The sequence below is a fragment of the Bombus bifarius genome, unplaced genomic scaffold, assembly GCF_011952205.1.
Source record: "Bombus bifarius isolate JDL3187 unplaced genomic scaffold, Bbif_JDL3187 scf7180000007977, whole genome shotgun sequence".
In the NCBI taxonomy this organism is placed as follows: domain Eukaryota; kingdom Metazoa; phylum Arthropoda; class Insecta; order Hymenoptera; family Apidae; genus Bombus; species Bombus bifarius.
In genome coordinates this window covers 2,337,319-2,581,111 of record NW_022884362.1, presented here as the reverse complement: position 1 = coordinate 2,581,111, position 243,793 = coordinate 2,337,319, and the positions used below count along the sequence as shown (strand labels likewise).

At 37.8% G+C, this 243,793-nt stretch overlaps 2 protein-coding genes across 6 annotated transcripts; one reads left to right on the top strand and one right to left on the bottom strand.

Annotated features, from left to right (window-relative positions):
• Nucleotides 1-405: 405 nt before the first annotated feature.
• On the bottom strand, nucleotides 406-104,243 carry LOC117204248 (zinc finger protein 628-like). 3 transcript variants are annotated; one of them, XM_033441458.1, is made up of 4 exons: nucleotides 104,159-104,243; nucleotides 67,254-68,250; nucleotides 65,290-65,382; nucleotides 406-7,969 (listed from the first exon to the last, which is right to left on the bottom strand). In XM_033441458.1, the coding sequence occupies exons 2-4, from the start codon at nucleotides 68,223-68,225 to the stop codon at nucleotides 6,923-6,925; spliced, it is 2,112 nt and encodes a 703-aa protein (XP_033297349.1). In that variant the 5' UTR covers nucleotides 68,226-68,250; nucleotides 104,159-104,243; the 3' UTR covers nucleotides 406-6,922. The 3 variants fall into 3 exon arrangements, with proteins under 3 accessions (XP_033297349.1, XP_033297350.1, XP_033297351.1); XM_033441459.1 differs by having other exon boundaries at nucleotides 67,254-68,247; nucleotides 104,159-104,237; XM_033441460.1 differs by lacking the exon at nucleotides 406-7,969 and adding an exon at nucleotides 60,701-61,763.
• LOC117204249 lies at nucleotides 103,193-216,660 on the top strand. Of its 3 annotated transcripts, none has more exons than XM_033441461.1 (4): nucleotides 103,193-103,733; nucleotides 105,249-105,419; nucleotides 171,552-171,620; nucleotides 216,068-216,660. In XM_033441461.1, exons 1-4 carry the CDS (start codon nucleotides 103,686-103,688, stop codon nucleotides 216,101-216,103), a joined length of 324 nt encoding a protein of 107 aa, XP_033297352.1. In that variant the 5' UTR covers nucleotides 103,193-103,685; the 3' UTR covers nucleotides 216,104-216,660. The 3 variants fall into 3 exon arrangements, 2 of the variants coding, with proteins under 2 accessions (XP_033297352.1, XP_033297353.1); XR_004487038.1 differs by lacking the exon at nucleotides 103,193-103,733 and adding an exon at nucleotides 104,486-104,654; XM_033441462.1 differs by lacking the exons at nucleotides 103,193-103,733; nucleotides 171,552-171,620 and adding an exon at nucleotides 104,480-104,887.
• Nucleotides 216,661-243,793: the final 27,133 nt, after the last annotated feature.

Sequence of the window (243,793 nt, the reverse complement as noted above, 5' to 3'; positions counted from 1 at the left end):
CTGCAAACTCGCAAATTCATAAACCCTTCGAATCTATTAAAAATATGTTAAAAAAAGGAAGGTAATCGGATGACGTAAGGATCGCGATCGCGAATTGCAAGGGGTAGTTTCTCCCGTACAGAGAACGATCCTCGAAGCACGGTCGGTCGTACCACGGCGGAGCAGGAAACGTCAAGCACAGTCGGTCTTTCAGTGACAGAACGATTTGCAGCTTCCCTCGGCCGTCCATAACGCAGTAAATCTGGCGTGCAGTGGAAATGGAGCGGCAGCGGGCGGACGTGGCTGCCTGTATAAAAGCTAACAGAGGCATCAGGCGTCATGGAACTATTTTCCTTAATCCTTGGATCGTTAATCACGCGCGAGAGACGGACACGATACGCGGTCCTGTCGACCGTCGCGTTTTTTTTTCTTTTTTGTTCTTTTCGAGAGACCGCACGAGATGGACAAACCAGCGTAAATTAAAAGTCTCGCCGTGTTTGTATCTTCCATATTCGCGCCTCTTCATTCTCCTTCTTCTTCGTTCGTTTTATTTTTCTTTTTTTCTTAGTTTATCATTTTCCTCCGCTATTTTTTCTTTTAGCTTCATTTTAATTTCCTCTATTTTTCCCTTTCCTCCCTACGCGCGCAAATGTTCTTATTTTTCTTCGTTTCCTTTAATTCTGTTTATTTGTTTGCTTGTTTGAAACTCGTTGACATTCGTTGGACATGTTCTCTATTCGCTTATATCCGCTTCTTTCGTTTAGTTTCTCTTCCTTAATAGTTTCTCCCTTTCGGTTCACTTTTTCAAGTCAACCTAATATGTTCGCCTTCCTTCGTTCATTCGTCCATCGTGGGACGATGATTATTCGCTTCGCGTTGTAAAACTTACACCTTTAATCGACTCGACTATATATATATATAACATAATATACGTAATTTATCGACTAAACCGAGTCATCGCGGCGCCGGACCAGCCCGCTCGCAGGGAAATGCGAGGCTCGAAATTTCTTTCTTTTTTTCTCCATTATTTCTATTATAGGTCGACTCTATTCCTCGTCTAACACACGAGCCTCTTTCGTGTAATAGGTAAGTATTCGTTATTATAGTCTTTTTCTTTGGCACCTTCTTCCCGCGAGCGGTCATTTTCTCTTCGTCGTTCCTGGCTGCCGGGCCACGATCATTCTATTCTCTTAGATAGCACCTTCGTTATTCGACTTCGTTTCACGAATGCGCGATACACACAGCAGCAAGTACGTCGTAAATTACTAGCTAAATGACTAAACGTTAATTCTGACGGAATTTGGGCAAACTGACCTCGCAAGAATCGAGCCTGGTTTACTTCTCCTCCATTTCTCTTTCTTAATGTCGTTCTTCGTACATCGTGGTCGGACTCGCGAGACTTTCTTCGGTTAACCGATGCCGCATTCTTTTCCCATTTTCGCGGGTGCAAAGACGAGCGACGTAATCGCGTGTCCCCGGAAATTACAGAAGCGAAGTGCGCCGCGACGTGGGATCCATACGGGTGAAAGATCGACTTGAACTTGGTACGAAACCGCGGTCGATCTGGGGATTTTGCTCTTTGCGTTCGACTTGGCGAAATTCGAATAATCGACAGAGAAACTATCGGTTAACGTTTCTTGGTTTCTTCGTTCAAATAATTCGTTAATTCGGGTAACACGTAGCGATGAAGAAATTCGATATCGAAAATGAATATTCATACTACTACGATTTCATTACTTCTGAATTACAAAGTTATTCTTTACGACGTTATACTTTCTTTATCTATCTGCGTGTAGAATTACATTTTTATATGCTGTAAAGTCAGAAGCATTTTCGTAAGATGATCTTTGTAAAGAGTCAAAGATATTAATATTTTCTTAATTATTTACAGAGAAAAAAGCGTCTAAGCGTTAAGAGTTGGTAAATATTCGAAAATACGCGGTGTAAACTATACGTACGTTGTAAGTCAGAAATAATTGTTGCATCAATATGTAATACCTGCGACTAACGAAAAATTACAAAGTAAAAATTCTATTAAATTCGCTAGGATGGAACGCAAAGAGCTATCGGTCTCCCAGCATTTCCGCTCTCGGTTTCAGGTTTGAGCAACGATCACGAAATCACAGCGTTCGCTAAAACGAGGCAAGTTGTGTACAAGAATAAAATATAGAAGAACCTTCTGTTTACGCATCTTTCACAGCTATATCATATCCCACGTTCTCCCGGGGACAAGTAACAGTCGCAGTATCCCGTGTCGTTAAAAACAGCTCAAATCGCCCACGACCGAACCAAGAATTTCTCTCGTCGTTCCTATATCACGCAGCTACTTCAAAGCAGATCTCGATCACCAGGACGGCGAAAGATCGACGCAAGCTATGCGATAACTTTCACGAAAAGTAAACGAGACATTGGCACTGGGACGGCACGTTTGCAACAACGATCGCTGTAGATCTCATTACTTATCCTTAATTTAATGTCTATTTTAGAAGACGGAATAACGCGCCGAATAATTTACCATCCGTCCAAGTGATCGATCTTCGTTCCCACCGGTGGACGCGTCCATCGTCGACGTTTCTATCCACGGATCCATCTCTCTCTCTCTCTCTCTCTCTTTCTCTCCCTCTCTCGTTGTCTCAATCCCTCTCCATCTCACTCTCTCTCTCTCTCTCTGCAGCCTGTTCACCAGGCGAGTAGTTATCGTAGCCTTGTGAATAGTTAAGACGCGACGAGAGGTTCAAATTCGATCGCAAAATCCCGGTCAGGGAACCGGACGGAAGTTGTTGGTCGATCTCGCGATCGACAGCGATCCAGCGTCCGATGGGAGATGAGCGAACGCTATACGAACGACTAACAAGTGTAAATGTATTTTCGGCGAACCTCGAGGATTCGAGTAACGTTGTTTGTATATGTATGTATGTAAATACATATATATATATATGTATATATGTAAACACGCACATACATATATATACATACGTTGTATGCTCGGAATCCTCGGAATTACGGAAACGAGTGGAACGACGATGTGAACTCGCTTGCGAGACCAGGTCCCAAGAGAATGAGCCGGCACTCTCGTTTCTGCGCTCGCGCATATGTGCATTCTGGACGATCTATCGTTTCATCGATGTGTATTTGTATGTATATGCATGTGTATGTATATATATGCGTACACGTATCAGGGACATACATATATATATACACGTAAACAGCAAAATGGACACAATTGGCTAAGAAGAGGTTTTTGAAAGAACCGTGGAGACCGTGTGATAATACACGGTGTCCTGGTCGGTTTTCTTTTTCTACTTGCGTGACGGCTAGAACGGAAAACACACGCTTTATTGCTAGATCGCTAGGTTTAAAAAGGATACACGGCTGGCTTTCCAAGGCACCGGCAACGCTTCCGAGAAGGGCCTGGCATGATTCGCGCCTATCCTTCGCATCCATGCTAACGTTGAACGCGTCGCTGCGTCCTTTGGACCTGAAGTCTATCGTTTCTTTCAATTGTATGCAACGTCTTTTGACCACCGGCGACAAGAGTTACGATCGATTGATCGTAGAAGTTACATAGATACCGTAGCGCAGAGCTAGAAAAATGACTAGCGGGATAGCACTGGTGCAAAGGAAGCAAGTATTGCTCTCTGTCGCTCATCGTTACGCGTTCTTACGCTGTCTTATTTGCATATGTGACACGTTCGGTCCATCACATCCCTATTCTTTTTGCTATCTTTTCACCTCTGTATTATAGGTACATGCAATAGTTCAATAGATCGATTGATTATAGAGAATGGTATTCTTTGGAATATTTCGAATCATCGCGTTGATCGTTTCAATGTAATTTATCGTTTAAACAATTGTCGTTTTAATTTATTCTTCTCTTCGTATTCTGTAAAATGTTTTAAATCTTTGAGCATCGAACGTTCGATGTTGTTAGATCGAAAGGTGGCAGTTTCAATGTAATTACTTTTTACATGGTCATTTGTTAAATTTAGTATTTCGTTGAGTTGGACTCATTGATTATATTCTTTGAAATGTCTGACTGTCAAGTTGAGGAGCGAAAGTTCTTATGCGATTACTTTTTAAACGATTACTTTTTTAATTTGGTATCTCGTAATGATACTTAAGTTAAGCTAATCTCGCGCAATAGAATACGTCGTTTGGTTAATGAAACAAGTTCGAGGACAAATTAAGAAAATAATTATAGCGTAAATTGAATTATTTTTCTCGTAATTAATCGACTGCCAAATATCACGGTATTTGTTTAACCACTCTCGTTACTCCTTCCACGTGTGACGTGTCTTTATTATTTGTTTTAAGGATAGAAAACATAAAGACGCAAGCAGACGCTATTTCAGGTGAAATTGTGAAGGAGGAAACTACTCGTGATATTCGCAGTCTAGGCTGTAGACCAGAGTGGCTAATTAATTTCAGAGGAAGAATAGCAAACATGATTGTTTCTCGTGAGATGCTGCTGCGAGAATCCTCCACTTGTAACGAATAATCTCGAGCTACACGTATAACACGGATTATGTTTCTAGCGCAGCTTTTGTTAATTAATTCTTGAAATTCAATATTTCGCGATACTTGCAGTCAAACAATTAAGTAGTTTGTCTAATCCCTATTAAACTACCACCTAAAATTCTATAAACCGTGTCTTTTGTATCCATCATTGCATATTTCTAAATAAGAAATTTACGTTTGTTTCATTTATCTGATTATTTTCTCGCCACGATTGATCATTTTTTATTCAAATAATAGAATCTCAGATCGAAACAAAAGGATCAAATCGAGAGGAGTTCAATTAATCCTCGTATATGTTCCTTCACAGGTTTTCTTGGAATTCAGGGAATTTTCGAACAATAGAGAAACACGATCGAGTCGGAAATAATGCAAAAGACACGGTAAGATCGATCGAAGACTAGCTAAAATGTTGCTTGGATGAAGATAAATATCAATCCGGTCCAAAGATACCACTCTTCTGCATCATTATACCAGCAATTCCGCTGTTTCTTTAGATTAATGGAATAAAAAGAACGAAACTGTAAGGATGCGAGTAAAGCAAGTTACCCTTAACTAGTTACAGTGAAATAGAAGCATGTTAACTCTTTACCGAAGTTCTAGGCTGGATAAAAAATGTAAACCTTCGCTTGTAAGTTATAATTGAGTCGCTCGGAAGCCACAACGATCAACCTCATAAATTAGAAGGTGAGAAATACGATGATGTTACAAATATTATTTCTTCAAATTTATGTTTGTTTTACTCTCTTGATAGATAATACTTACAGACGCGTGTCTTGTTTCTTTAAGAAATTGGATATTTATCGTACATTCGGGTAATACGATTGAGAAATTTAGAAAAAGAGCATCCGTCTTCCGGGATACGCAACTATAAAATTCGAACTGATCAACGATTTTCAACATATTTAAGTCACATATTACTTGAGAGTGAAATCATGACAATATTTATAACATACAAAGTATTATCAGGATCTGACAGTACTAGTTAAGGGTTAAATCAACTTAAAAAATCCAATTGCACCTAATGATTCAAACGTTAACTCGTAAATATAAGGAAAATCTTGCATCGTATTCGTTTTTTTTTAACTATTCTACGATAAAGTTCCATAAAAAAAATTTGATCAAAAGGGTCGCATTTTTCATATTAAATTGTCACGGAATCGGGGCCAATATATCAATCATAAACGTTATACTAGACGTTACATATTTTTCCACTAGATTTCCATTCAGGAGATACTTCCCGTCCAACCAGGAGTCGCGACGTGTCCTCGACTGCGTGGCATACGGAAGAATGATCGTTATCGCGTGCACTGTATAAAAATCGCATCGATTACGCTGACAGCTATTACGTAAACGAGTAGATCGCTCGTCGGTGGTGCACGAAGACGAAGAAGACAACAAAAACGAGCCGTCGTCGTCGACGTCCGTCGCGTTCTTTGGTTTCGAATCCTTTATCACAAATTAGTCTCACTAACGTTAAGTAGAAATCTTCGACCTTCTTCCACTTTCGTTTTTCTTCGTTCACTTCGTTCTTCTATTCTCTTACACGTTCGTGATAAGATTACAATCACGCGTGTACAGCCATCGTCGTCGACGATTTCTTCATTTCCACTCTTCTTCTCTAATTGACTCGTCTCGATGGGCAAAAATGGCTGGATGGATACGTGGTTCTCCTCTTCTTATCGCGCTCTAGACGTTTCTCGAATCTTCCTTTTCTTCGATTACGCACCAGAGAGAGGAAAGAACTCGTGAAAAAAAAATCGCAAGTTGAACGAGCCTCGAAAAATGGATCCGAAGACGCGAAGTTTGCGAAGCGTAGTTTAACGTTATCTTAAAAATATGCCGATCTCCCGCATCCTCCGAAGTTTCACGCCAGAATTTCTCTCGTTCGACTCTGAGAAGAGCGGACATCTCGCGTGGACGAACCTTCGAAAACTACCTTTGCGTACGTTGACGTTCTCTCACCTGTCTGCTCGCCCCTTGTTACGATCTTTTACTCGATGATCGGGCGAATTCTACATGAATGAAGCTTCGTTATTTTTCTTACGTCGTTGTCTCGTTTCTTCGAGCATCTCTGACACGGAAAGGGTGTTCCGCGGGATGTAACAAACGCGTTCAACGATACACAATACGCAAGCATCGCGGTTAAAATAATTCGTTTTTCTACGATCGTTGTATACAAGTGATTCGCTGTCGGTCCCTGAAGCGGTGCGCGTAAAGCAAGAATCGCCACGATTAGCTACTACCTAAAGAAAAACTTGCAACATCGAAATATCTTTGTGGCGATTGCGTACTTCGAGGAGTCGATTCGCTCACAATCGAAATTCATCCACTTAGAACAACCCTTCTCGCTATCGCAGAATCCCTAAACACCCGAGCTAGAAGACGCCGCAGCGAGTGACAAGAACGTCCGTACAATCCACGCAGTTTAGCGTTGGTGTATATGGGTGGTGAGATGCTTGGACAAATAATCCGCCCTGGCGAAACATTTGCCGCACATTTCGCAGTGATACGGCCTCTCTCCGGTATGGATACGAAGATGCCTAGTAAGGTCGCTTTTTCCGCCGAACGCGCGTCCGCAGAAGAGACAGACGAACGGTCGTTCGCCGGTGTGCTTACGTACGTGGAGTTTCAGGTTCTCCTTCGAACGGACGCACTTACCGCAAAAGGGGCAGGCGAAGCGACGTTCGCGCCTGTCAACCTCGTGACTGCTGCGAGCCAGGCTGATCACAGGATCCGTGTGTTCGGAACGATCGTCGTCCACGGCGTTGTCATCCGTGTCGCCAACCTCGCTGGTACCACCGGCTGATCTGCTGTTTCCTGTAGGAGCCTCGGTCATTTGAACCTCGACAGCCTCGCCGGGATTCTCCTGCACGCTGGCTGTCTCAGAGATGCTCTCTTCGCGAGCATTTTCATTGAAGGTTCCCCGCGTCTCTTCCTCACCTGGATTGGTAGTGGTGTCGCTCCCTGTCTCCACCTGCGATGGTTCCCCGGTGCTGGACACCTGGTCGCTTCTCTCTGCAGCCGCGGACACCGTCATCGCGCTGCTCTGAGGCTCCGGAGCTCGTTGCAATCGTTCCAACGCGTGGTTCAGTCGGTGCTTCTTGAAGGACTTTAGGTACCTAAACTGCATGCCGCAGACGTCGCAGGTGAAAAGCTTATCGGCCGGTAGGCGGGCCCGATGGTTTTGCTCCCGGTGTTTCACGTAAGCGGATCGGTAACGGTAGCGTTGGCCGCATTGCTCGCAGGTGAATGGTTTGTCGTCGCTAGCCTGGCCGGCGTGCTGAAGCAACGCGTGCCGTTCCAGCAACCAGGCGGAAGGAAACGTAGCCAGACAGACGCCGCAGCGACGCGCCAACCCCGCCAGACCGGCGAAACCGCCGTGACCTAGCAGGGAACCGCTTCCGCCGCCGCCACTCGTGCGTTCCACCAGGGCACCCCAACCTCCTGCATCCAAACCGAGGGCCAGCGACACCTGAAATGATCGTGGTCTGTTAGATGGAATTCGGCTAGGGTTGATTCGTGTATATAGCGACGTGGATGTGAGATGTTTTTCTTAGGATTGCTGGATCAAAGGACGAAGGTAGATTTTAGGAGTTGAATGACGAAGCGTTTTTATGGACTGTGGATAGCAGAAGTTCGTTAAGACGACAGTTTGTAGAAACGATGAGTCGATTTTCAATTGATATCGTTCCTGTTCTATGAACGATCTATGAGATCTTGGATTTAAGCTATTCGATTTTATTTAATTTTATGCTACTTTGTATATATTCTATATTTTACGCGACAAAGAACACCGGTAGTCTTTATGATCTAAGATATAGGATAGAAATAAAAATTAAGTAACCTAATTCGAATCTAATTTAAATTATCGTGGTCATCTATGAATCTATACATTACCAGGTCAGGGTTACAATTCCGATTCAAGCATATGATTCGTATAAACCCATATCGTATAAAACCATATTGATCGTGCTTGTTCTATCTTTTATTTTAATTATATATTCTGAATAACAATCGGTGATAAGCGTGTAACTGTAATGAATACGTATATATGTATAAAAATCGAGATGCAAACTGAAATTTAGATAGAAATGTAGAAAGGCATGCAGTATTAATATGTATTATAAGAATAGATAAAAGATTATCTTCAAAATAGGGCAAACTTACCAATATCATTTCTGTATATTTAGTACGTGAGTTATTCCTTCGTTTCATCGCCTCTGACACAGACACCCAAGTAATAGTATAATATGTACATCTTAATGTTTGTTAAATACGTTGAAATGAAATATAGAAATAATAGGAAATGAAGGATAATCAGTGTGTACTTCTAGTTAACTCCTCGCCAAACGATTACCTTACTATTTATTCATTTGATAATTTTGATTCTTAAACTGCATTATAAATTTCATAGAAAATATTACGCGAGGCAAGGAGTTAAACAACGACGAATGTTAGAAAACGAAAATCGAAAGCAAACGACCGCAAGGAGGAAAACATCAAAAAGGAGCAAGCGATAAGAAGCTATTCTACGACCAAAGAAACGGGCAGGTGTGAATTATCCCCAGAAAAAAAGACATCAAGGTTCAATGACCTATTGTTAACACAAACAGTTTGCAGCTTTTATTTCACAAATCGTTAATTTACAACTATGATATGCATTCGTTCGCCTAAGAACCGAAACAAAACGTCATTTTACACGAAACAAGGCGTAGTACCCATAATGATCAAGAACGCGTGTCAACGTGGTGAAGTTAGTTACGGACAAGTCTTTCTCTCCGATTTCATTTCCTCAAACGTCGAGAGATCCTGGTAATTATAATCGTGTTATACACGTGTACAACCTGTCGCCTCGAACATCGCTTTTTCTCTTTTCTTATTTTTTCCTTTTTTCTTCTTTCGCCACGCTGTCATAAACATCTTAAACCATTACACGCATATTTCCTTCGTGTTGAAACACGCACAAGCTGCGACCGACAAGTTCCATCGGAAGCGAATCTCGGTTAAAATTAACCAAGTTCCATCCGACGGGTACTAAATGCCTTAACCGTCGATTCACGCAAAAACGAAACGTTCCCCGTCTGTTTTCTATTCGCACGAAAATTTTCGCTATTAACAGCTCAAAATTATAAACGTTTCATTCGCGCGTCTTATATTCCAAAAAAAAAACTCGTCGTTTTCTATTTTATCATCGGAATCGCAGCTCGAACGCGTCTTCGAGCAACCGATGGACATTGTGTGTTCTCGTGAGCGGCGTATGATCCCTATGTGCACGAGAGCTTTCTTTCTTTAGCGATTTTCTGTGTGTACACATGTGTGTTGTACGTTTCTTTTCGTTCTCTTTCTCGTTTCTACTCATTTATATCGATCCTCCTCGCTCGCTCGAGGAGCCATCTAAAAACTTCCGAACAACGCGTAGAGATTACGTTTCTCACCTTCGCTATGCTTCCTTCTCTTCCTTTTGCCTTTTAACATCCGGAGACGATAGAACGGCGGGAATCGCGAGTACAACGAACGCCAGAAAGACGCATAAGCTTTCGGAGCACCATTTCTATTTTTCTTTTCCATTTCTTCTTCTTTCGTGTTCCCTTTATTTATCTCTATCCTCTGGCTGCTTCCCATCGTCGAGATATCCCGAAGATTTTCTACGAGATATTACGGTCGATCGAGACAACGAACGATGTACATGGGGCGGTCGTGTCGCGTCCGTTTGATCGTTGCGTCGATCGAACCGTTGCCTCGAGACGACCGCCAGCAGAGGAGCGAAATGCGAAAACGAGACGCGTCGATTCGTTCGCGCTACCTGTTCCTTGTCTACGAACGTAGCGATGATCGTGCCCCGATAATTCATGTACGTGTCCTATCGCGGCGCATAATATCTAAGATCAGCAAGGTCGCGCTAGAGTGTTTCTAGGCACATCACGCGATACTTTGTCTGCGTACTGGCTGGTACTCAACTTATGGAACGAGTATGACGGATACTGTATTGAAAAATACGAAATTGATTGTAAAATCGCTCGCGATAGTTGCTTGCAATGGTCGATTGCAATTACAGCATGAATATCGCATTCTAACTCCTTGTCTTACGATTTTTCTACTTTTTTCTTTACGTCCTATTTATATTTCGAATGAAAAATTCGAAACTGATGGATAAGAAAGAACAGAATTACGACCAAGTCTTTATACAAGTAATTTTGGAATTAGCTTTTCTTTCTTTCGTAGCTAATCTCTCCTAGTGACGACTATTATTTATCGTTACTTATTTTACTCTAAAACGCATTACTTAATTAAATTCTCAAAAAAAGAAAAAGAAAAAAACACAATAAGATAGATGTAATAGACACAATGAATCTTACTGGTCACGCAAGAAGGAATTTAATAAAAATTTCGATGCAACATCAGCTCCTCGTTCTGCATAAACGCGATTTAGCGGTATCAAACAATAACATTAAAATTAACACGTCGACTGTCGTAAATCGAATAAAACGAACAATCGTATCTGTAAAATTTTCGATACGCTTAACGTGCCTGTAACAACGTAAAGCACTAAATGCGGCATAAAGCGCTCGAACAATTTCATTTTTTAAAAGGTTACGTATTATATATGCGTATTACAATGAATCTCTGTGAAACAAGCGAAAGCACTTCACTCGCTATGGGTGAACGCATAAACTTTGCCCGGAGCTGCAGTCAACGTGTTACTTATCGTAGAAACTTCCGTACATATATCGAACGTTATACGATAGCACCGAAGTTAAGCATTAAGAAGCAATTTCATCCGATTCACGTGAGAATTGTGTTCGTATCGCGACGACTACGTATTATTTCATAATGGAGATTCCGTTGTTGGGGAATCCGACTTTTACGTCACAGAGGCACGCGGATAAAATTTTAATCGCGCAGGATGGGGCGAAGATTACTCGTTCGAACATTGACGTACACCGTACGTGACACAGCTCGTGTGCTTTTCACGTCTCGAGAAACGTTCACGCGGAAAAAGAACTTGTCAACCGGCTTGCGAACGAATCGGAACACGTACGTCCAGATAAATCCTTTAAACATCTTGTTTCCGTCTTCGTGACCTCTTTCGATGTTTCTTTCCAGAGATGTACGTGCTCCAATAATAGCTCCTTGCATGATCTTAGATCGTTATGCGTTTTGTTAGGCAATTTTGTAGGCCGGAGGTGAATTTGCAGGAGAAGATGTTGCAGCGATGCGAAAAATTACAGATATTTGTAGTCGGCTTTGTTCGAATTGAGTTAAGGTTTTTGCGGAGTGAAATCTGTGATTTCTTTGAATGTAACGCGAGTGAAGAAATTATGGCAATATTAAAATTGGAGGTTTCTTTTATCTACGTACAGAATACTATTCGTAATTGTTTTGTTGATCGTGAATTTCAATCTTTATAATTATTTTTTTTCTAATTAAGCATTTTATTTAGCAGTGATCAACATATTTTTACGTATTCAGCTATTATAATTATCGAACTATAACAGATTGTTGAAAACATCTGCCATATATGCATAATTATAATAGTTCATAATTAATGTTTTATCATTCTGAGAGAAAAATTCGGATTCAGTGAACGTAATATAGCTTAATGTACACCGATATTGTGCTTCTCCACAGCTGGAGATCAGAATTCAATAAAGTATAGAAAGCAGCATACGAGTATTGTAGGTCACTAACTGTTGGATAATAATACGTGCATCGTATCGCCTCGGTTAACTACGAATAGTATTATGCACGTTTAATCTCCATACATTCAATTAGACAAGGAAACATCTGAAAACTATCGTTTCGTAACAGAGTACGAGACTGATCAATTGGAACAGCCTTAACCAACGATCAAACGACTATATCGATAATTAAGAGTATCTTATTACTTTGATTTTTCATTTCCATATTGCAAAAAGCATCGCTGTACTCACTTTCAATATTCCCGTAAATCCCCAACGCTTGTAAAAATCATACTTAATCGTTCAACGAGCCAATTCTGCCATCTTTTTAAAAATTTCATTTTGGTTTCGCGAACGACGCAGCGTCTCGCGCGAAGCCAAACTTCTGGCGCGGGTTCGTTCGTTCGAGTGGTTCCTAAAAAACGGAGGCGACCGAGGCAAACTAGCTACGCGCATTACTTCTCTCATAACAATGTCACATTATCTCGTCTCTAATCACTAGCGTTTACTCGATTAAATCAAGCGATCTGGACGTCAGTGCTGGGTGTCGAGGTGTAAGTGCTGGAATGTAGGGTATCTTCGTATTATTATTTTTTTTCCATTTTTCCATTCTATATGTTCTATGTTGCTCGCTCTCTCTCTCTCTTTCTTTCTCTCTCTCTCTCTCTCTCTCACTCTCTGTTCTCATTTTTGTTCATTTTTTCGAAACGGCAATGGGCGTCGATCGATCTGTAAGTTCGCGACCGAGAGATTCGGGGACGCGGGTCGCGCGCGCGTGTCACACATCATCTGCAAAGCAAAAAATCTAAAATCTCTTGGTTGGCACACAAAACGAAACGATGTGGCATCACGCGGGCCTCCGGCATTGTGGCGCACGGATCGCCCGCCTGACTTCGTTACAAGTATGAAAAATATCCTGGCTTGGTTTTCCTCTTTCTGCTTCTTCTTTTTTTTTTTTTTTTACTTCATTTAAATACCGTTTAAAAAAGTTATTGCATCTGGGTAACCTATATTGTATAGGTACGTAACTTCATTTTTTCCATTATCGTATATTGTACAAATATTGTTGTAAGTCGGTACAAACGTTACTGTAGAAAACATAACAATTCGTAGGTTCCTCTCGTCTCAATCTTCCACTCTTTGCGTGTGTGTTATTTTACTTTCTCTCTCTCTCTCTCTCTTTCTCTCTCTCTCTTTCGTTCTATTCTTCCCTTATTTACCACTATTTTCGTTCATTCGTCTACATTTTCTCCCTTCTATCTCACTCTTTCTCATTCTTTCTTTTTCGCTAATTCTCGCGCGCTCGCTCTTTCTCTCGTTCCCTTTCGCTCGTTTTATGTATTTATCGTTACGGAAAGCTTAGTTAAGTGTTATACAATCTGTTTAGTACTATGCGAGATTCCGATCTACAGGGTGGCTTTCATGGTATTTGAACACTGCATTGCTCGTGTTGTCTCGTACGTTCCTGCGTGTATCTGTGTACGTGTCTTTCAGCGTATGTATTTATAAGTATGTGTGTGTGTGTGTGTGTGTGTGTGTGTGTTCTGCGGCTATCCGGAGCAAACGAGAAAGAACGAACCGAGGAGTGAATGTGGTGATCGAGGCTCGTCCACAGGACCAGAAGAAGCGATTGTCCTCTTCCTTACGAAATAATACGAGAATGAGAGAAATAGCGTGAAACAGATGGATCGTTTTCCGTCGATTCAATCATTCGTATACATTACAAGAAACAAACAAATTCGCAGTAATCTCTTGTGAACGATAATAACAATTATACGATTGTTTCGTATTAAATTGCCTGTATCGTTTGTTTCATTATTAAATTAGAATATAAGCGCATCCCTATGTTTTTAATTTAGAGAAAGAAATTTGGTTTCTGTGTATTTTTTCAACAGATCGTAAAACTTTAGATAATAACGTATTTTATAATCTTCTGATAAATAATGAATTTTGCAAATGTAAATTCTGTCGATCTTCTAAGAAAGAAATCGAACTAATTGTCACTTGGTTTCGTTAAATTATTCATTATACTTAACACCTCGTTATATATAACTATGAAATAACCGTGAAATTTCTTAATATAACGAAATTAAATCAACTATTATCCCTGTCCCTGATAACATATTCGCGTATTATCAAATCACAGCAGACTTTCCTAAACTATTCAGTTCCTCGTTCTAGAGAAGAAAAAACTTAATCTCTATTCATTACCAACGTATTATTCTTTATTCGCTATCAATAAACACCAACGATTTATCAATATATTCTATATTTCTACAATTTTCCAACCTAAAAAAGGCACGCTAATTATCAGTTCCAAATGCAACAAATTTCCCTAATGTATCAAACGAATTCCCTAATAAATCAAATCTCTTGCCTTAGAATATTTTATCTATCATTAGAGAATAACTAGAATTTTCTATTGTCATCGTACGTCTTCACGCGTTTCATCTACGATATTTCATCGCGACGAATTTCCTAAAAATTTTGAAGCGAACTCGACACGAAGTGATTTGCATCGAGCATTCGTGGACCTTGAATGAGGTGCTTACTAAGTACCGTAAAAGTGCGAGTCTGCATAACTCCCTTCGACAATTGCAGAAACGGACGTGTAATGGCCAAAATATGCGACGAGTGCACAAAAGCGATCAACGAACGTCCGGCGTCGTCGATCATTCTCGGTATCCTTAGCTTTCGCAACGTTCGCTTTTGCCGAAGTCAGGTGACGAACGAGTTTATCAACTTCCCTTGAACATTTAGCCTTTCGTGTCACATACACGGGACTTTTACGTATTAATTGAGCGAAGAATTATAAATTTAGTTTTCGGTCGATACATTTTGAAAAGGCAATACGATTCAAGAAATTAAGAAACTGTTAATTTTCCGTGACCGTGGAATATTTAAAAAATTATCTAATTCTCTCAGTAATATTTTGGATTTCGCGTATAATTCTTTGCAAGTAAAAGAATGCAGGATATCAGTGGCAATTTCTCTTCGTGCTTCGAATATTGAAATATTAGAAAAATCGCAAGAAAAAATGAGAACCTTTCTATTTTCCGCAGAAATATTTTATACTCCCGCTAAATCTCAATAGTTAAACGGATTTTTGAAATCAATAAATAGGAAAACTAATCAAACTAGGGATTGCACGTGTGTTCTGTGAGTTAAGTGAAAATAGGAGTAGAATTAAAATTTTGTAGAATATTTTGCGCAGTAGAACATGATCTAGGAAATTAAGAAACATTCATTATCAATTGATATTATTTATGTATTATTCGTATCGCAATCATTCTGCAATTTAGATTGCAATATCGATAATGAAATAAACTGTTTCTCACGGAATAAAGTATCGGTTCGTTAAACAGTTCGTAGAAATTAATAAACGGAAAAAAAAAGTAATTAAGGTATAGAACGTACGCGTATCCCGCGAATTAAATAGAAACGTCTTCGCTGATTTAATTTCCATTCGTTCTCGTTTTAATTTCTGTTAATTTGTTTATCGAGAATCGATGCGTTTATAGGGGGAGTTGTATCCCTCTAAACGAGTTTATTTCAACAGGAACGAATCGCACGCTTTGCTTTCTCGGCTTCCTGGTATCTCCCGTTAAACATTTAATATTTATTCTTGTAATTAATGAATGTTAAATTGATTCCACGATGTTAAACCCCGATAGATTAAAGTTTGATTAAAAACCATTCCATTTATGATGAATTTAATTTATGTTCATCAGTCGAATTAAGCTTTTAATAGAGTTAAAAATTAAAAGGCCGAGTTTCACTTTCTTCGCTTTGTAAAATATTATATGGATACTTCCATGAATATTTAATGAAATAATCTTTCGTTATATATGCCGCGGTTGATAATATTAATATTGGATTCTAACGCTTAATTAACTGCCGTGTAATTTATTTGCAACGATAGAAATTCAAAAATGATTCAAACATCTCGTAAGTATGAAGCGTTATGAACGTGTTAATAATCTTCCAGCATAACGTTCGTAATTATCGTTCAACTTGTACTTCATATTGTTTTTAGTAAGCAAAGTTTCCTTCAAGTATTTGTTATTTGTGCGTACGTATTTTCAAATTCCATTATTAAGATGCTGTTTTAATCATAATTGGAAGATAAGATAAAGCATAAGAGTATTAGTCCTGTAGATTTCCATATACGCACGTATGTCTTATATTTACTGTACAAAATATTTATAATTAATATGCGTGTTCTTTAAGAAGTTTCGTGGTATTTAGATAAAAAGTATAGTCATGACAAGTAAAAATGGTATAATTCAGAACAGAAATGCAAAGTACTCCGACATTTATTCATCTTTCCCACGATATAACTTTGTTAGAAAATTGTAGATGAAAGAAACTGTAACGGTATTATTCATTGTTTTATTATTACGATTATTATCACGAGAGAGAAATAACGATTTAAAAGCCAGCTTGCATTAATAAAAATTGCATTCGTAGGTGTTACGTACTTATCGAAGCTCTGTTATTTAAAATGTACTTCATTATCACGATTAATTCAAATAACGATATATTTCAAATCGATGGGTGTATCAACGAAGCTCGTTGTTAATTTTAATTGCATTCTTGATAAATAATTTTAATTGATAATCTATTTACGTTGTTTGCGTAAAGAGATAGCAAGTATTGTTCTCAATCTTTAATTTATCATGGCTTTGTATATTTTGACAATGTTATCGATAACATTCTGCAAGTTGCAAGTTATTAGCGTTAATAAACTCTCTTGTTTAACAGAAGGAATCTTGATAATAAAGCAAAAGAACTTTCGTAAGTAAACCTTATGAATTACGAGATATCTGAGAAGCATCTTGCACAATTGAACTGATATCGATAGCGAAATTTTACGAGTCACGAATTACGAGTATTAATAAAAATCGTCGAATAGTATTAAAAAATTCGTAACTTCTTAGATAATAAAACAAATAAAATTTTACAAGTAAATTTTACAAATTACAAGTTTCTCGTCTGTAGTATTTGACGAAGAATCATAAAAAAACATCTAGAATCTAAAGCTTGCAACCTGTCAATTCGCTAGTATTAGTACAATAAATTATCGCGGAATGAAACAATCTGCAACTGCCCAATCGATTGAAATTCCATTACATAACAAAGAAACCGATCTAAATTAATTAAATTCGTAAAATATTTCCCAGCTCCACGAACTCGCCCGTTCGCTAATATTTCTATGTACTTGTTAAATTATTATATAACAATTGAAAGATGACCAACCGATCAGAATTCCATCGTATAACCAACAAACGATTCGAGATTAATTAAATCCACAAAAATGTCCGTGATCTCTTCTTTTAAACGAGCGAGTCTGGCAAATGAGGAAAAACCAATTCCAAGATTCGCGGCGGGGAAAAAAGAGAAGAGCGACGGTTTAATAGAAAATTTCACGAACCGTTTGTGGCAGCGTTCCGTGCCGAGTACCGGAAGAGAAGGTCGCCCGTTTGAAAACGCTACCATGCCGCAACTTTTCGCGTCCAATGAGCCGTCGCGCGACATTTTTCAACCGGTCCGCCTGTTTCCCTGTGGAAAAAGTTGCCTCGCCGGTGCCGGGATAGGCGTAGACGAATGAGAAAAGGTGAAAGGGGCAGAAGGTAGGATCGAGATCGTGATACACGCCCCTATTAGCGAAATTCGCTGTCGAGAAACGGGGTGACGAGAGAAACGACCACGTGCTCCGACGAGATGACGCGATATGCGACTCTGTTCCGAGAAAAAAGAACGTTTACGACGCGAGCGGAAAATCCCTGCCCCGAAGTGATATCTCAACGCGTTGTTCGCAAGTTTACTCCAGCTTGCGAAATACTCTCAATTATGTACACATTTCTTTGTCCTTGTTGTCGTTGTTCGACTTCGGAGTATTTTAGAAGATGGCGAGTTCGAGGAAGTTAGCACAACGGGTTAAATAATGTAACAGATTGTGTAATAAGTTCATTTACGTAAGACTTATTTGTCCAACGACGCGCAAATATCCGAATACGTATTCTTTCGTACGATCGATCGTACTTTGCAATTTTAGAAGAAGGATTTTTGCGTTCATCGAGTTATTTGATCGTTACTGGTGAAAAGAATTTTTCTAAATATTAAAACAATTAATAGTTCGATATTAATAAGCACAGTGTATATGTATCAATGATTTCAAGTAAATTACTTCGAACGATCTAGAGTTACTTTTATCATATTACGACAGACGTTTGTAACATAATACGTTTCTTTGCTAATGATTGCTTATGTTTATTTTTCCTCTGTTAATCAATCAATTACGCAACTGTAAGCAGCATTACTCGTTCTTCTTATTGCAACTAACATAAGTAACTTTTTACGCTATTCCTTCAAACGTAATATTTATGTTAGCATAATAGTTATGTTGCATAAACGCATAGAAATCTGTAGCCTAGCCATTTTACACAGAATCCGTTTTTGACACGATCATTAATACGTATTCCCCTGTTTTAAAAATTCGAAAGTATATGCTTTTTGCATCTGGCACCAAAAATACACGAAATCTAGATCGTTCCTTCTAAATTCTTCGTCATCTTATTACACGACCAAAGGGTTAGTAACCAAGGCTGAGAAAAAGAAACATTTAAATCCTTTCCAGTATAAAACATTCAATAATTTAAAAGAAAACGTCTTTATTCCGATTCAAGCAAATATCCTCTCCAGAAAAGGTTAGCAATCACGTCACCTCGTCTTTCAACACGTTGACTACCACGCGAATTTTACATATTTTACTGCCCCCTGTGAGCTGCGACAAACGAACGAAGTATGCTACGTCGCAACCTGACTGCGGATATTTATGCAAACTTGTATTTTTCTAAATACAAATAATTTAGAGGAGTGAAATTTAGTTAGAAAATTGTTTTATTCGTCAAATGCGATGCAAGCTACTGTATTTTGCATATTATGCACACGTTCTATGCATTTTTGTATCTCCAAATTAATTCTCGCGAGATATCGAATTGTATCTACGTGCTTGTTCTCTGACAATGTTGCCGAAATCGTTCGCATCGTTAAGAATTTTCCAACCCGTGAGATTTACCTTATTTTAATTCTAAGGGATCTAGCGAAACGCGGATCTGTTCGATGACTGCCGTGGCAGTCGACGGTGTCAACCAAATAGAAACTCAGTCTAAAAGTTCCTTCGAGACAGAAGCAGAAGAACGCATGTGGCCCTGTGGTAGTCGCGCAACCCTCCACTAACTTCGCCAAGGTTACAGCCTAACTTCTCTCTAGGTAGAAGTCCGAGCATGTACACACGTATGCATAAACCAGGTCGTTGTATGGGATAGACGTAGGAACGTGTCACCGGGTGACCCGCTCCGCAAACTCGCGAAACGCGCGTCGCCTCGAACTGGGGTAGTAGGAGCAGTCTCGGCGTGATCGGTCGCACGGGGGTGGTAGGCGTAGGCCTGCCACCTTCCACCTACCACGCTCTTACACATACACGATCATATACACGTTCACGTACACGAGCAACCTTCGAACGGGTTGTACGTGTCCCTCGGGTCGCGGCAACGAGCGCTAAGCGTTCACCTGTCGGTACAATCAAGGACAAAATTGAAAGAGGGTCGGTTGGCGGTACTTGCTGGCTCGCTGAATCGTTCGTTATGCAACGGTCGGGTTAAACGCGGCTGCAAAGCCCACGATATTGATTCGGGATTAATTTTTTTAGCCTGTTTTGGGGTAGTTACAGGAGGTCGAGGATTTTGTTATCGAGAAACGGATTGAGGGGGTTGAAGAATGATTTGGCGAAATGTGTGAGCGAGTTGGAATTCGTGGTTTATTGGTGGCTTTGATCTTAAGCTGGTATCAGCAGATAGATAGGGGAACGAGGGCGTTGGTTGAGTTATTTCGTTTTAGCAACGGTGTTTTTGATGTTGGATTGCCAAGCAATGTAACTGATTGTACCGAGATTTAGCAGCGTGAGTTTTATAATTTCGAATCTTTTAATTATTCAGGAAAGCGACGAAAGAACATTACCATTATAACTATCGATGCGACGATTAAGATACGATATGAAACTTGCAGCAAAGAGATCGAAACGAGAGATACACGAAGAAATACGTAATGTGATCGTTTGGGAAACAACAAATTTGACTGAAGTTCAATTATTTTTACAACTCTGGTACTTACTCTTAACATTCTTTCACGTGTTCGTACTATACAAAAAGAAAAAAAAAGAAAATCAAAATTGCAAATGAAATATTATTTTAACGTAACGTTAACCCTTAATGGTTTCCTTCGTACCAATGGAACACGAGTTAACGCGTGACATTATCAAGCAAACTGGCTGGGTAAAAAGTGGAAAAAGTCCAAAGTTCGCGTAACACGAGTCGTTATGCGAATCACGAAGCCCGATTCGATAAATCCCCACTCGAATTAGTGGTGGAAACGGTTACGACCGATTCGTTTCAGAGAACGTCCAGAGGCGAACCAACGTCCAGCGAATTTTGGTCGAGACTGTATGTAGGTCGCGTAGGTGGGAGCGTGGCGGTGTATCAGTGCACGCGTAGGCGTGCCTGCCTACGTTTGGAATTGCGCAGGTAGGCGTGACTTGGGGCGGCGCCAGGTGAATACACCCCTGACCTCGGTTCCGCAACTCCACGCGTGTCTTCGAACCTATATCGGCTTTCGATTCCCATGTCCAAGCCATGCAGTAAGAATCATCGATGTTGTTTCCTACTTTCCTTTCTCCTTCGTGCAATTAACGCGTATTCCATTCTTTTTTTATATCTTTGTTTTATTCTTGAAGTTCTTTTAAATTGGTTGATTTTTCATATATGCATATTCTTAAAAAATTTTTTTAATTAATCTGAAATAGGAGCAGATTCTAAATTTTGTAATTTAGCTGGGGTTTATCTTTTTCTAAGTCAATTATTTCTTTTTTGAATTCCCAAAGAACTATTAATATCCTTATCGAGTAAATTTCTAGAGATTGCTACTTCAAGAGAAAGAATATTTGTTTTGTAAGAAATCAAAACGTAATTCGTAGATAGTGGACAATAATCGATGGATTTAATGGTTTGAATTTGGAATATTTTTAAGAAATCTATGGTAGAAACAGAAAACACGCGTTAACTGATTTTAGTTATTTGCAAATTTGCGAAAGAAAACGAACGATATGAAAATTTCGTTCAAACGTGTACGAATCCCTTTGAATAATTCTACGTTGATTAAAGTTCACTTAGATAGGATATTCTTGCAGTTATTAGTCGGGAACAACTTTTCTTCGAGATATTTTTCTAACAATGCACCAGTGTGAAGATACAGTAAGATACATTTCCTGATATATTGGTTATCGAATGAGTCTGACAACAGACAATCCGTTTCTCCTTACGCTTCACACGTAGATAGATAGTAAGTATATTATATTCTCATAGTTTATCTTTCTCGTATCATATTTTCGTAAAACGAGTACTCGTGTAATTTTTCACATATGTGTTATTATTAGAATTTTAAAAATTGCATCTAAAATATCCAAATTACATTATCCTTACTGCGTTAACCTACCGTGGATAATATAATTATTTTTATTGTAAAATTATATTTGTAGATTACACGGGAAAGACACGATAGGTTTACTTTTGTTGGTTTTCTAACTTTGATATCACTATGACTCATAAGGAGAATACACAAGGTATAAAACTTCAACGAATATGTATGTAAATATTTAAAAAATACGTAATAACCCCAGGAAGTTTTCTATGAGAATACCAACCGTATAATTAATTTTACTACAATCAATATTTTTGAAATAAAAGTTGTTAAAAGTTTGTTAAAAATAGATATTTAATCCCAAAAGAAAATAAAAAGCACAGCTTTGGTAATGTTTGGTTAGTTGGTAGAATATTGAATTTTAAAATAAATAATGTGATCTATCGCGTTTCCCCTCTTTAGTTTTTATTTTTTAACCAAATTATATATGTTCTTCATTTTATTAATAACATGGAACGAATATTAACATCTTAATGACGTTATTAAATTAAACCATTGTTGGCGATTAGTTCAATGAAATAAGATAAAATGTACAAACCAATGATTCTTACTGCGTGTGATTTCATTCTTGGTAGATTTTCCGAAAACTATTCTGAGCTGTTTTCAACTCGTTGGTATACTTTTACAGTGCTACCTACTTCGAAATTACTTTGCGAAGTTCTTCGGCTACTTAGCCGACGGAATCTCGGGTTTTCGTGAAACTATTCTATTTCTCTGTGCAACTGCAAAATTACCTCAGATAATTTCACTAGTTGAATCGAACTGTTTCACGAACAGATAACATCCAGCTATATTCACGCTATTTAGCTTTCTTAATTCCCTGTAATTCTATTCGTGTCGTTTCCCTCTTAATTGAAACGAAAATCACTTTCCTTTTCCTTCGGATATTATATTAGGTTGCCCCCAAAGTTTCTTTCGTTTTATAAGGAAATAATAGATGCACGATATCTCTTGTCTTATGTTTTTGTTTTATTGAATTTTGTTCTATTGGGAAAAAAAACGAACCATACATAATCCAATAAAATAATATAAAACAAAAAATGTTGCGCATCTGGCATTCTCCTATAAAACGAAAGAAACTTTTGGAACAATCTAATGTTATACAAGAATTAAGAAAAATTACTCGAAAGAAAAAGAAGCAAGATCTAAACTTCCATCGCTGTTAAAAGTAACAAAACCGTGATCAACGACAATCAAATTTTGCCTGAATATGATGCCATTGTTAATCTTTTCGTTTCAGAAGCTGACGATCGAATTACAAATAAATTACAAGTAATTGTAAGCGATTTACGAACAATTTCTACGTATTTCTAAATATTAAAATCGTTTGCATTTGTCAAACAATAGCGAAAAACATGGCAGATGTGTGTTTATCTATTCAGTACCTGATCTGAGAAGGAAATAGTTTATGATACAACGAACACGTAATTAATTTGTAACATGTGCTTCTCTAAAAAGCAACAAATTACAAAACTTGATATGTTACTGTCCTATGACAAAAAATTTTACGAAACTCTGTATAAATATTTAAAATATTATCGAAGAGAGTTGCGCGCACTTTAACAGTTTACTCTTGAACGATAAAACCTATGAATTATTAAGATATGTTTCGTCCCTGTAATTTTGTTAACTAACATTTTAACTACCTAAATGGAGATGGCGTAGATCCACGAATGTTCACGCACCTACGATTTATTTATCACAACATAAAATACGATTATTGCTCTCGTTAGTAGAAGCTTACTCCTCCTACGAATATGCAACGCTTTTCTAAATGTAACACGTGGAAATTACTGTATTTCTACGTACAGTTACATTAGAAATTTCTCCTCGTATCTAATTTCATTCGTCAATATTTTTCCAGACTACTATCTATCACGTTTTCTTTTTTATCAATTCTTGGATATTTTATACGATCACATCTTTTTGCTCGTATCAAAGGTTTAAAAATTTATTTCAGAAACCTTTTTAATTGTTCTAATATTCCTAGAACCAAGTGACAATTAAGTATCTTTCTTCTACGTCCTTTAAAAAAAAAAAAAAAATTGCATTCGTTGCAATGATAGATCAAACATTTCCATATACTTTTACATTTAATTCCTCTTTCCTACGAATAAAATGATTTTAGAAAGGACATTTACGAAGCTGTTATGCCTTTCGACGTACAAACGCTTCTAAGTTTCCTTGTTTTTTCGAGAATTTCCAAAAAAATATTCAAGAAGGAAAATCATATTTTTTGCATTAAGTATTCCTATAAAACCTACCCATACTTCAAATTCAATTCCTTCTTTCCGTCGATAAAAAATTTGTATTATCTCTCGATATGTGAATTGTCCTCAAAGTATCTAATTACTTCGAACCAAACTAATTAAATTTTTCATTCTCAATTGCTCGCTTTTCTCCAAGATTTGCACTTTACGTACAACCTAAATTCGTGCATTTCTTCTGAGAATATCCCATTAGTTTATTTATCCTTTATCTTCTTGCAGCATGAAAATTAAATCAAGTAGATATTTCTGACCGATTTTCTGGAACTGGCCCATGGACGAGGATCGATCACCCTTAATTCGCACGGATTCTTACAAATATACTCACGGCGAGGGTAAAATTCCGAACAAACGCATCCGACCGCTTTTTCCCCCCTCTAATACGTTATCTCGCCTCTTTTCTATTTTTGTCATATTTCATTTTGAATTGTTGAGCCAAAGCGTGAAAGCGCAAATACGTAATGGCGATATTGCTAATCGAGTGTCCGAACGTCGTCTCTCAATGTCGCTTCGCGGGATGATTTGCTCCTTTCATCTCTTCGAAAATTCCTTCTTTTCGTCATTTTACTCGATCATTTTATTTTTCTGCTTTCCTTTCCTTCTACCACGCACCGGAGAAGCAGCACCTTCGACTTCGCTGCTCGTTTCCGCGAGAATTATCGTCGCGAGAAGATCGGTTTTTCCGATCCAAAGCACCGCAAATGATTGGTACGACCGCGAGGATTCTCCCGTATTTCTTTTATTTTTCTTTCGGTTAAGGAAAAGTACAATTTGCGATTATTTTTCTTTCCTTTAACTCGGTGGAATTCCTCCGTGTTGCGGAGCAATACGAGCTACGAGTGCACGTACCGTCATGGCGTCGCGACGATAATTCCGTGGAAAACCGCGGTGTGTAAGAATGAACACGATGTAATGGAATTCGCGTAGTATAAAAGCTCTGAATTCCCGTGAAAGTGGGTTATGCAATCTTTTTTTATTTTTTTATATTTTTTTTTTTTTGGTCGAGACGCGTGTTCCCAGGGTCGACGTTAGCTTCCTTTTTTCTCCGGGAATGGCAGATTAGTTTCTTTTCTCTATCGCGACGGCGCTCGAGATCTCTCGAACGTGCCGCCGTGTAGCTTCCGTTCCGCGCGTTTCCGTTGCCATCGATCGATTCGACGAAAGGAACGAACGCTGTTCTCGTTCGAACTTCTTTCTTTCCCGGAGGAGTAAAACGGCGAATCGAGGAACTTGAGCGCGTCGATAGTACGTAAAATTGCAACAACGAGTCTGCGGCGGCTTAATAGTTGATCATATTCGGTGTGATGTAAAAATATCGTGCGAAATGGTTACGAGGTGGCTGTGTGTATGATCCAGCGAGAAACGTTTCACGGTACGTTTCGCGGAAGCGGAAATGTGATCGATTGGCGGAAACACGGGCGAAACGAAGACGCGGCTAACGTCGATCCTGTATGTGCGGTGTGACTTTGAAAATCGTACAAAACACGGATCACAGTAAAATAATAGAGCATTCGTGCCCAATGTACAAACAATTAAATATATATATTATATATATATATCATATATAATATATATAGTATATATAGTTTTCTACCTAAAAATTTCGTCAACATGTTTTCTTTTTCTTTTTTTTTTCCTCCATTTCTTTCTTCGTCGCGCTAGGTTGTTGATTCACAATTTTTCCTTCGCTTCTTTTTTTCTTTCTGTCATTTCTTCCCTTCTCTTTCGCCCTAATGTTTATCATAATGTTAATAATTATGATTAGGTGTCCCCGTAGTTTTAATGCCTATGCATCTTTATCGTGTATATATATTATATATATATGTATGACGCTTCATATATATATATAATATATAATAAACTTCAACTTCTTAACCTAGATATTCATACCTATAGGTAATTTCAGTTTAAATTAGTTCCCCTATTCACATATTGTTTCGTCTATATCAATATGCCGGTGTATACAATAGTTCTATGTAATGTATCACTAGTCATATCCAATGTATGTATATAATATATATATATCTATATATATATATATATATATGTATATCATAGAATAATATTTCTATGTGTGTATGTATGTACAACGCCTCAGTATCTCCTTTATCTATCGTTTATATAGTACAATCGCTCTTTTCCTCTCTTTTTTCATAATATATATATATATTTATATATATATATATATATTGCATTATATACTAAACTATTAAAATACTAGTATAAATATCTCTTGACATACAATATATATATTTTTTCATATATATATATATGTATATATATATGTATTCATTTATTTATTTATTTATATATGTATAGTGTAGCGTGATTTTGGCGGAGCCGAAGAAATGGTTTCGAGTTTATCGATTATTTTTACTCTCTTTTCAGATCTTTTTTGTTTCTTCTCAAAACGATATATGTATGTATATATGTATATGTACATATATAATATATACGCAGCACGATGACATTTCAACGTCTCCGCGACGTTCACTTCTTTTCTTGCTACTCCGCTCTTTTCACCCCTTTCGCTTCCATCTTATCGTCTTCTCCCCTCACACACTCTCATTCGTTTTCTCTTTCTTTCTCTCTCTCTCTCATACTCACTTGCTCTCTGTCTGTTTATACAGTTATTGCTATTGGATTCATTGCATAGTAGGTTCCCCCGTGTGAACTGATATTACTCACTTGTTTATTCCTTTAGTCTATTTTTTTCTCTTTTTTTGTTTCACCCCGTCTGTCGTGTTGCTCCATTAACCATTTAACGTTCCGTGTTCCACTGCGTTCGTACGCGAGCGCAATTCTTCCGCGTTGCAGAAGAGAAGATGTCGAGCGACGCCCTTCGACTTCGGTTCGCCTCGTCCGGACATCAATCGCAAAGGAAAAGTATTTCCTTGTTTCGTCTCGAGTCCTCTTAGCCGTACGGAAGCCATACACGAAGATGTTGCCCGTAAAAAACGGAGAAAACTGAGTCGAAAAGAAGCACCACGGGAACAGATGACAGCTACGATTTTTACAAAATTCTCGCTCTACAGTTTTCACATTTTTCTCCGTCTCTGGGGGGCAGGATATTCCCTTTCGTACGTTTTCACGCTGTACCGTATGCTTTTTCTATTATACTGCGCTAGCTGAAGAACCATAAATGGTTACAGAAATATTTTCTTGTGAAACGAGTCGTTGAATATCGAACGAAAGTAGATACTCTGAAACGAAAGTGACGAGGGTTGCTTCCGATTGAGCAATCAAAGGAATTATTCATTGACCCCGGTTGTATCATTTCCCTCAGGTTTTGGTGATTGTCGAGCACCAAATGTAAGTTAAAATCATTCGACTCTTTCAACCCTTCGTCTTATGCATCTTTTGCAGCTAATCCACTCTTTCGAGAGTAATTCGTCGCGAGATAAGTTTTACATTCATTTAAATTTCAGTATATTTTATCGTTGCTCGCGTTATTAAGAGAAAAATTCGTCTCGGAAGGGTCCAAAGTGAGAGTTAGCTGTTTGCTATCGTGACGTTCTGTCAGATGATACAACGAGGATTATTAATTATACACAAATTATATACAATTTGCGTTTGTAATAATCCTCGATCGGAAAAATCGAAATTAAAAGTGAAAATTTGTTACGGGTAAAATCTTCCTTTATCCAATGGAAACTATTATTTCTGACACGAGTGTGACTTTTTTCCTTAATCCATTCGCTGCTACTAAAATACGGCTATTGCGCGCCTGGAATTTAATGTTTTCTCTTTTTGCTACAATGTGCTTTTATTTTAAGCAATAACAGGTATTCTAATATACAGTGCAATCCGCTGCTTCGTTTAATCGTTTAATAAATTTTGTTGAAGCGCATAAAAAATAAAAGTACAATAGTAGATAATTGCATAGGTGCAACGTGTGCGCCAATAGCAGCGAATGTGTGAGAAGACAAAGAGCTAAAAAGGTTGCCAATAATAATTTCTTGACTTTGCTTTTAAATAAAACGTATCGCTACTTGTTTCGCAGTAAACATAATTTCTTATCCAGGTGCATGGAAAATGTATTTTTCTAGGTCATTTAGAAGAACTACCTTCAGGAAGGATCCTTAGGAAAATCCCGAAAACTGCGTCGCTTTATGTTACCGTATACTCTACGTCGACGGATTAAAAATGCTTCTTTTTCTTTTCTCTTTTCTTCCGCTTTTCTTCTTTCTTTTTTTTCCTCGTTTTGTTTACGGTAACCTCTTTGATCGCGCGGGAAATTATGAGATGCGTTCCCGTGATTTTCGCGGAATTAAACTTTTAAACGTTGCCCGCTCCGTGTTTATTCGTCGCTCGAGTTTCAAAAGCGTAACGCAGTTTGCGGTATTAATTAATGTAATTCGCAGATATTAATGACGCGCTACTCGTGTTCGCGACGATTACCCTCGAATAATTAATCGAGTTCGAAAATAATGTCGCTGAAATTCATCGAACTGGTACACATAAGTTTCCATAGGAGCGGCAATAATTAAGAACAAATCCGCCGCTGAAATAATCCTTTTTAAAAAAGTAGGATGGAGACCCAAGTAACAAAAAATTCCATCGACAGATTCCGCGATAGATTTTCATCTGCAGATTTCTGTGTATTACGAAAGGTTTCCGATATCCATCAAACACAAAATATTAAAAAAAAATAAATAAAGAAAGAAAGAAAGAAAAACATACTTTGACGTGTTTCTAAAGCAAAGATAACCAGAGGTAGAATTTTATTCTATCGCAAATTTCAACAAATGATTATTTCGCTGGAATATCCTTTTTGAAAATTTAGATTCGTTGGAACTTTCTTTCGAAAATATTAATCCTGACGGAATATTCTTTCTAAAATTTTCGTTCCCTCGAAATCTCCCTTCTGAAGATTCCATTCTCTCGGAACTTTCGTCATAAAGTTTTTATTCCATTGAAAGCTCCTTTCTAAAATTTTTATTCTATCGAAACCTTCCTTCTAAAATTGTAATTCTGTCGAATTTTGAAGTTCGGAAAAAATAAAACGGTTTGCTCGTTAAACAAAACGAATTAGTTACGAGAGAACGCATCGGAAAATCACAAGAACACTCCCAATCGATGATTCATCGTGTCTCAAGCAATTTCTCCGAGCACCATAAGTGTTTCAATATCAACGATCAACAGCATAGCGAGGCGAACGCGGGCATCGAGAAAACGGCGATAAATTTCTTCGCGTTCAACTCTGATACACCGTTTCTCCCTTTCTCTTAATCAGTCTCTCGTTAAAGTCTAAAACACATCAAGAGCGTTGCAGTCGAAATTTATCGTCCTTTTCTCGATAAACCAGATTAGTCGTTGGATCTGTCGATCTCCTCTTCGAAAGAGCAAACAACTTGCTGTCGCGACGAATGAACGCTCTCCCTTCTGTCTTACAGCGATTGATCTCAGTTCGAGCAGCGTGTATCGTACGTTTTTTTCATTTTTTTTTCTTTTTCTTTTAAATATTTTCCTTTCCTCGAAACTTAGTTACGTTAAACTTAGCCCCTAGTCTACTATTGTTCTGTCTCGCGCGCTTCTTTCCCCGTTTTAACAGCGATTATTAATCTGCCAGTGTCAGGGGCAGAGATCCAGAGACGTCGGCTGTCTCCACGCTTAACTCTAGGAACACAGTTACTTCACCAATGTGGATGCCAGTTTGCTTCACACCCGAAAATCTGATCGACTCGATCGAAGGAATCGTGTTAGATTGCTGCATAAATTTTGACCGCCAGAACACGTCTTCTAGAAAACCAGTTTCTAATATTTGCCTATGCGGATCCATGTGGACATTGCGTTACGTATCTCTTGCAAAAATCTTCGAATTTATAATTAAAAAGAAAGATTCGTCGTGTTTTTTGCGATCTCAAAATTATCGTTTCGTCGTGCTTGAGAGAACGGAAATCTGTCGATTTTGTAGTTAAGCGAGTGATAGTGAAAACATTTTATTCCTATTTTCTGTATGTTCTAGCAGCGTGGTTTTTAATCGACTTATACATACAGCGATATTACAACATCGCTATGTTTGTTATAACACCAATAGGTTATTTATATAAGCGAAGATATGGACAGAGAATTTATGTAGCGACCTAATAGGATTAAGGAAGTTGCGTGACTGATGTTTCGAGAACTGGCGAAAGAAATATTAGAACTATAGCGACCAGCTAATTTTATCCTGGCTATTTTTCATATAAAGGATCAACGAAATATAGTCTTTGCTATGTTTGCAGAAAAATTCAATTACTCTGAATATTTGGAAAGTAAAAGATCAAGAGTACTGTGTATACTTAAATTAATAAATATATGAGGTATTTAGAGCAAACATGCACTGGACTAACTTCAGTACCCACAAACCGAGTACTTCGTTGTTTAAAATATTCAGCGTTTCAACTGATTTTCTCATATTAGTTGGATTTCGTAATAAATTAATGCACTAAAGAATAGTTATCGTCATGTGTAAAAAGTAACAGTATAGTAAAATTCCATTTGTTTCTAATCGTTGGATGCTAAATAATACACGTAATAGCGATACTTTGATTCTCTGCGTTATCTATAATTTAAACAATTTTATTTAAACAATAGGAATTCATGTAACAAAAATTTCTTTCCAATAAATGGAATTCTCCTGTAATTAGTATTGACAAAGAATAATTTAAGGGGTCTGAAACGAGAATTGATTCAAGAGCAGTTATCGGTGGCTAAATCGTTTGAACCTATTCCACTGAATTGTTACAGTAAAATCAATCTTTGCGAATGTAAAAAAACCGAGAGTATAAAATACTGCATAATTAAAAAAATCAAGAGTATGTGTGTTCAGTATCTTAACGTAGCGAACCGATTAATAGAGGATGATGCAATTTATTTCGCTTGTCACTCTCTGATAGCTACGGGCTGGGGGGTAGTGTGCTAAATTTCAGGCGTAAGCCTGAGATACTCGTGAGAGCTTAGGCTCGTAACGGCAAGTGGTGGCTGAATTAGAAGGATATAAATATGGAGTTGGGAAAATTGGACAGAAGTATTTCGATATAATCGACATTTGAAACGTTCGTTGGAAAAATGTCGAATCAAATATTACGACACGAAAAACGAATTAAAAGTTATAAAATTTCGAAGAATTCAAATTCAAATTGTATAATTTCTTAATATGATATTTGGTATTTGATATTGATATTTGGTGATATGTGGTATTTCGTGTTTAATTTATTAGGAAAATGTCCTCTGCCCTTGGATCTGATATAGGAAAAACTGTTTAGTACGTTAACGTCGAAGAAATAACAGAGAAGAGCATTGAAACGTAAGAAGAATGGAGAAATAGAGTTTCAATGACTTGCATCGATGGTTAAATTGATTTGTAATTCTCGATTAGTTTTCGCGAAACTGAATTCGAGATAAAGGTATGTTTTCACGGTAAATGTTGAATGTTTCTACGGTATGTCATTAAACGAAGGCATATGGAAATTAAATGTAAATCAAATGAGGTTACTTTAATACGAACCTATGACGCGTTGTTTACAAAATTGATCAAAATTAGTATTGGGATGGTGGTTTTCAATTTTGTAATTAATGAATAACGAACCGCTGTGCGGCAGAATTTTGAAACGTTGCCAAGACGTTTCCGGTTCTAGCAACTAGTTCTTGTAGTAGCTTTCCAATTCAATTTAGAAGATAGCATTAATTAACGTGTAATAAAATACGTTGGTAGAAGCGATGATATTTATTATGGAATGTATAATGATATTTCGCTTGATAAATTACACCGCGTCCCATCGTTATTAACATTTCAATTCGTATAATCGATGCGCATGAAAGTGATTAATTATATTCCTCAAAAAGCGTTAGCCATTAATTACGTTTATGAAGTCCTTTGTAAAGAGATAGGTACATGATTCTTTTCATCAAAAATAAACGCAAATTATTTAATCCATACGTTATTTAAGTTGGCAGTAGAAACCACAGCGATTATTTATCGATCGAAAAATCTACTACAACTGGTCCAATCGGAAAACTGCATTCATAGTTATATTTATGAACAGTGAAAGAAAAGATACCAAAGAAGACAGAAGAAAGACTAAAGAATCTCTAAATGAGAAATTTCGAAAGCTTCTTCCCTTTTAAAAGACCATTTTCCATAACAAGATCTAATCTCTCCGCAGTGTATCCAGTCGTTCTCATCGTTGCTAATAACAACGTACGAGCAGTCGATATGTTCCCTAAACTTAAAAAAATTCCTTTAACTGTAATAGAAAAACGCGTAAAAACTGAAAACGACTCGACGAACATAGCAGAGTTAAATCAAAAGAAATAAAAGCGATATAAAAAAAAAAAAAAAAATAAATAATCCAACCACCGATAAGTAGTCCATAGAACCAGTTCTGACCAAGAGACCAAATCTCGAAACAATTCAGAGGAAAAGGATGTTAGCCATCCGATGTCCGAGCCAGCAGTCAAATTCGCAACGAAATTACGAGCCGCGACGCGGAAACAAGAAGTTGCGACGCAGTCGCGACAATCGATGAAACGATTGGAGGCGAGCTGTCCTCTCGGGTGCGAGCATATATCATCCGGCCGTCGAGATTGCTCGATAATTTCAATTTCACGCGTTAAGCGTGCAAGCCCTCAGCCCCTGACCTGGTTTCGTTCGGCACCGTTCTGCGTACACGTACTCGCCTCGAACAATGCGGCGCCACTCGAAACGTACAAAAGGAGACGCGGAATCGGGGCGCCAACACGAGCGTGACCGCCCTTAGCTCGTCGAGAACGGGACGCCAGAAAGGGAATCGCGCTGCTACCAAGGAAAACAAAAGGAGGAGTCGCATCGATCACGAGAAAGTCGCCTCTCGAAACGCGAGCTCTGGCTCGTTCGAGGGCCCGTCCGGTCGTTGAGAAACAGCGACGTTTAGCCCTCGCGTTGCATCTCTGCAGCGTTTTGATAGTTGGAGAATTTTTTAATTGGCCGTTGAAACGAAATATCCGAGGAGATTGCTTCTTCTTTCGTTTCTTTTTTTGGTATTAAACGATCGCGTGGTTGAGAGATTTTGTATTCTATTTTTGCAGGATTTGGATAAAGTTCGAACGATTCTTTGTCTTTTTTTGCTTCTTCGGAGTATGAAAGCGAGACTGTGTGAAAGGATACGTTGTGTATAAGTGTAGTATACCGGATGACGAAGTGACGAGATATATTTAGAAGGTTGTACGAGTGTTTCTAATAAAAAATAGTATCTAAATGAGAACTAACTTTGACTTTTACAGCTACGTAAATCTATATATGTACTTGCTAAAACGAGCACCCTACGCTTCAAAAATATTGCTAATGTCTTCACGAAAAGTAAAAAACATTACACATATATAGCACCCTTTTCAATTACCTTATACCTTCGCAATAAATCTCCTCCGTTTCCTTCAGAACCAGCATCTTCTAAAAAAAAAAGAAACAAAAAATCGAAAAGAGAGTACTCTTTCCTTTATTTTCAATTTCCAACGAAATATTCTCCCTTCATCTGTCATAAAATCCTCGACAACTTTCATTTAGAAAAACCCGCAACGCAAGCACGATGTAAAAATAAAGCAGGGAAAAAGACAAGCCTCTTTGAGATTTCGTTCAACTATCGACCAGGAGGATCTTTTTTCGTTGGCAGGGAAACGACTTTTCATCGTTAGGCGGACGATCGAAGGTCTGAAGAGGTGGATCGTTTTTCGCGGCAAAGTGTCACGGATGGGAACGGGTTTTCGCGAGGAAAATCAGTTCGATCGGTTTATTCTCGAGCGGTCATCGTCGTGGACGCGTTTTTCATACGAACCATAACTGATATGGGAACAATCGGTTTACACGAATTTCAATATCGGCTCCGTGTAAACGCGCGACTCGCCGCCGGCGAGTACGTCGCAGAACGGCAAAGCGAAATCGTCTCGGTTCGCGCGATCGAAATCGTTCCTGAAAACCGCTTCTCGATTCCTGACACGCGCGATTGTGATCGACGATAAACGACCAGGTGAGTCTCGTGCAAAATGAAACGACGTAACGTGCAGCCGATTTAATTACCGGACAAACGCAACAAATGATGGCCGAATAATCCGAAAATGAATTTTTATTATCGAACACCGGTTGTCGATGAAAATCGGCTGTACGAACGAATGACGCGGCGCAACCTTTATCGCGGGACATTAATTTCCTTTCGTTGCGCGCAAAAATACCGAACCTTGGTAACTATGGTGGCTAACACCAGCGAGATTTGACACGATGATAAAATTCGCTGAATTCAATCGAAGTTTCACTGGTTTTCTAGGAAAGAGTGATCGCTCGCTTGGTTTAATTTGGTTTAATCCGGGGATACTATAACGGAGAACTCTATCTATTTTTGGTTCGAGTATTTTCTTTTAAATAATAGCTTTTTATATTTTCTGGCCACTCTTGCGTAATGATTTAATAATTAGCGATATTAGAGAATTTACAAGTTACCATTTTGTTTTTGTAATCGTTTGTCTAATAGGATAATTAGATGACTCGTAACTTCTTTTTATTTCTATCGTTTTATTTGTTTTATCGTGAAACTTTTCTTGCTATGCAAAAGAGTTTATTCGCGTTGGTAGGTTGTAGCTTGTAACTTGTAACAGTCCCCTGAGAATATTTTACTTCGATTGTGCGAGAGAATTCCAGTAATTGAAGAAAACTAATCAAAGGCAATCCAATAATTGAATAAATAAGTGAACTTAATCTCTGGTTATTGGTGAATTATCTGCGACGAAATACCGAAAAGTTATTGTAAGAAAATATCATTTGAAATAGAGAAGTAGCCATAATATTAGCCATAAGAATTCGTATCATAAAAGTTTCAAATATTACATTTAGTTACCAAGATTCAGCTGTTCAGATTAAAATTATTTCCATCGATAATCGAATGATTGAAATGATTATGGTTCTATTTTAACTCAACACAGTGGCCAGCGATATGTTACAGGTAAACATTACACTTCACAGCGAACACGTTTTAAATGAGATTTTCGTTCCCATTCTTCCCTTCACTTTGCCAGATTTTTTGCAAAAGAAGTATAACACGAAATAAAGTACGTCACTCGAAAATCGAGTTATTACTCTCACGAAATATCTATACATTTCAAAAAGATGGTAATTTATCCCTTCTACGATCTTCGGACTTTTATGTTCCAGTTTCCTTCTCGTTTGTTTCAACAGTAACAAAAAAAAAAAAAAAAAGAAAAAAGACTATTAGCGTTTCAAGGAAAAATTACAAGTTAAAAATGTTTCTTTCGTAGTAATTTCGTAGTAACTCGTCAACAGCCACTGCATTAATTATCCAAAATAGAACCACGAAAATCAGTACGATCAAATTGATAAACCATTTTAAAATTCCCATATATCGACAAACATTTACGAATTTATTCGCATAAAAATCGTCAACCCCACTCTTCGTCTTATAAACTCATTTTTATTAACATTTCACAACGCACTGAAATCTCAAAAGACAACAAAACGATGTATTCCAAAGCTCACCATAGCTTACATCGTAAAAATATCGTGCATCGTCATTTCGGTCACACAAAACGATCGCGATCGCGATCCCGCGAAACGCGTGGCCTTGTGCACGCGTGCACGAATTTTCCAATGGCCTCGGTGTATCCTCTAAACACGCCTCTACGTGTGTAATCGTAACTCTATATGCTTCGCTTATGCGTTTGCAATAATGTACTATACGTAAGTATGCTTATGCCACTTATTTCCTGCCTGTCTCCTCGTGTACGTGTTATTCGCGCGCGCGCGCGTGTATGTTTATTGTGTGTGTGTGTGTGTGTGTGTGTGTGTATGCGCGTGTACACGTACACGTACGAACGTGCACACTTGCACTTGCACGCGCGTCTTCTACAGACGCGTGTATACGTATGATCGCATGTGTCTTTTTTTTTTCTTCTTCCACTCGTTTTTCCCGTTAATCATTAAAGCCTACTTTATGTTACAGTCGGTCGAGTGCGCCGGCAATCGTCAAAGTGTTTTCTTTTTTCCTTCCTCTTTCTCCCTCTTTCCTTTTATTCCGTCTCTCTTTCTGCCTCTAGTCACGTTACGCCGCGTTCGACGATTAATCGAGTCCGAGAAAAGCGAGAAAAGAAAAACGTCCGAGTTTCCCGGAGTTCCAAACCGATCGACAAACACTCGTGCATTTCGCAGACGAGCACGAGAAAATCATTCTTCGCGCGCCTTTTTGTTTTTTCAAAAGGATCGTTGCTTCTCGAAATGGAGCTGTGATTTTGAGATTCGATATTTGATGGTCGTTCGAGAAACAGAAGCTAGTGGTGGAATTTTTTTCTACGATATCGTCGACATGGAAGGTTTAAAAGTATATTCTCTGATCGCCTTCTCGAAAATTGATTTTTTGGAAAGGTCAATTATTAATAAGTAGCTTGAGTCACTGGCTTTTACGTTAGTAAACTATATCGAGTTATACGATATTATTGGAATAATTAAGTCGTTGAAGTAATTTTTTATTAGTTAAGAAATTCTATAAGATGAGAAATTAATTTATGAATTGGTATCCTATGGAACATTGACAGTTTATGATGCTTGTTAAAAGTAGAGGTTTCTTCGAGGAAACGTGTATAACGTATACGTAGTAAACGCGTATTTTTCTTTTTCGTATTGTAGTAAAATGAATAAATTTCACATGATTGACGTGTCCTTATGATAGTTACACACTGCAGCGTGAGTTTTCAAACTATTTTTGTGACACTACAGGAAACAGAAAATTTTATGCTATTTTGAATTGATTTAAATTGAGATTATTCCAGACCTTCTGACCAACTGAAGATACTCCTTTGTATTTTCCTTCGATAGTTAAATTGATATTCATTATTCACGATTTCTATATTTACTACACAATAAAATTTTATTTTCCGCTTAAAGAACTGCTAATATCCGTGAAAGAAACGTCAATTTAAAATTACTTCACTTGCAAACGAAATAACAAAATTAGAAATATCTGATGCAGAAATATTAAAATTCAACGATGCCTTGCGGATTTCCTTTCTCAATTAACGATATAATAATATCGTAACCATAAAACAGTTGATCTTAAATCAATGAGAGATAAAAATTTGTTTCATCCTGTACACTACAAGTCTTGTTTTCATCTTTCTTTCACACTTCGTAAAACAATTTTCCTCTCAGATTAAAAAAAAGTTTATGCAGAGAATTAATAATATACAAGTTTAGAATAATTTTCCAAATATGCGTTCCTACGAATAATTAGTAAAAGATCATTTTCCTGACGAACTAGGAAAAATTCGATCCTAAAACGGCTAATAATATCCTATTTGATGCAGAGCTAAGAAATTGAACGAGCGTAGAATCGCGCCGGATAACATTTATCGGGCCCTGGGTTACCGATATGGCGGAGGAAACATGAAAGTCGTGGAAAGCGAGTGTCGCGAAGTTCAACATAAAAATTCGCGGTCGCTAGTGGAAAAAAATAATTCGCCATATCCGCAATATTTCTATATGCGCCATTCGCGAGACGAGTAATCGACAATGCGTGTCAGTGACAGTCAACCACATCTTTGTAATATATTCACAAATTTTCCACGAGCCAACTTAACACTGGATCTATTAAATCGGTGAAAATGGTAGATATCAAATTTTCGGATTTTCCAATTACTAAAACCAAGACATTTTTTATAATATTAACGTTTACTTTCATCGAGACAAAGATCAGTCATGTTGAACGTGTTTAAATATTTGTTAAAGATCGATAGTTCTAGTGTTAAATGCGAATAGTGTTGTTGTCGAGTTGTGTATCTAGAATACGCTGAAAATCTGTAATACGTCGAACGTTACTCGACTTCGTTGCAAATAAAAACCAAATTCTCTCACAGTACTAGGCTGTGCGTCTGTCGGAAAATTAATAATTAATGACGATAGTGGTGTCGTAATACTGAAAGGAAAATGACTGTGCGTGATTTAATATTTTATTTCTTCTCTGTTTCTTGTTTCTTCTTTGCGGAAACTGACGTAACACGCATAAAGAATTCAATTAAGTCAAAAAATTATACACGCAGCTTAATTTGTCGTAGATGAGGCTATTTTTTTTTTTTTATGAATATTTATTTTTGCCGAGAAAAATTAGATAAGTCCACAGTGGAGAGTAAAAGTTGTTGAAATTGAACTTTTCCGAAAGAGAAAGTCGACGACGAGCTTTTTCGATTCCAGAATTGTTACGTACTAATACTTGAAATTACCACGAATTAGTTTGAGATAAATGTAATTTTCTTCAATTGAAATTTAATTTAACTTCGAAGTAACTTAAAATTAATACAGACTATGCTCCTTGCATTAATAAGTTAATAAATAAATAAGTTAAGTTAATTTTTCTTTCCAAATCGTCGCACAAATCACACAAATATATAATCAAAAATTGTAGTTTAACGACTAATGTTGATAAAGAAATATTTTACGTAATAACATAAATCAGTCTTGATATTATTATGCAAGAAATAGAAACTAAAAGTCGGAAAGAAATAGTCAAATATAGTCAAATATAGTCAAATATAGTTAAAATACAGATACAAAATTTGGAATATTGTCGTATCGCTTGCCAATCTCATTTATTTACGCCTTCAAACATTTACCACTGAACAAACGACGAAACGATTTCAAAGAACGTTATTATCGACTCTAAAAAGAGGGGAAGAAAGGAGATCGTAATTGAGCAGATAGTTTCTATTACCAAAAGGAAAATGTACGTGGATTCATTGATGAGGTAAAAAGAAGTCCATCGTTCGTCGTATCTGCAATTTGACCTGTCAAGCTACGCACCAGTTTGCTAATTAAGAATTCATCGAGTAGATGGAACGAGCGATCTAAACGCAAAAAGTACAGTAGTTCAGTACGAATGACATCGTAATGATCCTCCAATTCGAATAAATAGTTTTCGTTTCATCCTTTTCTCTATTTTTGTCTTCTTCGTCGATAAATGAAAATGAAAAAATTTCTTTCGTTTAGAAATCTATGATCTCGAGTGGCCTTTAAACCTTAGTATAATACAGCGCGGTACGTGTGCAGTGGTTCAGGAAAATATTTAAACACTTATAGAAACTTTTTGTGAATATATTACGTGTATTACACGAAACATTTTGAAATTGTAAATTCTGATAAGATGCGAGTATCGGGGAGTGTCTGTACGGTCGATTATTCCGGTTATTCGTTATTAAATTGCAAATTTTTATGCGAATTTATGTGTTTATGAGCATGATTAAATAAGTAGAATTCAGATACAGAAATTCAGATACAAGAAATACTCTTGTTTGGATATTCTATGTATCTTTGCACGTCGTACGAATTCTCTGCTTTTTACATAAGTGCGTAAAAACCCGCGATCTATTCGTTAGAAATTTGTAAGAAACAAGTTGCAACTACCTTTTAAACTATTCTGTTTTTTTCTTGTTGACGTAATTTTTCATTAAATCGTGTAAGTGGAAATAAACTCTTATCGAAATTTCAAACGGTTCAGAAAATATATATTTGTGGGACCATTTTTATCGTTAATTATACGTTTGAGACATTCGTTAATCATACTGTATATCGTTCTTTTTTTTTCTAACTGCGTATTTCCAGACAAATATAGAAAATAATGAAATTTCAAAAAGTTTCATACGACAGATACGATATTGTTCTAAAAATTTTCTATAATAAGTGTTCAAATAGCTTCACGAATATCTTTCAAATGTGAGTTTGTCGTTTGGAAAGTATCCATTCGACTTTTCTAATGTTTGTTTCGTGACGATTTATTGCTTTTTTCAGTTCTGCAGCTTATTCCTTTTTGCTTCTTCTGTTCATCGTATTGATTCCCGCGATATCTCACGCGATGTATCAATCGCCAACTACGCTATTACGTCCGTCAAACGAATTGTAATACTTGTGTTAAACAAGATTTATCGGAACGATACGCAGAACTAATCCGAACGATCAACTATCCGGTTATAGTTGATGTACTATTCACACGAACGATTTATAGACGATGGAGCGTAAAGACAAGTCATATATTGTTTCGATCGCAAATAAAAGATAGTAATAAACTGAAATTGGATAAGTTTAAACGTAATAAGGCGTTTAACTGTGTTCAAGATTTTCTTTTTTAAACGGAAGCAGCCTACCTTACCAATCTGACAGAAATAGATTCTTTCTCATCGTCTCTTTCTAAGTAAGACGCTCGACAAATAAATACCTTGAAACGCATCTCTGATTTCTTCGTTATTGTACTACTTTTAAAAATACGCTAATGTTTTATAATTAAACAGAAAGCAGTTTGAACTAATTTTATTTTTAAACTTAGGGATATTACGCGCAAAATGGAGGGAAGAACCAAACACGAATGAAATTATAATAGAACGATGCAAACGATGCATTTTTTTCAATCTGCTCTTCGATTAATAGCACTGCGTGGCTGAATGCAAAACTAACAGCTTCTATATTTTGCATGACATTTTAAGATTCGAATATAATTAATCATTCCTAGTATTACGTTAACCAGCAGTATAATATCGACGTACGATTTTTATCTAACCAAGATATACCGGTCTAAATTAAGCTTCGAATCATCGACGTTAGCACCACGCGTAGTTTTCTAAGCCAGCCTATTAAAAATATGAGACATTAACTACTGTTTAATTGTGCCCAACGCAGCTTGACTTCGACGATCAGACGAGAATCGCGGCGTTAACAAAAACGAACATTCGAATAAATCTATAGTTATTATTAAATTGATCCGTACTAAATTAATTAACGTGTAGTTAATTCTAGAAACGACAAGGAACGGTAGGAAAGAGGAATGGCAAGGTTCGAAATAAGAGAAAATAAATGACGATTTAAATGTACACAACGAACAAAGATATGTCGTGTTTGAAAATAGGCATTCGTATATTTTAATAACGTATGTATAAGTAAACGTAATAGTATATCGTAAATAATAATAATAATAATAATAATAATAATAATAATAATAATAATAATAATAATAACTAATAATAATAATAATAATAATAATAACTAATAATAATAATAATAATAATAACTAATAATAATAATAATAATAATAACTAATAATAATAATAATTAATAGTAATAATAATATAATAATAATAATATTGTTAAAATAACAAAATAAATTCTAAGTAACATAACTATACCGCTTAAGGATGATGAAAAATCAATAATATAGTTCTAATTAAAAGAGAAACAAAGCACCGTCATCACATCGGGGTGGCTTCGGTTCGAGACACGTACCAAACGCGTTACCCCCAAGGAACTTTAGTCCGGAAAAAAACATTAATTAATCGCGTTAATCGTTTTATAGGTTTCGCATGTATGCCTGTGTATTGTACGTAATATATTCATATATATACACACACACATATATACGTATGTTTATGTGTATATTGATATATAGATATATACGTATACACGTCTAGAATAGGTACCTAAATAATTATTATCGTACATGCAACGCCCTTGTTCTCACTCCTGTCTCTCCCCTAACCCTATAATTAAATCAATCTTTCTCATCAAGTATACACGCAGGATCGTTCCGCGCAAAAATTCTCTCTTTTCTTTTTTTTTTCGACGTTTTCTTCGTTACGTTATTTTCCACGCACACACCTACGCACATACGGACACACACGCACTTCATACACGTCGTATCCACGTATCCTGGCCCACCCACACACTGGAACACGCGCGTCACATCCGGTCGGTACTAATAAAATCCTATTAACGTCTTGTACTTCGTAAAAAGTGCTTGCCAATTACGCGTCCTCGTGTTGTATCTTTCGTAGTTAATCCGTGTACATACGTCTATAAATATATATATATATATATTGTATTATTATAGCTTTCCTTCGTTTAGTATACGCGTACTATTATATCGTGTATAATAAGTATGTGTGTATTTTATATATTTCTTATATGTATATATATATATATGTATATATTATGTGTTTTCCGTTTTCCGTATGTTCAATGTAATTTGTGTTTCTCGTATGTATCTTGTCGGAACAACCACGACACGGATATCTAAAACTCTTTGTAACTCTTTTAATACTGTCAATACCATCCGCTAAATGATAATTAAGGGAAATCAGCACGAGAAATGATAGAATTACGGTGGTCGCCTACACGACCCTCCGATATTCTCATCTTTGCACGTTCGTCGATTGCCTGTTTAATATACGACTAAAAGCGGCACGGCAATTAAACCGATTCTTCTCTCGATTAATTTTTCCATTAAATATCCGATTTTACATCCGATATACGTATTATATACCTGATAAATCTAGTAAAGATAATAACCACCGATTTCTCTCGATAATTCTCTAACGCGTAACATTCTCCGCAATTACATTACTAATATATAGAAATCAGCAAATCGGCAAACTCTCTCGATAATCATATTTCTAACAAACACCAACGAAACAATTTTTTCAACGGTTTTTCAAGAGAATTCGTAACTTCTCCCTTATCAGATCGACTGTTGAAATGGTTAATCCATTGAAAAGGACGATCACCGACCAGTCGAAACGAAACGAACCGGACGAGATTCGATTGGTAAGCGTCCAGCAAAGTCGATTTCCGCTGGCTACGATCGTTTTAACGCGCGTTCGCAAAAAAAAAAAAAAGAAAAAAAGGGAAGAATATAGAGAATAGAGAGTCCACCCCGTTAACAAACGGTAAGCTGCCTTCAACAGGAACTCTAATTAGGAATTAAATCTAATCGGATATGTGTATGTGTGTATTCCAACGTGACACCCCCTGGCAAGAGATACGGGCGAGATATGCTACGGCGTTACCTTCTATTTACAAATCGATCCTAATACAATTTCTACGCTAGAAAACGCTACGAAAGTACAAGTGAAGAATCTTCGCCAAACGTACTGATCAGTGTTACGCGAGGTAAACTTAACTTAATAATGTGTCACAACGTTCGTGGACGGAAAGGGTTCGTGTCCCCCCTCGCACATCTTTTTATTTTACAGAAAAGATCGTGGAACGAGAGTTTGAAAAATTATGAATAAGCCGTCGTCGAAGATCTACTCTTCGCCTTTCCATACATTGAGCCGAGAAATGATCAACTTGGGAGATGTTACATTTTCTTCATGATTTATGTTCTCATCACCGTTCGAAGGGTTGTTTGATATTAAATACATCAAGAGAATAGTACACGATCAATTTTTAAACACGGGTTGTTTGCATATCTATAAAATGTTTTAACATGTTCGATTCGATAGCGATTAATTTGGCAAATAGATCTTCTAACTTTTCGATTGTTTATATTTTCGCCATTTCGAGGATCGTTGGCTGTTAAGAAGTATTTAAAAAAAGTTAAAAGATCGTTCGCCATTATTCTGATAAAATGTTCAAACGTCAGGAATAAATCGTCAGTAGTTCTAGTCATATTCCTTTAACTAAAACGCAATAAAAATACTAGAAAAAAGTGAATCACGCAAAAACCAATTCGATCCTATAAAGACGAACTTTCAATCGTCAATATTAAAATCCAATTAATCGATATTATGACGAAAGTAAGGGAACTTTAATATCAAAAATAAACATCGATAGATTCGAAATTTAATATCGATGATCTTAAGTATATCGACGGACAGGACTCGTTATGCAGGTGTAAAGGTATTGGCTAGGTGTGAGAATATTTGTCAAAAATTATACGTTTATAATATCATCGATGAAGGCCATGTGCGAGGGGAAGAGTTAAAGTAAGATAAAACGAAGAAGAACGAAACGCGCCTAGACAAATGTTAAACAGCAACGTTTCAGGCTCCGCGTCGGATTTTGGATATCTCGAACGTTCACTTACGCGCTATCTACAAACGATAGGACGTTTACATTTAGTTACGCTATTAAGTACGATCTATCGCCTATATATTATATACAATTGAGTTAGAACGAGTCTTTAGGAACTTCAAAACAGAAACTCGAGAGCTACTTCGCCGAACTAAGAGCTAAGGGATTCCAAGATCTTTAGGAGCCGAATCGAAGCTTTCCCCTCTTCTTTAAGTGTCCAGTCTTGCATCTTAAAGAACCACAACGAAAAATTTCTTACTTCCATTCGCAAAAATAATAATCAACCGTTCTTCAAGGTTTCTATGTAAGGATAATCAAACAAAGTAATAATAAAATAAACGTAATAATAATAAAAGCAACGTGCTTCGTCGCCTATCTAGAGAATTCGTTCCCCAAGATGCAACATAACTTATACGCAAGTATAATAGAATACGGATATTTATGCGTTTATAGAAAATTTAAGTAAAATAAGACGTAATACGCAGAAATATATGAAATATTCGAAGTAAGATATTCGTTAGGATATTCGATAAGCGAAACGAAACATTATATAGATCCTACCTTTTTTTTTCGTCGTATTTATAAAAATATCGTTTTGCACAAACATCCATAGTCTATCTATGATATGATATAACCTATAATATACAGCATCGATCAGAGTTGCGTTTCCTTTCTTCTTTCTTTCTTTTTTCTTTTTTTTTTTTTCGTTTCTTTTTTTCACCTTTTCAGTATTTTTGGCGAACGATTATTAAACTAAACATTAACAAGAGGATCTAAGTATCTAGGTGAAATACTTATATCGCTTACGTTCATTTTCTATTATCGTATATACATATAGAGGGACCGGTGTACGATAGAATTCGAGGCACGTGCAGTTTTCACGACGATGACGAAGATGAGATCGAAAATCGAATGGTCTTCGCGAGGTTCGCGGTTAGAATTCGTTCTCGTACCGCATATCGCTTTTATTCCGTTTCGCGAGTCTCGAAGACAAAGAGGTTGAAAGGGGTGGCGTTGCGTCTCGGCGAAAACGTGGACGTTCGTGTCAAAAATGCTCGGATAATAACATAATAAATTATTGTTTAAATAAAAGAGTAATAGGAAATACAAGTAGAAATATTCGATTTTCAGAATAATAAATGCCCCTCGACGAAACAAACGAAAATTAAACGTAGATAACATAGTTATTGAAGGGAAATATAGAGATACGTACGTGGAAAATAAGGAAAACTATAACCGACGACGGGTGAGTCTCGTAAAAATTTCTAGATTTTTAACAACGTTCGATAAATTGCTCGAATAATTTATCAAATTATATTGCACATTTTTTGAAGTATAAATTATAGAGCTTGAAAAGCTTGCTTGTCGATATTTCAACGATTTAACTTCTAAAATATTCGTAATCGAAGAAAAAAATTCTCTGATTAACCTCTAAATACGCTAAACAAATTGGTAGAGGTTATATATACTTGGTTTAAGAAAACGATTATCTCTAGAAAAAATCATCCTAGTTTTACGTAAATCTAAATAATTTTTGTACTATAATAATTCGTTTTAATTTCTCACTTTCAAATAGAAGTAATAGTAGAAACAACAAATTAGGAACGAAGCGAAGAGAAAGATTTCAAATTTGCGTAGTTATCTCTTTCCTATTCACTCGATTAAAACGACTTTTAAGATTCTTTCTGTCGTTGTTTGTTCCTCAGAGCTTCTATACTTGCGCGCTTATTTTCCACTATCCTTAAATCGAATCATTAATTAGTCCAAATGTATAGAACCAATGCCTATAGTTTTAAGTATAATTATTTCCATCGAATCTTCTCGACAATTAACAAGAAAATATTTAGAAACCTACTGTCGAGCCTCCAAACCTTTTCGAATAAATATAACTACCCTTTTTCAGTTTAAATGTCCTATCTACGACGTCGAAACAGAAGAAAACCGAAGTTCTATCATTAAAAAAAAAAAAAAAAAAAAAACACGAAGAACTTCAAATATTTCAATATACGCAAATGTATTTCAAAAGTTGTTACAACTCAAAATAATTCAATTCCGCGTTAGAAGAGCGTAAAAATCGTCCAAGTAGAATATCAAGGGCTAAGAATGAAAGATTACGGAGATAATATTTGTCCACCACTTCGTAGAGTCTGTTCCCCGCGTCAATATTATGCGTTTAGAAAGTAATTGGTTTCTATGTTTCCAAACAATTGTTCGCTTTTCCTGAAAGTTTGAGTCGTGTGTCTCTTACGAAGTGCATGCGCGATATTTTGAAAAATGAAACGATACTAGATACGACGTATTAGCTACTGGCGACAGACAAATACGAGTACCTCCCCGAAAATTCGTACCTATCGAACCAAATACAGGAAATTGCGCTCCCTAAACCAAACACAGAAGATCTTCCGATTGAGGAGACGAGAACGTCAAATGGATCGATTAGCAAGAAAAAGAAAAAAAAAAAAAAAAGAATAAACAAAGCAAATAATAATCCAGAGGAAAATTCTGGACGAATTCTTTGACAGACTTGGTCCGATAAAATTGAGAAAGCTGTTCACGCGATGGGATCTTAATGGTCGCGAGAGTGCGGAAGTCGAGGCCGCGATCAGTCGATTCGGTGCACGCGGCAACCATCGGGATGACCTAAAACCTACGTTAATTGGAACTTTACTAATTGATTGTACTCTACGTCAGCGGTGCGCGGCGTTCATTAATTCTCTTCTCGATTGCACTTTACTGGGCGATCGTTGTTCCGCGTTTCGCGGCGTAATTGCGACCTCGAACGTGTCCGTGCACCCATCAAGGGAAAACTGGCGCCCTGTGCGTGCGTGTAAATAGGACGACGTCGACGACGACAAAGATGGCGTTCGAATTACGCCAGCAGTTAGCGACAGCCAGATCCTTGAAATCGTTCAGCGTCAGCGATCAGGGTTCGAACACGGATTAAAAGATCGTTTTCTCCTCGCGATACAATTAACGGCTCTTCGATACCGAACAGATTAGTCTTCTCTTTCACCTGGCTTCACCTCGTGCTCGTCCCTGCTCCAATGGCCACGATGATTATCCGGAATCGTGGCCCGCGATCGCTCTCCGTAAATTGGTAATTGAGTCGAGGAGACGATACGTCGCGTCGCGTCGTCGAGAATCACCAACGCGTGAAAATGAAACGCGCCGCGATAAACGAACGAGAGAGTGGCCCTCTTAGGGAAAACGTGGAAAACGATCGGTCGTTTCTGTTTTTTTTTTCTTCTTTTTACATGGACGTTTGTGTGTGTTTGTGTGTATGTGTGCGTGCGTAGAAGTACACATGGAAGTTTCCGCTATCTTTCTTTCTTTCATTCGGAGAATCGCAATTAACGAGGTATAATTCTTCGCGCGATAGGATGTTGGAAATGCATAACGCTCGAGAAGCTGAGTACTCTTGGTCGACAAACAGACTGTTTTTTAATATGTAGAATCTTTGCAATTGATTTGGTATCGGGTTAATGCGTATGAAATGTAGATTTTCTAAAGTTCGAATCTGATGGATCGTGATCGATTACACGCGTATAACTATATCGTATTAATTGCAAAAATTGTTGGATAGATAATCGTTATATGTCTGGAACAACGAACTGGTTAATGTTTGGATAAAAGTATTCGAACGTTTAAAAGTTACTTGGACCAAATGTATGATATTTCGAAGAAACTATCTCCGATTAGAGATTTATTTGGAAAATACGTTTCGTACGCGCTAATTTTCCTCGAGACCGTTAATGGAGTTACTCGACAGTTATTAATACCATCAAGCAGTTTTTATCACGTTTATCAGATATTTTAACATGCATGCATATAAACGGCGTTTTGATCGATTACTTACTGAATGATTCAATAAATAATAACAGATATCCAATCTAATTACCGTTTCCAATTTATGACGTAGAAATTATTGAATTAATTTGCAAAACTAAATTCATGCTCGTCAGCATGTTTATCTGTTTGCAATTGCTAAAATTATATCGCTATAATTAATCAGTAATTAATAGCAGGACAAAAATACATAATTCCATTGAACAAGAGTACCGAACGTTCCGCAATGAGGTAACCAAAAGATAATATTCAACGCATCTCTGCTCCCAAATTTACACAAAATTATACGCAGGACATGTACATACACTAACAACGTGCCTATGTTATCAAGAGATCTAAAAAGTAGCTATACAAATCTAAATAATCATACGTTTAAATTAAAGAGATATCGTGTGATGAAATTTTCATGTGGAAAAAGAAGATTTTATGGCTGTTTCACGCAAAAAGAAACGAAAATATACGGTCATGAATTTTACATCGAACAGCAAGTAAATTTGTATTCTAGAACTTGCGCTCTTTAATTTTTGAAACAGCTATCTAAATTTATGGGAAAATGTAATGTCCGTGGTATCGTAAAATACGTCTGATCACAGGCGATCCGTTTCCCCTTGCGCTTACAATGTCCTCCCTTTCTTTGCGTTCCGCATGCACAGGACAATTACCCTTCCCTACTTTGCGTACGTCATTCCAACAATTGTTCCACGTAAAAGTTGCACGGTCAGATGTGCAAACCTACCGGCAATTTCATCTAAATTCTCAACTGCTATCTGTACTTTTTACTGTTACGTCTCCTTAAGTGCAAATTATTCTTTCTACGCGCTAACGATTTTCTTACACCGCATACGCATTCGTGACAATTTATGGTCACGCTTAACGAATGACTTCGTATAAGTGACAGGAACAAATAAAGTTTTAACGACGGCGAAGGAAACTCTTTGGTGCTCGTTACATAATATTAGACTCTTGAGAAAGTTACGCGTAAAAAAGAGTTCATTTTTTTTTTTTTTTTAATGGGCTCGATTGAAAAGAACTATAACTTAAGAAATCACGGCTTTTAGAATAACTAGGAAATATTACAGTCAGCTAAGCTTCGCTAGATGATTCATGTTTGAAATAGAATTCCGAATGAATATCGACTTAAAAAACGACAATGTTATCCGGAAAAATAATTCTCTGGAAATCTTGACGAACTTCGATCGAACAAAATACAAAAATCATTACATACGCCATCAAATATCTGTAAATTTCATCGAATTCATCCATGTTTGATCATCAGAAATGTTCAACACCAAAATTTACTAAATATCTATCGGTATGTAATTACAAATATTCCAAATTTCCACCTAATGTCTTTCGGTATTTCTATCGCTACCGTCGATAGAGATTTTTAAGTGTAGAAAATTCAGTTAACTTGTTCACTGCCACATCGTCCACATTTGTGTAACGAACAAATTTTTGTACAGGTTTCGTCGACGAATTTACCTTCCGCGAACAATTTCGAAAATACGTTTCTTTCCTCGTGGGTCAACGATGGCTCGTAATAATCAGCGGAAATAGAACTTTCATTGCTCAAACAAAAATACCCCTCGCTATATTATTCAAATGAAGTTTTCACGTGTAAATGGAGCGATCTAGAACGAAGTGTCACAAATCTGACAGAGATTCGGTAGTAGCGTTATTTTTCTCCAGTCGAAGATATCTATTTTTAAGAATTCAACGTTTCGCTAATAATAGCTTAGAAACTTACTATTTTCTAATTAAAAGAGACATTAATCCTCGATTATTAATCATTAGATCGTAGATCATAGGTGATTCGCCTGACTTTTAATCTTTCATAATTTTAGATATAATTCTATGTATCTACGACATAAGATGTGGAATTTAAGTAAAAATTAAAATCACGTGGTTTAACTGAAATATAATTTAAATCGCTCTGTGCCAATGGTCATTAATCTGAGAATACAGTGACTACGAGAACTATTTGCAAATCATTGTATATATCACAGCATTTGCAAACTAATTAATTAAGTCCGCGTATACTAAATTTCGTATCACTTAGCGTATCATTTTCATATTATTACAAAATTTGGATACTACGACAATGAAATTTACATAAAACAGAATATAGAAACCTGATAGATACCAAATATAAAACTTGATAAAGGAAAGTTTCACTGGAAAATAAGGATACGAGCAAATACTCTTTTGTAGCCACTATATATCATATACTTGAGACATGAAATTTCAATTAACATTAAATAGCTAAAAAACGAACGAAACCCAGCCCAAACCAAATCCAAATCGTTCCAAGATCACCTACGATCTAATCACGCCGAATTAACGATTAAATGTAATAAAATCGAAAAACAAGGTTACCATTTTACCACTTATATCGATCAAAACTGCACATTAATGCATACGTCTGTTTTATCAAATTGCAAATTCGTGTGACTCGCACACTCGAAATTAGTCAGCTAGCCTCTAACAAGTGTTGACTGCAAAATTCGTAATTTCCACCATTCAACGTGACAACCCCTAGCGGTATCGCGAGCGAGGGAAAAATTCGCGACGCGGTTCGCACGCAAAATTGAGCGTCACTGTCCAATTTACGATTTATCTGTCGTGACGTGCACGCTGTACATACATGCATGCATGCATGCTCGCTCGGTGGCTCGCGAGCGCGATAACGCAGCGCGCAGTTGGGTCGATGCATTATGCAGTTTTCCGTGCGTTCATTATATTTTTAGACCTTTACGATTGCAAGGTTACGCTCGTAACGGCCGGCTCTTCTCGTTAATTGCGATTTTTCCGCGGCAATCGCCCGCTAACCGGATAAGGATTCCGCTCCTACGAAACGTTCGCCTCGCATCGTACAGACCAATTTCTCTCTCTCTCTCTCTCTTTTCTTTTTTCGCGTTCTCTTTCGCTCGCGATCGTTTCGCAAGATTGAACGACTCTGTTCTTCGTTGGCAATATCGATCGTTTTCTGGCTTTTCTCGTTCGACGTTTGTCGAATTTTTCTCCGATATCGAGAAACTCATTGACTGATCTTTTGGGGAATTTTTTTCTTTTTTTTTTTATTATTACAGAATCGAGTTCGTCGTAGTTGTTTAACTTCTGGCTTGTTTGTTCGAGCTTCTGTTTGATCGAAGCTTCTTTCTTTGTTACCGTTAAAATTGGAGTTTGCGTTAGTTACTGCGTATCACGAAGAAGGAGGAAGCTTCTTGAAATTGTTGTTCGATTTTGCGAACTACGCTATTTACAGAAACATTTTTGAAATAAGCAACGAGAAGCCTATTATCGATGGAAAAATACTTGATCGTTGGAACGAACGAAGAGATCGTAATGAAGTAATACGGAATTAATATACAAAGTGTCTTGTAAGATTTTTCTATGATTCTTTACAGAAACGTGAGCGTAAAACGAAGAAACTTCGTTCAAATGAATCGCGATTTGATTTTACTTCTGAATAATGACTTGGAATTGGACATCCCTTGTCATCTAACGGAGCACAACCCAAATAGGAAATGTAGATAGAAAATACCAAAACGAAGGCTTAGATTTAGCGCTAGAAATATCACTTGGATAGTTTTGCCCAATTGAGATATTGTTTTCACGCGAAAAGTTACTATTTCGATTCATAAATACGTTTATCCGTAAGTCTTTAAATTTAGCGATGAGAGAATGCTGTTTTAATGTTCTGTTTGAGCTAATGGAAAACTGTAAGTGTTCCTTTGTAATCGTTCCTTATGTAATTATTTCTTTTACCAAAGAAAAAACTTTTTAGATATTTTTTTTAAATAAAATAAAGCACAGTCTACTTAATAGTACTACACTTTGCAAGACATCTTGTATAATAATTCGCACTGTCACGACAAAAAGAAAACTCGATAGCTTTGTCGCCGAGAAGCAAAGTACTTGAAACAATCTGCACGTTATTTTGCAAGTTATCAAAGATATCCTTCGACGGTCTACGTGTTCCCTGTTCGACAAATGTTTCCAGGAATTGTCTCTGACGGTTAATCGATGCTCGTTATAAATTGATCGAGCGTTTTGTGTCGAGTCGATCGAATTCGATTGGTCGTAGGGTTTGGGACGAGCCGGGTGCATCACTGAAAATTAAAGCTCGATTAAACGCAGAATCACGCGCGGTTTAAACGTCGATCTGGCTTATCAGGGACGATCAGGATTCGCGGAAAATGCGAGGTGAGAGCGAACGTTCGATGCCATCGCGCGGAAACTTACGTGACAACGCAAATACGAAAAAGAGAGCTACCTAAATTCGGTAAAACGCTTGTTCCACGCTGATTTTTTTAAGAATAACGAGCCTGAAAAATTCTATTTATTTTTTAGTCGAGAAATTACTCTTCTTTCTTTCTCTCTGATACGTTTCTTTGGCGCGATCGCTCGAAATCTCGCGTGAATTTTCTTATCGAACATGGTGGATCCGTGCGTGAAACGGTCTAAGTTGGAACGATCTAACTGTGAGTTGATGATTCATATAACGATAAATTTTGTTGGGAAGGTTATTCGATAAACTTATTGGTTGCATAAGTCGTCGCAAATTATAAAGATTGATAAAGATTCTGGCTCGATCGGGTGAAAAATTGTACTGCGACGCGTGTGTATGTTTAGATTTCACACAATTTATCTAAGCTTCGCTGCGTTCTGCATTACAACTACCTCTTGGTATCGAGACTTTTATCGAATCGATGGATATTCATTCGTGTATTTTGCTTTTCATTGTTTGGGATGATAGATAATAGGTATTTGTCAATTGTTTATCATTAAGAGAAAAATCGTTCTATTTTGAAAAATTAATATTTAAAATTAGCGTTTAAAATGAAAAATAAATATTAATTTCTTCCTACGCTTATTATTGTCAGATATGTCACGTCATTCTACACATATAATTATTCAAACTATTGGAAGAAAAATGGGAACAGTAAAAATCGAGAATGTCGTTTTACTAAAAAAAAAAAAAAAGCTTATCAATTTTGGACACGAATGAGCATATATGATTTTTGCGTTTATCTCTGAAAATTATTTATTAGGAAATTTCTGTGAATCGACAAGATCAAAACACCGGCAATTTTGTCAATTTCTGCGACCTAACGAACATTGCTAACACGATTCTTTATTAAACGATCGGTAAGACACGTTCCATTCTTGTCGGGAACGTATTAGTACAATTGCCGTAAGTTAATCAATGATACCAAACTAATCCGATTATAGAGAATTTTATTTTAACTCGACCAACACCGATTCCCTTTATTAGTCGAAATTTCACGTACGATTCAATGTCCAGGAGTCTTTTTCAATTTTTGATATTAGTACTTTTAATACAATGCGAAAAATTTGATTATATATGTGAATAAAATGGTAAGATAATATTTTTAAATAGAATGACCGCTCGATCAACTGAAACGAATGATAATGCAAATCATCTCCGAATATGACATTCGTATAAAAATAACAAATCAAATATGTACTCTTTTCAGGTTTTCTATTCCTCGATTATTCCCTTTTAATTGTTTAGATCCACTGAAATTCCTCCTTTTCTCGCTCGACTTATATTCGTAATAACAAGCGTGATAAATACGAAAGAATCTTACTGTTTGATTAGTCCTTTTAAAATGCTTGGAATGAAATTCTTTGCCTACTTTTTCGCTCGTATGGAAACAAATGCATACCGAGTGGCAAAGTAAAATAGAACGAAATGCTGATTGCTTGTGAAAAAGTATCAAGTACTGTACCAGTTGTAGTAGCATTGGCAAAATTGCAAATAGGTCGGAATGCTACCGACAACAAGCCGCGTTTTAATGGTTCATAATTTCTTGGTGATCGTGTATTTATTCATCGTTTGTTAAATTACACGAAATTTATTCCTCGAAGGGTATTTAGCTCGATAAATACGTAATTCCCCTATATTACCCGAACGTGTAAGGATTTCATAAATTTTAACGAAACGAACAGGTTGAATCAATTGCGATCGTTAACGTAGAAATTCGCGAGTTTCACGCAGGGGAAAAGTGTTTACGAAACTCTATTTGGAATGATTCGCAGAGATAACAATAGATTATCCTTTAGCAAGTATCGATAATGCGAGTGAAAATCACATTTGAAAAAGAAATATCATTTTTCATGTTGTAATTGAATATAAATTGCAAAGCAATAACATTTAACTCTCTCCTTCTAGTTATTTATGTGAAAGCTTGTATGTGTATGGTTCGAGCAAGAAGTTCCGAGAATTTAATTTCATAATACAAAAGATAATAATTGCGCCATTTAAATTCAGAAGAATGAGTAAAATGGGAAATAAATTCCATGGAAATGTAATCAAAATATCGTGAAGTGGCTAATATTTGAAAAAGCATTCGAAATTCGTGTTATTGATTTTCAAGTATAGAAATAAAGCGCGTAAAAAGCTGATCAAACTACAACCGATCGATGTTATAATTTCATTTTGAAAAATTCGAAGAAACGAGTGCGAAGAAATCAATGATAATTTCATATTTCAATCACTCTCTATCGAACCGAGTATTTCTAGAGTACCAACGCGAGGAAGCAGAATTGATTTCTCCAATGCAATAAAATTTCCAAACAAAAACAACAGCATATGCGGGAAGCGTTCGGACGCGAACTTCGTCAAACTGGATGCAAAGACGACAACCAGCTCGCGTACACTCGCCGGTAAAGCTCCATGATCGACGTACCGAGCTTTTTACGCGGCTGTCAATCATCGAACAAACGTCGATACTTCGATTAAAAACGTAGCCAGAATAGAAACGCAAATTAAAAGAGTAAAAGAAAAAAAAAAGAAAAATAAAAGGGAGCAGGGAACAACAACAAAAAAAAAAAAAGCGAAGAAAGACTCGCGTCAAAGTGTTGCAAAAAGTGGAAGCGAATCGTTTCCAGTTTACAAGCTTGAAACTCCCTAATCCCTTCTGGAATCAGATCTGGCGGCCAGCCAGGAAACCAAATGGAGAAAAGGGAAAGAAAAATAACAAGAGAGCCGGGAGTAGAATTAAACGCGAGGAAAGGATTCGAGAGGATTCGAAATGAAACGCATTAACTTTTGATCCCTCGTCGTAACCGCAACGGGGACGAACCGAGGTCTGGTGACGGGATTAATATTCACGTTTCGTCTGTGACGACACCGAAATCGTGCACGGCGAGCCTTTCGATTAATCGATAGCGACCAGAGGTCCCGTGGTCGAGTCCTTCGTTGCAGTACCACGGGCCTCCGCACACGGAACACTATGAATATTTCACGGATCGATCGATTACCAGGGACTCCATTCGCGAGGGTCTCTTGCGAGGAGCAGGAGGACGGTGGTGGAAAGTAGCCGGCTACTAAATATACAATGCGTCCGAGGAAAAAAAACGCAGTTCGTCCTGCACGACTGCATCGACCGCAATTGCGTTCCAAATGTCGAACGATCGAAACGAACGTTTCGATGAAACCCCTGCCGCGCCTCCACCCCTTCTCAAGATTCCTAGAATCGTTTTTTCTTCCATCTAGAATCGAGAGCGCAACTGGCAAGTTACGCGTGGGATGAGTCACGCGATTCAAACGATTAAACGATTACGTACATTGTTACAAAGCAGGGAAGAAAGTATGGAAAGAGAATCGTGGAAATTATCGTCGGTTTCGTAGAAGAGCGTAACGCGACAAAAATAAATTCTTCGAGGAATTGTTTGAAATAGGAAGTTTGAAGTAGTAGAAGGTTACTAATTGTACGATTGTTGAGTAATAGGCAAATTTGTTTCCATTTGCAATTTAGATAATAGTTTCTTCAATTTTGGAAGTTTGTTGTTAACAAACAAACGAAATAATATTTGCCAATTTCTGATTGTTCTTAGCCTCTTAGTGTTTCTAATTATTCGGCAGAATACGTATAATTGACCCGATAAACAATCACCTCGTAACTTGAAATTGAGCGTAAGAATGTCAGATAGCGTAACGTGCATTATAGATACTTCCGTAAATTTCTGTTATCGTGTGTACACGTGTATTTCTTTTTTCGGATACCAAGGAAAGGAAATTGACGATTCCAGCGTTGTACGTATTAATTTTAACGATGTTGACTCGTTACCTCGAATTCTTAATTTACTACGTAAAGAGTTCACTGCAGCGAGGAGGCAACTCCTAACATTTAACTTGTATTTATTAGAAAGAAAGAAAAGTATACAAAATAACGAATATAAATAATAACGAATACCGATGGTCTATTAATTTACAGTAAATTCCGAAAATCGATGCGATTTTCATTGATCTTTGTTGATTTATTCTAGTTACTGGAAAAGTGATGCTACCTCCTTGTTACTGCAGACCCTTCAAATCTAGATCAATAATTTACCAAAGATACATCGCCATCGTTCGTTACACTCCAACACCCGCTAATTACCTTATCTAAACTAATAGGAAAACAAAAATAAACAGCTCAAATACTGGTTCTCGTATCACCCGAACGCTCGTGAGAAACGCGAGGTCATCGTGCATCGCGCTGACCGCAATGCAACGCTTGCTTCGTACGTTTTGTACGAACGAAAACAATGAACTAACGCGTGTAAACGCCGAACAAACGAATTTACGACGATTTTTTGGAAGTAGAAAATTGTCAAATCGTGGAGAAAGGTCATCGTTTATAAGATACACCGTGAAAAGGCGTCTCGGGTTATCCTGTGCAGGACGTTTCTGCTGCGAATCAGCGATTCGATATGGCGTTGGTATAGCGAGCGCGATATTTTCAAATCAACGCCGTTCGAACGAAGGACGAACAAAAGAGCGTCGTAAGCTCGTGAAATATACAGGGTGGTTGGTAACTGGTGGTACAAGCTGAAAGGGGGTGATTCTAGAAAATATAGAATAAACATTTTTTTTTTAATTTTTTTTTTAATTTTTCCATCGAGACAACGATCTACAGTGAGATCCGTTATAACGTACCGCACGCGTACCGAGCGAAAATTCAAAGTCGATTTTCTCGAAAACAAAGCCTCGAACGAAAAACTTTTATTCTATATTTTCGACTTCTTTTTTCGCGTAAGAATCACCCCCTTTCCGCTTGTGCCACCAGTTACCAACCACCCTGTATAAGTATAGCGATTTTCTATATTAATGTCATTTTATGATTAGAAAGGGATATTTTAATACACGAGAAGGATAAAATATCTACAAGCGAAAGGAACTTGTTAGCTCGAAAAATGTTATCGAGCAAACGGAGAAGAAAAATTGTCAACTTTACTTTTTTAAATTTACCCTGAAATTCGAGATTGTTTATATCGTCTTGCCGTGATAAGTAAATTCATGAAAATAAGATCTTCGTTTTTGGAGATGGTGAATATTAATCGTGCACCCGACTAATGAATTGAAAATTTCACACAAAACTTACACTACTCGTATAAATGTTAAGGCAAATAGTATTTCCATATCTTGACAGGCAATATTTTTAAAGGTACGAAGAGGTTGGTAAAATATGCGGTTAGCTGCAGAAACACGTGTAACAAAAACACATATATAATCTTTAACTCAATTTATAAAATTGCCCTTCTACGAACGATCACAAATATGATCTATCGTGTCTTTTACCTGTGATCTTTATATCGAATATATGCATGATAGTAATCGTACAATATCCCCACCGTCAAAACAATCGCGTTATTGAAATTATATTAAAGCAGAATTTTCTCTGAATTTTTGATACGATTATTTGATGCAATTAGTTTTCTCCCCACAGAGACCTAATAAATTCCTAGAACGCAGCTAATTTTGTCACAAATTACGCTGTTTTCCGATTACTATTTCATTTAGATTCTACCGTTTAAACATTCATAAATATTCATTGTTCTCGAGTTGCAAACCTGTTCTTAGATCGTATAATTTCTGCATGTATATTAACTTTGGCAATTTAGTTTTCCACTTGTATTTGAAATAGCAGACACACGAGGACGCTATTGAATATCGTCGGTATTAAAAAACTAATACTTGGGATAAATCAAATGGTAAAATATATATATTATATACATATTGTATATAATGAATGGCGATTACTAAACGGTAGGTACTAAAATTTCAAATGAGAATAGAATTTGCAATTTATACGATACGTTATGGAGATTTCACTGTCCATATATTCACTGTAAAGAAAGATATTAGCGGCTACAAACAAGTAAGAAGTACAAAGAAGACATTAAATCGAAAATAAGAGAAAAAGAAAATTCAAAGAGCTACGTAATTAAATGTCTCTGCTTCTCATACCTCGATGGAATCTCCGCCACGTCGATCCACGAATACACGGCACACATCCTGCTTACAGGATAACGTCGTGTTTTCTCGAACAGGTATGTTTTCTCTGTACGTTAAAGTCACGTTCTGCCTTCCGTTTCCGTTTCTTCGCGAATCGTTTAAAGGAAGGTGAAAATTTCGTATGCCGATGGAACTGGACAGAAACGCTGCGCGAATCGACCGAAACGTTTCTTCCGTGTTTCAAAAAATCATCTCGTCTTCCGTTCACATATTTTTTTTCTTCTTATTGCACTATCTTCGACTCGGAAGGAGAATCACGAACTACGTAAAATACAACCACGACTCGTCTTTCCTTTATAAATAATTCGTTTCCTTCGTTTCCATCCGTCAGGTAGATTTCTAAAGTTGGCGTATAAATCAGGCGAAAATCGATCGATCGATCAACTTTGACTGGCTACCGCTTCTTGGCTTATTACGCAAGCTCGTACACAACGGAAATAAATAAACAAGGAGGAGCAAAAAGTCAGTTGCGAATACGGGCAAATACCACGGTTATAGGAAACGTAGAAACGAGAAATTAGGCTAGAAGATTTGATAGAATTGCGTCATGTCATGAGTTAGATATTGCACTGGTTCGCTGGCCTAACACACCGTCGTTAGATACACGCGCCGACTTGGCTGTCTCCGATGCGTTTGGCGTGCCCGACGCGCGCTCTCGATATCGTGTTTATGTCGATGCGTGATAGGAATTGGGTAAGAGCTCGCGAGTAATCGTGAACACGCGTATATATGTACGACTGCATCGAAGCAGCTCCGGGGACATTTCCCGAGACAGACGTTCGCGAATGATATTCGATAATCTCTCGTTAACGCGATGTAATTAACTATATAGCTCTGTTAAATCCGATGAAACGCACGAGATCGTACGGTTTCAAGTTCTGCTTAGACAGACGTTTTACAATAATATTTCATCGATACCTCTTTGCTGCCTAAATGATATTCCGCGGGAATTAGTCCGAGAAAACTTTCGAATATCCTGAAAGTGTTTTACAAACGCTTCTGTTATATCTGATAAGACATACGAGATACCATGATTTTAAATCTTGCTTAGACGAAGATTTCGAGATAATATTTCTTTCGTACTTAAATCCGCTGCCTAAATGACAACCTGTGAATTAACTTAAGAAAACTCTCGGATATACCGAAAGCGTTTACGGATAAAAGAACGAAGAATCTGAGAATCGAAGGTACGTTGTACGTACATTGGATAATTTTTCTCGACGAGCTTCGAATAAACAAGACCGCAAAATTCAGCCAACGATGGCAAGATGAACGTTGCGTACGAATAACAAGAAGAACGAAATAAACACGCGACGGACAAAGAGGCAAAAAACAGTTTCGAAAAGCCGTTATCGACGCCGGCGCACTCGTAACGCGACTTAATTAGCAGCCCCGCGCCGCGCTTAAAATTTTGTTTTCTTCGCTTTACTACGTCGTCGTGTTTGAACCGCGAACGTCCACGAACGCAAACTGAATCGAATTTCGCCATGTGTGGACGTTTCTCTACCCTCCCTTAACCCCGTACATCCCTTCCCCATCGTCAGTCCTAACCCAACCCCCCTCCCCAGACCCCCTGTAGCCCTTTCTCTGTGTCATAATCGTAATCGTCGGCGCGCGAATCCCAACACCCTTCCCCTTGTCAACTGTATAAAATATTCTCAATCGTATCAACAACGGTCACATCGTACATCGTACAACGTTATTACATTATTACAATAGTTTATAGTTAATCGTAATCAATATAATATTCACAGCATTTTATGAAAATCTCTTAAAAGCACCAACCGTGGCGGCTCAAATTTTTTTTTTCTTATCCATTCGTCCTCTTCCTTTCCTTCCTTCCTTTCTTCCTTCCTTTCTTTCTTTCTTCCTTTCTTTCTTTCTTTCTTTCTTTCTTTCTTTCTCTCTCTCTCTCTCCCTCCCTCTCACTCGACCTCTCTTACACTGTCCGTTAATTGTATCTCGCGTAATTTATCTCGATTTAAAAACCCGATCTTCTATCTTCATCATCCTCTTCATATTCATCTTCTTTTTCTCTTCTTTGTCCCCTTTCTCTCCCACCCTCTCACTCTGCTTTCCTTTCTCACTTTCTCTCGCTCTTCCTCTCACTCACATATATATATATACCTTCAATAATTTATCGATATATATATATATAAGCTAAACGTTTCGTCTTAAAGCACTGATTAAACGAGGGAGCTCGTTTTAACGTGTCCCTCCCTCTGAACACGCGTTTACCAACCATCCTAACCAAAATCACAGGACTAACTAGAAACACCGCCGGCTTTTTGCCTCGTCGCTCAGTGGGGATCGATGAACGCGAGGTGTACACCCTCCGTGGATACGAACGAAAAGACAGGAGAGACCAGGAACGATAACAGGGAGAAGCGATCACGGGAACTACTCGAGGAGACGAGCGCCCTGTGACACAGCAACGGAGGAGGCGCACGAACGTTTCTCGGCTGTTTAACACGACGAGCAGGAGGCTGAACGACGGAACCTGGTGTGCCGAGAGAAGGACACGATGACAGACGACTACCAGGAGAAGAAACAGTAATAGTAGTAATAGTAGTAGTAGTAGTAGTAGTAGCAGTAGTAGTAGTAGTAGTAGTAGTAGTAGTAGTAGTAGTAGTAGTAGTAGTAATAGTAGTAGCGGTAGGAGTAGTAGTAGTAGTAAGTAGGAGTAGGAGTAGTAGTAGTAGCAGTAATAGTAGGAGTAGTAGGAATAGTAGGAGTAGTAGGAGTAGTAGGAGTAACAACAATAATAATAATAGTATCGGGGATAAATAACGAAAGAAATACGAGAAACAACGAGCGAATGAGAATGAGGCACCACTAGTAGTAAAACTGCTCGTGTCCGTGTTCCCCTTTCCCTCGTCGAACCGCATCATCATCATCATCATCATCATCATTATCATCATCATCATCATTCCCGGCGTCACGCGGGCAACGACGTCGATTCTCCGGTAAATCGTCGGATGCGCGATCATTCGCCTCTTATCGAGAGAATCCTCCTCCATCGCGGTGGTGGCGATCGATGAAACAACTATAACGGCGTTGATCCCGTCCAAGCGATACAAGGACGCAGGGAAACGGAAACGAAGAAGGAGAAGAAGAAGGTGTATCGATCGGCGATTCTTCCTCCGGCGGTGGTGAACGTGGCTGTTGTTGCACGGTCTAAGGCGAACTCAATGATGCGGCGGTGGCGGCGGCGGGGCCTCTTCCTCGGAGGGATCCACGGGGCTCGGGGACAGGAACTTGCGCACATACTTCGGATAATGTGTCTTTTCGTGGGCCTTCAGTATCGTCGACCTCGAGAAGGTCTTGCCGCACAGCGTACACCGGAACGGACGTTCTCCGGTGTGCACGCGACAATGGTCCTTCATGTGGTGGCGTAACTTGAAGGCCTTGCCACAGAACTCGCACTTGAAGGGCCTGTCACCTGTATGCGCCGGTAGGTGGGCTATCAGAGAGCCAACGTCCGGGAACGACTTGCCGCAGAACTTGCAGAGGACGACGCCGGAGGTCGGGTCCGAGTGGGCCGCGAGCTCGAGATCCATCGGCTCGATCGTACCTGCGGTGGGGTAGTGGGCCTCTGGCGGCAGGTGCATACCGGGTTCGAGACCCAGCTGAGCCTGCAGCTGCAGGTGGGCCGCCTGCTCACGGTACTTGAGCGACTCGAGGCTGTGCGAGAGGATGTGCCGCGCCAGCTTGCTCTGGTGGAGGAACGAGGCACCGCAGTACATGCACGCAAACATCCGCTCATCCACACCCATCAACTCCTGCAACCAAACAAACAAGAACATCAACTTCTTGTCTTCCCTTTAGCTCGTCCGTAACACCCCCACAGAGTAATAATGCTTCTCGCTCTCCGCTTTCGCTTTCGCTTTCGCTTACGCTTACGCTCTTGCTCTCCCCCACTCTTTCACTCTCACTCTCTTACTCTTTTCCCTTTTTTCTTTCTTTTCTTTTTTTTCTTTTTAATCTATTTAATCATCTATACATCTACCTATCTATTTATCTATTCATCTATTTTGTTTGCAAAAAAAAGTTCCCGTTTTCATTTCCTCTTTTTACTTTGAAGTGATCGTTTCAAGCAGAGAACAGATATCTCGTTCCGTCTTTCTCTTTCCCTCCGTCACTTATGATACGTGGACGCTATATGCACGTTCCCGCTACTTCGCCGCGACAAATCGCTCGTTTCGACGCTACTCGACTCACAGCGTACACAGATACACATATATCGTATATATACATATATGTATGTACGAGCCGCGACTCGCCGGGCTTCAATCGGCGCACGTTCGAAAAAACTCGTGTCTCACTTTCTATCTTTTCTCTTTTTTCCACGCTCTTTCTCTCTCTCTCTTTCTCTCTCTTTCTCTTTCTTTCTCTCTCTCTCTCTCTCTCTCACACATTCTCTCCGTTTTTTTCCCGTTGCCTCTTGCGTGTTCTCTTTGCTCTCTCAACTTTTAACTATTTCTGCTTGACTGTATTCTCTCTATCGCCACTAGACCGTTGGTTAAGATATAGAAAAAAAATGTAGTAGAGAAAAAAAATAAATAAAGAAAGAACAGGCAAGGCTTGTCTTCGCGAGACCACTACTTTGTAAGAAGCGCGTTTTTGGCATGACCGGATGTTACGCGTGTACGCGAGGTTCTCCTCTGTCTTTCCTTCCTCCTCTGTATCATCATGATCATCAACCCCTCTCGTTTTTCTTTTCGGTGGAAAAAAAGAAGTCCCTGAAGGCCTGACGAGAAAATGATAACTCTCGACGGCATGTAAGACGGTAGCACAAGAAGTTGACGCTCATTTTTGTTTGGCACGACGCGCACCCCAGAGATATCATATGTATAATGACATAAGGAAACTGTCTGATTTGTGTGTGTAAAAACAACGTATAAGGAACGTGTTTTATATATACACACGTATATGCGGATTCTTATACGTGTCTATATATGTATAGACGCGTATATGTGTCGTATCTGGGATAGTGGGTGACACATGTACGGGCCAACTGGCAACCCCCACAGCCTCGCTCAAGAACAACAACAGCCCACCCGTCACCCCTCGTCCCTCCTCCGATTTTTCCGTTCTTTTTTTTTCATTTTCTTTTTGCGTATCTCTTTTTATCTTTATATTTTCCAAAAATCTTTTTGCTTATACACGATCATTGGTAGTAACCGGGGCCAAGATGGCCACTGCGGCGTAAAAAGGGCTCGCCGCAGCAAAAGGCATTGCACTCAATCCAAAAAAACGACAAATCGAAATACAAATATTACAAAGTAACAAATGGTAATATAATGAATGTCAATATAATTTGTATATGTATAAACGATAGATATATATATGTATACATATATATGTATATCGAACGTGAGAATATATATATGTAACTTGCACATAATATCAGTACATGTATGTAACGATATATATGTATTGCGTAATATATATGTCGTGTATATATATGTATATACATATATATATATATATAAAAATGTAGTAAAAAACAACCATGGCCAAAAACGAAGGTCAACTTCTTGACAGTGAGCTAGCAAGACAGGCTGGCAGGATGGGACGAACAGGAAGAACGTAGTACGTGTTACGCGCCGGTTTTCCTTCGATTTCCAGAGGAAGAAAGAAACGTCCGAAGGTACCGTCACGGATCACGATTTTATCAACGTGATTCGTTTCAGCCCGTCGAACCGTGGAAATCCAATTGGAAGGCAGGATTCACGATTCCAAGGACCATCGGGATGGGGGCAGGTTTCACGGTTTCCAAAGGATCATATGGGTTATTACTCGACTTTCTTTTTCCGTTTTCACGAGAACAGAGAAGAGGCAGGAAAAGTTAGAGCAAGAAGACGTAGAGATACAAGAAGATCGATGGAAAAACAGCGCGCTAAGGAATCGACAGACGCACGAAAATAGCGAAAAGAGAGAGGTTGGACAATCGCGTAAATGGATTAGTTAGAAAAGAACGAGAGGAGCGAGAGAAACAGAGGAATGAAAGAGAAAGACAGACAGAAGACAGGACGTATGCACGGAGCATGGAGAAGTGAATTAGTTTGGAAAAGAAGATAATACGTTCGTCAAAGATAGACGAGCATGCACGATTGATCTCCTTCTGCGCAGCGCGTCTCGACGAAGATCTTTCTTACGGGGCACTTAAGCTAGAACGATCGGCAAGCGGCTAGGTCCAATTTGTCATTACGCTTGTCTCTTTAGTGAGTCTGTTCTTTTCTTTTTTCTTTTTTCTTTTTTTCTTTCTTACTTTAAACGTCCTATCACGTCTATGCAAGATTCTCAAAAAAGGGAACACGAGATATCGTATATGCGTAAAGTCGGGTGTATCGTAACGTAAACCTCGAATCTCAAGTCAACGAAGGATGTACGTGTGTACTTCTGAACTGTTCTTCTCGTGAACGTCGATCGAATTCGAGCTCGATCAGGATCGAACTTTGCGCTCTGGTCAATGAACCGTTAACACTGTCACGTGATGCATCCTTGGAAATCACTAACACAAATACAAAAGTCCCATCGTACTTCAAAGGGGGGGATGAACGGTTTTTTCTTTGTATCGTATTCTTTTTTCTTTTTTTTTTTTTTTTTTTTCGTTATCGAACATCTCCGATCACACTCTACTCTCGGTCAGGACGACTAGCGACTCTGTTAATGACACGATCACTTTCAAAATTAGCGGGGAGAGCAGCAAACAGCAAAGCACTTGGGCACGCATGCAATAGACCCACATGCAAGTGAACTCGAAATATAATGTATGTCTGTCTATCTATCGGCGATGGATAGATAGGCAAACAAAAAATAGATATAAATAGATAGATAGATAAAATGGATCATGTTGAAACGTTGTTCGAGCTAATCGAACGACAAATTCGTCATTGCCCGAACGATCTTACGGACTCTTGTCAACACCAGTGGTGTCGTTAACGAGTAGCACGTAAACGAACGATTCGTCGTAATCTTCGTACGACACAAGATTCATCGAGATCCAACAAATTGTAGACGTTTCTATTTCTCTATTTTTTCTTTTATACTTTATTACTAATGTCTTAATATATTTTTCTTTCTTTTTATTTTTTTTTTTTTTGAAAGATTCGCATCAGCTCATCCACAATCCAATGGTAATGCCGTCGTGTGTATGCGATTGCAGATGAGTCGAGCGCGACCGGCGATACACAACCGGCGATAACCGTAATCGATATATAAATGCAGAGTAAAGAGAAAGTACGAGAATAAAAAGTAGTCAATAAATTGGAATATATAGTACGGAGAAAGAGGGAAACTCACCGGATCTGGTGGGAGTCTGTAATCCGTGGATATTTCGCTGCTCGCACTGCGCTCTTCGGTCGACCTTTCCCAGTCCATCTCTTTTTTTAACGACTGCAAACGAACATCGGGTTCACGTCAAAGTAATAATTGGATAGCTGTCGATGCTATTGGGAAAAGTATGAACTGGCTTGCCTGGGCCAACCGCGCCCCAAATCATTAGCATTTATGTATTGTACTACGTTCTAGAAGAAGCCCGAATACGATTAACTTGATTAATTATTCCAGACAGATAGACAATATTATGTAAACGGGACAAAGTTGTTCGATTGGAAAGCAAGCGGTTAAAAGTGTTTGTATGTACCTCTTGGCTACATTACTTAACGCAGGATAGAAATAACATGTAAGTTAAAAATGTAATGACCGATGTACAGTAGAACCTGCAGTATACGTATACGTCGTTCAAAAACTATATCGACCAACGTATGAATTAAAAAATGCAAAATATTATTTTTATCCATCTACTTCTTACGAGAAATAATTTCATGGAAGTAGATCATTGATTCTTGAGATACTGGATACTAAGCATCTCGGAGGTAATTGAAAATTGCGAAATTTACGAAAAGAGAAGTTAATTTGTTTGACTTCAGAATGTTTTACACGTATCGCTATCTACTGGATTTTCATTGCTTATTGCTTCGCATGCTAATCAATAACATTCAAAAATACAAAATTTATGGTTTAAAATTTCACAAGTGTCTGTCGTATGAAATAACGTCGAATTTTTAATTCTGAATTCCACTTCTAAATTCGATGATGTTTAATTTGGATCCAGCGTTCAAGTCGGTATCATATACATATCGTAAATGTGCGTGATGTAGACGGTGGACGTGTTAATACACAGTGTGTAATAGCATCAAAGAGGCAACGTATGATACTAACTTTTGAAACGAAACGCAAGATACTTCAAAAGGTGGGAAATGGTCAGAGTGACGCAAAAGTCGCAAAAATGTATTACGTTGAAAGCATTCTCATTCCGTAGCACTTATATATACTATATAAGGTATATGATACTAGAAAAAGAAGTTTTACACAGTTTCAGATACAATTTAACGCGTCAAAAGGTTACCACGATTCAGCAACAGAAAGAACAAAAGTCCTACAAGTAATTAATAAAACATAGATAATTAATAGATCTTATTACACATTCTAGCGACACCGATACTATACCTTTCGATGTATAGAATAATCTCTATAAGGAAAGATAAACATCTCGTTATATAAAAATTCTTTTATCCGACCGACCATGCTTTGTTCGGAAACTGAAGGTTCTACTATACACGTTGTAGAATGTCTGGAAATTAAACGTCTAATGCTTCCACTTAGCGTTATGCAGCTTTCGCGTTAAAAATTTGTTAACAAAATCGATTGCTCCGATCTCGTTTATTTGTAAAATTTGTTGCCAACGAATATTTTCAAATACAACTTCGCACGCGTTGTTTCTTGCGCAATGATACACATTTTCAGTGATGGAATAGAATACACGTACAACGATAAAATACAAAAATGTATCAGACATACAAAATTACAAGTATTACAGTCAAAAGAAAAAACTTCTGCAAATACTTCATAATTTCAAATCTATCCACAAAATTTTCCATTTTAAACGAAGAATGATTTGCAGGTAACAAGGATATAATAACTCGTTGTTTGATAAACTATTAAATATTCCTCGGCGATCTACTACTTTCAGAATCTGCACGAATTAAATATCTCTGTGGTCTTCGTATATTTCATAAACCATTAACGTTTTATATTTCTCTTTTTAACACATTCGCTGCGTCTCGATCATAATAGTCGTCCATAGTAACGTAAATATTCCATCAGTTGGTCTCTTTCGCGGCAAATACGTTAAACATTCTGCTCGAATCTTTCAATCCATAAATATGCTATACAGATATAAAGAGAATAAAAATTGTACTCACAAGTGGAACTTGTTGGACCGGGGGTAACCCCGACGGACCCGCGAGAGGCTCTGTACTGTGCGGGGACGGAAGCCGGCTCTGTGGTAAGTTCAACGGTAGCACGCCAGGCGTGCTTCCTGTATTGTTACTTAGACTCATATCCGACGGTCCACTGTGCACCGAGATCGGACTAAGGGAACCCCTCGTTTCTTCTAAACTTGCGGCATCTTCGGAATCCCTCCTAGGTCGATCAAGGGCCAAAGGTCCTGGACAAGGGCTACCGGGTCCGGTGGGCGATGCCGGACAATCCGTCATGTCTACCGCCTCGGTCGACTCGCTGGTGGGTGGTTGGGCTACGTTTTGTTGGGGTTGCTCGCATTCTTTCACTCCTGCCGATGGCAAACCCGTGCCACCGGATGTATTTCCTTCCCTGTCTCTCTCCTTATTGCTCGCTTCCTTTATACTTTCACGTTCACGGTGATGTTCTCGCGATGTCTCGCGTTGTATACCCTCGGATGTGCTCGTGTGTTGTTGTTGTTGCTGCTGTTGTTGTTGCGGTTGCTGCTGCTGTTGTTGCTGTTGTTGCTGCTGCTGCTGTTGTTGCTCGTCCCTCGACGCTACCGCCGCGTTGATGTTCGTCATATCCGCTAGACCCTTCACCTTAAGGCTCTCCGCTGTCTTTAGGAGGGCCGATAGCTGGCAGTACTCGACGTTTACTTCGCCCTTGTACATGAAGTCGACGAGGGTACGTAGCTCGGCGAAACGTACGTCCTTTAGGATGACTATGGGGTGGCGGTTCGGGTGGTCGAGGAATAGGGCCTGGAAATAGCTGGAGCACGCGGAGAGGACTACCTTGTGGGCACGTATCGAAGGTCCCTCCGTGCACGCCAGTGTCACGTCCACCAGCGACTCCGACTCCAGCAGTTGACTGAACACACCCAGCAAGTTGCTCTGATGATTGTTCCACCTCAGGCAGTAATGCTCACTTCCCATGTCTGAACTGCACCCCGCAACCCTGCTGCAGAAGAAACATTTGTACCGGTCCGTGTGTTAACTCTTCGGCTCTTGTTGCGTTCATCTTGAACGTTTCTTTCCCTCTTTCGTTTTTTTTTCGCTGTTCTTTTTCATCCCTCGTTTCTACTCTTTCTCTCTTTTCATATTTTCTATGCGTGTTTCTTTCATATTTTTTTTTCTTTCCCTCATTTTACGCGTCGCTCGCGTGCTCATTGTCGGCCGCGCTTGTTCACTGCTTCGTTGTTGAAGTTTCCGGGGTTAGTTGCTCGCGCGACACCCGTGTGTTTTCATTCGCATTGGGAGCTGCGCGTTCATCAGAGAGAGGTTTCGATCGCTCGGTTAAAAGGAAAGGGAACTGGGCGATCGGCGAAGCTTGGGATAAATTGTACAGTCCGGGTTAATTAGTTAGTCGATCAACATCCACATGTTCTGTTTTTGCGTAGTATTATCGCGTTAAATCCAATATTGATACTTCTGAGTTACGCGAATGCTATTGTTTGAGTCAGGTGATTTAAGTTGAAGCTATTTTATTTCCTATATATTCTACGTTGTACGCGATAAACGCTATTAAAACGAGGTATCGTTCGAACAAATAAGTCAACCCGAATGATCGCGAGTCACCTACGATTCAACGATACCAAACTAGTTGAACAGTATCGATAATTTTACGCAATCACGTAGAGTTAGTTTTTACGTTCCACATAGTCAATTAAGTTCTAATACTTGATTAATTAAAATAGTTCAAAGTAAACGTTAAATTAGAACATCTTGGATATCGTTTAACGAAGATGCAAACGGTACTTTGCAAGTTTCGTACCAGGAACGCAAAGAAGTTGGTACGTTGGCGCTCGTGCTTGTGAAAATCAAGCTCGAGCATTGGTGAGTTTCGCGCGATGGTCGACTATAAAACACCCTTCTCGAGGCACCAATCTCTTGGCGAGGTACAAAAACGACTTTGTTCCAAACTCGATTATACGAACTACGCAAACGTGTTTGCAAATTATGAAAACGTTGCGTGAAAAATCCTTACAAATTGTTATAAGAAAAAACGTCAGAAAATTTCTATTTGAGAAATCTGAATGTTGAACGTGTTTGTTGCATTATAAAAAATACTCGAACGCAAATGACAGTTGCTGTTTTACCCCTTCCTACGACTCGTCCAACACTCCTCCTCGCACATCCACCTGCCAAACTAACCCAAAATTCCATCCACTGATTGCCGATGTGTACACTGCGGGTTTACGACACGATGTTATTACGGAGGGCACAGAGCAGATGCGCGATTTCGCAGCTACGAAGTAATATCCAAGCTTCGACCTCTGGCTTCGTAAACAAAAAAGATGAAAAACGATACATCCAAAATATTTCTAAAAAAGGTAACTTTTGTGCCAAAATATTTCTTCCATCGCATCGATGACAATCGTTTGTTCCGTATGTGCGTATCGTATATTTAAAAAAAATGAACGATATCGTTGTATACTTTCTCCTTCACAAACGTTGTTTCGTCCACCGTTGTATAATGTTAAACATACATTACGACCGTTTCTTCAGTGCAAAAGATTAACTGGAGTCACAAATACGTTTAAAAAATTGAAGTTAATTTATCGACTAAATTCTTACATCGTTAGTCATCGATAGCCAACATAGCGCCATTAGCAACCCAACTATCGGTCACCAATGACCCTCGCGATATCCAATTTATTCATCTTCTTCGTCCGTGGAAACATAGAGGATCTGCGTGAAAAATGTAAATTTTATTCCCAATTGCCGAACTTCAAAGCGATCCTAACGTTCGTTAGCCATTCGCATAGTCGCTGATAAAACACCTGTGATCGTGCCAAAACGATCAGGCACCGTTACGCAACACGGCCGATCGTTCCTCCGCCGGTAAATCACGATTTCCTCGCGAAAAAGTACCGTGGACGTCTAAATTGGAATTCCCTGTCCGCATGGTGGAAAAGCGCGTGTAGTCGCGGCACCGTCGCTATCGCAATTTCCTGCGGCATAAATCAGCGTCCGCGGAAGCGCGAAGTACGCGCAGTCGTTCGTTCGTTGGTCGGAGAGGCGTCGCGGGATTTATTCGAACGCGGCGCGCGTTTCTTAACTACGCGCGGTCATCGTTTAATTCTGGCCACGGAACACGCATCCGCGAAAGATGCACGACCGATATCGGCTGACGATACCGCGCGCTCTTATCTTTCGTTATTTCTTGGACGATCGTGAGGCAGTCAGTTTGCTATTTATTCGCTGGCATGTCCAAAGTTTCGTTGAGTTCGTTAAGTTATACGCGTATGCGTATGTATGAGTATATGTATGATTCATGAAAGCATTCAGACACTTGTAGAAACTTTTTATAACACTTATGAAATGTAAAATCTTTTATTTTATGGAATACATTATCCGCGCTGCACGAAACATCTGGTGAAATTTAAAAGAAACTCGCGAATGAATGACTGTCAAAGGTGACTCCGATGAATACGGAGAATTATTTATATAATGGATAGTCGACTGTTCAAATATACTTTTGCGATTTTCAGATTTCTTTCAAACTTCGTCTATACGATCATGATAATTCATGTTACGGTGCTAATGAAATTTCAAAATGTTACCTATAACACGTATAACATGTTCAAATACTTTGGCGAGCCATCGTACACGTTATTTGTATTTAGGTGATACGGAACCGCTTTACCAACGTGAATCTGCTATTTACCGTGATATTCCATTCATCGGAACGAAATATTAGCTGCTGTCCGATCAACGGAACTGGTGTTAATCGAATCCGCCTATCGGAACGTGAACTTGTACTATAACGATGAAAAATTACAATCACATAGTCAGGAGAATCAGTAAACTCTAATTATATGATCTATTTACCCCTCGATAAGTTTAAACAAACTGAGCTTCAGATATGTCTTGGAATTTCTTTAACTATTCGCATGACTCGTGTGTTAATCAGATTATCGTTTACCATCAATTTCTACAATCAATTAACAGAGAGTGAACTTTAATTCTTCCAAATACAAATACAATACAGCTTATTTTCAACAGAAAATAACAGAGATATAGATAAGAAAATTACAATTATGCCCGAGTGATTGGAAATCTGACTGACGAGATAACGCGTCTTCTTCGTTTAACGAAATAAACTGGAAAGGTTTCAAAATCAAACCGTACATCCGACAGTTAAATTATTTTAAGCCTACCTTGAATTTAGGCAACATAACTAATCTGAACGAGACTTAGAACGCGTGAACACGGTACACGCACGTGTCGCAGCCATGTGCACTTACACGTATGTAATTATCCACGCCACGAAGCCCGCGTGGACGCGCGTGTTCGCGTGATATATCGGCGGATGGATATGCGCGCGCGATGGCGTGTGCTAGCACCGAGCGATGCTCGCGTGATTCCTCTGGAACCTCTGATAACGCGGCACAACCTCTACGTGATAATACACGGAACGGTGTATCGTAATAACAAAAGAAAAAAAAAAAAAAGAAAATAATATTTTAACGCGTGACAAAATTACCGTGGGATTACCGGTCGTTCGACGTTTGAATAATACGCCGAGAAATGCCTAACGCTTGCGCGTTACTCGACAACAGCCTTGTTATTTGGGCAATGAAACTTTTAATTAAACCGATTTACCAAGCTGCCTTGTATCGCTAGATTATGGAAAACAGCGGCAAAACGTTCATCATCACTGTGATTTTGGAATCGCAACAGAATTTCGTTTATCTGAACTTGGTTCACCGCAGCGAAATCTTAGCGCATGATTAATCGATTAAAGATCAAGTGGGTCGAGAAGACCGTACCGATCGCCTTCGTAAATTTAAAAATCGACGAGGGAAACGACGCGAGGAATACTTTTTTTTTCATTTACTGCCAGATTTATAACGACTGCTCTGTGAATAAGCTTGTGGAAATTAATCGGTTGTTTTCTTTCAGAGATCGAGCAATAGTGGCGCATCCAAGTAAGAAAGTTGGGAAAATTGAGAAGGATCGAGTACCTGATATTTCACGAAAGAAATATTAAGCGAATTCCTGGAATTAGCTTTCGTAGTTGCGATATTAAAACGTAGAATTCGATAATGGAATACATCGATTGGAAAGAACGTTGAAAATAAATCATATTTTTTTGATGTTTCGCAGCAAGCTACTCTCGACACCTGTTCGTAATTTCCAGACTTGTTTCAAACTGTCTCGACAGAGTCACGAGAATCGGGTCTCGTTACGGTGCTGGTAAAATTTCAAAATGTTTCGTATATCGTGTAAAGAACAGCCAAAAGAGTTGGAATGCTTTTACGGGCAACTATAGGTGCGTGAATAATTTCTAATAAAATTGTAAATAAAATCTAAAATGTTCAACAGGGAACAGATTTCACGCACTCCAACAACATTTGCAAACTCGCTGGCTATGCGTTCGTCCATGAGCCGCGTGAAAAACCGCGTTGAATATTCTTCGCGTGCTCCGGAAACTTCGGCGCGTTTTAATTAGAGCTTGCGGCTAAATTTGCCCGGCGGCTACTTCGCAAACTTTACCCGCGTGAAATCCGCCAGGAATGCTTACTATACACGCGTGTTGAGTGCCATGGAAGGAGAAAAGAAACGATGACGCCGCTAATTTGAGCACCGGCATCGACTGATACTCAAGGGGTGTACGAGCAAGAAAAATGATTTCATTAAAGTTAAACATCGGCTTTTGCGACTCTATCTCTGCCACCGTGCAGGTATTAAGCGTACTACGACTATCACGGTTATCGTCCATCTAAATATAGCAACATGCTGTAATTACATTGATCATTTTCAGACTATAACATTCGCTAGCACCGGAAACCTTCAAAGTTACGATGAATGTACAGCAACAACGTCATCGTTGAATACCGTGTGATTATTTCATCGAGATGCTCCAGCTTGTGTCAGCGACATGGTAAACAGTGAAACGTTACGCTGAATCATTAATAACCTACTTCCGAGTGAATCTTTTTCGGAGAGTTTTTATTTAATAAAAAAATAGATGGTCTTTACATAGTTTGATATGTACTTGTTTTCTAACTTTATTTACGTTAATTTAATTAATGTCCGTAAACTTAAAAATATCGAGATATTTATCGATTTTAAAGCAAGTTCGATAATCGAATCGAAGAGAAGGGATGAGCTCGTTAGAATTTCGAATTAGTACGAGATAACAAATCGAAGTCCATTCGAACTACGATGAAAAATATAAAAATTGATAAACGTAAAGTTATCGGTATGGTACGAAACTTTTTACTTCTCGTCTTAGGATTCATTTTAAAGCAACACATATATATATGTGTGTGTGTGTGTGTATCTTTAACGTTGGTACATTCAAGTAAAAAAAAGTTATCTTTTATTGATAGTAAGTTGTCTTTTGCCAGAAGGTTGGGTAATTATAAAAAATTCATTGCTATTACTCGATTAAATTTATAGTTCGAATTTTGGGGTTGATGATAAATCGAAGTTGTGGGAAAGAGCGTTTTCGAATTCCGTTTAGGGACAGAGTGGATAGCGGTGGTTGGTTAATTATTTTTGCTCCCCTAGTTTGCTAATATGTTGTTCGGAATTAATTATGATGAATACGATAAATTTAGGGCGAGTTTTATGTAATTTAGTGGTAATTAGCAAGTTTTCGATGGCTGAAAGTAATACTTGGTAATGAAGATATTTTGGCAAAATGCAAACGCCCGCGTATCTTTAAATTTGAAACTAAATGTTAAAATTATTAGCTTTTAATTGAAAGTTACCGATTGCCTGTTTACCGCGTTACTCTTGCATTTTTTAAATAATTAAATTTCTCGAAATTACGAATTTAATTAATACAATCGATAACCGAATATCCTGCGATCAAACGTTACAAAGAATAATAAACCAAACTTTATTAACTATTATTACCAGTTCGGTTTTCATTTAATAACCCGAACTCTGGATGTATAGGAGTGTTGCGTATGTATTTACACGTTCGTAAAGTTTGTTATGAGAAGGTACCTCTGCTAAACATACTTAATAATGGTTGAAGCAATCGCAAGCATTTATAAGAACTTGCAAACTCTAAATTACGACTGGTTCGTAACGATCCCTAAGCTCCGTAATATTTATACTTATACAACGTTCGGTGTGTATGCGAATAGTGTTTAGACTAAACTTATATGACTACACGAATGTCAAGAATGCTATAATTTATGTTTCTTCGCTAACTTTAGCGAGGAATTAAATATGCGATTACAAAGTTTCTAACGATAGCATTTTGTATGACTTGTTATGTTGGTACGATCAAGAAAATAACTCTTCTTAACGAAAATAATTTTCCGCGTGTACCGAATTTTTTTATACTTTAAAATGAAAATTGCACGATACAGTGATACGATGTATAATACGTTTTAAAAATAGTACAGTGCTTCACTTTGTTGCATTTTGTTTTTTATAGAATTTAACATTTGTAATATTTTTTTACATAACGTAACGTTAGATCTATCACGAGTATTCTATAGTTAGTGCGATAAATTCGAGAACAGATCGTTATTTACTTTACTCTAATTTTTAAGACACATGGAATATCTGCTGAGACCCAGTCGTGCATATTAGATGAACATTAGAATATTTTTATGGACAAATTTAATTGGCTTTAATTTAACAAATATCACCGAAATCTATTGTACTTTATAAAAATTAGATAGAAATTAGTATATGGACGGGATACGTGTTGTCAGAATTGGTGATTTTATAGAAACACAGCACCCTGTCGATGGCAACCATATCATCACCATGTTGCGCTGTCTTCGCGCCAAGGAGCTACCAAAGAACACGGTTGTAAAACCATATAATATCGTCGTATATTTCTTGCAAAAATTAATGCTTCGTGAAACGTGAACTCTACTTGGTATATTTTAACGTCCTTGACATTGTTCGTACACAGATTTCAATTCTTTTATTTCTTAAACTCTTAATTCATTTTTCATATTACAGTTTCTGTCAATTTGTATGTTCCCATGTATTTCTTCGTCCCTCGTTTTCTCCTTCTCATTTTCATTAACACGTCCTAAATTATTGTATCAGGAACGTACTCAGCAACGTAAACTTCATTTTCCACAAATTCGCTCAAAAGACACCTGCAACGAAACAAAGACACGCGAGCCGAGAAGTAAGCTGGATGTATAAAAAGCTGTAGCCTTTAATCAGGAGAAGAATATCAGGAACTTGCAGGTTTCTCGCAAATTAAGCGTGCTACGATGCTTCTAGCTGACCTTTGCTTCACGCCCCTCGCTCTATTTCGCAATCTTCCCTTTGCACTTTCTAACGTGCAACTCTTACGAGTCTTATTAAAAAAAGAAGCACACATTTCTCCACACTTTTTACGTTTATACTATCTGTCAGTTTACGCGTTTGTTTGGACCAAATGCGTAAAGAATTATTATTACGTACTTTTGCCAACCTACAACCGTTTGCGACAAATATCGCTTGTAGTTCAACATGCGACGTATCGATTGAAAAAGAAACGAGTGTGTCATTCTTTTAACAAGACCTTCTCCTCGCCGAAGAATATAATACTTGAAAAGCGTGCGACATTCATCGACGATTTATCCCACGTTTCGATTTTCAAGAAGCATTTCGTTCACAAGAAGACCGAGAAAAACGTAAAATCTTTCCGACGAAAGGAAATCTACTGGTATTGGTAATTTGCAAAATTCCGCTAATAATATCGATTAACTGAATCGTGCACGAGTATATAACCAGCTTTGCTTGGAAATGGTCGAATTTCGCGGACGAAAGAAGACGAGCGCTTCAAGAGAAGACAAGACAAGGAAATTTTCGAAACCAATGCCCATAATTCTCGTTAGCGTTAGGCGGAATTTCATTTTCCTGGAGAACGGCCAGTGGCTACGGTGGTTTCGATCAAAGGCGTTTCTTCGTCGGACTTTTCCCGCGGCTTTTGTACGTACATCGCGTTACATAAGCCCGGCACCGTGTGCATGTCTCCGTTATTTATGTCATTTCAGAGGTTTTCTTTGGGTCAATCCGTTTAGAACGGCGCTCACGCACGCATGTCCCGACGCCGGGACTGTGACTAAACCGTGCAATCGGTTTAATGTTAAACAGTTCGCCGGCTAGCTACGCAATTAGATTATGCGCGCACGATAAACGGCTGCGAGCCGCTCTTCCTGCTCGCGAATCTGCTTTCACGAAGCGCGCACGCGCGCGCGAGGAAGAGAGACTTTTCGCGAGACCGGCCACGCGATCGGCTCGTCAGCTGCGCTCGATGGCGCTTCGCCTCGCCGCGGGTACCCTAATCCCTCTGCCGGTTTATGGTCGTTCAGCTTTAGCAAATTTCACGCAAGCTTCGTACGTGTATTGGGCTATTCGCAAAGTTCGCGGAGGAATTTAACCATTCGCGGCTTATTCCAGGAAGCGGTGTCGATTGTGCGATGCTTGGGACCAGATATCCCGCGTATCTTTCTACCAAAGCCGAATTTGCGTTGTTTCACTTTGGAGAAGCACGGTGAATGCTGCTTTCATCTTTGATTTATCCGCGTACGAAGAACGAAAGTGGCATTCATCCTCCGTGCTCCTGCAAAGTGAAACAGCGCAAATTCGGTAATTTGGTAAAAAGATGCGCAAGATATCTCGTCTCAAGCGTCGCACAATCGACACCGCTTCCTACGACATCTCGTCTACGATACGAATGAGACAAGAATGAAAGCAGCGTTCATTCGCCGTTCTCCTCCAAAGCGACACAGTGTAAATTCGGGTTAAGACGCGTAATGTTTCAGTGGCTCGCGAGAGTATTCGAACAGACCTAGAAAATTGTTACGTACATATCGTACAAAATATCTTAAAATCTCGTTGGCGTCGTAACGAAGCTCAACTATATTTACGTGTATCGATAAAATTTAAAGCTGATCTGAAAATGGGTAGTGAAAGTTGCTGGATGTTTAGTGGAGGCATGTACTTCGTGAAGATCACCGAAGTATTTGAGCAGTCAATTATTCGCAATATTAATAAGCCACGATACGTAGCGAGACTACTTTTAGCGCTAATTGCGTGTTCCAGACTATTGTTTGGGTTGTATGCTAATTTCTAACCACGCGTATGTGTGCAATAACTTCTTGTCCTGCAACTTCATATTCTGGTCTGGTTACGAATTTAAATATGATAATTCGTTTTTGAAGAAAAATAAAAAGGCACGCTGGAGATAGGTGATGCGCAGACGTAAAAATAGTTACTTCCTGTAATTGGCGAATTGTTTCATTAATTGTATATTATGCATTTGTTTGTTTTGTATTGTTTCATCTACGATAAGTTGGAACTTTGGTTTACACATTTAGATAATTGATAATTAAGGGATAAATTTCTCATAATTGTCGTTGGATAATCCATGATTGGATTATTTGGACAATCGAAGCATCTCTAATATTCAATGCCCTACGTAAATTTAGCAAAGTTAAACATATACTACTTAAATTAATTAGACGATCGCTCGACAATGAAATATTCATGTTAGTCAATAACAGAGAAATTATAAAGTACGGTAGATTTTCAATTTATTTGTCAATAATTAATTTAAAAATAATAACACGCAATGATGTTCTTTGAAAATTAACAGCCGCGGCAAATTTTCGGAATACGCTTCTTATAAATCGATTAACTCCATTATACTTTCGAGATAAAACATGTAAATGATGATTCAAAGTTAATGAAAACTAACACAGTGGAATTTTGTATAATTTATTAATAATTCCAATTGCACCGATAGTTATGAGCAAATAATAAAAGTACCGTGCGATATTTAAGTACTAACGTAACAATATAGCACTTTATAACGTATAATGGAGGATAAGAAACTACTTGCGAATCATTTATGACAATTATATCATTTTTACATTATTCTGTTTTTATTCTGCAACGTTATGACAAATCTGTTCCAATTGCATATTTTTCACTTCTTTTGCGTCAATAGGTGAACGTTATTGCTTCGAAAAGGAATTAATTAAATGTAATTATCACCGATGTTTACAGGGAAATAATTAAAATTCCACGAGTTGTGAAACCAAAACAAAAGATTCATCGATTCGTCGATTTGATGTAAAATATGTATTTCATGTTGGTAATTTCGTAGATTTACTAAATTGCAAAGTGAAATGAAATGAAGTGAAAGGTGTTGAAGTATAAAATTGGAAAGTGTAACAATGGGTTACAAAAGCGAACAGCTAAGAGAAAAGTATAACTTTTAGATTGCTATAAAAAGAAAGTACAAGAGTTTAAGGAGGTCTAAACTTTTTTACGAGTTCCTTAAGATTCCAGTAAGCACATATTTTATTGTAGTACGCAGTTTGAGGATTTTTTATTTCACAAATAAGAATTTCACCTTTACTTGTCGAATATTTAATCGTAATATAGTCGATGTCTTCTATGTTAATAAACATACGAACAAAATTAATCAAAGTACGCAGAGTTTCATAATCTAAATAAACAATTTTCGGCGATTCTATTCGCTGGATATAAATGGAATATAAATTTGTCTAATTTGTATCAAACAACTAGGAATTCCTTGTAGGTAATTTATCATTTATAATCCATATTAATAAATTTATAATTTATAATTTTTTATCTAAATTATAAAATACGATGGTGATTTCATAATTTCTTTAAATTCGATCATTACGAAGATAAATATTTCAAAAACGTGTAACGTAACTACGAATTACTAACGAAAAAAATAACTCAACTGCCGAGAAAGATAGAAATTAATTTCATGAATAAAACAGTAATGAAATTAAATTAGTTTCCAGTAACTATAGATTAAGCATATAATAGTTCCATTCAAGTAATATCAAGATTTTTCCACGACCATTTGTATTTCATTAATATATATAAATAAGGAGAAAGATAACGCAATAGATAATATTGATTAATATTAATGTTGGTAGATAATCTACATAGATAATGAAAACCTATATAAACGCGGTATCATCGTCTTTAATCATCAAAGTGTATCGTCGAAATGAAGTACCGACGATATTTATAATTAACGAACCGAACTAACATTTCGATATTCTATTTTCAACGGTGTAATACCTAAAATTATTGCTACGATATCGATATATAGGATACGATGAAAATCTCAAATAACAAAAACACATTATCTACTATAAATAATCTTCAACATGCGTAAAGTGTATTTTGAAATTTTTCCAATATTAATTACAGATCGACGCTTTTTTATAAACCAAAAATGTTTGTACAATTGCCAAAGATCGAAATATTCAAACTCGTAATATTAAACGATAAATTTTGACAATTCGATACGAACATTACTGTAAGTAAAATCCTTACTATCAATTAAACCAATTTTTTTTTTTATTAAACAATCGATTTGTTGAAACACGGTAAAAAGAGCGTTTGTCGAATAACGAAGCAGTGATATTATAAAACGTACGATGTTGGTATTTTAATTGCAAATGTTCAAATAGCGTGGTTTGTTACGCACGAAATGAAGGGAATGTAAAGAGGCACGTTGTCAGTTTGAGATTTGGCTCACGCAGCCAATGATATACATAAGTACTCAATTACAAGCAATAAGAGATAAGATGCGACACGCCAACTATATTTTAACATTATGTCTCGATTTGGCATCTATTTCTATCTATTATAAACATTTTACGTTATATAGATCGCTGCTTAGATTGCGTCTATCCACTTCACACACCAAAGTATACGACACGATAGTACGTAAGTAGTTCGCTTCGAAGAAAAGTTTGAAAGTCACGATTAACCACACGATACAAAATGCTATCGTTGCTATCGATACAGAATACAGGCATATTTTCTAATCTTTTGGAGAAACTTCTCCAACAAATTCGATACTGAAAGGTCGATGACGATAGAGCTGTTTCAACGTGGACGTACAAAACTATCATAGCGGGTTTATCAGATATTCTATACAATGGCTACAAAAGGTATTTGTACACCGCTGTATTCATGACTGCATTCACATATTAATCAATTATGTCCAAGTATATCGAATTTCGTGTTACGTAATGGTATTTGCGTATGATTATCAAAATACGATATACCATAGAAACGAAATGTAGAATCCGATAAAAAGACACATCACTGAGAAACGATTTTGAAAAAAGAGAAATTTCTCACGCTATTTATGATTTCATCGATCCTATTAATTCAATTTTCAAAAGTTATACGCGTCTGATAACGATAATATCATTGATCTGTTGAAATAATTTCGCTATTTTAAATAGCTGTACTTAAGCATTTCGAAAAGAAACACACTAATCCTTTATGTTGCTACATATTATATATTTAACGTGATTTTGAACGTCAATAATAAGATTACCTTTGTTCGTTAAAAGAAGTATTTAATAACGTAATGAAGACACATAGTAGTGCACCGACGCGCATATACGAGAACAGGCGAAATTGTTGGCCGACTAAAAAGAAGTATTAACGCAATAACGGTGAAGCAAGTTAAACTGTTAAGTTATCAACTTAACACGCCGTAACGGTGGCGTACAAATAAATTCTTAATACAAAACGAGTCACACCTCGTTCCGTTGGCGCGGATTTACATATATATGCTCGCAAAGGACGGTTTTTTAAAAAGTTGCAGAATTCCGGGGGGGAAATAGAACGATAAAAAATTCGCATCCGCGTGAAAGACCAAACAGTGTATGGTGTAAAATTGCTCGGCACGCTTTTTATACGTCACTGAAAGTTAAACTTGGCTTAATTGCCCCTTTTCATACCGCGCGATCGCGAAAGTGTTTCGCTCGACATCGAAACATTTACAGTTTATTGTTATTTTTATAACCGTTTCCATTTAACTTTTTATTCGAATGTAATTCAACGATTCACACATCCACAACGCTCCCACCACCAGTACCGGTTAGAACACGGGCCGAAGCGATATTTTTCGCCCGATTTTCACGACGCGGCATGTTGAAATTCACGCTTGTTCACGCAACGCACGCAAACACAGTCCGGTTAAAATATCGTGAAAGATAATTCTATTTTTCATATGGTGCGATGCACCGTACCAAACGTTACCATGTTAATGCGCTATCTGTTTTTCGTAACATTTCTTGCGGCCGCAGCTACTGTAAATTTTTCTGCCCGAGAAAAACATTAACGTGCTCCTTATCAGCAATGGCTATCGAATCGTTTTAAATATTATTTCCTTTCTTTTTCTCTGCTGTTACTCGCGGAAGTTTTTCCATCGTTTAAAAGATTTATGTATTCCCTCTGAGAAGGATAACGTAGATATTTCAGATTCTTCGTAATTTATTCTTTGGTAAATATGAGAAGTTTATGCTAGGTACATATTAGCTCTTAGTGTTTTCCTCATATATTTGAAAAATCTATTCACGATATTATGTCGTATATAAAAGAAAAAGGAAAACTTTGTCCCGGTCTATTATTTTTTTTTCACAAATTTATCTATTTATCTATCTTTTTTCTTCTATATATGACATAATATCGTGAATAGATTTGTCGAATTTGTATAATTTTATAATTTGTTAACATCATTACTATCGCGTTACAGATCACCGTTCATTCATTTAGATGATTTAAAAAATTCGTATAATTAAAAAAGAATTGAAAAAAACGCAAAAGCTACGATAAATCTAAAAAATCCATTTAGATCAACATAGCAGGAATTTTATCTGTTTTTCTTTCCATTTTCCTTTTCTATAAAGGTTCCAATCTTCGTATCCATAATGACTCGTGTCGCAAAAAAAGTTTTTTAACTTCTTAGAAACGTGAAATCGAACGACAAGCATTTTCATTTTCTCATTTCTCACCCCGATCGGACGAATCAACTTGGCGAGGTGAAAATAGAGGATTTACCCTTTCAAATGATCACGAACGGATGACTAAAGCATCACCTATTTCCACAAAATCATAAAAGTCAAAAGATCGATAATTTTTCGACAAAACTTTGGTGGTTTTTTTTATTGTCGAGTACGTAAAGAAGTAAAACAATGTTCGATTGATTTACATTGTTACATAAGCACTGATGCTGATAAAAATTGAGAAATTGACATTTGACCTTGATAAACGACGAGACCGAAATAAAAGAATTTTAAAAATTTTTACTGTATGAAAAATATTGTATCTCGGTATTAAAAAGAAAAAAGAATACGCTTCATCCAATTCCGTTCGATCTTCGAATTTGTTAACAATCGTACAATTTCATATTCAATTAATGTCTTTATTTCTAAATATAATTATATAAGAACACAGCAATATACCTTCTAATATACTTTTTTTTATTAACGAAACTCGTATATAAATATACTACTTATTGCTGTTCACAGATTCGTTTTAGTATAAGACATATATAAAAAGAAGAGTGTATTTTGCACACGAAATGCGTTAGCAAATAATCTTTTAATAAATGGATAAGAATATTTATGTTTCGATATCGAGGTGAAATAGTCTTCTGTGTTTAACTCTTTCACAGTGCAATAAAATGAAGAGAAATATAGAACAAACGAGATAAAAAATATTTGTTTTCTTGTCAACATTTTTTTGGATTCTTTATTACAGATACTATAAAGTTTGTAATTTTAGCTGTTGATGTGTAATAAATTCCTATGTTATGTATACTACATTTTGAGATAAAACGTTTACGGTACTATACATACACATTACACGACTGGTCTCTCTTAAGAAACTACTTTGCGAAAAAGTTAAGGAATATAACAAAAATGCACGTGACAGTTATACAAGAAGAAAATAGAGAAATCTCTATTGCAAAACTTCCTCGCATAATTGAACTGATACTGTGATACAGTGAAATTTTACAAGTCACAAGTCGTAAATTATAAATTACCAGTAGCAATGAATTTGCTTGTGATGCATATAACAGGAACAAATTCGATGATGAAGCAAATGAAATTTGACAAATTACAAGTTATTTGATTCCTTTATTTACCTTAAAATTAAAAAATTATAAGAAGATTATTATAAGAAATCCATAAGCTTCAATTCGTAACCTATCTATTTACTAGTATTATTAATTGATAAATTATTATACGACAGATAATAAAGTTACTTTATAGACAATAAAGTGACTTTATGGTCGAACGATAAAATGTCATAATAGACGAAAAATGTTGTTCGAGTCGTTATAGAAATTTCAATACCTTTTACTATTAAAATTTCCATTATTGGAAATTATTCAATTACTCGTCCTACACAAATCGATATCGATTCATCTAACCTTTTGCAAAATTCTGCTCCACAGCTGAGAGAACGATTTGATAGCAATCTGGTTGCCATTTTAACGACGTTTAGAAACATCAACGTCAATCGATATTGAAATATCTATAATCCAATCGCACGTACAACAAATTGAACAAATTCAACGATTCAGCACGAGATCAAATATATGATGGTAATAAAAAAGAAGGACTAATAAAAGTTTACCAACGTACATATCTACCTGCACCTTTAACAAACACACACGCCAGTAATATAATATATACTTACAGCTACTATAAAAAGTATTGGCACATACTCCTACTTTACAATGAAGTGTTTTTGTATCGGCTTCTATATTTCATAATATCAAATGATAATCTAGCTACGTTCTTCGTTTAATTCCTCTAGAGTTGATCTAATAAAGAATCTAAGAAAACACACGCTGTATCCACGAGTATCCGATAGTTTATAAGCCAGATATTGACGCATGTTCTTAAGTATATCGTTTTCTTAAGACGAATGTAATTTCCAAATTTAAGCTTTTTACAATTGGCGCTTAAAATGTCACGCACCAAAGTGAGACATAATAAAGTTGCAACGTAAGAACTTTATGTAAACGCTAACGTAAAGTCATATAATTCATTACGAGGAATATTTTGAAAGTTTAATAAATAAAAAGAAAGAACGTCATAATAATAATCGTATGAAAGTTCCATTAAATGATACGAAGTTTAATAAGCTTAGACGTAATTAGCTAATATGTAAATGCTGTGATAAATACAACGGTGTATCGATACGTTCTGTAGCCATTGTACACTGAATGGTGCGTAGTATGATCAATCCCGGCCTCGAAATAGTTACCAACAAACTACGATTTCAGGGAACGGAATTCAAACCGTGCGGTATCAATTAACGAAATAATTCTCCTAAATTCGACGCTTCGTTTCGATGTTCCGCAGCGATCGTTTCGCATCGACTCGTCGCGATTACCCACGTTTACGCGATACTAAACTGGCGTCATAACGCACGCGTAAATCTCCGTAAGTATCTGCCCCACGATTTTCTGCGTTACCTACGATCGTGGATATATCAATCAACGAAAGATATAAAAAAAAAAAAAAGGGAAAGAAGGTAAAAGACCTGTCTTACCCAGGATGCTTTTGCACGATTGAAATAACACTATTAGTAGAATTTCGTGAGAAAATCAATCGATCGATCGACCAATTTTCTTAAGCGAAATTTCATAATATCGGAACGAATAAAATTTTGTATGTAAATTTATATGATTTTACTCCAAGTATTCGTTTATAATAATTAACATTTATTATTACTCGACATCCAACGATCTTCTCGAAATCCAAACAGAATACACAGGGAAATATTTTCTTCGACAGCCAGAATACCATCTTTGATCAACGAATTCGTTGAAATTAATTACAATAATCGAGCAATTAAACGATAGATTAAATTATCAAATGAGTCGGATAATCGAGATAATACGTAATATCTTATTCCTGTCCGTGCTGTTTAACGTGAAAAATTATACTTTACCGTAGAAAGTAATGGCTTTTTTCTTTCCCCCTTTTATTACTTTCTTCCTTTCTTTCTTTCTTTGCAGTTTGTCGAGCTACAAAAGCCGACGGAGACCGTTCTCCAAAGGAGAAGCTGTAAACATTGCGCGGTGACGCTAATGAAATTAAATATGACGAAATAATTTTCGTTTTATTAACCCTTTTAAGCGCAGCATTTATAAGTGTACATCTTATATGCCCGTTGCAAGCACATAACGCGAGTAATTAATTGGTGGGAACTGTATTCCAAAATCTGCGTTTCTCGTTAATTTTTAACGATCGTATTAGTACATCGTTAGCTTCGTGTATGTTAGTACCATGTAATAATAAAAATTTACATAAATTACACCAGCCCAAGACTCGAATAACACTGCTAATTAATAACTGAATCGTTATTTCACTGGAAAGATGTCTTCGATATATATACTACAAGTAAAAGTTGTTCCAACACGAAATAAAACGTAACCTACCTAATAGCTTTGTTAACTGATTTCGTTTTATAGGGTTTTAAGCGTGTTTATTAATTTCCTAATAAACGTAATGTTTATACGCTACAAATGGTAAGACTAGTCCTTTGCCTGTTCATTGAAATAAGATAAATAGTAGATCGAGATAATTTTTACAAGTAGAATAAAGTATGAAAAGACGATTGAAACCTTTACCTTTCGTAATGAAAATTACGTAATGTTATTCCAAATTCTTTTTTATTATTTGTCATCGCATATCTTTATGTTCTAGAGTTCAAAAGTATATCAATTTTAAAATGGAATAAAAAAATTTATCAAAGTAATGGATGAGTGAAGAACAGTTACGATAATTAATAATTTTAAAAGTCTAATCGAAGAATAACTGTTCCATTATCCAAAATGCACAAATAATCGTTTATTCTACTTGTTTTTAATGTCGTAACAAGTTGTAAGTAAGAAGAGGGAAAAGTCAGAAAGTGTGGAAATTATTGCGTAAAATTTGCAAGAAGGTAGAATTGATTGCGATAGGATGAAAAATTTTGCCTATGGTAAACATCCATCTGTTCCTCGGATACATCATGATCCTTATCGATCAAAAGTGACTTGATCAAATCACAGCCAACTAGAGGCATTAAAAAATACGTGGCTCGTTTATCCGCGTCGTGTTTTTCAGGCGAAATTACACGAAAGCGTGTCCGCGTTAACGCGCCTATCAATTTCCCCTCGGCAACTTAATTATCCGTTAATTGCAAACTTAAAATCACCGATAAAATATATCACACGTCGGAGATAAATCACCGCGATATTTATGAGTGTACAATTACCAGGCTTAGCGTAAAACTATCTTGCGATTTTCAGAAAGGATCGCATATTAGTAGACATTAAACGAATCGGTCGGTTCGTTTGACGATTTAAAAATCGAAAAAATATTTTCCCTAACAATTTCCTAATTAATTTTCTAAATTTTCTAAGTTATTAATTTAAAGAAAAAAGATTGTTTTTCTGTTTTTTAGTCACTTCAAACAGCTTCAAAAGCCTCTTAGAAGTTGAATTAATCAAATCCATCGTTCGCCACTTTCTTATTTTCTTAAGGAACAAATGAATTGTTTCCTTTAGATCCTTCGTGCCAAGAATATGACACAACTAATGGTAAATCCTAGAGCATATTTAAAGAAACAACGCGTGTAACTACTTTTTGTCATATTCTGCAATTTTTACCACGCTTAAATATTCAATTCAGAATAAAGCGATAACGATTTATTCGTCAGTAAACGTTCTTAATTTATGTAAAACAGGTACAGATATATTCAAGAGAAATATGAAAAAGAGAAGGATCGGGTATTTCTAGCGTTAAACGCGACTACAAATGACTTTACGGGCCACAACAATTTTAATACTTCAACCGATAGCTCAAACATGCGATCGATAAAATTATTCGAAAATTAAAGGTTTATTAATGCGCTACACGTAAATTTATCCCGAAGAGTCGCGAAGCTGAAGTTAATTAACACGCGTGCATCGCTCCTGTTCAATGCATCATTCGTTCATGACTTTGGTGCATCGTTATTTCGAGTAGCGAAATAATGGCGACAAAAGCCAACCGAACAGCTGTTGGTTTTTCTCGTACACTTGTAAGCGTTTAGAAAGCAACGAGTAATTATAGATTGTAAAATGTTCCATTCGAGAATTATGGATATTCATACAAATTCTAATTATCATAAATTTTTATAGTCACAGAAATGGAACCTGAATAGAACTCTGTAATCTGTTTGTACCTTTTTCAATTTGATTGTTTTTATTATCTATTTGTTACTATCAGTACAATACTACTATTACTATTAGTAAAACCTGCTAGCACACTATTTGTATTACTATTGTTATCAAACACTTTACATCGTTAAAAATACCGATTACGTTTCTTAAAAATAGAGAGATACAACAGATATACTATTTATAATCTATTATATTACCTTTTATTATATTATTCTTTTGAATCGACTTCTTGATAGAACATTATGTTCAACAATGCTATCTCGGTTTCCCCAGTTCACTGTGCTTTTCTTAGATATTTTGAACGAGAATAAATCATCGATCGATGCGTGTTAATAAACTAACACACACGAGACTAGTTACCACGGGACTGTTTTCCAGCGGAACACGAGCAACATGGACCATCGGTCTCGATTTTTCAAAATTATCCCCTGATGATGTCACAGAACGCGACGTGAGATAGACGAAATTCCGTATCGTCGTAGTGCGTCAAGGCGCGAATCAAACGATTTCGCGAACGTAACGAGACCCTGATAGAAAGGATTGCATGGCATATTCTGCAACGTCATTTGTGTATTTCCAAGAATTCTCCTGCTTTTAACTTCACTTTGCGTACTTTATCGTGCACGCTGCATCTCTCGGTGATGAGAACTCGACCATTACGTTCTACGTTTTACTTTAAGAAAGCAGACAGAATCAGTTCTCGGTCTTCAAGCCATACCACGGTGGACAAAAACGCAACGACATTTATAATTCTACTTTTGATTCAGGTATTTTTTAAATCTTCTATCTTTTACGTATTGCCGTCGAGATTTAAGCATTGGTGAACAACAATGCAGACAAAAACCATAAAATACGATATAAAATATAAATTATAAGCGACACCATATAGCATATACAACAAAGTTACTAATATTCGAAGCTTGTTTAATTATGTCGTTTATTTTATTCGATTCCAGCCCACTGTATGACTTAGGTAGGTGCTTTTGCGCTTGAATCTTTCACTTCGATTCTCTCGAAACATTAGGAATCTTTTTGTTCGTCGGAATAACGAGAGAGGTAGAAAAACTGGAGAAACACAGCAGGGTTAAAAGAAACGTTATTAAAAAAAGGAAAGAACGCGTTTGAACGTAACGATGAATCAATTGGTGAGATAGAAGCGGCGATCGAGAGGATTATGAAACGAGATCGCGCGAGCGAGGGCAATATCGAGAGGTGATGGCCATTAGGACCGCGGCAAATATTAATTAAACGGTAATTCTTGCGATCACCGAGCCAGTGGTCCGCGACGATCGAAACCGCAGAGAGGCAATGCGTAATCAGCGGTCGCATTAATAATTTTACGCTTTGTTTCTGCGACGCGTAACCGGCTTTTGCGCTAAATCTCGCGAGCACGATCGATCGTCGAGGTTATCTTGCGCGCGTAATCGAGAGAAAGTCGCGAGAATAGGACGAGAAACGACGCGAATCTCCGCGCGATTGTTACGAGGGCAACGCGACGCTCCGAATTTTTCTATTATTCCTGTAGCTACTGCGGATCTTTTTCATTGATCGTTTAGGATCGTATCAACCACTACGATGGATTATCAGTTGAAATAATATTCACAGTTGAAATCAACGGTTTTCTTTCGTAAGTTTTCGAGGAGATTTTACTTTATCTTTCAAAATTATAATTCTCACAATGTTAACGAGCAAAACTGTTTAATTTGAATTCCTTGGATTGTCTTTTTATAGAAAAGGAAATTCGCAATACTCGATGGAATTGTTATTGGTACGCTGATATCCATATGATAATTAGTTGCTTGATAATAGTTGTTCCAATCTTATGCATAAATGTTTTTTACTGGCGGTGAAAGGCTCTTTGTTTATTGAAACGAGAGTGAAGTTGAGATAGAAAAATTCGAAGACAGGGTTAACAACATCGATTAATCTTTGCTCGTAAGATCAACTCACACTCCTAACAGGAATTATACTTCCTATTCAACGAAGGCGGACTGCATTCCCACTAAAGTTTCATTCGAACTGCAACTTTAGTTTCAAATTATGTCTTCTTCTGACCAAGGATTATCAAATATAGATTATGTATAATATTTCAATATTATGTCACCTGACACAGGATATTACGACAGCTTAACGCTTGCCTAAGTGGCTACTGAAGAAATCATAAGGTTAATACAACCAAATCGCGAATAAACCACGATCCCATATTAATCTATAAACGAAATTTAGTAATTCGACGTGATCCAAGATAGATAGCGATTTGCCAAATTATAGATTCGTTAGGCCAATGATCTCATAATTTATAATTCGAAGGGTAATTTTGTAGTCCTTAAGAACGTTTCGAAATTTCCTCACTACTAAAATTAATATATACTATAGTAATTAATGTTCTATCCCTTCATTTAGTCCTAATATATAACAAATCTGTTGGTATTAGAATTCTCAATCGTTCCAACTATTTTAGACCCGAAGTGCGATCGAATCGATTTTGATCGTCGTTTGGCATATTTCCTATTGATATCTACTCCAGGTATCGGGCCACATTGTAAATTCCAAATATTGACGCGAGATTTAATCTGGAGAAACTTATCGAAGATAAAAAAAAAGTACGATCGTATCGACAACGAATCAAAGACCATCTAATACAAAGATTCACCGTAAACGTGCCCAGGTATCCTGGCAAACCCGGATATTACAAAAATTTCAGATACTGACGCAAGAATTAAGATGTACGTTTTTAGATGAAACAGCGGTAAGTTCAGAGTTTTCGCCACGACTTCGTACGGAAGATTCCATGGGATAAGAGGTGTCTGCCAGCACCCAGTCGTCGTTAGCCAGTCGGTAACGACCGGCCTCTCTCCCACCCACGTTTAAATGCGAATCAAGTAGGAAATCCAGGCGGCGCGTGTACAAGAATAAAGGAAAGAGGAAGAGAAGTACTCGGCAAGTTCAGGAGGGAGAGCAAGAGAAAGCAGGAGGAAGCTAAAGTGTTCTAGAAGGAGACGAAGCGCGAAATAGAGGATAGGAAAAAGGAAAAAAAAGAGACGAAGAGAGGAAGAGAGAGCTAGGGTAAGCTAGGCGAAAATAACGATGGCTCGCCATAAATCAGGCAAGGCGACGGTCACGACTGCGGGAATCGCCTCGCTGCGAAAAAGCTCGCTCGGTTACCAATGACTAATCCCCGTGGTAAGCTTTTTGCGACGGCTTCCTTTTGCGCGCACGCCGCGCCCGTGATCGCCGGTGCTTATCGGCCGTTGCACGCCGGAAAAAAAGGCTGCGGCGCGGCGGCGTGAGCCGTGGCCGTGGAAAAATTATTTTCGAGCTCCACGGAGAAACGGACGCGGAGAAATGAAACCTTCGGTCGCGACTTCTTGTCACGGGACCGCTCGCCGACGCTCTTCGCGTGCCTCGTTTAACCGAGATCGCGCGTATTTAATTTTGTCGCAACAAATTAATTTGTAAGATTCACTGAACGTATACACCGTGGCCTTAAATTCGTGGTACAATCTGTCCCGTTCCCTGATCGTAGATCTCAGTCAATCAGAAATACCAAGAGCGTTCGACAGATATTTTTAAGATCGCCTGCCAAGTATCGTGATTCTCCTATCCCATTTAATTCCCACAATTACGATGATATTGTTAGAAGTGTGAATCTTCAGATCTCAATCGATAGGCGATACATGAATGATATTACGTTCGTATATAAAATTCTTAGAAGATCAACAACTTGTGATCCTAGATCGCACACCCAATCTCCCAAAATGAACGAATTTACCTTCGAAAGAACGCGAGATTACTTGTTGTTAAACACTGAGCAACTTTGCGTCGCTTATGACTACCATAGCTATTTTAATGGGATAATGAATTTGACTAACTTCGTCGGAAGATTGATACACTTAGTCGACCCATGGAATCTCTAAGATCCCTCTTAAGAGAGATTTTATAACTTTTCTATCTTAATGGTCGATTTTACACATCAGCTTCTTGTTCCTAATTGTTACTTATTATTTCTTTTCATTTCTACTATCTTACGGTTTGCTACCTTTCCTGTACCCGCTACGCTGTATCGTTCCTTTTTCACTAATGACATTTTCGCCGTGTTTCTTTCCGGTGACACTAATAAGTAAAATATAATATGAAACACGACTGAAGTCAGAGAGATTCTATGGCTCAGATCTACGGAATAAGATGCAGATCGAGAATAACAAAATTACGTTAGAAGCAAATCTGTCTGGCTTCAACTGGACAGAGTACGAAAATGTATCGTTAAAACGTCGACAAATTCGACGAGGGTCGCTTTGGTTAAACGAGACTCTCGATTCTAAAATTTTATTCTCCAATAAGTATTTATATAATACTTATTGGATTAACTCCAATAAGTATTTATATAATAATTTATATATTTATATAATACGTTCGATGATACGTGTTATTTCGAAAATTATAAATTTACTATTGGTAAAGTGGAATACCAAGATATAGAATTATATTCGAATCGTGTATTTAATTTTGGTATGAAAATTTATCCCAACGTGTAAGAGCAACTAATGAATATAGTTAAACTGGATAATCTGGGTAGATATATGCTAGTTTGAAAATTGTACAATGTTATTCTATAGTTGCGTGAAATGTTTGGCAACGAAACCCGATTATGTATATTCGTGTCGTGCATGTAATTTTACAACGGAAAATAATTGTAAGATCGGATGAATGTATTTCAGGTAACTGGATAATCTTGAAAGATACGTGTTACTGCGAGTATCTTATTTTGCTATTATACTGATATTATATTAATACCGGCATAACACTGGTATAGAAAATAATTGTAAGGTTGCTAGAATATACTTCAACTGAATGGATAATACTGTGAGGTATATGCTATTTTAAGTAGTACGTAAATACCTATTTCATAATTGTTACTGATAATGTAACTTCATTAGAATATCTGAAAAATATAATTGTTGTTGTAGATAATTACGTATATTGGAAAGTATATCGAATTTCATGTATCATTTCCTCTAGGTACTTATTATATGTGTTTGGTGTTTTCGTTGAAAAATACTGAATTATAATTTTACACGTTGTAGGATTAGCATATAAAAGAAATTTACAGTATTTTGAGTCTTATAATATTTCACTGACAGCGGAGAGCCTAAACTTTCAGGTAGACTAATTTCCAACCAGATACAGCTGATACTGTGTGAAAAGAACAGAATTACTAACTTTGACGACGTCTTATCGGTCAAAAATTACATGCAGATTAACTCAGGGGATATTCTTTTACAGATTAATATGATACTTTCACGCGTTAAATTCAGAAATACTGCTGGACCGTTGTCATTTCAGATTTTATTACTCAGATGAATAATACTGATAATTAGAATTAATTTCCTCGCTATCTTTCTTCATATACATGTGACAAAGTGTATAATATTTTTTTTTTTATTAAATAACTAGAAATAGAAATAAACGAAAGTCTTTATTTTTTTTAAACATCGAATAATAATACGCGTTTAAGTAATAGTACACGTTTACCTATTCGTAAATATTGCACGAAAGAAAGAATTTGTCAGACAGACAGATACATATTTAAAAATTATCTAAAGTGTATGTCATCGTAGCTGTTAAAACGTAGCGTTATCTTTTCAAAATATCTAACGTTAATTTCCTTCTTTCTGCATAACATTTCGCAATTCAATGAAGAACCATAAATCGATTATCGCATTGCCAACGACCTAACAAGACCAACGTTACGAGAATCAACACGTGTCGATGAAATTTGAAATTTTATCAGAAATTTCACGCGATGTACGATAACTTACAAGATATTGTACGCGTACAATTGCTTTGATTACTGCGTTCCTTCATAAACAAGATTCCTGCCTGCAGAACGATTTCATCTCCTCTGTTTTGTTCCTGTAAGAACTGTTGCTTGCATTGTTCCTCGATTCAAAGAAAAACTCGATGAGCTTGAAAATGGAACAAAGAGAAAAAGTTAGTCAAGAGAAGCGTTGTAACAGAAATGGCTTTATCCTAACGGAAGACCGTCATGTGGCATATACGATACGCGTTCATCGCGTCACCACTTTCGCACGATATTATAATTAAAATTACTGCCTGCATATTAACTGAAAATATAGTATTAATTTCTAGTTTGCCTTGTTATTATGCCAAAAATTGAAAAATTAATAGTAGACTATAGATGTGTATGTAAGTTTGTATTTTTGCGAAATATTATCACGAACGTTACGTTTTAGATAATTTCTATATTCCTACGATTTATATGCATCCCCAACGTTTTTGTATTTCTCGTTTGCAGTAAACATGTTTTTCCATATTACAATAAATTCGGTGCATCGATAATGTTATCAGCCGAACCACCCATCAGTTATCTATGTATATCAGAGTATTAACTATGTATAACGATACATTGCTCCTCTATGAATATCATAAACCGAAATATACGTTCGAATTTCACAATCGCGTACACCTTTTACTCCAACTTTACGACTCGCCTTCACAAGGATTTCTCCGATCCAGCAAATAAACCGTACACCAACAACTAACTCGTCCCAGGCTCGAACAAATGTCAATACCATAAAACTTAAACCAATGTAATCTCTTTCAGAATTTAAACTTTCATCCATAACAAACGTCGGAACACGCATACAATATTAAAAAAAAAAAAAGAAGAAGAAATCGATATTGACTAGACATCAGATGGGTAGAAACTATCGAGACAGGGGTGACAATTAATCCAGGGTTGCGGAACGGCGAAAAAAAGTTTGTCGGATCTAATTAAACGGCCGCCTTGCCGTGCGTTTCGCGCGTTTTAAACGTATTACCAGCATTTAATGGCACGTATCGATTTCGACAACGATGAATGGCATCGAGAACGCGGCGTGTTTCGGGGGCACAGAGGTATACAACGAGAAAGAGGAAGAGGAAGAGAAAGAGAAAGAGTAGGAGTAACAGACAGGAAGAGAGAGAAAGAGAGAGAGAGAGAGAGAATACACACGAGGGGACGAACGCTGCGGTCCGCGAATGACATTTCAGCCCGAACAGCGACGGAGACCGGAAAACCGGGAGGGGAAAAACAAATCTACGGGTCGCGCGAATGACGTTTCAACAGTGCGGCCGACTGGAGCAATTACTAACGGAATATTGCAATCATTACGTCTCTATCTCCCACGCAGGCTGTGCCTCTGTGCCTGTCTCGGTCCCGTTTCAAAAAAATGATCGCGTATCGATGTGACCGGGGTAGACAACCGCCTCGCGTTGCAGATCGAAAATCATTCGCGGAACGCCGCCAATCAAACCGTTTCCACGTGAAACTTGATTTCGGCTCTTCCCTCCGCCTCTGCCTCCTACGCCACGCGCGTCTCCACCCCCGCGGGCGCCCACGAAACGACGACAACCACCGAGCGTCGACGGCCTATCCGTTACCGCGCGCTCTATTCTTTTTGCGTTCCGTCGGCTCCATTTGTTTCGCGATTTCGATACGCGCGCCTGTACTCGATGGGACGCGTTAACCGAATGCCGGTCACCGTTCAGTTTGTTGTCGTTGCATTTCCCTAGTGTTAAACGACGAGCTTTTAACTGTATTGTCCGTAGTTTTGTGCGGAAGGGGGGGGGGGGGGAGGATCGATGTTTTGGGTTGCTTAGTAAGAAAGTATTTTCCGATTTACCGATGAAGAGTAATCGACTGTGCGTGGTTAGTACAGATAAAATACAAAATATAAAGCTCTTAGAGCGAAATTTCTGTTTAATCTGTGGGAAAAAGTTAACTTTATTAATTGCGACTAATAGGACAATTTTTGTTTTCGCGGTAGTAAACGACGAGCTGTTAACTGCATATAGAAATAAAATTCCGCTACTAAGACCGATATTAAGCGATATTATAAATGTTTCCTGGCTAAATAAAATACGATATTTTCCCTTACAAAAAAGTAAACAGTCAATTTTTCATAGAAGGCATTTCTAATTAAGCATTCCATTAAGATCACGGAATTCTTTCTTCCTGCGCTTAACATAACATTCTAAATGTTACGGAGACTACATTCCTCACAAGAATGAAAACAGAGATTGATGAAATCATAGATGATACTTGAACACATAAAATGCAATACTTCTCGTTGTTTTATTAACGTTCTGAACCTCTGAATGCTTAAAAATCAAACTTCGAATCCGTCCTCTAAAAACTAACAGAAAAGAAGAATTTCGAACAAGAATGAGAACAGCCATCAACGAAATTATGAATTGTATGTAAAAATACGATATTTTTACTTGAAGATTTATAAAATCTTCCTCGACGAAGAAGGAAATGGTCAGTTTCCTAAAGAAAACTATTTTCAAGCATTTCATTAGAATTCTGAATGAATTTTTTTTTTGAAAAAATGATGAATGACTGGAACGTTTGAAAAGTAGTTATTAGTAGATGCATAACTAATAGATGTAATAAATAAATAAGTGTTACACACAAATAGCCAACATTCTCATGACGTTACCGTAGCGTCATCGGTCGTCATAACGTTAACATTCTAAATCTAAGTCGAACTGCAATTTTTCTCTGCAAATAAAAAAGATCACGCGGAATTTAGCACACGAGTTATCAAGCAATATTACCAAGGTAGAAAAAATTCTGTTCATCGTAATTTGCAAGAAACATCCACGCGGCGGCACGATAATTTCGAACGATCGCGCAGGAACGATCACGCGCGACGGCTGATGAAAAGCGCGCGAACGCGATCGTTGCGAAGTGTCGCGTACAATCTGCCGTTCGCATCGAAGTATCTAAATATCTATCGAGTCAGGACGATACGATGTTTTACACTGTCGCTGAAACGTCGTTCATTTGCGAACAGCGTTTTAAATGAACGATATCTCCGCAAGCGGCTGCCTCTTATCTGCTCCGATTATGATTATAAATCGATAACCCGCGGTAAGAATGTGAGTAAATGCACGTACACTACCGATCGTAAGTATTGTTCAAATACTTTTTTGCAAGTGTTCAAATACTTTTGCGAGCCACTGTGGGCCTATGTTTGTGTTTAGGCCTCTAGGTTCTATCGCGATATTTTATCACGATATTTCATCATGCGTAGCCACGTTAATTGAAAAGAATAAAATCATTTCGACTCGATTTATTCGTAATTTTATAACTAAAACACACGTTGTCAGGAATAAGCAAATATCCGGATGTTTTTAAACGATAGTATACACCGATTCGCGTGTGCTTCCCGGTAAATCGTGAGAACGACCGTCTCTTGAAACAGCAATATGTTTCCTTTTTTTATCAAAACCTCTCCGTACCTTTAGATCTTCCTTTTTTTTCTCTGTCGTTATTCGATGATAATTTCCTACAGTTGGAAATGAGACTAGATCGCGGATGGTATGCGCTCTATGCAAATTTCTCGCTACGTTCTCACGCTGATCCACGAATACCGCGGAACAGTCCGATTTTGCGTTATCGAAGATCTCTATCGAACGCGGATGTTTACAAATATTTCGTAGGAATTTAATCGTAACATCGATGTCGCTGCTCGCCATTTTGTCATCCAAACGTAAACAACGTCCTATGACGTGGCTTTTTTTCGTTTGTTCGAATTTTCCGCAAATCAACATAATTTCTGCCGTTTGTCTTTTTCATTGTATGTTTAAAGACACGTCAGTTATTAGTGATCACAGGCAGAATGCTGGTTTTGAAATAAAACCAATATCTCTCAGAAAGTCTAGAACTTTCTTGCCGTAGTTTCCTTTTGGTAACACGTTGAACGAATTTGATGGGTCGTGGTTTGTATTTGGAACAGGTGATTAGGATATGATCGATAGAGTTTTGTACACAGCAAGTGTAACAAATGTTTGATTCAGTTTTGATGATAAAACGGGAGCGTGTCCCATTTGTACGGACTATTGCACTGTTTTCGTTTGAGAAACATTTCGTATTTTATGTTAACAGTGTTCTTTATAGTTTTAGGAAAATGAATAAACGTATGGCCATACTTAACTAAAATTAAAATTAGAACTATGACATACTACTTTTATTATTTATTCCTATTTGTTTTATCAAACTATCGTATTAAATTAATACTGCACTTCATATATAAAAATATATTATACACTGACAGTATGCGCGTAACTACAAACGAATCCTATCATCGCTAGTCAGATGCCAAGAAATCAGAGTACTAGACAAGTGTACCACGAAAAAATCGTCACAAAACTATGCCTCTGGTCAGTTTTTTTTTATTTGCCAGTGGTTAATGACCCGAATGGTCGGCCAAGGAATGTCTTCGCGTATTAATCAGTCCAAAAAATGTACAAAACGGCACGCTATTTTTCGTAACGGACCAGCTGACGCTATTTTTGTGTTTCCACAAAACGTGTTGCCGTTCGTATTCTTCAAGCGACGCGCGCCTCTCTAAAACGCATGATTTACACCGACCATCGGACGTGCCAACAGCTGATTCTCTGACACGTTTCTGTCTGAATCTATTCTGACCTGCTTAGTTAAAATATGCTATCTGGCATTTTCTGCCATTTTTCAATCTATGTTAAAATATTTGAAGTTCCTTATTTATCTTTTAAGTAAAGTTAAGTGTACGTGTTTCTTAGAGATCTAACAACAGTCTAATTGGTTTGTACGTATAAATTTCTAAGTGCTTTTCAGATGACTTTGCTAGATTATAATCTTCTATGTATCTATCATCTACCAAGTTAGATAGTTCCAAATTTAAACGCAGATATAACATTTTATTGTAGCGGTATGTTACCGTGGCAAGTAAGAAAATTCTTCAATTTCTCGACGAATTTTTCTACCTTTCACTTCTATTATCTCGATATTTTTCTCTTTAATTTACATATTTAAAACTATGAATTAAAAACAATCCCAAGTGTTTTCTATATTAAAACACATACCTGGGATATTTAATCGTTACTTAATTGTTACGTTAACACGAACGTTCTTTCAATCGTTTACCGATTGTATCTTTCTAACGCTAAAAAGTATCTCAAGTTTATGTAATATACGAGAAAATCGTTACCGATATGCATGAATTTTCGCTTCGATTTTATGTTAAATATTTTCTTCGAATATTAAAAATCTCCTTTGGATGCTAAAGCGTGAGCAAAATTGAAATATCAAAATTTGAAAGTCCCAGCAGCGTTAATAATACGTGCCTAAATTATCTGCCTGTGTACACGCGTATAATAATTATCCTATAGGGTACGAAGCTCCGGCTCGACGAGATGACAAATAAATATTTTAAATTAGACAAGAAAAAACTGATACGATAGAAAGAAAATGGCGAAAGTACAATTTTTTCGGATATTTCAAAGTGACGGATAAAACATGTAACTAGTATCGGCAGTATTAATGTATAAGCATTGTATATGATGCGAAAAACCACGTTATCGTTCGATAAACCGTGGCCGACTCTGTTATCCTCTTTCTTTCTGATTTTTCCCAGTAAAAATCTCGAGAACTTTCTCATAATCGCGGCCAGTTTCGTACTGTAGGAGAAGTTTCGTACTTTTCATCAAGTGTGTACGTACTTTTCTTCGAGTTCTCGCGGCGAAAGGAATTTAATTTGTGGTTTTTTCTTTCTGGTCTTCTTTTGAAGCGGCGCGGATGGAATGCGATGCTCGATTAAGAAAAACCAAAATTAGACAGCGATGCAACAACTGTAATTATCGTGCTCTGAATTCTGATAAGATCATACACGTTCGTTATACATACATTGTTACATTCGGCGCACGAGTACTGTTAGACAGGCGGTTTTGTTTAGTTCGCTTTCGAATCGAACGGAATGTAAAATGTTCGTAAGAGTCAGCAATTACGTTGCGAGATATGAAAATGTATATTTAACAGCGAGTATCAGCGGCTAAATAAAGATTCACCGTGCTATAGAAAGGTATGATTTCGAGATTCAAAGCTAAGAGATGTAAAATACGGTTTCATCAACTCTGTAATGTTTCGATAAGTCTTTTGCGGTGTGAAACGTAGCGAAAATATATTTGCTATTTCGTACGGTATGAAATATTTGTGTTTAAGCGTTGGACAACTTTTGAACCGTTCAAACTTTGCAACATTACGATCACTGGAATCCTAAGGTGTTATAGTTTTTGCATTTTCATTCAGGAAAGGAAAATGTTGTTCTGTATAACGATAAGTTTGTAACGACATAATTTCCTTTGAGAATTTGTATATTTCACGTTAAAATAAAATCACGTTATTGTGCAAGTGCGATAGATTTTTACGTTTTCAATATCGTATGAACTGCTTGGAAGGTAAACCGATCGACTCCATTATTTCTAAATTTCATTAGTATTAATATTCTCAAAGAAAAAGATGATCTAGTTATATAAAGTTATTCCTTGTTGGCGGATGACATAATTGCACACATGCACGACAGTGCATCGAATTCATTTGACAGTAAAGAACACGGCAATAAGAAATATGAGAATTATTCGTCGAAGAAAACATGACTTTAATTTTCTTTTAAAATGCTACATTTAGTCGAATAGATAAGATTTGTCTCAAACTTTAGATACTAACATGATCAGGACACTTGAATCTATTAGTAAGAATGATAATGAAATTTCAGTGTTTCGTATAACACGTATTTATAAAATATGTCTACAAGTGTTCGAACATCTTCCTCGGTCATTATCTAATAAAAATTGCCTAAAATGTAAATTTTCTAGTATCCTAATAACTGAAAACACGTCAATTCCACATTAATTCCTTTTTCTCGTGAAAATTAAGATCGATCTAAACTCACGCAACTCGTGCGGTTCCGAGAGACAAGTTTCCTCGATCCCGCGACGACCAGTACGAAACGTATATAACTTTCTCGACGTCGAATTTCTCAACTCGACAAATACTGTTTCGCATAATATGTAACACAGCGTGTCAACGTAAAAAGGGCAATATGTGATACTACATCCGTAGCAACGCCTCGTATATCGTAACAGATTTTCCTGATTTATTCGGCCGCGTAGAAAGTGAATTCACGGAGAGTGTGGGCTGTAACTTCGCACGCGTTTCCCAAGCCGCTGCAACAATCGCGAACGCGGTTTTCGAAACGAACGAAAGTGCTTTCTAAACGTATCGTCATAATCGAACATTAACATCGATCGAACGTTACCATCGATTTCTTTTGTTGAAACGTGTAATCAATGAAAAGCTAATTCTAGCCCGTAAACTGAGTTATTTTTGTCATAAATGTAGAATATTTCATTTGGAAATCTCGAGCGAAGAAAATGATAAACCTTCTATAAAACAATAATGTTTATATTCAATATTTTGTCAACTAATTCCACGTTAGAATAATCTTCTCATTTGACTTTAGAATGAAATACGTGTTTTTGTCATTCGTCGTCCTGAACATTTTTTAAATGTTAAGAATGTTAATGTGATCTAATATTACTAATACGATATGTAAACTACCATCGTTTATAAATGGCATATCTTTGAATCTATCAGACCATTTTTTTCCAAAAACTTCATGTTGAAATAATCTTTTTGCGGTCACAGAGTGATAAATATTAGAAAATCGACAAAAATGAACTTGTCATATTTTCTTCGTTTAACACGATAAAAGGAATACCGAATGTTTTTTAATTCTACATGATAATTAGATTTACGTAATAAAAAAATTCTTCATGAAGTTAGATACAATAGGAGCGTGTTAAATGCTACTTAAAATGTAATAAACATTAAATATCTACATAAAACAGAAATGAAGGGCTCGTAACAAATTGGTCATAACAATTGGACGTTCGAAAAGAACTGTAAATACTCTAAGCAGGACTTATGTATATCTAGAGGCCTAGAAAAACTATGTTAAATAATTTATTACCAAGAAGGATGAAATATTCTTCAACAAGATACTCGTAAGGTTGCAGATAATAAAATGTCTGATTCTACCTAAATTTTTCTTAACTTTCGAATTACCTACAACTTTCCCAAGCAATCTGATACTAGCAATCAATATTAAAAAAGATAAAAAAGAAAAGAAAGGAAGGAAAACAAAACAGAAAACTTTTCGCAACGTTGAAGAAATCTAAACCGTCCGGATTTTGTTAAGAAACGATATTTTTATTGGCGTCACCCTGTATAAACCGCGCTGCCAACGATTTCCTCTGAAGATCTTCAATGTCACGTACGCGTCGATAACGTGAAAATCCGCGTGGGGACGCGGAACGCGCGTGCGGCAGCCACGGGACGCGGCAACTTCGTGGAAAATTCGCGGAACTTCCCGGAAAGCAATGAGCCGCGACAATTTCAACGCGTAACGATCGTTAAACGTCCAACGGTAGGTATATAACGTGTGCGTGTATGTGCGTAGAACGAGACGGATGGACGCAATAGACGCGGGCAACGGAGAAACGACGACGGAAAAGACGTGGTAGAACAGAGACGGTTAAGGTTGCAGCGAGACAGATAGAGGGAGAGAGAAAGAGTACGCGATAGAGACGGTGTGCATGCGAGAGAGATAGATACAGACACGGTCGACGGTGCGAGAAGGAAAGTGCTACAGCACGCGACCTTCACGAAACGTCAAACGTCTATGCTGTTTAGCATGCAGGGCCGTACGACTGAAAGAGGTTCACCCACGCTCTCGCCCTCAAATACCTTTTCTCTCTTTCTCTCACAGAAACTAGACTATCATTTACCGATTCGAGATTCGCGGTGCTTTCCGCAACGTCGAGGAAATCGCATTTCGTCACTGTTACCATAATCTTGTAGAAACGGAACGACAGAACGTGATCTCCCGACGAACGAGAAATCGTAGGTGTATATGTATACGTATGAGCTTTCGAACCTAACAGTAGATGTTGATCGACTTTATCATTAGCGGACGACTGGTCTCGCGTGTCGGTTAAAATTGAACCGATCGTGGGCGAGCACGAGTCACAGGAATTTCGAGCTGTCAATAAACAGACGTGTCCGAGAGAAGCGACTCGAGGATGCGGAGAAACTTGTGTGACAGCGTGACACGCGAGACTAACCGTCCGATTCTCGCGGTTTGGAGGAGAATCATCTACCTGATACCCCACGAAGATTCTTCTCCTTCTCTGGTATTCAGAGAGATTTTTTTAATTTGTTATTTGGTCGCTCACCCGAGAAGCAGTGCTCACCGATCGCCCACTTGACTGGCGTCGTCTTCCAAAAATCTCGGCTTACTCTCCCGACGCACGTGTGATATTTTCGTCCCGCCGTTGGCGGCTCACGGAACACGCACTCTTTGCCTCACGTTTTCGCTTCAACACCAATCGAGACGCGTTTCGAACGAACCACGGGCTGCCTCGCGTTCTTTTCCTCGTTCGATTCGATCCGATCCAGCATGTCGTTCGTGACTGGTTTTTATACACGACATTTCGTTCGTAATCGAACGCAAAACTCACTTGTCGCACGCTTGTCAGCGGCCAAGCCGCACCGTCGAGTATAGGTTAGGTAAGAAAGCTTGCTAGGTTAGGGAGCTTATTACGTACTGTTCCAGCCAACTTTTCGAAAGCTATCACTTTTGACGTCTCTCCGGTTGTCATTTCAAGAGATGCGTCGTCGATGCGTTTTTCACCAAGTTACTCATGTACGCTGTCTCATAATGTGTGTTGCCGACGCACTCCTCTCGATCCGTCACTTGACGATCTTCGACACTTTGCATCGAACCGCGTCCCGGCCACGAAATTCCACGGGAATCTTCCTCTACGTCAATGCTGCTTTTAATCGGTGACACGATCGACCGACGTTGCTTTCACGAGTGCGTTTAACTTTTGTTTACTTTTCTCCGCGTTTGAGCGCGCCGTTACCGCGCCGATATACTTTTCCGATTGATTCGCGGCGCGTTACGCGATCGCGGATACGCGTTACTTTTTCAGATCTGCGACAGATCGTCGAGATATCGCTAGAATCGCACACTGTCGCTGTAATCGATTATCGTACTTCACTATTCACTTGTCACGTGTCTTCGTGTATCGATGCGCGGCGTAACGAATTTTTCCTGGCCAGCCTATCGCTCGTGCCAAAAACGTTTTTGGAGTCGGTTTCCGGATCGTTCGAAATGATTCACGAGTATTAATCAACGTGTACGATGCGTTCGCGATCTCGTACGTGGTGAACACTTTGATTCGTAGCATGACAGTGACAAACAACGATTGTGTCGAAGTAATTGAAGAAATTGGCGAATCATAGACGGTTCGCGAATGCTTTGAAAAATTTGTTTGGCAAAAGTTAAACAGCACAAGGTCGATCAACGTCGAACGTGGTTACGATGCGTTGCGAGAAACGATTCACGATCCACTGGCGTCCGCGCCACGGGTAACTGTCAACCGTGGGATTTCACGTGTCTCGGGCGCGCTGTTCGGGCGACAGAGACGTTCTCTCGATGGGAAATCCAATGATCGTGCACGAGAGATCTATGAACGGGTGCAAAGTGCGTGTTCCGTGTCCTGCCGTGTGTTTGTATTCTTTTTCTTTTTCGCGTATCGGACGATGGAATCGAAGAAAATCGTAGCTGATACGGTGCTCTTTTTCTTTCTCTCTCTCTCTCTCTCTCTCTCTCCCTCTCTATCTATCTATCTGCTTTTTCCACGGGTATCGCTCGTGACAGCAAACAGCAGCGGCGACAACAACAACAACAGTAGCAGTAGCAGTCAATGTCGTGAAATGTAACAGGAACGGGCACGTACGAGGAAAAAAAACTTCTTTTTCACACCCCGGCAAAAGTGTTTCGTCGTAAAAAAAAAAATTGAAAAAAAGGAAATAAATAACGAGAAACGTGTAATCACAGATCGCTGCCGACAATTGCACGCACTTGGAGCCACGAATTCGAATGGACACTCGCATAGAAATATTTACCTTGCTACATGTAAAATGAATAGAGAGCCTGCCTGAATCGAACGAAGGAAGGCTCAACCGGCCCACTGTGACGTCGCCGGCCTACTGTCAGCTCAGCGCTCGCTCGGCCCCGCGGTCAACTAACCTACCGTGTTCGCCGCGCAGACTTTACCGACAAAATAAATCGATTCGGCACCGCCCACGAGCATAATTCGCCCACGATAAATCCTATTCGGTTATATAACTAATTTACGCAAAAGTTTCACGTCGATATCATTATTTAATAAATATCTAATGTTGTTTCGGTCGCTCGCTTGACTAGCGTAGTAGTCAGGTGTGAAACGCTCACGCGCACAGCCACACATACAGAGACGGCGCACGTTTCCCTCGCAGATCTCGCGATTCGTAGAGCCATAGGCGTCGTTGGACCAAAAAAACTCTTGTTCGTCGTGTTAAGGGTGGGAGGGGAGATCGTGTAAGAATATCAAACGCATTGACGTCTTACGCAGCACGGAAGGTAATTATTTCGGACGTACTTTGCCGCACGTCTGACCTCGAAATTAGAAATTTCGCACGGTTTGGACTGGCGTAGCTCGAATTTACGTGCGCGACAGAGACAGTATAGGAGTAAGATAGCGCGAGACAGCGCGTGTGCGTGCATACAAGAGAGAGGAAGATAGAAAGAGAAAGATAAAGAGATGCACAGACGGAACAGATATTCGCGTGCAATTCTGCCCCGATTTGTCACAGGTATTTTCCCTTTCCTCTTCCTTTTGTTACATCGCCTACGCAACATCGAGTCGAAGATGCTTTCCTAAAATTTATATGCAGATTTTTCTTTTCGCGTTAAGCTCGATAGTTTCGCGGGCTTTCAAAGGCTATCGAGAAACGTTGTCTCCCTCTCTAAAATCGATTCTCATTTTTCCATATTCGTATCGAATAAAAGTCCACGTATTTTTCCTAACCTTTCTTAAACCCTTCTTCTTAAGAAAGGGAGAGAGAGAGAGAGAGAGGGAAAAAGAGAGAGAGAGAGAGGGAAAAAGAGAGAGAGAGAGAGAGAGAGAGTGGGAGAGAGAAAGAAAGTAAGAAAAAGAAACAATCTTTTGTACAGGTATCGGAGAAAGGATCGGAAGGAGCTCAATACCACGAGAATCATATCGGAATACGAAGGGGACCTCGAACGCGCGACACGTGCGACTTCGAATTAGAAAAAGTAAACACGCGTTCGGCCAGGTGGCGCGGAATGTCGTTGCTATATCGATGTGCGGACTGCCGCGCGCAGGTAAGTACGTATACTTTTCGTGCAATATATAGTTGTTACGATACGTCTGGCTATATAGATTCTTAGGTAATACTAATTGCGTCCGACTGTCGACTACATCCGTAAAGCTCGCGGCAGCCGCGTGCGTGCTCGAGAGGGCGCGCGCGCGCGCGTGTTTGCTAGCGAGCCAGCTCGCGAGATCACGCGTCTATATACGCACACGTGGACCTGCACACAAGCACACCGCCGCGGGGAATAATTTCATTGTAGCTACTTTAATGCGATCGTCGCCGATAAATTATTCCTAGGCTGATAGCTCGTGATCGCCGCCGTAAGAACCGGAATTTACGGCGAGTCGTGCCGTCTCGGTTTAAACGCAAATCCATCGTGCAAATTGAATTGCCTCAATGTCAATAGTTTCTTCATCCGATGAAAGAAGGCCATGCGGTGGCACGTTAACGCACGTAATCCCCCCCAGCCATTCTTTTAATGGTGTTTCTCGATCGATCACGATGCAATTCTTTTATTTTCGACGCTTCTTTGCATAGCGTTAAACATAGGAAGGAATGCTCGAGATAACTGTAGTCGCGACACTTTTTAAGTTTGTGTAGCATCCTCGCAACGATTAATAAATTATGCATTGTGTAGACTCGGAACTAGTTATGCATACTTTGGCTTTTTCAAATCTTTCTTCTTGTGTACACGTTGCACGAACATGAGTTATGAGCGTGCTATAGCGAAGCACATTTGATACGCCAACGCGAAGAACTCTGTGTGAATGAAATTACTTTGTTGCGATTTCCGTCAAATCACCCGAGTTTTTCCTTTATCGATCTTCATCGTTACACGCTGGGACGTAGAATCGCGCGTTACGTAGGTGTTCTGTAGAATGTAAAAAATGTCCGATACCGACATTCGAAATATAATTCAGAAATCTTTACTCTACAAATGAAACAAATAATAAAGTATGGAAATAAAGATATTGCATATTACAGATAAAAGTGCTAACAATTTCGATTAAGTATTTAATATTTCTAAAAATTAATGGTAATCGAATAGATATCATTTGTTAATTCCAAAAGTTGTCAATCAAAATTTCTTTCGTAATAAAACCTTCGCAAACAACAATTAAATCGCGCGTTAAACATCCGCACTCCTATAGTTTCCATTATCCGCGGTTTTTCCTGGTCGCGAGGAAACACAATCGTGCCACGTCGACGACGTTAGTCCAGGAAAGCGACGCGCGTCTAGTATCGCTGTAACAGGATGAAACGACGCGGTGGCGGTGCACTCGGAGAAATTGCACCGAAAAAGGTAGAAAAAGGGGGAGGAAGAGAGAGAACATCTAACCAGCTGGCTTGATACTTCATTATGGCTGTTGGTTTTTACGGTGACCCTCGTCGCGCGGTACTCACCGGGTATTTTCCCGCGTGATAAACGCGATTATTGTCTGGCGTTGTTTGCAGATCGATCCGGTGTTGCATGCGCGTCCACGTGCACGTTGTTTTTCATAGATCGACCGCATCAGAGGGCGGCGAAGGTAGAGCTGACGGGATGATCGGTTGAAATTGCGCGTCTACGCTTTCTTAGGTAACGCATTGCGCGTTGCGTGAACGGAACTCAACACAGAAAGAGAGCGATAGAGAGAAAGATAGATAGATAGATAGATAGATAGATAGATAGATAGATAGATAGATAGATAGATAGATAGGTAGATAGATAGAAAGAGAAAGAGAGAGAGGGAGGGAGGGAGGGAGGGAGGGAGAGAGAGAGAGAGAGAGAGAGAGAGACGGCTGGTGTGCCAGCCCGTGGCAATTGCTACACTTCGTCTCGCGCACCTTTATTTTTGCTTTGCGTGAGCGCAGGTGCCTCGTCGAGCACGTGACGTCGCTTGTGTATCTGCATCCACGTAATACGCTATTAGGTAACGCGTCGATAGTGCGTGAATCGGATTTGCCGTCGTAACGCCTGCCTGCCGCCTACAGTACGTTTCATTGTCCGCGGATACCAGCGAACCTGCACAAAAGTCGGTTTTCACACGGGCCTCGAACACAACACACCAGCCGCCCGTGTACCAACGATAGAAAAACGTTTCGCTCGTCCGGAAGGACGTTTCGTCGTTTGAATTTTCACGGTGCGTCATGGTGTTCGCGCGCTTTCCACGTCTCCGGATATTGTCGAGTTCTCTCTCGCGAAATTCTGTCAATAACGCGACACCGCTGCGCGGATTTCGTTGCTTTTAATTCGCTCTGTGCATCGATATTTATCGTTTGATCCTTTTGTCAAGCTTGAAATTCTTTCGTACACTAACGTCCATAAGTTCTATACTTCTATATTTGCAAATTATTGCAAATATATAAACTGTACATAACTATCGGTCTCGGATCTCGTGTCAGGCGACCATATATAATTAGTACATCGATGAAAACAATAGTTAATATACGAATTAATATATAAATAAAAGAAGAATCTGAAAATAATAGAAGATTGCGTTTCGTCATAATCTGAAAGTTTATATTGGCTTTGTGAAGTGTCAGCTGTTCATTACATACAAATACAAAGATCGAGTGATGTAATTTTTATTCGTTGTCCTTTGTCCTCTCCTTTCGCACTTGGACGGACTTCTGGATTTACGCTGTATTACATTTCTTGCACCTCGATTACAGCCAAAGGCAAAGAATTAATCATAACGTTAAAGATGCAATAAAAATCTCAGTCTTTTCATCGAATTACGCCAGATGTCCAAATATTTATCGACAGTAGTGTATATATATTATAGTAAAAGATGTATTGTATTATAAATGCTAGTTTTCTTTAGAGTTTCGTTTACGTCTGCTGTATTAAAGCGTTTATAAGACACTAAATTGCGTATATGGAAATTTATTTCTGTAATTCGTTCAATAGGTCAGCTATTCGCTAGCTAGATCTTGTAAATTGCTATTGTGAAAAAACAATGGTTACTAGAACGATCGTAAGGATGCACATCGATAACCTATTTGCAATGTTTTTAATGAACGTTTTGCTCGTATCATGCCGATAAAGTACAATTCTCTGCACGTGTGTATTGATACCGCAACGGCGTATTTTTCCAGCATCGTTGCTGATAATATTTGAAAGATCTAAAGAGTTCTATGTTATACCGTGATTCGATGAAATCTGTGAAACGTTGATTAATGAAATTGCAACACTGTGTGGTGACTGTGATCGTTAGAGCTTGGCGTCGTGAAATAGTGCAGAAACAAGCGTTAACTGTAATCTCATGAAAGCATCCTTGGGTCAAAATGTGCACGCCTATTCCTGTTACATACTCATTAAGCAGGTATCTGTTCACGTATCTACCCGCACGTGTTCGTTTCTTTTTCTTGGGGAATCAAATAAACAACTTTCAAATACAGCGAACACAATCACTTTATTACTACGTGGATAAAAAGAAAGAAAAGGCGATTAATCTGAGACCTTAGATGACCTATTAAAAATGCTCATTTTGAGATTGTGTAATAAGCACCTCGTGACATTTGCATCGGTCAGTCGGTTGTCATTGTACTGGGAAATTTTTCATCTAGCGATAACACATGACGGACGATTTCTTTTTTTTTTTTTTTCATAAATCCAATCTTACGGTCTAGTCTCGAGTAAACAATGTGGATGGTATTTTAAAATGTCAAACGTTGAAATGTTAGCGAGTTCGAACGTTTCTATATTATTCGACTAATTTTTAACGCATAAAACACACTTACTAGAGTAACCGTTTAATCATCTGATTGCTCGCTTTGAAACAACGTAAGAAATGTCGGCGTGTTTTCCCTGCTATCCTCTAAATCGATAACTCATTTTTATGCTAGACCCGTTTATTGGTCCATTCAATTAATATTCTATCGCAAGAACCAGGCCAGCCTGTATCGCGTGATCTATGTCTGATATCGATGGTGTCTCACCACTTATTATCATGAATTCTCCGAGAACCTGTGAAAAATTGAAATCTGATCTTCCGTCTTCTCGAACGACTAAAAATTAAATACGATATTGTTCTGGTTATTCTCTCGACCATTTATCACGCCAACTTTTAATAATATTAATTATGATTCCTATTTTAACGTTATCGATTGTAATTCATGAAAAATTTGCTTAAAACGAGATATATCGACAAGTTAAATTTTCGTTCGAAGAATGTGATATGCTCGTTTATTGAACTATATCGTTGACCAAATTGTTTATAATCGTCTGGCGACAAACGCGATCCGCGATACGTCTCAATTAAAAATCCGCAGTCGGCGTCGAGGTGTCAAAACATTTCGCACGCTATTAATATAAAAGCGCGGCCGCGTAACACGCTCGCACACGCTCACGTGCCAACAAAGTTACTCTAATTAATGGTAGCACGTTCGGTATTGTATAATTCTGTTTACGGTGGTTGCTGGCCTCGTCTGCATACGTCATGCAGCATGCGCGTACCAATTTCTACGGCTGATTGTTAAGTTCCATTTATTGGAATGTAACACTCGAATGAATGCGCGACCTGTGAAAACGCTTTTTAATATGATGAATAATCTGTGTGCATTGCTGCACGCCGCTCGATAAACGCAATGTCATCAATCAGGGATACCGAACGGAATACTAATTTCCCAGACGATTTCAAAGATGCATGGACTGTTAAAGCTGCGAAGGGTTACGATATTAAATGAAATATTTTTTTTTTTGTTTTTCCTCCTTTTTTACGTATCGTCGCTTTAAATTATCGCTTACGATTCTTAATTATGCTGCTATTTTAATAAGCACACATTTTATTAGAAGCGCTTTTGGAAATTTTAAATAGCACTATATCTATTCGTTAATTTCATAGATGCGTAATACGTGGCAAAACACGTTGACCCAATTTATATAAATCTTTCGAAAAATCTCATTGAGGAAAATTTGTTTAAAATTCTACTTCTGGTAACACTGTGACGATATTATCAATTTTTATAGTCGTTTTAATTGAATAGAAAAAAAAGAATGACTTATAGTAATTAAACGATTACCAATCAATTTTTATTTTACCAATAATTTTGAATATGTAAAATGACGTATATTCCATTCGAATGTAATTTATATCGTTTGTAAAGTAAAGTTGTGCGAACTAGGGATCGCCAGTGGAGGAATTGCGTTTCAGAAACCGATCACTGAAACTCGTACGAATCAAGCATCTGCGTTGCAAGTCTGCACCCATTAAATCTTCCAAGCTGACTACCCCAATACACAACTATCAGTCCCATTAAAATTAACAATGTAACAGAACAATGTGTGGTAACCACAACCAATTGTCTCGATTGAATTCCAGAAGTTGAACCCCGGCCGTTCTAATTGGGCTTGGTCTTTTCTTAGATAAACGATAGGCATGTTCAGCGGTATCTTTCTGCATTGTTCGAATCGATTAAAAAGAATTCCGCCACCTACGTGTGGTCACGTATGTACGTGCGGTTTCAAGGCTATGTAAATTCTGAAATATCGATGGTGGAGCGGCGAACGATCGTCACCTTGGTTTTCCTAGGCGGTGAAAAGACCAAATTTCCTTTTTCCAACGACGCGCGGTAAAGGCTTATACTTTCGAAGCGGTACCGGTGTTAGTTTCGAAGGGACGTGTGTACCTGTCACGTCACAAAGCGTCGGGGTTCCAATCAAGCGTTAAGGGGAGACCACCGGGCGTCGTGGCATAGAATTTGCAACTATGCTAATAAGAGGCGAGCCGAACGGACAGCTAATGGCTGCCGAGAGAAAAAGGACGAGCAAAAGTGCACAATGAATTCGTGAGGTCGTGACGCTAGGGAGAAAGAGGGACGGACGACGAGACAAAGAGGGCCAGCGTAGGATGAAAGGGTAGAAGGGAGAAAGAGGATAGGGAGGACGGAGGGCGACCACGGATCAATCGTAGCCTTCCGTGTTCCCTGCCCCCCCTCGGTCGCTTTCCACCCCTCGTCCCTATTCCTGGCCCTCCCCCTTCGTTTGCCCCTTCACCTACCAGTCGACTTGCACCCCTGCAACTCGCCTCCACCTAACCCCACTCCATCCACCACTTCTCACCCCGCCGATACACCCTTCTACTCGCTGCAACTCTCAACCCTCTATCGTCGTACTTGCACCGACGTGCACGCGTCGTTACGCAGGCCCAGACCTGTCGACCAGACACAGACTCTGTCTGTCTGTCTCTCTCTCTCTCTCTCTCTCTCTCTCTTTCTCACTCTGGTGGTTTCTCCTCCTCCACCCTTCTCGTCTTCTTCCCTTTCTTTCTTTCTTTCTTTCTTCCTTCTCCACTTTTTCTCACCGAGTCCACCATTTCTCTCCCTTCGGATATTTTTCTACCACCCTTCCCCTCCGCCCTTTTTTCCCTCTTCACGCTCGTCCATGCGACTTTCTTCGTCCCTTAGTCCCTCCTTTTCCTTCACTCTTTCCCCTCTCGTCTTTACCTACTCGTTTCACCCTCTCGTTTCACTCTCTTGTCATTTTGTGGCTGTCTTCCTCCCACCGGTCACCCTTTCTTTCCCACTCACGTTGGAGGGCTAAGCGCGCCGCACAGAGTAGGTCAGTGGCGTGAATGATCATCAGTATTCGCGCCTGTGTGTGAGTGCGTCCGACTACGCAGCCGCTCGTACCCTCCTACCATTTGACGCGCACCCTCGCGTGTCCGCGAAAACCCAACGACGTTGTCTGCCCCGCTTACGAGATGATTTCTGATTTACCTTCCTTTCTCCGTTACCTCGTGTGTCAGTATGTGTATATCGTTTATTGTAGCAGCTGTTATACGCTCAGCCAGTCCACTGGCGAGCAATACCACGTTTCCAACCATATCGCGGTTTTTTACTGCCTATCGATTGCAGATTCGTGGTTCACCGATTGCATCGTTTGCTTCCGATTTGACATGGTAGGGAAATTAAGTACATGTTGCTACAATTCTACGATTTTTTATGTCTCAATCTGAAAATAGCAAAAAAAAAAAAAAGAGTTCGGTCAAAAATAATTCAAAGAACGCTGTTAGATATCTTAAAGCGCGAGTTAAATGTGTTACGTAATTATTTCGAAAAATCATTTAGACGCTTTGTACATATCTAGCGTCTACATAATAATTATAAAGTCTGAATAGAATATGTTTTAAATACGATTATCATTTCAACTACATTCATAGGATAGAAAAACGATGTTACAATAAAAGAGTAGATGGAAAAAGATATAACGACCGTGAATCGCAATTACGCATTGGAAAATGTTAAAAAAAAATTACGATGTCGATGAAATCGTAGATTTTGATAGCTTTACATAGTTACGAGCAGGTATTGCATAAGCTGAACTGTATCTTGCAGCCTGTCATATCCGAGCGAAGGATGTGTGCGCAGAATTGCACCGTGAATTGGACGAGTTTCACGGTCTCGACCTTGGGGCGGTTTAACTAGTTTTCACAACTTCTTGCACTACGTTCCGCGAGATTATTTTTACTTCCTGGTTAAGTATACGTGTATGTACGCTTGTGCATGCATATATATCCGGCCAAGATCGTAAAATACGCCAGCCACGATCCGACGACTTCTTTTTAATCTTTGTTTCTTTCCCGCGATTCTTTTTCTTCAACTTACATATGTACATAAACCAGATGTAGGAGAGGATTCTCTGCTTTTAGTTTCGTACTTTGCACGCAGCTGTGCACAAATCTTATCTACACTTTCAGTCGACGCGTTTTTTCTAAAATTAACAAATGTCTCAAATTCGAGAAAAATATAAAGAAAGATTCATTGCTGTGCGAGATTTCTTATTTCAATTCCATATTAAATATAACCATAAACCATTGTCAATCTTCTTGATTCGTTAAAATAAGAACAATATTGAAATATAAAAATATAAAGGATATAAATGATTTTCTTTCCATTTTCTAACCATTCTGATCCGATATTTCGATAATTTTTGTAGCTTTCGTATTTCGAGCTTTTAGACGGTAAAAGTTCGACAAATGAATGAATTGAGAACAAACAATTTCGATAATATTTATTCTTACTTATCCATTAGATACAGAAAATCCATATTTTCCACTTTTTAAATGCGAAGATGTGAAATCTCCATAATACTCGACGATCTTCTCCAATTTTTTTCTCATAGTAAATTGTAAAAAAATAAAATATACATTTAATTAGCCGTTGTATTCACAGTTACTTTTTCGATTATATCGCAATTCCTGTGCAATTCATAATTTTCAAAATTAAATCGTGGCGTTAGACAGCGATACGATACCTAAATTTAATAAAACATATACAGACACTGAAACGTCTCAATAAGATACAGCACAGAATTGAAAGGCCAGAATTTTCTCTACTCCTAACACGTATCTGTGTACTTTCGTATCTCGGATAGTCTTCGTTCGTCCAAACGATTAATTACAAATACGATCGACTTGGATTCGGCCTGGTACAGCGTTGATGTTTCACGACACACCGAATGGTTAAATTTTCATGGCGCGATCGCCGACGTAACGCGGCGAGTTAAATCGTAATGTTTGAATGCGCGCGACCAGTCGCACCGCAACGCATTGTCGAATGTTGAAAGGCCAATTTGCCCGCGCTTTCGAGCCGTTCTAAAGTTTGCACGGATCTGTCAGCGGCCCATCTCGCGAATTAAAAAAAAATCGTACGCTCGCTAATTGGAAAAGAACGCGAACAAAAGGGGAAAACCGTGGCACGGAAAGCGACGCGTTAGTTTCGGTCTCGCGATCACGCGGCGCGGATTCACGCGCAGGAAGATGCATCAGGTCACGTCTCCTTTCGCATGCGTCTAAAAATAATTGAATCTGCGCGAGTAATGGTTACGGATTAAGACGCATAGGCGCGCAGGTGATTTCTTTCTCGCTTCGAGTTTTCAATCTCTGTCTGTTAGGTTCGTTGGGTACCAACGGCTAATCAGCCTGTTCGACTTTCTTTGTACTTACCAGTTGTGTAGCACGAGGAAAGGATGAAAGAAGAGTTGCATGTTGAAAAGGAAATCGAGAAGAGAAGGTAGGACGTTTTTATTCCACGGTTCAAGTTATATACGCAGAAATAGAAGAAATTTGCAGTTTAATGGATGTATGTATTTCTTCGTGCAGATCAACAAAAATATTAAAAGAAGCACGTTTTTAGCGTGCATAATTTGACAAATGGGTAATAAGATTAGCGAATATCCAAGTTACAGTAAATTGTGGACTAGCGCTGCACAGATAGCTTCGCCAATTTTACAGATTAGAAGTTAGGTCACTAATAGTATCAGTATATATTAGAAGTGTTCGTTGTACGATTGTTAGTTGTATTATTTGTAAAATGTATACTTGTAAAATGTAACGTTTGATATTCTACGCTTCTTAAAGAACCAAGAGCGGCATCCGAAGAAAGAATCATACATTGACAGCAACTTTATTTTGCCAATTCAATGTTCCTATATATCTACACGTCAGATCGAATTTCATATAATATTTTCTCACAAAAATGAAAACGTTAATAGTTCATTAAAATCAATTTCGACACACGTAATCCTCGTAAAGGGACGTATCTCGAAGACTACAAAAGAGAAGAGAATATACTTTTTTTCCAAGTAGAAGCCCAATGGTGGTGGCTGCATCGTCGAGTCGAGTTAGTTTATGGGGACCGGAGTCTACGTAGACATCTCACGATCTAACCTTACCCAACCTCCATCCCAGCCTTTCCTAGCTCTAGCCTAGCCTAGAGCTGTGTAGGAGAAGTGCACTCCACCACACTGCACGGACGTCTGCCTAGTATTGATCCTCGGCTCAGCTACTGGCTACCTTCACCCACTAATAATTCTTGTCAGTCTCTCACAGGCTCGACGATTCAGGCCCACCTTCGGATCTGTTTTTCCAAGACACGGCTGGAAAAAATTTATGAAAGTCAGCGGTGGAAATGCTGTCCTTTACACGAGCCTCGACAACTACATCATTTCGCATCGTCTTCTCCTTCCTTTGTGTACTTCTTTCTTCTTTCTTTTTCTTTCCTTTCTATCGAATTATCAGAAGCTTGTGTATAACGATGCATCGTAGTAATAAGCATTATAGTTTGAATCGCAGCTTTACGTGTTTCGTTCAGAACGGTGTAATTGTTTCGAGAGTATAGTTGTTTTAATTGGGGAATCTGAGGTAGATGTTTAAACGGAGTTAATTATCCAGACTTCCAAATGTAATTTAGAAGAAACTATGGAGGATTATTAAAGTTATAATAGACTCTCGTTTAGCGAAGTTCTTTTGTTAATAGTATCCCTTTTTTCTTACTAGTCTGCGTGTGACATTTCGATCGTGCAATTGCTTCTAATCTGTTTTCAATAAAAAACAAAACAAACCGATCTTTTCCAAAACGTGATTTGCCTAAATCGCTTTAAAAACCTAACTTATCTCAACTTATATAGTTGATAGTATATTATATAGAATAGTTGATGCGCCCGCCAACGATCAGTTAAAAAGATATCACGTCATTAACATCGAATCGTTCGATTTCTTTACAAAACCGCTTCAACATATTCTTATCCCAATTTTGCCCTTCTCTAATCATCATCTAGAACTAATCTCGTTTCAATATGCTGCAAACATATATTTCAACGTAACAGTCTAGTCTTAGTCTTCTGAAATAGTATCGAAAATACCTAAATAATAAAAGGTGTTGAAAGAACGTTGGAATCAGTCACGGCAATTAAACGACAACCACGAAACAGACGATAGTCCCTGGTTTAGCTTAAAGTTCAGGCTTTCACCGTATCTTCTAGAGTTCTGCCCACCCACAAATATCGGTCGATTAGTTCCGATAACGACGGTCTCGATATTTCGAGACAACGCAAGCGACATCTGCCTCGAGTGGTGGTTAGATCTCGAGGATGGCGACGATGCTGGTACATCGTCGTCGTCGTCGTCGTCGTCGTCGTCGTCGTCGTCGTCGTCGTCGTCGATAGACTCACGTCCCTTAACGACGTTCTGTGCTGCGGTGTCGAGACTCGGGGTTCTATATCACGATGCTGCAAAATGTATGCCTCCTAGTGATAAACGGAGTCAACTCATCCGCCACCTTGCCGTACCACCATCGGCGTCCCTAACCCTTCTAACCTCCAGTGGTTTCCCCACTTTTCATCCTACGGTTGCATCTCTTTCTCCCCCCATCGAACGTTTCACACTTATGCAACTAACAACCCTTGCGTGGTCCCAGGGTAGCTTTAACGCCACACAATTCGCTAATAGAAGCGTAGTAAGCTTTTTGCGTGACCACAGGAGTAGTTTCCATGTTGCAATTGTTTATCCGTATTGCTTTTTGACACTTTATCGCAGCTTCAGTTTACTTTTTACTTTTACCGTTTCTTGTGCTTTATTTACGCATGTTTTCGAACGTACTTTATACATTGCAGGATGGTGTATTGTCCTTTTTCGAGTTTCAAGGGATTAAGAAAATTTGAACATTTTTAACAACGCAGTTTCTACAATCTGCCAGTATTTTTTTAATATTCGTCGGTATCCGCTCGAAGTAATTTACGTTTATTATTATCTGTTAGATCTACCATAAGCGAGATTGCGTCGATGGCTCGTAATATTTAATTTCATTCTTACGAGATACACGCGCGAGATAGTGATTTTGTTGTTGAGAATAATTCTACCGTATTCTACGTTTTCCATTCTACAAAAATATGCCAAAAGTATATGCCACAAAGCGCAGGCCGTTTTTCCAAACATTTTGATTCTTCAATTTCTAACGTTTTCAAAAATTCAAAACCGGGGGAAAAAGAAAAATTATAAAAAACTACACGTAGAATAACAGAAACATTTACAGAAAAATATCTAAGTTCCTTCGTGAAATTTCCAAAAAATACAAAAATCACCGAACAATACAACGATGCGGATGATAAGAAGTAAAGGAGAGAGAAGAAAGAGAAACGAACGCGTGGGTGGTTGTGGTGCTGATATTAAACGCGATCAAAGTGCATCTGAGTAAGAATCGAAGAGGAGACCGCGTGGTGGCAAGCCTGCGAATCGGATTCGCTTTCGGAGGTCGTATGCACATGTGGCTGCTTATCGCTCGGCGCGGGTGCATGCACGTGGGTGGGACCGAGAGGGCGATATGCACACACGCGGGTATCCGGTGCAGCACGCTGCTGCACCGTCGAGAGAGAGTACAAACGGCTGAAAGCGAAACGTAAACAAACAGGTAGCTCTTCATCCAAACCAAATAGCGGGGGAGTAAAACTGTGCTCGGCGCGCTGTCGGCAGTTGCCGACGCGAGCACGGAAACTTTCTTCCCTTTGTTTCCCATTATATTTCCACATTACTTTTTTAAACGCCCCGTTAAATAGTAAGCGCCGCGAGTCTCGCGCGCAATTTTAGCCATTAGAACAAAACGAAGGAAAAGAGCGAAGGGCGGTGTGGAGGGCGGAGAATGAAAGAGACACGTAAACAAGACAGGCAAAAGGGTGAAAAAGAAAGGAGAGAGAGAGAGAGAGAGAGAGAGAGAAATAGAAGTTTCAACGCCGTGAAATTCGCGTACCCCGTAATACCTGCTTGTTTGCATCCCTGTATTCTACTATTTTATTACTGTAAGATACAAACAGTTTCTAAATTGTTAAAAGCGCGGAAGAATTTTGTTGAAATAGATATTGTTTCTCTGGGATAAAAATTCTGAATCGTTGTGCATTATCGTTTGTTAGGAAGCTTTATATCGTGAACGAGATTTATTTAGAGTCGTGCGACTGGTTACTTTTATATTGCTGTATTTTCTGTGTTTTCTTCTCGCGTTTCATTGTAAACAGTAACGTTTATGTTTATATTAAAAATTATTATATACGAACTAACCGAATTGAAATAAAGAGTTTTGTTATACGACGAATCTTTCTCGAATTTGTTTTCTATAGATTAACATATTTTTGTACAATTGGATAATTTTCTAAGTGGGGACAAGCTTAATTTCTTTTTTAAATTAGGAACGCTATTTTTATTTCATACGACTGTTGACTACGTATTTTTTCAGCCTCTTGAACGTTTCAAGAATATTAATCGCTCTAAGACTAATTTCACACCCAGTTACGTTTAGTTTCTACTAAAAAGCCTTGTAGATTTCTTTTCAAAACGATTATTCCGGTTTTTAAACATATTACGTTAAAAAACTTCCTTTCAGCCACCACAAAGTAATATGAAAAATTATACTTATCGTGTCTTTCCTCTGTAGTGTTTAATTTAAAGATGTAAATCTTGATCGAGTCGCTTATTTCCTATCATCCTACAATTAAATATAATTTTTTTGGAATATAATATAATATTATATCGCGTAAAACGATGGGAAGTGTTTCGATTGAAGAGATAAATCGGGTTCGAAAAAGTGCGTTTTAAATGGACGTTTCCGCAGATGGAAGCGCCGTTGATTTATGCGCATCGTTATGAGGTCTGATTTAATATCTTGCTGCTCCTTGTTCACCGTTCCTTTTCTTTTTTTCTTCTATTTTTTCTTTTTTCCTTTTTGTTTCTCTTCTTAAACGGATCCTATTTTCAACGAGAATATCGTTCGACATTGATCGGTGATACAGGAATTTTTAATGAAATCGTCGAGAAGGTTTCAGTATCCCCTTGAACGAACTTCTACGTTTATCGTAGATCGTCGATATTCGGGATTGTGTTTAATTTATCGGTCGCGGGAACCAGTTGAAGAAGTACTGCAAGCAATCGTTAATGTGACAGCCAATGCATTCTAATGGAAAACTTCTAATAACGAATCGATGTATGAAATTTAATTAAATGCAATTATACCTTGCTTGATTATCTTTAAATTTCTATTTTCAATACGTTTCTTTCATTCGTATTTCACAGTAGCATAGTTGATTTATAATATATATAGTTCTTTTATTTTAAACTTTAAATATATATTTATTTATTTATTTATTTTTATATATTTAAAGTCTCAGCAATCACAGACATGCAAAGAGAAAAGTAACCACATCAAATAATTCGTGGCCATCGTTTAATCTATACGAGCGACAGCAATTATATTTTAAATTGTTATGATCGTGCTGAGAATGAAATTATCTCGAATCAATAATTTATACCGCTGTTCAGAAATAATTACATATCTAAATAATTACGTGCATCTTATTCGATATTTTCACTATTATCAACTTACACAACTATATATTATCAACTAAAGTTAATTAACGATTAGGAATGTGTATTACGCATGGATTCATAGCGTTCCAAATGGTTGCATACAGCATGCGGATACGTACATGATTTCACAGGGCTTGGTGAACAATTTTTTTGAAGATTATAATGCCGATTCATAGCGCTGGAAAGGTTAACCCTTTCACACTCGTGTTACGTATAACGCAACATCATAGTTTAACAGATTATTAAGTAAGCGATGAATATATCCGTTTTTGATAAAACCGGTGTTAAATTTTAATATATCGTATCTTCTCCTATAAAAGCATCAGAAAAGATGTATTTCCATTATAAATAACACTGGTTAATAAAGTTTTTGACATAATAGTACCTATCGTTGTACTGAATTCTAATATGTATTCAAATTTTTTTCATCACCTATAGTCATTACGTGACTGCATTCTTTATTACTTAATAATTACTGATACAGTTACACTAATAGAGATTTAGCGTGCAAGATGTCTTTGAATATCTGTCTATTTGCGAGATTACCAGCGGAGTTTCCATATACTAGCTAACTACTATTGGATGAGTTAAACGGGATAGTTTTCAAATCAAATGTTCCAGGAAGTCGTCGATCATCTTCGGATAATACTTTATTAAACTATGTGTCACTAAAAAATCCTATGTGACGAAACCAGATTTCATATCTAAATTCAGCACGAGGAATGCAATTGAAATGACGTATAAAAAAGTACAAAATAATTATAAACCAGCGTATCTAATCAATGAAAAGGATGGAATCACCTTCAACCAAATCTATAGCTCAACTAAAATTTTCTCTTTCGTAATCTTAAAACTTGCACATTGCGCGAGATGAAAGCTATATGACTTTTGAACAACCCCATCTCTCTCTCCCTCTCTCTCTCTCTTACTCACTCACTCTCTTCTTTGGTAATTTTCACGAAATTTTCCGTAAACCGAAGAAAGTCGTTAAATTGAACCAAAGAAATTGGAAATTTTCCGATTGACATTTTCAAAATCGTGATCAATCGTTTTCTCCGAAAGCCGAAATGCCGGGTGTTCGGCATTCGTCGAGTCCGATGACTGAGAATACAGTTGCTTTTGTGCACCGTTAAAGAATTAAAGAGCGTGCAGTTTTGCATTGCGCGCGGCTACGAGCGGCAACGACGAGCGAGAAACGCGACGACGACAATGCAAACGCTTCCACTCGCAACGGCAATTGTTCGCGGAATAATGTCCCGCTAAGATACAAAGAAAAACTGGTATCTGCAGTCGATTCCGCGTAACGGCCAAGGTAAACGCCTGTGCAGCTTGCAAAAAGCACGAAAAGGGATTGCGCGTGGCTCGTCGATAATCGTACGACAACGCTCTCTTCAACGCGTAACTCTCTTTCTCTTTGAGAAAGCTACGAACCGATATAATGAACATTCTTCTTCGCGTACACGGCCGTTTTTTTTTCACATCGCAAACCCTTTCCAGCGGTGGCTCTTTCGCGTCTAAATCGGCGTTCTTGCTCGATTTTATCCACCGATCAAAGCGATCCTTTCGTTTGACGAGTTTAAAAACGGCCGCTGCATCGCGCGTTCCGAGTTTCGCCGTTCCAATGAAAATTTACCCACGTAAATTATTTCTCGTTCGTGTACAAGCGTTAAAATGTCTTTCCTTTTTGGTTGCAAGCTCGTTTCTTTGTTTCTTCGCGAGGAGAAAGCTCTCGCGCGGATATGAATATTCTTTTCGCGTCCGTAGTTTGAATGGGTCGCCTTCCAAACGGATCGACGATCTTCTGCGTGTAGGATATAGCTACTATCGTTGACACGGAGTCTACCAGCAAATTTTGGTATACGAAGTTTTTTAAATTGAACAAAGAATACTTTTACTGTGTTTTACTGCGAATTGTTATTTTTCGTAGAAAGGACACAAATATTTAAATAACTGATAAAAGGAAGTAAATTTTATACGAAGGTTCCTTTTTGTTTACGCACAAATCTTAAGTGACATCTCTACTTTCAAAATACCTGCTTGTTCGGTTTGTTCTTTTTTTTCATTTTATGCCGCAAGTTAATATGTAAATTGCAATAGAGCAAAGTAACGCGCTAATGATGGAAATAAGTCAGACGTAGAATCGTTGGAGGATCTATGCGGCTTAATTAATTTCTTTCGTACGATAATAAATAGTTTATGACAGAAAGATGTTATTAAAACGATAGTTTTTATTCTAATATTTATGAGAGTATATTTAAAGTAATTCTAGAACGACACAGAGCATTTATTTGTTTAATTAGTTCCTTTCGTTTCGCGCGACGAATATCCTTGTTTGTTAAATAATGATAAACGAATCACAACGGAAAGATATTAACGTGAAAATTTCAATACAAAGGCAACGGTTATTTAACTTATTATAATAAAAAGGCCCGGTAATAATAAACGGATAGTGTATATAAAAAGCATTGTGCTTGAACGCTTAAAAACACTTGCCTGAAATTGTTATTACTTAAAAGAAACATTACCGATAGATAAATTACATGAAACTATTTCCCTGAAAAATAAGAAGACCAAGAATGAGAATAAAAATTACAATTCTTCGCCTTTCTCTAACTTTCTACTTAACAGTTCACTTCCATCGCTATACCTGTTAACCAAAATACCACGATTTATCATTCATAAATATCACATCGCCTATTCCTATGGATCCAAATAAATCCTATTAAATTGACAAAAATTCTTCACCACGCTCACCACAAGTCCTATGAAATCATAGAAAAGAACGTTCATTACGGGGTCGAATAAAAAGCAAGGGCGATCAATTTTGCGTCTTATTAGGTATACCCAATATATCATGGTAAGCGAGTTAATAGTAAAAAGAAATGGTAAGAAACACCACGATATCGAGCACAAGAACTATCGTTTACGTGCGTCACGGTGCCAAGTGTGATGGAAAGGAAACGAGTCCTCACTCCGCTCGATTTTATGTGTCGACCAAGGTAAAGCAGCGTTACGAACGGTGCGTAGTTACTCAGGAGTAAATGAGTAGGTCAGGAAAGGTTATGAATCATCGTGCGAAACGAATTTCACGGCGTGCGTCGCTTCGAGCCTGAGATCGAAAAAGTGCCGGCCGAAAAAATTTATCCGCGGAATATGGAGATGATTCGGGACGGGGTACGATAGAGCTTGGAGGGAAATTTATCGAGATAGAGTGCGGAGGAAGAGAAACCACGAGCATGAGAAAAATTTCTTTCGCTCCACTGCCGGATTTCTTTTAGGAAGCTGATTCGCGCCTGCATTTTAATATGGATCATCGGTGTAATCGAGGGAAACCAGTTTTTAATCGCCAGTGAAACTATCGTAGTTTAGAAAGAAACGGAGAAAATACAATTTTTTGTGTTCCTTACGTGTTTTCTTTTTGGTCTGGAAATGGTTTTGGCGTTAATAGAGAAAGTGTTATTCTTGGCTACGACCGCTTCTTTCTTTAATGATCGATAAATGTTGGTGAGAATTGTAACAACGACGATTAAAAATTAGAATATATAGATATAATATTGTAATATTAAACCGAATGGTAGTAAATTACGAATAAATTACAAATGAAGTTATGATTTACTGTACCTATTATCTGCAACAGTTTGATATTTTTCATAAATTTCCAAAAAATGGCAGAAAATTGCTTTTTAAGAAAAGATCTCTTGTCGTAACTTTGTACTTGCGTATTTCGCTCTTTATCTTTTAATCGAGGGTTAGAGTAGAGGAATGATTGATCGTAAGTAACGAATTTGATGAATTTCGACGATTCATTGATCACGTTGCCTTTCCATTTGTAATTTCGATAACTTATATCAAAGTTTCATATCGAATTAATAGTCCAGTAACACTATTGAAGTTAATAGGATCTCTATGAAAGTTCATTAAGTTTTGATCGTTAGTGTTACGAAACGCGAACGATATTTTTTACAGTACATTTTTAACAAATTAGTTAATCGCAATAACACAAGGTCGAGCAAAACTGCGCGCATTTATTTTCGAAAGGCAGTGGAGCTTCTTTTACAAGCTAGTTTTACAAGAACGAAGTAAAACTATGCACTGTAGTTATCTCTGTATGCACACGCGATTAACTTAATTCAGCTCTATACAGAATAAAACTTTTGAAACTTTAGCGGTTCCAGTTCTCGGACTCGGCGTTGCTTAAAACTTCCAGATATCCACCACCTTCTCCAACTTCCCATGAAACTAGCCACAAACGTTCCAAAAGAAAGATTCTATTCGCAAGACACAAGCTAAAGTGCCTATTTCTTAAATAGGAAGATGCTCGTTTTCAAATTTACGTAGACTGATTTTAACAAATCTTTCTCAAACGACCTGGATAATATCGCGAGAAAAACGTGGTATAATATTCTGCGGAAATGAAATGTTATGGTGTGGTATATTCGAATCCATTGCAGCTGTCAGGGAAAAATATATAAAATTCACGTAGCAGTCAACGAGTTAATAACGCCTGAAAGTTTCCATTTAGCCAAGAATTTCCCGCAACATTCGCTATCCCGATCAATCACTCTCGTTACCAGGAAAGAACGATCGAAGCTAGGACAGCCCGATTAAAACGAAGCCAAGGTATATACTGTACATATATAGGTATAGTATGTACGTTGAAACATTTTCTGGGATTACGAATCTCGCTCAGTACGCTCTCGTCGGTTCCGTGGAGGAAGCGGCTGCTGACAACGCGATTCACGGAGTTCCATGGAAGTCGAGGCAGTGAAAGGAAAGATTGGAGAGTAGCTGGCGGGCGAGTACGGCGGCACTGCTGAAGAACTTGTACAGGACAAGGAGAGGAATAGGGCGGTCTTCGTGGCGATTCGTTGACGCAGGGCAAAGAAGTGGCTCATCGTCACGCTGTCTGCCATCTGCGTGCTACTGCCTCTTCAAATGACCGATCCGCAGCGCTTCTGTTACGGGGGTAGGCGCAACATCGCGTGAAAGATCGCGCGAGATAGTCGGGAAAGAGAGGTGAAAAAAGAAATTTCTTCGCCGAGTGGAAACGCGACGGATGTCGTGCGGTTGGGAAAAAATGTGTCGTGCGGTTTTACGAGTATAATTGATGTAAATCGACGATTAGAACCGTCTCTGGTAGTTTTATTCGGTACGATTAATGTAACGAGCCAGATACTAAGATCGCGAAGAGTTGAAATTGAATTCGGAGTTGATTTAAATTCAAATGATCATTTTGTCGCGTAGACGATGCGTTCAGAAATTTATATACAATTGAAAAAGTGATAAATTACAGTATTATTTAAAGACTAGTTGATTGCATATAGCTTACCAATTATATAGACAGGATGCTTCGCTGGAGAATTACCGGAGAAGTAAAAAGCGCCGATAAAATTGCCTATAATCCGATTTCAAGAGGATGAAAAATACAATGCAACGTAGTTATGTATATTACGTTTATGTAAGAAAATAGTTATGTATATATGTAGAGCGTCGATTAGAATTATAGAAAAATTATAATTGTGAAAATTAGATATATCATGTATAGAAAATATGACTGAACACGAAGCTCCAAACAGGTCGAGTTGATTTAAGGCATTATAAACACTATATATTGCCGCACAATACTGGCAATATACAAAATGAAAATAATATGACGTAACGCGAAAGAATATTTCAAGTCAAGCAAGTGATAGTTTCAGGCTGGTAAAAAGATTTCACGTTGCAGGAATTTTAATTACTGGAATCCACGTACGTTGACTAATTTGAACGAAGCTTTAGAAACCAATGAGATGGCGCGGAGGATATTTTATTTGGATACATACCGTTCGTGTTTATCTTCAAATTGCGATTGTATTGCCAGCTATTGTTCATTGTACCGCTATCAAATGAAGTTGTAATGTTATAAATGATGTATAAACGCGGTACAACTCTGTTATGATTGTAATTTATTATTATGCGTCGAATGTATGGGTAAATGTTGACGGATACTGGTTGCTATACAAATAATCGTATATAATTTCGTAACGGTCGTTTCGGAATATTGTGTCCACAGAAATTATTATATATTAAATTTTCAATTTGCTGTCAATGAAATTCGCATTATGTATTATTAATAATAACCATTGTATTTTTTTTCGTCCGTTTTATTGCTAAATGATAAAGGTTTAAAGTTTATGATAAAGCACTGCAAAATGATTAATTCGAGAATTACGGTCCGATTATGATAATCGTTATACATGTGTTACATTAAGAATCGATGTATTATAGGACTTCTGTGTCCATAAAATCTATAAATACTAATAATAAATGGCGAAGAATTTATAGATATTCGATATTTATGGTTATCATGTAAATTATAAACGCGATTTACGTTATTAGCAATTCATAAAGGATGAATATTAATTCACGAATATCGATTCTTCAATGTTTCAGTTTTCAGTGATACGTCTAGCCGAATATACTCTTTGGTCGTATTCTAGTATTCTCTTCAATTCTACAGATTATTCAAAAACTTTCTATCGTTACGTTTAACATTTCGTTGCCTTTGTACATTCCAGTAAGGTATTTTATTCTATATAAACGAGAAAAAATGATAGAAAAATAAAATTTTAATTAATATCTGTATGTATAATTGTTTTCGGAAACTCATTCTTAATAATTGAAACTATTCTTTATATAAACCAATTTAAACGAACAATTAAGATTTTCATATATGACGAGAAATAAATATTACCTAGAGTTTTCCTGTACAATCGTATTTCTCGCGCATAAAATACCTTTTTACTCGATCCTTACGAGTTTTTAAATATACCTCTGCATCATTATCGCTCACTATCGTGCATATCGAATTTCTGATTAATTTTCGCGACAATCACACTGTAACGTTTTACCAAAATTGCGTTTGTAAACACAATTTCGTCGAAATAATAATTCGTTACATTTGCGCCGATGAAATTTCAAATATAATTCTCTTGTGCGTTGCAAATATCGTTTCCGGTCGTAATCAATACGACATCGAAACATTTCAACATGAAGCGCGTACACATAATACGCGTATAAAAATAACTAGTCCTCGTTCCCTATAATTGAAACAAAGCTATTCGAACATTTCCCAAATTTTCTAACGTAACCTGGCACCATACGCGTTCTCCAATATCTGAAAAAGAGAAAAAGATGATATAAAACACGGCGTTTCGGAATTTTCAATGTTACACGATACGTGGAAGATACACGTATTATTTATTCCACCATTTTTACAAGAAGTATTAGCTTAGTCAATAAATTCATTTGTGGGAAATCCGTGGTCTGCGAAAATAATTTCACGAAAATGTAGTTAAAACGCTATCGTTACAACGACAAGAAATCGTATTATACAAAATAATAGGGAATTTATTGTGGTAAATTAAAGTCAGCTTTAATTTCCTATCTCTTGTTGCCTCTTTTATAATTAAAAATATCAAGAGGATGATATAACGTATAAAAATCGTGGAAAAATTTCACTTGTTACATCATCAAACTTACTACGATATATAATAGAATTTATCGATACTAATAAGTTATAATTTAGGAGTTGTAAAGTTTCACCGATAACGTTAGTTCGATTCTGCTTTCCTTAATTAAAATATTCTGTCTATTATTTCGAAACTCGTGCTGTTTCTGTTTTTATTCGTACGATTAAAAATATTTATTCGTCATGACGTAACAGTCTGTGTAATATAATTTGACTTAAGAAGATAAAATACAAGACTTCGAATACATATTTCGATACGTCCTGAATAACGAAGAAATATTAATTGGGACGTTTCGTCCAAAAAAGGCAGAATCGTGCAGGTCGTGTCACTTAAATGAGAATAATTAAAACACCGGATGGAATTAAAAAATCTATTAATAAATTGCTTTTAATAGCCAGTACCAGGAAGGTTGCGTCTCCGGTTCTCGGAGATTACGAGTCCTTGAAAAGCCGAAGGGAAACGACGCCACGGCAAAAAGTCTCGATCCGCGCCACTGAACCGTCACCAATGATTGCACAGAATGCCGCACCACGTTTACGCCGTGTGATACGCGTTAACAACGATCCTGTGTTCATTATCTGATTGATGGCGTTCTTGAAGGCAACGCCACCAACCCCAGCCAATGGACCTGTTCCATCAATTTCTGATACGTTCGCCGTTCATTTCGATAATGTTACGTTAATCGCATTAATTCATCATCTAATTATCCGGTACACTTTTCCACGAATAGTTGATGCGAATCGAACGATAATAAAGGATGGTTGTTTGACACGCCTATGTATCTTTCTTTCGCGCTATTTTAGCAATTTTGGTAGTTCGAAGGGAAGATAATGACCAGAGTGGAAGGATTTGTAATTTTAATCAAATACAATCCGTCTTTGTTGAATTTCTATCGAATATTTATACGACAAGGGTTACTCAATGTCGTAAGTCAACTGCGAATATTTATGCAAATCAATACGAATAAATTCATTTTACCGACACAACTGAAGAGGCGGAATTTACAAACAACAATTTCAACAAATACTATAACGAGCGCTATATTATGAATATTTTTAATCGCAAAAATTTCTACAAATTACATTTCAGAAGAATTTACATAAATATCGGCGGCATATCTGGTCGTACGTTTCGAGTTGTTCTCTCGATAAGTCGAAATAAACAAGAGGAAACCACCGAAGAGTTAGGGGAGGGGAGATGGTTTTTTTAGGCAAACAATTTCACGTAGCCGATCGACAGAGGCGTCTATGACGCGAGGAAGAGCCGATTCGAATCGGTACTCGCGTTCTGTCGGCGTGTCTAGAAAACGGGCCGATACGTTCGAAGGATACTGAATCGCGAAGCCGAGACGAATCGATTGCGAAAAAAGCTGTTCGAACCGGTTTCGCGGTTCCGCAAAGTTAAGGAAATTGCGGGACAGATCGGCCACGCATACGGAAACACATCACGGGAACCCCATTATCATTTGCCTACAGGAACTCGATTCTATTAGGTGGTAATATATGTAATGCCCGATTTCTTCCGTTGAAATGAACGTGAGTTTGCTTTCAATCAGAATAAGTTCGTTATCTTCTTGCTTCGTTCTTAGCCTCTTGATATACATACATTCGTTTATGGCAAGTATAAAGACGCAGAAAACACGTAACGTGCAAAAGTATATGGGCAAGAAAATTACTGATAAATATTTGTAGCTAAACGATTCGAATCTATCCGTTGTTATTTTTTAAGAATTATATTTTATTTAGTAGCGGAAAATCGAAGCGTGATCTACTACTTTATAATCTTTGTTTTCCGTAAAATTTTAATCTGCGTTCGCTCAACTGCGAAGGAAATTTTTGCTCGAGTTTCATTTCTTCGGTCGCTCGTAGAAATAAAAATCTGTCCAAGCACAGATCGATTTCTGCTAACAACGACGCTGTGTATCACGATCGCAAATATTATAGCCGTACGACGACTTTGGGATGATAGATTTAGCCGAAGAAAAATTTGATTGTTGCCAATATGACGACGTTAAAACGAAGCGCAGCGTTTCGAAGGGGTAGACAGCGTTAACCATGGATCTCCATGGACGTATCATAAAATTTCGGTTCGTTCACATTGTTGCGTCGAAAATCTCTCTTCTACCGACTACAAAAGGAATCCTGCTGGCTACAGAGGGGGTGGGTGGTCTACGGTGGCCACCAAAAATTGCAGCCGTTCGTCAAAATTTCGTTTCACACCGTTTCGTTGGTCGCCGCTCACACGGGTCATAGATCTGTGTCGAAACCGAAGTTAATAGACAAAGCATGGGAAAAACATAAATTGTCTCGCCCTCCGTCGAGTTTCAATGGCCGTTAAAAATATCGAAGGAATAAACCGATTTATGCACGAAACACAGGGATTTATATAAAGTTCGCGCGGTCATGGTTAAATATTACCCGTAGTCGCGGACATGAGTTATACACTTCGGTTTCTACTTAGTTGCACCAGCCAATTTTTGTTTTCCACTGCGGCACGTTAAACACAAAAGGCTGATTTATAATTCTATTTTTTTTCCGCCGATGAGGATCGGCCATTGAATACCGCTTTTTCAATGGGTTCAATGGTAATCCCGTTTTCTTGGATTACCGTCGATCCCTTCCACGTCGCTCATCGATCATCTTTCGACTATTCGTGTATAGAATTTTCCTTTATCTTTCTCTCTCTCTCCCTCTCGCTTTCTCTCTCTTTTTCCCCGTTTCGATATGTAACTTGGTTATTTCGCGAGGAGAAATCACGTTTGAAGGGGGATCGAAGTTTTTCCAACGGTGGTATTAAAAGAATATTTATACGGTGAAATTGGTTGGTATCGCGCGCTACGAGAGCATTGGCAGAAAGGAATAACATTGGCAGGTATGAGGTTTAGCGAGATTTTTATGTTTTTCACGAAATGTTCGAGGAAACAACGAAAATGATACACGGTGGATTGAAAATCGCGTTGGCAGTGAGTCGAGACTTGGGAAATTTGAATTAAGTCACGCACCGTGGATCTTTATATTTCTAACGAAGCAAAGAAAGATGTAACGTAACGTTCTAATGACAGATGTAATTTTTAAGATACACTGTAAAATGTTGGGGGAACCTGCTAATGTATTGTCAGCTAATGATAAAAAGAAACAGAAGTAGAAGAATGGAAATTTTTCATTGGAAGGTTGCAAAATTTGCGGAACAACAAATGCTATCCCGCGAACGAATTAAATTATGCAACTATTAAGTCGAACAAGCGGTTTCACCGTCTTTCAGCTTTTTATCGGGAAAACCTTGAGAAATTTTACGCACGATAGGCGTCACGGTATATCGGAGGACATACAATCTATTTACTGAATCGTTCTGCTATTATACTTTCTCCGCTACTCGTTTAAAGAAAGAGATTAAAAGTTTCGAGAAGATGACATGATCTCTTCTTACACGCTAATCCAATGACGTTTTCTGCACGATGAGCCACGCTTTTTTATATAAAGAATGGATAAAGATAATATGGAACGTGTAACGTTACTTCGTTTTTTCGACCGCTTTTTATTTTCTCAACAATTTAAGAAATACAATTCCAGTTGTATCGTTCTTCTAGCAAACTTCATTTTATAATTTCTAAATGGGTTTTAAGACAGCCAACGAGTTAAGTACAACAAAATTTTCATTGTCGCAACACTGGTCATTCGTTGGTACAGAATTTTCTTCTGATTTACCGAAAGGAATGATACCGCAAACGAAAATAGAACCAGCTGCCGAACTAGTTGCCAATAGCATTCGTCTTCCATACTTTTATGAATATGTCATAGTATACTTTTTCAATTAAAAAAGACTTTATTTGACTTTATCGACAATCGAATAATCGTAATTGTATCGAGCTTCATGATCGTTGGAGGAACGATTGGTTTGATTTTACAATTTTAGCAGTTGTAATGTCTGATAAAAATTGTTTACTCTATCTCTTATAGAAATTGTCTCTCGTTCAATACCGATATTTACAAAGTAGTTAAAAACAAATAATCTTCCCTTCGTGCGAAAACAAAGTTACTATTCGTTTGTCCAAGAAATTCGGTCATCCAAACTGGGTGTGCCGTAGTTAATTTCAAATAATCAACATTTTGCCACACGATTCTTCTAAGACTAACGTAAACTCCTGCTCGTTAATAGCAATCATGCACGTAATCCTTACCTATTTGCATTGATTAGTCATCGTAACGTAGTCATCCTACGCAGATGAACGACAACCTCGTCTCGAATTATCACCAGTTTCCCATTCTGACGTCAAATTCGACGAACGGTTACACGCGTATAGCAGCGTGTTGCGATTCGTATAGGCCAGGCGGATCGGACTCACGCGGCATGGCATTTCCTCTTCGCTTCGTTCCTTCGAAGGACTTTCGTTTCTCAGATTAATGGTCGTGCGTGCGTGAAACGACCAAAGGAAGGGGGGAAAAAGGCAAGGGGGAGAAAGAAGGGAGAAGGATAGGCGGAATGGACGAAAGCTTCTCCGCCACCGGTCCAGTTTTTGCGGCTTTTAGAACGCAAAAATACCATTACGCCTGGCCTGCACGCAGAATGCTTGGAAAGCGCCCGCGGCCTTTTTCTACGTGCAATAATTATAATCATTCGAGACGCGCTTAGGGCTCCGGAACGCATCCGACAGCTGGAATTCTCAACGTCGTCCGACTCTTTCTGCGACAAGAACGCCAACTGCAAGGGAATTCGGTGTTAAAGTCGCTGAAATCCTGGTATTACCGATGAGTAGAACGGTAAACGATTGAAATTCTAATCGGCCAGGTTTTTGACACGTTAGAAATTTTGATTTTTGCGGCATTTTGGAAAATAGATTTGTCGTACTTGATCGTGCGTAATGGTCTCTGATAATAAGAATATCTTAGCTAGACTTTCAACAAAGTAACGAGTACAGTGCAAATGTTCATGGGGATTCCTTTTTCTCTATATGTTAAAGTATGTTAACCCTTTCGGTACACGCGCACTTATGTGACGCACTAGTTGCTTTTCACAGCCACGCGTGTGTCACTTTAAAAGCCCGCTTGGATCGTCTGCCTATCGTTTAAATATCCGTAAAAATATATTGGGTTGTCCAAAAAGTTTCTTTCGTTTCATAAGGCGATAGTAGACGAACAACAATTTCCGTTTTATATTATTTTATTGAATTAAGTGTGATCCATTTCGCTCTATTTCTATTGTTATGTTCGCGCGTAATTCAATAAACTAATATAAAACAGAAAACATTGTGCGTCCATTATTTCCTTATAAAACGAAAGAAACATTTCGGACAACCTAATACGTCGTATTGTGTATGATGTAGGACGTTCGAAACTTGGGAAACAACAATTTTTCCCTTGAACGGTGGTAGCGAGAAGATTAAGTCAATTTGATTTTATTATAATATCTATGAATCGTTGTAATTTATAAATTGTATACGAAATTCAAACGAATGGAATTGAACGAATGAAAGTGAAAAATTATATGTGCGGATAAAATGTATTACAGCTTCTCGTTTTGTATTTAATTTACAAATATTAATGCGATATCGTGGAATATGTAAAAACACTTTGGTATAAAATGAACATTTCTATCATTGGAACAGCTGTTTTCTGCTTCGAAAATTATCGATTAAACTGCGACGGCAGATTTCAATAAAATATCCGATTCAAAAGTAGTTCCCGACCGTTCTATCGCACGTCTCACTTGCGCGAATCTAACGTTATTAAATCTTTGAATACTTAATGACACACTCTGGTCGTAAAATTCTTCATCGAAGTATTGTCACAAAATTCAATCGGAAAATTGGATTCTTATTGACAGAGGAGCATGGAAATTACCAAGAGAACTGGATTTATCGATTAGAAACGCTTTCGTGTCAATTTCAATAGAAAAATCTCATTACGAAATCTCTTAATCGTAAAGTAAATTCTACCTACCGTTCGGGCTAACTATATACTCGACTCGTTAACTGACTGTTAACATTTTAATTATTCTACGTACACGTAGAATCTTTGATTCTTAATAAGCTTTGAAATCGCCTGTTCCCACAGAAGCCGGTAAAAAACGCTTTATTAAGAGGTTGTAACAAAATAAAACAGGTAACTTACTCTGTGGAAATATCCAGACAATGAATGAGCGAAGAAATCTGCTTTCGTAGTAATTTACAGAGGATAACAGTACGGCTGCGTTTATAGTAAAAGCAGAAAAGAAGGAAATTGTCCGACCGCTGAGTAAGAAAAAAATACGCTTCTACTGTAATGAGAGAAAGAATGTTTCATAACTACCATCTTTCTCTTGTATTAACCTTGCCGGTTTATTTTTGTCGTCTGATTTATTAGTACATTATCGATATCATTGTAGTATTAATTCATACAGTACGCTATAAGATTTCTTCGAAACGAACTAAATAAAGATAAACAGAAAGATAAAGATAAAAAACAAGATAAATAAATTCACAGGGTTACTGCATGGGATTACTCTATCAATAGAAATAGCAATAAAAGACAATTATAAAAAATACGGTAACACGTAGCAACTTCCTGAGTCTGCTGCAAGTTCTCGATGACGAATCATCTAACCAGATTATAAATCAAATTCGACATTCGATCCGTGATGCAGACAAAAACAAAACAGTTGTCGTGTTGAATTGTTTACCACTAAAAGGTAAGACCGGAAGACGAAAGAGTAAGCCTAACTAATGAATTAACGACATGAAGTTGCAAGAATGGCAATCCAAAATCTCAAACATATACGAATTGATTCAGGACTTGATCTTTAAACTAAAGGACAACGAAATAAATAGAAGCGACGGAGTAGTCGTAACTAGACGTAGAATCGGTCACATAAAACTTTTACCCGTGATCACCTAATGCATAAATACCACCGAAGAATCCAGTACATCGTTTACCATCGGACACGTATTATATAACTGCGTCAAGTTAATTAACTTTAGATACACTAGCAATGTCGATATCAAGATAATGTCGATAAACCTAGTACGCACGCACGTAGAAATCAATCGACTGTTTGAAAAAACAATCGTTCTACTCCGAGATCTGACGTTAACGTGACCTTATTTGAGTATACGTAAGTCCTGCCTTTATCCGTATACAATGAATGAACTCTATGTATTATGTAATAACTACATGAAAGAAGAAAGTAAGGTACACGCATGTATCTGTAATTCGTGTTGCTAATAGCTTCAGCAGCTGACGAGACATCGATTAACAAATAAAAAAGAAGATTTCTTCGATTAATTTTTTGTTAAACGTGAGTTGACATATTCCCTAAGAAGGTAATTCATTTTCTCTGCTATAATTATATTTCATTTTATTTTGTTTTGTGTATTTCATATATAAATTCCATTGGAATATTTAAATATTACTTAGCAGCTTAAATATATAAATTTAATTAGGAAATCTTTGTAAGATGTTAGTAATATGTTTACATAATTTTGTGGAAGAGATTGTTTTAGAGACTATTTTAATATTTCCTTTACTTTTCCGAGAATTTAAACGTAGCTCGAATTAAAAAATCACGTTGATGTTACTGAACTTAGATAACTATGAAACTTAGATAAAAACGCTATTGATAAACCAATAGACTAAACGTATACAATTACAATAGAATTTTATTTTTGCACAATATACGTATATATGCGTGTTTATCAAATGCCTCCTGTTAAAATCGTGATTCGAAAAATGTTTTTACCTTCAGAAATTAGAAAATACAATTAAAATTACAATTTTATTTCTTGACTTTTATTAAATCGATAAATATTCGAGTGGTAAAGTATGAATTATGAAAAATTGTAGTACATTATACGTGGAGTAGTTCGCAGCATTTGTAAACAAAAACATTGGAGCAAATTTATCCGAGGAATGTTTGCATTTGGCGAGAATTCGTAGCACCGAAAATCTTTCGAAAGACGTTGACGCACTGTGAGTTAATTACACGAATTACGTTCAAGGCTCCTAAGGAAACCTTGAACCGTGCGCCTTCTCTTCGTTCGCGAGAACACTGTTCGCCGACAGCTATGTAACTTTAATAATCCTCCATGCAAAATGTTCGCCCGCGAGCAAAAGTGACAATTATTCTGCTTCTTACAACAGGCCGTAGCTTTTTCTTTTCCTTAATTGTTTGATGCATTACAAAGATAGGAAAAATGAAATAGCTGTTTTACGTTTTTCAAGCGAAAGTCACAAAGTCTCTGTTCTTCTATGGTTCTATGGTTCTAGTCTATCCTTCTATGGTTAACAAAGTATACTATTTAAATTAATTAGCGAAATAAGAAGCATGGAAATTGTGAATTAATTAATAAAATATAACGTGAAACATTTTTTAATCGTCGTTATCATCTATCATAATGATAAGAATATAATGCATATTGTTCACGTAACTTTGTTTAAAGAAATTACTCTTGCCTAGAGGAGCAGTTACGAAACGTGGATCGATATAACTTTTCCTATTCATTTGTAATTTACAACCGTGTTACTTACGACATTTCTAATGTTATTTACTGGACAGATTAATGGCTTAATTACTGAATACTTAATTCATAGTCAATTATGCAATTTATACAACACTTCATTTACATCTCATATGATTAATTACTTCCATGTTTTCTACATAATTTTCATTCGCATCATCGTGACAAGATACAATGAAAAATTTTGAATAGAAGCATACCAAAAATATACTATTATTTAGATTATTGCTTATCGATGGAACGTTTTCTAATCTCGTTTCCTGTTCACTTGGCAACAGAATACGTATCAGACGAAAGTATAATCGTATCGTGTTTGTTCGCTAAATGGAACCAATCGTTGAGCATTAAACCCATCTAGCGTTATGTTCTGCGACAAGTTTGGCAACTGTTTTCAGCTAGGTATCGATCACGAAGTTTGACCTGGCATGCTGAAACGATATGCGTCGGAGAACAATGCGGCAAAAGATTCATTGGAGTCACGTGTAAATTTGAGGAAACGTCATTGTTAACGAGAGACGTTCGTCATGTTATTTACGAGCCTGTTTTCGATTTTCAACTTCTCGGTTGACAAAAAGCGGTGAAAATAGTTGTACGAGAAAATTGCCTTTTCTCTAATAAACTTGTCTCGAGGCAATCGTTATTTGAAGGATTTAGCGTGGTAATATTTTTGCATAGCGACTATCTCGGCATAATAGTTTCATAACAAGTTAAAATATTTTCACGATAAACAGATCGATTCATAATATTTACATAGTAAACACTTCGTCATATTTTTATAGTAACCAGTTTGATATGGAAATGTTTTTATAGCAACCAGTACAGTACAGTAATGTTTTTACGCTTTGCACATTCGATAATGTTTCATCGTTGCATTAATCTGTTTGTTAAACTTTCGCTCTTTTCGGTCACACTTATCGTTGTCTATTAGCTTTTCCAGAAGCATAGAAATTGAGAATAATCACATTTCTATAAAGGAAATTTTCCTAACTTGATATTTCACGAATTAAAAATGAATAGACGCTATTCATTAAATTAAACATTTTCTTTATATTTTATACATTATTAGCATGGATATCCTAAATTTTACTGCTATCATCTAATAAGCAGTAACATAATATAATAATGAAACAACATAAATCATCGTCGACTAGTTGACGACTCCATTAATAATAAATTACAGAATCCATCAGATAACGTAGTTGATATGTTTCTTTTGGAAAATATTCGTAGAAAATAATATACAATCTGTGGACGTAAACGTATACATGGTTTCATAGATACAATGTAACGTAGTACTGTTGATATTTGATACTTGAATAGGTAATGAAAAGCGATTAGATGGATTATGTTAACAGTTGTCAGTGTTAATAACAGGCAATTAGAGATTAATCAAACCGCAGGCGCAGGTTCAGCTTTTCATCTGTCCGTCACTAAGATGCGTTACATCGTGTTACATATAGCTGAATCTGGATTCAGTCAAAGTGATTGCTTAATTAATTTAACGGTACAGTTGGCGCATTTATCTTGTATCTAGATAAAACGACAGGCCGTGGCGCATTTTAATTAAGCCTCGGCGCCATGAATGAATCAGAAAGTGGACCGCAAACGACGTGTCACGCGGTTGAATGTTTTGTTAATAATATTCGTGTTTTTTTTTCTTTTTTTTTTAACGTAGGTATGTTACAAGTATTGTTTTATCGTGGTGGTCAAAGAAAAGATTAAAATTGATACTCTCGTGTCCGAGTATCAGTAAAATAGACATTTTTTATCATATTTGTTCTATTTGTTCTATTCGTTGCTCTCATCAGAGGATCTTCTTGCGTAATAACAATAATATCAGTGAATTAGAGTTACAGATTTCTTCTCTATTTTACTTTGGCAAGACGATATACAAATTACTGCGTTCTTCGACGATATTGCGCCTACGCCAACTATCGCATAGTATTTCAGGACTTAGTGTTTAACACGATAAACAAGACTTCGATAGTACGGAAATCGAGGGAAATGTTCTTCCCTAAAACAAACTTCTATTTACATACTTTCGTCCGCCTTGTAGCGAGACATGAGTTACATCGTTGTTTTGCCTCGGAGTATCAAGATCGTTAGGATACACGTAATGTAAGAATAAATAAACTCCGAGCAAAACAATGTTGCCGCTACGTGCAATCGTCGGACAAAGACGAATTTGAGTTTTCCGACTCTCCCCGACCAGTACAAATAAGCAGACGCAATCGCAAGGACTATCAGCGATCTAATTAACGAGTCATTAGCGATCTCTAGTACGAGGGTCTTTGCGAACATTATCCGTATACTAATTTATCATTTGAAATATATTCGACGGTTTCAACAACGAGCAATCTCGTCCAACTAACCATCCTCTACACATAAACATCTACAGTTTAAATATCTTCGAAGTGGAAACATTCTGTAAATCTATCATCTGCTACTTTCATAAATTTCAATAAATCAACCTTATAATTGCTTTTAAACTCCATGTATACTCAAATATACGCAGACTACTTCGCTACGCGTACTGTTAAAAAAATGTCTCCAAAAACCGAAACGTAGCAAAAGAAGAAGAAAAAGAAAATTTAAATTTTCCAAGAAAAACATGAAAACGCAATCAAGAACGGTGGAAGTAACAAGCGCATACACACACACACATGTACCGGTGGCAGATGGACAAACTAATTTCTCCCGGCAGTAATTTTGCCTGACTCACGGTCCACCGGTAATAAGGATAATAACGACGCTGTCCGTAACACACCTAACGCGCTGTAACATTATAATAAAACGCATATACGCAACACGCGTAACGTGCGCCTCTTTCCTCGGAACATTTCGTAACTGGAGCAAACGTTCGAGCTCTCTCCTTTTGCCTCCTTTGAAAAAGAATCGATCGCGGCTTAGAGATAGTGGAAGCATTGAAAATAGCGTAGACGAACGAAACGGGGATCACCATTTTGCGTCCCTCTTGAAACCAGCTATCGGCCAGCAGCAGACTGCATTGCATCGCGTGTCCGCCCGAGCACACAAGAGATCCTGCGAGGGCGAACCGAGCGGTCTCGGTTACTGCGTGGTCGAAGGACACGACCGTTATATATTAGGTTAGGTATACTAACCAGTGCAGATAGGATAAAACGAGTCAACGGCCCGTGCCATTCTTTCGTCGCGAGGTCATTCAAGGATTTCTCGTCCTTTCGAAAAGCTGTATCTATCCTTGACGGAGTTTTCTGCGCTCGAAGATTGGCAGTGTATGTTGCACGCCAAATATTTAGAAGGAAAATCGTGCAGGATGACAAGAGGGCGAGGACGAATTTATAGAAATTAGAGTAGTTGGGTTAAGGGGGCGAACAGTAGTTTATTACAACGTTGTATTTTGGTACTTAATTTTTTTAACGGATCGACAGCCATACGAATTTTATGTTTTACCTTAGGTACCAAACTTTCCGATATTATACATTGCGTATTTTTATTAATTTGCGATCTTATCTATCGTATTTTAATAGCAACGTTGATTACTAGCGACTATCGTGGCAGTCAGTGTGCCAAATTTTATAAAATTATAGAATCTAGATGGAAAGAAAAGTATTAAGCGAATCCTTGCGATTCTTGTTTATAGCCACAGTATTAAAGAGCTGGTTGTTAATGCAAACTGATTGGAAAGAAATTGTAAATGAAACGTTGCGTTGCAATATTAAGCCATAACGGATTTAATGGTAGAACTGAACAAAGAATGGACGAAATGACTGACTAATAATCATGATGACTGCCGTTTGAAATTTTGTATTGCAAAGTACACGAACAAATACTTGTATTGTAAAATATGTGGCTTGCATTTTTCTTCTTACGATAAATATTTTTATATGTAAATTTCATTTTGATTTGATTAGTACAATCTGTACATACGTTTTTATATACATCGTCCCACTTTAATTATATTCGTCTATATATAGTATATAATATGTAGGTACTCGTACGTTAAAAGTTGGCAGTTGTAATGTTAGCGGTTGGATTTGAGGGTTTAATGGGATTGTAATGGTAGTACGGTTTGTCGCTGTTTATGCGAATATGTAAATAAGGAGTGATACGTATGATACATAATAAGGATAAGTGGTACGTTCAGACAGTGCTTTTCGCGTATAAAACGAAGGAGTGTACATAGGTAGAAACAGATGTTAAACGTTCTTCAGATTAAATTAGGCTAATTATACACTGCAAGAGGAATAAATATGACTCGAAGGAACTAAAGTATCGAACTACATATTGAAGACAACATACGAATTTATTTCGTTATTAGCATATAAATGCAATAAATCGTGATATAATTTATGTTATATCATTTACAACGAATAATATAAAAATAACGATGTTCCAGATCGACGCAAGTGATACAAGTGAATTTGCACGATAATATATCCTAAGCAGCTAAAAAATCAATCTTATACGTATTTTTCTCGATTCTCTTTCAAATTAGAAATTTATAAGATTTCAAAGTTATCGTTTCTGATTCTAAATTTCAGTCTTGAAAAAGATACTACAATTAGCTTCAATTTTCGATACATCGAAATAGTATTCTTTCTTAAAATTATCCAACGAAACGTAGAAATCGCAAATCAGAATCGATAAGATGTCAAAATTCTTTTCTTTGATCTAAACCAATTGAAATGAAAATATTCGAATAATTTAATCTAAAATTTTAAATAGCCTATTATCTTCTAAACACATTAAAAAAATGTATTACGACTATTCCCAAGTGCGAAACTATATTAAATAGTTGTACAAGTATTGCAAATTCAGTCTTCTTCGAAGCTACATCGTGCATCCTCGACGTTCCAAGATATTAAAAATCAAGTGGATGTCCTGGAAGATTGTCCTGAAGTTATACACGTATCCGATTTTAATGGAACCGTATAGGCCTCGTCGATCAACGAAACGCATTCACGCATACCATTTTCAGCGAGAGAAGACGAAGCAGAATTGCCGCCATTGCATCTCTCACGCAACATTAGCTATTCAAACGCAGACCCGGAGAGTTTCGAGCAGACTCGGCTGAATTTTTCGTTTTTAAACACAGCCTCTTCTATCCGTGGCCCCGAGCGATCGCTCTCGACGTCCAGACTGTCTCAAAATCGTTTACGATCATCGCTTTCACCTGCGGCAGGCCATTCTTTCGCCAGTTTCGCCCTCCAAACTGATCCTCTTTGGCTACCAAGCTGACGATCGTTTCCACTGAACTAGGAAAAGTTTCTTGAAACGAAGTCCCTCGGAAGACAGGCACGGAACACATCTTCCAGGGATTTGGAGAGTTCATGAAATACCGCGGACATCTGTGATGGTTGCATTATTGGAATATTGGTGGAAAGATCTCCTAATAACAATTAGTATACGTATAATCGGATATGTAACAAAAGATGTACCTGTAATGTGGAAAAATTCCCAGCTTCTCAGAAGATGAAATAGCTGCGGGGAAGAAATCTAGATTTTATGTCCGCTGTATGATTGAAAACCTAATTCCAATAATTTGTGACAGAGACGAAGATTTTTATAAGCTGTTGATATTTCTACGACACGTGGTAGTAGGATTTTCTTACTGGTTTTTCAGTTTGCGTTAATAATTGTTAATCGGGATAATTATAGGAAAAGAAAACTGTATTTGGTGTGTTTATGAGGCGAAAGTATATTTAATAATGGACTGTCGATTATTGAAAAACGACATTAAAAGAATACAGAAGGTACAAATTTATCAACTTCTGTAAAGCAGTAATTGGGAAGCTAAGATATCATTAATTAAGTCCTTAAAGAATTTTTCATACAAACGTACCGCAAACAACACGAGACTCGTTCAAAATGATTCGAAAACTATACGAATTATTTTGTCACGTGTCTCATTGCGGTGTTATTAATTATTCGCAAATATCCCGCGATCTTTTTCGAGGGACACAATGGAGGGATTATACGACTGAATGGCGACACCACATTCCCGTTGGTAAATCGAGGGATGAGGGAAGACGGATCTGCTCGTGTGAAAACGTTAAACCCGCTGGTGTTAGGTCCCGCTATCTGATTTCATGTTTCGATTTAAGGTTGTTTTAATTTCGATCGTGAAAACGTCGAATACTCTTATTAAGGAACATGCTAACGCGCAGCGGGAATTTAAAGAAAAGGGAGAAAGTACGGTGTTTCGAAGAGAAACAGCGCACGGGAACACGTGTTATCGGTAGCCGCGGTGTAGCTGGAAACGAGCTGATGGCTCTTGGAGCAGCGCAGGATAGTAAATCGTATTATTGGATTAACCATAATTAACACAGACCGTGTGTGTACGCCTGGAATCACGCGTCTTCGCGTGTCGTCGCAAAAAGAAAGTGACGCTGCCGCATGTTACGTAATTGATGATACCTCGACTATTATTAATAACCCAGAAGAAGTTTTAACGCGCGTGTTCTGAATCTTATCTCCGGCATTTATTGCTACTTTTCGCTCCGGTTTCTCTTCTATCCAGAAAAATTGCTCAAACACCTAGAAGAATAGTTTAAAACCACCGTAATCTTTTTTTTCTCGTGAAAACACCGATCAAACCAAGACTCGTGCAAAATGATTTAGAACGACGGACGAAAAAAAGTTGAATTTTTAACGTCAATAGCACTCCTCGATTATAATTCGCTTTAATAATATTTCCATCGCTTTAACTTTTAAACTTCCTCTTGTCCGCCACTGTATATACCAATCTCATGCAGCTATAGCAGCAATCCTTCCCACAACCACGGACATACGACCGCCAAAATATCTAGAAACCACGAGCCAAACCCAATTACCCATCGATTTACCTTGCGACTCTGTAAAATTTAAAACACGAAAAAAGTTGCCATTCTGCGTTCACAAAACGGAGGTGTCCTGTGTCGCGAGCAAGCACAGCGACTTTGTCTGGCGGACAAAAGAGCCGAAGGAGCGAAGCGAAACATCGGACGTAAAAAGGAGAAACAGGAGAGAGTAGGAAAGCACAAAAGAGGAAGAAAGAGGCAGGAAGAGAGAGAAAAAGTTGGTTGGTCGTGGGGTGGAAGGCAGAGGAACGGCGTGCATGGCCGTGCGACTCATGCACGCTCGATTAAACGTGCATTCACGATCGATCAAAGGTCGATCGAAGTCGACCACGAACTGAAAACAGTAGTCACGAGAGGAGCGCGGAGGCCTCGGGAACTATTTGCTCGCCTCTGTAAATACCTGGCTGTGGAACGACGTCGGCCAGGAGGAGGGCCGAACGACCGCGGCTCGCTCGGTGGCTGTACACGTGTGCTCCGCGTTGCAAACGTCGGAGATGTGCATGCACGTACGTACATACCGGGTACCGACGGGCGTAATACGCGGGCTCTGGCCTCGATTTTTCCTCCAGCACCGGTGGAATGCGGCCCCGGCTCTCGCATCGCGCCAATTTTCAAAGATTATCGCACCCGCGGACCGTGCGAACCGAGCTCGACCAAACTCGACATCGCGTCCTACGCTCCCTTCCGGAAGTCCGTCGGCTACCATCTTTTACCTAACGATCATCGACTAGACGATCAAGCATCGTGCTTTCCATCCTTCCCTCTTTGACGTTAGTCGGTTTACAAGCAAGGAATGCCGAACGTAGCCTACTGTTTTCGAGTTATCGTGCATAGATTTACTCGTGTGTCGATGCGAGATAGATGCACGTTGCATCTGGCGGGAAAATTAAGAGGAGATTCTCAGGCGTTGGTTATACAGGTTCTGGGTTGCTGGGTAATTTTCTGATGCTTTCTTTCTTTTTTTTTTTTTTTTTTTTTTGTTGCGAAGGTGGATTCAGTTTAAGAATTTAAGGATTTTGTTTTATTTAGTAAATAACCTCTGTAAACCTGCTAACAGTGTGTCCGCTGTACTGACCAATTTGTTTGGTTTATACGATTTTCGAAATACGATGTGTAACAAATTCAAAGTAGAGTACTTGTTGTAACATGTGCAGATGTAATAAGCTACCAAGGTTCTATTGTATTTATGAAGGTATATATAAATTTGTATAAATATCCACTGTATAGCTATGTCATAGTCATTGCGTTTTTTCCCAACTACGCGATGTTCGTTTTGAATCACTCTAATGATTCTGTCGATCTCGATGTCCTTATATAATGCCGAACACTTTTACTCTGCAGAGAATTTGTTAAACGTATTGCTTGGTTTTAAGATTCGTTAGGACTTTTGTGGATTTTTGTTTAAAGCGTGAATCATTAATGGATTTCTACTTAAAATTCGCAAGCGGAAATATAATTTACAAGTAGAAAAAGAGGAAGCAATATGTAAGTACACTTGTACGTGTATGTTTAATTTGATATGTTGAATTTGAGAAACTTGTGGATAAATTTAGACTTTAATAACAGTCCTTTGTACGCTTCCAGGCATCAAAACGCATTACTACACATGCATATAATGGTGTAGAAATTGGTAAAAAAAAATTCTCTGGTTAAACAACCAATTTAGTATTATACAATCGTTGTAGTCTTTTTGGTAAGTCATCCATTTTACGTGCCTGTGCCTTCATAATGCTCGTATAATAAAAACATACGTTTATCGATGTTTCAAGATCTTAATGCCAGTATAAGGCAAGAAATATTGATTATTTATGTTATAACCGGTGTTGAAAAATTAGGCATGAAAATTCCTGGAAAACGATCGTAAGAAGTGCGTTGGAATTTAATGAGATTATACGCGTTATTTAGATACTATCAGTAATAAAAAACACGTTTCATAAGAGGAAGTTTAATCCAAATACGCATGTATTACCAGCACGCAATTTGTGAACGTTACTTGGTATCATTACAGTATGTTTGCATAACGTAGATTTACTACTGCGTGTCGGAAAAGTCTGCATCAAACAATAATTCCACACACTTCCAGTTTATTCTTTTTTCTTCTCTCTTTTTTTTTTTAAAGATTCGCCTAGGAATAGTTTCCATCGACTCTAAATACAGACGTGACTCATTGAACGTCAAATTGCAGAGAAGACTCGAGGAGAAGTTGCACTTAATTTGTCTGTTTCAATCGAATTTATCGTTCATTATTATAAATTGAATTTTCGGATATTCCTCTTTTAGAAAGAGAATTTATAAATTAATCGTCTAAAAATACGATACATTTTATGTTAACCGTAATATGTACTGATATTATTCTCTATATTAAAAGAAAAATATTTTCTCACTTCGAAAAAAGTTGAACGACGAATCATGAAACTTTGAGTTACACGTTTACCTAATCAATTTATAAAGTGTCTTCCTTTCAATGGATTTAAAAAGGATACTTCTTACACATTCTTGACATTTTAAGAGATTTGCGCTGTTGAATGAAAAGAAGCAACGGTTTGCAGTACACAAATGCTAAAAGCAGCATGAAATAAAAATGTACCAGGTACATACGTATCGTAAGCAGAACAAATAACGATAAAAGAATGGGCTATATATTGATAAGAGAAGTTTCATTTACTAGTTAACACGCACGTACGTGCACCTACAAATTGTATTTTTACATAATAATCAGAGAAACGATAGATAGATGATAAACCAGTCTACTAGAATGTTTAAATATTATTTAGTAGTAACCTTCCCATCGGAAGTCTTCTATTAGTATCAATATTTTTCTAATGATTATCAATAATTTCATGTACCATAAAATGTACGATAGAGCGTACTTATGCTTCCAAAAATCAATAACAAACCTAATTGTTACTAGTTAATGTAGTAATTTTTAAATTTTCGATCTATCAAATCGATTCACGATCATCACCTTTCTGCTAAATTCTTGAATTTCGAATATTTTTCAGTTTCAAACTTTCTTTCTTTTTAACCATCTGAATCTTCCAATTATCTTACAATACTGTTGTAACTTAATACTTCTGTTACAATTGACACAACTTGATCTTTACGATACCATTCTAATTCTACCATTCACCATATTTCCATTTATCCGTGTATCTTTCTCACGTTTCACACACAAAATAAATTCGACGCTGTCCAAACATTTCGTTCGCCTATCACATACAGCCAATTCCCAAAATTCACCTCCGACCTCCGCGATGTTCACGATCGACCTGGTGCCCCGACGAAAGTCCATTAACCAAGAAAACGGCTGAGCCGTAACAACGCGAAAATCCTTCACGCGACGCGAAGACAGACACGCACGAGCCATCGATCGTCCACGGAACCGTCGACTCGACGAAACGACATTATTCTTCTACGCTAATATCCGTCGTGCCTAATTTCATTCCTCCGAATATAAGCCAGATAATAGAAAAAAAAAAGAAAGGATCAAAATCCAAAAGAGAGGAAGAATCCCGGAGAGAAAAAGAAATAGAAATCTAAAAGACGAGAAAAAAGGGAGGAAAAAAAATCTGTCCGAATCACGATATCGTCGATAATACGCGCGGAATCCCGCGAGAACGTTTAACGCGCACGAAAATGACCCTAGGGATCCAGCGGGAAGAGAATCGCGGGCCACGGTTGAAAGAGGGTGAGAAGTATGGGCGATAGAGGGGGTGGTAGAGGGTGGCAGCCTCGGAACAGGAAACTAGAAGAATCGATAAAAACAAGGAAAGAAAAAAAAAGAGTCGGTGCTAGGTGGTTCGTCGGCGGCAGCGATAAAAAATTTATTCGACGATCCGTCGGTGCCGGTGGCGTCGCGATCATGGAAAAAACGGGGGATGAAAAAAGAAGAAGAAGATAGATAGGCGGTGATACGAGTTGTAGAGCGTGGATGAGGCGAGGGGAGGAGGACAGCAGGTGGAGAACCAACGGAGAAACCGGAGAAATAATAATGTTATGCTATATATGTATATCGGTAGGAGAAATACTCGTGTCCTTGTTCGACTCGATGCATTCCAGCGGAAAAAAAGGACGCAGGATACACGCGTGTATAACATCGCGTTGCGCAACCGCGTTACGGAATGCACGCGTGATTACTAATTGCAACGATCCTCGACGAATCGGTCGATCTTATCGCCACCGGAAATGACCGTGTACCGTAGTGTTTCCACCTATCTGGATTGATACGTGGAAACGGAAGAGACGGAAGATTCGATCGTTGGTATGTACATATGTTAGTGCTTGCTGGTATCTGCATGCGTTCGTAGGTTTGTACGTTTATATTAGGAGGTATTTTGAAGTTTTATTATAATGGGAATATGATATAATGGGGAATTAATAATGAGCAGAAGGACAGAGAGAGATTTTTGTAAAGCTAAGAAATTATGAATTAGATTATTTATTAAGTAACTTATTCTTCCAATATAATAGAATAGAATATTAATTATTCCATTGACAATCATGGATGAAGAAACTGTCGAAGATCCTTTTATTCGCAACTTTCGAGCATAATACACATACACGATATATACGATGAACATAGGAAGGTGAAATCGAGATATTGCAATAAAAATATAAAATTACGAGGAGAAAGAGATCGAAATATATTACCGAACATTCTACGAGTACCAATAATGTCAAAAATAATCATGTACCTATGCACACACATCTACGCAATAATGTATTTCATAATCTTACAATCTTCCAGAGTTTTTTTTTCTTTTTTCTTCTTTTAGAGATTTCTCCACTCTGTTTGCCGATCTCAGAGACGCAGAGGGATAGAAACGGGGTAGAAAATTGAATCGTGAACACAGGGGTTAATACTCTGTCCTGGGCCTGGTTCTTGTCGAATTTATTTAATTGATGAAACGCTGAATGGAAACTGTGTTTGGTCAAATGATTTGCTTCTATTTCCCCTCGTAATGGGAACTTCGATTCTTCGCCGTGTAAATTGAGTCCCCGACTCCCGACGGAACGTAACCCGTTTCTAAATGAATGAAGCGGCTCTCCGGCTGGATTTTTGATCGGACTGGGCGTCTGGGCGAATAGACCGTTTGCTGGTTTTGTATTTGAACTGTTTTTAAATCGTCTACCTCCCACGTGTGTGTATGTTAGTTTTATATGAAACGATGATGGAATGCTCTGTGTTTTTCTGCGGTAACGAAGTTGCGTTAAAAACTTTTTTATTCGTTTATCTACGTTTTATGCGTCGATTACTCTTTTATATGAAACATTTCTATCTTTATTTGTGATTGAAATGGTTATTAAAATTTTAACTCGAGGCATTGAAAATGTTGCGGGAAAAATAGGAAATCGTAGAGACAGGAAGTGTTATAGAAATTGATACTGTAAATATCGCACGCGCAAGATGTTAGGGTGTACGATGTCTAATTCATGTCATAATTTCTTTTTCTTATTTATCATTTCGCAAATGACTTTAATATTTATAGTAGATATATTCTATCTATCTACAAGTATAATTAAAGGGAGAATGAAATTAAATAAAGTTCAGCAACGAATGCTGTATAATTAGAACTTTGTTTATTCGTTAGAGAAGGAAATTGTTATAATTACGTAAAAGTTACTTAATGATACGTAGCGTAGACAACGTCATATTCTATCAACAGTGAACGCATTAAAGTGTTTAACTCGTAAAATTACGCTAAACGACACTGAGCTGCAGAGTCACAAACGCTACGTTGAATCAATTCGTGGAATGTACAATGTACATACGTATACCAGTACTAGTGCGTACATATGTTTAATACGTACGCTAATAGTACGTTTGCACAGTTAGCGTTTGTATATTCACACAGCCTAATGTATGTATGTACTCCAAGTATTCGCGTTTATTTGACATATTTGCATTCGAGATTCGGTAACGCGGGAAGAAAAGCGAGCACACAGGATAAAACGGAGAGAATCATAGAACCATGGGAAGCATTGTTCGATGAAGCAATTTACGTCTTAATTCAACAAACTCGCATGTGAAAACAAACGGAAATCAATGCCTTCTGATGAATCGTACGTAACTTCGTGGGTTTTCCTACGATTCGCACGTTTACCATATCTTCTCTTAATCGATCAAATATAGTACATATCGCGATTTCTGTAAAGAAATGGCTCGACTCTGAACGGCATGAAGCGTATGTTTAAAACTATGTCGAGAGTTTATACAAGGGGAAAATAGGAGGTTCTGGATGTTCGCTTAATTTGTAATTAGGTTTCAACGATGACGATTAGTACGTGTATCGCGATGAATTTTGATCATCTTCTTTCCGTAAATATTTTCTCAGAAGAAATTTTTATTCGTTTCGTGTCTCACATTTTATAAATACGATTATCGCTACGATAAATTAATTCGTTAATTAATATATCGTAATACGTATTACGTTGTTGACTGTATTATTGTATATATTTGATAATATATATATGATAATTATAGGATATATGAAAAATAAATAAATTACCGTATTGCCAGTTACGTCCCGAAAGGAATTCATTTTCCGATCTGTCATTAATCATATTTTATATCGTTTGTTTATAAGCAACAAGGAACTTGACAAACTTTTTTCAGTTCGAATAAAAGAACATCAAAACGTCGTAAAGAATAATACTATTTAAATAGAAATTCATATATCAAATTCAAAGGATTTAAAAATAGATCTACGGTAAATTAACGAAGAATCAGGTTCAATTATTCACTGAAATGTGACGATAATAAATTGTTAAGTATCTATTAAAAGTTTACCACTTTTTGTATAATATTCAAAGAAGTATTGTCTTTTTAATTATTTTGTGTTTATTATTTTTACATTTCACTTAATACTTGATATTTACTTTTTCACTTAGTTAATATATTTTTGATTATCTCATTCCCTAATAAACAAAATATATAATAGAATCAAAAATTCTATTTATTCTACAAGAAGAACCGAGTGTTTAAATAATTTAAATAACTGCTGTATATTTAACGTTGATAATGTCACTTTCTATTTAATCTTCTCCTTTCGACACCCATCTTTCCGCTCTTTTACATTTTCCATTGCGTTTTTCCCTTCGTTCATACCTTACACTTACTTTTCTACATCCGCTCTATTTCCACACGCACACACCGTTCCTCTGCCAATCGCGTAACGCACCCCTTCGTTCGGCTGAAACATTTTTAAATTGCCAACTTACATATGCGTCATAAAGTCGTACAAAAATAATTTAAAAATCCATTTGATAGTCTTACTTTTTTTATTTGAAAATCTTTTTATTTGAAAAGCATTGCCAATGCATAATAAAGAAAATAATTCGTTTATAGACAGCGCCCTTTGCTGTGCTATTATACTGCGATGCTATTTACAACCAACGATATTTCCTCCATCAGGTAAACCCAGATATGTTTATCACGTTTCCAAAGAATAAATGAAAGGTAATTTATATTTTTGCACAATTTGTTTACATCGTCCAATATTCTCCTGGTCGGATGACCATCTTTTGTAAACGAGCTAATACGTAACCTAAGCGTTTCGTTAATATACTCAATTAAATTAGAAATATGGGGAAAAATGGGGAAAAATTCTTTCAAATATACAAATATCGGCTGTTACACGTTGACTGTCGCGTGAATTTTATACATTTTGCCGAAGCGAGGGCCGCGATAGATTCAAATATACTACATAATATTTATATATATTTAATTTTTGCATAATCATTCGCATTGTCGAACATCGTTTAATCCATCCAAATTTATCTCGTTCTAGGTGTTCTAAAAAAAATTTAGTAAAACGTGGGGCACCGATGACAGCTAACGACAGTGGCAGCCAACGCGTCAAAGACCATGTAAGAGAAACGTTAGAAAATCAAAGAACTAGAAAAATCGTTGCGTTGTACGTTTAGCTGCGATCTCTTCGATAATTTCGCTCGCTCCAAAATATCATTGCCCCTAACAAAGGGGTCATTACGCGTCGCGATGCTTATCCCTCAAAAAGCAAGAAGCCACGTTCCCATCGGCATTTAATTGACCCGAATCCGGCGCTCGTGGCGCAGGAACGTTCACCGTTTTCAACGACTTACTCGCGGACAGACCGAGCCAAGGTTTCTCCGCGCGTTTTAACGAGTCCGCGAGTAATTTTCTGTAATAACCACGTGCACGCCGCCGCGAGTTATGCGATGCGCGCATAAACAACAGCGAGGAGCGTCTTCAGAGGCGAACGCAGCGACTTTTCACTGGAGCATTGCATAATTTTTCCGCGGTTGCGCAATCATCGGGGGCTGTTGCGCAATCCTGTCACGCGGAGACGCACGATGGATCCGAGGAATCGCGATTTTCGGAACGATCTTATGAATATCCGTGGGTACGTGGTATAGGTCGACCGAATCGTAAATCGCCAAGATGCAAATGAGCTATAGAAATGTTGGATTAACGTGTATTAATAAACTTCGAATATTATGTATATATTTACACAGTATGTCGGTTTTAAATGTACACACGTGATTATCATCGGATATACGAAAAAATATTCGAGATGAAAGTTGTTTGACTTCACGAGGAAAGCTTCATCAGATATTTCGACCTCTTTTACATTCTCATTTAAATAGATTTCAATAACGATACAACTTTTTCAAATGGAGCTACATGTCTTTTATGTATCGTGGGATGAATTTCTGAATTTTCCATAGAAAAGTATGTATCGAGATACTTTCGTCGAAAAAATGATTAGTTTGAAAGATATGTTAGTTTTAATCTTGCGGGACTTATCGTATGAAAGGCGAAGAAAGATAACTCAGTGCCCTTGTATTTACGTTTTGTTGAAAAGAACGATGCCGACAAAATGGTATTAAGCGTCGTCTTTGCCATTTTCAGTTGATAACTCTAAAGGATACCAAAGAATTTTTTAATATTGGTAATAGTAAATTTTATAGCGGAGATACAATGCGATAAAATAGGTACACACGAAGAAGAATATCTGCTAAATGTAACAGTTTCTCTTTTCTTCATTCTTTGAATAGCAATTTTATCAAGATAAATAAAGTATTTCGTAATAAAATTTTCCTCATAGTTTTCTCTTATTTAAGAAATGTTACATCTTCTTCGTTGGCAATGACGCAATAGATGACATCCAGATTATTAAAATATTTATTTTGACTGTGCTACTTCCGAGGTACTTCCAGTGTACAGTAAGAAACACGAAGTAGTTCATATTTCGAATATTTAACATCGTGAATATTAAAAAGGACGTGCATAGCTCAACACGAAAGTTCGCCTGTGCACAAAGTTAAGGATAGCTAAAAGAAATATGATATTTCCCTCAGAATCCATCTCATTAACAAAGTTTGTTCACCTCGTGAGTATTTAAATCTTGGAAATTTCTTCTTCATATTATGCGAACATATATTAAGATTAAAAGATTCGATATAAATTACGTATTTAACTAAGAAGATGACATTGTACTACTATTTTTGAAATTCCACTGGAAAACTAGCAGTAAAATTATCTGCACTACTACGTATGTAACGAAAGAAAAACAAAAGAACAGCACGGTAAACTTTGTTACACAATCAAATTTTTTCAAACACGAGATACAACAAACCCATTTGCGTGACCTGCTCCGCGGAAAATTAATATCTTGTCATCTCCGACAAAACCACGCTACTGTAACATACGTACTATTGTTGGCAAATAATATTGTTACCAAATTTTACATTCACTGTATTTTTGTATAAACTATTCACGAGATGTACCTATTAAATCGAACACTTTAATTACGTCATTAATTTTTCATTTTAACTGTCCTGTTTGAAATCGAAGACAGGTTCCAGCTCATTATACCATTACGTATTAATTATAACTCGAGTATTACATAATTAAACGCATTCGATGGATTCGTTAGTGAACTTGAAAGCGACAAAACTTATATTATAAATTTAAGCTGAAACGAATAATGCTTGGCTTAGGATAAAAAAATTTCAACTGAAAGAACGATTTTGTAACCAAAGCCCATTTTACTCAGTGATAATAACTTACACACGAATACGACTCTCAAAATCATGTTGTAACCAAAAAAACAACTTATAATTCAACAAGATTATGAGAGCTCTACACGAACCGAATTTTCCCTATCGTAAATTGCCTATCGAACGACAAATTAAATAAATCACGCATTTAATGTTAGAAATTAAGTTACGATTCACCTTCGATATACATATAAATGTATTCGATAGATCTTTGAAATCGAATAAGAATCGAATTATTAATTCAGAAATCACCTCAACCAACGTATTCCCAAATGAAATTAGTCAAAAGAGCTCAGAACCATAGGAATTTTTTCCAATTGTGTATCGGTATTATCGATTTCAGTAACTATCTCACTCATCGACATCTAAAAAAAAAAAAAAAAATAATTCCAATCGGAAAATCATCTCAAGCTCTAAAAACCACGAACTCTCCGATCTTAGCCGTTAAGATCTCGAAAGTTTAACACCAAAGGTATTTCGTAATCGCAACACAGCTGCTACCAAACGACAAATTAAACCTGACCCTATCTCGAGTACATCCCTAAAGCGATTCACGGTTTCCAGGCGCCTCTAATCCTGATATATCGAGGCCGCGAAGAAGCGAGCATAAACGAGCGAGTTGCGCGTCAGGTCCGCTCGTTTCGATCGTACCTACAATTATTTTTTTCCCGTTCCGCGCTGCGTGCCGGCAGATAATAATTACTTCGGACGCGAGGCTCCGTGATTCTTCGAGAAGTCGTCGCTTCGAACACACAACACGTGAACCAGACTTCGTTCGATGCACGTACCTATACGTATACACTTATATACGTACGCCATTGTGAACAGTGCGCACGTGTGTGAACGCTCATTCCGCTAATCTTGCGTAGGCACGCATGTTGCTCGTGGTTGTCGGAAATGCGACATCGTCGACGTCGCTCGTCACGGAACAAGAAGGCCTTACGTGGCTGCGCCTGCATATACATCGCCAGAGTGTGTATAACAGTCGTTGCATCAACACGGCCATACTATTATACAGTATGTAGTAAGTACAGGGTGCCTCGGTCGAAATGACGCGAATTATTTTCTGGAGACTCTTTAGGATGTTTGTTCAGGAGTTTCGTTCTTTTTTTCGCATTTTTTTTTTTTTTTTTTTTTTTTTTTTTTAGTGATGTGGATTACGGGTTTTTACGAGTTTTTATACTCTCGCGAATTTAAGGAATGGAACGTAGACAGAAATCTTGTTTCGCTTATTAAATATTATAATAAATATTTTACTTCTTGAATATTTTCTACATTTTTGCCTATTACGTGTATGCATTGTGTGTATTTCAGCACCTTCAAATTTCCCATTACTACTCAAATATGTGAAACACGCGAAAGTCAACGTTATAAATTATTCGAATGCGTTGAAATTAAAATGGAATAATCGTTTCAAACGAATTTCGAGTAATTACTTTATTTTAAGAATATATATTTCTGTATTCTACAAAAGTATAATCTACTGTCAAAATAAATATAAGAAATTACATTTGCAACGCGTGATTTTATTCGTATCTCAAATTTCTTCCAGTCCGATACAATCCAGCGCTATAAACAAAGCATTTCCAAACTTCAAATTCTTATACCCAACCCCAGGGAATTTCGTTATCCATTAAAATCTCCGCAATTTTCTTTCCTTAAGCAAATCGGAAAAATGACGATATTCGAGGCGAGGAGGAATCAAATGCCACGATAAATAGTTTAAACGAGAAAGATACGTCCGCGGAACGATACACGATAGTCGACGAATCGATCGGCTCTGATTATCCACTCGAGAGTATTCATCTCTATTATTACGCGAAAAGACGGATTTACCTTGTTCTCAGTCATCGATTGGCTTGAATATACAATTTGATTGCAGACATCGCTTTCGCGGTTACGTCGAATCGCAGATCATCTCGTTGGAACGAAGAAACATAGAGTGAAATCTTGGATTCGATACGATTGTTCCGCTTGAGGAAAAACACGCAGAAAATTTGTACACAATGCATAATTTTGGTTGAATATTTTATTCGTCAATACGCTTCCATTTTCTCTTTCAACAAAAAAAAACCTGATTCTAATAAAAAATAAAAGCTTTATTCGAGTAAAATAAATGCGCTTAGGATCGAAGGTATTAAGAAAAAAAATATTTAAACGCTTTCTATAATTATTTTTCGTACAACACGCGATAAGATAGGATTATTCGAGTCACTTAAGCTTCAATATCATAAAATACAGTCTTGAACTTTGCTCGGTACGATCAAACTTGTTTTAGTATAATAACGGAAGAACGAGAAAATATCGTACATCTTAAGGCCAGTAAGAGAAGATTTCAGAAACGAGAAAATAATTTGGATAACTCTATGGTAGAGTTATTTTGATCAACGAGAAACTATCAGGTATAAAAGTGTCAGTGAAATGAACAACAAACTTACTTTCACAAATAAGGTAATATACACACGTTATTGAATTATAATAATTGCAGCTGAGGGTATTAACAAAAACGAATTGAAGAAACTTCTTGCCTTTTGATGAGCAGAAGTTATATCCTCGTAGGAAACTATAGCCATCGAGCTGTCAATGTAAGTGTCGGATATATTTGTCTGTTTATCGCACCACTGATAGCCTGCAGGTAAATAATCTACTTTCAAGTATAGATCGGAGATGATTGAAAACTTGTTGATAATAGAATTTACGTTAAATCTGCATTAAGTTACAAGGCAAATTACTCAGCTTGAATAAATTATTCTTATTAATTAGACGACTATTCTATACTTACGTAAATTGAAATGCAAATGACTCTAGATAGAAAAAGAGAATGAATACACTGATGATCGAATATATATTCCTTTTCTGTAACATCGCGTCAAACGTTTAATAAGGAGACGATAAAGTTAACGAAAGGAACAAAATCACGCCAACGAGTTAACATGTTACGCAAAATGTTTTCGCTTTCTCTTTGAAATTTTCGCTTGTCGTGTTAATTTATATTCAAAGACTGCGATGACTCTGGAAGATTGGTAATATAATTTATTGTCACATTACATAGCAACAGCGTCTGATATTGGCGGATATTAGATTTGTAACACGCTAGTTTGGAAAATACGTCGGCGGTGAACATAAATTCATTTATTCCCGCGAAGCATGGGTGTCTGAAAATGTTTTTTGGTGACGTTTGACAGTTTGTTTTATGGAGACAAGTAACAAAAAAATGTTTCGTAATTATGCAGCTGAAAAATGCTTTATCACGGAATCATGGTGGTAGCAGGAGCCGTAAGACAGAAAGTCGTTCAATTTTTTCGTCGTTTCTCATTTTTGTATGACATGATACACGTTCATGTTCGAAAGAAATATTCGATTCGAGTGGAAAGTTCGTAATTAATACATTATTTCTCATTCGAGGAAAATAAGTACTTCGCGAAATTTACTTCTCTGCGTAAATTTTACTTTCCACTGGGATATTTTGTGTTTTGATTAAGTCTCGTCGTCGACAAATATTTCTGTAATAGAATTAAAATTTTCATAAAGATACATTTTTAAATAACCGTTCGTTCTTGACAGATGTCATACTGCTTGTCACAGTTGTCATATCGGTTAACTAACGATATTATCGCTAAGGTAGAAATAGATATGTAAAACGATGAAAGCATATGAGGATAATCATATACTTGGTGTTAATTACCGATTTATTTGCACGTTTAAAGGTTAATCGTTAAAAAAATGATTGCAAATAAATAGATGACTGAAAGATACGATTATCGAGCAAACGTAAAATAACTCGATGATACGAAGGACGTGTGCTGGATCGAAAACAGGATGACTTGAGAATTCCAGGAAGATAACAGATCTCTGTGCGATATGTGTGTATGCGTGTACGTGTGTTGTAATAATTCGTAACATTTTAAATCCATTGAAACAAAACATTAATAAAAAGTATCCAAGATTCTTGGTAAAAATAAAATCGACGAATCTATGAGCAAACAAAGAATATACGCAAAGACAATGCCTTTATTTTCGACATCGTTTGGATGATAATCGCTAAAAAAAATTACTTCAAACACAATACAACAGTTAGGCAACCTATTCGATCGAACGTCACAGGCTTCTACAGACAGCTATTATACAATGGCACAAATCAACCTATCATCAAAATTAACGATAGCATCGACAAGTTGCATACTTCTGCCTGGCATAATACATCTGAGTTTATCACCAGCGCGAAGATTCCATCCTCGGCAAAAACTCGACAGGATCCGGTGAAAAGCGAATGATTCGGCTGCCAAAAGAACACGAGCCTTTAAGCAGATCGGTTTGCCCCATGTTTTTCTTTATCTACGCCGCCAGATACCTCGTGTCACTTTTTTCCAAAGAAACACGAAGCCATCCTATTGTCAAAGCAACCCTCGCCACGTATCAATGCCGGAACTTCTCTTACACATCCTTCAGCCGCGTTCGTTTTAATTCGTCCTGTCGAATCGTTCAGATACGCGAATCGTCCCTAATTGTTTTCCACCAATACGCGCACATAAATGCACGTATATACACGTACGAGGTATATACGTTCGAAGAGAGAATATTTATCGGGAAGCAGCGGAGCAGCGGGTGGCGCGCAACCGTGCGTGTTTCCGATCAATTAACAATCTGTCGGCAAACCCGGGCTGGTTCGAGCCGCCGGTAATCCGGCAGAAAATCTGAGCCTGCGAACAATGAAGTCTCAGCTCGGACTATGAAAATAACGGGCGTGTTTCGTCGGGGCTTAATTCATCAACGATATTCCCGCTGCTTCGGTTCGAGTCCTACGGAGCGACGACGAAACGTGTACGTTGTACAGGATGTTTCAACTGGAACAGGATCATTTTTGGCGTATAATGAGATACGATTGCGTTTTAAGTTGAATTTACTTTAGGCGAATCAGGTAGATGTTTGTGGAATATATCGAGTCGTGCCACGCCAAATCACTGCAAATTTAGAACGGTTTTGCATATTTAATTGAAAGTATACGATATATCGACGTGTTTCTGGCGTGAATGTTCGTCTATTGTCTTCATGTACATATAATTATTATTTTATTATCGTGTCGTATTGTGTGTCGTATCGTATAATAAGCAGGATCAAGCAGGTATTGTTCCATTTGTATCTGCATAGAAAATCTCTTCGAAATACCGATAGAAAAAACAAACGTTGGCTGGGGCATTTAGCGAATCGGTCTGGCGTATTTTGAAAACTGGGAAAATTGAAGTCTCCTCAACCTCTCTCTAGCAGCGGAGCAATGGCACGCGAAGAAAAGAAACGCCGCTGAATTACTCTCAATGGCGGTGTTTAATGGGTGAAACGATTAATTTCCGCGCGCGAAAACGATTCGCTTATTGAATTTGCCCGACTGACTTTGCGTTTAATGGACTCGGATTGAGCATGGAAGAAAACCCGAGAGCGTAGGATAATTCTTCAGAAATACCCGGCCGAATCGACAATTAGCGGCCGATATTTTCCACCTTTTTTCTGATTGCGTCGCTTCCAGCCGAGTTGCCTACGAAAATTCGCGCCGGAATGCGTCGCGATCACGAGAAATCTCGAGAATCCAGCTGAATGTAACGATCATACTATAAATACACGATTCTCTTTTTAAAACTAACGAGTTTAGATTTACATAATGCATGAATTAACGTCATCTGAGTTTCTGTTACATCGATATTTTTCTCTTAGAAAAAACAGATACATTTCAAACATTTATGGATGAGCTGTTGTAATAAAATAATTCTGGAAAGACGGACTTTACTTTTAAAAACATCTCAAAAAATACTTCGGATGTATCGAGTATCAGATTTGTCAATTTACACAGGGAACGAATCTTTTCAGATATATCAATCGTTCTCTTTGCGTGTTAATTGTATTGTAATTTTGTATTAAAATTTCGAAGCAACGTGTTACTGTAATAATAAAAGACACCCTTTCGCTCCATCCGCTCCTTGCACAAGTACGTTAAACTCCGTTTCAGTGATCTTAAATGTTTGTCTCTCGTACTCGAAATACAATGCGTTCGTTCGGGTCAGTAGTATTATCTTCCTTTTATTTAAAAAAGACGTATTACCTCTTTGCAGTTTTAAATTGAAAGCTAAATCAACATTATTCTCTGCGCCGTCATCTTTTCACGGTGATCACGTTATTCGAAAGAATAGGTCACGCAACTTTCGACTACTAAACTACCAGTTCTATACCAAAGTAGCTGATCGTAATAGTAGCGTTGGAAATCAATTCGAAAATAAAGTTATACAGAAATTACAGGACGCTCGTTGCAAACGTACACTTAGCGAAACACTGTTACACAGCGTAAGTATTAATTTTAATCGTAGAATTATCACTAACGATAGTCCCGCTAAATATAGTGGCTCGTTAATTTAGCGAATAACTGACTGTTCCAATACTTTGGTGATCTTTGCGAAGTATATACGTGTACGTAAAAAGTGTCTAGGAATGTTTTGTCAATCATTGTAAACACACATGTAATTGACGTAAGTTTTTCAAATCGTCGTATAGCGGCGTGTTGCCGTATAGAGCTACGTACGTACGCTGCTCAAAGACCAAAGGATCGTATCCAGCGTCACGACCAATTTACAGTTTTCAAGTTGGCGTACACCCTCTGGCAATAGCAGATCGCTCACAGGATCGAACCGACTCCGTTTACGATTGTAATTCTAATCAAGGTTTACGCTTCGCCCTTAATTACCATTCTCGATGGGTGGATGCAAATTGAGCGACGCGAGGCCCCAAAGTTTTCCATGGAAACCGTGAGACAAGCTGCAGAAGCTGTTGGTGCGGCCGTAGCTGAAACACAGGACACCATAGGAATGTACGACGAGAATATAACGTCCGTCGAGGTATTTTGAATCTTGGCCCGAGGCACTTTCGGATCGTTAATCGGACAGTTTTCGAATATCTCGCTTAGACGGTATTCACTTTACCAACCGTCTACGATACGCGTACTTACTCGCTCGACCAAGTCTCTGTGTACCCAATATGATATTAATTACACGAATTCTAATGGAAAACAAAACTTTGACAATGATCGACGATCGTCGATCCTCGTTCCGTTACGATTGTTCCCTTCTTTTTAGTTTTTCCCCTATTTTGCGACTGAGAAGACACTTAAATGGCAAAGCAAATAAACGAAATTGTTGCACAGCTATTTAGTGTATAGTGACCTTTTTAACGTAGCTTTTTTTGCAAATGCTCCCTTATGTGGCTCTTTATAGCTTCGGTATAATAATCGAACGACGTTCCTAATGTTCTTAATCTATTCAGGTATGCTTTTTCAGCTAATTTACGTTTCTGCATTCTGCCCTCCAACTCGTCGTGAGTACGAAAGGTAAAATTTGTTTAATTTTAGAAATCATTTTAGTCGTAGTTGCCAAGAAACTGAGGAATACGGAATACTATAACGAACGACATTTTTCAAACCATCTGGTTTGTACTCGGTAAACTAGGTTTTCGATTATTATATATATATTTTTATCAATTTTTACATCTTCGTAATCGATAGCGAATGAAAACTGACATATTACTACCAAAGTTATAACATAAAATAATACGTAGATTTTAAATATTAAAACTAAGAAGAGTCGAATAAAATGCAATGTTAAATCAAGTTTCACGCGGCAAATGAATAGTATATCTATCTATGCATTTAACTCGCATCCTCTGTTTTTTTTCCTTATATCAAATCCGATTGTCTAGCTACTTAAAATTAAGAAACCAATCTGCAAAATTAATTAGGAAATCGTGAAAATACGAGATAACGAGATTAAATCGAGGCAAAGTCGTATCGAGACGATTGCCCGAGTCTTCGAGAATTGACGACTATTTAAATAATTATAATCAAACTAAACGAAGCTCTGTGGTGGTTAATCGAATAAACAAAAGATATTTCCGGCACGGTTGATCGAATTTCGACAGATTGGTTAAATCGAAGTTCGATGCAACGTTTTAGGATTAAATTCACCAAAAGGAACGATCGGTAATTTTCAGAAAGAGACGTCGTTCTCGCAATCGATGCTAATTACACGCTCTGCCGAGCAAACAAGGACGAGTTTGCAATTTTTATGGGCTAATGTCTGAGCGATCGCGGGATTTCGACCTGGGCCGTTGCCGTTTCCAGAAAACGGATATGCACTGATCGATGCGTGCGCCATTACGAGCCGGTTAATTGAAATTCTAATTAATGCTCGCGGCCTCATTGTTGTTCTACGCGCGCATCACACGCGGCATAAACTCAGTGATACGCTCGGAAGATTTTATTGGAACGATCCACAAATCTGGAAATAATTAGACTTTTAAAGCGGTGCCGTCAAATGGCGCTCGTTCGTCCAACGAAATGGTAGAGTCGTTGCGGTGACCACTTTAGGTCGTCGATCCACGTTGCGACGTGTACGTCCATTTTACGATACTGCGATTAAGTGTTTGGACGTGCTTACTGGTTAGAAATAACTGGACATTTATCAATCTTTGATAGACTTGGCTATTCTTTCGTACATTTAAAGCAACTACGTACGATATAATGGTTTGAAAGAAGCAAAGAGAGGACGCAGAAGTTTTCTATCTGTGTCATATTCATATTTTTCCGTGCAACATGCTTTGACCAAATTTTACGTTTCTTTCTCGACCAGATCAAATCTTTGTGTAAAAGTATATCTACGTAGTACGTATATGTATATAACAAAAAAGTGTTTTTTTTTTTTGTTTAATTGAATCATATATGTTTTAGCAACAACGTATTGATAATTTAGTGCTTCAGTTTGGCCACGAATTTCAAAATTTGCATAATTTCCTATCTTGTTGTGGAACGATAATGATATAACGCTGAGAACAATGAGAAAGTAAAGCACTTGTAAAACACATGCAGATATTATTTCCGCTTTAATTTCAGTACGCTTATTGTAATTTCAGCAGCATATTAAATATACTAATTAATTATTCGGGACCAGAATGAAACGAGGAGAATAAAACCGTGACCATTTAAATCATCAACTATCAGTTAGGCCTGTTTCACTTTTTTCAATTTATCAAGCTTCATTATCTGGTATAACACTTGATTTAGAATTTCTTCATCGCGCATCTAATTTTCCGCCTCTTGATTTCTTTTCTTTAAACACGATCATTACAACTATTTGTTCCTTTTCCTTTGAAATACCAAGATAATTCATCCAGTAAATTACTAAACGTCGGTTAATCGAATCACGTTAACAAGATCATTTCCATATACGAAATTATTTTACTTTGATTAATTTCAAAGTACGTACAGCTCGAGGAAAAATTTCAGTAAGGGATAACAAAACTATTTGTCAAAATTGATCTAGAAGTTTTCTTATTAATATCTTATTAAATCATAATACAACGTTGACAAAATTCTATGAAATTTATTCAAAATTTATGCTACTACTGATACTAATAAAACCTACACTATCAATGATACAGCAATTTAGGGAAGACTTCTGTTTTGTATCACGTTAAATCACTATCGTTAACCATCTTCAATCGATATAAATTTCGACGTTATCTTTAACTTGCAACGAATGCGAACTAACCATCCAGTGGACCAACAAATTCCGATAGACCGACCAAACGAGTTACCTAAATTTTACGCGATACAATTCAAAATGGTATATAAGCTTTTTATTTCGAGCCAAATAAACTTCTACTTTTGTAGCACGCTGTAGCTGTAGCCCCACCGCGGACGTAAGTCCTTCCTATTCTCGTGACACTAATGGCGAGGCCAGTTCGAGCAGATAGCATCTTCTTTGGTTCTTCCTCGCTTCTTCGGCCGGCTGCGTGACAGCGCACTGACTCACGCACTCACGCGTGCACGCACGAATCGTTACGACGGAGTTAGCGTTTCGCTTTTTCCTTTCGAACATCATCGTTTGATCCTTCCGCTCTTCTGCATCCCTGGAAATCTTGCACGACAGATATTTTAACTTATATACCCCCAGTTAACCCGCTGCATTTTCGAAATATTTTGGTCTAATTTTCGTGTCAATTTCGCGATTGTCTCGTCATGATGCAAATTCATAATTTCATCGATTATAAGGAAATTACGGCGTACGCTGTGCGTAGCAACTCTTGTGTTGAGATTTCTGCCTACTTTTTATTCCGAACTACCCAAGCATTATGATTTTGGGTATTAATTCATTCAAGTACTTCAAGTATATGACATTTAGACAATTTTTTAGATTTTTAGAATAATCGAGCACGTTTAATGCTTTCAAATGATACGCATATTTATCATATGTTGCGAGTTATTAATCGTGTGTCATTCGTGCTTTAATTATTTTATAGCCAGTAATTTTTCCCTTGCCTAAAATCTTTCAGAAAGAGTAAGTTTTAAATTACTTGTCAAGGATTCTTCCTATTGGAAGAAAGATATAGGATCAGGTTTAGTCCTTCAAATTTCCATTAAATGATGCGTTACGATAGAAATACTAGGAAAGGATTTTTCGCTTTATTCTCTCTTAATATGCAATTCAATATGTTGTGAAAATATGCAATTTTCTAATTGTCAAAATATTGATCATGCTCTTGCTTTGTCTTTGCAAGATCTCACCAAATTATTATTCATTTTTATAAAGCTTCGTACGTAGTAACCTGGTAATTGTCCCCTTCTCAACTATACCATATCGAAGCTGCTCTTTCAAACCACTCGATAACATCGCGATCAGAAAGTCAACAAAAGCGATCGTATCGCACTTTCTCCGTGTGCTTTTAATATATTTCAATACTTTGACACTTCGATCAAATGTTAAAAAACTTTTAGAATACCGAAACTGCTGAATGCGTATCCAAAAATTCTCGTCAAACACGTACAAGTAAAAAAATACTCGAAGCGGAGAATTTTTCTGCAGAGGCGAGTCGAAAGAAAGAAACAAAAGAAGAAAATAAAATCGTGGATCAACCAGTTTCCCTTTAATCCTCTATCCAGCCGATTTCTTCTGTTGTCACTCTTCCCTTTCCCATCAAAAAAAAAAAAAAAAAAAAAAAAAAAGGAAACAGAAGAACGAAAGAAAAAAGGAATTCGGAAAGGGAAATCCTGCATCAACCAGTCTCCCTTTTAGTCCTCGATCCAGCCGACTTCTTCGATCGTCGACCAATCATCGAAAACGTTCTCGATACTGTTCGCGCTTGTTTCGTTGGCGTTTGAAACGCGAGAGGTTTTCGATCGGCAGACAAGAGAATTAAACGTAACGGGCTGAGAGTAATAAATCAAAATAAGCAGATGGGAAATCCTGGGATGTGTCATCTCGTTGTAAACGATGTCCATTCGGTGTTACGTTTCTAGTTTATTGCCGGTGGAGCGCGCCGGTCCGGCCCGGTAATAAAATATGGCGCGACGGACAGCGAGAAAATATTTCCCTGGATATTGGCGGAAAATATTAAACGTTACAATGAAACTTGTTAAGAGATGGACGCGGTATGCTCGATTAAGGCTGATCCGATTTCGGCTTCTCCTGTCGGACGATTATTCGCTTGGATAAAACCATTCGATCTAACACGCCGTACGGAGGGATTCGACTACGAGCGACAATATAGAAATCGGTGATCTGCACTATCTAATCGGCTTTTCCTTTTTCTTTTTTCTCGTCCTTCCTCCTGGTTCCTACTTTTTTTCTCCTACTCCTTCTTTTTTTCGTTCTCCTTCGGTCCGAACCATACGTTGGGAAACTACGAACGTTTAACACGTTTGCTGTGGTCCTCTTGGATAAACTTACGTTTCTTACAAAGACATAGATAATAGAATTTAAAACAGAGATTCGTCTTACTTATTAGACGTTAAAACGAATAGTCCACTTTGGATATTTTTTATATCTATGTGCCTTTGTTTCTGTAACTTTTTCTCAGAACGTCGTTTACCATTTGTTCGAGTGGTTTCACCGATGCATTTCGAGATGCTGAAGCTCTAAAATAAAATAAATCTAATTCCTAATCGGCCATGATATTTGGAACTCCCCGAATTTCACGTAACTTAAATAGATAAATTGATAAATTGATAAATTGCTTTTTAATTAGTTGGAGGAAAAAGTCTGAAGTGAAATAAATTTCATTCGTACGGCTGCTATTTAAGTCTTGTTTTATTTTATGAAAAGTATCACACGTTTTAAACATAGACGAAACGATATCACCTTCTTTTTTCGAATATATAAATGATATTTTTTATGAAATACATGACACGTTAGCTATACCTGTGGTCAAAAGATCTGATCGGTCAAGCACGTTTCTCCAACATCGCTTTCAAGGATCCTATGAGCTCTACTTAGCAGAGTTTGCATATTTAATTACTTAACAGATCAAAGCGGTTGATTTAGTGCGTTATTTCTGAACTCTAAGCCACAAGAATTTGATCTTTGTCATTTTCTACACGACACTGTGCCGTTGTCGCCCTTTCCTAACACATTCACTGAGCAAAGAGATACGGTTTCACAAATCAGACCTAAAAACAAGTACGTATTTCTGTAATAAAATATATTACGCGTGATAACTTCTACTTCGACGTAGAAAATTATTAATCACGAAATATAGAATATACATCTCGCAATAATTAATTAATTTCTTAAAAAGAAAAAAGCAAATATCTTGCCGTACATAATCTATAACTTAACTTACATATTTATGGCTATCTTATTGATATTTTAGTTATTTAAATACTTATTTAAATAGTTATTTAAATATTAATAGTAGTAGTAGTAGTATATATATAAATAGTTATTTAGTTTTATTTATTTAAATAGTTATTTAAATATTTATTTAGTTATTTAAATAAATATTTTAGTTATTGCACATATACGCGTATAAAGAACGAATCGTCGAGATTAATTTTCTGAAAAAGTATATCTCGAACGAACAGACTGTATCTTACATTTTTGATTTATTTTCGCATAAGAACCTACCCGCTGTCCTTTCTCAGCTTTTACAATATTTCCGACCACGCTCTCCATGGAAAATATTATTTAAAATAACGTGGTACGATATTTTTCCATATCCCTCTGTTAAATATCTTACAACTTTGTCGTATAACGTAGATATTATGTTATGGCTTCACACGCGTGTATACGTACGTACCAAGTACGAACGCTTCGAGACGGTTAGGTTACGTGCGCCTCTCGCGAACAGCCATTCGAATCCACTCGAGGGGATCGAGATTTTACGACTGCGTGCATCCCGGATAGATCTTTTTGTGCGTAACTTCCACTCGGCGGGCACACGCAAAAGCCACGCGGAATCCTCTATAAAACGTACTCGTGTCCGTGCTTGCGCGACGACGAACACCGTGCTCCACGCGAAACGATCTTTTATTACGATCGCTGTTAATAATCCACCGAGCAATACTTTGTCAACGGGAATAATTTGCTGCTCGGATTTTGGCGAAAATCAAATTGAAAAACTTCATTTCGCCAGAACGAATTGAAATGGCACGTCGATGCGCAATTTATGTTTGCAAATATCGTTGCCTTCTTGTGGCTAAGTAGCTTCGATAATGTCGTCGATTGACTTTTAGAATGGTAAACTTTATGGCTTTAGTAACCTCGCGAGTTTCTTTCCTTTTAAATAATCTTATTATATCGCTTTATATAATTGTACCTTTTGATAATGAGGTGGTATAGTGATAGGTGCGTAAGGAACTACTCTTGGTGTTTTTACGAATAACAGAACTAATCAACAATCAGAGTTAACAATTAATAATCAACAATAACACTTAACGGACAACAGGTAACAACTAACAAATAACGATAGACACCGAGATGTCGTTCGACGCGTTGCTATCAAAAAGGACCGAGGAGTTACACTTTTAATGACGCAAGACAGACTGACTCTGCTTTTTGTTTTTCTTCGCGCAGATCCTTCCCTTCGTAGCCCATCGATATCCCCACTAGCGTGCATTCATTAGATGTGCCGCCTGTGCTGGCACGTGTATGCTCTTCCGAGAATTCGGCGGAAAGAGTGTGAAGATATCGATGATACATTGGGCACGTCGGTGTTGCGCTTTGGCGGCGTCGCGCTTTGTATCCGGAGCCGTTGAAAAGTTCCGTGGCCCGTGCCACCACAATAATGACACGTCGTCTGAGAGGGTGTCCTGAATTAGAACGTTCTAAAACAGCGTCTTTTTGTGATTTTTTCTAGAACTTTTTCTGCCGTTGTTCAGTTCACTCAGAAGAAACATATATAATGATTTAATCCCTTTTTGGCTTTTTGCTTCAGTCAAACATTACGAGGTGGATCTTTCCCGCTTTGCAGCGACAAGACGCTCATGAAATAGGCTCAGAAATCTGTTACAATGTTTCTTTTTACTTTAAAAAAAAATTTGTTTGTATTCGTTAAATATATATAAAACCATACCTCAAAATTCAATAACTTCGTTTCTTTCTTTCCCTTCTAAAAAAAAATCACAAAAAGACGCTGTTTTAGAACATTCTAATTCAGGACACCCGCTTAAACAATCGTCGCTTACGATTCTCTTATCCTTTTTTAATATATTCCTTGCAACGTGTTAAAATGTGGCCACTCCACCTCTACAATTGCGTTCTTTTTTCTCACCAAGAAACTTCTTCGTTTTAGATAATATTTGTTCCTACACACCGTCCGTTGTTTCCGTTGTATTTTTAATTGTAAGCCATTCCATCGAAATACGCAAGAATAAAAATGCAATAGTTGCATCGATAGAGCATACTACTCGCGCTTAAATAATTGAAGCGGTAGAATATACGCGTTAATGCCAACCATAGTGTTAACCATGCCGACTCTTGTACCATTCAGAATTAATATTTACATTACATTTTTCTAGAATGATGTGCATACAAGCAATGTGCCGATATTAATAACCAAACCGATTTGTTTATTGAAATCCGTATAAAATTCGAATCAAATTTTCTTAAGACGACAAACTGTAACTCTTCCGGGATAAATTGTCTCATTAACGGTGTGACACATCGTGAATTTTCCAGTAGCTTCTGATTTCGTAACAGATCCTCGAGTCTCGAGAACCACATCTCGAAGATAAAAAATATCGTACGACGAGTAATTTCCACCGATACGCAAAGATATATTTCATCCGCGACCGCTTTCTTCCATCTCGACGAGTGTCTTAAAATGCCTATAAATGGAAATCTTATCCATTTCGCGTATATAGATCGTCCGAAGTCGCATGTAAGCAGGCGCTTCATCGTGTGCATGCACTCGATCACCCGCATTTCCTTTTCTTTCGGCGTATCAAAGGAATCAGAAAGTTTTACGACACAGCTCCGTCGGAGGATATTTTATATTGCATCCAGATTTCTCAAGAAAACGTCGACGAATCAGAACCGCTAACCTACTTACGTCACCGCTATTTCCCCGGCAAGTGGAGTTAATTTATTGTATTAAAAATCAATATCTCGCTTCGTCAAAATTTTTACGCGTTTCCTCCTTCGCCTATTTTTAATATTACATTCGTTACAGTATAAAGCTTGACATAATTCATATGTATATATATGGAGTTTTTTAGTTTTTTACTTTCTGCAAGAAACATCTCGATGGACGGAATTAAGCGTATTGCAAATAGGCTCGAATCGTTAAATGGAATAAAAAGAGATATTTTTAATTGGAAGGTTGAACTTAAATAAGAAAAGACGTAGCTGCAGACCCTCCACCTGTATTTTTCAAGTACATTCGGAGACTAGAATAGTTTTTAAACCCGACGGTTTTAGGATTTACGTAGTTTATTGTTCTGCGAATTTGTATAGTGAAATTTCGGTTAATTCTTTCGAGTAATAAACTGAAAAGATACTTACGGTGACAGAGTAATTTTAATAATAATTCTGTGGCTCATTTTTACTTATTAGGTTCTTAGCTGCCTCTTCATTTCGTTAATGGAGTATACTTTCGTAAGAAAGTATTACAGTTGGGTAGTATTGGCAGTGGAATTGAATATTGCTCGCTTTATTACTCTGACTGAAATTTTGTTTGTCGTTTACGTTGGCCATATCGAAGGATAATATAGGTAACCAAGGATCGATTTTACTGAAATTAATTGGACTATGAAGTTCAATTGTTTCGGTTTTGGTCGAATGTGGACATATCGTACGTAATAGTCGCGAGTGATTGAAATTCTGGTTTAACGTCCTTGTTCAAGCATGCGTTTTTTTAGAAGAGAAATTTATTTGTATCCTTCATTATTCGACAGGGTAATAATTGTTTCTGCGGATGTTATCTCGAAATGTATATTTATTTATTTATTTTTTTAATATTACGAAGTACTCGCAGGTTTTTGATAGCTCTCAAAAATGTTTATTAGTATTACAAATGTTTCGAATTCTATTTTAAAGAATTACGATGATTTTTTATCGTCGAATATTATCTCTATGGATTATCTTATATAATTGAAAATATATATTAATTTGTTTTCTACATTCTACATGACAAATATATTAGATTTCCTTTCCATCGGCTTTCTTTCCATATAAATAAAAATATTAATCTTACTCCGCATAAACAAAAAATTAATAGAATCTGGGTATAATTCCTCTTCCGTGTAAAACCTATAATCCTTATGAAAATATCATTCAGATAAAATCTGAATATCAAGGACAAAATCGTTACGCGTTTATTCGTTTTATTTATCATTTCTTTTTTTCTTTTTAAAGTGCTGGCGTTTGATATCGCGTAGGTAGGAGGCAGAAATTTGATATAAATTTATTTTCCGAACCCATCAATAAACGCCGGGAGTTTGGAAAAAAATTCGTGTCTATTGTGTCGAATCTTGCGCGTTTTGCACACTCGTATTCGCTTTTTTCGCACCATTTCATCTCTATATATTTTTTTTTAATTTTCCATATGCTATTGCTCTTCCAATATAGTGACATAAACTTCCATAGCACATCGATCTTATAATTTATAGTTTAACGATAATCCATATATTCCAATATCTTGTCAATTCCTTATAAACTAACGACAGACAAACAAATAAACAGATTCACAATAAAAAATTGAAACGATTCACAAAATTGACGACGATGATTCTTAGCACCGGAAACATAAACCAAATAGGCTACTAAATTATTTCCCCCTATTTTTCTTTTTTTGTTTGAAACTTCGCTGAAGCTTTATTTTTACTGTACGCGCACATAGACACTGAAGACGTACCTGTACGTATAATTTATATAATTTAATAAATGTACACACTAATTAATCGTTACATGCGTCTACATAATTTTTCAATAAAATTATATCCACCAAACCTCTACCAAATTCTACGTTATCCTATTTTAAATATTTTACATATTTTCGTATATTATATGTATTGGTTGCACTTTCAAATTCCCTACGAATACATAAAAATGCAAGGTCGAATAGAAACAGGAAGCAAGAAAGTATGGTACGTGATTAAACGATCGTGTAGCTGCTGTTAAACGAGAGCTACGGGTAGGCGAATGACTGGAAAAGGGAGAAAAATAGGGAAAAAGAAGAGAATTAGAGGAAAAAGATGGAATACTCCAAACAAGTAAAGGAATTGTGGACAGGAATGTAGACAGACGAGTATACGCGTCTGGGAAAGAAGACGCGCGAGATACGCGTAATTTATATACTGCGATATATTCGTAATATCGAAGTAGTTGGCCAGAGTGCACGTCCAATTATCCAAATTCCTTCGTCGGGACGAGAAAACAATCCAACGTGTGTTAATAGCGTGCGTTACGTGGCAGGATTTTTTTCTAAGTGAAAGAAATCGACTGTGTATTATATCGCGTAATGGACCGATTGCGGCTTCCGTGATCCTTTTTCGCCAATCTGCTATGAATCGGCGGATTTTATACTTCTCTGTCACGGCTTTTGGCTTTTTCGTGTTCTGGGGTGTGGAAGCGAAACTGTTGGTTATCGTGGGCGAATTTGCTGAACGAACGAAGACAAGAACAAGAAATTATTCTTATTAAATAATAATAGCAGATACATTTTTCATATACTCGTTAAATTAATAATAGCAAAAGCGCAATAGTATAATTTTCGTTAGATAATTACTATCTTCGTTTAATATTATTTCATAGTTATCCGAACGCGATCGATGATTCGTTTCGCAAATTCTTTCTCTGACAATCAACGACCCAAGCCAAACCACCAAAAGAACCAACCATTACGGAACCGATCGTGTGTACGCGGATTTCTCATGCGATTATCATGCCCAATCGTTCTCCATCTGTTCACGGTTGTCCATCTTCTGGTGAAAGAGAAATTCCATTCTCGTGGCCGATCTGCCCGGTCGGATTTTTCAGTGCGTAGCGTCGCTCTCAGATGCAATCTCACGCAGAGGAAGTCGGCACGTGGTCACGCATCACCCGACCACCCTCGCGACTGTCATTATCTCTGCTGCTGCTGCCGGAGAAATTCCCAGAGGTCGAGTAGAGTCGCGCGTGCAACGAAAACGAACGAGACGGACGAAAAGGTTAGACTGAAATGAGAGAGAAGGACGAACGAAGAGGAAGAGAAAGCTACGAGCTGGATGGACGGAGACGCGGAGGAAGACCAACGATAAGCGAAAACAGAAGAGCAGACGCAGAAAACGCAGAAAGAGATCACGGAGAGGCAGAGAAAGAGAAGTTACGAAGAAGCGAGTCGCCTCCTGGTGGTAATGACAGCCCTCCGAACGGACACTTCTACTCACTGGGAAGAGCTGTTTGTTATTAAGATCGTTTTGGTTGTGTATAGCACGCCTCAGAAGCTAATAATTGCTGCACAACCTAGGGAAATTAACACTGGAACCGTTGAACTCAAAATGACCAATTTCGGATTCTTTTCTTTACATTAACTTCTGATGAATTTCTTTTCTCTATTATTCTGAAATTTTTCATCCGCCCAGCAACAAATATTTCTCGCAAAACAAGAACGTTAAAGAGTGGCAAATCGTAACGATCGATTCATTTCTCCGTTTTAACGCGTCGATATTCGTTACACTCTAAGAGGCGAGTATATTTTTTTATCGTACGTAATGTATCTTCCGGTAAAAGGATAAAGACAAATCGGTAATTTTTATTCAAACGTTTGATCCATGGTTGCGTTTGCGATCTCGTTGTTCTTCTTGCTACCTTATTCGTGTATCGAACAAGAAAACGCGTTTCGATATCTCTTTCGTAACAAAAATCTCATTTCCAGGATTCAAGCAGAAAAGCAAGTAAAACCTTGGCAAACGATGCTCACCGAAAAGAAGCGAACGACGCATCGGTAAGAAAAACTTTCTTTGAGCGATTTTCCGTCTTCCTTTGCGCGACTTTGCTTCTCAAGAAAAATCAATCCGACCAAAAGAATACTCCGTCATATCGCAAACAATCTTTCGTCGAAGATGAGGAACAAAAGTTTCCTCGTTTTCTCGTAATTTTCCCAAATTGTACGTTCGAGGAATCCATCGAACGTCGATGTTATTAAATTTCTCCGGCCGAAATAAAATATCGTAAGCGACATTAACAAAAAATTAATTAGTGGACCGGGCCAGGCAAACGTCGTCATTACGCGCCATAGAATCCTGACGAAGTCAACGTTTCATTTAAATAATCGCCGAGCGAAACGCCCGAATAAGAAAATCATTCGTCCAGTCTGTGGACTTCTGGGTATGAGATGGCCGCGTGAAATAAGTTTAATAACAACGGTCAGGGCTCTCAGTCACCAGAGGTGTTCGCAGTTGGACTGTCATTATCTTCAGGAGAGAACTCAGCCTTTCATAACTTTACCCTTTTGCCTGCTCTTTCGTTCTTTTCATCCTGCTTTTATTACGCTGTATTTTGCTCCTTCCACGCCGATTTTATCTCGGTAAGCTCGCTTTGCGTTTTCTACTTTCGCGTATTGTTTCTCCTGGTTATGCGTTTAATGGGGTCAATGGAAAAACGGTGCAAGCGTGTTGTTTCTTAAAAATCGGACAAATACGATATTGGAAATTTCCTGTTTATCTAGAGGATTTTATTACGAGTTTTTCAGTCTCAGTCTCAGTTGTTGCAATTAATCGAAATATTGGAATTGAAACATTATTTATCCACATTTTTTACAGCTGTAACACTTTTACTATTACCGAGTAACGATGCAACATATTAAACGCACTAAAAAGAAATTTAATTAATTTTCTCCTTTTATTGAAGTATGTATATATATATACATATGTATTTTTTCTTTTTTAATTATGTATAATCGTACTGTAGTAACCGGTAATCAACTGTACAGAGAACAAAAGAATTTCGATAAGCTGAAACGATGAAATCCAATAGTTACGAAAAAAAGAATAGAGAAAGCGAAGGGTGTTCGATAATCATAGTCATTTCATAGCACAATCGGCGATTAATTATTAACATTGTATAGGCTACATTAGCCGACATTAACGTTTCGATAAAATATTCACGTAATCTTTCGTAACGTGTTTGATTAATTACTGGCGTACCGTGCTACTCGCATTTGCTCGTGCTATTAAACTTCATCGTATCCATAAAGATCGAGATCAACCTTATTTGCATATTATTATTCGTTATACCCAGAGGGGTCATTAAGCATGATGAAACTGCAACGCATATTGATACCATCTGAATGGTTTCTGTCGATATCAATGGATCAGAACCGTAATGAATCAAGTCCAAAATTGTCTCTATCTGAATTTATTAACTGGCTACCATTGATCAACTTTTCGTTCGATACCTAAACGTACGATAATCTTCATGTTTTTCAAAAGTAGATGTCGAAGAACATAAAACCGAAACGTGTTACTTTTCGTCGTATTTACGATTCCATCGTTCCTTTCTATCCAGAAGTTCAGTTTTCTATCCCTAATTTACAAAGTCTCCGCGAATTTTAGAACGCGATCAAAATATTTTCGTAAAAATTTCTCGAAAACGTGTTTTGGTACGTCCTTGCATTTAGTGCTTGCTCCAGACAAACGAACCTGGTATTTTCAATTGCTATTTCCACTTTATCTTTCTCACAGAATTCCTAAGACACAGAATGGTACAAACCGACGTGATTAACGGAGCAAACGTCTAAAAAATGATGCAATTGAGAAACTAGACGTCTAAAATACGATATGATTAAGAGAATGGACAACTAAGAAATAACGTAATGCTGTTGGCAAATAGTCGACGATACTTCATCGAAGATCGATAACGAAAAGAACATTGGAATTTATGGAACGACCAAACTCATTCGTTAATTAAAATCGTACATGGTCAGTGGCGTAAGGTAATTAGCAAAAATTTCAAAGGGACTTTTACATGGACCTGACTCCCAGGATGGTTCCTTGCCGTTTCAACGGCCGCGTCCCTTTCTCTTCTCTCGCCGTTTACCAGAGTCGGCCAGGAAAAACTCATGTTATTAAGCCACGGCAAAAGTGCTCTTCGTCCCTCCGTCCTTTCTTCAACGCCGCTTCTGTTCTCCGCGCCGCGACTCGTCTTCTTTCTCTCTGTCGGTGCTCGCTAGATTAGTTCATTACCCGGCTAGCCGTGTCTTCTGTTTTTGCATGCCGTGGAAATAGATTTGTTGCAAGATCGACGCTGCGTTCTTGCGTACGTAACGTTGTGTACACCGCCGCTCAAAAGTATCCAAACGCCTGCTTGTTTATAGCGATATGTAATTTAATTACGAAATTATTACATACCAAGATGATCAACGATGATTTTACTTTTGATTATGATTCGTTTCGGTTGTATATTATGAAATGTTATCGCGTGTCTATTACCATTCAAGCTTTTCCCACACTCTCTAGAAACACAATTTTCATTCGAACAAAACGCTAGAAAATTTAACTGGAAAAAATTGTCCGCGACATAGAAATTGGCTTTCGAAAATCAATGCACTATTAACGCTAGAAATACCACATTTGCAAATAGATTACTTTTCTCTGCAACCGGTTAGAACGTTTCGCTGTTTTTGATAAAACTAATTATTTTATCGAAATCAAAACGTGGTTTTATCGAGTATCTATTCTATATACAATGTCGTTAATGTCGTTTTTAGAAACACTGAATCGCACAATATGCCAAATGCAACTATCGGATGTAGAATTTTTCTATTCGTTTATAAAAAAAAAAAAAATCTGAGAGCAACTTTACGATTAAAACCCAAGACCATAAGTTTCAACTATACCTATCCTACCTACTTACCTACCTATCCTATCCTATCCTATCCTGTTTCTATCTACTTGGAAAAGTCCAAAACTAACGTCAGAATTAAATCGCAAATCTCTAAATTTCGTCCCTCGAATTCTCGCAAAAGGAAACAGAAAAGAAAGATCGTTCGACGACTCCCATAATGATTATTTCTCCGCGCAAGTTGTTCGTTCGCTGTTTCAGTCTTGAATATATTTCACGCTAAAATATAGTTCTCGAAACGAAGGTTTTCCTTCGGAAATGGACGGTGTGCGTATACCCGCGTCACTATCGTCCGGTCATTGATCATTTTCGTAACAATTTTGCTCTCGGTGCGATAATCGCGCGAAAGATATCGCCCCCGATGCCTTTCGCTTCGGCTACGTATTACTCCGGTGGGTTTAAAGAGGGCGCGTTGCTATCAAAAGCACTAAATCAGTGGCCAGGACGCGTGTAACAAAAACAAGCATCGGTGGCGGCGAAGCATTAACACCGTTTTCGCAGTGGAAGAAGTTATGCAGATTGTGTAATTACTGATAAAAGTTGTAGCTCCGCGTTTCTTTCATCCAGCGATAGAGTCGGCTCAGGTTGCGTGTTCGAAATAACAATAATTGCGTTACGTTTCGCTAAAATGCGTTCCTAATCACGCTTTTCATCGTAGCCCTTAAGCAGCGTGCAAGAAAATGAAATTACCAAGATCAAAGTAGCTGTAAGGTGTGGCTGACACACGCGCGTAAACTTCCACGTATCGGCCCGAGGAAAGTGGAATTAAGATTTTTAACGTCAGACCCCCTAGGATATCTTCGAAACTGTAACATTATTCCGAAGGGTGGCTCGCGTGGTCATTTCTCACCGTCTATGATAACTGTCGGCACAGATCCCTAGTTAGAATAAGGCCCGTTTACAAAACCAGTGCTTCGTGGGGAAATAAAATAAAGTTGAAGTTAACGTGTTCCTTAAAGCAACTTTTATATCGGCTACGATTTCAGATTAGACTATTAAGTTGATTCACGTCAAATTATTTAACGCAGCGACATATTTCTTTTATTGAGAACATCATCGATAATACGAAACTAAAGTAAAACACTTATTAAAAGTTATTAACACTTAACAGCTATTATAAGTGAGATTTCGCCGCATGAATTTTGTTTTAATATCGTCGTACTAGAACGAGACGATCGCGATATTGTAATTATCGTAAACAGTAATTTTTTTATATTTGCTTGCTATCGAACAATAACGAAACGCTATATCGCGTCTGTTTGACTACGTTGATTTTCAAAATAAAACAAAAATGCGCTATACCTGGTGGTTAAAGTAGAAAAAAATTGTTTTATTTCGATCTTTCTTATTATTTATCAGACCATGTACGATCTCGCGAATTATCGTCGATGTGCAAGATGACGATCGATTGGAAGCGAAAAAAGAACAATTTTCTCGAACATTGGAAATGAAATCAATGTTTTTCGGCAGACAGATTGCCTTATATAGCTCGTTGTAAAGGTTTACGCCACAGCTTCGTCGTCCATTCGTATCGTTCGACACGATTATTGCATGATTATTGCGCACAACAGAGCAGCTGCTGTCTCAGTCGCCGTCAGATACCACTTTAGAGTATTTACACGATCAACTACAGCTTGGAAAAGCAGCAGCTTCGTAACCAGAAATAGCCGGAAAGATTCGAAATCACTTTTGCTTCGTTCGAATCTCGTATACAGTTAGTCAATTAAAATTGGTCTGATTTAAGGATAGTTTAAAACCGCGTAAAGCGAAGCGACCTGAATACGGTGAAAAGATCGAGGGCGCGAGAAGACAGAAGAAACGTGGACGCGTGTGTTGATAAAATACAATAAATAGCGAATTTGAATAGCTTCGGCGTTTGCTGCAGGCGATGATACCTTTCACGCGAGAATAAAGAAGCAGCGAAATTTTTCTTGCGCTTCGACCTCGACGATGCACGAACTTCGTAGTTTCTTTGTTCTTCGTGCGCCAGTTTCGAATAATTTGAAATTCGCGCGCGTACAAGCGAGGATTCTTTTCAAATTTTATAATTTGCATGATTTGTATTAATAACGAGAGGAAATCAGAGAGAGTGTAAAAGACTCGTTTTTGCAGTAAGGCACACGCGGTTAATTTTCAAGAAAATTTAATGAACGATTGTTGGTAAACATTGGAATTAATTTAGATTGGCAATATAATCTTCTGAATTACCCTCGAATTAGTTCTATATGAATTCTCCCGTTGAATTGTAGATGTAATCTCGTTAAAAGAACGATCGAAAATTTTAACGATTCCATCTTTATCTGTAATTTTTAATTGCAGGAACTGAAATTTCATATTTATGAGAATTGTACCGTAGCCGTAACGGAATACTGTTAATCCTTGTCGAATTGAATGAATGGAAATTATACAGAGCAGCTACTAAAGAGATAATTAAGAATCATTTACATTTAAATAATAACGAGATACGAACTGTGCATTACGGAGCATATTTTCTTTCATTCGTTCTATCGTAACGGGTATTATATTCTGAAAAGATGATTTTTCTTTTTGTAACGCGGTTATTACAGTGACCTATATAGGCCAGTGATACGTATTTTCAATTTCGTTAATAAAAATTGGCATTCACACCGAATGCGGAATTAACCAACGAACAATTCCCTTTTGTTTATGCGATATCGATTCAATTGTTGGCTGAATCGACACAATTTAAGATTCGTTGTCAATATTAAATCGTTTTATCGCCTGAAGGCTGTAAGAAGAAGAACGCGACGATAAAATACGAAGAAGCGATATATTACGTTTACATGTTTCGCGTTTCGTAGTGCTGTTTTAGCATTTGAAAAGTCAATGAGTCGTCGACCTATTGATTCGTCGTACTATTTCATTTCGAGACTAAATATTTTGGGATTGAAAATACAGATTCCAACATCCTCGAAATTAACGTTCCGCGCTGAAGAAACTTACAACGACCTAAAACATAAATGTCCTTATCCAACGATAAACCACAGGCACGATCTGTGGATGTCTGGTCGCCGAGAGTGAGAAACGAAACGCGTAGGTTCCACCGAATGGCAACCTCTTGGTTCCATCGCCGTGCAGATCACCGAACGCGAGTTAATCGGAGTCGGGGTAGCGTATCACGAAAGAGGGCAATAGTCAGCAAGTTTGGTGTATCCGGGTGTGCAGGTTGGCTCCTCGCAGCGTTTCGTTTCGTCGAAGCGTTGCAGCGCAATCGAGCGAGGGCCGGTGTAAGCGGGCGAATCGTCGGCCATTATGCACCGACAAAACTGACACCGGTTTCTCGTTAAATCGTAATACGGTTATCAGCCGGAACGTTCGACGCGCTTCGCCTCTATTCCCACGAGGGGGTTTGGTACGCGATATAGACGATAGAAGAGGAGAGGGAATGGAGACAGGGTGGAGGAGGTAGGCTTCGCCACTCGCAAGTGCCGGCCTGTCTGATGGCGGCGCCATTTTTGTCGAGTGCGTATCATTATCGATTCACTTTTATCCATAGTGAATGAGCGTGTGTATAGCTGACTCTTTACACGAACAGGAAGTCAGAGGTTATTACACGGTACGGCACGGATAAAGTGGAGTACGCGTACCGACGCCGGGGCCGCGGCTCTTTAAAATATAATATCGCGAGGTTGGGTGGCCTGTGTGCAACGCCGCGCCGCCTCAGCCGCAGCTCGCTCACACGGCTCCGGCTTCTGCTCTCTCGTGTACCCGTGATTAGAGCGGTTTTTATGGTAATGCATTTCACCGGGGGCCCCCTGATCGTAAATTGCGCCGATGACCCTTTACTTGTTTTGCGGATGATCCCGCGTCGGTTTTACCTCGGTTGAGAGTAATTATGAAATTTCCATCGCGGCTACCGGGCCTCCCTTCGACCGTCCTCCGCACCAACCAGCCACCGAATTTCGTTATTAATCGCAGCTCCCCTCAACCCCTTCCCGTGACTTTTCGGCTTTTCTCAATACCTCGCGGCATGCTCTCTGGTTCAGGCGTTTTCGTATTTCAAAAGGGTGTTTGTGGGGTAGGGTGGTTAAAGCCGAAGTTCTCGTTCGTCGTTTCGTTCGTTCCAGCGATCAAACTGTTAATTTCATTTTTTTTTTTTTTTTGTTTTTTAGTTTCGACATTCGAAAGTAGCACCGCGTAGAGTTTAATGGAATTACGTTAGATACGCGTAGCGTATCGCATGTAACATAACGATGCACCAACGATGTGCGAATATTTACAGGATCGAAGGATAATTTTTCCTAATTCAAATCGATAACCACGTACCGGATATTCCGCTTGAAACAATTCGAGAATCGTTAATTTAGTAACCAGAAGTAATTTAGTAAGTAGAATTGGAACACAGAGTCTTCGTCTATCAAAGTTGCAACTTCATTGGCCGAATAATCTAGATCAGTAGCGTGCCTTCGAAGAAACCGTTTCCTCGATGCGATGTGATTAAACACATTGCAGTGTCTCGTCAATTTCTACCGTGGACTTTTCCCATTTCAGGAAACTTTGATCGCTCTCGTCGATAAACCGAGAAAGTATAACGCGTTAATTTATAACGCGTATACAAACATCTGCTTAAATATAGAAAATAGAACTTCTTAGAAAACGGGGTAAATAAATAACGACATCTTTCTTAAATTATCTTAAAGCTATTGTAAAAAAATAATTTTCGTTATAACTGCTCTACTTAAAAGTTTTGCGAGGGAAGTTTGCAAAAGTACTTCGAATTTCCTTCGTAATTTGATCTACGGGTGTTGTAACCAAGAATGTGTAGCATCGAACGATCGATTATTCCTCCGGTTCTGCATTATTCTTATAGACATGATGCTCGTGACTATGAGAATAGTTTCGTCGTAGAACAAGACTATAGTTGCATCGAATGTAGGTTTACAAGTTTTAATTGTAGATACGCGTATATGTAGTACACATAAACAACATATGTGAGTTGCATTTGCTCTAACATAAGCCCTTTTCGCGTGACATAAGACATAACGTTATCGCAATAATATTTTACAAGTTTAAAGATAATAAAAGTTTTTTATTACTTGTTATTATTATTATTATTAAATACTATACGTAGATCTTTCTTAAATAATAAAGCACGTAGAGATTCTACAGTGAATTAATACGTTTCTAGGTTGCCATAAGGATACTTCTAACATTAATAGTAGCATACCTTTTTAATTATAAAGTACGTGAAAATAATGTTGTTCATATTTCATGGTTGAAAAATTTTAGACAACGTAACATCATCGTATTCTTATTATTATGCGCTGCATTTAAATTTGTTGGGAAGACTCAAAATTCATGTTCAAAGATGAATTAACCTCCACGTTTCATCAATTTCACATTTAATTACGAACTAATTAATTTTCCAATTACTTTCAAGCATTTCCAAAACTTTCACGTAATACGTATCACGAAACTCATATTGCTTCATCAAAGATTGTTTACGTTACCATTTTCGATTATTAATTACTTATCACAATCATTATACGATCGTTTTATCAAAAAATCTTCACACAGTGACACTCGGTAAATTCTTTTCACAATTATATACAACCACCATTCTTTCTCTACTCTGATCTTTCCTGACAAAATCCATTAACAGATTAGTAGCAAGATATTCTTTAAATAATAGAAATACAATTATTTGCAACATTTCGACCGCCTCTTCGTAATCGAAACGTTTCAAATACATTAAAACGATATATAAATTGATAGAAAAGTGTGAATAAATTAGTATGGATGCTTTCTGATCGTAATATGAATGAAATATACCAGTCATAGATACGTAATGTACGTGCATTAATAATTAATGATTAATTAATCTCTGATTGATAGATGCGTATACCGATCGTCCATTCAAACATCTACCACAACGTTTGCACGCGACAACTACCAATCATTTATTATTAAACTTTATCTAAATTAAATTATTATTAAGTTATAGTAAAATTCGAATTTACACAATTCTTATTTCTAATTGCTAAACCACCCGATGACACTCGAGAAACCAAAGCGACAGAAAACTACAAATAACGAAACACCCTGTATACCATCCGACATTTAATGGAATATGCATAATGATACATAACCGAGCGTAATATCCACGCTTTATAATAGCTTGCATAGATCACTGGATATCCAACAATCCTTTCCATAGCTCGGCACGTCCCGGATCAATCAATCGTAAATTCTTTGCGACCACTTTATCGCCCATGAATTAAATTCCATGTTGCGAGAGCCGACTCGAAGTTTACAGCTGGTCCCTGGCTGTTCGTGGTGTCAATGTTGCGCGTTAAGTGTACGGTTATCGTGTAGTCTACTCGCTAAACGCGATACGATCGGGGTCAAAAATAAGTGAACAGGTAGTGGAAATAGGTGTCGATGAAGTTTAATCGAATTAGTAGATACTAGTGTTACATACTTAAGTTTTATTTGTTATTAAACTGCGGATCTTTACGTATTTACGGGGAAAATACAAAATTGCGCAAAATACACACGATATGAAAAGATATACAGGGTGGTTGATAACTGGTGGTACAAGCGGAAAGGGGGTGATTCTACGCGAAAAAAGAAGTCGAAAATACAGAATAAAAATCACTTTTTAATTTTTTTTTTAATTTTTCCATCGAGACAACGATCCACGTTATAACGTACCGCACGCGTATCGAGCGAAAATTCAAAGTCGATTTTCTCGAAAACAAAGCCTCGAACGAGCAATTTTTATTCTATATTTTCGACTTATTTTTTCGCGTAGAATCACCCTCTTTCCGCTTGTACCACCAGTTACCAACCACCCTGTATAAACTATCCAAAATATAGTGGCTTTTATAATTAATGAATAACACAGTTCTCCACGGAGATTCTACTTTTTCCATTATATTCTCGAAAGTATGATTTTGTACAAAAATTTACGGTCTATTTGTTGCGTATCCTTGTAGTGCACGAATTATATAGTAAATAATTGAAATTAATATTTACGGTTTTGAGCAAACGAGCCGTATTTAACACGTCCAACTCGATCGTGTCGCGTGAATTAAAAATTCCGAAATTATGAAAAATTCTACGATAATTTACGTTAAACAGCATCGTAGGAAACAAAAGTCGAATCCGTTAATTTCAGCGAACGCGTTAATTTCATCGATACATATTTCCATTATTCGTGAGTTATTTTTGTTACTTGTTCGACCGTGTCTCGCCGGTTCGCGAATTTACGAGAGACCTTCTCGGAAAAATTGCACACGGCCACGTTGGCGAGTCGAGCGTCCGCGATCTCATCTTTTCCCTCTGCCTTATCCGCGATTTTACGTTTCTTGACCGGTTGCAAATAAGGAAATTACAGATAAGGGTTCGTAATGCCGGGGAACGTTCGATGTATCGATGGAAACGTTGGCGGGAAAAACGCGTTGGATTATAGCAGCGGTGCTTTCCAAGTTGCAATTAATCTCAGGTGCAGCTTGGGTGAGCGTGGCTTAACCTTTCGGTTTGCTACGAGAGAACGGTGCAAGAGTCGCATGCAACTTGGTTGCTTCAGACAAATCGTTCGCGTGATTTCAGTAACGAAATTATTGTGCGAGAGATGGTGCAACTGTGTGCCGTGGAAAAAAATTGATCGTAAACTTTAAAACCGTACGATTTAGCGGAGGGAGTCGCTGATGTATATGTTTTCCCGCGCGAGTTATGCGAATTCCGATGTAGTGTTAGATACCAAGTTTTGTATATAGCATTAAATTATAGTTCGTGTATTTTCCAGTATAAAATAGGCAAGTTTATAAATCATTAAAATCGTCGTGAAGTGTCGTAAAGAATTTTTCATTTATACGCAGTTCAATCCTCGGTTTACTAGAATAATTTCATTGATACGGTATATTTATATGTATTGCAAAGAATTTTCACTGTATAAATAATGAAATTATCGATCAACTAAAATAATTCTATTAGGACGAGACTAGACATATTTCGTAAAAGTGGTTATAGAGATAAGCGCCTTAATAATATCTCTTTTTATGTTAACGATACACAATCCTTCGTCGTGATATGATATTTTTTCGTCCGTTCCTTAATTACTGTACTTTCAGATTTTTTTCCTTCATTAACATTTAATGACCAACCAGTAACCAGTTAACCAACAGCTGCTCTTACATATGTATGATACTTGTACATACAAAGTTACAATTTCAAAAAAATTAATTTACACGTATACCTATAATTTAACATATGAATGTAAATATACGAATTACAGCGTATAAATTATAATTAACAGCCGTCTTACCAACACCATAAAAACACATCTTCCCTGCGCAAAAGTAATGCAAGAGTAAAAAGTGTGCGAACAATTTAGTTTCTTAAAATGATGAACTCGCGTCTATACTCGAACAATCGTACGGTAAAATCCGAAAGAGAAGTGTCTAGTAAGCAACAATGTTGACATCGAAGAAAAATAGAAGAATCGAAAGAATGAGTACTATTGTACACGTAGTAGCTAACGGGTCGAGCTTTTATTTCACGTGCAAGGTAAGCGTCGAGGAAACTCTGCGAAGGGTTGTGGTGGTTTCGAGAAAACGAAGAGTAAAGTAGGAAGGCAGAGAAAAGGCTGGTGGGTGGATGAAGAGGCAGATCGACTCGTCGAACGAGTTGTAACGCCGTCCTGTTACTCGCGCGCTCGCATGAAATTAATCAAAGTCGAAGTAGGTGTTCGTGATTTAACGAGAGAGAGAGAGAGAGAGAGAGAGCGAGAGGGAGAGAGAGAGAGAGAGAGAGAGAGAGAAAGAGCGAGCGAGACTCGAGTGGATGCCCCTTTTCTTCGGAAATTTCTCGCGATCCTGGTCGCTTCGTTCCGCCTGCCCTTCGCCTTTCGCGGCTCTATCCGGTTCCACGTGCATGTAAATGAAGCCAGAATGAGTCTGCTACCGGGCGGATTGATTAAATTTCAAGGTGTGATAACGAGAAGCATGTAATAGTGCGGCGGAGCATGCAACACACTATTACAATGCGGCATTATATTTTTAATTACTGCGTCAAACCGATGGCAAACGCGGCGGTCGAATTTTGTACGAAAAAGGATTTTGCGTTCGGCGAATAAAAAGCAGAAGTTTGGTATATTAAGGAGAAGAAGAAATGGGAAAGTAATTGCGACCTGGTATTAACTTTTTTACCATGGGAAAAGTAGCAGTTTGTGGTTCCGTGACTGAAACTTGCAGGATAAAGATAAAGAAAGCAGATAGCTGAAACGAAACGATTTGTGTATTGGATTTGTGGGAAAGCGATGTTGGTTTATCGTGAATGTGAAATCAATTTATATACTGTGCCGTTTATTGTTTGTACCATTTTGTAACACTAAGAATTTTCATTTGTTGTGGAAGACATTTTTTAGTCGACTTTGTAGTAAAAGAACAGGCGACTCGTTCGTCGAAATGAACGAGCAATTCGTTCGAATTAGTATGAAGTTAAAATAATATTAGATATTCATTCTGAAAATAGGTAAACGTTTCCTCCGGGTGGGCTGAAACTTTTGCGCGGTACTGTATCCTAATGTCAGTGGAAAATTAATTACAGCGGCAATAGCAAAAATAATCAGAATTCCTGGAATTTTGTATCCCCGTTGCCAAAGAAACTCACACGTTTGTAGAACGTGTGTCGTGTTTCACGAATACTCGCACGATTTGAATACCGAGCCACGTAGAATCCACGAGACGAGAAACGTGTTTTCACATCTATGGAATATCAACGATATCAACGGTGCGCTATTCTCGATGACTTAATTCGCCGCAAGACAAATGTCTTTTCTCCTTTTGAGAACCGCGGAAACCTAAATAACAGCAGAAAGATTCGCGAGAACGTGTGGAAGGTAGGGAAAACACGCAATTAAGAACTTTCAGAGCGTGTTAAAATGATGCATTCAGTTCAAAGTCCAAGTGTGCTTCTACTCATAAGTATGTGGACAATTTGATCAGTTTGTATCAACAATATTACGAATGTTGCTAAAATATAAAGATTATATAAAGGAAAATCTGATAAGTAAATTTCTGTTATTTCGTTGATTTACATCACTTTATGATTAAAAAGGAATAGCGAAAAATGAAAAGAATCTGTTAAACCCAAGTGCATAAGCCCTTTAAAAACAGCTTGTGGATCGACAAAATTTCGTAAAAAGCTAAAATTGGCCATTTATGCGCCAAAGGATAAAATCCTAAAGTCTTGAGTCTAATTTTGGAATTGAATTACATTGTGTATCCATCCATGTATTTTTTTAATATTATTAATATTGAAATTATTAATGTTGTATATTTTTAATATTATTAAAGTGCGTAAAGTAATATAATATATATATATATTATATTATAAAGTGCATTTTATTTGTCGATCGATCCGCAACACCTCGGTATGTCCTCACTGAATGTAAACGCTGCAGCTGACTTTGCAAACTTCCGGCGAGGCTAGCTCATAACTTCGCGCCGGAGTTTCTGTTTCGAACTCGAAGGGACGTCTTAACGTACTGCCTGTCTTAATTGTTGGCATCCGGTTAGAGAGCGCGATTTCGTTCGCGAAAAGTGTCACCAACTGCTATGCGTTTTGCTAACATTGAAACTACGAATGATGATGGTATTGTACAAGTTATTGAGTGGATTAGAAGAAGACGGATATAGAGGAATATAGAAAATTTTATACTATTGTGACTGAGACACGTTCATCTGGAAAATTATTTTTAAATTAACCTATCGATCGCCAAATTCATTTCGTTAATTAACTTTTTGATTATATCTAATACCAATGTTATAGGTATTATATTCTCTCCCGAATATTCGCTCTAAGTTTTGAACGTATCATCGAAATTAATTAAAACACGGTTAATACGTATATATTGGAAACGATAGTTATCGGTCCAGCGTAACAGTGTTGTAGAAAATATTTGGAGGTCAAAAAATGAACGTAGAAATCTTGCAAATTTCTACATCTCCAAAATTTGGAAAATCTCTAAACTCGTCGCTATATTTCAACTGAGAGATTGAAATTAAGGATAACACAGACACCGAGTTAAAACTAAAGATTTAGACACCGGGAGATCCTAATTTTAAGAATTATGGATGGTAAGAGCAGTCAACTAGTTAATGGGATTGTTGGAACAAGATTCGAAGTTGAATTTCTCGTTTGCTGGACCAAAGCCACAGCCAATTAACTTGTTAGCTGCGTCATACGGATTTTGTTTCCTTCAATTTAATATTCGAAATGGAAACCATTTACATACACTCTGATATCGAGTGTTCTACTTTTCACTTGCAAAGGAAGCTATTCACTTGTTTACTTAGTTGCACGACTATAATAATCAACTCTATATCTTCACATTTTAATAATAATATATTTTACAAATATTTTTACCCTTCTGTTATCGTCGTTCTCTTTGTACGTGAAATTTATCAAATCGTAAAAATGTAGGAAGCTTGTTTCTTCTTTTTACTCTCTTCGTTCCTGTTATTATTATATTTCGTTATTCTTTTTATCGCTGCATTAATCAACTTTATATCTTTTCAATTCAAGCAATTTTCCACCTCTTTCTAAATATTTTTATCTTTCTGCTATTATCATTCTTTTTGCATGTGCCATTTACTCAATTAAAAATGGATTAAATCGATCCTGAAGCTCGGTATATCAAATTATAAAAAGTGTCGAGAGGCTTTCGTTTTTCTCGTTTGCCTTTACTTTTACTTTGTTCGTTTCTCACCGTAGCTGATGTTCATTGTTAGCAAGATGACAGTTTCAGGCATCATTTACTCCAGCTGTACTATTTAATTTTTGTCTCCCGTGCATCTCAAGAAAATTACTCACTGAATATGCAGATGAGCCATCTTAAAGTTGATTAGTTGCATTTAAGAAAGACAGGACTGTGTTTCCTGGTATACACGGTAAATTTGTCAGAAAATGCAGCGCAGAGGAAATTGATGCGTAATATTTTATAAAATGCTCGGTTAAGTTGATTAAACAACAATTGGTGAAACAATCTAACGCAAATAGGGAATAAAATAACGTAATGTACTCTTGAGATAGAAAATAATATCCATTTCCATCGTGATTTTTATTAATATTAATCCACACATTCCCCTTTTCATTTTTATGAGAGATTCTCTGATATTTTATTGGAATTCAATATTCGATATTGTGATAGCCCGTTATTAAATACTGTTCATAGAATATTTAATTGTTCAATAATTTTTGTAACATGATAAAATATATTTAGCATCGATGATAAATGTGTTTATTCAGTGACAAAATATTTGCAGAACAAAATCTTATGAATCTAATAAATTATTGTATTCGTTAAAATTGAAATTGGCTCGTTTGCTACCAGCAGAAATGCACATAAATTTTCTTTACGAGGTTGTTGAAAGTATAAAATATTTATTTTTGTAACGAAAGCATCGAATTGAAATAAACAGTTATATAAAATGTTTGTTTGCTCTCTGCTACCGTGTCATTTCGTCCATGCACAAGTTGAAGAACATTTGATACGAGTATGGCGACTCAGTTACGATAAGATTTATTAATAATAAATAATGAACATGCATAACGTAGCGAGTAAATGGATACCCTTAAATAAAGAACTGATAATTACTGACAGAAGTAGACTTACCGAATTAATAAGCCGTTTTAAGGAATTTCGATTTTCTCAAGAAACATTGACAGGTGTTTAATGAATTATTGAATTAAGATGGTTCAAAACTTTGGCCACAAAATATGAAATTGATGATTGAGATATGAAATAAATTACATAGAAGAGACTAAAACTGTGGGAACTTGAATAAAATATAGTCCATTTCCGATTTGTTCAGCTAATTAATCTCCTAAATTAATCCTTAATTAATAGTTTTATTCCCATAAAAAGAGAAAAGAAAATAACAGAATGTGAGCATCCATTGCTCAATTTAAGTAAAAGTGCAAGTTAAAATGAAAGAATATTCATACAGATTACCTTGCATCGTTTCGGTGAACTACGATGACTCTCACGTACTGCAATAACTCAGATAGAACGCTATCAAACCTACGACAATCGTATCAATAAATAAAGAAAAAATATTTGTATACACAGTGGCAGGAACGATCATGCGTACAATTTATTCCTTATTTCCCAATGAAGCCTTTTTTCATCAGCTTTTACATTCCATGTTGATAGTATCGAATGTTTATAGACATACATATGCTACTATTAAACGATACAAACTTTAATATCACAGTACTCCAGGTCCAATCCTACAATAAATAAAATGGTGTGAAAACATTTTTTATAACCGTTGTATAACATCAAAACCGATGAAAAGTTAGAATTCGTCGGTCCCAAGACGTAATAAAGTTAGGAATTTTTCTCAAAAACTTGGGTTTTTGTCCTAGGTCATGAACGCCCTTGGGGCTCCTCGCGACCCTCGCCGCACAGCGGAACATCCGTCGCGTGGGAACTCGGAGCATGGCGACCCGCTTATACCTTGTGAAAGGTTAAATGGCCTCTTTAACGCACACTTGCGGCAACTGCCGCCGCCAGAGACCTTTCTATAGTCGGGAAAGCGCGTCAAGCGTTGTCGTTATCGAACACTCGTGTCCGTTCTTTCGATCGATTCGCCAGATATCGTGCGTTCGCGGATCCACGACAGCACCGGTGCCGCCCTTTCGATCGCTGCCACCGTTTCTTCCTTTTCCAAGAAACGAAACCGCCGCAACGTGGCTGCGAGGGTATAGTGGCCTCTCCTTCTCAGGTCTCTCTCTTCCCCGTTGATCGTTAGATGCCATTGCCGATTGTTTGTTGGATATTGACAAGTTAGCGATAATATCGTCATGATATTTTGCGCAGGAAATCGCCTTAGAGAAAACAGGAGAGAGCTAATTGAAATTTTTAGATTTTCAACTTTCACGACGAATAGACGACATGTTCCGGGTCTCAGTCCTGTTACAGGAGAACTTCATTTATCTGAAATTGTCGGAGGGCAAACAATTTATATAATAGGAGTTCGCTTATCTTTCCTACTTATTTATTGTTATTATTTTTCGTTCACGTAATAGTTAATTCTACCAAATGTCCAAATCGGACAAATTGTGAATGTAAACAACTAAATAAAAAAAAAACTAATAATAGTAATAGTTGGTTTATTCGGACATTAACTAAAATTTCGTTCCAACGAACGAAGCCCGACCGTATCAATACGTTGAAAGGAATATTTTCAAGTCTGATCTGATGAATCGGGCTGGAATGTTCACGAAACGTCGGGCAATAAAGTGCAATGTACAAGTATTAATAACACGATTGAAACCCGAAGGATCAGAAATATGTCGAGTTAATTCAACTTTATTTTGGTTGTACCGTTTTTCGTTACGGTTTGATAGAAGAGTGACATATTTTATCACTTTGTTCACCGGGCGGATTTATGCAGAAAGTAACGTCTGCGGCCGGTTATTTTTCGTGTAAACCAATATTGAAACATCCGCGTGTGACGTGCAAAAAGTCAGAAAAAACCTAACGTGACAAATGGCGGGGGATAAAAGTAGTAACAAACTTTATAATGAACATTTTATCAATTTTAAGCTGTAAGAAATTTAAGCTGCCTCTAAACGCGTCTAAATATGTTCTCGGTTAACGACAATCACGGAAACCTAACACAAAATGTATCGATACGTATCTTCGGTGAACAATGAGTGAAAAATCGTCAATTTTGAAATGTCTGAAAAGATTGAGCGTAACGTCGACATATTTTTCTTGCTTTAATTTGTCTCTTAGGTATCTTCGTCAAAGCAGAATAATTTTCTCTGCAAAAGTATTGAGAAAATACTACGATGACTCACGCTCGATATTTGTTCGTACATTGAACAGCGTGATTAATTTAATTCTATAAAGGAGGTAGAAAGTATCAGCTGCATCAAATTAATCATCTCCGACGTGGCAGCCGTTCTGCAATTTTTCTTTTTGTCTTTATTCATTGAGGTAAAAAGACGTGTTTACATTACGAAGAAGATAATATTGCGGTTTGACATTTTCATTACTTAATATCTCGATTATGTGAATAGACTAAGTAGATGCTTTCGGTAAAATAAAGATAAATGAAAGTTCTAATGGCAACCTATGTATCAAACTGAAGCAGCCAATTTCATAAGAAACTATTACAAATCGTTTCGATGAACGTATTCCAAATTCTTACGTTTGAAGTTGCGAGTGTGAGGAGGTTATTACAGACCAAGTTATTATAAATTACAAGTTTGATAACATAAATTACAAGTTTTGGAGAAGATATAGAAATTCTTATATCAGACAATTACGAAATCAAGCGTTTAAATTCTTATATCTGAGGATTCAAAAACAAAATTCTTATTCGAGATATAAAGATATAAACAATATAAAAATTTGTATATCGAAAGATGAAAAAAAATCATAAGGATTGCAGACAATAAACTGTTCCGATTCTAGCGGTATGACCCATTTTGCAATTTTTTACGGTCAGCTTCTGCAGTTCCATACTTTAGAGATAAAGTGACACGATCCAATTACGGATATAGGAAAATTGTTACGTTATCGACGTTGCTGCAATAAAAGTTGTTCGAGTGGTAGGCAACTATCGTGAATTTTGAGTCTCTCAAGGTTGAAACGAGATATGTATAACAACGTACAATGTAGCAACCGTCGAGTACTTTCTCGTTGAATTAGTAGAAAGTTCGTGGCATACACGAGCAACGTAAAAAATATGTTGCAAGGTGCCGATACTTGTTTGCTCTCGTTTCGTTTCGATACTTTTGCGTGCGACCAACGCATTCACGATTAGCAAATTGCGCGTGAACATCGAATGATTTTTTTTATTTTTTTTTACTGGACATTCTCCAAGTGCTGACGCGATTTTCGATTCTATGAAATATCATTTCACGAATTTAACAGTTTTGCAGAGAATTCGTTGTATACGAACATAAGAGAGTTTTTCTCGATATTTCAATTGTCATGATTCACTTCATTCTCACCTTACAACTTTTACATATCGTGTATTATTTTACTTTGCTTGGTCATTAATTAGTGGGTTAACTTTTCATAGCAACTTCATAGCTTTATAACGACGCATTTTTGGGAACTCGAACGATTTTTGATAAAGTAGACACGTGGAAAAAGACTTGTCTTTCTCATGCATTTTCCAATATTCCTATCAATTTGTTTGGTTGGCGTTTTATACTTTACAGATATATTATACGTATGAAGTTTCTTCTAAAAAAATCTTTGGCACGCGCGTTATGTCGTGCTCTTTCCGTTTGTAAAACTACGTCTCAACAAGGAATGCCTATTAGAGTATTGATTTTTCGCGATACTAGGGCAAAGAGATATCGAGATCGACGATTCTCGTTCGTTTTGTAAGAAATCTAGCATAATAGAAGTATACCATTGCAACGGCTTGTTTCGTGACTCCGGATGTTGCAAGTTTCACTTGGTATCCCGTGAAATGAAAACGTAACAGAACGAGACAGGAACGTTCAGCTTTCCGTGAGAAAACTAAACATCGAACTTTCAGACCAGATAAACTCGAAATGCAAGTACCTTTCATATTTCGAGATAAAGGCAGCATCATAGCGAGTCTAATAATTTATACGATTTGACGTAAAGTCAAATTGTTCAACGAACTCGCGATTCTTTTTATCATATATTTTCTCCCGATCTTTGCCCGTTATAAATCTGTTAATCGAAACAAAATGATCTCGTTCGACAAAAAAGAGAAAGATTTGAATTTTTCGCGGCCTGAATTTTTCTTCGCAGAAAGCTGACAAAACTTTACCGATAATGTCTCTGATTATACATTTATTATTCAAATTCGTTTAAAAATAGGTAATAAAATAAAATGCAATAACGCTAAAATGGAATTTCTTTCTCGGCAAGAGATACGTAGGAATACATTTTTTTTTTTTTTTTTTTTTGAGAAATCAAAGAGCGAAAAGAAGAAAAAATATGTAAAAGTGTTCTACGAGCTATACGCGGTGAAGTAAAAGTAGAAACTGCAAGAGAATTGGACGTTTACTCTTTCAACAACGCCGACCCACTTGCAACGATATTGTTGGCAAAAAACGAAAACCAAAAAAGAATCAAATCTAACGAACAACTCCGCACTCCGATCGAGAGATCAACGCTAAATATTCTCTTTGCACGCATTGTCGGTGGGACGTGGACGTTTTTTCGATACCAAACAGCGGCATTCGGAAATTCGATCGAAAAAAAAACCAGAGGCTCACCCGCATATGGACTTTGAATGCTTGTCGCGGAACATTTTATAGTTACAGGAAAATCGGAGCGAGGCGCAGTGAATTCGACGTATTCACTGACCTTTCTATCAAATTTCATTCATTGCAGCGCGACACACCGGCCGCCGCGTGTCGATAGAAATAATTGCTCGAAAAACGTTCCCAACGAGATTCGAGTAAAAGTGTCATATGTACCTTTAATTTAATATCACGAATTGGCTGATGATTTTAAATACGATTTATCGTATAAAAAGGCTTTAGTGTATTTTATTCGTTACAAAAGGAAAAATAAATATTTATTTAATATTAAAAGGTTTCGCGTTTTATGCGAAGTTTATGAAGGCCAATGATTTTATCAAATAAAAATTGATATTGCTTTCATCGTTATAATTATATTTAAAAGTACTGTTATTTTGATACGAGTTACATTGACTTGAAATAAATATTGATTTTTCAAATGGATTTCATTTTCAACTTTCTTTTCGAGGATTTGAAAGTTATTTATTAATCGTGATATTCATGAATAGAAAATAAACTGAAATGATAGCGAATCATATTAAATTAGACAAAAAAATGAGAGCCAAGTTGAATAATGAACGTTTCGAGGCAGTTTGACTAAATTTATATTTGTCGAAAGAAAAATAGACCGCGTTTCGTTATATTGCACTTTGAAAGAAACAGAGCATAGTTATTTTAAAAATGGACAATGGGCGGAAGTCTTCTGAACAAAATATTGCAGAAACGGAGACAACTGTGAAATCTTTTATGATTTTAAAATAACTCGTCCGAAAGATACATTTAATATACAAAAATGTAATATTAAGTTGTAACTGAATTCCGATAAAGTCTATATACCAGCTTATTCGTAGCTTTAGACGATATATAAAACATTTACAAAGACGAACATATTTACCCACAAAGGAAAGATGTTTGTAGAAAATTGATCCAATAAAAGCGAACACTTTGTTATGTTAGAACCCGGTATACTCATAAATATACACTATCCAGAATAAATATAAATATCCGGATACTTCGGTCGATTCGTAATAAGATTTATCTCTTTTTATTTAATCGTTAAAAAGCAGCTTCTCAATTTGATTTATAATTCAGAAATTAAAGAACCGGAAGATAAAGAACTTGTCGACTAACAGAATAATCCTACGAGATATGACAATTACAAACGTCAGTTTTCAAACGTAATTCTAAATAAATTGAATAAAACTATTATATTTATTATACACTGTCAATTACGAAGAATAAAATCACTGCAGTTCGATATATCTGCGATTTTGTAGTCGAAATGCAACTTGCGAAAAATAATCAAGTATCCGGCTACGTTTGAACAGTAGCATACATTTATTTGCATATTATATGCTATACGTTCTAGTGTTAAGTACACCATGTCTCGAAAGGGTTAATCAACTTATCGGATTACGAAGATTCGCTTCAAAGCGAATGATCAAAATTTCCGTAACGTGCTCACATTACGCGATCATCTACAGACCAACGAGGTCGCGATCTACGCGATATGAATTTGACTCACGTTTTACACGTTCCCTGTTAAGTTAACTCAAACTTTGACACGAAGTTACGCCGATCTCAAGACCGAAATACCAAACTGTCGTGGCGTAACTCCGCGTGTAACTGAAACGGACGTTAGTTCCTCCCCCTTTTGCATACCTTGTAACAATGCTGCGCTGAAACTGCCACGTAATTTGCAACTTCTACGCCCGATACACATTTTCAGTATTTCTCGTCGGATCTGGTTACCGTCACCGACACGCCGCTTCGCCGTCCTGATCACCGCCAAACTGCAACAATTATAGCTTACTGTTAGCAAAATGGACACGATTAATTTCCCTCGGCTATTCTCAGCGTCTTGATTTTCAGATATGCGATGCTCCTACGCATTACCAAAAAGTTTCAGAATCATAGACGAAAGATACGCGTTGTTCTCCACCGTTTTTCGAGTTTGAGTGTTCTCGAAGTCGAGGTGCTTTGTATTAATTCCTCGTGGACCGAATTCTTTCTGGCCTGTTGGAGAAAAATGTTATTTTATCGTATATTAACGATGGAAACGGATTTTCTAATAATATTTTTGTACAGAATGTAAGAAACTACGACTGTTACGTCGGGCGACCCTCTACCTAGACCAGGCTATACACCGCGGGCCAGACGGAAACCAGATGTCTGCTCACCCTTACTGCGTACCCTCAATAGTACTCTCAAGGGCCCATCATAAATCCCAGTAATTTGCTAGCTAAGACAGAACAAATACCTTTTTTCTAAATCGCTTTCTGAAGAGTATTGTCTACTACGGCTTGACACGGGAAAGTTAGTTCTTCTCACGTACGATGCTTCCCATTAGCAACTTTCTATCTAGGGCGGCTAAGACCCTTCCTAGTCCGCCAACCTTCGTTTATCCAATCAGAAGCAATGTATACTGCCCTCACTTTCCTGGCCAAAAATGTCACGAACAAATCCGATGGTCCTGTGCGCTAGACACACCCATCGCTAGCTTTCCTCCGACACAGCATCGTCACTGTACTTTACTTTTTCTACACCGCTAGAAAAGTCAACTTCTTATTCTACAACGTTAGAATAGTCAACATGTCAGTAACGGGTTAGTTAACTATAACAAAACTTGAGTCTTGAGACTCGACGATATATTATAAGCAACGGTGTAACAAGTGGAAAAAATATATAATTTATAACTCTGTGAATCACAGTGTTATACCCTCACAACCACCCCTATTATCTTAAGGGAAATCAGGGGATCGATCGACTCGTGGTGTCGATTATTATAATCGTAACGGGAATTTACGACTCCCGTTGACGTCTCTCTTCGCGATTGCGTCTCCCCGCGATTGGTCTGAAAATACAACAACTGTAAAAATTGTTTGATACGGAGGTGCGATTGTGTGCAGTGAGTAATTACTTTTTATATGAAATTGTTGACGTTACGTAGATATATGTTTGCTTTTGTCGAACAATATTAGGTTCCATAATACATAAATGTTTCTTGCCAGGTATCAATAACGATTAAAAAACGATTTAAAAATGCAAGAACATACGAACGAATTCTTCGCGTATCGGGATCATTTTCAGGAATAATTTCAAGAAAGTCAAGATGTGTTTCTTCCTTCGCTCTCTCTTTTTTTTTTTTTTTTTAATACCTGAAGGCTTAATTATCGTTGTTATCCTCTAGTACATTTTCCACAGATTACGAGAGATTATCAATTGAAATTTCCATTTACAATGTTATCTCTGGTGGCCACGAATTCATAAAAATTCGCCTCGTATACGAGGTTTTTACAAGTAATTGGAAGTTTAATACAAGATAGAATATCCTTCGGTATAATGATAGTAATAATTTGACTATTATCGTTGGGCTTTAGGATATAACGGCGTCTAGTTATATACTCTCGACCGATCTTCGTAACAAGATATGTGCTTATTTTTAATTCTTCATGCTATATTAATCTCTTTCAACTTGCGGCTTTCGTAGCATTTCACTATGATAAATGTCTGTCGTTACCGTTGTCGCTAATGATATTGTTATTTATTGCGGAATAGAATAGGTATTACGAGAGAATATACATGCAAAGTATCGTAACGTTTAATCCTTTCAAGTAACGTTTAGAATATTCGTTTTATATCGTATACGCATCTGATAGAATATATTCTACGTATATATTTACAAATTTTATTTCAATTTCGTAGAATTACTTTCCAAGCGTCGCAATATACTAAAATCAAGCCGATCAATCTCGTCCGCGATATCAATTTTAAATAATTTTTACATGAAAATTCCCAACCTGCTAAATTAAATAGCCTACTTGTTATTCATAAATTTCTCTTACAAAATATTCTTTCAACCGCGAAAAAATCCACATTACCGTTCAACCATCAACCAGTACGCTGAAAACCCGCAATAAATAACCTCAAGTAGAATCAACCTGCACATCCTCGTCCATAAACCTTGCAAACATCCGAATTCCTACCGCAGCCATTCACAATTCGAATTCCTAAACGCCCAAATCGTGTCACCGAAATCCTTTCCGCGAGTCTTTTCCCGCGACGGTTTCCCTCCCTTTCCCGCCATCGTTTAAGACTTCCACCGTTCAGGGAGCAGTCCGTAAATACGTCGACAGAAACGGGCCGTTCGAATGGCGGAAGCTTAAGGTCCCGTGGAACGTTCCTCGGTTGGACTGGCTGTTATTTTTCAGTCCAGTCACCGAGACGCTTCTCTGTTTCTTTCTCTCTCTCTCTCTCTTTCTATCTCTCTTCCCATTCCTCTCTTTCTCTTCCCTTTCTTGTACGGCGCGCCGAAATTTCGGTTGCCACTTTATGGAGCTGTTTTCCTTTCCTTCCTCTCCTCCACGAGGAAAGTTTTCCAGCGGCCCAGCCGGCGTATCTCGACAGGGGGTGGAACAACGTAAAACCAGAACGAAGAAAGATTGGCGGCCGAGGGGGGAAAGAGAGAGACAGAGGGACAAGTTTAAGGGTGAGTCGAGGGTGTTAGGGTAGGTTGCGGCACAGTGGAATTCGGTCACTATTTTAATATCGATCCGCCCACCGCGTCTACCAACCCCTTCCTCGCTCCATCCCCCTTTTCTACGCGATTCTGCACACTTGGCTAGCATGCATAAAATGCGACACGTACACGCGTCTCTATAGAGGCAAAGGCGTATACACCGTGGTACTAAATTCGTGGTACGAACCAAGTCAGGAAGATTCTATGACTCGAAAGAAGACGTTGCGTTGGATGTTTTATTTGCGAGAAAATCGACTTTCAAAACTTGTCGAATGCACGTGTATTTCACTAATCTTCGACTGGATAAGAATGGACGATCGGCAGCGGGTTACTCTATTTACATGCGAAAAGAAGTCGGAACTGTGGAATACAATTTTCTGATTTAATACGTTCGATGTGGAGTCGATATTTGTCTCGAGGGGAGGAGGGGGGAACTCTTTAGCGACAATGTAGATATATTTATCGATAAATATTTTTTATCTTTCGTTTTCAATATTTCCCAGCAGTCTAAAGCGTGTTCCAGCTATGTTTTAGGTAAGAGGAAGTACACGATTTTTTTCAATTTTTTTACCTCAAAGAAGCGACGAATCGTGGAAATCCTGACAAGAGAAAATAGAGTCGGAACGTAAGTATTAGGAAAAACTTAGCTCGGTACACTCGTACACGCAAATATTAGGCAAATTTTCAAATCGTGCTTTCTCGAAAATGAGGCTTCGGACAAAAAAGTGTAATTCTACGTTTCCGCCTTATTTTCACGCGTGGAATAACCTTTTTGGACATTAGACAAATTCACTACACTCGATAAGTTTTCAAACTCGATTTTCTTCTTATTCTTAGTCACGTCATCTTCCAGACTTCGCTTGGACTACGAATTTAGAACCACGGTGTATATACGGTGTGAACGAATGTACGTAGAACGTATATATATGTGTGTGTGTGTGTGTGTGTGTGTGTGTGTGTGTGTGTGTGTGTGTGTGTGTAAATTCGTATACATGTAGACGACGTAAGCGACGGGTAAGCAAGCTCGCTTCTACGGAGAAGTTCCGTTCGGTTTCACCGGTTTTCTATGCGACGCGATACGCGCTGTGACCGCATCGATGGCCTCTCGGCGCTGTTACAGAAACGACAATTCCGGATACGGGACGGAATCGTCGATCGATTTCGACGTGATTCTTTCGAAAGGAACGAACCGGGTTTATGGTTCTTCCAGACGACGCGAGAAGCAAGTCTAAAGTAAGTGGACGGTGTATCGTTTCGAGGTTAATTTTTAATGGTCCGTTTGGTATTGTCAAACGAGATATTTTAGTTGCTTCGGGTTGTTTTAGTTTGCAATTTCGTTGATTATATATTTGCCTTTTTCGTATTAAACGTTAAATCGCGAACCTGTGAGTACTCTCGTTTTAACTGATTATAAAAATATATTAGTCGGGACTGAAGCTTTCCGATAAAACAACAGGACCAAAATTATTATGATAAAATAGGAACGACAGGTACCACAAAGTTGTATTATTTTTCATACAACGTTGTCAAACGTTAAATATTTTTGCGATTGAATTTCGTTTGACAGAAATTACCAACGATGAGAGCGATAACTGTCAATAAAAATTGCCAAAAATAATACGTTCTTAGAAATGTTCAATAGGAAATTATTCGTCAGTATTTAGTAATTTTGATGAATTCCCAGAATAACTACTTTCGGAACAGTAGTTCTTCTTCTCTAAAGACACCCTTCTTATCTAGATTTCCCACCGGGAAAGTGGAAGTAAATCCCTTAAGGAAAACACATGTAGATACACGTTTGTTTCCATCATAATACTTTTAAAAAATAGTCGTGTCCATCATTGTTTATAGCTGAATACAAATATCAGGGTAAAGAATTTCTTCTTTGCTTGCATGATGTTTACGAAATATTTTTACGTTTGTAGAAAACCAATTCTGTTTGTAGTTTTATATCATAAAATAATTTTGTCTTTCCTATAGTGCCATTTCACGTATCTATTCTTGCTTGATACAGTATGGTACCTTTAATTTTTACACTACCAAATGAAAAGAAATATTTTAATGTAAATAGTAAATATGTAAGTATATCATAATTTGTCATGATTTTTGTATTAAGTGAAATTGTTTCAAATACAACGATGCCTAATTGTACGTATCTTCTTAAATAATGTGATTTTCATACGTGTTATTATATCGACAAACATTTGTTCGAGATCTCCCGGAATTCAAAACGATATTCGATAAGAAAAAGATTAAAAATCAGTAGTTTAGTCATTTTCATATTTCACTTTTTTTTTTCAGGCTGAAATTACAATAAATGTCAGCGTACGAGCATTTGCACCGACATTTACGTTCCACTAGAATTTACGACAAAGTACAAATAAAACGAAATTCCACACTATTTTCAATGTTCCACCTAAAACCATTGGATCTTTTCAAGCGAAACGCCGGACCTTCTTTCTTAAAGTATGCAAAATAATTTTTCTATCTTAAATGCCATGGCGTATCACGTAAAACGCAGCCGTATAGCGAGATCGGGTTGCACGATGTTTATAGTAGAAAGTAACTAATGATTCTCGCAAGAGAAGCGGATCTACGAGCTGTAAAACCTTTACGCTCGCTTTGCAGGCCAAGCCGGCAACTCTTTACATCGCGATAATCATTAGAACGTATTACCAAGAATACTAACGAGCGTATTCTCTTCTCTAAATCCTCAAAAACGGGACTCTACGCGACAAACTTGCCTTCACCCTGCCACCCCCACCTTCCTCAAAAGATCTTTCCTCTGGACGAGGTATTAGCTTTCAAACGAAAATTTTTCCGCATTTCAATCGACGAACCAAGCGCTCGTCTAATTAACCGTTTACTTTTGATTAGTGGCAACGAAAATATTCGAAATTCTGTATCAAGTTCTGTAACATTTAATTATAAATTCTTTCAGATTTCAAGCAACAAACCGTGTGCTCGACTAATTAACCGTTTACGTTGTATGCAATCAATGACAATGCGAATTGTTAATGTAACGCAATTTTGAATTAACTTGCAAATGTAAATTCTTTTAGATATTCGATAATAATCTGTGTAATTGCATTACGTTTAAAATGAAAATTCCTGCAGATTCCAAGTAACAGTCTGCGTAATCTGAATGCAGTGCCCCTAATTAACCATCGATGTCGTTTTCAATCAATGAAAATGGTAATAATTTGTAATTATATAAAAAGCAACTTTCTGCTGACGATCTCCGTTGATTGATTCCTCGCTGGAATGAAAATTTTCTGGTGTAAACGATCACAAGCGACGAATCATGGCAGAGACAATGTTATGGTAATGATCGATGGAATAAATAACGAATAAACGATAAATAATAATATTACACGTTGACAAAAAGAGGACGAATGAAGAAAATTTATAGTTTAGGATACGCTGTTGATTAGTTTTAAGTTCATAGTCGTGAGTTTTAGTTCGATATTCCTGTTCGTACACGTATTCAATCGTACTGAATCGAAACAGCGAAGAATTAAACATAGATCATACTTTGGATTATACTTGGATTTCTTAGAAAGAAATCTGTCATTATCAATAAAAAAAACGAATAATTTTTATTTACATATGTATCAAATCTATTTGTTTTTAGCGGAATCTAACTACCAATTATACTAAATGTTTTAATCTTCTTAATAACGTTAATTCAGTTGTTTACGTATTTTATGTTATACACGACAAATATTTAATGAAAAATATTTTATATAGAAATCTTGATACTACCGTAACGGTATAACGTTATTTTACTACGTAAAGGTATTCTGCCTAAGTAGATTACAATAGAGTTCTAACGACTCGAGCAAACGTTAGGAGCCATAGGCGTTCTCCATTTTTTCCCACAAGGTAGGAGAATTAAAATTATACGAAAATAAAACGAAACAAAGAACCAAGAGAAAAAGAAAAAAGAAAAACAAATGAGAATGGTAAAAAAAGAAAAAAAGGAGCACGCTCGTAAAAGTACGGCGAAGCAGTGATCGCGAGTAAGCGGTTGAATCGTAAAACCACGGTGCATGCAAAATGAAATCATGAGCTAAAGCGGCGGTTACACCTTCGGGACATAATGCTTCGAAGAATTAAAAATTACCACGAGTACGGTCGAAAAATGCAAAAAATAAAAAGTAACATAGTTGGCCTGTGCAGCTCCTCGCGCAACTTGTACATTTTTATCGATGTACCATCGAGTGTTACTCGCTCATTAATTAGCTTATCCGTAGATGGGCAAGCAGAAAGGGAAAATGATCCGAACCCCTATCGATTCTTATGTATAAAATGAAGCAATTCCATCGTCTCGAGACGCATACAAGTTTTATTATAATTTTCGAGTAGAATGCTACAAGATGTTCGCTTTAATGGGTGCAAATGGTAGATGTGGAACTTAATTCGTTAGCAACCTTGTCTTATAAAATCTGGGCTGTCACGCTCGAGAGCTCTAATTAGAATCGTTATTATTCCCCTTCGGTGCTACCGGCTATCATTCATTTGCTAACTCAGTCGAGCAAAAGAGGAAAACGAAACGAAAACGATGGAAAGGGATATCTACTTTTTGTTTCGGGGAACATTGATTGCTCGTCGTTTCTGAATTAAAGTATTACAGCTACTAAACTGGCTCGTGATAGTTCCATCAATGAGAAAAGATTTTTCTTTGCTTAAAGGTTTGTTTTGTATCATTGGCGATTTCAATCGTTTATCGACGTTGTTAATAATTAACGGATTACGAATGTTTACGCGATATATTTTTACGAATAGAGTTAGAGAAAGAGAATATACAGGGTGGTTGGTAACTGGTGGTACAAGCGGAAAGGGAGTGATTCTACGCGAAAAAAGAAGTCGAAAATATAGAATAAAAATTAAAAAATTTTAAAAATTCAAAAATTTTAAAAATTAAAAAATTTTAAAAATTTAAAAATTTAGAAATTTAAAAATTTAAAAATTTTAAAAATAACGTCAATCGAGATAACGATCTACAGTGAGATCCGTTACAACGAGACGCGATAAAGTGCACGCGTACCGATCGAAAATTCAAAGTCGATTTTCTCGAAAACAAAGCCTCGAACGAAAAATTTTTATTCTATATTTTCGACTTCTTTTTTCGCATAGAATCACCCCCTTTCCGTTTGTACCACCAGTTACCAACCAACCTCTATATAGAAAGCTTTAACCATTATGCATTAAATTCTGTACTTTCATTCTTGCGTTGTTTACAATTCAGTTTTCTGTTTACAATTTTATTTTCTAAAATTCTAGAATTCTTATAATATGCCGCGTGCCTCTGTAATTCGCAAAATTCTCAAGAACCTTACGAACCAACAAATCCTGCTTTTCACCTTCTTGCCTTTCGCGTAATTCCTCGAAATACCTCGAAGATCTAACGCATCCAGACTTCGCGTGACTTCTATCTTCGTTTTTCGTAATGTCGCCAAAAAATGCGCAAAACCTGCCTCGTTGTTTTGCAAAAATCCCGCAAATTCTTAAGAACTGGAAATCTTACGAATTCGCAAGATCGATCTTCTTCCTTCGTCGTTGACAAAATTCCGGGAAACTGGAAAAAATCTCACAACCCTTCGAAAGCTGCGTCTTTTACAAAATCCACAAACCGTCTCTGTGAAACTACCCCACGGCAAGTACGTAATTAGAATATTTGTAACATCGGCAGGGGTGATACGATTTTCCGGATGCGCGATCGGGCGTCGCGGCGCACAGCTCGCCGTCCATTCCCATCGTGATAATCGTGGTCCGCGGAACAGCGGCGGCACACACCGGTCGAATAGGTAGGAAAAGTCGCATGTTAAGCCTGATAAACGAAACATAAAAGCACGGAGGTGGCCGAATGGGTGGAGGAAAGGGCGGAGAGGTTTGGCGGTGGCGGCGGCGGTTGAAGGGTGGTCGTGGTCGAGTCACACACAGAGTAGCTGTTGTATATCCAACACTCTTCCTTGTCTCTACCATATCTGTATCCCTGCTATACGTATATATGGTAGCTGGTAAAGCTAAACCAGCCTAGACGGTGGTAGGATGGCTGTTGGCGTGAGCTTGCAACGCACGTACATACGTACATACACATAGGCGCATAGTAGTGGCAAAACGCGGAGGGCCGCGTGTGCCAGTGCCTGGCCGTCGACTAACTTTTTCTTTCTTTTTGCGCGGCCCGATCGATACCGACGACTTATTTTGGATTATTTTCAGCGCGGGCAGAGTGTGCGCGCCTTTTCTCGGCAAAAAAATGGGAATTCGCGCGGACCGGTGCATGGCTTTCTGGTAAATTTTGCTGCGACCGACGTTCTCCAATGAGCACGACACGAAAAAACGTATTAGAGCGTGTAACCGGCAATTTTTGTTGCGCCGTCGCCGTCGAGAAAAAAAGGAGCACCGGTATACTCTGTGCCATCGGTCGACGGAGCGGCGCCATTCTCGAGATTATGTAAAAAATGCGGGACCAGCATTGTGCCATTAGACACCGCTGTCCAATGAAACGCTGTAAACTGTTCCCCGTGTCCTGCTCTTTCGCTTTTTCTCTTCTTCTGTTCGACTGCCTTTCTCTCTTCTTCCTCGTAGCTTTTTCCTTTTTCTATTTCCACTCTCTCGTTCCCTCCGCCGAAAAGCGCGTAGCCGCGTAAATGCCGCGGCATGAAAGTGTCTTTTGTCGCGGATGGAACGCGCTGTTTTCCTCTCGCTGCGGTTCCGCGATCTTTTCACCGGTGTTTCGCGCTTTTGATCGTTCCCCGGTGAAACGATTACGCGATACAAATTCGCTCGACAATGTATGTTTTTTCTCTTTTCTTCCCTTCTTTACACGCGAGTAACGGTATATGTGTGCGTGAGCGCGTGTGTGAGGCTATGGTGTGTGCGTGTGTGTGTGTGTATTTTTTTCCTTTATTTGCTTTAATGACGCATGCGAGGAAAACTGTGACGCAAGTATTCGCGTTGTGGCAGACGCTGGTATCGCGACAAAGGGCTTTGTGAAATGGTTGACTCTCTGATCGATTTTGAAATTAGCGCTCCGGCAGAATGCCTCTTTTTCGATCGTCGAGTAGATGTTTAAGGCGATTTTTAAACGCAAGCTTTCGGAAGATACGTCGTATCGTTGAGATAAAATTCCTGGAAAGAAATACCAAAGGAAGAGACGAAATAATTTAGCGCGTTAAACAGTTCTATAATTATCATTTGCAGATTAATTGGAAATTTAAAACACGCGCAACTATCGAGTACTTTTCATTGCCTCGTTACTTACAATTTTGCAAAGAACCATTCAGAATATTACGCGTAATCGAAACTTTGCTTCACTTTCATAACCAAAAATTTCATAAAAAAGCTTCCTCGAAACAAAAGATTTAAATTTTATTAGCAAACAAAACCATCGTGAAACCCTTTCAATGTTTTATGTATCTCTCACAGAAGCAAAACTAATTCATTCAAAAAATCCTCACTCGTGTTGGTCCGGCGATCCATCCTGAATTTTCTCCAGTCACGTCCATCTACAAAACACTGGCCTATCGACCATCAAATTCATCTCGTTAATTAACTCTTTCACACACGCGCAAACACACGCCCGCGCGCACTACACTATATACATCCTATACCAATGCTATTTTATCGAATATTTCTTCCAAGTTTTGAACATAACATCGAAATTGATTAATACACGTTCGAGATCGTATGTATTGGCAGCGAAAAAGTGTTTAGTCTACCGTGACGATACATTTCATGGCGCAAGTTGATCTACAAGGAATTTATTAATTCTTTCACTCGCAATCAATTCGGAATCGAAAACGATTTTTCGCGCATGAATCGAAGTAATTTTCGATAATGAGGAAATATCGTAGGAATGTTGGATCGCAGATACGTTGACGTATTATCGCGTAAGTACACGTTGGCGCATTTAGGCCAAATTTTAGCGTTCGAAAATGTACAGAATGTACAGAAATACTTATTATAATATTTAATGAAACAAACTACCGCGATCCTTTAATGGTACTCATAAAAATACAAATTTGCAGGAAGTCTCAACTATACTCGACAAAAGCTATATTATATAACGATAAAATAGAAATAACTCGCCATTTAATTTAACTCTTCGATAACTTTCGCTTAACACGACTCGATTATCTCAAACTTCGTCTCCTTGAATTCCGACTCTCACTTTCGACTTTTCCACGACTTTCCACGAACATAATACGCATACGTACGAATATCGAAATTCCTTGTGTAATTAATTAATCGTAGTACGTAACCCGTACGAATGAAAATAAAAATGTTCCTACATTGACCTTGATTTAACACTAGAATCACAAAAGAACTATTAAACTAAAACTGTTAAAACAATCGAGATGACTAATTTTTAACCTTTCGCATTAACCTTATAGATTGACAGCCATGTCGTTAATTCTGTTAATTCTGTCCTTCACATTTTTCCATAAACCAACAGCTACAACCGTTATACTTAATCATCTACTGGTAATCCTTTCACGGTATAATAAAATGACAAAGAATTCGAGATGATCGATTTAAAGAATAATCGTCTCTTTATCTTCGAGAGTCTCTGTATTTCTGATACCAAATATAACAAATATTCATCTGTCTCATTACCATCGGTATCTATAGCCCATATAGTCTTATATCCACGCTATCCGCATCAAAAGGGTTAAGCTTCTCGTTCGACAAGACAGTTGGTTCTTCGCAAGTGGTAACCATGATCAGGAAATAGCGAACGTGCTATTTAAACCACGGACGTATCAATAACGGAGTAGTTTTTGGCGGATTTCATTGATTTCCGATGGAGTTGCGCTGATGTGCAAGGGACGAGAGCAGCTAGGCTACATGCACAACATTGTAATTGATTGGACCTGTGGCCTGATAACCGCTCGGTGACCTCACCAGCCGTTCGATACGCGTACTCGGTCATGGAATAATTATTTCTTCTTTCTCCGCGTCCAACTCCCGGCTCTATCTGCCGCGGAACGCTTTAAATCGATTACACCAACGATCTGTCGTTCGACGCGGGAACAGATCGGGCTATCGACGCGGGAACAGATCGGGCTATCGACGCGTTTCGATATCGGGAAACGCGGATCTTTCCAGGCGGAAAACGAAAAAGCAAAAAAGACAAAAAAAAATTAGCCTCGAGTGTGAGGCGGGCCAGAACGTTGTAATTGCACGGGAATGAAGTTTGACCGTTTTACAAATTTTTGGACAGACTGTGCGTTGTGGTTGGATCGTATTTCCGTCCCATTTTCCTTTGTGTTATAGTTGGTCCCGGGATAGTATGATCGAGAAACGTGTTTTCTTTTTTTTTTCTTTTTACGTAGATAATCGCGTTCGAAGCGGTAAATGATTAAAATAATCGTTTAGAGAGTCGAAAAAGGACTTTGTTTCAGCGATAATGGAGAAAGCTTGCTGATTCAAATTTCTACTTTTCTCAACGAGATTGCTTAAAAATTACACGGAAAGTCAGGTTCGTTTTTCTTGGCTTCCTAATTAATATGCTACTTGGTGGTTAAAAAGAAATTAGCTTGACGTGGTAGATACAATGTTACGAGTATCGATATCTAAGCCGAAAAAATAAAAAATATAGTATTACTGATATAAGTGGACTGACATTTTGAATAGAAATTTTTCAAGATTACTCTCCTCTAAAATTCGAAAAACATGATTTGCGATGTTGAATCGGAGTAACAGAAAAAATGTCCTTGCCCTTAAATTATTGACAGAAACGCCCAAATAACGTCGTCTCGTACGTAGAAGGCACTTTCCATTCGGAACGTTCATCCAGCGACAACCGTTAATCAAAACGAGTTTCTTAATGTCACTTGGACGAATATTATAATTAACATGACCAAGGAATATTGATCAAGGAATAATTAAGGAGCCACCGCCTTCTGTTCCTTCTTTAAATTATCTTTCCGACACGGGAAATTTCATTAAAAAAGAGAAAATAAAACCGACGTTGACGTGCACCTGTTCCACGCGCGTAGTAGCACCGTTACAACCAAATCTGCAACGGGGCAGCCAAGAAACACCGGAAACCCAGACAGAACAAATCTCTTAATAGCTCGTTAATAGCGGAACGCGGCACGGAAAATCAAGCGTGCGGTTATCGAACGTGCTGGAATATTTGAAACTGCGTTTAATGACGCGCTCGCGGTAATTACTCGCTTTCCTGGCTAATAGACGTTCAAATAATCGAGACTCTATTATAATATAACAGCAACTAGGAAGCTAATAGCGTTGGCACGCGCCAACCTACAACTCGCGTTGCTACATTCGATAACTTACGTCCCGTTCTTTACGCCAGGTGCAAATTTCCTAACGATCTCGCGGCTGATTGGCACTTTGGTGACTATGCTAGGTGTTGAGGTTTACTGGTAAAAGAACGAGTGGATAAATTTGTAATAGAAAAATATATTGAAATAAACTAAGGTATAAGTATAATGTTGAAGTACAAGTATAGCGCCTAGCGTATGCTCTTCCAGATCCTCACTCTTACAGTGTTAGGATACAATAGAAGAAGCCATGATAGGGAACACGTTCATATATTTATAGCAAAGGACATTATCAAAAAGTTAACCTTGTAGCTCTAGCTGATAGCTACAAGAAACAGCAATAGAAATCTACTTGTAGCTCTTTTGTTTCTGGACCTTGTAACGCAAAACGTAATTTATATTCAAGCGCGCAATAATATGGACCTCGCCTTATTTCCCATTTTTCGTTTCACTAAATTCTATTCTCTTCGTAACAGCGGCCCGCGGGCCACTGATGTACAAAAGTAAAGATGTAGAGTTCTTCTTGAAGTAATTACCTCGACACTAGGAATTTCGAAGAGTGTTTAGAAACGTATTGAAATTATTACACAGGCAATCGCAAAATATATATCAATTTTTAAATATTCCTTTAACTTAAATATTTAGTACGATTTTTCACTACCAACGGACTACAAGTAACGTAGATGTATTTGATGGAAGAAAATAGCTGATCACTGAACATAGCAAATATCTAGTGTACAGGGCGTTAAGACGATATGATATATCGACGAACGGCTGTGTAGTTTAAATTCTAACGTCGTTACGCGTATTTTAGCGGATACGATGCGATACATCGAACATGATGCACGAGTTTCGATATAACAAGATGAAATCTCAAATATGGAACGATGTATAGAATGTTGATACTCGCGTTTCAACGTTGCAATCTGAATTCACGTGTTCGAATTACGCACGATATATGCGTGTAACTTCTGTTAATTACGAATGACAATTAACAGTAGCACATTGTAGAATTAAAGAGAAGCTAAAAACGAAACACGCGAAAGAAGAGGATGAAGTCTGGTAAAGAGCTACAAACTGTAGGAATGTAAAGAAACCATTGAAAGAAACAACCACGCGAAGGATATTATAAATCGAGGGTGTTGGACTAATTTATTTCGAAAATTATTCTGTTACGTCATTATACAGAAATTTTAAGTTTCACGTGAGACACAAGCTTATAGCGGTTAGCTATACGCCTGAGGTGTGAAATTGAACACATTCGCGGTAGCACAGCTGCAACAGCGTGCGCTATATAAAACGGAAAAGCGGATTCACGTGATAATTAAGAAAGGATATACCGTTCGACAGCTTCAGGCTAATTAAACATGTTTCCGATCAGGGACGCGTGTTCAAGACGTGTAATCCTTTTTAACGAGCGACTCTACATCCTCCACTCCTCCAGATGCACTGTGTATTTCTGTTCTAAATACACACCACATCGATCAACATCGTGTCGCATATACGGTTGGAAACAAAAATAAGTAGAAAGGTAATGGAAGTAGATGTCAATGAAGTTGAATCAAACTAGTATCAGTTTGTCAAACGATATCAATCAACCACATACATAGTTGCGCTTTATTTATTACAGATCCTTATAGTACATAGATCATTTAGAAAATAATAGAAATTAATATGTGCATTTTTTAATAAACAAGCTGTACGTGGTATTTAACGAAACTTCACTGATATCTATTTCCATTACTTGTTCGTTTATTTTTATCGCCGACTATATCAACATACAGACAAAGAAACTTGCGATGTTCCAGCGAGAGTAACTTCCCGACAGAAAATAAATTTTTGATTTCTTCGAAACTACTTCCTTCTACCTGGAGCGCGTGCACACACACGTTTCGCAGTGCGTGAACAAGCCAACTTTCTTGGAAGTTACAGGATGAACGAAGAAGATACGCATCGTTCGTGATGTACAGGAAGAGCGCAATTCCGCGGACTTAGCAACCGAGTCCTGCCATCTTCGGTTAATTCCGCGCGATAAACGAACATCTCGGCCTGACTTCCGCCATTATGATCGAAGATAGACATTTTGACGGCAGCCTCTATCGATCTCTCGGCCCGCAAACCCGCGGAGTCATCCGCTTTTTCCTTTCGAGAAATTTTCCGCGTTGATCCGAATTAACGCGTGTAGCGTAGGATTTTGTTATTAGTAGACTGTAGATTCTCATGCATTTATGGAAAATTAGAAAGTGTATAATTCCACGGAACGCACATAGTATGAAAAATTATACGAAAAATTCAAACTATGGTGCTTTCTAATAATATTTGGTAGGTAAAACAATTTTTTACCGACCTACTACTTTTTCCATCGTACGCTGAAAAATATGCATTTACATAAAAATCCATTGATCTCGGATCAGAGAAGTTGGAACTTAGGTTACAAGTTAGGCGTTACGTAGGGTTTGCTATTGGCGAGTTACTCTACGTTAAAACTAACATCAGAGAGTAGCGAAGATGATCAATTTGTAATTCTTCGTTCAAATTTTATATAGAAAAACTTAGATCCGAGATACTTCAACGATCCTTCGCGTAAGCCTTAACGTCTTGTATTCTTAATTTATCGACAGTCGTAACTTCTTCCTTTCGTCGTAATTTATCAAGGTATTTAAAAATCGCGCAGAGTGCAATATTCTTTTTGTAAATTAATGCCTGTTGTTCCTTATACCAATTAGAAGATTCTTAGTAATCTTTAATCTATTCTACAGCGAATCGTCGAACACGATTATAAGATTGCACCCAGACTTACTTAATAAGAGGAAACAAATAGGGGACGTGAGGTGAATGTAGGGTGTACATAGTAGCTAATAGCTATAATAACAATAATGGACATAATAGTAGTAATCGTAACAATCATACCTAACAATTCCGTGAAATACGTGATTTATGTATATAACTTGTTAAAGCTGTTCCAAAGTGTTGATTACCTGGGGTAATAAAATAAGAGATAAAATCATTTGAACAGCTGCATCTCTATTCTGATCATGATAATTATATATACATATATATATATGTGTATAAGTAAAATATATTCATATATTAATGAGGATTATCTATGTACAAGGCGTAATTATGGTTAAAGAAAATACTTATTTATTAGATCGATGCATACGCGTGAAGAATCGTTTCTCACGACTTGTTTCACTTAACGAGTCATCCGTGAAATTTTGTCTTCTCGTCGATTATCGATGACACGAAAAAAAGAAGAAATCGAAGCAGTCCAAATATAGCGATTTAATCTCTGACAAAACACCAAAATTATAAGCGAGCGTGTGCGGTAGCGCGAAGGAATTCGAAAATAAACCGTGAAGAAGGGAGTCGAGGATGCTTGCGCGTGTAACAGGCCGGTCGGCCTGTTTCGCCGATTGTTTGAAGAGAAACAATCAGGCACGAAGGTAGGTACCCGAGCGTCTCGAGATTGCGCCTCGTTCCGCGAAGCGGCTTGGCGCTGAAATCCTCGTATTTATCATTTAACACCCGGCTGATTACCTAATTAGTGAAATAACTAAATCGTACGTAGGACGATTTTCATCCCGTCGACCTCCCTTCCTAATGGACAGAGATTACACGGGCCGTCATTCGCTGTCATTAGGGACGAGAAAACGGCCGATGCACGCTGAAAAGCATGCCTCCAGTTTCGCGCAGGCTTCGTTTACAGAATACGAGCCGGTAAATGACTTAACCGTTAGCAAAAACTCGCGTAAGTCATATTCCCTTTCGCGGAAGAAGAGAAAGAGGCGGATAAGATGGTCGAGAAAAGCGGCTCTCTGTGCCTGCGTTTGTACCAGGGGAATAGAGCACGCAGGGAGCGGTCTTCGGTTATTAACGGAATTGAAAGCGTTTTCAAATTTTAACGCGAATCATCGAAACGTGGTAGAAATAGAGGATAGCGCGGGCGCGCGTATGTGTGTCCAGGGAATTTAATTCTTTTGGTTCGTGACCTGAATACGGTTTTGGTCGGGTTTACAGAGGAAAGGATGGATAATCCTCGAAAAATAGAGCTCCGATCGTTTGATGAATCGTCATCGTTCTCTATCGTCGCTGACGTATTACGACGTGAAAGACGTTTAATTTGTTATTGAATTTTTACATACTGTTGATCATTCCTTGGAACGAAGAGTCACGTGTCACACAAAGGAGATACAATCTTACGATCGATCTTCCAAAAATTCAGAAAATATTCCATCTATTTCGAGTAAAGCGAGAAGGTTGGTTATACGTTCGAAGAAAAAGCTATGCCAATGCAAATAACAAAGTACCATTCACGCGGTTAACATCCGAAGTGAAACGTATTTAACATCAATTTCAATCTCAAATCACCCTCTTAAAATACAGCCCTTGCCTTTAACCTCCCCTCGAGTCGAACAGCACGTTTCTCTCTCTCTCTCTCTCTCTCTCTCTCTCTGTCAAGCCCAAGCAACGAGTCATTCACCACGTAAAAATCCAAGTTCGAGGTAAGACCACGAAACGTGGCAGAGTCGATCAAGCAAAACTGACGAAACTTTCTTGCTAGCGCGCGGAATCTTGTCGGCGAACAATGAGCCATCGTTTCGCACGAGTGTCAGAATTTCGATCTCCGGTTCGTAAATCGTTGGCGAAGGCCTCGCTAATCGCGGCGAGAGGAAGAAGAGCCGGAGAGATGCGGGTATCTGTTCGCAGAGGCCGCGGTCGTTCGTTTACAAGCTACCAGGTTGTAAACGATTTAACGGTTGGCAACGGATCGGCGAGAGGTGGGGAACCGAGTGGAAAAGAGAGTCGGAGCATCGGTTTGTCGTACAGAATCGACAACAGCGCGGACCTTTCCTCGCTGGATAGTTGCAGAGCAAAAAAGCCAACCGATCATTATGGTATGCGCGTTAGGAGCAGCGTTAGCCTTCTGGAATTTCCTCCGCGAAAAGCAATAGCTCGGCACCCGTCTGTAAACCGGCGCCAAATTGCCACCGTGGAGACCTGCGGCTCCTCGAAACCCAGTCCGAGAGCTACTTCACTTTTAGCGACTCGCCGAACATTGTACCGATAGAGATCCCACCGTTTATAGACGGTTTTCATCGCGATTTCGGTCACGGTTCGCGCGTAAACCTTCGACGAATCGAGCACAAGTTCGCGTCGCTAATTTTAAGTGGAATTGGGAGAGGCGCGAGGAGATTCGTAGACGTTTCATCGAAGTTGCGAGGCAAAGGTTGCGACGAGCAAGAAATGGTTTAGTAACGTAAATTTTGGTTGCGATCGTTAGGTTGCGGATGTTGATAATTTGTCGCGGGATCGAGTAAAGAAATGAGATTCGAAAAGAGAGATTTAATTTATTCTCTAAATATTGTACCGATTGCGAGCATTTTTCTTTGAATATTTTGCATATTATTTTCCCATAAACTTTGTATGCCTTAATTGTTCGTTACTAATAGTTTTTTATATCGATTAATTATTTATCTATATCTTTTTATAGACTTTTTTTTTTAATTTCAAATTTATTCGACGATACGTTATTTTAACCGAAATAATCGAGCACAGAATAGAAAGGTCGAAACGGTGGCAGATGCAGCGTTTTACGCTGGCGTTCGCACCGGGTTTACCGGTGTGATACAACTTCCGGTTATTTTTATTAAATTGGAGGAAGACGGAACCTAGGCGATAAAAGTATGATGCAAACGCTGTCTACCGTTGCATCTCGCCCACGAATGCACGCGTGCGTGCATCTGCACACGAGGACGGATGCGTTCCGAACCGTAACCGTCTTTCCTCGTCCGTGCTCGATGCACAGAGCCGCCTTTTTACGCGAAAAATTCACCCATATTTTTTATTCCGTTAATATTTATTCGCTGTACAGCGATTTAAAAAACGCACGTGCACTGCTTCGATTTAATTCCTTGGATCGATTCGATGGCAAGCAAAACCGAAGAAATGAAGAACAGATACGAATTGACATTTTTACAGTCTTTTCTTTTTTTTAGATTCGATCAAAGAACTAAAACTTAAACATAGTTTTGTTTTACCTGTTAAAAATTATAACAAGTACTACTCTGTCTTTCTATATTATACGCGTATTCTGTTCCGAATTTTTAAACTTCCCATAAAAATTCCCACTCGAATTATGTCGAACGAACATGAATCATGAATTGGATTGCGATAAAAACCTTTATAAAAAAAAAAAAGAAATAGAAAAATAATAAAAGGAAGCGCTAAAAGCTCGCTGCATATCCACCACCAATTAAACCATCGCGCATACGCGGACGAGGTGTACATTGTACATACATGCGGATCAACGTGCGCTCGCGATAATAATTATCATGCGGCGGCCAGCACCGGCAATCTTTGAAGGTCGACCCGCGCCACTGCTTCCTTATTGTGAGCGAGGCTAAACAGAGGCGGGCAGAAGAAGCAAGCCAGAAGCGCGAGCAAGAGGAGAAAGAACTCTGTATATTAACTTCACGGCACGCCGCTTGTACGCGCGCGTTTTACCCGCTACTGTCTGCGCTCATTACGTAGGCACAGCGATTTCAGAAATACGGGGTTCGTCGGGATTGCGAGGCCGATCTTTTATTTCGCTGCCTCGTCCCTCGCGCGTTCTCTATCCGACGAAAGATTGGCAGACACGAGCGAAAACACGCGGCTCAACGAATTCCAGGATGTTGTCTCGATGAAGATTCCACCTTCTTTTTCCCGTTTTTGCTTCCCGCTTTCGTCAGGAGAGGGGTTAAATGAAAGGAATTTTGATGAAATTTTGCGGCGTTATTTGAAGGGATGTTTCCAGGCTGTGTAGATTCCGTGTTTGTCGCGTGGATTGACTGTCGGGACATTGTGTTAGTAAAAGTATACTTGGCGTCGTATGAGAAAATAAATAATTTGTTTTTTTTTGGAACTGTAGCGCGGAGGTTATAATGGTTTAAAAAATTTACGAGAAGATTTATAACGGCGACGAAACAAATGGAATTTTAGAAGCAAACTCGTCGAATTACAGGTCGCCCGATCGTCTTGTTCGATTTGAAATAAAATCGTAGAAAAGAAGCCTATAACCTTCGTTTTGTAACTTGTTAATTCGCTAATTAATAGTTGGTAAATTATCACGCGGAAGAAACATAATAGAATCTAAATGACAAAATGTAATCTCACGCGATAAAATATATTTTTTAACAGATGACGCCAATAACCTTGTAATCGATACGATGTTAACGATTAACTGAAAACAAAAGAAGAAAGCAATAAGAGTATCTAACGAAACGCGTTCGATAAAAATTAATTATTTTTACCATACTCGACGCTAAAAGCAAAGAAGAAAAGGAAGAATCGCACGTAAATTAACGTATACTTCCTCCACCCTGTTTATTTCCCCATCTCCCGTTAAAAAATCAGTTTTAACCCGGTCGCATTAAACGGCTGCGCAACGAGTCAATTCACGGTCGTTAAGTGTTTCTCCTTTTTTCACCCTTCCGATAATAACTCACGTCGAAACGAATCGAAAATATATTCTTCGCGCTCGGCGATCGGTTTGACTGGAGCTTTCATCATTGATATGCATATAAGCAGCGCTTGCGATGAATAGCAAGATCGATATCCATCGGTGAAGTGACAAATAATAAAAAAGAAAAAGAACAAAAAATAGACGATAGAACAGGGAAAGAGAGAGTGAGAGAGAGAGAGAGAGAGAGAGAGAGAGAGAGAGAGAGATAGGGAGAGTAACCAACGATGCTCCTACTCTTCGAAAGCTTTCATTGTTCGCACGAAATGAAATTCCAAAGAGAACAAATTCCATCGCGTCCCGTTCTTATTCGGTTAGCCATTGCAACGGAACCACTTAAAAGATCTTTCAAGCGCCGCTACAAGCGAAATCTTGATTCCCACTCGTTCGGAGAAGATCTTTGTAAGGTTTTCGAACGCAAGAACACCGAGAACAATGAACGTCCTTTTTCTTCATCGACTACCCAATAGCGAAACTGTATCGACTGTAATGTAAGCGATGTATCGTTTATCGAGAATTATAAACGCCCTCCACTTGGACAATCTTTTTCTTTACGCGAAGAATTACCCGAATTCGTGTTTCAGATTACTCGTTGCTTCGAATTCTATAATTTTCGATAATCGAGCGTTACAGATCGATGATTATAACGAGAGCGATACTGTAAACGAACGTGTACGTATATTTTAATCGGTATTGTATTATAATACGATAAGGTATAATTTTAAATTAAGGTAGAAATTTAATTCTTTTAGGGAAAAATAACCAACCGATAAAGGAATATAAGTATTTATAAAATGTTGTACTCGGATACCTATTCATAGAACATAATATTTGTACAGTTATTTGTGTATTAATTTGTTACTAAAAAAATTCTATTGCTTTTTTGACATTGATAAAAAAACACGTCATTTTAATATACAATCGGAATATTAAGCTTCAAATATAAAATGCTATCATTTTTGCAACAATATATTAAGCAGGTATGTAATTATCGTTAAGTGGAATTCAATTTAACGACTCGATTTAATAACCTGAGCATTTAATTTCTGTGTCTTGAGTTTGAAAATCTTGTTTCCCACACGTTCGAGCTTCTTCTTAAGGTCTTCGAACGCAAGAACACCGAGCATAATGAACGTTCTTTTTCTTACGACAGTGGGACTGGTTCGACTGTAATATAAGCGATAATACAACGATGTATCGCTTATCGAGCTTTATAAACGCACTCCATTTGGACAATTTTGTTCTTCACGTGAAGATGTATCTACCCTTCGAATTAATATTTCAAATTGTTCGTTGCTTCGAGGCCTGAAATTTTAGGCAGATCGTCGAGCGTTGAAGATGAGGTTCGATTGTGCTGATGAGCAGTTTCGAGTGATTCGAGACTCGATTTCAGGGCTCGGCGTAATTTGCGTAATGAGTACTTTAAGGTACAAGCAGGTTTCTTTCGGCAATATCGTAGTACTTGCTTCTTCTGCGTTTCTTTTTTCCGGTGTGTTTTAAGAGTTTAATCGTATGTAATCGCTTTCAATCGTCAATCGTTAAAGAGTTATGGCTTCTGAATATCTGATAATTGGATGAAGTTTTTGCTCTGTGCAGATTTTCGAGATAAATCAAGCGCGTACGAATTATAAAGCAATTTTCAGGCAAATTAAATTTATGCGTTTTAGTTATTGCAATCGATGGTCGAGAATAACTGATTTTGCTGCGGTATTTTTAACGTAGCACGCAAGAGATTATTTCGTGGAAAGTGTATCGAGAAAAGTGAAAAGATCGCATCTTACGCATCTTTATAACTATTTATTTATTAATTGTGTTTACGCTTAAACCATATTTAGATAAACAAACCAAAGTAAATACCGAACAAATTACCAAATAAAATCATAATTATCTAATAATTGTAAACCGAGACAACTACAAATTTCCTATGCTAAAAATATTTTCAATTTTTCCAGGTGCATTGGCATTCGTTTTTAAGACCTACGTTTTAGCAAATCCCGAGGAAATGTGAAACGCGCGAAGAAATAAAGTTTCATAAAGCCGCGGTGAATACACCTAAAGGAAACTATAAAAATGAACAAAAAAATAGAAAAGGGCAAACAAAAGAGAAACAGGAAAGAGAAGATAAAGGTGTGTAAACGATGAGGAAAGGGAGGAAGGTGGAAGCACGTCTAGCGATTCGCGACAGAAAACGAACTTTGGGGTTTCGTAGCGCTCTCGCTGCTTGTTGCTGCTGGCGTGATTCAAATTTAAAGCGATGTTTACCCTCCGATCTATGCGCAGCACACCCCACAACGCAACTAATGCGAGCTACATGGTTGCGTGCATGGATTTCGAGATTCTCTATGACTTTATTCTATATATGCTTCTTAGATAATAATTGAGAAGCTGGAACGATAGATGGTGTAAATATTAAAAAGATGACGTCGATTCTCTCAACGTCATTCGATCTATTAAGAATATGGTAACACCGTCATAAAATGTAAAGTAAAATAAAATTTAATATAAGCTACATTAATCGAATGGTGTAACGTGTAATATTGAAAATAGAAATTTGATAATTATAAGAGTATCTATGAAATCTTTGCGAAACGATATGTTTGAATTTGCTTTGATACGTCACACACGAAAATCGTATTTTCTCATCTTACAGTAGCAACCTACGAACGAAGTACGTAGAATTGTCAAACTTTTTAAAACGACAAGCTTCGATTTTCTCTTCCCTACGATTACTAACGATGCTTTTGATAAAACCAATGTTACCTTCTATCCTAATCAAAATATGATTACCTATTTCTATTTCGTTTCCATTACACCGTTTTAATCGCAGTTACTCGTGTAATATTTAAATCCAAATTGGATACCTGTTGGTCAAGCGTTGATCTCGATGTATAATTTTTACCTATTACGATCAATGCACATTAGGAAAACGAAACGTTCGCTCCTATGAGATTCTACTTTCAGAGAAAAACAACTTCCGAATTCTTCCAAACAAATAAAAAGAAAGAAAAAAGAGAAAAAACTGAGCGAAAAGGGAAAGGGAAGCGCAAAAAGGCCAAACTTGGAAGGAAACGAAATTATCTCCACTTTACCGTACAAGCTCAGAGGCATTAACCTGTCATTTAAACCATCAACATTGTACCACACGGGTTGCGCTCCGGATCACGCGATCGAAAAAGAAAGCGAAGCGAAACGGGCAACCTGGCGGTCCCTTAAATTACTTTTTTACCCCTGAAGCGTACTTACAAACTGGACTACGGTCGAGTTATGAAGCAGATCGCAAATCTTACACGCGGTTCCTTGTCAACCGGGCGGCCGATGATCCGTCGAATATTTAACGGCGATGATAAACGGGCCATGCTCGATTAAAGGTAATCGTCGATCGGTGGACTCACACCTGTATTCCCGGTAATAGACGGTTGTCCGTCCCTGCGGACAAGACCGGTAGCCGGAGCGTACACGCCCATCGTACGAACGGCCCGTTTCTCTCCCCTTGCGATCCAACAACACGCCGTGTACACGGCAATCCGTGGCGATACCAAGGTATGCGAGCTGCCTCGCGCTTATGCATGCTCGCAGCATCTGTTGCTACAAGACAGACGTTCCCGGCATTACGTTACGAGTTACGACGTTACGATCTCCGTAGCCTACAGTGGGCCACATATGCCGCTTCAAAGAACACGTGTGCATCTCGACTGGATCTCGTGCGACGACGACCACGCTCCTCGCACGCTTCCACGCTGATTTTTTTATCGTTATCGTGTTTTTCCTTACTTCTTTCCTTTTTTCCTTAACGTTGAGATTTGGGGCAATGGCTACTAATTGGTTATCGTGTGAAATTAATCGATGTTTCAAATTTTTGTCGTATTTCGTTTCGCTGTTTTTATCGTCGCTCTTTTTTTGATTACTAAGGATACGAGTCGATGGTTTTTAATCGATCATCGTATGAAATTAAATGGCGCATTTGTAATACTTTGATTTTTCTGCCTTCTTTTAATGATAAAGATGGAACCATTAAACATTGATACGACGATTAAACGAACGTTCGAATGCTTTGATAACCTCGGTTAAATATATGCTCGTAATACGTATCTTGCAACTTCAATACACATTTTTGTATTGGTTTCAAGTTTTACCAATACCATGGCGATAGTCGTGTCTCGTTACAGTGCCAAGGAAATTTGAAATACACGCGATATGTTCGTAAAATATTTCTATAATTGTTCAAATACTGCTGACGACACAGCGCTATTAGCTTCCCACGCAGGCCCGGTAATTGCTTCATCCACTCTCCAGCGATGTCTCGACTCTATGGAAAAGTGGTTTCATAAATGGGGCTTCAAAATTAATGAGAAAAATCCTCAGATGTAACCTTCACGCTCCGAAAACAAACCTGCTCCCAGGTCACCATCAACAATACAATTCCTAGCAAGGACTCAGTCAGATACTTGGGCACGACCCTGGACAGGAGACTAACATGGAAAAACCACATCACAGACAAAACGAAGCAACTAAAGGACAAACTAAAAAAATTCTATTGGCTCACGGGCCGACGCTCCAAACTAAACACACAGAATAAAATTACCCTCTACAAGACCGTAATAAAACCTGTCTGGACCTACGGAATCCAACTATGGGGAACAGCAAGTAATTCCAACATTGAAATACTTCAACGCTTCCAATCGAAAACGCCAAGATCCATTATAAATGCACCCTGGTATGTCACCAACGAACTAATACATCGCGACCTCAAGATACCAACAGTCAAAGAGGAAATAGCAAAATATAGCGACAGATATAGCAAAAGAGTCGACAAACATCGAAACCTCCTAATTACTGGACTACTTGATACGTCGGACCAGATCCGCAGGCTGAAGAGCTAAACGTTAGATTCGTTAATTATCTAAATTAAGTAATATTTACTTATTTATAATACTTACTTATAAATTATATTTATCTATAATAAGTATTAACTTATTATAAATAATTAGCCATGTTACTGCGTCACGTCAGAAAAAATTACTGAAAATTCTCAATGCGAGAATTGATTGTAAATTTTAATAAATAAAAAAGAAAATAATTGTTCAAATACTTTGGCGAATCGCTGTATATCCAATACACAGGTGTCCTATTTACATCAATCAGAAACTGTATCTGACTCGACGCATTAAACTCTGACACTGGCAATTCTCTTCCGTTTGGTAGAGTATCGAGCTCGGTTTCTTTTCGCTCGTAAAGATACACGGTACGGTGTATCAGTACAGTAAACTACACTGTTTGGAGGTAAAGCTTTCCGCGAGGCTGCTGATACGCGTGAACCCGCCGTGGTCGTTCGTATCAGCTTTGTCAAACGTCGAGTTCAAGGTGGAGACCGCTCTGACAGTCATCGTCGTTCGTTTCTATTTTTCTCGTTTTTCCAGGGACATTTGCCCTGTTATCGTGTGTTCGTCGACACGGGAACAGGCGTCGTTTACGACGTACGTACTTACACGAAATACCGGGTTCCCCCGAACCGAGCAATCAACGAATCTCGTTCTACTTAATGCGTTTTAAATACAGCGACGCCGCGACGGTCGTTTCGCTGTTGTGCAAGTTGCCAGCTGATAACGACGCCGGACGCCTTGTAATGGGTCCACATGTAAATTACAACGCTGCAACTCTTTTCCTGCCGTTTAGCTTCTCCTCTTGTTTTCCTCTTTTTCCTTTTTTTTTTTATGGCGCAGGGTATAGAATATACAATTTATAAAATTGCTGAATCGTAGCTTTTAAGGCGTGACATGTTACGTTTTCCTATTAACCGTTTCAATTTCAATTTGTTCGGATGAAAAGATTGAACGCGAAACTGGAAGTTGCACGTATACTCCCTCAAAAGTTTACAGCAATGTTCGCTGTTAGGACGTAACGAACTTTCTTTGTATATTCTTCTGAGAAATAAAGCTGTTGTAATTATAACGTTCGTTCTTGGATATAATCTTAATTTAGATATTCTAAAGGAATAATATTTCGCGAATAAAATGCGTATTTATCCACCGAAACGAGCCATTATTTCTTTTGAAATGCCGCCATGCTCTACAAATATAATAGGTTTTCTTCGAATTTAGAGAAAAGTAACGCTTGTAATAATATTAATAAATTTGAAATATCGATTGAAAATAAGCTTGCTTCGTCTGTTTCACGCTTCTCTTTCATTCTTCCTTTCTGTTCCCACTTTTATGGTCTATTTTCCAAGGTAACAATCGTTCGGCAGATCGTTCTCGCCTCTCGCACCTGTTCCGCGAAGAAATCACTGCCAATGATGATTGCGCGGCTCGTAACGACGAAAAATAAAAGAGAGGGATAATGATTCGCGCGAGCCGAGCGTCGAGCGTGCGATTCGATAATATCCACGGCCGATTCAATCTCTCAACGCGAAGGATTATTAGGCAGCACGAGCGGAGTAACAGCTAAGGATGCTGAAAGTTAGGAGAAGAGGTGTTGAAGCTTTGGTCAATGACTAGTGCAGCGTTTAAGGAAGCAGTTGTTTAGGAAGATGAATGGAGAATTTAGAGTAGCTATATCATTATATTATTAACCATTAAAAATGTTTGTGTTAGGTGTATTTCGGTTGTACACGTATCTACGTAACTAAGGCCGATAACGATTTGTCTTTATAGGAGAATTGAATTTTATAGTGATTTTTTCTTGATAGGAAAGTCATTAAACATAGAAATGAAGCCGAAATAAATATCTATTTTTACTCTCTAAATATTTGCTTAAAATATTTCATGAGTTTTTGTACGTTCCACATAAATGCATAAAAATCAATAGTTTACATCTTCTTTGAAAAATTAATAAATCTAACTACTATGAATTATATTAACAAGGTATCTACCGACCATCTTCGCATTTTAAAATTACTTTCCATTCTAAAGTTATGACTCGCGTCAAATATTTGCCAATAGAAAAATTTGAAAGTGTACAAAAGTTAATAAAAGCAGGCAACTAATTACATAATTTTCATTTTATAATTATTATGTGGTATTATGGAAGGTTCGCGTCGTCGACTGTAAGTCGACGAACGAATCAGCGACAAAGCAACTAGCGTGTACCCCTCGAAAATACGAAATCGTTCGGCGAGTGGGACCAGTCGGCCGGAAACAGTATTTCTCGGGTTATAAAAGGTTCGCCAGGTTCGTTAAACGAAACGTTGGCCCGCTGCACATGTTCATCTCTTCTTAATTGCGCGTTCCTGGGGGCCGCGGAAACAGTGAACCAAGGAGATTCTGATGAATCAGAGAGAAGCTTGGAAAAATGAACGGCGCGACGCATAATTGGTGTAATGGAGGAGCTGATGCGACTGTTCGACAATGGATAACGAAACGTGAAAATTTTCGTTGGATCGAGGGACGACAAAAACGAGAAATGCGTGTGTTGCTACCGATAGTCAAAAGTTTCGTAGGACTCGAATATTTTACGAGAGAGAAGGTTCACAGTCGGTGGGAGATGATTTACGAGCTTAAATTAGTTTGGATATTAATAATAAGAAGTACGATAATTGAGTAAACCGTTGATTCGTGTAATATGAATTTTAAAGAAATATCAAGTCTTTTGTCATTTTGTTTAAAAACACACAAAGTAAATTTTAAACTTGTATGTGCAATATGTTCTGTACGCTATGTATATAATTGGCAATATACTTACAATTTTTATTATAAACGCGTAATTTAATTAAAAATAGATTATGATTAAATGAAAATTATTTCTACGTAAAGATGGTGCAGTAAAATGGACCGATTTATCTGTTGTTATCGAGAAACAAAATCGATAAATTAAAAGAGTTGTACGTACGTCTTTGTATGAAATCAATTTATTAATCCAAATACCGTCATTCCAGTCGATATGCAATTTCTAGTACAATTTTTACAAGAAAAGTAATTTATCGATCAAATTTATCGGTACGTGTATATACGAACGAGATAATACTTTTGCGAAACTTACAAAAGGACGATTAAAAATGAATTACGATTAAGAAGTGTATATTTGTGAGATAAAACACACGGATGCAGCAAATCTGATCGGCACTAAAAGAGATTCTTAAGAAAATTTGGCGTGACCGAGTCACTTTTTCTCGATGAATGCAAGCGGTTTCACGCGTTGGTCAACGAATAAAAACGAGAAGGCCTGTAGATCTTTGTTCGATGTTCCTGGATCCCTATGCAATCAAGCGTGCAAGGAAACGATTTAATTTTGTGAAGGTACCGATCGAAAACGTTTACGCATCGATTAAGAGGATGAAACGTTTTATTGAACTCGAATTTAAGCCACGAAAACACGATTCGTTATCCATGTTTAAAGAACATTCGATGAAACATTATCGAACGTTAAAATTATTAAACTAAATTAATCGTTTTCACCATTAACCAAATTTTAAACCATCGACTCATGTTCTTAGAAGGTACAAGTTTTTACCAATTAATCAGTATATATCAATTTAAATTGTATTTGTCGAAAATAAAAAAGAAACATAGGCTTAATCTAGTCAAGAAATTAGTTAATATCAGTATTATCTGAATATGAGAAACAATTTGATTTTTAAATCGTCTTCTTTTTGTTGCTACAAGATAAAAGTGATTCTTTATAGCTACGGCCCTATTCAGTTTTTTAACACGTATGTAAGCTATATATATATAAGCCACGAGTAACAGAATTCAGAAACATTAATTTGTATTAATTAATTCAACAGTAAGAAGAGTAATATTCATAAAACATAATCAAACACTGTTTCGTGTAATTTCTAGTTTATAGTGATAAAGAATACCAGTATTTTCTCACAGTGATAACCGAAGAAACAGAAATCTATTGATATGTAAGATTTATCAAAAGCCCTGTAGCGAAGGTTTCTATAGTTTCACCAAAATGGAACGTGCACCGTTTTCGAGCTCTATTTCAAATTATACTTGAATTTCGTAGGCACAGCTAAAATTCATTGCGAATAATTCGCTGCGAAAGAAACAACAATTACAAAACTGCAAAAATTACACATTCAAATTGTTAGGACATTTTCAAAATGATAAAGGGAAATAGTTAAGTTTACGACATGATTTTCACGTTTTAAGTGGTCGAGTAACATAAATTCTGCTTTTATCAGAATCAGGCATCGTCGACCCGTTTTTAACGCAATTGCGTACGGGGCTTTAAGCAAAGCCGTAACACAAAGTCCCGACCGGATGAAAGACGCTTTCTAGACTCCACTTTCGGTTTGTTTTATTGGCTCGTAAAAGGTGGTAGCCGTGGCTGAGCGGAAGTCAGCCACCATTCTGTCTTTCCATCTACGTATTCCGCGTCTATTCGCGTCCTTCCAATTGCGTTTCGCCCGGAATTCCAAGGGAATGGAATAAATAAGAATGGAGTGGGAGAAACTCGTACGTAATCGTTAATACACTAGTCTTATTGAAATTTCAAAAAGTTTCGCCTAACGCGCGAAATATATCGATAAAAAGATTCTGCGATAACCGTTCGAATATTTTCGCGATCGACGGTACGACTTGTAACAAACATCGTGAAACTTTAAAATCTACAAACCTTATTAATTCTTTCTCGTTTAAATTGGAAATGCCGCGTATCAGTTACGTGGTGTATCAGACGCGTTACGGCATCACACGACCGCAACAGGCACGAGCAAAAGGAGGCGAATCGCTATGAGAGCGACGCGAAACGAGCGAACGCGGAATAATTTCGTCGGTGGAACGGGCGACCAGCATCGGGAGGAAAGTTGAAATCCGAAAAATCCGGCGTCTGGTGGCTCGTTCCGGTCCGTAACGACGCCGAAAATCGTCGCGGTTCTGTAAGCGCGCTCTGGCCCGATTTACGAGCGTAAAACGCAATCTAGCCGCGTCGCCGGTTAACGTAATAATAATAACGGGCACGGCTGAGCTCAGCTTTTTGCATTTTACACGGGGCCACAGAGTCGTGGTACACACGACCCATCCGTTAAGAAGCTTAGCGGAGATTCGGCCAAAAATGGCTAAGCATATTGACGGTGCATCTCCGAGGAAACTTTTACGAGTTTCACCCGCGTAAAACGCGATACGTATAAACGTGTCCCGTTCGCCTTTCATTCGGTCCTACTGAAAGCTTCTAGGATGATCGTTCCTGAAATTCCTCGATTCATCGTTTCGTTATGGGAAGTATATAGAGGCTGCGTACGGAGAAACCGGGTTTGCAATTTTATTCCAGTCTTTTGGTAGGTTTGAATGTTCCGAAAGTGGTGGAAGGCGTACAGTGAATTTGGTATTTGGTGATTTTTATGCTATACAACTTAATTTATTTTCTCACGATGGGAATTGATAAAAATATAGAAAATATTAGAATATTCGCAGCGCGTCAATTAATTTGGTCCTCTCCTTACATTTCTAACTATGGTAAATTAAGGTGACGCTTATTGACGTTGTTTGATCATAGATACGATGTTATATATTGCATAAGTAGAATATTTCAACAAGAAGTGAAAAGTTTAGCGAATGTCATAGTCTTCGAATTAATATAATATGAAACTAACAGGAAAGGAAAGAACAACAATCGAAATGATTGCATCTGGAATTCTAATGTAAAAGCATAAATAGATGCAAAGCAGTATAATGTCATTTCATTTAAATGTAAAATACCATTTTATAGAGTCAAACCACAAGCAAGTACCAATACAAATGACGAATCAATGTCCGACTAAGGATGGGGCCTTCTACTGTCGGCTGGATCGATGATTCTTAAACCGCGAATGTTTATGCAAATTCAAATTCTCACGAGTACAACTAAAAATATGAAATTCGAGCGAATCTCGGTTTTATCTACCAAATGATACAACGAATACCATGTACATACATTCTGTTCATCATGTTACCTTTAAAATCCTCGTAAACACATAAGCATCCACAGACATACAATCGATCCAATCTATGGTAAAATATGCCGCCTTTAATCAACCACTTCGTCGAACAACGTCAAACCTCCTCATCGCGTCATCGTGCAACAAATATTTATATTCCCACTGCAAGCATCGAAAGCACGCATAAAGAAACAGCGCGAAAACCGCGCCAACGGAGAAGAAAGAAGAAGAAACCGGAACCGGTTAGCCGTCTCTGCTAAAGCGGACAAACGCGTCGATTCCGGCCAAATTTCCGCTTCGAGAACGTGAAAAAACAAAAAACGAGGAATGGAAGAAAAAAGACGAAAAGCGTGAAGAGAGAGAAAGAGAGAGGGAAAGAGAGCAACACAGTTCCTATCGCGGGAATAGGAAAAGCGCCCGGGCTGGCGACGGAAAGGGGATTCGAGGAGTGGGGTTGGCGGCGAAAGAAAGCAACAAAGAACAAAAGAGTGGAGAGCGTGAACGAGGAGTTTAACCATCGTCCCGTAATATTCCGTCGCTGTGGCATGCAGACGAGAAAGGACGGCTGATGGCGGTGACAAAAAATGGAAACTATTTGATCGTGAACCACCCTCTCACACGATATCCGCGCGCGCGTACACTTGCCTCGGATGGCGATACACACACGATACGCGGAGAAGGATGGAGGCGAAAAAGCGGAGTGCTCGTACGAGGCTGAGGGAACGACGAAGGACGGGGTGCAAGGCAAGGGGTGCACTGTGATGGGAGAAAGCGGGAGGGGGTTGAAAGGTGCAAGAGGATGGGCCGGGCTACTCTGTCCACAAGCGAGCGACTGTGCACACGCCTAAAAGGGTTTTCGTTAGATTTCATTTCACACCCAATTACCTGGCACACATTGGGGCACACGGTAACGGTGTAGAGAGGGGGAAACAGGTTGAGAGGGCGGAAGAGAGGGTGGAAGAGACACGAAGGCGCAACGCGCGGTTGCGGTGTAAAAATACACAAAATGTGGCAGCCAGCCGGCTAGATCACCGGATAACATTCGCGCGCTATTCTGTTTAACCCGCTACGAATTCTGCGCCGTGTACTGGCACGCGCGCGCGGATACCACGCGACACGGAACGTGTTGAAACGACCATTTGACTGTGAAGCAGACTAACATAGCTTCGCGTTTGCTCACGAAAGTATTTGAACACTTGTAGAAACACTTTACGAATATACGCTGAATATACACTTATGAATATTTTATGAGTATGTTACGTGTGTTACACGCATAACGCACGTAACACACGAAACGTTTCGAAATTTTATTAGCGTTGTAATGGAACCAGTCTACCATATTTATATCGGTAAAGTTTGAAAGAGATCTGAAAATGCACATACAAGCTACGGGATATTCGGTACAAGCGTGATATATTAATCTCGTGTTGAACATATATAATATAACTTTTATATATTTTTTCAAATTGCTTTCTTTCGCCAATATAATCACGTCATGTAATCGTGTCTCAAATCGCGCGGTGCTAATGTTTCCACCTATTTTATGTAACGCGCATAATACATTCGAGAAAGTGGTCAACAACCGTTTCCATATATGTACACTGTACGCGTTATCTTATTTATATAAATACTTTGCTTAAGGATCCTTGAAAATATAGAAACTTAAAACAAAAAACAAAAGCTTTAGATAAAATTTAGGTAGTAAAATGATGACCTTTTGTTTGTTGGACAACCGTTTTAACACATTGTGCGACACGATAACGAGAGACCGTTGCTGCTGTTTCGATCTCTCGCTCCGCCGATGCTTCTCGCTCGCTGTTGTGATACCCTGGCAGGCCGCGGAGCGTATTTTCAAATCGTTCGATGCGCTTTAGATTGACGCGTTAGATGCGTTTGCTTTATTGTATTGTGCTGTATCGCGGTATATTGTGGATTTGTAAGGGGGTGAGGCAAGTATATTTCGCGATTGGCTCTCTCGTGTAGTCGATTGATTGGCTAGGCTTGTTGATTTCGACGATTGTAATGCACCGGTTTCGAGAGATTTCGTTTTGCAAAATGGAATGTTTCGTAGGTTCGATAATTTGGAGAATATCTGTGAATCTCTAAAGATCGATGAAAGTAATATTATATATATATATAATAATTTTGTATAGATACGTTTATGCAAAGATTGATTATACCGTGTTACACGTGGATATTTTGTTCGAAGCGAAATGTTATCGTGTAACCTTTAGAAACAGGAATCTCTTGTTTTGTGTCTCGATAATTATGAAAGTTTTGCAGTGACTTAGTGGAAAAAGCTGATTGATCAGTCTAACATAATTACTACGTTTACAAAGAGCCATTTGTTAGCTCTGGCCGAGTTTGTGATAGTTGCTTCTTTAGCAATTTTTAACTATTCTTAAGTGAGTTGTACAGTTTTACGCGCTTTGTTATGGACAGGTTAACGTTAAGATTGACTAGGAGGAAAAACGTACATTTCGAATAACGTACCAGAATTTATATATTTCTAACGAGAACAATTTACATTTGGCACGTATACGTTCGTCTTGATCGAATCAACAGCTAATTACTTTCAGGCAAAATAATAAATAATATTAAAATTTGTCAACAAAATTCTAGAAAGATATCTAATTACCAACGATGCAGACTTTCTCGGTATATATTCTTATATTTAATACGTATCTTATAAGTATTTAATTAAAACGAGTATTTACATCGACAAATGTTTCATAAATCCATATGAATAATTAACATTACATTAATTCTTCAACACAAATCTTCGGCGAATATATTGCAATATATTGCAATATAATATCTCATTTAAAGCAAGTATAAAATAATACAATATAATAACAAGGATAAAGTTCTATAATGAACTCATGAATTGACTGAATTATAATTAACGAATCGTACAATAGAATCGATAAACACGAGTCACAGCGAAATATATTTGCGTTACGATATTTAATCGAAGTTAATTTTTGTTTCTATAGTTACGTGTGCTTCTTTATACTTAAATATAAACCTATTTGGTAAGCATAACACGTGGATGCGCTGTGTAACGCGTTTACTTAAAATTAAAATTAAAATTCTCACGGATGAGGTGGGACAGTAAACATACATCTTTGCAGTGGTTTTAATGCCAGTATTGTTTTACTTTGTTAGAAAAAGACTGCCATGTCTGCAATTATGCTACGAAATCAGTTGCTTGGAAAGAATTAAACGAGATACTTGATGTCGCGAATATTTGGGAAAACCGCTCTTCAAATTTCATTTTATTCGACTTTAAAGAAAAAAAAGGAGAAAAGGAAGAGAGGACGGCGAAGAGAGACAAAGTAACAAGCGTAACGGTAGTTTTTATCACGTCCATCTTTTTTATTCCAAACAAAACGTTAGAAGCTCAAAATAAATTTCGAGGCAATTATAATTATAAAATAACGCTGCTCGTTTATGCTGTTTTCGTATGACAAAGTTACAAACGTTCCTTTCTTTTTATTTTATTTCACACGTGTTTAACTGTGTTTTATGCACGTTCCTTTATTACACGCATATTTTCTATTTATGCTTCTTGACAAAAGAGATCATAGTTACGATATTTACATTGTTTCATAAATCCCACGTTTTATTTCCACAAATAGAATAAAACTGGGCTGCGTAACAAATAGACGAGTATGTTTCAATTTTATATCTGTTTATCTACGATTGAATCATAAATTCAAATAGAAAAAAAAACGCGTACGGGAGAAATAACATGGAAATTTATTCAAAAATCACAAACTTAAAAAACATGCGTTTATGTAATATTACATTTTTTGTTTTTCATATACCGAGTACTTTTCGATTGTAGCAACATTTTTACAACGTTATTTTGGATCGAAATACAACAATTTTATACAAAAATATCGTATTATAAATTATTTTTCTTATGGCAATCTCCTTTGAAAATTTAAATTCAGATACAACATTTTTATACGAAAAAACTGTATCCTCGTGTGATTGACAGTTAACCGATAGCAGGGAAAATATATATTTTTACGTATAATTCGTACAAAAGATGTTAAAAAACGCTTCTCCTACGATCTATCCTTTAAATTCACATTATTTCACACGTTAATCATAATATCTGCCGAAAGGAGGCCATTTTGTCAAACGAAACCAAACGAGATACACTATAATATACCCTAGTATAATTCAAGGCGCTAATTGAATGTTAAAATTACCACTAGGTCGTGACAGCAACAAGGATGTGTAACAACCTTCATAGAAATCCAGCGCGTGATTCTTACCGTAGATAAAATCGTGGATCGAGAGTGGATCGAGAGTTCTTGGCACCGGTGGCAAAGATCGAAATCGTTAAGATAAATGGTCAGATATTATAACAGAGAGAATATCGGCGCGATCAATTAATCACCGATTAATATTAAGCCAGGCCAGACGCTAATTAGCGATTAATATTAGGCCTGGCTAAATGTCGGGGCCAATTTGTGGTAATTACTTAATCGTCGCACACGGGACAACGGAGTCTTTCGATCGGCAATCGAGTCAAACCTGTTCCGCGCTGCTATCGTTCGAATCGCGTGTCCCGTTACGTATTTCTCAAGTTCACCACCGACCGTACCAATAAAGCCTTCTCGTAATATCTTGCTCTTTGAACTAATTAAATCCGCGTTATTGGAGGCTTCGGAGAAACTACGAGATCGCGTAAACGTAATTTCACTCTCGTATCGTTTCGAGTTTGATAAAAGACAGCAGAGTTCGTCGATCGTAGAAATAATCGGATTTTTATTCAAATTTATCATCGATTCCTAATTTTGTATATTATTTTCGTATATCCGTTAAAACCTGTTATCTATGATTATTTATCATAATATATTTAACGTCGTAAGAATCCATCCATTCTAAGATTTCATCGAATCAATCTGGTTTTTCTGTTTCTATTTATTTAACAGTCATGAACGTAATAATTACAAGCAGTGACAAAACGAATAATCTAAGAGGATTAATTAAAGCGACGAAGGACACTGGATAGGTCCCTAAAGCGATAAATCTTTTGAAGTCTAACGATAGAAGCGGGACAATAAGTATCACGGTTCATTCATCTTGTTTACGATCGAAGGGCCAAGCTTAATTTTATCGAATAATTAGTCGTTGGCGTAGCTGATTACGCGCATAGGCCTTGGCTACTCAGGGGCTGATACACATGAAACTCGGGCACAAAGACGTCGACGCAGTTCAAAGAGCTTGTAAATCAAGGGCTTTCAGCAACGGCTTATACCACGTTTATCACGTTTAAAGTCTATTTCCTGTCTGTGGCGATCCGTAACAGCGTGAGCATTTATCGATGGCTAAAGATCATGTTTCGATACCTTGCACGTTTTTCTTTCATTGTTGGATAAAAACTAGAAAATTTATTAATCGATAATTCACAACGAAAGTTGTATTTTCTATCTGTTGCGCGACAAGAATATTATACGATGGTGAGACTTTTCAACGCTTCTAAATTCAGATATTTTTAAACAATTTGAAATTGTTCGAAGAATTTTAAAGATCGAATTACATTAATCTCGCGTAGGATTAAAGTCTCAAGAAAACGTGACCGATACGTATCAGTTGTTATTTTCATGTTAATTAAACCGAAAGAATTCGCAATACGTCGACAAAATGTTTAATGTAAAATCGAAACGAAAAATCCTGCTCGTCAATAAGAATATTTTCATATGTTTTGCGAACTTGATATATTTTACAACATTGGAAAGATACGATTGAGTTGCAAATGATCAAGAGAAGGCAGCGGAAATAATGCCAATTATTATCTATTTAAGTAATTTACATTAATCGGTTAAATGTAGATAAATACAGGTCAATATCTAATTAATACACATATCTTAATTAACTGAGACGTATTACGCATGGATAATAAATAATATAATAAATTTGTTGACGTAATAAGCAGAATTTGTAGAATTCAATTTACACCTATTACGTTATTTGTCCCCGGAGAAAGTAATAAATCACGTAAGGTAGCGTTATTAGTAATGTCAGCGATTTTCCGACGAGTATTAATTCTTCCAACACTGATGGCGATATTTGCAGGATTACAAATCAATATTGCAATTACCATCTATCAAGAAAACCGTTTGTTGTACGTATAATCGATGCGTGAAATGAATTACGACGTTTAAAGTGCGCACCGCGTTTCGTGAGCAATAATACAATCGGGACGATAAATGGCAACGTAATGCAAGAACATGGCGATTCCATTCACCAGCGTTTCTCACAGAAAAAAGAAGAACGCTATGCTTCGACTGTAATACGTAGAAGCAAAAGTCACTGGCTAAGTTCTTCGACATAATCATGCCAATCGCTGTACTGAAATGCTTTCTGCGATTTTGTATTTCTATATCCTATAGACTCTGAAAAGTTAGATTTGACTTACAAATCTGCATGTAAGTGGTAAAATTATTATCAAACTATTCGCATATTTCTGCCTAGAAGTAGAAGAAGAATGAAACAATATGTAGAAAATTGAATGGTCAATTAAAATCCACAGCATTGAAATTGATATTCTAGAAATAAGCTCATATCTAGTTTGCCTTGCAAGCTTTTTAAATATTTTTTCGAAAAAATTCTTACAGAATCGATAAGAAACAACATTTTTGTGTAAATACCTTGTAATTTCGTCAATATCTGAATCTATCTCGTTGCCAGTCGTTTTAAATTGTAAATTTAGACTGTTGCGAACCAATATGGTTAATGATCCTTTCGAGATGTAAATGTAGTCCCCAAATAAAAAGACCTATATGTAGAGTTATCTGATATGCATAATACCTATGCTGAATATTGAAATTTGGTTCATGAATCATGAATCATGAAATATCTACGTAACGCAGTAAAGTATCTACAGGAAATATAGGAATAACATGGAGAATTATCAGGCACCGTTGGTAATGTGGTTTTCATGTATTAGGCTTATCGTTCAGATAAGGAGTTAACACGTGTTTCGTGATTAATTAAGTAATCCGTGTCCATAAATTTGCATGCGAAATAATTTAATATTCGATGTAATAAAACCTACCTGAGATTGTGCGATGTAAAGAAACATTAAAGCGTAGTGTAGAAGAATCGATAGTTAGATAATTAGATAATATCGTACACAAACTTTTTGCACATAATGCCCATGATATGTTACAAAGCACGAATTCACGTGTCACAGCTTATGGTATTTATGGCATTAATGATATTGCGTATTAGTGTCGTAACAAAATTAATATTGCAACATCACACTAAAGCAAAATAATTCATAAGATACGTCAGAAATGTTATCCCCTTGATCGTTTCATCGACCATTAAAATCGCCTACGACAACGTTTCAATTACTTCAAACCTTAATAAACTTGTTATCTGAACAGTTACAAAGGTCGTGAAATTGATGATCCAATTGCGTTACACGCCGGTTAATCCCACAAAGCTACACTTTTCGAAATGAAAAACGAGAAACAACTAAAAAAACAAAGAAAAAAAATCAATACTGCCTCTAGTTTCTGGCGTATCATTAAGCTTCGTCCGAACTCCGAATCCCATAGGAAATGGTCTGGCTAGAAAAGTATCAGGGCCGATCGCTACTCTCGACGAACGAAGCAAGCAGGTTCAGTGATCCGATGAAGCATCTTTGGGGGGCATAACGACGAGGACGACGAACGAGTGGCAGCAGCAACATCAGCAGCAGCGGCAATAGCAGCGGAAAAGAGCAACGGGAGCGTCAGTGGCAATAGCAGGAACAGCGCGGCAAAGGAATAATTCTCCGTGTTTCCGAGGAACGCGTTTCGAATTACCGGCGGATCGCGTTGCATTCTGTTCGTCGCGCTTGGCTAGCACCGAGCAAATCTAATTCCTTTCGGACTCTCGGTGCCGATCTCCTCTCTTCGTAGTCGCCTCTTTTCTTTCCAGTCGTCGGTCTTTCGCTTTGTTTTTCCGAACCGTTCCACCGATGCCGTTGCTCGAACCTCTCTTTTCCGTTTCTACACCTATTCGGCTGTCCTTTGTTCCTTGATCATCCTTTCTCTTAACTTTCATCCCCGCCGCTCTTTCTTTTTCTCCTCCCTCCTGTCCTCCAATCTCCTTCTTCGTTCCATTATTCCACACCAATCCTTTCTCCCGCACGCCGCTTTTCATCGCTCTCTTCCTCCGTCGTTCTACCACGTTCCAGCTCCCTAACCTCCGCGACTGCTCTTTCCTCATCGTCCTCTATCTCCGTCCAAAGGTTCGGCCTGGCCAGATTTTCCGGATTCTCCGGGGACAAGACGTCGAATCTACGGACCGATCGGCGTGTACCTTTTAGCGCTCAACGTGCTCCTTCCCCCGGGAAATCCACGCCCCGAATGCTCGATATTATCTCGATCGCAGAATTCTAAGAACGAGCCTAGCCCGGTTTTCCCGGCTCCCTTTCCACGAGGTCCCGCCGCCTCTCGATGCCTTCGCCGCAGCAAATCCGCGCCACGCCGACCCTCGGACCACGATTTACGACGACCAGCCTCGTCGAATCGACGACCGCATTCATCTCGAAATTGCGCCCCTCCAAGCGGGGAAAGTAACCTGGCTGCCCGATCTCGCGACAATCGGGATCAATGATGATGATGCCAACGATCGCCTGGAGACTATACATCGTCGAGTATACGGGTCGAAGTTTCACGGCGGATGAATCGCGTGCTTGTTTTTGAATGTGCACCGTGGAATGATTCGCATTCGAATAACAGCAATGGTGGTCGTTCTCGTGGATGGTAATTAGATTTGTTTGGGTGTATGGCTATGTCAGGAGGGATCAGGGGGGAGGGCTGCTAATCTTGTATGAAATTTGATAATTAGCTCGGTACTGCAGTGTTAGGCAAACGACTATTAATGGTTGGAATTTTGTGTCCCACGTAGCATGACGATTTGAATTACGTGGACGATATTGGTAAAAATATTTCGAGGAATTCTAACGAGAAGAATAAATCGACGGTTGTATGTTCGTTCTTACGTGTACTGTATGTGAATGTCGTTTAGAGCAACTTAAGTATCATTGGAGAGAATTAAATGTTTATCGAAGTGAAAAAGAAAAACTGAATTACAAATATATGTAGGTACATAGGGAATAATGAGAAGTTTACTCAAAGTCGTTTAGAGGGACTTAAATATCATTGGAAAAAATTAAATGTCTATCGAAGTGAAAAAGAAAAAACTGAATTATAAATATATGTAGGTACATAGGGAATAACGAGACGTTTACTCAAAGTGTTAATCCGATGTGAGTTAATCCTTGAAAATATTTTTTGAAACATTTGAAGTAAGATTTAATATATTTGAATACAGTAGACCGTATATGTAAGTATATATCGATACGCAGATCTTTACTTTGTAACGCATTGCGATAATCTTTCGGGAACTGAGAACCGAGCTTTGCTATCATTATGGGGAAGTTTCAAACTTCGTGACCTATATTTACTTCATCCCGCTAAAGCAATTTTAATCAAATATTACCTGCATAGTCTACTTTTAGAAAGAAAGTTACGTAGCGGATAAAAAATTATTTTGAAGCTGATAAATGATCATTTTAATTAGTGTTCTGGAAATTCCGTTCTTGAGAAAATACATCAAAAACGGAATTTAATTTGAAAAATAAAAAGTTACGCAGTTTTGGTAGTGGAAATTTAAGAAAACATATATCAAAATATCCCGAAACACCAATTGCCAATTAAAAGAATAATCTTTTTCAAGTCTTGTCAGTTACAAACAGGAGATATTTTAACGACGTGATTGCAAATAAAAGCGACCCTGTTGGGTTCAAAGATGAGGTCTTTGAAAAATACATAAAACGTAGATATAATTATTATTAACCGATACTATAATATCTTCGACATTTTAATGTTGAGTCAAAAAACATACGTTTAACTTCAAAATTGAATGAAAATACAATTTTGGTAACACCAGATCGATCGACAACGTATCGAGTTCTAAAACTGCTTTCCTATAAAATATGGCAGACTTGACTCATCATATCCTCTCCTATAGTCTGTATATGGAAATAATTTTATTAGACACAGTGATAATTTTGTGTCAAAAATTGAAATTTCATACGCGTCATTTCAACGTAACTAGACACACGCGATTTTCAATCGGCGTTTAAACACGTTTAAAACGTTCGATACCTGTCTGTTTTTCCCTTAAATTGACAAATAAAAATATCGCGACTGCTCTATTTTGAATCAAATATAACACGCTTTTTATCGCGTCGCAGAATCTCAATAATTATTACAGTTTATGCGTGCCATGAGATAAAAGACATTGAAAATCGCGGAACAAAACTACAGATGTTTATCATTTGTTCTCCAAAGTCTTCGAACAAAACGTAGCAAAAACGCAGTTTCCACGTTTCCAAGACCCAGTTCCTTTCAGCGCATCGCGGTCGTCGAGACTTCCTCTGAGACTCTAAAACTGTAAAGAGACGCTAAATTATAGGACGACAGAGATTCCATTCGGGGACACGTTCCATCCAGGTTCGGCCAAGCGCCATAGGCGATGTTGCGGATAATCTCGGTGCCACGAAGCGCAGTCGCATTTTCGTAGGATCCCTTTCCTTGCTCGGTGTGCAATCAATCTGCTGCATCTATCCTTTCTTTTTTCCCGCTAAGTAAACGGACGCCCTGGAACGGCACGTTCCCAGACTGCCGTCTCGACTAACGCAGAGACGCAACGGCGCCACCAAGACGCACTCCTTCGATCGGATTCCGTGTCTCCACTTACGTTGCGGGAATTCCTCTTCAGCTTCTTCGTTGCAGCTCTTCGTTCAGCTCTCTGAGTTCGTGGAACGACCGGCTGAAATTCGCTGGCCGACTACTAGCTCCAGAAAATGCATGGCTGGCTTAATTGCCGCTTCAGACCGAATTCATCCACCGTTCCTTCGGCTAATCGGCGAAAGATTTCCCCTTCCCTTCTCGGCCCTCTTTCTCCGTCTCGCGTCTTTTTGCCTCATTTTTGCCCCATTTTTGCCGGCTATTTGAACGGAGTTAGCGAATCGGGGGGAAACAGTTCTTCCGAGGCGAGAGGAGCAAACTCGTTTTTTACTTGCTCTTCTGGGGTAGCGGATGGCGATGAAAGAGATGTCGCTTCCGATAGGTACCGTTATAGTACGTACTTTGTTCTCTGGATAAACCTGTTTAAGCCGCGTCGCGAGCCAGACGCGAGATTTATTTGGTTTTTGAGCGTTGCCTCTCGCCTCCTTTTCTGCCTGAGATGATAGAACTAGGTTTCTCGTGATCTTTTATGTAGGGAAGCAGCGTGCAGATACGATACAATATATATATATACATCTACATGTAAATATCTGTGACTTGGTGCAAGAAGTAGCGATCTCAGTATTTATAAAATTGAGATATTACAACTTAAAGGAATTCGTGTAAAAAGATTCACGTTTAAATAATTTCTGACACGGAAGTTTCCGCTGTTTCAAATGTCTCTTCTATGTTGATTTTGATGTTCTTTGTAAATTTATTTTACGAAAAATTTCGAAGTTGAGTATCTGTATACTGACGCGTGTGTACTAACTACAATTCATTTTCAGCATTGTAAAACTATCATATATAAAATTGAAAGTTTATCGAAAAGGAAATCAAACATTGGAAATTCACATTACCCGTAATTATAATAGTATTCCGCAAACATAATACAGCGGCATTTTATGAGACAGAAACATAGAAAATTTCCATCGAAACCGATATATTACCAAGAATTGAGAGGTACGATGCATTTTAATGGCGGTGAGTTTTTTTAATTTAAATAAAAGGTCGCTTTACCAGCAGAGTACTGAATAGAATAGTTTAAGAAGTGATCGTTAGACGCTTGGACCTTGCAAGAATTCAACCGTGCTAGACTTGTCATATAATTAAACGGACTTCGTTAAAGGGAGCGGGTACAAAGCCAAAAATTTTCAGCAACAACGTGCACAAAAACTAGTAAAAGACCGAAGAGAAAAGGCGGGTTCACGGTAAAGAAAAAGAACGGACGAGGTGCAAAGAAATTACCGTGGAAAGGATTGTCACGGAACGAGATCGACTTTTCTTTCGTCCCTCGAAAACGAGATCGACTTTTCGAAGCGAATCCTTTTTAGAAAGAAATCCTTATTCCGTATAATTGCGCGGAAGAGACGCTACCAAGAGACCACTGTTAAAGCCACAAAATAGTAGCCGAAGAATGCTCGAGTAGATGAAAGAGCATACCAATTTGCTAAGAGCTAAGCAGTTGCTCGAAAGTGTAATAATAAATTAAGTTACTATTATTGTTCGTAAAGAGTTTAACAGAATATCCTCCTTGATGTTTTCTTTAACAAATTTTCATTTATTTAAGAAATGTTTTTGCTATTTGTTAATTCTTTCGATTTCGTGTTAGTGAAAAAAAAAACGTTAACGTCCATAAGATCAATTTACTTTAGAAGAAACTAAATCTTTCTACAATTCATTTAACGTGCATACCACATACCACGAGTCAGTGTCATAAAATTATAAAGGATCGATAGCACGCAATAAAACAATTTAAATTCAAGTAAATTCATTTGAGAAGAAATCTGAATGAGAGGCTACTCGTTTTGATGGAAATTAGCTCAGGAAAGTTTGACGTGGCTACTCTGACATGCAAATTGGTTAACTCTTTGCAACTGCAATTTCGTTTGTTTACGAAAGAGACACATTATAATTAATGATAGCCTTTCGTTTCGATCTAACAATTGGCATTTATTACCAATAACTGTTATAAACGAGCCGCCTGAGAATAATACCACAATAATGTATTAATAAAACACGTTAGATGGTTGATAAATAAATTAACGCAAACAAAAATTACGTTAAATTATACCAAAACGATATAGTATAAAGATTTAAAAAAAAAAGAGATAAAAATAATCAACTAAAGAGTACAAAAGTAAGAATATAGAGTAAATATGTTATGTATAGAATATCGGGAACAATATAGAAAAATAAGAAAAATGATACGTAGAACAATGATACCAGTACGCATATAAGAAAAATTCAAATATAGCGGTTTCTAGATCACAAAACGTTACACAGGGTCAAGACACCTCTATGCATTCTACGAAACGTAGTTCTACGTCGAAGCCCTGACCAAAGGCATTCCTAAGCATAATTTCGCCTGGAGGAACGTGGCCTTACGTTTGTCGTCAGCGGGCCAACCTGAGCCTATCCTCAGGTACAGCACGGTACACGTACGTATCTGGTACACGTTATACCGAGTTGAAAGGCGTGCGTAGCCGGAACTCACGCCTCTTCCCGGAACTTAACCCGCACCGTTCTGCTGGCGACGCGTTTTGCTTGGGAGCACGGTCGAGCAGAGATCTGGTATCTAATAACACGATGCCTGCCCCTCTTCTCCTTTCTCGACAACGTCCACCCTCTTCCTTTACGAGACATATCCTTTCTCACGACGACGACGCTCGATTTTCGAACAATCTCGCGAGCTTTACACGCTTTCGCTTGTTCCTCGTCGATACGAAAACTTTGGATTATGGCGGGTATTTGACGAGGGTGAATTTGATGTTACCACGAGCTCCATGACGCAGGGGTTTCCAGCTGTTGTTATTATGCCAAAGCTGCGGCGGATATTTGAGGAAATTAGCATAAAAATCAGAAGGCTAAAAATTGGTCGTATTTCTGTTTTTTATATGGGAGCAACTTTTTAACGTAGATTTCTGGCGTTGAGATTGTTTTTAGGGAATATCTGTAAATGCAACAAATCTTTGCGATGTATCGACGTTGCAAAGTTTAAAAAATTGTCAGTTCTTTTTTAGGCGATTTAACAAAATCGAGAGAAAGTTTTCTGGATGGTAGAAGCGAAAATATGTGCCAGTTATAATTACGATGTCGATTGCGTTATTCGTACGTCGTAATTTCATTTCATTTCTAATAGCATAATTTGGTTTTAAGAAAAGAAAGTATGCTTGTAATTTAAACGCGAAACGAAGGTATCGAATCTTTTTGATTTAGAATTTGAAAACCGAAAATCGGCGATTTATGAATAATTGAGCGCGCACTGTACAGAATCATTCAGCTGCACCAATATCGATATGGAACACGAGCCGCGCGAATGTGCCATCCGGATTTCGAAACTTCATATAGTTCGTTATAAATTTACACTTTAGTCACCCATTTCGAATCCAGGAATTGATTCTACGCAAACAGTAAAACGCGCAGCGCAAAGCAAACTCCATTTCATACGGATGCTGTATTAGAAAATAAAACAGAATTATCCCTTTCGTCGATGGAGTTAATATAGCTTAGCCACGTAATATTAAAAATTATTATGCCACGTAATTAAACGTTCGTCGTCCATTTCCATAACTTTCCTCATAAATGTACGCGTTCTATCAGAACGAGGGCGCCGATTTTTATTTATAAAATATAAATTAACCGGCGATTCATCGTGCAAATATTGAACTAATTCCGATCATTCTGCGAAGATGTTTAGGGCGTCGATGAGAAAGAACATGTAAATCGTAATCTGTAAATGCACAAATGCACGCTCATCTATCAAACTATTTCCCAAATATACCAATATATAATAATTCTAATATATGATATTTCTAATCATTTTCGATATTTCAAACAATTGCTTGTCCCAATTGCCTGGTACACCCTGTATGCTTGCACGCGTCTGCAGGGACGCGTGGCTCGTGCTCTGTGTGGCGGCGGAGAGCCCTTGCAGACGCTGTAAATTTTATCGGCCGGATAAGAGAGCGAACTTGTAGAGAATGCTCGTAAAGATACTTTACTGTATATTTACATCCCGGCATAATACGTTACGTGAGTTAATACCGTCCGTTAAGTGAATCGAAAGACGGTTCGATTGCGTTTCCGGCCGCGCCGCTTCGATCTCAGACTCCGAGGAGGGCGGATAAGGGAAAAGGCGGAAAAAGGAAAAGGTAAAAAGAGTTATCGACCTCGTATATCCACGATTGGAGTGTCGGTGATTCCCTACTCTCTCGTGACGCTGCTTCTTCCACGCGCTACTACTTCCAACTAGAAGAAGGGTTAAACTCCCCTCCTCCGTGACTCTCGTTCCAACCATTGGTCCGCGGTGACTCGAAATTGGAAAATTATCGGCGCCCGATTAATCGCTGTGATTCGCTGAACGTATTGATACACGGATACCTCGCGCGAGACAGCTCGTTTCCGGTATTCGCCCCGGATGACGTCTGGACCTGCTTGCGTTTGATTTAGTACGGTGTTCGGATGACAAAAGTCGATTGGCCGGCCGGGAAATTGACGTGGATCACGTTCCTGTTCAATCATAATCATTTCATCTTGTTAATCATTCCTGGCCACCATGTTGTTACGTCGAATTGTTTTAATATTAATCGTCTGCGGGAAATTGGTTTTGGTATGACGGCGTGGTATTCGGTTTTCCTTAATCGTTCGTATTAATCATGCGCGGAGGATTGGGATGATTTTCGGGTTTCGTTAAGTGAAATGAGAAATATCGTTACTCGCCATATTTGTAAGGAAGATTGGATTATTGGATAATAATATTGGCTTTTAAAATTGTGGAAATTTTCGAACGATGAAAAGCTTGTAATTTTCTCTATGATATTTTGTTAGAATTCGAGTTACTCTTAAAATATACTCTCTGCAGTTTCTTTAAGAATCCGTGGTAACTTGAATTTGTTATCGATACAAGTAGATAACGCGATTTGAATTGTATCATGAAACTGTAGAACACGATGATGAATTGTATTAATATCTAAGATGGTAGAGGGTGAGTACGATTTTGAAGACATCAGCATGTGTATAGTATTAAAACAACATGATTCCACGGCATATTAGGTACTTGATTTCAATAGCGTAACAAAAGGTTTATTGGAATTCAAAATTTCTTTCGAAGAAAAATACTCGATCCGATAAAACGATTTTACAAGATATCTTCGAATTTTGACGTATTATTCATGGACCATTCTGACATCGCCGAATTGAAAATTCAAATTATACAATGAAAAGAAATTGATGAAGATTGATACCACTTTAAAATCTTGTTTGTCACGATATCGATTTCTGATCAAAATCTTTTCTCTGTGCGAGTACGGTGTATCAAGAAATCAATGACCGACCTCGTTATTAAGTGTGACCGTATGCACGACTGACAATCGTAATGACAGAAAAAACCTTAGACATGCATGGATATTGGAAACTGATCTTGTTGACCCGGGACGCGACGCCTGACGTTTGATTTAACTTAAGTCGTATAACGAAGCGCGCAGATCGCCGAAATTCCATTTACTTTAATTCCTTAATTCAGCTGCTCAATTTTTAAAAAGAAGCGTCTAGCCCTGCTGATTTAAATGGAACACTTTTAACTCGGTTCATTATTTTTCGATATTTTAAATTAATTTAACGATTGACTTACTTTTAAAAAATAATAAATTCTTTTAGTTTTGCTTAAATTTCGTCCGATGCATGTGCCTCTGACGATAATAATGGATTTTCAGTTTCGATGTTGCATCAATATATCAAAGATTTCAAATAGAGGTAAATCTTTTTTTTAATTTATTTCCAGTAAAAAGATTCATCTATATTTTTCGGATTCCAGTTTTCCGTGCCATGTAATACGAGACCGCGTTTCTCTCGTACAATTTTTATATAATTCCGCTAATATCAAAACCTCTTGTTGATCTTTGGTAAAATGATCGGATTACATTATACAAGTTAACGCGATTCCATTAAAAAGCTTAGGTATTCCAATATACAACAAACGAGCATAAATTTTTTAATGGAAATATATTTATAAACGAATCCAATTTTTCAAAACAATTGATTTTTCTCTCTTTATCTTCACGGTATACGCGCTTTCCTTATCAGCGGATTTTCATTTACTTCGATCATTACAGAATGTTATAAAGAGTAAAAATGAAATACGATAGCGAACTATTTCGCGAATTTTTTGTATCAAAATTTAAACAGTTGTTTAATAGAAAATTAAAATACGATACAGGAGATAAAACATACAGATACAAAACAAACAAATAATAAATTATTTATCAACGGTTTTCCCATTCAAAATTTTATATAATTAAACTTCTTTCGTGTTCTCGAGTTGTCAATATATTTACATACGTGAACACAAGGTTATTTATGGAATAACCTAACGATTAACGAGGCTTGAAATTATCTCCAATTTCTAATTATTCAAGAAAGAACTAGCAAGAATCGCTTTATTTAAATAAATCTATCTCCTCGTAAAAGGAGAGAAAAAAGCAAAAAAGAGAAAAAAAAACGAAAAATAGAAGCAACTTAGAATCCATGGCGAATTATTCCGTATTACTCGTCCCTTTCCGGCGGGATGTTCGATTATAAATATATCGGAGCACACGTTGACCGCGCGCCGGTGGTCTGATCAACGGCGCTGAACGGAAATACAATTATCGGCGAGATAAAACGGGGCGAAACGGTGACAGGGCTGGAAATCGGATGGCTGAAATATGCAACGCGGCCCAGGGTAATGGAGGAAGCGCGCCGCGGCAAACGGGGGAACGGGGCAGAATGCAGAAATCGGAATGTACCCCGCGGGATACTCGACGATGGAACGGATCGACTCGCTATTTAATTACGTATTTCGCGAAGTTACGTCAACGGCGACGCCGACGTTCCAACCCGAGCCGTCCCACCTCCAACCCCCCAGCCAACCCCTTTTTACTTCCACCCCCGCACCAGGGTATGCCGCTCTTTTCCATCGTACGCTGTTTATTCCTATGAATCTTTCAGCGCGCCGCTTTGGAATCTTGACAGCGATGCCGAGCTGGTTCGGGACTTTTCATTTTCGAGACTCGTCGTCCCAGCTCGAGCAACGACATTTTGAAATTAGCAACCGGCTGACCTCGATTTCTCTACGAGTTTTCTATATAAAGTGGTTCGCTAAAGTACCCGAACGCTTGTCACAGGATCTTTTTACGAATGTATCATTCGCATTATAAACGAAATTTTTTAAAAATTCCGAAGAGATGTGACAATCGCGTTTATAAATAGTAAAATTTGCAACAAATCGGGAAATGTATGTAGACGTTACAAGATATTTATCGCATACGTACGCTTACAATCAGTGAAAAATTAGTACAACAGCATGAATAACAGTCTTAAACGTACAATTAGCGTTGAAGATACAGCTTCGCTAAATATCATGGTTTACCATCACAGTTGAGTGAACAATTGAGCGTTCAAATACTTTGATGATTTTTTCCAAGTGTATGCTTCCAAATATCTTGTAACTCGTAAAACCCAAAAAAGCCGAGGTACTACAGTGACGTACGAAACGAGAGAATTTAACGTATACAAATAGCCTGAGAACTGAGCACGTGATTCTATCGTTTACACGTACGTACGTATTAGGTAGTAGGGATCGGAGTAAACTAACGCGAAAAATGATCACTTATGCGTATTTATGTGTCATCGATAAGATATATGTATTTTACATTCGAGATTGGACGATCATTAAACTTTGTTAGTTTCGTACGAACAAATTTGTTACGTCTTTCCAATATACCGTTCCGAAAAAAGTGAGCGATTTTCAGTAAATTCATTCCACCCACTCCTTTGCGTCCAAAGCGGTAATCTAACAAATACAAGCTCCCACGTACAACCTTTGCTCGACGTGCTGTAAAACAAAACAACGTCCCACCACCATGTCCATCCAGTTCCTACACTGTCCTCTCAAACGTTCCCGTTCGAATCCATTAAATCATCGGCCAGTTTCGTTAGACGGACTCTTGTAAACTTTCTTCGATACGAAC

Excerpts from the sequence above, each read along its gene's own strand:
- LOC117204248 (XM_033441458.1), bottom strand. The coding sequence starts at position 68,225 with ATGGGAAGTGAGCATTACTGCCTGAGGTGGAACAATCATCAGAGCAAC. Across the intron at positions 65,383-67,253 it reads CGGTCCAACAAGTTCCACTT|TCGTTAAAAAAAGAGATGGA; the intron begins GTGAGTACAATT and ends GTTCGTTTGCAG. Across the intron at positions 7,970-65,289 it reads ACAGACTCCCACCAGATCCG|GTGTCGCTGGCCCTCGGTTT; the intron begins GTGAGTTTCCCT and ends CGATCATTTCAG.
- LOC117204249 (XM_033441461.1), top strand. The coding sequence starts at position 103,686 with ATGGGAAATCCAATGATCGTGCACGAGAGATCTATGAACGGGTGCAAA. Across the intron at positions 103,734-105,248 it reads GATCTATGAACGGGTGCAAA|GTATCGGAGAAAGGATCGGA; the intron begins GTGCGTGTTCCG and ends TCTTTTGTACAG. Across the intron at positions 105,420-171,551 it reads GTGCGGACTGCCGCGCGCAG|GATTCAAGCAGAAAAGCAAG; the intron begins GTAAGTACGTAT and ends TCTCATTTCCAG.